Consider the following 288,358-nt stretch of genomic DNA (forward strand, 5'->3'; position numbering starts at 1 on the left):
TTATTTTATCCTGAAAGGAAGAAATCATCAGTGCGAAAGTAATTACAATGGAAATGTAATTATCACATTTTAACAATTGCTATAACACAATTAACACATATCACAGCCAAGCAGTGATCAACTTTGAGGAAGAACTGACTTGCTTCTTCCTGTTCTGAGCTCTTCAACTGCAAAGTACAGGTACAGTACACCAAGACAGCTGGTTTTGACTTAGTGAATGAAGCTCTGTCAGCAGAAGGAAAGGAAAGCACTGCACTCAATATCATCAGTCTTTGGCCATGGCTTAATGGCTTCCACTTGTGTGTTTCACAGCTGGCTTGAGATAGCGTGACCACATTTCTGCTGGAGACTTTCCTTCTGTTTTCTCTTCTCCCAACCCATGTGCTGAGCTACTGCTAGCGGGTGAGCTCCTGCTGCTTTGGTCTGAGTGCCAGGGACTGGTGACAGCTGGAAGGGGAGAGGAGAGGGGTGGGATTTTCTCAGATATGCAGATCTCTGGACAGCCTGGTGGGTAAGCTGGTCTTGCTTACCGCATCGTCTGTCTATTCATTAATGCTGACGCCCGGAGGCTTGAAAGTAGCTGAAGGAAAGGAAGAGTCCCTTCTTTTGGTGGCAGCATCTTACGTAGGCTTGAACTGGCAGTGTAACCACATCCTAAGGCCTTGGCAAAGGCTCAAATAATTAAGTTACTTATAATTGAACAGGAGAGTAGTGCTGTTGCTGTCTTTCATTTCATGGATCAAGCCTGCAGATCCTGACTTAAAATTAGTAATTGCTTTGCAAACTGATGTTGCACTCGCAAGTCAATTTGAATCTCATTACAAACATTAAAACAAAGTACCTGTTGTAATACTTCCTCCCTTCATTCCCTTTGTTGTTCTGCCTTAAATATAGCTTGATTCTTTGTTCCCTCCCTTTTTCTTGGCCATATTCTCCATGTTAAATGTGTTGTGTTTTTTCTTTAAGCCTAGAATTTGGCATATGTTTTCGCATAGATTTTGAGATATGTAGCTGTACAAACAAATGTCTTATCATGCGTGGATTTATAAAAGCTTCGTAAATGCAATATTCATTTTTGATGCTTGGAAGGATCAACTCATGAAATTTTTGTCGTGTGTTTAAATGCTATGTCCCTGAACTTCTGGAACTACTGTTCAGGACCTTGCTCATCACAAACTCTTCTGTAATTTTAATGTCCCTTTAAAAGCCCAGCTGTACTGGTTTGCAGGAACGTTGAATCTGGATGAAAGAAAAAAGTTCAGGTATGGTAAGTGCCAAACTCAGATACCATTTCTGTCACAGTAAGTTGTTCTGTTGTGTGGTTTTCAGCATTTTTTCATAAGGAAGCAAAGGTACGACTGCAGCTCACTTAATCTAATTCCCAGGACTGTGTAAAAAAAAAAAAAAAAAGTTTGCAGCTCTCTTTAAACTAGTATTACCCCCGGTGCTAACGGGTGCAGTGGTAGAGATTACAATGAGCCTTTTCTACTAACAGACTGATGCTCTGCTGAGAAATTCACTGTGAGGAAATCATTCTGTGATGTTAAACTGAGCTCGTCTTTTTATATGAACTTATTTCAATGAATTGTCTGGCTCGCATCTTCTGTCGAGTATACATCTTTTCTGAGTTAACCATTACTGTCCAAATGTCACCCGGTCCCTTGTCTTGTGCTGATAGCTGCCTCGTTATTCTCCTAAAAGCAGTTGTCTTTGCGGATTCAGGGTATTTTTGCCTTTTAAATTTTGTGTTCCATTTAATGAAATCATTGAAGTGTCTCCCTGAAATGAAATAGCGCTGGATTCATGAAATTGGTCGCCTTTACTAGCCCTCAGCGCCAAGTGCACTCGCCTCACGCAGCAGGCAGAAGCTTCACGCGGCTGCCCCTGCCTGGAGGGAGAGGATCAGGATCCCAAAGGGGAGGAAGGCTCATTTTATTTTGTTACAGATTCAGTATTTGAAAAAGCATCCTGTGGATAACAGGAACCTATGCCCCAGTGCTGCCTTTCAGAGAGAGGAGATAATGAATTTTGATGCTGTATGTTACAATAGTAAGGCAGAGCAGTAATAATTAAGGCTGTTTTTCAGTTTTATTTTTCAGGATATAAGAATTGCTGTTACAAACCCGATTAGGTGAAATCACAAATGAAGATGCAATGATAAATAAGATGCAAATTCTGAGTATGACTGAAAGTCTGACTACAACTGAGGGCTGAAACTAGTGCCAGGAGGCGGTGAGAGGAAAAATGCGAACACTTTTATCGCCTTTTCACTGTTTAACATCGTAACAAGCCCCTGTCACTTCACGCCCGGTGTGACAGGAGGCAGCGGGGCCACCTGCTGGGCCCAGCCCCGCCACGAGACCGTGATGGCGGCGCCTCCCTCCCCCGCCCTCCCTTCACGGCGCGGGGCGGGCACCGCCCTCCCCCTAACCCCCGGCCGCCGTTTATCGGGGAGGGGGGCGGGCTGGGCGGGGTGACGTCATGTCGGGGGCGTGTCGCGGCAGCGGGCCGGCGGGGCCGGGCGGCGGCATGGGGCGGGATGGGGCGGGCGGCGGCGGCGGGCGGGAGGCAGCGGCCGGGAGGCAGCGGCTGCCCCGCTGCCGGGCTCCTTGAGGCTCCTCGGGCCGCCGCTGGTGAGTGGGCGGGCGGCGCAGGAGCCGGCGGAGCGCTAATTGTTAATTTTTTAATTGCTGTTTTTTTCGGGGGAGGGGAGGCTGCAAGCCGGTGTCTGGTGGTTTGGGGGCGTCGGCTGCCTGGTGGAGGGGCGGTGAATCGCCCCGCGACCCCCCGCCGTCGTTCGAGGCGCTATGGGGTTGGGTTTGGGGCTGGCTTTGGGTTGTGCCGGCTTGGGGATGGGAGACCTGCGGCCCCAGGGGGTTGCCTGAAGGCCCGGGACAGTTTTGGGGGAAATTCGGGGGGGATTGGGGCAGGCAGCTGCTGCGCTGCCCGGGAGAGCTCGCCCGTCTCCCCTTTAATCCCCAGCAGCCGGAGAGGATGCTGCCGCGGTGCCTCATTAAAAAGTTGGGAGCTAATTAGCCGTTTCTTACAGCTGGAGGTCCAGGTTTTAATTAGAGTTCCCGTCTTTGGGTTTAAACTGATTAAAGCTAAGCCAGAGCCACTCTGGTTCCTTTGGCTGTTTGTTCAAAAAGGGAGGAAAAATCAAGAAGCCGCGGTGAGCTCCTTGCTGCTCCCGCTGCAAAGCAAGCCCCCGGCTGGGGCAGGGAAGGAAACCTCTGAACGCAGCCCAGGTGTATAGGTGCGCGGCTCCCAGGGCTTGGGTTCAGCTGGAAAACCCTCATTTGGGAAGGAAAACGGGGATGGATTAATTAACAAAGGTAGCTCTGGATGCTCTGGGATCGTTCAGGTGTGTTTCCCAGGGTCCAAGCCTTGTACAGAGTGTTTTTGGAGGTACGGTGATGATGCTTCTGGTAATACTTAAAAAGTGTGTGACCATCTAATTCCTGACCAAAAGGCTCACCCAAATGTCAAGCTGCCTAGAGTTGTCCTCCATTACCTCTCCTGTTCATCTCATTTGCATGCTTCTGCCTTTGTTCAGCTGACAAACTGTTCCTTGCTCTAGACTTTAAAAAGAAAATTCAGTGTATGGCTCACTCACAAGTACCCTCCTATATTTTTAACAACTTTCTTACCCTTTTTAGGTGTTTGAGAGACTTGTAAATTGGTAATTCCTTAGGGAGTTTGCACATTGATTAGACTTGCATAGTTGGTTTATTCTGAATATTTCACAGCACTCCTGATACTCTTTATGGGAAGAGTTTAATGTTTTTTTTTTTTCTTGTTGCTATCAGTTGTGGCAGCAGTTGGCAGTGGATGCTTTAAAACATGGGGAGAAAAGGGGTGGGTGGGAAGTTCTGGGAAATGACTGTGAAATGAGCGATACCCTTTTGAGGTGCGTGGATGGGTCAAGCTGGTGGTGCTCTCCCGTGTGGGACTGGGCTGAGTGTAACTCTGTGAGCTGGTTCCCCTTCGCTGTTGTTCCAACAGGGATTTCATCTGTTCAAGCCTTTAAGTGAATTACTATTAGGATTATTTATTAGTGACTAAATGCCGTGCAAAAAAAAAGCTTCTGTGCAAAACCTTGTATGTTAATTTGGCATAACTAGGTATTTACATTCGAGGCACTTGAATGCTCTGGTATCAGGTATGCTGCCTATGAAACCTGTGCAATTAAATTTCAAAGTAAACATGACTAATTTTTTACTGCTATGATTATTCCTTATGTTAACTACAATACACGTCACCTAGTATTATGTCACTGTGCATAATGAGGCAAACTGTCATCTTGGTTTCTGTATTTAATGTGGGATTTCTGTACATGACTGCTGCAATTACCTGCTTCTAATATCCTCAGAATAACTGTCTTGCTTTAGACAATTGTCCTTCCTCTTGTGGAAGGAGCAAGTTCATGTACAAGGAACACCTATACTTGAAAAATAAAATGCTTATTAGATTTTAGAAGACTTCTTAAGCTGGTCAGTCCTGAGAAACCTATACGTACATTCCCCAAAAGTGCTGTACTGCACTTGCAGTGTGAAGAGCAAGGGAGCTGGAAGTTTGCCTACAGCATGTAAAGTCTTACTGGGTTGGTCAAACTTGGAGTTGGTGCACAGGTTTTTCTTTTCCCAAGCCATGCATATCCCCTTCTGATCTTGGTCCTTTTCTCCTTTGACAGTTGTTGCTGGCTTCTGCTGCCACAGCCATGTTGCCATCAGATGCCTGTTTTCCATTTGTGCTGCCTTTGGAGTTACTGCCTTATACCTTCTAGATTTTTGAATTGAATTTTGTTTGGTTTCTATATGTATGTTATCCTTTCCCTATCCAGTAGATTCACTGTCATGTAACATATATGTTAATGAGAATTACGTGCCTGAATAAAAAAAAAAAAGAAGAATCTTTAAAGAGAAACATCTTATTATGTGAAATTAAATCCAGAATAACCTCATTATCTAATAGCAGTGCAAATTCAAATAATGACTTAATAGAGAAACTTAAGCCTTTTATGTGATGAGAATAACCTTGTTAATTATCAGGGTTAATGAGGTGTGTTCCTTTGAAGTGAGCAGAGTGATCACAGGCCAAAAAAAAAAAAATAAAAATCTCTCTTGAACTGAATATTATTTTTCCAAATCGTTGGTAATTGAAATGTGGATTTTCTTCCAGGCTGCTCTGTGTTGTTATAGTAGCTTTTAGGAAACTCTTTGGGAAGGAGGCATAAGCACCTGTTAAAAAGTAGGCTGCGTGATGCAAACGGTCAAACTTATTTTACCATTTCATGCGGTAAGCTATATTGGTTGGACTTGTTTGGTGTGGCCATTTTGATGGTTCAGTGCCTTTTCTTCCAAATCCATTGGCAACCAGGCATGCACCGAAAGGTGAATCTCATTAATTTGAGTGCTGTTGTTCGAAGTAGGAGGGAGTTGGTTAGGAGTGCGTGTTCAGTGTAGTTTTGTACCTCCCCAGAGTACTTCACTCTACTCATAACCTCACATAGGTTGTTCTACCCGATGGTTCTTAGGGTTCAGGGGAATTAAAGGTGCTTTGGCAGTCGTACTGCACCAGTGATACCACGGTGGTCCTCAGAGAGGTGTATGGGTTAGATCCCAGGCTGTCAGCATGAGGCTGACGGTTTTGGCGGTGTTGGAAGGCTTATAAAGTTAACTTCAGACAAGATGACTATGGAAAAACAAGGCTTCTGTTTTCACAGTGAAGATGATACTATATTTATAGCTCTTTTATGATCTTACGAGATGAATGTTTTTTTGCACAAGGATGTTCAAGGTGTTGAAATTGTCTCTGGTGTCTTGTGTGTCGGGAGAGTTGTGCTGTTCCTGCCTGAACGTTGTCCCATGAGCTTTGCTTATCTGCTGGGGGGTCCTTCACAGCAATGTGCCCCAGAGCAGACCCACAGATGTCTGCTTGTCCCAGGGACCTGTGAGCGGGCCAGCTCTGGTGTGGTCACGGAGCACAGTGTGCAGCCTCGCCTCACCGCGTGCAGCACGTGGAAGGAGGCAGCTCTTTCTGAACGTGCAAATGGGGAAAAGCGTTCTGTCAATGAGCATCTGTCCGCAACAAAAGAAAACAAAGCAAAGCAACTGGACCTGAGGTGTCCCCTTGCAGTTGCAGCTGTTACTGGAAATTAAGACAAAGCAGAAAGGATGCTTTCGTAATATGTAAACTTCTCTTGATAATACAGTGCATGGAGTGGGAGGAAGAGTGGCATGTTATTGCTGGCTAGCTGCATGCAATCAATTGCAACTTGAAAATTCTCTAACTTACGCAGTTTTTGGTTTATAAGACTTAAATCCGTTCTGTGTATTCCTTTAAAAAAGCAAATAATAGTTTAGTATTTTTGTAAAATCAAAGAATTATTAAACTTAATTTTAAGTAGAAGTGCATGCATTTTTGTAGAGCCAAGCTTTATGATATTAAGCTATGTAGCAATGTTAGTGTTCTTCATACAGAAAAAGAATTGTAGTTTGATCACTCAGACCTTGGTAGAATAAAATAATATAAAACTTAAGTCTGGCAGATTGAGGAGGGTTGGATATACTGGGAATGTTTCATTGATTGCCTCCCAGCAACTGGAATCCAAGTAGAGACATTGTGTACCTGCAAACAGACTTTTAGGTAGGCAGCCAGATGTCTAACATGATTTCTGTAAAAGGGGTATGTAATATTTGATTGTATTAATGTGCTGGACAATGTGGGACGTAGTGGGAAATACAAGGTATGAATTACTTCAGATTGTTCAACAGCGTAAGGACTTTGTTCAGTAGCTCACTTTGAGAGTCTGAGAACCAGAAGCTTATTTCATTTCTGGCTTGGGATAACACCACTCTTCGTCTACTTATCTGTGCTCCAAAGTTAAGCTCTTCAAATAAGAGGGGTCACTGATAGCTCTCCCTTTTCCTCAGAGGAACATATTCTCTTTTTGATGTCTGTAAAAGCATTACAAACTGCTTGTTTGTGTTGTTACTATCTGTATTTTTATTTCTGGTCACTTTACGCAGATACGGAGTGGAGAAGCTGAGGCAGGGAAGCGGCTCAGGAACTTGTGGAAACATCATCATCATGTCATCACGTGGCTAGGGTTCCCAGTAGGGATGTGTAGGGGACAGCTTTTGTGCCCGCCAGGGTTCTTCTGGTCACGTTGGGTCACTGAGTGGAAATAGGCTTGTGGCTTGATGGCTGTGTGTTTCATGGGGGATGAGGAGGTGGTGGCGAGGAGCGAGTGCCTGAGGCAGGAGGGTTGTTCTGGTGTCTGTCCGTGTGGCTGGGGAGGTGCAGGTGCAAGCTGCTGAAGCTATGCAGGGCATCGTGGCCACTGTGGTGTGGCCGGCTGGTTTGTGTGATGTCTCCTACGTGGCATTGATATGGCCTGAGTGCAGCCAAAAAATTAGTTGAATATAGGGGGTTTCTTCATACATAATGTACTAATAGCTTGGCTTTCCACAGAAGTCAGTCATATGAGATGATGTTATGGAAGTGAGGGACTTCTTGAGCATGAAAGGAAAGGTTCAAAGAGGAAATAATGATTAATACATAGAATCAACTATAAAATTGATGTAGCAAGAGCTGAGTTAGATAGATGCCTAACCTAAGGGAGAAAATACCGGCATGAGATCAAGTAGCAATAAAGTAAGGGCTGGGACAAGATTTCTAGCCAACAGAGAAGTGTGCACTTGGGACTGTCTTCTGACAAGATAAGGGTACATGGATGTTGCACGGTCAGAGTTTTAGGGCAGGGTGCAAGCCCAGGGTAAGGCACTGTAGGACTCGATAACTACGATAAAAGGAGGCTTGGAAAACAGTCTTGGTCATGGAGGGCAGCATTAATCCTGGTGCATTGCTGGAAATGATCAGCTAGAACCCTTTGCATAGCAGACGAATGTGAGGTGAACTCCAGCTCCCTGGTTATCGGGGTCAGCTGAGTGCAGAGGCACTTGTAGTGAGCTCTCTGCTGTTTAAGGACCTTGATGCTATCAACCGGAGTAAGAAAAAATCGTGCTCACAGGTAGGCTGTGGAGTGAGAGCCCCATGTACTAGCAGAAAGTGGTGTGTAGCAGAACTGGCTCTAATCACGTTTTCCTGATTTTGGGCCCTCTTGGGAAAGGGATGATTGTGGTTCCCAAAGGAAGACGTGTCATGCTTCTGCGATTTCAATATGTGGAACTCACGTCAGTCTGCATGGCCAGATGTCTGTCCTTGCCACGTAATCTATGAACACAGGCAGAGTCCTTTCCTGGCAGGGTCAGAGGGTCTTGCTGTTTGTTTATTTTGGAGAGAAACCCCAAGCATTGCTCTTGGGTGCAAACCCTCTGAAAGATGTATACTGTCTCCCCTGCAGTGTTGTGGTCTCTTTTTCTATAAAGCCCTTCTGCCAGATACAGCCAAACACTGGTCAGGTAACACGGCTAAGTTGTTTCTCTGGGGAGTGGTAATAATTTCAAAGTACAGAAAATTCCTCTACATAATCATAGTATCAAATTGTCCTTCTCTGTGCTAGCTCTGTGTGTGGCTAAACAGTCATTAAAGAGTCAGGGATATGGGCTTTCTTGAAAACAGGTGCTTTATTATAAGGCTGATAAATATTTTCAGTCCTGTAGAGTTATTTTTAAAATATATCTCCCTTGTTTGTGTAATACCATTTAAAAATCTACCAGTAAACTTGGTATCTTAGGCTAGAGGAGGAAGTCCTAAGAGAAGATGTGTTATTGGATGGAAGATGGCATATCTGCAAACAAAACAAAACCCAAACTAATTCCATCTGCAAATGCCCCTCAAATGCTGGTCTTCCTACCCAGTCAGGTGCTGTACTCTGTGGAGCTGAAAGAAAGAGGCTCACTGTCCGATTGAGGCAAAATGCTTCAAGAAGATGAAAGCTCTTCGATAAGCTCATGCTAGAGTAAAGAACTTAGTTGATCTTTGCAATCAGATGTAGATTTGCTAGAGTTGGTAAGGTGTAACAAGGTAGGAAGAAACGTGTGTGAACGTGGTCTCCTTTCTGCAGCCACACACAGGGAAGGAGGGGAAAAGAAATAGTTAAACCTCAAGTATTGCCGTGGTGGGTTTGTTACATGATGGGGCTCTAGCACTTTGTGAGAAACTCAGTTTTCTGAATTTTTTGATTCTTTTGAACTACATTTGTGGTGATAGTCTGTGGATTTTGTTCTGTCCTCCTATGAAAAAAAAAGAATACAAACCCTGTTCACTCAGTAAGTGTTTGAAAATAGCCATGTTTTATTTAAGTAGGAAGAAGAGTGCCTCAATTGCATGTGTTTCTCTTTGAAGAAGAGCGAAAGGCGATGTTACAAAGAATGAGCTTTGGCAAGCAGGAAGAAAGCTGAAGAGAAATGACAGACTGTATAAGGGGCAGTTTTTATCCTTACTGAAAGGGTGGTTGAAGAATTTAGAGAAAATGATATAAAAAGAATTTCATGAAGAGGAAGGTGAATGTAAGATTATAGAAAATGGAGGAAGGCCTAAGCAAACTAAAGGAAAACAATCCGGTAAAAACTGAGTTGGGGTAGGGTGGAAGTGAAAAGGAGGGGAGGAAATATCTATGATAAGGGGAAGATTGATATGAAGTGGGTGAAATGATCTGAGTGGAAAATAGTGGAAAAAGAACCAAATCGAGATACAGAATGAAAGATGATGATCACCGTATGTGGATGGGAGAAGAAAATCACATTTGAACTATATGCTGTGTTTAACTTTTCAAAAGCCTTTTCTTCCCTTGTGCCAGGCAAAAATACCGAGTCTGGTCCAGGATCCTGACGGGGTGAGGCTGCCACAGCTCCGTGCCCGGGGTCCAACCAGTAGCCAAATGGATTCCCAGCACGCAGAGTGCACCCACGTCACACACGTGTGTACATGCATGGTAGGCCCCAGGGATAACACGGGCAGACACGCAGGGTGCCCGCATGATCACAGACTGCACCGGGGCCTCCTCCTGCTCCTCTCCCTGGCCGAGCAGCGTGGAGGCCTGTTAGTGGGGAAATGTAGAGAGAATACAGCTCTCTTGGCCAGCTTGCCTGCCTTGGTCTTGGCTTGGTCTTGCACACCTGTACCCGCTCCAGGTGCTGTGATGCGGACACATGGTGGGGCTGTCCTGGGAGGGACCAGGCAGGATGTCCCCTCCTCTGAGCCCTTCGTATGGGTTCCTGCCCCTCAGCGTGCCCCCATGCTCCTCCGGCCATGTGGTGCTGGGCCTTTCGTGGGCCAAAGGTTTCTGGGAGGAGCTGAGCATGGTTGTATTTGGGTTGTCCAGCCTGCCAGCATCTCTCTGCTCCTTTGTCAGGCCTCAGATAGGCTTTTATGAGCATCACGTAACAGTATACATCCATTTTCATCTTCATTTTCTATGGGTATTTTAAACAACAAGCTTGTGATGAGAATATTTTGTGAAATATTAAGGAGTGAAATTTTCAAGTGTTGTAGAGCAGGTGTCTGCTGCCTGTTTTGGCTTTGTGCTGTGGCATACGATATATATTGTGTTACATGTTGAGTCTAATCAAATTAGATTTATATTTTAATACTTGAAAAGGGGTCATTGTTCAGCTAAAAGCCTAGTCACTAGCGATAGGCTACAACGCATGTTACGATGCTGCTTAAACATATGTGAGGAGTCCAGGTAATGATAATAGATAGGAAGCAAAAAGTGAGGGGGTGCTTGTGATTGCCTGAGGCATAGTTGGAGCTAATGGAATGACATTATTTTTTTTTTCCCCCCCGGAATTGTTATCAAAATTTCTTTATGGATCTTTAAGAAGTCAGACTACTTTTAAGGGCTGTAACCATTATAATTACTTCTTTGTAAACAGTGTTTAAACATATACATGCTCTGCAAAGCTGTCATTAAGATACTCTTGAACTCATGAAATAATGAACATATTCTTCATCACAACTGGATTTTTCAGTGCCTTAGGACTGAAGATAGCCAGAACAGATAAACTGTCAAGCTGAGTTAGACCCTTCAAAGGGTACTGGAGTAAGTAGCACAAAGTTCATCTGATATGTTTCCAAGAAAGGAACAGAGTATTGAAGTCATACAACTATACAGTGGGGATGAGGAAGCAGTGGAAGTCTAGGTTTGTCTTAAAACTTGTGTGTCATATTTTTCACCAGGAGATTATAGGTCCACCAGGAAAAGGCCCAAAGGTATGGAAATGGAGTCAAGGTGGAATCTGAGTGCAGATCTGCTGGAAAGGAGAGGGGATAGTTAATTAGAAATTAACAGAGCAGTGTACGTTTTTAAGAAACGGGGAAGATGAATCCAGGCAACTGCAGGATTATGTGTTTGACCTCAATGTTATTCAAATTCTTAAACTGCTTTCAGGGGGAAAGGGTAGTTCTGTACATAATGGTAAAAGGAAATTAGAAAAAGGTACTATGAATTTACCGAAGAGAAGCTGTGCACTACTAAGGTGTGACAGATCAAAGTCTCTTTTGCTTCAGCTGTGATTATATAGCTGTATAGCTCAACTGTAAAAAAAAAAAAAAAAAATCAATGGTGATTTAAAAAACCATCAAAATATGTGTCAAAAAGGTTGAAAGTACATCGTGTCATTAGCTTGGCTTCTTTGGATTGAAGGGAAATTTGGGAGGGAGTACAAGCACTCTATAAATGTGTGGAGATAAACACAGGGAAAGAATTACTTAGAATAGGACAACACTGCTGTGAGAACAAATGAGCGTACTGGCTGTAAATAAATTTACTCTAGAAATTAGAATAGGGTTTCTAACCAATAGAACAGCCTCCTAGTTGAAGGTACTGGATATCAAACCATATCTTACTGCATTTAAGTACCTTACTGCATCCAAGAAATCTGTGAATAATCCTTCATAAAGATGATGAAATGCCTGCCAGAGCAAGGAACTAAATTCATGGGACAAGGGAATGCTTTTGTGTTATTTTTCTAAGATAAAATTCACATGAGGTGAATATATCAATATAAAGAAATCAAAATAGAAGTATGTGACCCAAAGTTAAGTATATTTGACATCACGTGTGGCCCTTTTTTGCTGAAATGGTACAGAGAGGGGTTTTGTAAACAGAAGTTACCAGTTTAAACAAACACCACCGAGTGAAAACAATTTGGAGATAACAGAATTTTCCACAGAAAGTCAATGGAGATTCAACATGGGGAAATACAAAATTTATATATATAAAAAAGAATGAGCTAGAAAGGAGTTGTATTGGTAAAACTTCTGAAATAGATTGGGTAAAACTTCTGAAGTAATTGGAATGCCTTGGAGAATCTGGTCAATGGTGAATACTCTTCTTTTACCCTAATAATCTATTTACGGTTAGGTTTCCTTGACATAGGACACTGGTCATTTTTGCTAGGCTTGAAACTTCTGCTGTGATGTGTCTTTTGAGAAGAAACTTTCAACAGTTTCAGGAAGTTTAGAGACGTGAACTGAGGGAAAAGGATAAACGTCAAATGTTGCTGGAAAGTTACACGTGCTGATGCTGTAAGAACGGGGCCTTGAAACAAAATGAATTGGTTCTTGTGCAAGGAATGTGCTTCTCCCCTTCCATTTAGAAGATTTATCCATTTGTGGGAAATAGCAGACCTTGAAAACACCTGGTCTTGTGCTGTGAAGTCTTAGACTTTAATAGCTAACACCTCCCTAAAATTTAATGGCTGAGACAAAGTGGGACTCCTCTGAAATCACGAACACGAGTCGTTTGGGCTGTATGAGATCAGGGTGCATGTAGCCCTGCTGACACATGCAGTCTTGTGCCCAGGAGCTCTGAAAGGGGAGGCTGCTTGGGAGGAAGGGTCTGCAAACCTGAAACAAGGAGTTAAAAATGGTAGGGACAAAGAATGAGCCTGGGCCTTTACACAAAAAGAAAAAAGGAATTGATCTGGCTGGGCCAGGAAGGTAGATAAGCAGAGCATCAGCTTGGCACTGCCTGTACCCTATGAGAGGCTGAAGGAGGACAGGTTGCAGGTGTGCCCACAGGAAGCCTCAGCAACATTACCTGCTTTGGGTGGTACAGCAGACTCTAGTTGCTCTGCGGGTCTCCTGTGTGCATTTGAGTATGTCTTAGGACTGCACTATGCTTTTTTTTCCTCCCCTCTCCATAGAACTGTTACACAAAACTCGGATGTGCTGGGGATAAATCAGAGTTGTAGAATGAATGACATTTTTATCCGTAGAGCTCTAGCCTTAGTTTATTGTGCATGGTGAATGAGGCAGGGATTACTAGGGGAGAAATGTAGTTCACAGGCGGCTGAATGTTACTCTGGAGATACAGCTTATATCCTCGTCTACCCATGTAGGTCCTGTTTGATGCTGGTCGGAGTGTTTGCAGATGTTTTTTCACTGTATATTTCTCTCCTTTTCTGGATGCCCAATGTGAAGGTCAGGCTCTAATCAGCAGAAGATGAAAAATTGGATGCCTGCCTGTGAAGGTGAGGGAATTCTAGTGCTTGTTTGCTGTAGAGAGTACCAGCTCTAGGGATCTTTCTGAGCCAGGCATTGTGTCTATATATTAAGTGACTGTCAGTATTATTCAGGAGATAAAACTACGTTATAATGGATGCTTTTTGGTTCAGTAAAGGTAACATAAAGAAGAATTCTGCTCTTACTCTTAATTATTTAGCCTCAGACCTAGCTTCTACTTAAACTAATGTGGAAGTGTGACGCTTACTCCAGTTCCCCTTCTGCTTTGCTCTGTAGTGCTGTGGCCTCTGTAGGACCTTTGCAGCTTTATGAGTTTTGCTTTTATTCCCTTGAAAGAGGTCTTACAAAGCTGGAAGGGTCTCCGTACTTTAATGCTATATTGGATATGAAGTTCCAATAATGATACTTCAAACATGATGTTGTCTAATTGCTTGTGCAACCATTGCAGGTCCTGCCGCATTACTTAACAGTGCAGATGGAGAATTCAGATGCCTGACTGGAAGTATGCAGCAGAGTAGTCTTATCTCTTTGAAATACATTATTTTTCCATTTCACCTTCAGCTGAATAAGAATTGAAGCTTATTTTTGGATCCCTAAATTACGATTTTATGCCTCACAGTCTCTACAACAATTCTCCTGAAGTGTCAAAAACTTTGTTACTGCAAGGACAATAAATTATGCTCTTGTATGTGAACAAACTGGTGAGAATTGCGACAGGCAATTTTGCTTTTTGTTCTAATAATAGGAGTTTCTTCATTTCACCAAACAATATAGCAGACATCCGAGAACATGATAATTAAAATTCTCAGGGGGAGAGATTTCCTTTCTTCAATACTATAAACAAAAAAAAATAGTAATAAAAATGCTGTTTAAAGTATAATGAATATCCTGTATGTTATTTACACCACAGAACCGTTTAAGTTGCTTGCAAAGGGGGGAAAATGCCAAGAAATAAAACAGAAAATGGCTTGCAACTTTGACAGAGAAACTAGGTAGTGTTTAATTGACTGGAAGAGCAACTATCAACCAGAATGGTCCCTCAACTTTATAGAAATATAGATTAGGTGATTAAACCGTTTATAACGTAGGTCTTTAATCAAATAAATAAATGGATGAGATTAAAAGAACGAGAACAAAAAGATAATGTATGCTTATTTGCGTAGGCTGTAAACTGCTGAACTGCTCAAAATTAAAGAAGATGCTTCTTCCCCAAACAGGCACATTGAACTTAGAATTCACAATCTTTTCTCCCTTTCATATTAAAATAAACAATTGTGGTTATCCGCTTCGCATTCATCCTGTTGTTTCTCCTTGGTAGAATAATTTCTGTAGCCTATGTTGCATAAAATAGTGCTAAGCAATGCTTATTATAAGCTGGGAAGCTTAATAAAATATTTACACCAATACTTAACTACCAGACATAACTTGTAAGATTTAACAGACCACCTGCTCAGCAACTGAAATAGAACAACTCTGTTTCCAAAAACCAGCGTTGTTATTCATGGACAAGGAAATGTCCTGTGTAGAGCTCCCAGAAAACTGTTTTCTCATCCCATTAATTCCTCTCGTTAGGAAGCGTTAACGAGAAGCATCTCAGCTTGGTATCCCATAATGTTCACTCCTAACATAGGCAACTCAAGGTCAAATCTCTGACATCTCCACCTTATTCTAATCACTGGCCAGTCTAACACAAGATGTCTCTCCCTGATTTCAGAACTGCCTGTGCTCTGCCTGTTGATCAAAAGCAGCGTGGCGCCCAGTTGGTGGGACAGGGGCCAGCTTACTGGCCCAGTTTCACAAGCCTCGTTAGCAGGAACATGGCAAGTGCTGGGCCTGGAGCAGCTCACTTGTACCCACCTCTGTAGATGCCTTTTGAGTACTGGAGTGTTATGTGCTAAACTGAAGGAGAGAAACAGGGAAAAGTAGCAGTCCTGCCCCACTGGCCCACGTAATTCCATCTGTGGAGACGGCCAAGATGAGGTCCCTTGCTGTTAGGGGGATGTGCAGATACTTAAACGTAGAGGCTATTTGGGCTCCTTTGTCTCAGCCTTCCACCTTCCATAATCACGAATATGTACGTATTGTTCAGATGTTGTGGGTGTTGTATTGCTGGGTACCAGGAACATACACTTGGTTTATAGAAGACAGGGCATGCTACTGAGGTTTAAATTACACATGGTCTTTAGTTAATCCTGGAACTCTTTAGCCTGTGCTATTTATTGAGGAGTAAATGCCTCAGTAGTTGGTCTCCGGTTGGAATTAAAACAGAGAACTGCTTTCTCCAGTTCTCTCCAGAACTTTAAGCAAAGTTGCAGAAAAGGTAAGCCTTTTTTTTTTCCCCAAGACTGGCTTCTTGCCTGTGTGCTGTAGGAATTAACTTAGAAGATTTGTAGAAATGTCATTTATTGACATCTGTCAGTGCCTGTATACATGTACATTTGTGTATATAATTGGAACCTTTCCACTGGAGAGTGACATAACGTGGCAAAGAGGGGTAAGCAGTCAGGGAAACTTAAGTGGCACACTGTCAGTGTCATTTTTTTAATTGTCCAAAGGTGTTTTTTTTTTTTTTTTTTTTTAAAGTGGGCTTCTCAGGATGCTTTCTGTGACAGGCACCTTTCATTTATGGCTGATGTGATTTCAGGTTTTCCAGCTCTCCGTGGCAGCAAAAAAAAACAAACAAAAAAAAAACAATCTGCACAGCAGATTTCTGGAGATGTTTTTTGAGGTTGTTTTTGTTCCTTATAGTAGGCAGTCAATATTCTGTAGGGAAACAAATTTCAGGAAAAGTGATTCTTTTCAAAAAGGTTCGTAGTTAGCCACCCTGCCTCTGATGTATTTACTCACTTTGTGTCCACAGACAAAGAAGACATTATGGCTGATTTTTACTGGTATATACTGAAAGTTTCCTTTTTCTTCCATTGACTTAAAATGTCTATGAATTCCAGAAGTGTTTTAGCCCTGATGCTTTGCAAACCTGTTAGAATATTCTGATTGCTTCTTTTTTTTTTTTTTTTCTGGTATGACATTTCTTGAAATATATTTGTGGTCGTGGTCATAGTTGTGGTTATAGATACTGTTAGGTCTTATAGCTGAGGACATTGCTAAATGCACTGGGTAGCTGTTCTTCACTTCCAGGCTATTGGAACTGGCAGGACTCTTCTTGCAGTCCATTAGGAGTATGTGAAATAAACGTCAGCTGTTGTTATAACAAGAAATATCACTGGCTTAACTGCTGGGATTTTTCTTCCAACTGTAGAAATCCAGGAGCAGACAGGCACATCCAAATAATTTTTACTTTATCTGTTGCCAGTACTGGCTCAGTCTGAAAGTAATAGATACATCTTTCAAGTGTAACATCAGATGGCGATTAAATGCAACATTTTGTTTTGCAGAGGTTTGAGTTTTTTGTTAGACACAGTTGTTGCCCTTCCATTTTTGCATTTTAAAAGTGTTTTCATTTTGTGGCATTGTGGCGTGGCCTGTCCTCCGTTACTGTGTCTCGAATGAGATGAGATCCCCCAAGTTATCACCTAGTGCTGTTTCAGTGGCACTTTGACACAATGCATACCTCTTTCTTTATAGGTTAATCTGCTCAGACAGGCAATGAGGAGAAGACTTTAGAGGAGCTTCAAAACCTGAATAGTCACGTGAGCTGGAAAGAGTCCAAAGAATTAAATTTCCAAATATACCCTTGATAAATCAATTGTTAAGTGGTACATGTAGGATTAGGAGCTTGCAAATTCTTATCTTTACTACTTGCCACTTCTGTTGTGAACATGGAAAAAAAAACCATATTTTTTCCTGTAAAGTGAAAGGAATTGTTCTTCTCAAATGGATCTTTGAACGCTGATCTTTTTCACAGATACTGAGTATAAAGTCACCCACCTTATAGATGAATATTTTGTAGGCTGAAGCAACAAAGAACACGATTTTCCCTTTTTGAATATGCTGATAGTTGCTACTATATAATTACTTGTGCTGTCGTGTAGCTATTGCGTTAGTACCACATACAGTAGTGTAACTGCATGATAGTAATTCCCACTGGGGAAAGACTGTCATACTCTGCAGGACCGTGCAAATCTTGGTCAACACTGTAAATTGCTACTCTTCGTAGACAATTGCAGCATCCTCACTAGACGGACACACCAAGTTTTACTCAGCTTTGAGGCTGGAGAAGCAGGCACAAGCTCCACACACCTTGTGGGACATGAATTGAATATTCACTGTCGTGAACTTCTTGATGCTGAAAAAGTGAGTATTTTGCCACAGCTCTCATTACTCCAATGTCAAGTAAGATTTCACGTTGAACTAACTGCTCATTTTTGGGATAGCATTTTAGATGTAAGTCAAACCATTTTCTCAAGCTTTCAGTCAGCATTTTAAGCTTAGACTTAGTGTTTGTCCTGTAACAAATGTTGCAGGGATTATGGAATTGGCAGGTACTGCAAGTACTCTGAAATTACAAATCGAGGCCTTTTCAGCTAGTGAGACATTTGACAAGTGCGCGATTTCCTGCCAGGAAGCATCTCTGGCATCCAATTAAGGAATTTTCTGTAACAAGAATACCATGAATAGTTTTGTATCACGGTTGGAAATCACTTCATTGACACCATACCTTGTAAAGAAAGAAATAACTAATGGTTAATTTAGAGCTTTTTCAGGAAGTGTAATTGGAACTGCTGGTCTAGTCACCTCTCTGGACATCCGTACTTGTTTATTTAGTGGAGGATTTAAGAACAGATTTGGTGTTCAGTGTGACTTGCCTCTGCTGCTACCTCAATTCTCTATTTTGAGAATTTTTGTGATTAGTAAGAAAAAGAATTAGTAATTTTGGCTCAGAAGACATCCTCTTCCTTCTATCGTAAGTAATCTTCTCTAATTTTCTTAGTTTATATACTATGTAATATATTCACTGTATTTTTCTGAGAACTTGTTCTTAGAGAAGAGTGTTATTTGTGAGGTTTGTTAAGCTGTTGGAATTATATGTAGCTGAGGAACACTCGATGAACAGATGCAAGGATTACCTCTAAAACACGAGTATTTGTATTGTGGAAAGTCCGAGGCACATACCTCTCTTTCTGGCTCACAGCCCAAATGAAGATGGAGGAGAAAAATGTTTCAAAGGCAGGGTGTAAAAGTACTCTTTTTGAGGAAAACTGTCAGCTGTTGTCGCTGTTATCCATAAAGGTAGAGTGCATTGGTATTTAATTATCCCTTGCAAACATGCCTTTATGGTACATCGTAGTAATGAGAGACTTAAGACATAAGGTTAATGGAACAACAGAGAACTATATTGGCAGATTAATATCAAGGAAGCAGAATTAAAATAAACCTAGGTGATGTCCAGCTGTCGATCCACCAGGTTGACTCTAGATCAGGCTTTCAAGTTAGGAATAAAAGGCAGCACTGCGAGAACAGAGACGTGTGTGGCTGCATGGGACCTTGGCGGCAGAAAGGGCCCAGGCACCAGGTCATGGAAAGTCGGGGCGAGCGTGTGAAATTGCCTCTACAGCGGGCCTCTTCTCATTCTTCACACATTTCAGCTGGCAAACACAGTGTTTTTTAGCACTGTGTTCTGTTCCTTTTTGTTAAGCCAAATGTTGGGTAGGCTTTGTTGTGCTACTTCTACATTTAAAGTAAAATGCTTTGATTCAGTAGCTTTGGTACAGTGAAATTCTGAAATGTGTCTTCAAATAGTATTTATTGATAACACATTTCAGTACAAAGAAAAGTGCTTTATGGGATTTTTAAGTCCTCTTGCCAATTTCCATCGGGTATTGCATTTTTACAGTTTATGCAAAGTATAACAATTTCTGTTGTCAGTTGATTCAACCCACACTTAATTTTAAAAACTAATTTCAATCCTTGTGGAAGGGACCAGATAGTCAGAGCTAGAAACCAGGCTCTTTAATTACCTGCAGAACATAGCAGTGCAGCTGCAAGCTCCTTCAAGGTCCATCTAGCACATCAGTTCTTTCGGATTTGAGCTGCATGGGTTGAGATTAATTTTTGGTGGTCAACAGATTTTTGGCTTCCTTAATGAGGCTTGCAGGAAATACCAGTCTTTGCTGTTTGTGATGGCCAGACCTAGCCTTTACTAAACCCTGTATAGAGCTTTGTAGCAATGTCGAGATGAATGATGTTGGAATAGCAGACCTAGCCTTTACTAAACCCTGTATAGAGCTTTGTAGCAATGTCGAGATGAATGATGTTGGAATAGAAAATTGTGTTTAAATGCCAGAAATTACTGAGTATCTTGTATTAATTAGGCATCCTTTATTTTTTTAATTTATCAACATAATATTTTTCAAATTTGATAATGACATTAATAGATGAATAAAATATAAGTATTGTTTATTAAATTTTATTATTTATTGTTTTTAATATAGGTGTTTTAAAATGGCTGTACAGGATACCTAAAGGCAACAGCATCTTTAGATGTGATGAAGAAACCTTGTGAGTGCTGGAGGCTGTTTTGCCTTTGTCCTTGGCCATTTCTGTGCCAAAATTTGGCCTTATTACCATCAGGCTCTGTCCGCTCTCAAGAGGTGTGTTATCACTGATGTTAACTTCAGACTAGGTAGCAATCAGGAAATACAGAGAACAAATAGAGAACAGCAAGAAGAAATTGTCTCTGTGGAGTTGAGACAGTTATGTCAGGAGGAAGCCTGGTGAGCAAGAAGCATTTTATAAGCCAGAAGAATAGCCATGTGGTAGCACCCTGTGTTTTGTGAATGGTCTGTTCAGACTGAAAACAAGCATCAAGGTAAACATTTATACTCCTGCACTTGAACATGGGTTACGTTTGATACATGTTCAAATATATGCAACAAACAAGCGAGAAAATGCGTAAGAGGCAAATAGATTTACTGTCTAGGAGGAATTCCAGGTTATTTATAGTAGTTAAAACAGTTTGTTCTTATAGTGTTTGTTCTATATGCTCCTTTAATGTTTAGTGGAACATAACGTGGTGGTTCTTGTGTCTGGAAGCTGTTGTTTTCTAGGGCCTTGTATGAAACATAGTTAACAGCAGAGTGGAGGGGGGACATTCTGGGGCTGAGCTTCTTTAAAGAGCTGTGCAGAACTGCAGGAAGAGTAGAAGGAGAACTGGCAATGTACAGGGTGCTTCTGCGAGTCCCTACAGTTTGGCCTGAAAAGAGCACGCGTGGTTGAATTTTGTAGCACTTTTACAACAAAACCAAAATCTGTCCTTAATTTTTTTGCTACTTTTTATTGGAAGCCCATGAAGTAACTCAGCTTTTTTTTTTTTTTAGCTTAAAAAGAAGTATTTCATTAAACTTAATAATAATACTGGGTATCAGATGCTGAATTTCTTCTCTGACATCTTTTCCTATTTGTTTATGTAGCAAACCTGTGTTTTGTCCTGCTGCATGCTCTTTCTGAAGTTACATGTCTGGAAGACAGTGCGGTGATATAACTGTGTTAGTACTTCATTTGGATTTTCTTCTGTACAGAGTATAGTGATGCTCTGAATTTCTTAATTACTGAGGAAGAGTGCAACCAAATCAGTGTGCTGGCCTTAACGAGAAAGTAATGCCTTATTTCACGCTGGCAAGAGCAGTGCCTCAATGAAACGGTCGTCTTTGACTTGCCTGTTGAGCTGAGTGCTGTTAGAAACATTGACCTTTGACTTCAGCCTAGAACTAAAAGCTGGCTAATGAAAAAGCTGTCAGAACTGAAAGGTCATGCAGAATGCAGTGAACCTTTTTGATTCAAGAAGGATTTCTCAAAGTATTCTAATTCCCTGTTGATTTGCGTAATCACAGCAACATTTCTGTCACCAGTCTCTGAACAGTTTTACTTCCATTCATTGTTGCCACATAAAAATAATGCTTCTAAGCAGAATATGGCTTATGGAAACAACGAAAACTAAGCAAAAGGTGGGTTTGATCCCTTATGAAGTGGGTCGAATTGGGTCAAAGATGTTGTCATCCTGAATCAATTCAGCACCAGTTGACCTTGGAACCATTATTTTCCTTCCTGTTTCTTAGCAACAGGAAAGTTTTCTGCATGATGACTATTTAATATCCTGATCTGTTTTAGAAGCTTTTATACCTAAAGGGGAACAGATGGTCTAAGGAAATCTTGTTTGTAGCAGCAGAAACAGGGAATATCTATAGTTTTTTTTTCCACTCTGATTTTATACCCTATTGTCCTGCGCTTACCATTATACAGTATCTTGTTGATGGTAGCTAAGAACTTCTGCTAGGAACAGAGAATAAAAATAGCACTCTTCAGATGCTGCAAGTTTATTTTTTTTCTGTTATAATGCAAGAAAATGGTTATATGTGTGCTCTTACAGTTGTTGTAATTGCATTCCTTATACAAAGTGCGAGAATACGTGTAATTGTATTCTGTAAGTGTTGAGCTGTGTCTGAGTAAATGACGAAAGCATTATCTACAATGTAATATCTGTGAGTGTTTATTTGGCATCTCTTATTCTCAGAGTCATGTGAAGTGGTTTTCTTTCTCCTTTATTATGGATTCCAAAGGTTCTTTATGTTTCAGCAAGAATAATAATTTTGAAAGGTTGTTTTTATGTGTTTTGGTGTTCATGGAAAAGGTAAGTTAAGTTTTTAAGGATACTGAAATGTGGAGCTCTGAAACATCATGTTGTGACTATTTTGTTATGGGCCTAATGAAGAACTAATCCTGGTGTTTATTTTGCTGGTGACATTACTTCCAAAGAAACAAGCTGAATGTTTGTGGAGATTGGATGATCTTGGTCTTTTTCAATGTGAATTTAAAGTAAGTACATGAGCCTTGATACTGGCTTTATTGCAGCAATCTGCAAGGCAGGCAGTAAGAAGACCTGTTCTCTTCTAATTATTTCTCAAAGTGCTGTGTAGTACATTTCCTTTTTAGCTCCTGAAGTTCTTCATGCAAAGAAAGTTACCTCCGCACCATCCCTTTCTTGCTGTCTTAAGAGTCATCCTGCAATGATGCTCATAAATACCTGACAATAAAGTAATTTTCTGTGATAGCTGATTTATGGTGGAGAGGGTTCTTTCCATGTAAGGCCTGATTAGCAGATGGAGACATGACATCAATTTGGTGAAAAACCCTGACATAAGGTAGGTGTGTGTGTATAAACAAGTGACATTCATTCAACACTATTGCACGGGTCTTTTCAGCGAGTCATCTGATATATGTATTTTTCTATGTATCGGCCTATATCATACTTTGTTTTAGTGTCAGTGATCACCCAAGTTTGAAGAACTGAAGAAGCTTGTTTTTGATACCCTAGGAGACCTGTTGCCTGGCCTGCTCTTGAATTTTCATTGTTCATCCAAAGTGAAATGTTCTCATTAGCCTTTTTTAGAGCTCTTTCAGCTATATACCATGATATGAAGCTGTGCCTCACCATGAAGCCTCCTTACCAGCTTTTGTCCCTATTGTTGTATTTGTATGTTGTTTGCAACCTTACTTTAGGAGCTGGCATAGAAATACTTGTAACTTTTATTTGGTGCTAGAAAAGATGTCATCTTTGTTTAGTTCCACTGAAGTAAAATCCTTCTGACTTCTCAGGTTTTTACATGATGTATCTTCAAATGAAACTGAGCTGTGGAACTTTATCTTTTTTTCATCTGCAGAGAGGAGCTCTTCCATTTTGTCGTGCCTCTCTTTATTGAGTTTTAATTAATTTGTGGGGCCAAGTGAAGTCCCAGATTAGGCATAGGAATGTCATATGTCTCCCAGTGAATCTTTCCAAGCATTGAGTCTGCTATAAGGGATGGAGTGTATGATGCAGAGAAAAAGGAGATATATTCTGAGAAATTGTTGAGGTGACTACAGAACTTCTCCTGAGAGAAACAGAAAAGAAGATGAGAAAAGGTGAAAGTGGGAAACATTTTGTTTTCATTTTCTTCTTTCTGTCACCTTTCCTGTTAGCTTTAAAGAGGAATGACAGGAAAAGACAAGAGAGCATGGCTTTTAATAAGTGCTTAATCTAATGTTAAAAATGGAACATAAGCTTTGGCTCTTGAAATGCTTGATGGGAAGGGACCATATGTAGCTGCTTGAATAAGTAAATTGACTAGTACGTAATCATGCTTTTCTGCATTTTTGTCGTTCTGGGAGATGGCTGAGTAAGGAAAGGAAAGGTAGTGAATCTCTAGATTATGTTATTAAATATGGTTCTTTACTACAGAAGTTATAACCTTTCATTAACTATTTCTCTTTTGTATGACTGGGAAGAGCAGTCTAAGAAGGAAAAACTTCAGTATTAAAGGAGTACTGTCACAAAGCACTTCTGTGAACTTGAAGGGGCTAGAAGGGCTTGGGGAGAAGAAAAGACTAACATTTTTGCTGAGTTACAGGTCTACATGAATGCTTTAATGTGTGGTACTCAGCAGGTCTGGCTAGCGCAAATGGCAGAACATGTCTGCTACTCTATTACGTTGCCATTCACTAATATATATCAGCATTGTTTAACTGGATTGTAGTTGCTATTGAAGGAGTTCAGCATTCGGAGTGGTTCAGCACCCATATTAGGTGAGAATTCACTATGATCTGTATGAGCATTGTTAGAATTTACTAATATTGAAATCAAGTCTATAATGACATTTTTCAAAATCTGACTTGTTGCTGGGCCAAGTGGCGCCTTTTAGAGTAAGGCCACAAGTTTGAACTATTTTTGAAAAACAATGTACTTGACAAAAGGTGTGAGTGCTGAGAGGGTACTTAAGCTCTGGAGTGTGTAGAACAAACCCCGATCACTTAACTGTTCTCAACAGACTAGTACTTGCTGTTGTATCAGGTAGTAATTGTGTCTCTTTTTGAGGCACAGGGTCCTCCTTTCACCATGCTGCATAATGTACATGCTCTCATCTATTGGCTCACTAAACTTTATTCAGTTCCTCTTTTCCTTTCTGTTCCTACTCTTTCTGGTCTGGATAAGTAAAAACAAAAATAAGACCAAAAAAGATTATTTGAAGTTCTGTTCTTTAGTATTACGATAAAATCTACATTAAGAGATATTGGCTGCATTGGTTTGACAGTTTCATCTAGATCAACATAGAATCTCAAACTACCATTATAAAAATGATAAAGGGAGAGCGTGGGTTGATAACACTGTAGTGTCTAGAGTACATTCATTTTCTTCTTGTGCATTATGTAGCTCTTAATTTTAATTTGTTAGGTGGCCCTTTTTTTGCTTATTTTAGATTTCTTAATCAGGAATATAACCTACTCCCACTGCCCTCTATAAAAATAACTTGATGGCGTCACAGTTTGCTTCTTAATTTGAAAAGCTGAATGTTGTATGTAATCCACTGTAATATAACTCATCTATCACATTCTTTTACTAACAAACCTCAGCATCTGTTAATTGATTCTCAGTAGACATTGCAGTGGAATTTAGGTTTCTTAGTTCGTGGTTCATCTGTCTGCGTCAAGGCTTGTCTTGGTGAACGTTTTGTCCAGGAAGAGAAATATATATATAGTAATACTAGTGATTAACAACAACAATAATGAAAAAAGATGCATTTTATTGATGCATATGTATTTTTGGTGAATTCAGGTTGGAGACATATTTGTGTGTGTTCTAGAATATTTGAAGTCAGTATATGTAAATGTTGTTTTACCAATCTATTTGTTATACCAGTTACTTCACAATTTGGTCTTAAATCCACCTCACGATTTCTTTTCATTCTTACATAGCTACATTATGTGAAAATAGTAGAGAAATAAGTTAATGTAGTCTTTTCTCTTGTAAACATTTAGGATTTTCTTTTCAATTTCAAATTTAGCAAATCATGAATTCTTTGCATGGCTGTGCCTTATGGTCTTACATGGTTATTTAGGTAATGCAAAACTAATTTCCAGGAAAATGAGAGTACTTGTAGTTTGTAAAGTTAGATGTGGCAACATAAATGTGCAAGCAGATGGTCTGTTGGAAAGAAGTTTTATAATCCAAAAGCCCCAAACAGCATGTCTGGAGAAGTACATGTCTCTGTGCTGTCCATTGTTACCTATTGTCACCGAGAGGGTGGTCGCACACTGGAACAGGCTCCCCAGGGAAGTAGTCACTGCACCAAGCCTGTCTGAATTTAAGAAGCGATTGGACTGTCCACTTAGTCACATGGTCTAAACTTTTGGGCAGACCTGGGCAGTGCCAGGAGTTGGACCTGATGATCCATATGGGTCCCTTCCAACTTGGGATATTCTATGATTCTATACTTTCAAACCTTCTGTATCTCACAAATGTAAATGTAACATGCCTGTGAGGCTTCATAAAATGAAGATTTTTAAAAAGTTTTTTATAGTCTTCACACATCCTATTCTAGGTTTGAGAAAACTGTCTGAGGCATTTGTAGCAGCTCATTAGAGTTTTCAGAACCAATACAAAACCCCTTACCCCCAGCCTCGTTTCCTCCCTTCATCAGATAAAATAAGTTATCACTTATAAAAAAAGGTATTTTCTTAATAAGGACAAGGAAAAACAATAACAACAAAAACACACACACCAAAAACAAAACAAAAAAAACACCACCCCAAATCCCCAAACCTAAATAATCAAACCTTCTGATTTGTCTTATTGTCTTAGTATATAATTATTTGACTTCATTTTTTTCCCTCCTTGGGAGGAGGGCAAATCCAGTGTATCTGGCAACTTTTTTTTGTTTGGCTGTCATATTACAACAGTTGCTCAGCTATCTTCTGCGAACACCCACAACAATTTAAAATTTTAAAATATGTCAGAATTCACATAGGCCCACGCAGAAACTGAGAGTATGGTGTGTCATCTAATCAGTTTTGCTCCAGCTTCCTTGAGATTGTTCCCCTCTCTTTCACTTTTCATTGAAAATTGATGGCAGGGATAAGAAGATAAACGTATAGATTCTTGGCTTGTGATAGCAGTTGATTTCTGGCCCTCCTGGGATAGTGGCCAATACAGAATTTGTCATATTTTTCACATCAAAGAGGCCTCGAGAAAGTTTGGGACAGTCAAAATTTCTGTAACTGTTGCCTTCTTCCTCAGAGCATTATGACGTGCTTTTTGAAGCCTAAGGAGGAGGTGGGAAATGTATTAAGAAATATCCTAGAATAATTCCAGTGGAAGGGCGCCTGTGGCAGGCTGACCTCAGCCAACAGCCAAATAAGAACCCAGCATCTTGCTTGCTCCCCTCTCCCGTGGGGTGAAGAGAAAAAAGAAGGAAGGCGAGAAGACTCATGGATTGAGACCAGGACAGTGTAATAGGGAAAGCGAAAGCCTTGTGCTGAAGCAAAGCAAAAAGAGATACTCGTTCACTACTTCCCAAAGGCAGATGAATGTCCAGCTGCTTCTGGAAAGCAGGGCCTCAGCGTGTGAGGTGGCTGCCTGGGAGGAGGAACACCACAACCCTGAGTGTCCCCCCTTCCCCTTCCTCCTCCTTCCACTCAGCTTTCACTGCTGAGAATGACCTGGTGTGGTCTGTAGGGCCCAGCTGTCCTGGTTGTACCCCCTCCCAGCCTTTGCCCACCCCCAAAATGTAGTTGTGCTGTTAGTGTTTTTTAGGCCACAGTGCCGTGAGGCCTGCTATGAAGAAAGGGGGGACAACAAATGCAACACACTGTGGTGTGGCCTGGAGTGCCCTTAGCATTCAGTTCTGCAGGGGTGCATTTTTGACCATGTTTGTGTTGTCCTTTGGACCCTGCATGTCCTTTAGTGCAGAGCAACACACTGTGGTGCGGCCTGGAGTGCCCTTAGCGTTCAGTTCTGCAGGGGTGCATTTTTGACCATGTTTGTGTTGTCCTTTGGACCCTGCATGTCCTTTAGTGCAGAGCTGATTTGTGCTCAGTTAGCCCACACACTGGACTGTTGCATGAGGCTGTTCTTTTCCATTTACAGTATCTTGCATTCATCTTTTGCTGATTTCCATGAGATATTTCAGCTCATTTCCCCAGCCGGTTGAGATCCCTCAGAAGCAGAGCCATATCCTCTAGGGTGTGAGTCCCTCCCATCAATCACCAGCAAACTGGCTGAGGTACTTTCATCCTATCATCATTAACAAAGATATTAAATACAAGTGTTTTAATGATACTACTTGGCCTGTGCTCTACGGACAATGAGTTTAACGTGACTGAAGTTTGCAGCCTGTAATTTGTATTGCTGCTTGGATGCAATCTGTTATAAAACAAATGGCGACTTAAAGGTTTAGATGTCATTTGGGTTTCATTTGTAATCAAATGGTTAAAATAAATCCTCAGTACTCATTCTTTTGGGAGGTATTTAATGCATGGGGAAAGGGCAATGTAATTGTAGTATGGGTACTAGTGAGAGCTGGAAGGAGCCTGAGAAAGTCTGGCAGTGATGGAACATTTCCCTGGGACAAGCGAGTGGTCTGCCTGAGGATGTGCTCTTCACTTGTTACCTGAGCTGCAGCAAATGTCTATGATTATAATATTTCTGATGCATTTATTTCATTTATTTCGCCCAACTTCAACAGAGATATAAAAATTTAGGTAAAATACCTACACTCCACCTGAACAAATTCAACTTAGGCCTAGATTGGTTAGCCAAAGATAACAGAAGGTTGAATAATGACTGAAGGTGGAATGAATTAAGGAGAGGGTTAACGTTTTATTTCTTCATAGGTTTGTGTTTCCTATGTCCAGTTTCTCTACGGTCACTTTGTTTAATATCCTGAGATAGTTATTGTTCATATTAGAAAATGCTGGATAACCTAAAGAAAGACAGAGCTTAATAAATACTAAGTTGTAAAGCTTAATATTTTTAAAGTAACTTATGTCCTGGCTCTGCTCAGAATTGTCTTCCTGAAAATCGGATAGCTCTTAGAGGATTTCAGATTGGGGTACTCAAAATCATCCACCAACTGTGAAAGATACAGTATAAGTCGTAGATGATCTTTCAAATATGGACTTACTGATGTCAGAGATTCCTTTTTTAAACACATGGAACATAAAAATAGGTGCTATTTTCCACCTGTACTTGGCACAGTTTAGCTTGTGGCTAAGGCAGTTTGTTTAGGGTTCGAAGCTATTGGTAGATATGAAATTGCAGGTGTGACTACTCTGATTACTGTTAGCATTTAATACAGAGAGAAATACTGGGAACTGATTACTGAATTTATTAAAATCAGTAAGAGTTATGGATCAGGATGAAACTACTGTAACAAAATCACAAGGAAAAACTATTTAACATTTAGAATTTTGACAACAGCTATTCAAGTGCGCACAGTAACTAAGACGTGATCTTTTCAAAGAGATGAGCCTGTTAGGAGGCTACTTTTCTCCTAATGAGTTGACTGCAGAGTTGCTGTAAGGCTGAATGAGAGAGTTTGGTAAGAATGAGTAAACCTGGTCATGCCCTAAAGACTGTTTGGTCATATCTTTGTTGGTGTGTTTTCATATGTACTGTTTATGCTGTATTTACAGCACAAGAGCGTAGTTTTATCTCCAGGGTAAGAAAGATCAGCCAAAGTAGTCCTTCAGTGAATTAATTTATGACAATTACACTGATAGAAAGTCTACATAGTTATTCATTTTCCTTGTCCAATTGTTTTGATACCCTACCACACTTCCTAACTTTTTAAGGGCTTTGATATCTTTTCAAAAGTCTTTATTGAAGCAAAGGATCTGTGTATTGAAAGTAGCGAAGTTTTCCGTATTCCCAGTAGAATGTAACAGTAGAGTAGGATAAAACAGTTAAAATAAAACATCTGCAAAATTTAATTTCCTCAGTGTTGCATCAAATTTAAGTTAATTGCTGGCAAAATCAGCTAAGTTTTGATTATGCCCTTTTAAGCAGTGTTGTTTTTGTTTGTCTTATATGCTTTTTTTTTTGCTTATCTTTATATCTAGAACAAAGAACATTTTTTGCAATGTTCTTATTTTTTTTGGCATTCTTATTAAGCCCTGTGTGTATTAATATTTTCCCTTCCATAAGCTCTATGTGGCTTATCAAATGCTTTGCAGTAGTTTTGGATGAGTTTGTTGACTTAGATGGTCTTTGAAAGAACAAGTTTAACAAATGATTGAATGGGCAGAGAGGTGCCATTTCTTTATGCAGAGAATTTTATTAGTGTATCTTTCAGCACTTCATCATTTATATGTTTCTTTTGTAATTACAGTTCAGAAAGTAGAGAAATCTTTCAGTAGTTCAAAAAGAGTTTTTCAGTGTTTTTGCTATGCTCTCAGCTGCTTGGAGTATCTAAGTAAAGGCACTGAGAGAATTTTTCCGAAGTTCCAAAGTCACTTAAAAGCATTGACCCAGCTGAAAATTGACAGGCTTTATTTTCCTAAATCAAAATAATTTTGACATTTGAACTGTATGCCTAAGATAAAGCTGAAATTCTGCAATGACTTGGTTAGTATAGCTACTACATAATGAGTAGAATTCATGAGCAGAATGAATACTGGTAGAATATTTAATAAAGCTCACAAGTATTTGTGCAGGAAAGGCTGTACTAATTATAAAGCATTGGAAAGATTGTTTGTCGACAGTTTTGTCTGTAAATATCTCAGTGTTTCACTATTTGCTTTTATGTGTACTTTAATGGGAATCTGAGAAACACAGCAGTGCTATTTTCAATTAACTTGTGTGTTTGCACTCTGAAGCACAATGTTTATTTCAGTTTTGAGTTATACAGCTGTGATACATAAGATTGTCTGTCCCCTGGTATAATTTGTTTTCCTTCCTAATGGTTTCATCTCTTAACACAGTCATAATTGGCCTAAAGAGTTGTCTCATTGCTCTCATGGCCCAGATGGGTGGGAAGAGCATACGCCAGCTTTGACATCACCCCGCTTGTGCACAGGCTTCGGAAACACTGCAGCTATGACTGCCAATTGCTATGACACTGCTGAAAGTCTAAAAACCTTTTTTCCTCACCTTATTTCTAAACTATAGATAATGAAGATAATGTTTCTTGTCGAGTCAAAGCGATTGTATTAAAATGCCATACATGCAGGCAGTTCATTTGTTATCATATGATTTCTTGTTGGGCAGTGAATGTAATCTTGTTTTGGAAGCGACCAAGTGGTGTGAAACTTTCACACTTGCAGATGCTTACTCAGTTGCAGAGTAAATCTCTTCTTGATCCGTCTGGTTGCTGAGGCACTGCTGAATCTGTGAATCTAGAATTTACTGGAAACCCAGGTAACAAAGAAGGATAACATAATTTGTTTATGTATGTACAGATTTCTATGCAACTGGCTCAAAATACTAGCAGCTTTTCCAAAATCTTTTGGAGAGTGAAGAAAATCTTGGTTTCTAGAAGCTTGCCATGTACGTCTTCAGCTGCTGCTCTGTATTGCCTTTGTTCTTCCTTTACACAGAATTGGCAGGGGGGAGCCCCAAACCCCATGCAAACAAAAACAAAGAACCAAAACCTCCAAAAGAAGCTTGTCAGGTCCAGTTTGTTTTTTCTCTACCCTCTTCTCCTCTTCTTGTTTCTTTTATGCCATGTTTTCAGCAGTGAAGATTATACTTGATATTTTTCTTTCCATTGCATCTGCACTGTCTTCCTTGCAGTCTGTAGAGTGACACAGCCCAAGCCTGTTTCCCCCCTCAATGTTAACTCCTTGCCCGGACAATTTACTGCATTTCTGCAAATGGTGTTAGACATTTTTACTTTTCCCTGCGTTTGTTCCTCAGAATTAATTTTGAGTGGTCTTCTTCATTTAAACACTAGTTGGTGTCTTTATTTACAAGTCAAAAATCTTCTGCCCTGTAAATCTACCAAAATGTTTTTCTTGTGTGGAGATAGGTTTTCTGTGATTAATATTTGGAGGAATTTTCCACAAAGAATTTTTCTCATTTTTTCTTTGTGTGTTGAGCAACATTGTAGTGACTCCCTTTGCACTTCCCAGCTCTCCAAGCACTTGTGCCAATGCCTGCTGTAATTTTCTGTGAATATTACAATTTGAATATACAGAGTTGTCAAACATATGACTAATCTTCCTTCCCCTGCAACATTTCTGTTATGTTTTGGCATTCAGATAGACTTTTTCATCCCCGTGTAATGGGATACAATTAAGTCCACAGCATTGCTAATTTACAGCAGCCTAGTTTGGGGGGATAGCGGGGGTTTTTTGATTATACGACTCACAACAGTTGTCTGATGGGAGGATGTGAAGGTTTACCTTGGAAGCTTAGGTAGGCCTTCAGAGGAAATGCTTCGCCCCTGTGTGCATTGACCTTTAAGCAGAGAGATCTTCAGTACATGCGCTCGAAACCGAACAAAAGGATTATGCTTATTGTTAGTGTACAAGTGAAGTTGTGTGAAGTGGAAAAATTTTGATCTGGCATTTCTGGAACTAGTGTATTTACTTTTGGGGAGGAAGAATGAAAATGGAACTGTGCCTCAGATTAAAATGTGAGTTCATTTGGAATCCATGCGCGTGGTTGGACTCGATGATCTTGAAGCTCTTCCAGCCCAGACGATTCTGTGATTTCATTGCTTTTCACTGTGCCTGTGTTTTTATTGGGTTCTAGGAGCCAATTGTGTTTTTCAGTGTAGTTTCCAATTAGGTAACAGACTGCCTCTGGCTTTGGTTAAAAGGTGTTTAAGATACCAGTCTGGGCTATATACTTGTAAAGCACGTAACAGCCAACTAATCTGCTGTATGTCTCTTTCCCTGTCTTCACTGAACGCATTCTTCCCTTTTAATGTTTCTTTTTAGTCACAGCCAACTTTAACTTGCTCATGTGATTTCAAAATAATATTGGGAAGGTGGTCTTTAATGCAACTCTAAGCTGTTCAAAATCGGGTGATAGTGGTATTATGGTGAGAGTTAAATGGTAGTCTCCTGCCTTCCTTCGCTTAGTGACATGAAGCAGAAAAAGATGTCTGAGCAGAAAAAAGTTAGAAAGCTGCATTCTAGAGGAAAAGAGTTCACATTTCACTCTATACCACGCTATATGATTGTAACCCTTTAAACCCTGTTTCTGTAAAGTATTTTTGTAAATATGATGATGTTTTTTCTTTATGGGGAGAGAAAGTCTCTGCATGAACAGCTGTAGAGCACTTCAGTTGTGCACCATCTGATCATCTCTTCTGAAATTTGTGAAGTGCAACCTGTTGTAAAATATTTCAGTTACGGTTGATACTTTGTATACTGCCTGAGGAAAAGGTCTAAACCTCTTTAAGGGTCTTCTTTTTGATGCTGCTGGAAATTGACTTAAGTTCATTAAAAAATACAAGTCTTTTTTTTTGTTTGTTACCTTTTTCATTTTTCCTCCCTCTTTTCATTGCCTCTCCCAGCTTCGCTATCAATGTTTCAATCCACAAAGATGAAGATGACAGTGTTTGGGAGGGCAGTGGGGGAGAAGAGTCATCAGCTCATTACAAGGATGCACCAGTAACAGCACATTTTATGTCCTTTTCTAAAGTTTCCTAAGTACTGAATGTGAGCTGTATTTATCTATTTCTACCGACTTGAAAACTATACTTCTAAGTTATTGAGTCTCAAATTTACGTGGAAATAGTCCTGTAGGTTGTGTACTTGGAGACATATTGCCTGAATCTTAGTCATGTTTAACCAAAAAAAAAACCGCTAATCTCTTTGATTACTTTGTTATTGAAACGAGGCTTACAGCTGGAGAAGATGAAGGAGGCAGTGCTTTCTGCCAACGTGTAATTTTATGTTTTCTCTTATAGCCAGAGTTTAGACAGGCTATTTAAGACTGTTCTGTGGATAGAGCAAACTGAGGAGATGAAGTAAAGCATTCTTACCCTTTGATATAATCTAAAAAGAAAGTCTCTGCTGGCAATATATTTCATACAAAAATCGATGCATAGAGTTGTGGAAGAATAAATTGATGTCTGATTACCTAATGCTACAGATAGAGAACACAAAGAGCCTGTTCTGTTAATTCGCCTTGTGCTTCAGTACTAGAAAGCTGCAGTGCTTGTTGTCAATACGTGCTAGTTGAGAGCAGAAAAATATTCTCATAGCATATTGACTTCTTGTTAACTATTAGTTACTTCAAGCTCTGAAACTTTCAGAGGTTAGTGAGACCAGGAAAAACATTGTTTTTTAAGGCTTTCATTGTGTTGACTAATTACCATTTGTCAATAACCCAGGTTTAGCGTGTTTATTGTATTGTTACTGTTCCAATTTTTTTTGTTTGTTTAGTTGTATTGCTTTCTGCAAAGAAACTTCTAGTTTCCATGTTGAAGGAGTGGATATATAGAGACAATATTTGAAGCTCTAGAAGCTGTTGAAGAGATGTACAGAGCAGAAGTCAAAAACTGTAGCCCAGGAGTTTATCCAGTATGGAAGTGGCTGGGAGAGTTTGAATCCCCCCCCCCCCAGTGGTGTCTGTGACTTGGTATTTCTGAAATGCTGTTGTAAGTTGGAGAGATTAATGATTGATTTCTACAAATTTTTGAAAAAAATAAAGATTAGGGCCTTTAGGAGTATTTGTAAGTTAAATTGTAGTTTGATGAATATTTTTCAAGATAATGGGTAAAGCAGTACTTGTTTTTAAAAGTCTTGAAGTATTGGTGGCTTAGGAGAACATGCAGATATCTACCTTAGGCATGTAATTCAGCAAGTGTCTTTCTTCAGGCTTTTCATGTTACTGGGCAGCCTAATTCAAAAACTGATTTGGGACAGGAAATTAGGCCTAAAGCATTTGGTGGAGAGCCTGTCCTTCACTCCTCATAGTATGTGGGTGAGTTATTTCTGGCTTGGTTCTGCATCAGTTTGAGCAAAGTCTTCTATCTGCTTCCCCCCAAGCAGAGGGAAGAGAGGCCAAAGCCCTGCAAGCACCCGGCATGTCGGTGGTGAGAGGGGCAGCACAGAGCACTGCAGATGAATTCCCAGGCTAACATAGGCTGGGGGGGCCTCCAGAGGCAGCTGCCTTCCCTGGGCAGCTTCTCCATGGGACTCTCAGTGCTTTGGCTGGTAATAGTCAGCTCTGCAAGTAACAACGGAGTGATTTGCTTAGTTGTTTTCAGCCTTGAAAGTCTGCTCAGATTAAAGTTGTTTTATTTCCATTCTGGTGAACTATCATGCAAGTTTTCTGGAGCAAGACCTAGCAATTACATGGAAGAGTAACATTATCACTGAGGTTTCTCCGAACAGTGAACTACCTGTTATGCTTTGTTGCTTTCTTTTTTTTGTTTTCTACTCCTCTTTCTGGTCAGCATTCGTAGCCTGGACTGACGTTGCTTGTCCAATTCCCAATTATTTTCAGTAGTTAAACTACTGACTGGAAAGATTCCTGTCTCCGTACAGTTGCCTTATTCTGCCTTAATCGATTCACATTTGCTCAGGTATTAAGCTCAGTCATGGTTAGTGCGTTGATTACTCCCAACTCCTTGGCATGATAAATAAAATAGATTAGGACTTGCTGTCAGGCAGCCTCTGCTATGCAATGGGTCTGAAATGCTCTAATAAAGAAAGTTACTGAGCACGGAGCTGCACTGTGCATGCACTGGCAAGCCACTGTTCTCGTGGCGTTCAGCAGTGAAGGAGCAGAAGTCGTCTTCACGTCTTTGCAGAGAGCACCTAAAGCACAGCTGTGGAGATAGAAAACTTCATGCAACATGCTAGCCAGCCGTGGAGCGCTTCGGGGGTCCGACAGCTCTAAACGGGATGAAGACACCACGAGACCAGGGTGATGCTTAGTTCAGTTCAGATCTTTTAAACTGACTTATGTAGCATTTCTGTCCATTGGAGAGACATTAGTGTCTGCCTCCGTTTATCTGAAGGGTAATAAATTCTCTAGGACAGCAAATCACAAGTGTTTCAAGATGCTGTGTAATGGTAACAGAGGCAAAAAGTTTTGTTTTATTGTGCATGGAGAACTGTTGGAATTATTGATCTACATCTCTTACGGCAGTTCTTGTCTGATTTCCTGGAATCTGTCATAGATAGTTTCAAATGTGTGAGAGTTAATCAGCTCTCAATGGGATTCTCGCAGTCTAATTGTGGGATGTTTTCTTTTAATAAACTGGTTTGTTGGGGCACTGTAATCAGCTGGTCTGTGCTAGACAAACTAGCTGAAGTGTTCCCAGGAATTGGTTGAGTTGTTTTCATTTACTTAGTGTTTGGCTTTCCTGTTAAAAAAAATAAGGAGGGGATCGTACTCAAAGTTACAGCTCTCTGGGTACCCATTAGCTATCTCTATGTAAGTAAAATTTCTTTTAAAATAAGAATAAAAACTACTGTAGGGAAGGACTAAGAGTCATTTATGTTTTAGTTCCTGGATGGCTATATGTAAAATACTACTAAAAAAAAAAAAAAGCATCCATCACTCCATCTTCCAATTTTGTGTTGCTTTTTAGCAATGGAAAGGTTTTTCGTCTCATGGAAAGACAAATACTAGAGGTCTGTCTTTTCAGTAGCATCTCATTTGTCTTAGGTTTCAATTTCCTTTCTTCTCCATTGATCAAGTTTCTTCAAAGGATTTGTTCATTCTCAGCCAACAAAGGTTCTGTCAAATAGGTGCTTGGAGCCTTGACTACTCTGTCATCTCTGTTATTTCTCTCTGAAACATTTCTCAGGTGAGATAGATTCTGTAGCTACTTCCATATTCAGCTGCCAAAATTCTTTCCTGCCCTGTCTCCCCCTTTGTTCTTCACAGGCATTGTTATCACAACAAAATGTCACAAATCCTCTATAGTAGTCAGTGGGGGAAAGAGGTTTTATGGCAAATTCCAGTGGCTTCAGATGTTCTTGTGTTCTTACAGCCAGGGTTAGGTGATATTCCTAGGAACTGTGAGTGCTCATTTTTGGTGCTCTGATGTTAATCAAACACAAATCCTTCGGTGTTGGGGAATTTTGACTTATTTTGTGATTTGGATTAATTGCCCAATGAAACACCTGAAAGTTACAGTAATGCACCGCTCTTTACAAAAAGTACATCATAGGAATCGAGTTTGCCATTAAATTAGGAATGTTACAAACGGGGAGAAACCCCTCAAGATTTAAAATTAGTTAAAAGTGGGAATGACTTTTTTTTTCAGTCAAAACGTTCCAATAATTTGATAGCGCTTTATTCCAAATGACAGTAACTTGCTGTGAAATCACAGGAGAAGCAGATTCTGGGGAGTGTGGCTTTTAGAGAGGTGGGTTGTAAGGTGCATAAATAAGGCCAGCCTGCTGCAGAGAGAGAATTTGTAGTACAATTAATTATACCACAAAAATGTGTTAGCTCCTTGGACTGGCTATGGCAAGTGGATGCAAGGCAAATAAGAAATTCTGGCGTATAGATACTGCAGCAGTTAAAGGGAAGAGGTTTCACAGTTTTGGTCTAACTAGAGAAAGAAAAGCAGGAGGAAAACGTAGTTTTCCAGACAAGCTGACAAAGGGATGAGTGTTTTAGTAGCAAGAGTGGCAGAGGTTAGACTTAAAAGAAAGAAGTGGTAGGGTTTAGTGAAAGACTAAATGCAGAGGAAGGAAGAAAGGTGATAAAAGCTGAGATGAAACCTGAGAATCCGGGGAGTGCTGTCAGGGAAGATGCCGGGGTTGTCTACTGAGAATGTGTGGATGGAGATATTTAAGAGCTCAAATACTACATGGTTAGACAGCTGAGAGAAATCCCTGCTTTTTATTTTTGGCATTATTACCTGTGGGGAAAACTGCTGAAAAGTTCATGTTATGCATTCTCAAGATGAATCGTGGTGTAGGAAGATGCTGGTAAAAGTTGCTGTAGCTTCTGATTCCCTGGAATATAGTTGAGCATAGATGTTGTTCCAAACTTTTATTCAGAGCATTCAGTCAGTGGGGGAATTGGTTCTACTACCGTTTAACTGCATGTGCTAAAAATATTGCTAGTTCAGTAGCTAATATCAAAATAATAATGATGTTGGGCTTCAGTCCAAGATAAGTATGGTTTGTGTACAGCACAAAAAGCAGTGGAGTGACATGAAGCTGCAGAGCTCTCTGGTTCTGGTCTGCTTGCCAGATGAAGTTCCCTATATACAATAATACTTCCACTCCTTGTAAATGGCTTTTCTTTATACCTTGTTTCACTTGGCTGTTTTACATGAATATTTTAGCTCTGTGTTGCTCTTTATGGAGTTAAATGGAAGCTTACAGTTTGAAAGAAGAGAATGCATTAATCACCTTGCAGTCAGTTTTGTTCCCCCCCATTTTATTAAAATTAGATATGAAACCCAGTTAGTGTTTCTAAGTGTTATGAGTATTTCTGAATGAGATAGTTGATAGTGCTTTTAAAATTCTGAGACTAAACTCTGCCACCTATTTAAAAACAGATACAGAAACTGGAGAGGTCTACAAATCAGGAAAATGGTAAGCAAATAAAGCTACAACAAAATTCAATCAGGTAAAATGTTTTATGGATGTTATGAAAAGGAAAAAATGCTAGTTTTCAAGGAAAACTACATCCTTCTAAATGTAAGGATGATAGGCTTACAGTAAAAGAACACATGAACTGGATGTGAATAACTTTGTGATACATCATCTTTATGGCGTATGATATTTATTTTCATAGGGGTGACTTCCAGTTTTTTTTATGATTTTGTTTAGGTGTCACACATTGTACATATTGTTTTTGGTGTACTAAGCTAATGAAAATTTCTACACAGTCATCCCAAATGTTGTTGATAAAGGCCCTTGTGAAAATGACTAATTAGTAACAGACAGGCAATAGAGTAGTTAGAAATAATAATTGAATCAGAGCGTACATACTGCAAGTTAATTAGTTAAAGCCATTAATAAAAATAGGGGCCAGGACCTGCATCCCAATCCTGGATTTTGCTATTTTCTGAAGATCCTGCTATTTTCAATTTGTGTCAAAATGTGGTATTTGAATGTCTGGGACTTGATAATTTTTTTTTTGTTGCATGTATATTTTCTATTAGGTGAGTGTATACTCATCTAGTAAAGACTGTATCAGTTTAAAACTTCATAAAGTTAGTATTTGGAAGTTGTAATAAAGATTAAGAAAGTAGACTTGTGTATAATAGTGATTTTAAACTCTATAACGCATGTAACTCAGATCGATTGAATATCAGTCTAATTCAAATTAAATTGTTTAATGAATGTTGTGTCACATAAGAATGCCTAGGAAATTACTGAACTTACAAATCAGAGGTGTAGGCCTTTATTTACCTACTGTCTGGTTCATGGACTGAACTTTAACTACATGTTGAAAATCATAGCTCCTTATTTAAAAACACATTTGTAAACCCATTTGCAAAACCCATCCTGAAAACAGTAATTCTCCAATTTGATTGTTGTTTCTTTTCCAATTATGCAATATATAATCTTATTTTTTCTACTTCATGGCATTTTTCATGATTGCTTCTTTAAAAAAAAAAGGTTTTTGTAGTGAATCTTGAAAGCGTAAATTGCATTCTATTAGAAGAAAACCTGGATATCTACCTGGCTTTATTTAAATTGCTCAAGTGGAGAAAGATGTTGATCAACAGCAGTGGTGATAAAATACAATAGTGATGCAAACAGAAGGCTGAAGTTTATTTCATGTAGCAAAAATAATATTCTTCTGCATATCATAAAGATCTTAAAGATTTTGGGGGCAAAGCAATACAGTGCAACCTGGAAGGATATTATTTGTCATGTTGTCTTTTTTTTTTTTTGAAGCTAAACTGTTAAATGTATATACTGTGAAATGGTGGGCTTGGAAAATGCTTGATTTTTTTTCTAAAGTGCATACAGAGGAACCTTTATACAGAAAAAAATGTTTTTTTTTTTTTTTTTTTGTTTCTCATAAGGATATTGAATACGTAAACTATGAATTCTGCATAATGTTGGATGTATTCTGCATAATATATTAATCTCTTTTCTGAAATTGCCATTCTAAAATAAGTTGTACGCAAATCCAGGTGGCCTTTGGGGTAAAGGTCAAACAGATGATCGTTTCAACAGATGGTTACAGTTTTTGTTTTAATCTATATATCGAGCCATTAGTTAAATGGAAAATTTCACTTGGCAGAATTGCTGCAACAGATCTAGTGCAGAGATGCTCATTCCAAAAAGCACTGATCTGTCTTTTAAAGTGTGAGTTGAACATTGCTTACATGCTATAAATGTATTTGAAGTACATTCAAAACCATTCAATTTCCAAGTAAAGCTTCACACAAAAAAGTAAAAACTTTTCCAAGAAAAAGTTCATTTTTTGAAGTGTTCAGTGAGCATGCACTCTGCTGATTGTTTGGTTTCTTAGGAACACCTCAAATTTGCTGTAGTTAGTAATGAGTAATGATTGAATTGCTGCTCCATCTTCCTGGTATGTGTGTCTGCGCATGTGCACTTAAATCTCTAAAATCTCAGTGATGTAAATGGCCTGATATGGATGCTATTTATGGCTTCTTCGGGAATAAATTGTACTTCCCCTTAAGTTGATGGGAGTCTAAATGCTAGAGTACTTGTAGATTAATCAAAATAAATGTTTGGCTGTTTTTTCCATACTGGATTTGATTGTTTTATTTGTTTGACCAGTTGTCTCAAGAATGCAGTAATGAAAACTAATTGCGATAAGCTTTGGTACATGTCAGATCCTAAATTTACACTGAAAACTAGAGCTGAATTATCCAGGTGTTTTGAAGGTAATGAAGTTAGTTGAGAGTCTCATTCATATTAATATGGTAATGACAAGCCATATGCACAGAAGGAAACATTATACTAATGTTACATTAGTATAGATTTTTACGGCTGCACTATCACTTTGAATTTTAGTTTTCTAGTTAACAATTTTCACTTGTTTTCCACCAAAGGAAATGGAGCTCCAGTTCTGATTTGTAACTCTTCTATTTAAGTTATACGTAATGTATAAGTGAAAGGACACAAGAACATATCTTGGCATATGGAACTAAATATTTTGATTTTAGTGACTACTAAAACCATTGATAGCTTTCAGCCTCTGGAGGAGCAAACACATTATATGAAAAGAAATATCTTCGGCTTTAAACAATGTTTTGATGATAGAGAATTTGTACAGTATTACTTTTTACACTATTAAAACCAGTGTGTGTGTTTATCAGCAAGATAAACATCTTTATGATAATCTTCAAGATAACCTACATTGTATAGGGCTGTTTGGTGTTCCGTTTCAAGGACTGAATATCATCCGGAGGAAATAATGGACTACTTCATAGCACAAAAAAAATTTGTCTGGAAAATGTCTCTTATTTCTGCCCTAATTAAAGACAGCTTGAGGAAGATGCTGAAAACTTACCAGAAAGAAATTCTCTGTTTTCTGTTGGTGTCATGCCTCCTTTTATGTGCATTAGGTACATCTGAACTTTTCCTGTATTTATAATTTTTTATATTTTGTGCATATCACGGGTATCCATACACAGCCATAGAGAAACAGAGTACATAGGTTCATTTATTTGTTAAATTCAAAGGGTGCTGTCAATATCTTTGATATTAAGAGCTAAGGATACACCACAGGGGAATGTACTGCAGCAGTACTGGGTATGTTGGCAACATTGCTGGCCCAATTCACACCTCGGTAAGGTTCATCAAAGGTTATTGGTTCAGCATGCTTCTGATCAGGTCCCAGGGTAGGAATGATTACTGCCTTACAATTTGTCTTGTTACAATAAAAAAGCTTTGAAGAAAAATCATTTAAAAAATCAGAACGCAGAAGATCTGTAGTACAATTTCAGGGTTGTTAGGATTCTTTGAGTTCTTGAAGTGCTTCAAAATGACTCTTTCATTCAAGAACTCAATTCTTCTGGGCAATTGATGAAGGATGACTGCACTGTAGGTATTTTAGGTAGTACTTAAAGAAATGAATGGCAGGTGTGTAACCACCTAGTATACCAGAAGGGGAAAAAAATCTGGCCTCTGATGAAAAACCATTATGCCAAACTAGAGTATGGTGGTTCTTTTCAAATACATGCGTATGTGTATTTAATGGGCTTCTGTATGCACTTAATGCTATGACAGATTTTGTTTCAAGACTCATCATGTAGCTGATTAATTGCTTTAGGTGTGTTTAAGATACGTAAAATCCATAACCTCTTATATCTGAGAAGCAGGATGACTTGGAGGAGGAAAATAGGGGAGAAGGCAGGTAGCAAAAGGCTAATTCTTGCAGTGTAACTTTAAATGTCAAGTATTTCATCTAGCTGTCAGAAAGATTTTCTTCAGTGTAGAGTCAATATTAAGTTTTGACAAGTTGTTAGATTGGGGATTGAGAAGAAGACAAAAAGGATGAATCAGAAACTTACTCTGTTCAAGAAATCATCTCTGTTAGCATCACCAGTAGTCTACTTTAAGATGTTGCTTACCTCCATTCCCCCAAATCGTTATGGGCATATGAAATAGCTAAGTCTCCACTAATGGGTTCAATAGGTACTTTAAAATTTGTCAAAGTAGCTGTTCCATGGTAGAATTGTTGGCATGTCCTCCATATGTGCATAGCTTCTGTCGTCCAATCAGTTAAGTGTGAATGGATTTTAAATCCTTATCAAGGAGATGAAAGGAGGAGGCATCACAAACACTTCCATATTATTGATAGATCCTCTGTTTTTATTCATTTGCCACAGAATCATATTTTCCTGATCCTGTAGAGCAGTTCTGAATTTCAGTTTGAAATACATTGTGTGTGAAGTCTGTGTGCTGGCTTCATTTGTATAATAATATGAAGATTCTTCATTACAGAAGCACCTTCCAACTTGTAAAAAATCTGTTCCCAGAAGATTAGAGGTTAGGTTAATTAGCACATCTGGACTTGATTTACATTTGCAATACTAACCTGATTCAATTTGCTTGACGTAATAGAAATGAGTGATAGAGGTTCAGGATCCTGTTGTAGGAATGAGTAGTAATTTTAAAGAGGTGCTGTAAGGATTAGCAAGCTATTTTTATTTTAAATGACTGAAGGTAAAACTGTTGACTATAATTACATAATGGGAGGTTTTCATTCTAATGTTTCTATGCATGAAACAGATTTCTACCTCTTCTAACACATAGGTTTAGAGTGGCTATTCCCAAATAACCCCAAAAGGCAGCAAATGGCAGTACATTTCTGTTGCTGGAGACTGACTTCATTTGTCACTCAATCCCAGGAGAGCTGCCGTACAGTGTTCACAGGAAGATTACGAATGAAAGGTTCTGTCCACCCGCTCTCCACGGTTCTTATATCTGAATAGTTCCCAGGCTGTGTGCTGAAGCAGGACTCGAGCAAAGAACAAAGATAAGCTTTTGGGTTACAGAGCCTTTATGCAAGAGGCTAGAGTCTTTCTGAAGACCCTCTTAACTATAACAATTTAGGGAATGCTTTAAAAGCTGGAAAGCCTGACAAAGTTTAATTTTTCACTTTAATTCAAGCATTCCAACTTTATTTATACACCTATATGACATTATGTATCCAATAAGTAATACATTTAAAAACGATGGAAATTCTGCCACGACTAACCTATGTATAAAGCTTTGCTAAAATGTGAAATTTACTTTCCAAAGGAAATTAATATTTTTTTTAAAAAAATCAGTTTATATAAATGAGTTATAAAAATAGTTTATATAAACTCATTTTCCAGCAAATTTGATTCAAAACATCTTTCTAATATTTTATGTTATTAATAAATGAATGGATATATTCTAAGCTTAAAATATCAGGATTTTTGTGCTATAAATTTTTTGTTGTGATATCTCTGCTTACAGTGTAGAGAACAATTTTCCTATCCTTGAGAGCACCTCCATTATTTTATAGATACGTTCATTCTGGTATATCAGGAACTGGGTAACAGATCTGTGGAAATGTATGTGTGTGAAGCTTCAGGTGTTTCATGTTAGATAGTATTTATAAAATGAGGTCATTCACTTTGGGTGTCAAGTGTTCCAGTTTCATTTAGAAATCATAACAGGCATTTTTTTCTGGGTCTCCAATAGCTCAGATGACTGCCTGATCTGTAGAATTTTGTCTAGTATGTCAAGCTGTGGTTTTGAACAAAATTCTGTCTTGGCTATGAAAATTTTCCTGATTAAAGCCTTCTCACAGTTGGTCTGTTGGCTTAGACTGGCTGTGCTGTGGTGCAGCCCCGTCAGGCAGCTCAGCACCCCTCGTCTGCTCTCCCACCCTGCCCAGGTGGGATGGGGAGAGAAAGGGAGAGGTAGAAGTGTAAGAGCTCAGGGCTGGGGCAGGGACAGCTCAGTGGGGAAGGCAGAAGCTGCGCAAAGCAAAGCCCGACCGGGCCCCACTGGCAGCTTCCCACCAGCAGGCAGGTGCCAGCCGCTCCAGGCCAGCAGGGCTCCTCACATGGGGCGGCTTCTCAGGGAGACAAACGGCGTCGCTCCCAACGTCCCCCCTCCTCCCCCTCGGCCCCGGCTGTCATGGCTGAGCATGAGGCCGGGCGGTGTGGGACATCGCTTTGGGCAGCCTGGGCCAGCTGTCCTGGCTGGGTCCCCTCCAGCTCCTGGGGCACCCCCGGCCCCTCGCTGGCAGGGCAGCGCGAGGAGCTGGGAAGGCCTCGCCTCTGGGCCAGCGCTGCTCTGCAACAGGTGAAAACATCAGGGTGTGATCACTGTTTTCACTATAAGCCCAAAACACAGAACCATACCAGTTATAATTAAGGAAATTAATTCTGTCCCAGCCAAAAGCAGCAGGACAAGCTGGTATTTTCCAGTAAGATATAATTACGGGGGGAATTCTCACTTGACTGTCTGGGAATTTAAATTATAATTAAGGTGGCTGATTACAACTGGTATGGAGTGCACACATGTATGACGGACCCATAAATGTGAATTTTAAAGCAGGAAAAGATCTTTTTGCCATATGCTTGATTTTTTTGTTTCTATTGTATTATCTCACCTCAAAATAGAATCTTAAAGAGCATTTGGATTTGAGCAAGCCAGTAATTCTTTAAATATGAAATTTTGATTAAATTTTAATTCAAGAAGTTCTCTTAGACAAACAATGCATCTTGTCCAGCTTCAACCAGCAACTAGTATGGATGCGGTATCGGGGAGAATGTGAGGAGCAAGTTAAATGCAGCCCTTCCTAGTATAGTTCGTCAGTAAGTTTTTAGCATCTTTTTTAGTATACAGACCTCATGAAGAGGCTTGCATCCAAATCACTGTGCCTAGTAACGATCAGCTTATTTATCCTTCAAGTATTTGATCCATCTGCTCTTGAACTCTTGCAGATATTTGTCCTGTTCTCTTATGGTGATAAGTTACATGGGGTAATTGTCATCTGTGAAATTAAAGAATTCTTCTAATTCTTACCCTGCTGTGTGGTAAGTCCATGAGAACTTCACAGGCTCGTATGCTGTGAAAGGTGGTTTGGGCATGGACCAAAGGTGCGGTCAGAGCTTAAGCGAAGCTCCTGAGCCAAGGGGAGATGCCATTGTAAAACCTTATCACAGCTCTTTTCCACAGCTTCAGAGCTTTCCTATCCGAGGTATGTACCTGTCTCATAGCAAAGCCGGCCTTGAGCAAGGGCAGCCAGATCCCACTGGGGGTGTGAGGGGAGGTGCAGAAGAGAATTATGGAAAAGGATGGCTAGAGGCTTGTCAAGGCGTCAGGAGCTTGGGAGTGTGCTCTGGGTTCTGTTAATGTGTTCCTAGAGACCAGGAGCAGCCACAGCAGGACAAAGATGGACTTAGGGAACAGCTTTTGTATAGGAGGAGTTACGTAATGGAACATCAGGTTGATTTAATGGACCAGGAACCTTGTGAAATGTATATAGAGAAACTCTTCTCAACTCCTCCTCTAGCGAGTACTGGAGGCTGTGGTACTAGCCTAAAGGAGTGGAGGAATTGATAACTCTGCTTATGTTATAACATGGGGAAGAAAACATGCTGGTAAGAATATGGGGAAGAGGAGAAAGAAGGAAGCCCTTAGAACTTAAAAGCATGAGCAGAAAGGGAAATTGTCCAAGTAAAATGGGATTACCATTTTTAAAGACTGGATGTTGTATGGTTACTCATTGGAATCTTGAGAGAGCTGGTGTGCCATCCACAGGCTGAAAAGGGGTGACCTGGGACAGCGTATTTCTCCATGTGGAAAAGGGTGCTTTGGTTGCCTTCATTTGACTGCAGGGCAGTCCCTTTCAGGGAAAAACCTGGGCAGGGGGACGATTTTGCTGTTGAATTAATGGCTTTCTTCGCTGGCATCACCCAGATAGCTGAACTGCTGTTCTGTAATCAGTGAAGCAAACGAGTTGTAAAGTACATCACATTTAAAAGGTAATTCTAAATGCAAGGAAATCAGCTTGTAGTCATTACTGCATCCTGTGGATCATCTTTAATTAAAACGGTTATACTTTCAAATTGTTAAAGGCTTACTAAGTTGGTGACTTGCACAGAGTTTTGTGATAGAGTAATGTGGTTTGGAAAGAGGAAGAAAGCGTAGAAGGAATATTTTTCCCCATTTAAAAAAAAATAAAGTTCTGCAATCAGTAGGTTGTTCAATTTGTACTTCAGTCTCTAAAATGTTGAGTTCACAGAAGTCTCGCTGCTACTAATGTTTCTAATATTTTCTGCGTCATATAATTATCCCTGCCTACAGTTTTAAGAAGGTGGCAATCCTTGGCTGGCAGTACCAGTGCATTCTCATCTCTCTTTAATCACATTTCCAAAAAATTTTTGAAGAATGTATCTTGATTCATATTCACAAGCTGTTTGTTATGTTTCAAACATGAAAATTGTTTGTGGGTGGAATACTTTCTTTTATTGTGCGTGTGTTTCAGAAATCATCTGTCATCTGATTTAAACTTCAATTTAGTCAGCACAGCATCTCAATTTAGAGAAAATTGGACTCCATTATAAAATACAATTGCAATAGGATTATGGTTTTATGATAATGTATGTAATTTATCACTTTTATTATTATGCAACAGATTGTAGAGTAATGTTTTGACTTACTCCTTTAAAATTGCTTTGGAACATTAAAATGATAATATTACACTTCTGTGCTTTTTCTCTCTTTTTTTCTCCAAAATTTTAAGGAAAGATACAGTAGCCTGAATTTCCTGGATGGCATAAGGAATTTTCAAAATGTTTTTGTTGCTGTGAAGACGGATAAACAGGGATACGGTGTTAGAACAAAAAGTTAAAGTTATTCAGGAATGACATGAAGATCTTTGAATTAAGTTATTGAATTCCAACTATTTTTATTCAACATAATCTGGTTCTTTGCAGCATGGTCTTTGGAGATATCTTGTGTTTGAGCAGATTAAATGGTAAAGTTATGAATTCACAGGAGATGTAAAACCAAACAAACTTCCTTTCTCAGGAAGAAGTGCCTAACGGTTTTGCAAATACAGAACTGTAATAGCAATTCTGAGCTGATAAAAACTTCTAACTGGACGTTTCTGGGCCTGCTGGTATGCAGTCCCTCAGGGATTACCAGAACTGGGATCACAGTTCATAAGAAAAAGTAATGTTACCAGTTGTTGAAATAATTACTGTTTCAAAAACAGTAATGGCCTTTAAAATAAATGAAAATTATGAACTGGTCTTGTAGTTCATGTAATCCCTGAGAGGCTGTATTCTGGACCCAGGAGGTCCGGTTAAAAGTTCTTATCAGCTGCAATCCCAGTTTGTGCAGTCCCTAAGAGGCTGATGAGTTCTGTTGGTTTAGATTTGCAGTTCCCCCTTGAAACATGGGGTGAGCAAGTTCCTCTGCTCTGGAAGTGTAAGAAGTGAATGCCTGGTGGCTCTTGGTTCACTGAAAACCTTCCTGCAAAATGTGCAGCTTCTTTCCCTTTTAGAAATGGGATTTGTGAAGGATGGCAGTCTTACGAGATTTCTCTTCTGTTTGTGATCATTGGTTTTATTTTATATTCCTGCCTTATTCTCTAACTAGAAAACATTGAGATATTTACATACTCAAAATTGCATGTAGCTTGGATTCTTTTTAAGGGCTGGGAACAATATGTATTTGTATTCTCATACTGTCAGGAGATAATGTTTCTTAAAACAGTGCCTATTTTGCTCTGCTGTATTCTAAGTAGAAATACTCAGTAAGTGCATATGCTCACGCGTGTGCGGTAGTTCATATACACATGCATTCAGAGTCACCTCAGGTTTTCATTTGTTCTTGTTTTATTTCAGTGCAGGCTGGGTGTCTCTCAAATCTAAAAAGTTGTTTTTTTTGGTGTGATTTTAAGTGCTGTGTTCTAAAAAGTGGTACTAGAAGATAATCAGGTAATGTGAAGTTGTGTGTCACTTAAATGTCTCAAAGTGAGGTTGAAACAAATCATTTCAACCATTGACAGCTTGATTTTTTCTGTATGTGTAAGTGTGGGGGAATCCCAGGAGTTCTGCATGGACAAAGTTTAAATCCAATTTATGGAAATTAATTCTTAAAAAGATACGTTAATTATTTTCAAGTGCCCACAGTCCTCTAGCACCCTCAGAAATTGTTGCCGATACTCATGCATTTCTGTGCCATGTCCTGAAGCTGCTGTAGGAGCAAATAAATTATATGGAAAGTGGTGCTCGTTATTCCTCATACAATGAAACCTGCAGCAATGGTGACAAGGGTTACTAGTTTGTTTGGAGGAGTTGAGTTCATCAGGTGGAACAGAGCAAGCGAGGCATTTGCAGGTGAGCTGTGCTGATCAGGGAGTAACCCAGCTTGGCCATCACCAGGTGAAGGAGGGAGACCAGGCCGCAGGGTATTTGCTTGAGAGGTTTGCACCTTGATGGCAACGCTGCAGGTAGGGATAACACAGTGGAGGAGAATGGTTGTCAAGTCTTTTTTATACACTGGCATATTAAGAAACATTTGATAAGGGAAAAATGGAGGCTAAATTGTATCTCAGGTTATTATTTTCTTCATTCAAAAGAATAAACTTCAAATTCAGGTTTAATCTCTTTCTGATTGTTTTTGAATCTTTCTTTTTAATGCATGCCCTTCAGAATAGAGTCACATAAAATACTTTTGCTAGGGATTTAGTATTGTTATTTTCTTTCCACTTACAATTTACAAATGTGTCCAACATTTTCCAGCTTACCTCTCAATTAGCAGTACTGGTCTTTCTAAGCTTTTAAGAATGTTTATTTTCTGAAAAAAAGGCTCATTCTTTTGCTTTCTTGTACTAAATGCCGTCCCTGACAGGCTGGAGAGCAAATGGACATCAGGAGTAAGATACTTAGCTAGAATTAATTTTCCAGTAACAGAGGTGAGCTACATAATAAGGTGCAGTGCATGCTTTTGTACTGTAGTGACGCATTTGGCTAACACATGTTGGAGCCATTTTCTTGATCAGTAATTAACCTAATCCCAGAGTCTATGCTCTAAATAATAAAAAGAAACTGAAATTTTCTTTGCAATCTTTTTTTGTCTTAGCTTCCAATTAATTAAATTTATACAGATTGTTTTGTTCACATCCTCTGTCTTTTTTGTAAGGCAAATTATTTATCAGTTCATTACTTTGCCATTTTTTTCTGCTATAGGCATGCCTTTGGAAATCAGGAGATGTTACTACAGCTTTAATAGTGTCTTTCAGTGTAATGGATTAAAAAAAAAGATTCTGAGGAAATTGGTACAAGCAAAGTTATAATTCTTTGTGCTATTTTTCTTTGCTTATCTAATGACAGCTTCTTCTGCAGAATAGACAAGCTTTTATGTCTCTCTACAGCTGTATGATGTGACAGCTTTACAACGTTGAGCATATTTCTTGATAAGTTCTCAATATTAGAGAACAGCTTTTGGTCTAGAAGAAAGGGCTAAAAACTGCATAACTGCCAAGGCAATTTACTGAGTATTTTTCTGTCTCTAAGTTCTGCCTGTTTAACTGAGATGCGTGATTTTGTCCCAACCATTCTATTCTGGGGTTTTGAATGTGATTTATTCTGAGGCTTATAAGCTTTTGTATTGGGCCAAGACTTTAAGAAACTGTAAGCTATAAAATCAAGAGCAAAACAAAACACAATACAAAGTTCCCACCTCCCCTTAAAAAAACAAAACAAAACAAAACAAAAACCAAACCAAACCAAAACAAAAAAACCTCAGCCTGGAAAGCTTTCAATCTAAACAAGGGAAAAATTGATTAATATAGATGGGTAAGAAAGAACAAAGAGAAAAGGTGATTGTATTGATTAAAAGAAAAAGGCAAAAAAAATTGGTTTATGGATTTGACTGCTGCAACCTCTTACATTCTGGTATCTTTGGTGTGGTTTCATGCATTGGTTTGCAAAGCATGTGGCACCTGATTAGATCTGTTCATTTACACAGGGAAACTGAGAAGACTTGGTGTTTAGAGGAAGAACTAACCTCCTGATGGAAAGCTGTAGCTTTTGTGGCTTTCCTCCCTAAGATCATTCATGGTTAGCTCACAGTCATTCTAGTGCCACCTTCTCCTCTATTTTTCTTTTTCTTCCAAGGTTTTTTAATTGTTTGAGTTTCTGCCACCTCTCAAATTATTTAACTAGCCTCAAACAGTATTTTTCCCTCAAGAAAATGGATCCTCTGTTGAAAAATCAGCTACGTTTTAAATAAGCCTTACAGTATTCCCTGTTCCAGTAAGGTTCGTGTTTTCTGAAAATGGTTGCTCAGAACTGCACATAACGTTTCTCACGTTGTTTCTTATGCAATGTTTGATGACACTGATTTCTTTTTCGGCCTGTGCTGAAAATATCTCACTGTTCCAGCCTTTTCCATGACTGCTTGATAAACCTTTGTCGTAGAGGTTGAAAATGAGTAACTGTGGACTCAGCTTGACCGTCTAAGTCTATCATACAGGTTTGTCACAGTTCTAAAACCATGCTTGTGGTTTTCTGTGAGAGGTTCTGCCTTCCATAGAAGAAAGGCAATCTACGATGTTCTTAATTTTGAGCAGGGATTTCCCAGCTGATGACAGTGCAGAAAAACTAAATGACGTCTGTCAGACACCACTGCTGATGGTCCTCACTTAGATCCGCAGGCAACTGCTTCCATTTATTTGGGATATCATTATGTCTGTGACAGAACATTTCAAGTACAGCAGTTTGAATTTTAAATTACTTGCCAGCATATTCACAATTAGCTACATCATCAGAGATATTTTTAATGAATATGTATGAATACTAACACGTAGATGTTTTTCATACATGGCACTGCGCAGCGTGCAGGTTCCCAACCTGGCTTATGGTGGCAGTGTGATTTTAAGTGTAATTGTGCTGCTAAAGATGTCTCAATAAGCTTTTTTGACTCCTTAATTCTACATTAGTAATATTTTTTTCTCCCTTTATTGGAATAGAGTATTTAGTTACTAGCTGTGTACGGGCCTGCGTTTACCAATTCTTCTGTACCAGGGGATGTCTTCACTGTAGGTGTTCATGGGAGTATTTGTATTCTCAAAAGACTGAAAGTCTAGTGCAAACTACTCCAAAGATTTATTTAGTTTCTCAGAAACTTAAATAATAAATTTGTTTTTGTATAGTCTTAATTGTTTACACTTTTTTTTCAATGATGTGCTGATGCTTGTGCTATTTTTCTGACCTGATGGTTAGTGCTTTAGTGTTTTAGTGCTTGTGCACTAAAAGATACTCTGCTTGCTACCAGTTTAATCCCAACGTTTGGTTTAATGCCAATGTTATTTTTTCCCCTGCAAGCTTCGTTTCTTTATAGAAAGACATTATGTGTTTTGGTAGGGTGGTGATTCAGTGGCACTGCTGTGGAATTCACCACAGCAGCAGACAATGAAAAGATGCACACTTTGGGTGTGTGCAGTTAATTAGATGAAATGTATTTTGACAGACACCTTGTAATTAGAATTTTAAATGAATCTTTTTTTTTTTTGCATTTTAATTATGTTTTATTTCAGTTCTTTGCTGAGAAGCTTTTCATTAGCTGTGAGGAGTTTTCATTACTGAATTTCATTAAGGATTGTACATCATGGCATCATGAGTTTTCACGTGTAGAGCTTTCAGTCTATTTTTCTGAAAAAATCTCCAGGCTCTGGGTGCCACGTGTCTACAGAGTACCTTGTTTTAAGAGTTGATGTAAGCAAAGTAAATAAACTCAGATTGCACGTGCAGCTAATCATCCTGCACTATTATGATTTCTCTTAACAGCACTACAAATTTATGTTGAATTATGTAAAGAGATACTGTACCTGTTTTACTATATCTTCATTTATAATGAAACCTTTCACTAAAGTGTAGTACTTCGTTGCACCTTCTCAGTATGATGGAGTTGTCACTCTGTACAACAGATCAACTGTCTTGGGTTGTTGTTGCCAACAAGTTTCTTTCCCAAATACTTGGTATGAAAGCCCATTACTGAAGCTGTTTTGTTACACTAATTAGAAACTTGTTTCTCTCTAAAGCACTGATGTGCCTCATTCAAAAAAAAAAAAAAAAAGAAAAAGAAAAGAAAAACCCATTGTGTAGGACTTGTCCCTTTTACATGCTTTTTCTTAAGCCCTGACATGAAAATTAAATAGGTGTGAAGGTTATTTTTACTCTGAAGGAATTGAGTAGTGGGATTATTATCATACAGCACATATCTGCCCATGTTGTCTCCCAGAGAGTATGAAGGTATTTATCTCACTGTTAACTTCCCCTCTCAAGTTAGCTTTTGGGAATGTTTTTTTTTTCCTTTTCCTTTTCCTTTGGTAACGTGTTACACTGTGTAATACATTCCTACATTCATGGATGCAGGAGAGAGGCAAAGTACAATGTAAGCAGCGATGCTTTTAACCCTGAGCGCATTCATGACGTGTTTTCTTGAAATACCAAGTTTTCTGTGCTTGACTTGTGAGCATTACTAAGCTCAACTGTATGATTACACTTGTCCATATGCTTTTATGAGCACTACAGGTGAACTGAACTTTGATGATTAATACACTAAAAGGTAGGTAAGGAGCTACATGCCAACCTGCCTCTGAGCTGTGACCAGGCCCCCGACCATTTTAATCTCTGGTTCAGTGCAGAGCATGGGAGGTCAAGGGATCATGGGGACCTGCCTCTCATGCAAAAGGCTCTTTATTTAGTCTGCTTACGTTATTGCTGTGATCCAGATCTTTTAATGAGATTGTCTGATTTTATTCTATTTTATATATTTTTAAGTTCGTTGATCAGAAGTCATGGCAGTGAGTATACAGTGAATTTAAGGTGCGAGATGTTGAGGAGCCTTTCTACTCCTAGAGAATATAGGAAGCTGGAACCCAGACTGCTTGCTTGGAGTTACTGTGGGAGCTGAGTGTAAGGCCTGGGAAAGAACAGTGCTGGTAAAGAAACAGCTCTGCAGAGATGTAAAAAATAATTCTATCCTTTTATTAAGAAAAGTGCTTGGGTGACTCCTTACGCTGGTGTGAAAACTGGGTCCTACCTCTGACACTTTTGAATATCCTATTATATTGGTTTGGGTGCTTGATCATCTCTTAATACTGAAGAGGTGCTTTTTTGATTTCCCCACTTCCCCTTTTTTCCCCACCCCTCTGAGTTACTCATACCGAGACATGAAAACAGTGGCATAGAGTACCTTTGGGTACACATAGTAGTAGCTTTACATTTGTTTCTTCATCATCTTTCAGTGTTCTTAAATTTGTCGCTAACTTGTAGGGGGAAACCTGAAACAACTAGAGAAAACTTAGGAAGTTCACAGCAGACTTCCTTGATTGCACACTCAGAAATCAGCAGCTTGTTTGTATAACGTATGTTACGAAAGCTGGTATTGCATCGATGTCAGAGTTTCTTTAGCTACTTTGCTTGCTGATGTACCACTTAGTACTGGCAAGGAAGAGAGAATTCAAATATAGCCATTAAAAAATGGAGAGCTGTTGATGACAGCTTAGCATTGTCATCGTAATCTGTACATATCTACACCATTATTCAGAAAGCTGTTAGTTTTCATAGGCCAGCAATATTATTTTTATTTAAAAATGCAAATAAGAGAAATGTAACTATATAAAAATTAAACCATATCTGAGTAGGTTGACAAGACACACATTATTATCTGACAGCAAATACCCACATGCCTGTAAAGGTGAGGTAGATGTCTGATTTAAGTTTTGCCTTTAGATATTAAATTCTTTGTTTTTCTTGCAACAGGAGTGTAAAGACATGACAAAATTGCTAGAAAGCTGGCAACCGAAGGAGGCTGACATGAATGTTCTCATTGCAGTATCATTTGTCAGAAGGAGCAGTCTTTGAAGAAAAACACTATTGTAAGCAATTTTGCATTAGCTTTTTTACTAAAACAAACAAAAATTCTACCCCCACCATCTATGCAGTCTTTCACTGTTTTTAACTTCTGAAAAAATACACTTTTAGAACTGGCCATATTTCATATTGTTTTACAACTTGGCTCTTTGCCAGCTGTTCTTAGTTTTCACATTACATCCTTCCATAAAGTAGGTACTGTCTGAATTTTAGTTTTAGCTCATGAATGTTAGCTGACAAAAAGAGTAGAATCACCAGATGCTAATGTATGTCTTGATAAAACAAGTTCGCTAATGGCAAACAATATTTTTAAAAGATCTTTATATGCGTTTCTTTTAGTAGAGTATGAAATGAATAGACTATTAAGGAGTGAACCAGAAGCAATTCTGGGAAGGCAGCAGTCATCAGAGTAGTTCAAGTTGCGTCTCTTTTCCTTACTGTTGGCTTACTTTTCTGGCAAGCTATGCGAAGTTGTCATTGAGTCACCTGATCTGCACAATTCAGTGATGTCAGTTGTGCAGCACAGCACAAGCAACATGTTTTAGGCTCTGTGTGCTGCATTGTATTTTATAGAGTGGCAGCCCTTAGTTGTTCTTCCATTAAGGTTATGATAGATTTAAAGCAGTAATTAGCCCTGCTAAATAGAAAGTCAAAATGAATAATGAATAGAATATCAACTTGGTTAACATAAGTATTATTTTGCAAGCAAATTCAGTATCTTCTGGAAGTTGACTGTGTCTCCCCAAGCAGCAGCTGAAGCTAGTGGCAGAGGGTCTCAGAACTGGACAAGGGTTATACTGATACTGGCTCATCAGCTGCAGGGAGTAATCTTCCTGCTGGAAGGAAAGAATAGAAGTATGGCTGCTTCCAGGGGTTTCCTCTTTGCCTTCCATAATGACTACCCACAAGTATTTGTTTTGATGTCACTGAAATGTTTTCCACTGTGGTTTGTGGCTTTGTTTTATGAGTTACTCCTCAAAAAAAATTTTTGACCCTTTTGTCGTCATTTATTGTGTTCATTGGGGTGCATGTGTCTTTTTATTGTCATCTGAACATAAGCTGAGCTTTCTGATGAATGTTTTTATGTTATTTTCTTGTTCCTGAAAGCTTCTCTTGGCCTGTTTGTCCGTGTCAGTTGCCTTTTAGCTTTTAATCAAGCCTTTCTTGATAAGCGATTTGCACTGGCACCATGTTTTTGATATGGTATCTTTCAGTGATGTCCATGATGTCTGTAGGGATTTAATTCTTTTGGCAGTTCTTTTTATCTTCATTTTAATAGGCTCTCTCATTGCTGTGTCATTTTCCTTTTGGAAGTTCCGCATAACTGTGGTGGATTTTCTGGCTTTTGTAACTCCTGTAGGGTTATTGTATCCAAATACATTATTAGAGTGCCTTTTCAATAGACAATTTTTAAACAAGATCCTGCATACTATTCAATACTAAGTCCGGGAGTGTATTTCTAATGGTTTCCCATACCAATTCTCCATGAAATGATTATCGTAGTGCTAAAAGTTTATTCTTTGCTTTGTGTTGCAGTGTGATACTTGTCCGATATTCATGGGTATCTGTCATTACAATTGTATTTCTTTCACTCATTGCCTCTGTGAACTCTCCTACCATGTCGTAGTTGGTAAGTGCCATCATTTTGTTAAGGCATTTGTTACCATAAACCTACTTTGTGCCTGTACGTTTGGGCCCAGCAATGCTGATTTACTGAAATCTTTCTTCTCACCAAAATTCAGTCAGGCCAAACACTCCCCTGGAATCTGACAGCTGGGACTATCTACTTAGGAAACTTCGCTCAACTTAATACCCTGTTGTCATCCAATTGAAATAGCAATTTATCATGTCCCAAGCTGTTTATAGCTGGTCTACCAGGTGTGGCATTTGACAGGAAAAGGGCAGTAATTAACAGATACTTCACGTTTGTCGCTAGTCTGTCAGAATTTGTTTTCCGTTCTCTTTCTGAACCTGAACTCTTGCCTTGGTGGGGAAAAACTTATAAACACCTTGGCCATCTTCAGAGCTCTTCTTTACTGTAATCACACATTTATAGATTGTTGTATTACTGGAATAGTACAGATACCTGAAGAATGCACAAATGAGACTGAATTATGGCACTAAGTGAGATTAACAGGAGCCCCTGGCTCTTTTTATTCAGGTATCTGCTGGCTTCCATACACTAGTTACCTCTGCACGTATTTGTTCAGAGTATTGTCCGTGCAGAATGTTATATCACAGTTAGTAATAATTGACTGGTATTTTAATGCTAATCTGCACTATTCAGCTCTGGGGCCTGATTTACTTATTGTTGGGGGAATAGGGAATCAGTGGTGGTTTTTTTCAGCCTCTCCGAAGATTGTATGTACTGCATTGTAGCTATTTAAAATTTAAAAAATTGCTTGATTCCAAGAATAGGATGCTATTAGTGTGCTGTTGGCTGCTTACTTTCACTATATATTTGTTTTTGTGATTTAACAGAACACTTTCTTTGAAGCATAGGTGTGTTACACTTCGATAGGTGGCATTTTTTTTAGCCTCAGTTTAAAGTGATAATATTGGTGGTAATGGTGAAAACATTCAAATTAGTTTTTATGCTGAGAAGCATTAATCTTTTATAGGTAAGTAGAACTTTATCCCTAAAAGCAGTATTAGCTCAACTAAAATAACCTCTGTGGCAGCAATTGTTTTTTCTTCAAGACTGGTGAAATTCATAGGGCTTAGCCATGAAAATGTTTTTCCCATCTAGCTTCGTAGGTGACTTTTATGGAAATGTCACTTATTTAATAATTCAGAAAGAGGTCTGCTGAATTAATTTTACTTGAAATTAGACAGCTAATTCCACTCATTGCACTGATAATTGTGGCATTAAATGTAAGATTGCCTTGCTGTCTTAGATGGGAAAAAGTAACCTTAACATCTATAGACAGGGAAGCATTGATGCTAATTTTAAAGACTGTGTAAGTAAGATCTATTAGTTTTTTCTGTATAATAAATTAATATAATAAATTTAAAAAATAATAGCTTTTATATGGTCCTTGAACTTGGGTAAGAATGACATCTATTATGTAGCTGGAATGATATGATCAAAGCACAGGCCCAAACACAGACTGTAAATACCCTGGTTAGAGAACCAAGTGGGATGAGGGGAGAAAGGTGAGCCACACTGCCCTCATTCTGATGCTGCAGGAAGACCGTCTGCACCGTGTCCGAGTTCATCTTAATGCCTGGGGACTGCACATGGTAAAAAATGGCATGATAAGTGCATTTACATTCAATCCCCTGGCTTCCAAAATGCTGTTGAGGGTAAATTTATGGTGTTTGTTTAGCTGTGTGCATTTTAAACTTTCTGCCCCTGAGTTTTGGTACTCTGACTCCAGCTCCTTTAAGTAGACTATTCTTGAGGGGTCTTGATTTAGTGAGTTGGTTGAGGTGCTTGCCATTCCTCCTTCAGCTCTCATTACTATTGAAAATGCACAAGGGAAGTGCTTAGGTTTCTCCGTTAAAAATGGCATTAAGTTTTGACATTTACTTCTAACCAACCAACCAAACAAAAACCGCAGGTCCTTGCTGACACCAAGCCTAATAGAAATGTAGCTTGCTAAGAAAAATATTCAACAAATATTTTGATAAAACTTTTTTCTTTTTGTATTGAGCAAATTGATCTATATTTATCTTTTTGATGAACCAAAAATTAGTTTTTTGAAGGTCTGTAGTTTTTTTAATATTTGTGAATTGCCATTTCCTACCTTATTTGCTAATTTCCCTGCTTAGAGATATCCAGTGCTCTAATACTGTCTTGTATAACAAGCACTGAAGCTTGTACAATGCCATATTTAAAGTGGTGTATTTTGCATCCCACCTTCATCATTTTTCTCTTATGGCTCAACACAAACTGAGTTCACAAACCTTTAGGTTTTGAAAGGAAAGTTACAACTTCCAGTTACTTTTTCATTAATTTAAACTGCCATCTTCTTTCTCAAAAGGTTATCACATACTGCTTCAAGTGCTAAATTTCTGCCTGAACAGTAAACATTTAAGTGTATTTTCTCAGTGCATGTGTGTAATTTAAATTAATAAATCTGTTTTATGCCTAAGTATTCACATATTTGTTGTTTTGTGGAATAAGGAAATTACCTTTTGTTTTTTTCCCTCCTTTTCAAATGTTTACTTTAGCAGAAAATGCTGAAATGAATAATCAACATCAGAAGGTGGAAAACAAACCTATTAAGCCATAATTTCCACTTTCCTGAGTATGGCATAAATATATGTCATATATTTATTTGCTTCGTTACATTTTAAATGTCTCAGCTGTTTCAGCTGCATACTTTTTAAACACTTTTATAGTCTAATAAATATTAATATATGGAAGTTTTACATGGATCTCATTTTTCCCTAATTTCAGAATATTATTTCTATTCGTTTTAATGTCCTAAATAACAGACCGTGCTTCTTGATACCGTTTGAGCATATAGACAATTATCCTTTCATCCTATAATCATATTTCTTTTTATTCTCCAAGATATATTGCTCTTCCAGATTACTTCCTGAACCTTTTCTGTTGTTCCAATGACTAAAGAACTAAGTTTTAGCTTCATTCATTACTTTATAGATGATGCTCTTGAAAGCAAAAGATTAATTATGTATTATGTTTGGATTTTGTAACATAGGTGCCTGTGTTTTTATGTCTTTGAGGATATATGTCAAAGTTTGATGCTCGGAGAAAATACTGGTTTTCCTTGAAAGCCATATAATAATGGTTAGGTTTGAATGACTGGATTACAGAATGGAAAACGCAGAGTTTTTAACTGAACTTTATACTTGATTGGTAATCTTGCAAAAATTCTAGTAGTCTGAGTTCCCTTTTTTGGTAAGAAGTCAGGGTGTCTGTGTAGAAAAAACATGGACAGACAATAGCACTTTGAGGGTTAGGAAGGTGGCTGAGAGATCTATTTCTTCTCTTAGATAACAACAAAAAAAAAAGTCCTGTGTGTTCACAAGGTGATAATGACCATGAATTTTGGTTTGTTTATTTGCCTTTGTTTTTGTAATGATGAGGAATTACGATTACCTCTCTTTTTGTGTGCATAATCTGGTGGAAGAGGAGCTACTAAAAACAAGCTGGAGGTGTTTGACTTTCAGAGAGAAGGTGCTCCAAAAAGTCAGCCCCTTTAAAAATGTCTCAGTAATCATTTGCTGCTCTCCCAGATTATATTTACATTTATTGCTGGAAAAGAATGCCTAAATTTTTTCAGTTTTTCAGGATCCTGAAGAGGTGAGGAAGAGATTTTTTTGATTAAAAACATATAATACTAAATCGAGGATGGAAACAAGACATAAGAATCAATAATAACAAACAGTCTTTTCACTACAGGTAGGCAGAGCATTTTAGATTTTAGACAGCTAGGTAGTGTCAGGCATTGCTTTTATCACCGGGGTCAGACATGCAGGATAAATAGAAGACATCTACAGGAAAGCAAGTGATCTGGAATTTAAGATTTGGTAATGCAAGTGGTATGATGTGAAGGAGTATCTTGTGCTTTCTTGTTTGCAAACAGACAAAAGAGGGGAATATGCAATGAATCTGAGGGAGACATCGTCAGCTCAGTTTTTAGAGCAAGATGTGACTGGACAGAAAACCATTGAGAGTCCGAGTCAGCAACTTCAGCCTGATGTGAAAGATGGCTTTCTACTCACCTTGAGTATAGTAGGGTCACCTATATCAACTAACAAGTTGAGTTAGTAGATCTCAACTTTGCTGACTCATTTCTGGAGTCTATACTATAAAAAGTGCAAGCTTTGGTCACTGCTCTGAAACTTTCAAGCATGACTTAACAAACTTACTTCCAGAGGTGCAGATCAAAAGACTTTGTCACTCTTCTTAACGTGTATTTAGCTACTCCAAGCAGTGCCTTAGTTTTCTGCTTTATTTCTGCTTTTTCAGATAGAATAAGCAGCTGATCTTAACAATGACTGAGCCAGAGGTTTGTGAAAGGCACTAACAAGGCTGAGAGGAAGACATGGAAGAAGAGGGAATGGAGAAGGTTAAAAGCCAAGGGGGAAAATCACTGTCAAAGGAGAGAGGTGAAAAAAAAAAAAAAAAAAAAAAATTGCTATTCCCTTCAGCTTCTGATATTAAACTTTGTAGTAACCCAGAATTACTGTTCAATTGACCCTTCTACAATCTGAGACAAATTTCTAAATTGAAAACTGAAATTTTAATACTTCCTAGAAAAAAAAATCAGAATCATATTGTGAAAAAAAGAGTGCAACTTCAGCAGGAGAGATCTTTTATTTTATTTTGCTGTAGTTTTCTGTATTCAGAAGATACACACGTCAGGTTTAATTGTTGTAAATGTTGTCTTGTGTCACTCGACAATTAGTCTAACAAGTATAAATGATCAGCTAGATTTCACTTCAGCATCCAGATACTAGATATCAATTTATATGAAATTAATATGCGGCATAGTCACTTTGTTTTATTTTTTCCTTTATAATAGAAAGCTACTAATAAACAAGGTACCAGTCAGGCAGACAAATTATGCTTAATGAGTTGCTGCTTTACATCAGTGAATTTTAAATACCACCAACACACATATAGTTAGTGTGATTAATAAGTGGTAGTCTCTTACAAGTAACTCGAGTTGTATACACAGTTGTGAGCTGCTCAGGGGACCTCAGGGGTTCCTGTGAAGGTTGACCGGATCGAGTGAGCAGAGTACCCACCTGCTTTCTGCTGATAGTTCCAGCCGGGTTGGGCTCATTCCTGGCCACATCTTCAAGTCAAACCCTGTTGCATCAATGCAGAGGGTCTTGCAACACCTGTCAAATAGCAAGCCTTCTTGATCATTTCCTATAACATATTTTGGACCTCTGTAGGAGCTTTTGTCTAATACTCATAAAACATTTTGGACAAGCATTTAATTAAAAATTCATCTTTCGAACATGTATGGAATAGAGTGAAATGCATATATTCAATTTCTACATGTCCTTAAACAGACCACAGCAGATTTTTATAATGTTTAAGTGGTACCACAAAGACTTTCTGAGACAGGAAATAGAAGAGTAACATGTCCAGTTGGAAATGCAGTGTAGAGTTAAATGCATATCGAGTAAACAAAATGGAGAGTTTAGTCAAAACTGGGTCCGTTTTGTAAACATATCAGCACCAAATAAACCAAGGACCCTGCAGGAGACAGAAGTTTGGCTTCATACATTTCTACATCTTATACCAAGATGTAATACCTATCAGTCTTCCCAGGATTGTGACAGTAGTAGTATTTATTAAGTCTGTTTACTAATCACTATGAAGAGCATCTTACAAGTAATGACTTGCCTGACACTGTGTACTCTTAAGATCGAAACACAGCGTGGTGTAGGTGCAGTCCACATATTAATAAGACAATGGAAATCAATATAAACTCGAGGAGAGTCACAAAGAATTCAGAGCAGTGCGTGGCAGAACAGCTGCAGCTGGGACTGTGAGGCCGGTGGTGAGAGGCTGCAGACAGAAGCAGGTATGACAGACTTAAAAGGCTAAGAAAGGGATTGGCATGTGTTTGTTAAATTTTCATCGTGGGCTGAAGCTCATGGTAAGGTGTGGGTCTTACATTTTAAATGTTTTCTTCCCTCCCCTTAAAAAAGGGGAAGAGATGGCTCCAGAGGCAGGGAAGTTTGTGGCCTAGTCACCTCCTGACTGGAGAAGGGAATTGGGTTGTGAACGTATGTTTATTAAGGTGGAAACATAAACTTTTTGAGCTGAGAGGTAAATCCTCAAACTCATAGACTATATGGGCAAGTGCTGCATTTATCTGTCCAGCAGTGAAATACTGTGGTTACTAACTGAGGACTTCGGGGAGCCAGGCTGATCAAAGTCTTGAGTGTTGTTTTGTGCTGGATTTGCCTTACTTACATTTAACGCTGTGATTGTGAAATATAAAGCTTTATGAAGTTGTATCGCATGTGAGGACAGGTGTTTGGTTTCTTTGTTTTTTGTTTTTTGGTGAGTACATTGTTCTCAAATTAAAGTTGTGGGGTGACAATAGTGGTAATTTGTCTGTGATTCATTGTGCTAACCTGCAAGGACTTTGATCGCTGCTGCAATAGCATTTGTGGAGGAGCTAGAATTTTTAAATGGCAAAACTTGCTCTTTTTCATAATTCTCTCTCTCCTGTGAGACTTTCCACTACTTCACAAACAGCTGAGGTCTTCCTTAGCCTGCTTGCTTTCTACAAGCCTGAATGTTAAAGAAATTTCATATTCATCAACAGGTTGCTCCCCTACCTATTTGACTTGATCAGTAAAAGTATTTCCCTAAATATAACCTCTGTATTTTTATTCTGAAATATGCAGTCTGAATCTACATCGCAAACTATGAGAATACTTCACATCATTGAAATTAAATGTATATATATATTTCCAGTTGATAAGTTGGACTGCAAATACGTAAGTAAAATGATGGTAGATGCTTTTAGAAAGCAAACATACAGTAAAAAAGTCCTTCGTGTAAGTCTTTCTCTGACGTGAAAATTGTAATATTCTGATGAAACTGAAAAGCATAATTGTTTCCTGAAACCATATACAAGATTTGAGATTGTTTGGAGAAGTATTGATTTTAAAGTTCGTGAAGAGTGTCTGTAATCAGCATAGCAATTTGACTTCTTAATTAGACTAGTCCCTTGAGGGTTTGGCTCCCATACAGTATGTTTATGAATCTAATCAACCAGACAGCAAAAAAAATAAATAAATTATAGATACTATCTTTACTTTTCAACTCACAAAGGAGCAAGAACTGAAATACTGGAGCTCTTGCTTCTGTGATAATTAAAACATGGATCTGAATGAGTGGGGGAAGAGGAGGAGGGAGCACATGGAAAAAATCTAAATGCTACAAAATGAGATCCTTAAGTAACCAACAGAAATGAGAGAAGGAAGAAATAAACGCATGGACTGTGCCATTAGATCAAACACAAGCTATCTGCTGGACTGGTGTGCATTGATTTTCATTTTTTTTTCACTGGGGATTTATCAAGCCACGGGTGTGACTCCAACAGTAGTTAGATCAAACAGTTTCTGGAGCCTGACTTGTTGTTTCTGGGACTAAAGCTCTTCCATTTACTTTGTTTTTTTTTTTGGTAGGTTAGTTGGTCATTCAGCATCCATTTAGGACTTGAAGAATTCAAGCTCTGTATTTGGTATTAAAACTAAGCTCTGGACTGCAGGCAGTTAAACTGTGTTTTGTATTCTGTTTGTTAAGCAAACATCCTGCCATAGTAGTTGAGGATGTTAGGCTCCTGAGTTACTAACATCTGTCTACGGTTTATTCTCGCATTTTGTTTCTTTAGGGAGGATGCTTGTGCACTGGCCTTCTTCTTCTCATTGATACAGAAGATAGTTCTTGGTTTTGCACTGCGCTTGTGATGAAAGGTTGAGTTCATAAATGCATGTAAGAGAGTTCTGATAATTTCTGTGGTAGGTCGGGAGTCTTTTACAACTAGAAAATTCTGGTCTTGCACAGATAGGTCTTTCTCCAATGGGAGGCCGTTGTACTTTGCTTTTGGAGGGGAGTTTGTCCTGTTCACGTATTCCAGAGTTCTTTTACAGTCTCATAGCTGTACTTAAACTCAACCACTGGCCACTTAAAGTTGTGGACTAAAACCTTGCAGTTGATATTATGCCAGATACAGAGCAGAAGACTAAATTACATTCTTGGAGAGATCGTTGACTTGACTGTAAATAGTTAGAACTCCGGATGTGATTCTGGCCTATGAGTGGTTTTCAATTTTATTATTATTTTGGAATCAGTAAAAAGTAGTTGTAGGTATAGGGGGAGGCATTATTGTCGACAGCCTACCTAGGACATTCAGAGGGAAAGATCTTTATTACTTTTTACCTTGTTTACATTTTCTGGATTCCTTTTCCGTACTTATAGAATCATCCATAAATCACTGCTGTTTAGTAGAGGCACTGTTGGCAGTAGTGGGAGCAGCAGTGATACATTTCTTTTTTGTGACTATACAGAAAGAATCTGAATAAACCAAGGGCAATTCTACTAATAGCTAGAGACAGACTTTCAGAGGTAAAAACAAGAAATCTGATATAAAAGGAGACTTGGGAAACAGTTTACTATGAACAATGAGTTCCTCTCAAATAAAATCTACCTGATGACAGCTGTCAGAATTACAGCTTTTTTGTTAACTTGATGAGATCTATCAATGTATGATGCCAGTCACAGGACAGGATGCAGCCACATGATCATGAAAGCTGCATGCATATGTATGCGTATGCACCTGCTTGCTGTCACTCTTACTCTGTGCCTCTCCAGCCCCTTCAGTGGACTGTCTTAGAGGCCAGAAGCAAATTTTTGCATATTTTTTCATCCTTTGTAGGCCTCTCCTAGCAATATTCCAGGTACGTTTGCCTTAGCAATAACTATTAGTAGGTTTGTTGTTTTTCTGAACCCCACTTAAGTTTCCAGTTTTCAGGTGGGATCTGGAATAAGACGATCATTTTGTTTCTGAATTCAGTTCCATTTCAAATGAAGTATAATAGGAAGACAATTTTCAGCCTCTACAGGTGACGTGGAGAATATGCTTGATGATGTGTCTTGGGGATATTTATTTAAGTGCTATGTGGTGATTGAGCTTTTAGATGCTGAGCTTTGAGATGCAGAACTTGATGTCTGAAGTAATTAATAACAAAAGCCTACCAGCTTCCACTATGGGATCCTTAAGAGTATGCTAGCCAGCGTGTAATGCCTCAGTGAGGCAGAGGCTATTTGAAAAATAGCAGGGAACAAGTGCTATTTTAGATAGTGGAAGGGATCTACAGAAACTGGATGTTTCTCATGAGATTTTAACCTCAAGCCATTCCAAAATTGCCCATTTTCTCTACCTACTCAGAGCCAGTACATGCAAGGATGGACTGCGCTGTTTGCAGCTTACGTTGTGTTCTTTGCCCTGCCCTGCTGGAAGGGGAGAAGCTGGAGCAGCACAGGAGAGAGCTGCTTGCCTCCAGGTGCTAAAACATGGGCTGGGTAGAAATTGCAGGGAGGAAAGGGGCAGTGCTGCTGCCTAGCATGTGGCTCACCAGATTCACCTGGGGAGAGGCTTTGATGGTGCTGGGTGGGAGAGGTAGGAGACTCACTACTAGGAAGGCTTAAAACAGGAGGTAAGAGATTGCCTTTGAATGGCAAGTGGGCTGTTTGTCTGCAGGGTCAGATTTTAAAGGTGGTTAGGGAAGTCTTCGTCTGGAAGATTGAAAAGTAAATACATGGAGTTTGTTGCACCCCTAAGGACTGCTGGAAGTTCAGGCTTGGTCTAGGACCAGTTGAAAAAGGGACTTACTGTGCAGAGGAGGGAGTGGGAAGAGATGTCTGTGTGCAAAACTTGGTGGTTTTATACCGCTTACCCTTTAGAAACAAATCTCTTTATTTCAGGATTTTGCTGTTCTAGCTTATTTTCATGTAAAAATGCTATGTTAATTTAAATGTACTTTATGTACTTGGTCGTTTCAGTTTAAAGTGTTAGTGCAGGTAAATCCACCTGAAACTCTGGTGAATTTGGTATGCTGTTATAGTATGCAATGGCACGCTTCTGCAAGAAGCACAGAAACAAGTGGCAGAGCTTGCCTTTTTTCTTTTTGCACTTCTAACACCCTCTTTCAGTTCTGCTGAAGCCTTCTTGGTCTGCAGAAGTCGTCAGCACCAGGAGAAGCTTTAAAGAGGCACACTGAAGATTGTTAGGCTTTCAGTGGCTAAATAGTAACTTGTGTTTATGAAATGTAGACTATATGCAACACTGGAGTAGTTAGAAATGCTGGTATTCCATAAGTATTTACCAGGAAAAAAGATCTGGGAAGATGTATCTCGCTTTTGTGCAAGTAAAATGGAGCTGGACTTTTTTTTTTTTTTTTAATTTCAGTTCTTTTCCTGGGGATGGGGGAAATTGAGGTAAAAATGCTTTTCATCCCATGCTGAATTTGGTTAAGACTTCCCTTAACGCTAGCCATCCACTTGAGAAATGTAAGAAATGCATGCATGTATCTTCCACTGTACTCAGCATTGGTGAGGCTGCACCTGGAGCACTGTGTCCAATACTGGGCCCCCAGTACGAGACAGACCTGGGTGTACTGGAAAGAGCCCAGAGGAGGCCAACCAGGGTGAAGGGGGCTGCAGCACCTCTCCTGTGAGGAGCGGCTGAGAGCTGGGCCTGTTCAGCCTGGGGAAGAGGGGGCCTGGGGGGAGCTTATCAGTGGGATCACAAGTTTTCCACAGGAATTACGGTTTGGGGGTTTGGTTTAATTGGTGTGAAGGCATAACGATGCATCTTCTCTAGCAGAGCAAATAGAGGGTTTATGTAATCAAAGTTTTGAGAATTTAGTGTACTGAATTGTAGGCTGAGAAAATGAACTCAGAGGAGCTAGCACTGGTAAGAGGCTGTTTTGCATGTTTTTCCTGTTGGAGAAATCAGATGACTGTAGGCACTAATTTAAACTTGTTGCCGCAACTTTAAAGCAATGCATTATATCTGCATTTAACGTGGGGGAATCCACGCTGTACTTTCCTTAAGTTGTTAAGTAAGCCTTTATTGCTTTAGCTGTGAGATCCTGTAGTCATCTGTCTGTGCAAATGCTGCTTCTGAGCAGCACCATCACAGATAAGAAATCTTATTTCCTCTTTGCAGAAAGCATAGCACGGAGGCCAAAGGCTGTGTTGTGATACTTCTCTAACTTACTGTTTAAAAATCTCCCATGTATTAATCATCGTAAAGAAATAAGCACCAGGTTCTCTGTGACTCAGCAAAGTTTGCGTGCCCAGTCACTGGTCGTGTATCCTATCTTATGCTTGGGTTTTGATTCTGAGGATGTAGATTCATGAACGCTTCGTAGATTCATGAAGTCAGAAATATCCCAAGGACCCTCCTCATTTTTTTTTCCTGGTGTTAACTTTCTTCCTTGTGCCTAGAAGGAGCATTTGAGCAGCCTCCTGGTGATCCACAGTGTGGAAAAGACCTAGGTTAAAATGAGTTCAGCAGAATAAAAAGAAACCAGTCATGATTTTAATTGAGGAAAGAAATGTAACTGGATTCAGAGCTGGGAGGAAATGTTTCAGGAAGAGGTGGAATGTCTTTCTGCAGCTCTATGAGGAATGAGGTTTTGTCATGGGAGACAGTATTTTGCGGCAGGTAGGTATGTGTGGTAATTTCTCATGTAGTACTTCAATGCGACAGTTTGCTGGTTATCCCTTGACAACTAGCTATTGTGAATTCTCAAATTCATGAGCTATGCAGAACTGAATTTTCTTCAATTAAATATTAATTTAAATGATAGATGAATATTCTATTCACAAAGCATCAAAACTTCACATAAAAGGAGGCTACGGATGAGTAACATACCATTTAAATTGTAAAACAGTCTTCTCATAAGCGTGAAATACGAAAGGAGAGGTACAGCTCACTTCATAGAGGATTACAAATGCTGAGGGTTTTTTTTTTCAGGTTTTGAGTGAAATGCAAGGTCTATTTTGCATAGTAAATGAGGGTGTTTGGGATTTAATTATCATAGATATCAAAGGCAGAATTTACCAGGACTGGGAAAACAGCTGGTACTTTGAAAAAAATCTACACACCGAAATCCAAGTGATCAGATTATGAAATCATTTTTGAAAGGCAATTGAGAAATAAATCGCAGGATACTTATATGCTGTCTTCCCTGGATTTTCTTTAAGGGATGTATTGTATCTCATACGACTGTTGTTCAGGGCTGCCAAGTAGGAACTGAGATTTTGTTTGAAAATTAGTTGTGCGCTAGTGGTGCTGATGAATATGGGAATTATTTCTTTCAGATAGCTAATAATGTCCAGTTGCTCGTGGAGTCTGATGCTGTGCAACAACAAAGTGGCTTGTAGCAAATACCGTGTAGGCACATGAATTCTCAGTGTGGGAGGGAAACCTCAAGCAGGTTCTGTTTTAAGCCAGAGATGTTAGTTCTTCGCAGAATCACAGAAGAGTTGAGGTTGGAAGGGGCCTCCAGCGATCCCGGACAGTTGAAGTAAGGAAATAAATACTTATACTGCAAAGTGCTGGGTCTCACAGATGGCTTTTTGCCATCGTTATTCAAGGGTTAGAAGTGACACAGAGTCTTCAAGTATATGCACATAAGAACACAGTTTTAAGAGATAAAGGGCAGGATGGTGTTGCTCTGCATATGAAAGATCACAGAATCTCACAACATGAATATGAAAATAACCTCCACACTGTGCTACTTAGTGCTAACAGCTGAGCTAGTGATACTCCGTGACTCTGACCTACAAATTGTATACGTGCTAATAAGTGGATGGATGTGATATTCCCATAACTTTGTTAGATACCTTTGCCTGTTAGCATCGTATTGGTGTAATCCAGATGGGATCTTGTCATGCTCTGTTTTGATTTGGAGAATAGGAAAGACAAAAGAAAAATAAACTGAATGGGATGCAGGTTTTTTTCCTTTTTTTTATTTTTCCCACGACCATCACATATTTGGTAATTAGGACAGTTTTCGTAATCGTGTGTATGCTTTAAAATTTTCATTTGCATGTTTGAAAACATATAGCATGGGCCTGAGGATCCAGCACTTCATTCAAAGATCAGTTTCATTTCTGCTTGTAGGAAGTTCTGCCCCTTCGATATATGTAATGGGAACCTGAATTTTATATATGAGTTAATAGACTGTAATCTGTTTTATAAAAGATTTCAGACCATTCAGAATTACTCCAATATCCAATTCTATATCCTATAAAAGCATAGCCATGGGATTGCAGATGGGAATCCAATTTACCTACTTTTATTCATTGTGGGATAGTAGGTAAGTATTCAGTGACTTATCTGTTAGGGACATAACACTTGACTTTTTAGATTGTCATCACTGTGATTTGTTTTCCTCATCCCAATGGCTGAGGAGAATGGTTGCTGTTGGTGTATTTTGTGCTCCTGATTTATGCTCTCATTCATTGGAATGTGTTGAAACTGCGTGGAGGGAAGCATGAACCCGTAAGAGCTATGTGGAGGGTCAGGTTCTGATTACTGTGTTGAGAGTTAGGAATGATTAAGGATTTTTTTTTCAATTTGGAAAGAGAAACCTGCTTACGTTTGGATCCGATTCATTGTTTAAATCCACTTGGATTATCATTAAAATTACATGTCTAAATTATCAGAAGATAATCAATGAGTCATGCCATGGTTCCAGTTCCTCCACCTTCGTTGTGGTGGCACTGCAGACGAAATACCCGCTCTTCAAGAAGAGACGTTTGTCTGCGCGTGCCTTGGCACCTGCCTGTCTTTCAGTGAAATTTCATGGCAAAATTTCTGCACAAATCTTGAAATATTCTACAAGCTCATAGCCTTTGGGGTTTTATTGAATGTGAGAACATTACTCAGCCTATGGCCATGTGAAATGGTAACTATGACAACTGCAGCGTTGGACTGGAGGGTGAGGAGGGAGGCTTCTGTGAAAGAAGTAATATCCTTGGACACAAAAATACGACCTCTCTGTGCCTCCTTAGATAAAGATATTATACGGATGTGTTATTTGTGGGGCATCTGTTGTTTCCTAATGTCAAGGAAAATTAAACTTCCCATGACTAGTTTTCTTCCAAGTTTAATTGGGGCCATAGGTTTTAGAGATGTCTACCTCATCATATAAGGCTTGCAGAATATTCTAAGGGCTTTAGAGGCATTAAACCCCTAGAATTCAATACAGTGAAAACTGAAGCTATGAAAATATTTGGCTTTAAGTTGTGGGGTTTCTTTAGTTTTATTAGATAAACTAGAAAATCAATTAGAAAAGGATGGAACAATAGCTTTTGAATTTTAAAAAATCTTTATGGAAAAAGTTTAGGTAAATGGTGAAATTATAAAAACAAGCGTGTTCGAAGAGAATGATAGACACAGACACAGATTTCTAGGTTGGAAGAGACCTCAAGATCATCAAGTCCAACCTCCGACCTAACACTAAGTCCTCCACTAAACCATATCGCTAAGCTCTACATCTAAACGTCTTTTAAAGACCTCCAGGGATGGCGACTCCACCACCTCCCTGGGCAGCCCGTTCCAATGCTTAATAACCCTTTCGGTAAAGAAGTACTTCCTAACATCCAACCTAAAACTCCCCTGGCGCAACTTTCGCCCATTCCCCCTCGTCCTGTCACCAGGCACGTGGGAGAACAGACCAACCCCCACCTCTCTACAGCCTCCTTTAAGGTAACTGTAGAGAGCGATAAGGTAAGGTCGCCCCTGAGCCTCCTCTTCTCCAGGCTGTGGATGTGGATGTGATGATGTGCAATATTTTGGTACGAAGCCTGTGGGAGTAGAAAATTACCTCTGTTTTTCAAGGCGTTCTAAGTTGGACTGCTTGCAGAACCTCTCAGTGGATTTTGTAGCAATACTTGCAAGTTGTCTGAGAGCACGTACCCCTATTCAGATTGTATCAAATCTCCAGTTTTTCTGAATTTTTATTTCAGCTTTCCACCTTCAGGTAATTTCTGTTCCCAGTGCTGGATTTAATTTTTTGTGAGTTGTCCCATCAGTGCCACTTCCTTCATAAGCCCTTTGCAGCAATAATACTGGGTGGAAAAAGGAAAGTACCGGTGTGTCCTGCTCTCCTCCCCAAAGATTTTTGTCCACAGATTGTGCTGCCAATGTGCATAGAAAGTACATTGCTCTATAACCTGACTGGATGGAATAGCACGCTCATCACTGATGAAGTTTGGTGATATATATTTTTTTTTAAGTAGTAAGGTTTGTGGCTTTGAATATCTTGGTGCTTAGGATAAAATTCGAAGTGGATCTCTTGTGTCATGTCAAAATGTTTTAACCATTATGAATGTCCCTGCCTTCCACAACATGCTTACTGCCTTCTAAAGTAAAAGCCAGTCTCTCTCTGGTTTTGTTTAAAAGACAGCACAACAAATATTTGCAAAGAGGCATTTTCTGCATATTTCTTTGTGTTGAACTCCCAGGAATGATTGGGGCTGCTCCTGGGCTTCACAGAGTGACCTGTGAAATGTGCTGCCCTTCTGCTTTAGAGCTGGGACAAGCCGAACAAGACAGGACTCGCCAAGTCAGGCGCATGAGCTACTCTGACGTGACTTTGTCCTCCACCGTAGTGACAGAAAACATCACCTTTACTTTCCTCATATGTCATAAAAATGTATAGAATGAAATCTTTGTCCCCTTTGAAGTGTGTGGGAGTTTTGCTATTAACTTTAATGAAGCCAGGAGTTGTACATTAAAGGGAAAAAAGTAGAATTTTTGGATTCAGGTAACCCTCATGAAATCTCGTTTTTCTTCTTCAGTTGAATGCAAGCGTGATTACCTTTCTGCAATTTTGAGTGCCTCTCAGAAATAATCATGTGAACCTTCTTCATCCTACATGAACATGGCCTTACTCTTCAGTGTCGTTGCTTGTTATAAAACAGCAATAACAGAATAAGGAGCTAGAAAGTGGAAATAAAATGCCAGTATTTCTTCATTTTTTCTTGTTAGAGGGAATCCGCCCTTTCCTCTGTCTGTACAGGCACACTTCAGCTTCTGTTGGGGCAGTGCACAGGGGCTCTGCCCATCCTGGTTCCAGCATGCCTCAGTTTCAAAACAAACAGAAGTTTCACCTTTTTTTTTTTTTTCTTCTGTGACATGTGACAAAAGAACTTGCTCCTATTTTACGCCTGTGTTTTTCTTCGGTAATATTCTTGTGCTTAATGTCAACATCCACTATTTATGCCAAGTCACTGGACAGGAGTGTATCTTCATGTTTTGTACATTGAAGTAATTTTTTTCAAATAGTGCTTTGTGTAACGCTGTCTGAATTTAGAAGCTTTTTTATTATTCTAGAATCCCATCATAAGTGGAACACATTTGATGCTAGATAAAATTGCTAATAAAGCTTTCTTACCTTGGCAGATACTTCACCTTTGTCTGAGTCATGTTTGGTTTTATCTATGCAGCAGTGGGTGGAAGTATGAAATCAAATCAAGAGTTGGAACTAACAGTTCAACAGCTGAGAAGGCAGTGAAAATTTTTAGTGAAGGAATCCAGTACTTTGGACTCAAGGAATCCTTGATTTTTAAATTAGTGGCCTGTGGAATATATTCCAACACTTTGCCTCTTCCTTGCTGAAAAGTGTAGCTCCTCCTAGTCCCCAGGAGTCACTGGGGGTAATGAGGATTCAAGCAAACAGTGGCAATGCTATTAGGCCAGTTTACTTGGTACTGGTGTCGGGACTGAGCTGGGGTTGAAGTCATTCAGGGCTGTCATGACAAAACTCATCCGAATAGGACCTAGGATAAAGCTTATCCTTCTGCAACACCTGCCCTCCTTCAAAGTTGTCTGCATCGAAGAGGAATCCAAGATTTTCCATTTCTTGTCATTTGAATTGCAGTGCAGAAGTCTGTCTCCTAACACTTGCAGTCTCCTAATGCTTGCACCTTCAGGCTGCTGTTGGAAAGGGTTGATGGCCAGCCGGCCAGTCGCAGTGACTGGCTTAAAGTGAATGACAGCTAGCTTTTTCTGTCAGGTCTAGTTGGAGATGGTATTGTGTCACCCCTGATGGTGACCAAGCTTCTAAATTCATTCTGAATTTATCTTTTGATGTCCTTTTAACCTGTTGACTTCTTTTGCTGTTACGTATAAAGCATAAAGATGCAGAAACTCCTTTTAAAATAAATACTTGTCTCAGGAATCTTTTTTAATCATATTTTTTTTAATCTTTGGCTTTGATTTTATGGTAGTATTCAATTCCAGATTGAAACCAGCTAATGGATTTCACAGAGGAAAGGGATAGTTACTATGGCTACACAGCACCCTGAAAGCTTAAAAGGACAAAGGATAAATGAATACGGTACTGGCTGCTTAGCCATTTCTAGAATAGATTCTAATAATTTAAAGGCTTTATAGTCTTTCACACACCGTCAGAAAAAGCAAGGTGTTAGTCCTTAAAGACTTCATATTTTATTCTTGGTTTAGATCATTACTTTTGAAGTAGCATATTTGAAAAATATTTTTCAATACATCCTCTGCTTTTAGCTTTTAGTTATAATTCACATACATCTGTTGCATGTAATGATCTGACTATTATTGATAATTTTATCACTGATATTTTATACTATGGTATACTAAAGTAGGCAGAGATCTGTGGAGAAGTAAACAGAGCAATCGTGGTTTGAAAACTTGTAGTAATATACTTACAACTTTCACTGTAGTTTTGGCTGAAATTCTTGTCTTAAATGTGTAGATCAGTTTGTAAGAAAACCATAGCTAAAAATAAGTTGTATACAATAAAGGATAATAAAACACATGCACTGCTAAGTTCATACAATTAAGGAATGAGTTACTGGGTTTTAGCGTTGCCTTAGTGAGTGATGGTAGAAGTGCTTCTACTTGTTTCTGTTGGAGAAAGAAATGATGTGTTAGAAATCATGAACATAGTACTCATCAACTTGAACATATTTTAATGAACTGTTAATGCAGAATAAAGTTGGTTTTTTTTTTTTTTTTTTTTTTTTACGATTGTAGTAATAAAATGCATCTGTTGTTTACCTCATAGATGGAAGTTGTGTCTGTTGGTAATTGCAAGCAGGGTACTTTGGCCGATTTGGTATTACAAAATCATCAGGAAGGTTGCAGGTAACTTCACCTCAGTGTAATATTGTGGCTTTAAATAGAGAGAGAGATTTATGTGGTGCCCTTATCTGCAGGCAGAGAGCATTGTTATTTGTTTGTTGGGTTATTCTGTCCAGCAATGCTTGCAGGTGTGTGTAAAGTGAACTGGACTTCATGCATGTGCAGCAGACAGCTGCGTCGTCCTCCTCTTGTGGATCTCTTCTGTGCTCTCTCAAAATGCCAGATTTGCTATGTAGCCATTAGTGTTATTCATGTTGAAGGCATGCAGAGAAGCCTTTCCATGTAAGAGCATCAGAATTGCTGTACAGAAGAACTTCATCGTGCAGACCAGAGATTTAGACGAAGTCTGTTGGGGCCAAATTCCATGATGGGCAAAAGAGAATGGCTGGGGAAGACCAAGAATAAACCAAGCAAATGTATAGGTGAAAGGAGGTGGTGGTGGTAGAAAAATATTGAGAAGTTCATCTTGTCGTTTATTTTGGTTCTGAGAATACCAAAATAGGTAGTATATTGTTAAAGTAGCTCAAAGTTATGAAATACAATGTAGTGGTACAGAAGTGACCCAGAAAGTTTGATTACCTTTTCACTTACCGTAGGGCCTTTTCCTAGCTGCTTCTGGTGGTTTTGGGTAGACAAATCTAAAATGCAGATATTAGGAATTAGGAGAACTGGCCTACTGAACTTCTTAATTTATAGCTTGCACAACAGCTCTGTTACAGATTCACCAGAATTCACAGAACCAGTGTGCTCAAAATTAATTTATGATATTTACTGACTTCTTGAGTGCTTATTTTAAGAGAGTTTTTCAGAAGATCTTCACTTAAAATCAATCTTATGTATGCTTACTACTTCTTAAAAGTGGAGCAGGGATTCTCAAGATAGATTCTCAGGTGAAAGGTACGGTATTTTTAGGAAATTGCTGTTACTATTATTTTTTTATCTCACGTAAAAATGTATTGAGAATTTTTCCTCTTATTTTGGTTTCTTTCATCATTGTAAACAAGAGGATGAAAAAAATGGGTTATTAGTGGTTTGTAGGTGATCTAACTGAAGTTGTCTCAAAGTAGGCAGTCACTGTGGGCTTTTCCGGGGTTATACTCATGGGTATGACTTCCATTCATGTGTGTTTTCTGTTTGATGAAATACTCCATTTATTTATTATTTACTTAAGTACTGCAGGAAAAAAAAGATGCTGCTTGAAATTCAGAAGTGGATCGGTTAAAGTGCTTCAGGAGAAGACTGGGTCTATGTGATATTTGATGTTGCTATGGGAAACTGCTTTGCAAGAACATTTGCAGAGCAGATGGACCAGGATAGATAAAAAAGATACAGGTATTGAATAGAGCTTGTGTAATGTTCTGTGAAACAGCAGGAAAACATGAACTCAAGTTTATGGAACATAATTCCTTGAGTCGTCCTTCTCTAACGGGTACACTGCTAACAACTTTCAAAACACAGCTCTTCACGGCAAACTTGTTCTGTTTTTATTAAATGGGATAGTATATCTTCATGGTATTTTATCTTACGCAATTCAATTTAAACAGCTGTCCATTGTGAATAGATCAGTAGCGAAGGTTTCTTAAAATTTTTGACTATTTAACAAGCCAAAGAAAATTTCAGAGTTTATCTGCCCCATCTTCTGTCATATGCAAAACCAATCATGTCATAACTTTATGTTGTAACCTACTGCCTTTTGGACAAGCCAAGTACACAAACACCATAGAGTGGAAAAACTTTGTATTTCGGGCATTGTAATTGTGTTGGCTTAACATGCTCTTGGCTATTGAGAGCTCTTCTGTAGCCTTATATGCTAGCTTTATTTCTGTGTTTAAAAAAATAAAATAATACCCACCCTGTTTAAGAACTCGAATACATTTGTAGTGGTTTGGCAGAGTGTTGGTTTCCTTAGCAACACAAACACAAAAGATACCCATGTGGTGGTGTACATGCAACCTGCCCTTGTAAGAGCGGGTACGTATAGAAATGTACTGTATGCTTCTTTAACGCATATCCTTTGTTCTCTCTGGCAATGAATAAAATAGGCATATGCTGTTGAATTTTTCTCTAGGAAGATCGAGAATTTGAAATATATTTCGTAGTCATATCTTTTCAAAAACTGAAAAGCAAACTTGTAATTTTTTTTTTTGAAAAAATAAGAAAATCTGCTCTCATGAAGATGTATGACTGACGCTGCTAAAGGATTTTTCCCCAAAGTAATACATTATCAGTAAAAACAAAAACAAATCTTCAGACTTTTAACTTACAGCGTATCTGTGCTTCGAATCTTGTTGAGTTACAAAGCTTACTCCATGGGTTGTTTTCTGCACATATATTGAACCAGTTCTTTGGTTCATGCAATCCTAAACCTGTGACTACCCCTGTAACTATCAGTCTTTTCATTTGGTATGAAATACCAGGAAATACCATACTACTGAACACCAGTCGGTTGATTGACAGTTCTAGAGCACTGTTAAAGAATTCTTTTGAGAGTAACGTGTGTTTGTTTTTAGGTTATTCTTTCATTATGAAACAAAATATATTTGATGTGTTTGTTGGTAATCCACTTTAAATATCACATGTGAATATCTTCCAGAATTTATATATTCGTATATTTTCTACTGGTTTAAGGTAGTTACGGAAAACAAGGAAAGTTTGAGGCAGGAATTACTGGGGAAAGTTTTATAGCCTCTGTTCTACAATTAAATGGATCAGAATGTCAGGAGTACTGTGTGTTGTTAGCTTTCAGCTATAACCTTTGTACGCCTTTTACACTAGGTAAAGCACAGTGAGATTGGCCTTTTTTTTCATGCACCTCAGAAAAGACATTTCATGGGTGATTAATTATAACCTATTTTCAATTTATTTTAACCAGGGACCAGTTAAATAAAGCACTTTTACAGAATCACAGAATTGTTGAGGCTGGAAAGGACCTATTGAGATAGAGCAACACCCTGCTCAGTGCAGGGTCATCTTGAGCACGTTGTCTAGGACTCTGTCCAGTTGGGTTTCGAATATCTCCAAGGATGGACACTCCAAGGACTCCAAGCCTGGGCAACCATTTCAAGTTTTTGACCGCACTCAGAGTAAAAGGGAAAAAGAAATGAAATTATATGTTTAAACAAGACTTCCTGTATTTTACTCTGGTCCTGTGTTCTTTTGTCCTTTTAGTGGATACCACTGGGAAGAGTCTAGTTCTGCCTTCCTTACTCTGCGCCCCTTCAGATGTTTATACACATTGATAAGATCACTCTGAGCCTTCTCTTCAAGCTCAAGGCCCTCATTTCTATCAGCCTCTCCTCATAGAGAAGATGTCCCAGTCCCTTAATCACCTTCATGCCCTTTTATTCCTGTATGCATGTCTCTCTTGCATTGTGGAGCCTGGGATTGGGCCTGGCATTTTGCCTCACCAGTGCAGAGCAGAGAGGAATGGTCACTTCCCTCAACAAGTTGGTGACGCTCTGTAATGGAGCCCAGGTTGCTGGGAGCCTTCTTTGCTGTAAGGGCACGTTGCTGGCTCATGGTCGGCTAATTGTCAGCTTGTTGGACAAGCTCAATAGGTCCTTTGGAGTTGACAGCTCTGTACTATATATTTTATTTTTTGTTTAGCAAGCAAATATCTGTAAAAACATTATTAGTGAACAAATTACGTATTTTGGTCTTTTTGTTTTATTAGATTTTATATTTGATTAGTGTTTTGCAATTGCTTACACCTATATGTAAGAGGTTGCAAAAAGGCCTTTTCCACTAGCATGGGTAGCAAATGGAAAATCATCTATGGTTTTCTTGTGCTCAGGGAGATCAAAAATTAATCTCAAATCAATTTGAGAGTCTGCAGAAAGATGGATGGAAGTCAGTATCTGGCATAGGAGTTGGCAAACATTAATTAAAACTACCTTTCAAGTCCAGAAGTGTTATGTTAGATTTGTACCACCTGAAAGACACCGGGATTAAAATATTTTTCAAAGTTTATTTCATAGCGTGATTTAAGGCTATTGCGTATACATATATGACATTTCAGCATGATATAGCTAGTTTCACATGTGTCTTGTTTCTGTTTGTTCCAGGAAATGAACCCAGGAAGTAATGTGAAGGGCCATGTGAAGCTCTGTCATAGCAGAAATTTGCTATAAGATTGCTTTGCATGTAAGTTTTTATTTTCTGTTGTTAAATACTAAGTTATATTCACATTACTGGAAAAAAAAAGATTGATTTTAGCATTTTGACTTGCAGCTTGAATGTGAAAAAAACCCTGCCAAAAGCCTTATGTTGAACTCCTGCCATTATTAATTTACTGTATTTCAATGAAGAGCAGACATTTTTCTCTTAATTATTTGAATCTAATGATTAAGTTTTTTTTATGTTGTATCATTACAGGTTACACATGCAGTTTGGTGCATGCTAAACTGCAATACCTTATTTTTCAGAAACTCTGAACGAAAGGTAGAAAATGACCAAATTTGTATGAGAGTATGAAACTTTTCCATTCAAAAATTATTTAGCCAAGATTGCACATGCAGATGCCTGCTGTGACTCAGACCTGTTACAGAATGGTTATCTTTTCCCACAGTTATTCAATGATATGATAGTACCATTTACAGTCTTGCTATTTGTAGCAAAGACTTTTCTTTAAGCTATAGAGAAGACATTTAATTTTCTATACATGGCTTAACAAGCTCCACTTAAGAATTTAAACTTCTGTTTTCATCTTGAGTCTGGGTGTCTACGTCAAAATATTTAAGTGAGTGAGAGAGATGAACTTGCCCTTAGGTCACTACTGCAAGGGAAATATTAGAAGCTCCATTTTGCACAAAGAAACAAAAGCATCAGAGTGACTATTGATTTTTTCAGATTCATGTGTCTGGCAGAGCTGAGAACAGAATTCAAAAGCTGTTTGTCCCAGTCAGGATTTATTATTTGAATATAAACTATGTGATGGTGAATTGTAATGGTTCATACATAGGCATTATATATAAATAGGTCTAAAATATATATATTGAAAGAAATAGGGAGTTTACAGGAAAAGTTTGCAAGCTGGAGTTGAACCGGTATATTAGTTTTCATCTTTGTATAATTATTATAATTTAAGTAAGCATGATCTAATTAGCAAGTTCTTGAAGACTCTAGAAGAGACAACGGTTAATGTTTCAAAGTTGGCGGTGCCTGTTAATACTTTAAAAATAACTATTCTATTTTTGTTTTTTTTGGTATCTAGCACTGAAAAAAGTAGCAATGCCTATTTCTGGGCATTGTGTAGGGAATTTGCAACAACCTGCAACTAAATTAAAACTTGCAAATGCTAATCTTCCACAATTCAAGCTCTCTATGAGGCATCAGAATGTGTTTTGATTTATTTCTAGTTTTCTTGAAAAAGTAATTCATTGTCTTAGTGTTTCTTTACTATTCTGACTGCTGAAACAACCACAAATTAAGTAGAGATACAAGAATATCTATTAGAAATTCGAATCTGAGTTCTGCTTTTTGTGTTGTAAAGTAAAAGTTGGACATTATTGTCTTCATTCTATTACTTCTCTGTTATCCTAAGTGTATTAACATTGAAGCGTTTCCTTCAGTTTTATCAAAGAATCTGGAGAGGGTATTCCAGGACATTTCAAGACTTCTATGATTAGTTAAGGAAGAGAGAAGGGAAACTGCTGCTCTGATAATGCTGCCTTAATATCTGAATTTGTCAAATTTTTGGTATTATTTGCTAGATTTAATTACCTAGTACGCTTTGGGCAAGTGGATTTCCAGCATCTTAACAGTAGCATTAGAAACAAACTGAAAAGATGTGAGATGAAGTTAGAATTGGCTAGCTTATTTGAACTCTATCATCTCGTTTTAATTTCTCTCTTCATCCCTTTGTCTGCCTGAGAAATGCACGTACTTCAAATGTGTGTGTGTGTGTGTATATATATATATATGAGGTACTCTTAGGTATGTATTCATTGAAGGTTAGGCAATGGGACAAAGCACAGAAATGGGCTTGGAAAAGTCTTAGGGGAGAACATGGAGAGTAGTCATTTCATGGATAGGATGCTAAAGCTGAGAGCTGTATTACATGTTGAGCACTGTAAGGTACACGTGTAGCCTTCCAGACAACAAGTGCATGTTTTTGACTCTTGGAAATACCCAAATTCCCATCTAATTTAAACAGATCTGACTGTGTGTGAAAATAGCAGAAAATATATCTTTTTTTTTTCTAGTATAAAATGTTTGCAAAAGCATATGATAGAACATGAAACATACAATATAGTTGAAATCTTCTATGTTTTTGGATGTGAAAATATGAGACATAGATCTAAATATTAAAAAACAACAACTTACTGATGTATTATTTAACAATTCAGTATTAATGGGAAATGTAAATGCATTTCAGTTGTTTTTATATGGATTTTTTATTTTACAAGCTAGCTGTTGGAAGCTATTAGATGTAGAAATGACCTTTTCCTCTAGTAGTGCATTATTGTTCATTAAAGTATATTAAATGTGAGTCTGTTCTACTACTTTCCAGTCAGTGCCATGAAAAGAGATGCTAGATCTGAACCACTGGTTGGATTTGTATGCTGTTTTATTAGCGGAGCAAAGTCTTCCGCATAATGCTTTTCTTAGTTTTGCTTTGCCTGTGCAGATATCAGTTTATTATCTTATTCGTGCTTTAGGTTTTGTACTGAGGGTAACTTGCCTGCAGCCCCACTTTTAAAGTAGTCTGCCTTGAGCTGCATGCTGAAATTGCAGCTGGTTAAATTTAGGAGACACGAATCCCAGCTTTTATGATTTCAGGTGCCTGCCACAGAAATGAAAACTGAATCTGGCTGTCGAGTAATCAGAATTGCAACAATTATTATTTTTTTTCATTTCAAATACTAGTTCTCTATTACAATATAGTTGTAGATGGTTCCGAAGTCTGGATAGAGACCTGGCAATATGCAAGCATGAAGGCATATTTTCATCCCTTGCCTAAGAAGTGATCCCATATTTACTCCCCCTAAATGCCAATGAACCTCTTTCTGGTGCGTATTAAGAGCGAATGTTCTCATACACCAGATATTAATGGAGTCTGGGCATTAATAAATGACAACAAAGGTACCATAGTCCTAACCTCCATTGTCATAATTTTTGCAACTGTACGGAGCATTCTCATCTAGGTATAACTTCACTTTTTCAGGAGTGCTGAAGATGCTTGTGCACTTGATGTAAAAATCCTTCATGCAGTATCATTCTTGTATGGTATAGCAGGTTGCGTTGGAGACCAGGGATTTGAGAATTGAGGTGGGTTGCAGTGCAACTAAGGATGCCAAAAAACATCTGCTTCTTATTCACATGGGCTAAAGAACTGCGTTTCATAGGAAGTGCTGTTACAGCTTGTTTTTCTGAAACCTGCTGCTCCAGAAATATAATTGTCACTCGTCCTTACCACTAGTGGACATTTATCCATCTCTAATCTGCACTTGTAGCGCTTGTGCTGTCGGGCGTTCTGGCAAGAACGAGCAAAGGCTCCACTCCATCACTTTGCCAGGACACTGAAGTACTGTTTTGTGCATCTGGATTGTATGTGGTGGCGTTACAGAGGGGAGGATGTACTTTTCCTCTAGTCTATTTGTATTGAAGTGCTGTCAGGAACTTAATTTCTTAATTGTCTGTTTGTGCAATTTAGACCGTAGGCATTTGAAAATGCTAAGGATATTGTTGAGAATTTCTGCAAATAATTCTTACTGGATAACCTGAGCAGGAATAAGATTGCAAGATGATTAGATAAACATACTAGCAGTTCTGTAGGATTAACATCAGTCAATACAGATTTTTTTTTTAAGTGTTGGACATACCATTTTCATTGTCTGCTCACTCTGACAGCACACCTCAAAGAGAAAGACTGAGAATAAGAGGAGAAAAGGTTCTAGAGATTGACTGTTGATCTAATAAGGGCCTAATAGAAGAAGTAATAAGGTATTTTCTGTGTGGAATAACTTCTGACTGGTACTATAGGCAGGCCAGAAGGAATAACATACCTTATTTAATCAATTAGATCTTACTTGGAGAGCTGTAGATAAGCAATTCTGGTTCTGTTTTCTTTGAATTATCTTTTGAATTGGTTGTCAATAAGTTAATGAATCTATGGCAGCACTCTCTATTTTCACAGATGGCTGTACTGGCTAATTTCACATCCTATACATCTCTGTATTCAGTGCTAAATCTGTTCTCTTCCTGTTAAAGAAACCAGGGACAATATCACACGGGCGTGTCTCAAAGCAACATGTATGTAGCTTTGTACTCAAGGCTGCAGCTGAATTTACAATTCATGCATTTGACCGTCATATTGGTTTAAACAGAGAACAGACAGCATGCGAGGAAGAATATGGGTATGGTTATATATTCTGAGCGCAGGTTGCTGAAAGAGGGAAATGGAACATTTTAAAACATGAGAGAGCTCCAAGTTCTTTGTCTCAAGTCTTTCTGCTAGAATAATTCAACGCTGCTAATTCAGATATTGATCAAAGTATTTGCTACACATTTCTTGTATCTGGTAGTCTTACAAATACATTGATCGGTATTGTAAAACTGCCTTTCATGATATACACACACGTAACTATATAACGTACTGAGATGTGTAGGTCATGGTGGCAATTATTTCATTATGATCAGTTTAGTAGTTATTACATTTTTCTTCCAAAGGGAATTGGCATATTTGATTTCTATTAATGTTAGCTGGTGAACAAATAAGAAAACAGAAATCTTTTTCTACCCTTTTTCACCCCGCGGCTGGGTTGTTCTATATTTAGCTAGTGACCATTGACACTTCTGTCCCATGCTTGTAAAATACCAAATCCTTTGCCATCTTAATAAACTCCATGTAAAATAAATAGTAGCACAAAGTATACTTCTATAGGTTTATAGAAGCCATTCATTTTGACAGAAGTAAGAGCAGAAAAGTTCTGTTTATGCAGACAACAATGTGAATTGTTCCTCTCTATGAAAGGCACCTTTGCTGATGCACGATGACAAGAGTTCCTCATTTTCTCTAAATACTTCCCCTGCTGGATCTCTGGAGCTCTTGGCTTTTCCCACTACTCTTCTCATACCCTGGGAAAAAAGTTTGAAATACCTTTTCTTGTTTTCCACTGAGAATACAGGATTGGTCACTTTTTTGGAGATCCTGATGAGAGATCTTCCTACAGAAGATGAAACTAACCCAGATGAAAAGCCAAAAGTATGCTACCAAAATCAATAGTAAGAATTTAAACTGTATGTGATACTGGTGAAGAGCAGAGTTGATTTTATTATTGTAGAAGATTGTGAGACCCTAAGAGCACATTAATTTCCAAGGAGTGTCTCGCACAGCTCTAATTAAGGTTTCAGTGGTCACTGGAGATGAGTCTTTCACTGCTCTCCCCGTGTCTCTCTTTTGTCTTTCTAAACTAAACTTAGACTTGAACTTTAATCTTATATGCTACCTGGCTTATGCTTTTGTGTCAACTTCTGTGAATATATTCAGGGGAATACAAGTTTTAATTTTAGCATTTTTGCATACTGTAAGCATCTTCCTGATCATAAGCTTGTACAAAGGTATCTTGCAAGAATAAGAAGAATAAAATTATCGCAAAGGTCTTTCATCCTTTGCTTCATTACTTATTATGTAGGTTTTTTTTCTTTAAATAAAGCGTGTACTGAGGAATATAAATTGATCTATCTGAACTGATGACACTAAGAAATACAACACCTGTTCATAGTGTTGCTTGTTAATTTACTCTGCTGAGGTATAATTTCATGCCTTGTTAAAATCAGACAGACACAGCTATGATTTGCTGAGGGTGAAATAACGGGACAGGCTTTGAGAAACTTTTGTGTCTTTTATAATGCTTGATACCAAATTTCTACCGGGAGTAATGAAAGCAATGGTCAAGAAAAAATGTCTTACAAATTAAATTTGATGACACAGGAAAAAAGTATGAATGCAACTAAACCAGAATATTTTATTACTTGGGTCAGTAAGCAGTCAGTGTTTTGCTTGAGGAGTAAATTTCCTACATCTCAGGCAGTGTCAGCATGCACGCGTAGTTACTGAAACAGTGCCAGTGATTTGGACGCAGCATTCATGAGCCAGTAGCCAGGCCTGCTTTAGTTTCTGGAGATAAGGAAAGCTGGAGAATTTTGAAACTGCCTTGCAAATCGACGATCGCCATACATGTGGCTTTCTCCTGCTTCGCTGTTCTGCCACGCGAGTTGTGAAGGGGACCGAAGTCAAGCTTTCATTGTATCTGGACTCAGACATGTGCTCGAATAGTAATAAACCATAGTGTGTTCATTCCCACACATCAGTCAAGCTTCTTGAGGCGAGTGTTGCTGTTCCTGGTGCTAAATAGGTCTGGCACCAGGCAAATGTATATCCATGCGCTCGCTTCTGGGGTACATCATTGGGGATGCTGGATATGGGGAAGTGGGGGTGAGGGGAGGAGAAGGCAGCATCCCTCAGGTGTTAATAATACAAAGCTGAAAGGAGCTTTGCTAAGTTTCTGAGCCACAAATGCAGAGACAGAAATTACATTAGTCCCCTGTAGCTTCCAGCTGAGGTTTGTATCTGAGAGGCTCCCTGATTTCTGCAGCGTTGCAGCAGCAGCAGGTGGTTAAAGCACGGGTTCTGCCGGTCAGCCAGCTTCACGGTGTGCCGTGCAGGTGCTTAGACCTCGCAAGTCAGGTTTTGTGCAGTTCTGTTAGCACATACTCATTCATATCAATATGCCACCCATTACTTACATTCCTGCTAACTGGTTAAAATTGTCCTTACACTGATAAAAAGGCGTATTGTACCTACAGCATCGGTATAATTCCCCCAAACTGCTCAGGTTACCTGTTAGCATCCTCAGTTCCTATGTTTGTTCCACCCGAAATGGTAGCATTTACACATTAAATCATCTTTGAACCAATTTCCCCATTAAACTGGCTTTTCTTGGAATGACTCCTGTTTACCTGAGAAGTGTTAATCTGTAATAGCTCTGCGAGCCGTCTTTTGTTGGTTGTTCAGCATCAATGGCCGTGTTGCTCCTTATTTATTTTTCTGCTCTTATCTAAACAATGCTTTCGCTAGTACCTGAGATCGGGTGTTGTTATGCTGTACATCTGCATCTCATAGTAGCTGCCTTGAGACAAAAAACTTGTGTTTCGGCCTCCCAGCAGCCAAAAGGTTCAGCTCCTGTATCAGTAATTTGGGCAGTGTGGAAGGGTTGCGCAGTCGGGGGGAAAGAGGAGGCTCGGCAGCCCCTCCTGAGTCCCTGCCCTGGGACGTTCACCTGTGGAGCTGAGAGCAGCTTGTTTTGGCCCAGCGGCGGCAGAGCACTCCCGAGAAACCTCGTGCGGGTCGAGAAGCGACTTAGGATTTCTTTCCTTGTGTTGACGTGGCACAAAGCGTTGCGCCTTCCTCCTCTGAAGGCAGATTTAAGGGCGACAGTTGTGGGAAACGGCTTTCTGCAGGGTCACTCTTGCCAGAGTTTACTGATACAGTCTGGGGAGCTGTAATGCCTGTGGCCTCCCGTGCCTTCCACAAAGCCTCTGAGGATAATTACGAGCATTTTGTCAATGTAATGGACTGAAGCCACCACAGTTGTTATGGGCTGATTCATGCGAGAATGGTCTAAAGAGTCTCCACTTCTGCTGCCACTTCTGTAGTTTCCTGAAAAAAAGTATGATTTCTTGGCTTAAACTTCAATGGGAGAGGCAAATTGATAATTCTGTAACTATTTTAATTGCAGTTTGTTGTTGTAGTCTGTTTAGAACAAGGCTGCACTGCGGGAGTCATAAGAATTTACTAGATAGAAAACAGAATTGTAATGTTAAGAGGTGCTTTTGCTTCACAAATAACTCGTTCTCAACGCATGTCAGGTCTATGTGGCTGGAAGCTTTTTTTAATCTTGTGTGTGCGCACGCATTGTAATGGCACTGCTTTTCAACTATGCAGTAATCCCTCATAGGTTGCCTGAGTTTTTAGATTCTGCATGACTTTTGTACTCCTCGTACTCTAATATAGACCTTTTTATACAGGTCTTGCTTTGTAATAGTTTCAAAGTGACCATGACTACAACCAGAAGGGTTATTTAAGCAGCAAACTAAGTAAAAAAGAAATCTGAAATGCCTGTCAAACTAATGAGAGAACAGTGTCAATAACAATGTTTCCTGTGTAAGTTTTTATTTTGTGATCAATAACTGTTAGAAGTCAGTAATCTAAAAGCACATAAGCTGAAAAATCTGGTCTGTGTTGCTGTCTGCAGCTTTCTGTTAACTACGAGCATTAACTGTTAACAGCAGCTTGTTTTTTTTTCTTAACTAGCCCAGCAGTGTACATAGTATGTGTGTGTGCATATATATATATATATATGTACACGCATATATATATCTGTCCTGGTTTCAGGTAGGACAGAGTTAATTTTCCTCCTAGTAGCTGGCAGGGTGCTATGTTTTGGATTAGGATGAGAAGAGCGCTGATAACATGCTGATGTTTTAATTGTCGCAGAGCAGTGCTTACACCAAGCCAAGGACTTTTCAGCTTCTCGCTCTGTCCTGCTAGCGAGCAGGCTGGGGGTGCAGCAGGAGCTGGGAGGGGACAGACCCAGGACAGCTGACCCAAACTGGCCAAAGGGGTATTCCGTACCATCTGACGTCATGCTGAACAATATATAGGGGTGGCTAGCCGGGGTGGGGGGGCGGCTGCTCGGGGATAGGCTGGGCATCGGTCAGCGGGTGGTGAGCAATTGCATTGTGCATCACTTGTTTCGTACACATTAGTAGTAGTAGTACTATTATTATTATTATTATTATTTTCCTGTCTTAATAAACTGTCTTTACCTCAACTCACAGGCTTCACTTTCCCATTTCTCTCCCCCATCCCAGAGAGGGAGGGGGGAGGGTGAGCGAATGGCTGTGCGGTGTTTAGCTGCCGGCCGGGTTAAACCACAGCAACGTATTATCCAGAGGTGTGTAGAAGACCTTTAAAACAAGGTTTCGTGCAAGATCGCCACCTCCCATTCCTAGCATAGCACAGCTGTCGGTGCTGCAGTCCCAGGCCTTGCCAGGTCCTGTACATGTACAAACGCAACCAAGGAGCTGAACTTGGCGGAGAAACTGCCAGAGATGCCAGTCTGTGTTCTAGCACCAGTGGGCTTTGTGGTTAGTTAGGAACTGGGCTGGTAACTATTGTCATCTGCTACAAACAGACCCTACCAAGACTCCCAGGCAGAGGAGCCCTGGACTCATACTGTTTATTTTTGGTGAGCTAAAGGGAAGAAAAATCCCTATGTCCTTCCTGACTTTTTGTATCAATGCCAAATGTGAAGTCATGGTTGCATTGCTGCATGACAGCTTTTGAAAAGATTAATAAAATAAAGAGGAGAAATGATGGTTCTACCACTGTTGGTATTTGTGAGAGAGGATTAAATTCAAGTAGAAGCTTCCTACAGTCACAAATCCGTTATATCATTAAGGTTTGTTGTGTTTTTTAAAACAGAAGACAGAATTGCAGAATTAAAAGAAAAAAAAAGGTGACATCCTGGGGGACAGGGGGTGGGGACAGATGAGAAATGCCTTGAGTCAAAGTCTGGTAGTCTTGGTCAAGCAGGTTAATGGGGGGGGATCTGCAGAGTTTGTCCTGCAAACCAGCTAGAAATGGTCTCTATTGAAAAGGAGCTGAATATCCAAAACAGAGAAGACTTATGCAGAAGCAGAGTTACAATGGGAGAAACAGATTAAAAGGAATTAAGTCATTCTTTTCTTTTTTTCTCTGGAAAATTTCTCTAATTTTCAGGGTTTTTTTTCAGTCCACATAAAGCAGTTTTTAGAGATGTGCTCTAATAGGGTCACCACGAGTAACAGTTTTGTCATATTTGAGATATACATTTCAGTACAGCTGTAGTAATACATTATTATTATAAATTGGAACGATGCCATGTAAAAACTTTGAAGCAGGCAGATGTGAAACCATCCAGAGAAATGTATTCACAACCAGTAATAATTAAAAATTATTATTTTATAAGCTCTCCCTAGTCTTATCTAAGACCTAAATTTGGATTTTGCCAACGTATCCTAGAAACACTTCTCCCAACAAAATGTCTAGTTGTCTGCTGATTCATAATGTCACGGTGGCCTGACCTACAACCTGCCGCTGAATTCTTGGCTGTGATGTTGTGCTTTAAGAGAATTCCATCCTTTTACAGTTTATGATTTTTTGTCCTTAAAGTTTCATTTGATAGGCCCTTCCTTTCCTAGTTTCCATCCTGACAGAGTTCATCTACTTTTCCTCTGTATCATTCATTACTTGACTCCTTTTTTGCTCTTCGTTCATCTCCCCCAATTAAATGGCCTGTCCTCATCTCTATTTCTATGGCTGGAAGTTTTGTAGATTCTGACTGTGTAAGTGAGCCTAATGGGTTGGGAGTGTTCCCACTGAATATTTATGACCTTGTGACAGCTGTCTCTGTAAAACAGTGACAGCTTCCTCAAAAAATGGAGAGAGCAATACATGACAGGCTTTCTGTTTCATTTGGGTTTTTAGCATAATTTTTGCCCATTCATCCTCCCTAGTCTCCCTTCTGTTGATTATGCAGAGCTTTGATTTGATCCTATTAGGTTGTATCTATAATACTCTTTGTTTACTTTAACGTGATTCATAGGTATGGGCTGCCTTGGTTGTGGCAATAAAAATACCCCAACACCCACAATTAATTGTGGTCTCTGAATGGAAGAAATAACTGGTGTTTGCAGACAGAAGTTGAGCATTGTTATTATTGCAAGAAGTGGGAGGTGGAAGGGGCTATAAAAGTCCCTTCAAGTCAGTGAATTTATTCTTCCTTTGTCGTTAAAAAGAAAAAAAAAAGTCTGTTTATGTTGATTTGCTTAAAAGGTCTAATTTTAATAAGACCAGGTTTCTAATTTTCTAAATATGACATGCATATAAAGAAATAGTCTTTTCCTGGGGGAGTGTGTCCCGTCTAAATGTACAAAACACACATGGGTTGAAAATAAGGTTGTACAGTTGTAGCTTTTTTTTTTTTTTGAACATACCAGCTTATTTCCTCTCTCCATTTATCCTGTGTGTCCCAGTTGAAAGAATGTTTCTTAAAAAGCAGCTTGCCAGGAAACTTGCAAAAAATAGTGAATGTTGGCTAAATGAAAAAATCACAACCATAATTGAACAGGCAGCTTATGGAACCAGACACTTAGACGTGTGCCATCTACGGTTAGCAAGTTTGTTGAGTAAACTGGGCTGTGTAATTCAAAGGAGAACCCTTCTCAGCTTTTTGTTGCTCGTTTACCCCCAGGAACTCATGCTTAGGGGACAGCAGGGGATTTCAGCACTTCTCTAAAGCAAATGGTTCCCAGAATTGCAGCCGTAAGGCGCCTGTGGAACTTGATCTAAAAACAGATTTGTACCTGCAATTAGTTGCATCCAGGGGTGGACTTCACAGCCTGCAGCAGAAAGGGAAAATTTATCTTTGCGTCATGAATGTAATGAAAGTCTTGACCCAGTGCCACTAATAGCTGTGCCTTAGGCGCCACTAATAGCTGTGCCTGAGGTGCCACAATCCTGTGGCTCTGCTTTTTTAAGTAGTTAGGATAGCAACGTCTCCAGGCTGTGAAAAGGATTTTATTCCTAGCTAGGTAATAGTGGAGAACAGAGCGGCTTCATTCATTCTTTGTGTCTCGTAGACATCAGGTTTCTAGTATTTTTGGTAAATGCATGTAACCGTGTTGTTGTTATAGGTCTTATTGTCTGCTGTGTCACTTCAGGTTTCCTTAGTACCTTTTTTAACTGTGCTTTCTGTCTGAGATGAGAATTTCAGTGGGATAAGAGAGCTATGCTTTTTCATTTAACTTGGTTCAAGGTTACTGGTTATGCTGGAAAAAGCCAGTTGGATGAGATTTAGACTATAAAATACCTTGATAGGCAGCTGAGGGTTATTGGAGGAGGTGAGCTAGCTAGAATAAAATTCTAAAAGCTATTAAAGAAATTGATTTTTTTTTTTTGGGGGGGGGGAGTAAATGATTCTTTAAGTATTAAAATCTATAAGTTTATCAATGGATGATAGTAGAAAAAATGATAATCAGAACAGGATGTGCATAATTAGTTTTTGTGACTATTTAAAAGTACAGGATTAGTTCAAGGTGCTTTGAGACTTATCCTTCTGGGAAACATGGAAATGTTACGCATGCAGCCTTTCCTGAAGGAATTTAATAACGGTGCCTCCCACCCCCAATGTTTGGCTGAAAAATGGAGATTTTGCTGACGTTAGGAAATGTTTGGTTTCCATTTCAAAAGCACTTTCTTAGATTTCTGTTTTTTTGACTGAACTGGTTCATTGCTATCATGAATCATGTTTGATATCTAATGTGCCTTTCTTACAGCAAGACCAACATTCAACTTAATTCTGTTTGAAGAAAACTCAATCAAGGAGGAAATCTTCCAAGGATAGATTCAATCCATTACTAAGTAAAAAGGCTACAGTTTTCAAATGCCATCATAGTGGGTTTTCCAAGGAATTTGGTGCCAAATTGTCTTCAAAATACAGTGGGTGCAAGGCTTTTAACTAATTTCAAATCTTGAGGAAACCCGGAGACGGATCCTATTTTTATGCACTAAATAAGTTTTACCCAAAGAGGAGGATCTTTTACATGCAGAATTCAGAAATGCTCTCTTATATAAGTTTTATTGTTTGCAAGTCCTTATCTTTTACACCGCAGTTATTAGCATGTTTCTCATCTGATGCCTATTAAACTGACACAGTATAGTCTAATAGTGATATTGTCCAAAGCCTTTATTCATTTCAGTGATGTTGGATTTCCCTAGTTTTGAGCATGAACAAGTGAATAAGGTACTTGACAGTTCTACAACAAAATAAGCTAATATTCTCTGCAGTGTGATGATGCAATGTGCCTCATAATTTGTCAGGTTTCCAGGTGGCTGCTTAACCCTGGTACTATGATGGTGAGCTATTGGAAAACAATCTTATTTTCATGAAGCTGAGCTGTGAAAGGGGGTTGGGGGTATTCTTTTGCAGAGTATAAATAGCGCAAGAGCCGTTGCTGGTGTGTGGAAGTCACTCTGCTGCTGAATTTTGAGGAGCTGTGAAATTTAAGCTTTCATATAGGGATGCTGTCTTCTTACACGGACTTTTGAACAGGGACAGATTTTACGTTGTAGTGAGCACAAAATGTCCATGTAGAGAAAACTGTCTTAAGAATTTCATCTTCTGCTATCTTTTTCTATTTACTGATTATTTCCCGACCAGAGGCTTTACAGGTTTTTATAAAATGTTATTTTACACCCTAAATTCCTAGTGAATCTTAGAACTGTTCTGCTTAAAAAATTGTTGTGATAATTACTAATATGGTAAGTACAGTACAAAATATCAAGATGTGTGTGATGTGAAGAAACTGGCTAGCTTATAGCATAAGGAAGAGGGGGCAGGCTGGTAAATCTTACTTTACTACAATCCTGAGAATGAATTTCAATAGCTGTTTTTAAGCAGGAGATCAGACAAATCTGACCATCTTTTTTTAAATTAAAGTTTGTATTGATCTCTTCTGACTGTCTTAAAAACACAGTTTTTCAGTGGGATGTTATGCTTGTTTAGTTCAAAAATATTCTTGGGAAGGTTGACTTCATAACGTGTATTGCACAACAGCTGTAACTTTTGTCCTGCTTGTTGTTGATTACGTGGGCAAGTGATGAAAAATCATGCTCACCAAAGGTAAAACAGCTGGGCAGGGAAGCTCACCACTCTGAAGTGCCTACTGAAACTTAAAGAATGGGTCTTCTCAGGTTGGCTTTTATCTCAGTGCTTAAGTATTGGTGGTTTTTGTAGTATCCTCACATTGCACAGAAGTTCACAATAAAAAGTTACTTTCACGTGGTATTGAGGAGTGTTCAGTTTTTCATTGAATCTTGAAGGAACAAATAAATGTAATAGCACATTAAGTTGAACCTCATCTTTGAAAGCAAAGCATCCAGGTAGACATCAGATAAACATTGCAAGAGAGATTTAATTATTCTTTTAGGAAGCTGATAATGGGTATGCAAACAAATATGTAATTTAAGCCTGTGGTAGGGTTATGCTAATTGGAGATAATTATGTATAGTTAATGTATATAATATGCAGAAATATCTAGAGAGAGTTGCAGAGATTTGTCTGACTGTGTATGTTGAAAGGTGCTTTTACTAGAGGGAGTAATTTTATTGTCCTCTGTCCTCCTGCCCACACCCAAATTACCACTACTATACCCCTGATTTCATGGGATAGTAACAGGCGAAACTCTTGGTTACTTGATCAATGAGCACCGTGTAAAAAACTGACTAGTTCTTACTTTAGTACATCTCTTTGAATAATGTTGATAAGTTTCTTAGTGACCATCAGACCCATTGGAACAGAAGTTTGAGGAATGAATTTTCTGAATCTGAGTCCCCTGAAATTTGAAACGAAACAACTCTATTGTGATAGACAACTCAAATGTAATCTGTCAGTGCCCATCTAAGTGTAACAACTAATTACAGAATTTTGTAAGCATCATAACAATAAATTAAATTTGATTAGAAATAAGTACCCTTTATTTGGTTATCTGGCTTAGCTTTTGGTATACATCTGTTAGGTGAAACTAAATGTCATGTTTTTTGACTTGTCTTTTAAAATACTTTGGAGTTCTCTTTATTTGGAGAAGATAAAGAGGGACAGAGAAGAAAAGGCTAGTGTATGTTTGCATGTGTAGGAGAATGCTGTAGCATGTGTTTCTAAACTTAATTATCTTTATTTAATCAGAAATGTATTCCATGCTTGTTAAAGAAGCAACGTCTTCTGATTACATTAGACTTCTCAGGCATGTAGAGTTTCAGCCAGGGAATGTGCTTTGTTTTGAACTCAGTCAGCAACCCTTAGAAAAAAATGTTTAATTAACTTTTTGCCAAAGTCAATATAGTCTATTATACTCAGAAGGCTGGATGAGCTCCCTCTGGTGGCTCATTTACATTGAAGTTCTCTTCGCTTTACTTACATATTGGTTTACTCTGGCAAACAAGGCTGCTGACCCCATGTATCAGTCAGGCATCAGTTCCTTGTGGGCTTACTTTTTAATTGAAAAACATCAATAATTTTCTTACATAATGAAACACCGGCATTTAAATTCACAGCAGTTTCAATTTGTTAGCAAAAGAAGTAAAGAGATACTGGGTAACAAAGTAAGCAAATAAAACGGAATTTACTTCCTTCTAAGTAGAAATTGCACGATAGGTGGCAATAATTTAGGATTGGTACCCATTTACAATGGCTCAGATTTTAGTCTTAAATATTTCAATATTAAACACAGTTTTTCAAGAACGTGAAGTCTGTGTTTTCAAAATGATTTAATCCTATGCCTGAATCACAATTTAAGGTAAAATCAATCTCAGTATTAGAGTTCATTTAATCTGTTTCATAGCATTAAGGAGAAGCATAATACATCTCACTTGCATATGGTCTTCTTAAAATTATGAGGCTAGGAAATTTTGTGGGTCAAAACCACTACTGAGTTTAAAGGGAATTTACCACCTCTGTAATGTAAATCTCCACAGATCTTTGCAAACTCCTTGCTGTTCTAATTTAATGGTATCTTTATCATCTTGGCAATGAACCATCCTCCCTCTGAAGCAGTAGGAGAAGGTTCAAAGCCAAACAACATGCAGACTGGACATAAGGCTAAAAACTTCCAATTTCCTCAATATAGAAGATTTCTTTTATTGAACCATTTTCAATAAAAGCTGGTTATGGAATAGTGTGTATATATATATATATATATACATATATATATATATAAAACAGAGAGATGGTAGTTCTTGGAATAGGAGTATTTAGCCAGAGATAAAACTCTAGCCATGTATTTCTGAAAGAGGGGAAGAGGAAGGGGTCACTGTAAATGAGAATAGGAGGGAATTGGCAGTGTTTTAAGTCTACAAGACAGAGATATAAAGTAAAGGAAAAAATGCAATATAATAAGCAATAGGCACCTGTAGGAAGTTGATAAAAATATATTATAAAAAGTGTTTTGAATGAATATTCATGTGAATTTTTAATCAGTATCGTGTATTTTTTCAAGTCCCTTGAGCATTCCAGCACCTGAGGTTCACAAAGCGGCTAATGCTCAGCAAACATGAAAGATGTTATCTGAAAGTAAACTTCTGATATTCACACAGATGGACCTGGCTGTGAGGTTTTATTTTCGATCACAAATTGTGCATGTGTCTTCATTTTTTGTCAAATAATGATAGAGTGTATGATTCATGTTGTAATCTCAAGTATACTGCACACCTGAATGTGCATAAAGCAAACAGACAAAAACACCACCACCAAAAAGCCGCCCTTGGTCATACTGTTTAATTATATGTAGCCAGTAACAGCAGCAGGTGGGCTAGCAAATAACTTCCTGTTGTGCAGGTTTTTTTAGAGAAGTTTCCCGCTGTCTGAATTCAGCATATCCTTTATGCTGGCGGTCAGCTCTGGGAGAAGTGAAAAGACTAATGTTTGAGGTAATTACTGGTGTAACTTGTTCCAAACTAAGAAGAATTGGAAATAGCCCACTTGGTGCATGCTGGCACCACGTGTATGCTTTTGCAGCTGATGGTAATTAGCGTTCTGTAGTTATCCTTTGACTAGGAAATACACAGGTCCTTCTTATCCAACTGTACTAAAGGCTGCTACCAGCCTTCCTTTTGCTGTTCTATGTGAGCCATGACCTTGTTCCTTGCACTACTGAACTTCATCTTTTTTCTAATGCTCGTGTCTAGAAGACTTTCGAGGTTTTCTGTATAGTGCCTCCGTGTCGGCTGACAGCTTTGAATCTTGACCAAGAACTTAAGTCCAATCTTGTTGAGTAACACCATTACTCTTTAAGATTGCTGGATTCAGGTTTGCAGCATTTAACCTAAGACTAAGCAGATGGATTCCACTGCTTGCTGCATTTTGATGTTTGTCATAAAGATCGTTAACCACTTTCTGTAGAGAGCTAAGTTAAAACACCATTTACATGTATGTCATTAAGAAGTGACCTAATAAAGAATGAAAAATAATGCTGTAGGTGGCAATGTGTATGTTTATCCTCTATCTTTAGTACTTTTAGTAAGTTATTTTTTTCTGTTGTAAGCATAACCCAACAACTCGGTAGGTGTTTGCTGGACAACTAGACTCACGTGTGGTCTGAAGTAGTATGTGGACAGCAGTGTTTTAATTTTTGACGCTTTGTTTTGTTACAGTGTTTTTACAGCGCATTTTGGAGAAAGAAGCATCCCAAAAACTTAGGGCTGCTGTGGTTTTGTACAATCTTTCAAGAAATCTTACCACTTATATGCATATTGCATTTATTACATATTCAAGATGGACTGATGTTAGCTGCAAACCTTACTGGGTTGAGGCCTGGAGATTTGTTGAATGGTGTTCCTGCACTGTGTTGTCTGAAGTTGTACATCCTTTTCCAAAAACAGCATATTTACAGAAAAAATGTAAAAGATGGGTATATTTGCAGAAAGGAGCCTCGACTAATAGAAATTAAAGGCAAGCGTCTATAATGAGTCGTTCACTACTAAGCAAAGCAGAGGAGATGGGACAGTCTCAGGCTGCTCCTCTTGACACCCACATTTGGAATCGTGTATTTGCTGCGCTTATGAGCCAGAACATTTGGCAGGCAGTACCTGTAGTAGTCTGTGACTTGAGGGAGGCTGATGTGCTGAAGATCTGTTATTTGAAGTGAATGTCATTTGAAGCTGTCTGCCTATAGCATAGCAATGGTAGGAGACAAAGGCAGTAGTGACTCTCAATGCAGCTTTGGTCCTTAATTTCACTGTTTGTTTACTGCCTCTCTCTGCAGTTACTGCTTGCTATCATACTTTTATTTCCCATAGACTAGTCCCAAATATAATCCAAACCATTCCTGGTCTTAATTACCAAAATAAAATAGAATTAATGAATTTGTGCACCTCTTAAAAACAAAAACAAACAAAAAGCGCACCCCTGCAGGACCAAAATCATGTAATAACTTAAACCTTTATGAAAGCCATGGGGCAGTCACTGTCTCTTTGGTACCAGCACTCAACAAATTTCTTATACAAATTTTGTGAATGCATTTGTATTCCTGTTCTCAAACTAATCTACAGGAAACTGTGCAGTTACAGTGGCTCTTGTTTCATTGCTGGAAATCTAACATCAGATATATTTTTCCATGGCAGCAGTCTGCAGGTTTATTTGATGCAACAGGCACATTTTAATAAGGCACTCTCTTTTCAGCTATTAGGTTTTATTTTTTAATTTTCATTTAAAAATTTGCTTCCATGTTTGCACTGACTTCTTTTTCAGTTTCTTTACAGAGGAAGAAGACCTGTGCTTAGTAATGCTGCTAGTGAGATGATGTGAAGGAATGTGCAATATCCTATGAGTAGCAGGATAGAAAAAATATCCCAAACCGTTCATTTATTTAAATTTTTAATTGATTACTTCTTTAATACTTGTAATGCACTTTTATTCATAATATGTCAAGTGTTACTTCTCAGCGCTTCATTCAATAATGAACCTAAAGGTGGACAAAGGGAAAGGCTGCAAAAAAAATCCTAAGGATCTGATAACATGACGGCTACATTGAAGTCTATATATGTCAATTCCACATAGTGACTTCTGATATGACATCTCACAGCCATTTGGTGTTCTGACGTGCAAAGAAAATGAATTCTATTCACTTCGTTTAAACAACTTTTTAAATTTTGCTTTTTATGAGACTTCACTTGCACCAGAATTTTGCTTAAAGTGCTTCCACTCCTGAGGTTCCTCTGTTGGACGCCAGCACATGGTGCAGAACAATGCAGAACCAGACATACTGGTCCAGATAGCAGTGAAGAACAGGTTTTCCCATTCAGAGGAAAAGATTTCTGTAATCCAGTGCATATTGCTTTAAAATATTTGGACATTTAAAAATAATTACACTCCTCAATTGTATTTGCTTAAAAATATCTTTCCTATTTGTCCTAATTCTAGGGTTAATTTTGCAGTGCAGTAGGTTTTAACTTTTGCTTTCTTTCTTTTGAACTGTGAGGAATGGGAGAAGATCTAAGGGAATTTTTCATTTATCTAAAAGTTTCATTTGGTTCTGGTGTCACGTAACTTGAGGATGCTGTGAAACCCAAGGGATTAGTTTACATCAGTCTTGTTTGGTCTGCTTTAGGTAACTGCTACATGCATTTTTAATTTCGGTGGCAGAAACTTTTGCTTGTTAGTGACAGAACTTCATCCCAGTTGATCATTATCTAGTATAGGTATCCACTTCCACAGCTGCTGTGATGATCAGGCTTGCTTCTCTGTACCTACGATGCAAATGTGGGACAGGTTGAAAGGCACAACAGGTAGCCTGCATAAAACTCGCTAATGTAGGTGAGCTTTGTGTTTTCATTTCTTTTTCCTCTCAACAGTTAATATAAGAGAGTAACTGCTATTTTAAGAGAAAGAAAACCACCCTAATTATTTGTGAGTGAGTGGTCTCCTTTTCTGACTTTTCCTTTGTAGTATAACATTGTAAATTTTATACTGATTTTATATGTGGAGATTGCTTTATTCTGAAATTTCTGAGGAAAAGAACAAATTGTGTTTAAAGGGTATCATTGGGGATATTTATATATATTTGTGTATATGTGTGTTAATAAATACAGGTGCATGAATACATACTTGGTGTGTAACCTTAATTTATAGCTGTGTGCTGATATACTTTTGATAGGCTGACATCAAATTTCATTTAAAACTGTAGGCAGGGTTCTTTTCTTTAGGACCTATCTATAAATTCTTTCTAAACGTGCCTCCTGATGATATCCTTTTTTATTATTAATTGTCTGTAGTTATGTGCTTGACCCTTTTGTAATTTTGTCATCTCTACAGGTCAGAGGTGAGAGTCTCAGTTGCTTTGATGCACTTGTTAGTATCAGAGGGAAATGGAGTGGTTCCTTTTCAGAACTTTTGGTTTACAGATGGCTTTGTACTTCATACAAGAGTACATCTAGGAGTGCTGTGCATCGAAGTGTGTTAACGGGACATCATCCAGTCCAGCCTCTTTTGATAAAACCACACTATTTTGTTGTCTTCTTAAGTTGCTATGAGATCAGGTGAGGTAGTTGAGTTACACTTATTCTTTGTAAGTTTCTCAATAATAAAGTGATGGTAATATAGTTGCCGAAGGCAATATATATTAAAGTTACCCTTGAGGACACTGGAGGGATAGAGTAGAGCTCAGGTGAAATGTTTAGAGTGTATAGGAAACATGGTAATAGGTGTGGAAACATTTATGAGGCTGTATGATCTCACCAGTTCAATAGTGTGTGTAAGGAGTAGAGGGAGTGCAGTATGTGCAGGGTGTGTAACTTTTCTGCACTATTTCTGAAGACAGTGAAACACGTTCCTAGATGCCAGATCAATAGGCTGTAAGTCTGTACCTTTTCTTATATTGTACATCATAGCCAATGTTTCTTTTTGACAAATGCAGAGTCTACCCTACCAACATCTAAGCACTTAATGTCTACAAATGCTTATTTTTTCAAAATTCATCATAGCTTTTGGCTTAAAGACCGTATGGAGGATTGATGGCTACAGTACATCTTATCTAAAGATGATTTTATGCTGAGTAAAAATGAATTACCTGTTGCTGATAGTGTTTTTTATGCAGGGGTTGCACCATGAACTATATTTGGTCAGATTCACTTCACTGCAGTGGGCTTGTGTGAATGAATATGGGTAACTGAAAGCTGGGTGAGGTCCTTGGGCTTCTCCGAATCGGGATTAGTAGTGTTTTAAACTGTAGGTGAAAAGGGGGGTACTTCTCTGGGGGGGTTACTTGCTTCAGAAGCTCTTGAGTGTGGATTGCTTTTTGTGTAATTTAAATCAGTTACTAACAGATCGCCCAAAACCTAGCTGTATTCTCTGACACATCATCTTCACCTGCTCCAGATCACCAGTTCTACTGTGTTACTGGCACCCTTCAAGGCTGAAGCACCAGCTAGCTGCTTGGTGCTGCAGGAGCAAGCCTCACCCAGGCCGCCATTACGCAGTGCTTTGGGTGAGGCACGGCGCTGCGGCTCCGGCCTGCTGGGCTGAGCGTCTGCTGAGAATAATACTGCTTGGACAGAGCACCCACGCTGACCACCGAGGGGAGTGAGAGCAGGTTAACATGTTTTCCAAGTGGTACATAATATATACTTCTCTCTCTATATAACATATATATGTAACACATCAATATATAATATATGTATAATTTTATAGACGATATAGATATAAAATCACTTCATAGGATTTAAAAAAAAAACAAACACTAAAATCTATAGATATAAAATCTATATATAGAATGCATAGATATGAAATCACTTCATAAGATCTTACTTTATAGGTAATTCATAACTTTAAAGGATCTGAATAGAGTTAAGGGGTGCAGTAGAGTCCTGCAGAGCAAGGGAGGCAAGACCCGGGATCTGACACAAGGTTTACATTTTCCATCTGCCTTCAGGCTTACACCTCTTCATCCTCTGCTCACTCTTTTGTAGCAGGGCTGTGCTCGGCTCCAGGTGGTCAAGCTCTGAGATGGGGTAGGAAGTGACTGAGGGGAACACAGAAGGCTGCAAGTCATCCTCTAGCTGTTAGGAAGCACTTAGGAACTCTAAAAATAGGTTGTGAGTTGAAATGAATTGTTTTGTTTCTTCTCCATGAGGCATTCTGATACAGCACTGCTGTTAGGAGAGGATAGGTATATTAACATTGGATGCAAAAGCTTTACATTTTCTAATTCTATATATTTTACCTGAAAAAGCAGAGAGGAAACACAAAACTAGAGCTGTGGGACAGAAAAATGATCCCAGTCCCATGTCTGCCACTGACTTCTATGGTGTGCTTTTGGGTATGTCCTGTAGCCTCCAACAGCCTGCTTAATTTCGAAGCAGTGGTGCTCTCCACATTTCTACACACAGTGTTTGGCACCTTGGTTAAGCACACTGCCTGGGAGTCTTCTGGGTGGGTGGGAAGTAAATTATTCAGCGTATGTACAGCGTGGGCAATGTCATGCTAATCTGAAATCTTGACATGGGGAAGAAATGCAACTAGTAAATCAGTTAAGCAGCATGCAAATATGGACTTGCTTAATGGTAATGTATATCCCTTGCTCTGGATCAGATTTTTTGTTCTGTAGTTGTTAATGGCATTGATAAGTTCACTGGGAGGGGAAAGGGGCCACAAGATTTAGTCATTTTAAAAAGAACTAAGAACATCACACCCTATAAGGTCTTTATTTTGGCTAATTCAGAAAGACATAGATGGGATTAAAGAGATTACTGGTTAACCTAGAAATCTCTGACTTGAATCTCAAGTTCAGGTGATTTAAAATGCAGAATTATTGCCACAGTATCAAAAAGGAGCTTGACTTAAAAAAACAAAAACAAAAACAAACAAACAAAAACTTAATTAGACATGGAAAGACGCTAACAGAAAGGTCATTTTGGTACCTCAAAACAACTAGTTTTCTACCAATGCTTTTAGCAAAGAGGTTGGTGATTAGCATGATAAAGCAGGGCCATATTTAGGGATTCTTTCCTCACAGGAAAGAAAAGAGTTTGTCTGTAGCTTTAAAACTTTCTCTTAAGCTAAAAAGGAATTTCCTTTACGTTCTAGTACAGTGTAAGGTTAACAGTTAAACTTTACCAGTCTGGTATGACATTTCTTGTCTTTGAATACTGTCAAAATATGTCATTGTATTGCACCTGTTTTCATAAGCAGGAGCTTGCCTTTTTTCCTTCATTTATATTTAAAATTCAGAAGGATCTTTCTGTGTACATTATAAGCTGTGTAAACATACATTCAAACTAACTTGGGAATATCAGAGAGTAAGGATGGAATAAACATGTAAAATATAACTAAAAATCTGTAAAGGAACAGTGTAAATGGCAATAGACTTCATTTTCTTCTTTGTAAATAGATTTCATTAGTACAGGTGTATGTATGATGTGCAGAAGTACATGCACACATCTTGCAGCATCTGTAAACTCTCCTAGAGGTTACAGTGCTTTGTTAATGCATCTGATAAACCCTTGTGCTAGATTGCATTAATATACCTTAGTTTAACCTGGTGATATAAAACTGGGATGGCAGAGTAAACCAGCTCCCACCTTCTCTCAGCTTTGTCTCTTGTAAGCTCTGTTAACTTGGACTGAGAAATAGTAACTAAAATATTGGAGTGGTGAATCAACAGTGTGATAAATCCTCCCCACGTTGTTTTGTAGGAAAATCCAGGCTGTATGCAATGCAATCGTTTCTTGATAGAACTTAAAATGCAATTGTATAATATATACAGTAAGATAGAAATAAAGATGGTTTATTCCAAGGCCAAGGTAATACTTTTTTTTTTTAAATTCTTTTTAAATTGACAACATATTAAGACATTGTTGGTGTTTGCTCTGTTTTTTTTTCCCGTTTTCATTCCTGTATTATTTATACGCTGCTAACTATTTGATTTCTGATCTAAATATTTCTTATTCTAAAATCAAAATCTGTTTTGCATGCATTCTTAATATTTATCAAGACTAGTACATATTTTTAAGAAGTGTAAATGTCATAAAAGTTTTCTTTCTTCGTACCTATTTTTGTAATACACCAGCTTGGATATTCTTCTATTGTTTTGCATTTTGGGAGCAGGGGAGGGGGTGAGAGTTTTTCTGGGTGTTTTCCTTTTTACAACTGAGAGGAATAGGAGCAGCTGGGTGGGGAAAGCTCATGTAACTGACTTGTGCGGGGCGTGTGACTAATGTAAAGACACGTGTGCCTGCCTTGGACGTCCCCTGCTGAGCTGCTACTGGGGATGTCTCAGGAGAAGAAAAGCACAGCAAAGGGTTAACTTCGTACTGTCAGCCTCGGGAAGGCACGTCTGCAATTGCTCCCAGTCTTGTCTTCATTTTTACACCTCATTCGCTCACCGCTGCTCTTCACTTCCAGGCAGATCCTTTGACCTAAACAGATTATTGTAGACGCATGAAGGACACAGCAAGCTATCCGTGCTTTTAAAGGAGGAGATTTTGGCTCCAAAATAGGACACTAAGCTTTTCAGCCTTATGCTGCTTTACCTAGTCAGCATGGTGCGGTGTCTCTGGGTGCTTAGTGGACTCCCTTGGAATCGGATGGGAAACAAAAGCAGAAGTGGCAGCCGCTGCAAATGTGGGAGTCTGTGCCATTAAAGGGAAGCGATCGCTAATAAGGGCCTGCGAGACCCAGGTTTCCTTGGTTTCCATGACAGTTATTAGGTAACACAGAAATTGAATTGTCTCCCACAATGCTCTCGAGGGCTAGGGGGGAAAGGGGTGCTCCAGGGACACAGCAGAGGAGTTACGACTTGCAGCAACTCATCACTCTGAGAATGTGAAACTCTGGATTATTATGGTTTACTTCTTTGCTTGCTGTTTCTCGTTTGTGTTTTCAGTTTGCTTTGCTTTACTTTTTTTTTGATGGAAGACCCTGGTGTATGCTGCATAGTTTCTCAAATAATATTTTCCCCTTTTTATTTAGAGCTGAGCTTGGCAAAGCAAGGATATGAACAATTATACAGGTGGGCTACTCAGGGGGAGTGAAGATATAAGGCATCCAATCAGGTATTGGCAACCTGCAGCACTGTAGAAATGCCCCTCCAACAGATTTCTGTAGTTCCAGCGCGGGAGACTGCCAGCAATGGGAGAAGTTCAATGGGCAGAAACAAAGAGAAGAGCAAGGAAGTCGAGGTAAGAGTAAGGTTTCGGTTTGATACGGTAGGACGAGTCTGCCTTTTGTGGCCGGTTTTTGGCTGCTCAGCAAGATGCAGTGTGCTGTAGCTTTACATCGTACACATGCTTGCAGCGTGCCTTAGCACACTGAAGCAGTCTCCTGGGAGAACATCTCAGCATTATAGGAAAGAGGAGCATAATGGAAAAAAAAAAAAAAAAAAAAAAAAAGAAGCTACAAACTGCATTGCGGGGGGGGTGGTTTTAACATTTTGATTTATATGCATGCAGTCCACTAGGGCTGACTGGTGTTGCTCCTTATAAGCTGTCAAGTAGCAGTTTCTTTATAATAGGTTGGATGAAAAAGTAGCTTTAATAAGATTCCTATCTCTGCTTAAAAACAACAAAATACCATGATAAAGCCTGCCTTTCAAATATGCATGTGTTATTCGTAGCAGATGTAGGCATGAGCTCTGTAACCTACTCTTTATTATCATTTGAAAGGCATGAACATTCTTTGATTCATAAACACACAAGGGTGTTCCATCAGTAAGTATCACGTATCCTGTTGTTCCAGTTAAGAAGATATTGTAGGTTCATATTATATTAATGAATAGAACAAAATGCGCAGAAAATCTGTGCAATTTTCTAAGGATATGTTTAAGGTTGGAGTCTTTTCTACTATGTGTAGGTCGAACATGCATTGTGTGAGACAAAAAACCCTCTGACAAAACCAGACTTCCCTCCCCAACCCAAAAACCAAGTAGCTTATTTCTAGATGTAGTGGTAAATGTACCTGACAGACATGTGCTTTTTGCAAGCATGTTTCTTGTTTCTGTGTCTTTTTTTTTTTTTTTTTTGTTCCCTGTTGCAGTATGGAAAATAAGGAACTGTTGGGAAACAAATATGATGTATTTTAAGTATTATCTGAGAGATGAGGGGATAAACTGCATTCCTGAAAGAAGCAGTGTTTTAACTTTTTTTGTGTGTGTGCCATATATCTGACTTAGTTTTCAAGAAATTGTTAAGTTCAACAGATGATTGATACCCCTTACGTGCAGAGAAGTATTGGTAAGATTGCAGACTTTCCTTTTGAGATGCCTTCTTTGCTCAGAATTTGGCTTCTACAAGTTCATTGATTGTGATTGTTCTGTTTTTTTTTTGTTTGGGCACCTGTATATAAACAGTGTCCTTACCTGGAAGCAGTCCCCAGTTGCTTACTGGTAGTACTGACGTCACAGTTGGTAACATCTAGAGATCTGTGTTCTGCAACAGAAAACTTTTGCTTTGTTTTGGTTTTATTCTTCCAGTGGTTGGTTAAGAATGAAGGTTCAGGTGGAAACTGTTCTTCGTATTAAGACTCGACATGTGAAAAGCAGAACTATGAAACATCACCTGAAGTGCATACAGAAGTATAAAACATTACCACAGCTTAGAATTGCTCTCTAGCATTGGTTTTAATTTGGGCATCAGAGTTAACTGAAGAATACATGCAACATTTGCACAGAGGTCAGATAGGTGTGATAGTTAATTTAGTGTGTGGGGAGAACTGTGGAGCTTCTGAATTGGAAGAATTTCATGTGCTTTTATACATTCCTTTTCCCTTGACGGCTGGATTGCATCATTTCCTTGAGAAATGGATACCTCCAGTATTTCTGAGATACCTCCAGTATCTCAGAAAACAAAGTCTTTTCTTGAAAGTTTTGGGATTTATATAGCAGAAAATAAAAAAATGGTCAGGTTAGTTAAGTTCATGGAAGTTTTCTTTCTTCTAAAAGAAATACTGAAAAACAAACAAAACCCAGACTTCCAGTACTCCATTGAAATGCAGTTGCAAAACTGCCCTCTGCTGGACAGAGACGAATCATCCTGCTCCAAGACATGCTTGTCCCTTAAGGCCTATGAATGTAATTTATGCAGAGTAAAAACTCTCCAATACTACTGATGGATGTTGTAGATCAAGTGGTATAAAGACTGCATTTTTCACATACGCGTATGTAAATTATGAAAATACTTCAGTTTGGTTTATGGGTGTGCTTTAGGAGTGGTGAACCAGGCTTTTTACTGTCCAGAAAAAGGTTTCTCAGGCTTATTTAGGTAGCTTTCTATCCCTGTCTTTCCTACACAGCATGGTTCTCACAAGGGGAAACTTTCTTGGTTGTACTCTGTGTTTCTGTGTATTGGTGAGGCTACAGCTTTTCAGTTGGTCTGGGTTCATGTTATTCACTGATACTGTTTGTGCAAGTACCTGATTCCTATGCCTTTCCACTAGCAGGCATTTTGAGGTGAAAGAGCTAAATCATGGAGTTAAATGGGCTTCCTGGAGGAGTGAGAGCATCTGGCTAGTTTGGGAAGATGTGGAAAAAAGAAGTATCTTCTAACAGCTGTTGGGATTGTATGCCAAATCCTGGTCTTTGCTTGTGAATGTTATGAGATTTCCTTGCAACAGCATTAAAATTTATCAGGAAGTGTTCGTCTTCTGTCTAGTGGCAGAGCTCACTGCAGTGAAGGTTCACAGTGAATTACGTAAGTTTGGCTGACATAAGAACCTCAGTTGTGTACATTTCATGCTGCAGCTTATTCCGTAATGCTGTTCTGTGGTTATAGTCACTCCTAGACATGCTTTATCTGAAGGTTATGCACACTTACAGATGATTGCCAGATTCTTAAGAATACTATTAAGTGCAGTATTGATTATGGGCCACTGCACTATTAATGATGCGTAACAAGTGTCCATAATGGATATATGACAAATATTAGGAAAATCAACAAATATTAGGAATATCAACATGACAGCAGTGGGCAGAGGAAGCTTTTTAAGGTAGTGTTTCTGTGCAGTATCCTTTTTGGGAGCAACAACTTTTGTGCACTTGATTCCTGTAATTTTTAGGTGATTTGCCTCAAGAATTGGTGGAAGTTGTAGTTAACAAGAGCTTTTGTATCAAATTTAACTAGGGAGCTTCTTTGAGTGCTGTCTGAAGATGATGTAGATTTTTTTCTTTCCATAATAAATCACTGAAAATCCTGAAGTGTTTTATACCATGTTACAGCAGCTCTGCACTATGTTTCCACATACCGGTACAATTTTCAACTTGTTTGTTTCACTGATTTTAGAAAGGCTTAACATTTATTAATGCTACTGGGTTTGGCCAAAGCATTTAACTGAACAACTTGTCCATTTTATTCTTTCACAAATGCTGTTGGAAAAGATTGTTGCAGAAATGAAGACCAAAGTATAGAGCATTGAGTGCATTCACAACACAGTGTGGACTTCTTTGGTGTTCGGTAGTTAATTCAGCTTTTTTCAGTATTTGAAAAAAGTCATAAGCAGACATTGAAATGTGTAGTTGTGTTTTTGTGATGGAGAAAAACATTTTGTTTTCTGTTTTCAGAATAGTTTTTTAATAGAAGTGTAACTCAAAGTAAATTAAGTCAGTGACCTAAAAATCAAACGATGTCATAAGGCCTCCAAATCTGTGAAGTTTCTGAAAGTGTTGACTTCAGTGCCTTGTGACTACATAAATAACATTCCCCATTTCGTATGTGTGCTTAAACAGTTATGTTGAACCTCTGGTTGATTTTCTTTACTGTGTAACAAAGACTAAAGAAATGTATATGTTTTCTGCAGAATATGGTTGATGAAATGCCTGCTCTGCCTAATAATTTTACTGATCTATTTGTGAATATACACTGTGAGGTTCATAAAACAGTCTCTGTTTCCATTGTCTTGTGTACAGAGGGGTTATTACTTTGAGGTGCGGTAAGTGCTTGAAGAAGTTTTCATACAGTAGAGAAAATGGGACAGGGCAACCGAGTGAAATTTTAGCAAACTTACTAAGTAATGCTAACTGGGCACTTGAAAGGGTCAAAGAATAAACTGCCATAACTACTGTGCTAAAATAAACTTGAACGTTGTATGCTCAGTGTGGTAGGAGTATGCTTATAAACGCCAACCATACATGATTTGATATGGCAGAGAAAATACTCCTTGCTGCCAAACTATTTTTTTCTCCAATGTTGTAGAGATTATGCCTGTTCAGCTGAACCATTATTTTTCAAAATGTGGTAGTGGAAAATTTATGTGCTGGTTTTGAAAGGATTAACATAATGAACGATTGTCCATGAGACGCAAAAATTGGGTCTGTTTATCTGTTTATCTCAGAGTACAAGGCAGTGACAGAAACAAGTCAGTACTTGGTATGATTACGTTTAGCAAGAATTTTCCTTAAAAGAAAAGAACAAAAATGCCATTGGAACTGTAATATGGTATGTGAACTTATTCACCTGGCAGTATGACTGACTTGTTACAGTGATGATTCTTATCTCTGCTGACCCAAAACCAAACCCAATATCCTCAAGACTTAACAGTGCTTGATGTTCTGTAGTTAGTATTAACAAGCAGTGAGTTTGCCATGTTATTGTTGCTTTATTTTTAGTTTTGATTCTTAGTAGAGTAAAAATGCTGCTGTTAACTTATTGGTAAATGTTTTTTCTCCTCATGTCTACTACATTTCTATAATCTTAATGTATTGTAGTTCTGACAGAGGTGATGATGATTAGTTTCCTTTACAGAAATTTATGATGTGTAATAAAATGCAAGGGGGAATTTTCTTTATCTCCAACACATATTAAAAATAAGTGCAGCTACATTAGTTATTGAATGTGCCTGCTTAAACATCTTTCCCTCTCCCTCTCAGATCACCACCCCAATGTATATCATACTTTGACATGACATGAAATTAAATTCTGCATGCTGCACAGCTTCGTACTATGGAAGGAACATGGGATCTCTGTTTTTCAGCAATGTTTTCATATTCTGCCATCTCAAAGGCAACAGGACAGCAAGAGATCTGCAACTTTTGAGGCTGTAAACGTTATCAGGGAAATACGTTGTCATTTAGGGTGCATTAAACTTGAACTTGGCATTTTTGCTGTACTGATTTTACCTTAAAAAAAAAAAAAAAGTCATTTGAATATGTTGCTCAGCATGACGTATGTGAATTTATCGTGCAGAGCATGCATTTTTTTTGTAAACAGATCTCTTCAAGTCAGAAGATGAGGCTCAAACCTAATGGTGATTTCAGATGCTATGTTAGAGTAGCTGATAACATTTACTTTATAAGTTATAGAAACTTTCTAGCAGGCTAGAGTTACTGCTACCATTTACCTTAAAGCTTGTAAATAGTTTGAGACACTGACACACTTTTTGAGGGAGAGATGGTAACTCAATTTTCTTAATGAGAATAAATTGTTTTAATATGTAATCTCATTTGATAATTGCTCAACTTTAAACAGATGTAATGATAGGTAACACTTTTAAAGGCCTATTTTCTTGCATTCTACCAATGAAGTGCTTCTACATTTCTATTAAATGATTTTCATGGCAATTGTGAAGTACATACATACAGAGATATTTCATACCTGAAGTCTGTTTGTAATTAGTGAAAAAAGCTAAAGGTTTTACATGTCTGTCTGTTGTTTTATTGTCTTATAACCTTTAGTCAAGCAATGCATTCGATCCTTTAGATGGGGAGGCACAATATTTAGTGTAGTTAAATTTGTTAATGGCTTTGATCACTTTATGCAAAGGCGAAATCAGGATGACTTGTGAAAATGTCACTGATATCAGTGCTACTAAAATAACAGATATCCTCGTGCATTTTCTTTTCTGGATGGCTTGAGGCATGTGATGCAAGGAATAGAAGTTTTAGATTTCCAAGAAATTAATGAAATAATTCTTAAGCCAGATAGTAGATGTTTGTGTTTTTGTTGATGATTATCTTGCTTTCTGATCTTGAAGTTTCATAAGTATAATTTAACAAATAAATAGATACAGTCATCTATTAACTAACATACAGAAATTTTGTTACAGAAAATGTAAGGATGTTTATTTTCAAGTATAGCTGCCTATAAAGCACCATGTAATTCCTGTCCTTAGGAGATTTAATTTTCATTCAGCAAGAGATGGAAGGAAGGATGGGGAGGCATGGGTTGAGCTCCAGCATATAAATCTGCTTACTGACCTACTTTGACGCACGTTGCTTTTTCTTCCTAGTTTGAATGTAATGCTCCTGTTGGACATGATGTAACATACAATATATGACAAAATCTCTAACCCTATTTATTGTCAATATTGTATGGTATTTCTCAAAAGATGCAGGAGGTTATTCTTCTTTTCTTGCCATGACCATGTTTTGGACAACTGCAGTGTTTGCACGGAAATCCACCTGTACCTGCAGTTATAAGACACTTAATGCTTTCTGGTGAGGTTTTTCTGTATTGGTAATTCTGTAGTGGTAATTTTTATTTAATGGTGGAAATACTGCCAGAAGTATAGCTGTAAGGCAGTCTGTGTAGTTGTCTTTAAGATGCTTTTAAAAGGAAATTCTTACCAGTAAGTCTTCTGACTCCTGTTTGGAACTGTTATTATTTTGATGTGGCTATTTAATGACAGAGAAAGGGGAAGTGCAACCTATTACAAGCTAGATTTGTTCTACTGATTTTGGGTCCTTGTTTCTTCTTCCTTTTTTTTAGTTCTTGTGAATAAAACCCATTTCTTCTGTTATCAGTAAGAAAATAGGAGGGTGCTTGCTGTGCTTTTAATAGCTTACTGTAGGATAATGCCAATTCTTTACAGGCTGCTCTTTCTGATAAGATTACGTAAATGCTACTGGCTGCATAGTATGTATGATTGTCAGGCTTTTTATGAAAAGAAGACGGTAAAAGGGTATTTCACCAACTTAAGTTGCTGTGTATTGACTGTGCATCAAACAGGAGTATCGATTTGAAAATTGGTCTTTTTGCTGATAAAGGATTTGAAGCTTAAGATTCCCTATCTCTGTAGCCCGCTTCCTCTGTGTTTACAGCCAGTGCTTACAATCTGCTGAAATGTGTCTTCTGGTGCTGCTGAAGTTTGACTACAAGTCTCATGAAGAAAGCCTGAAGTTTATCTTTTTATCTTGGAACTCCCTGTTCCAATAAATGGAAAATCTGGGGGAGTGTGTGTGTATTTTCCCTCTCCTCGTCTAAAATCATTCTGAGTTTAAAATACTAGGCTTCAGTTTTTGTTTCATTTGGATTTCCTTCTAATGCTAGTCTGAGATTTTATAGAAGAAACATTGGCTGTATTAAAAAGTTACTGTAAATTTTCTTTCTAAATTGTGTTTTTTAAGAAACAAATACAAAATGCCAACAAACCAAAACCCCAAACCAAACAAATAATAATAATAAAAAAACTACATAATTTTCAATTAGTGATTGTTGATCCAGTTTTCAGCTATAACCTCCTATTCACTCAAATTTCATGACTGAATTAGGTCTTAAGTTATGTTGAAGTAGTGGCTGTAATTGAGACAGTTTCCTAAATCTGTTCTAGTGCCTAAACCTGGTAGCTGAGTGGGACTGATCTGGAACTGGAAACAAGTCAGGAAACCAAAACACTGATCGTTTGCTCCAGATGCCTTTCACACTGACTTCCATTATGAGCTGTGCTCTCTGAACCTCTCTCTGTTGTAGATGGTTTTCTTCTGGGGGATGGCACGTTGCAAATACTGTTCAAACAAAAATCATCCAAGACAGAACTTAGTCATCAGCAAAGCCAATGCTCCAAGACTCATTTTGAGGAGTACTCTCAAATCTAAACAGCATTTTAACAAGCAGCTTTCTTGGTCTTGTATACCCACCAAATCTTGTTCTTGTTAACGATGACTCACTGACACTAAAATCCAGTTGATTTCAACTACTCAGTTAGTTAAGAAACATCAGAGAAGCTGAAATTCTCTCACCCCTGCAAAACTTGAGATGCCAGTGCTACAGGTGTATCTAGTTTTATCTGAGCCTAGCTATCTGAACAAGGAACAATTTTTAAGGAAAAAGTCTATATATTCTGGCTACATTCAGTACACAATCAGTCTGTACATAGAATTATATAAAAATATAATTTACAGTAATCTTTATTGTTCATAATGATGAAAATAATACTGAATTTGACCTGGATTTTATTTCTGAGGCAAAGCAGACTTTCTCAAAGACACTTTGAATGAGGTTATTCTAGTGGTCAAAGTGAAAAATCTTTTCCTATACATCACAGGCAAACCTTTCAGCTCATATCATCAGCTCTGGGAGGGTGTTTTGTATGTCTGGCATGAGTGAATGGCTATAATATAAGCACATTAGAAATACAAATTATTTTGGTTTACAGATGTACATACTTCCAAAACTGCTCCTGTAATGTGAAAGTTGATCTCCCTGTGGTTGTTGTGGGCCAGTGGTGTGAGTCCACTGAGCTGCGTGCCACCTACAGCCCTGTGCTCATACCAGCATGCAGCCCCTGGCTGGTCCCATCCCGCAGGGACGCCTTCCTGAGGAACCCTCCTGTGAAATGCTGCTTCACGTGTCCCTGCTCCTATTTGATGTGCATGCTTGGAAGCTTCTTATTTGGGGTGTTTCTTCTTTGAATTTGGAGTTATTTTCAATAAAAAGAGAGAAGGCAAGACAATGTATTGGGGAATGGCATTCGGCGGTGTGACCTTCTGAAGGGAGTGCAGCCATTGACTGCTTCGTGCTCTAGGGTGGGATGATTTAACTTTAATAGAAGGTGGTTTTTAGGCTACTTTGAAGTATTTTGTAGACCTCTCTGCTCTTTTTCTAAGCTTTGTATACACAAGAGTCATGACTCATTTGTCATCATCTTAAATTGTGGCAGCAATAACAGTTTGCAGCCAATGGAAGCATTTCCTTGTATGGTTGTTGACTGTATCTGTATTGTGGAATAAAACTTTTCGGCAATTACCATGAAGCCTATACCTTTTATCAAGGTCACTTATTGCCAAATTTGTCCATCCCTGTAATCTTGGGTTTATGTGAGTATAGAAAGATGGGACTGTTTTAACAACAGCCATAAGAAAATTGTCTCTTGGAACAGGGAAGTAGATGAATTATCCGAATCCATATTTTACAGCACTGTCATGCTGAAATATTTTAAAGTGATTATGGCAGTACCTCATTGATTTTAAAAAAGTGTTTTTCCTATTAGAGAGATTTGTTCTCTAGTGACAGCCTAGATAAAAAGCCCCCACACGCTGTTTACTGTCATCTCTTGCAGAAATTCTCACAGAGCCTTAAAAGGAGACTTTTCCATTCTGTACTCTCCCATTACTTGCAGTAGCCAGTTGCACTGCCTTCATTGGTTTGTGGGAGATAGAGAGTACAGATAACGTTTCACCATCTTAGTACCCCTTATAGCTCTGAGCAAGAAACCTTCATTTCAGTATAGATTTCAAGTACCTGGTACAGGACCAAAATTAAGCGGGAGAAAGGTGAGGGTTAGCAGCAGTTTAGGCAGCAGTACCATGTTAATATTTCAGAGTTTTAACTACTTATACTACTTACATTTATTTCAGATGCTCCCTTTCTTTGTCTCTGAGAGAAAAATAAAATGCCTGGTAGCATTCCCAGCCATCTGACTTCTCCATTTGTAGGCAAGGCCAGCACAGTGCTAACAATTAATTGGCCAAACCTTGTGAAAACAGCATTTTGGTGGTGAAATGCATTCCGTTGGTATGAGCGTTTGAACCGGGTGCTGGTGAGAAGGGAGCAAAGTGGCTGAGTATGGTACGCCACGTGATGGATGTAGCTAGAGAGGACTGAAGAGGCGCTGGTTTGATAACTGCTGAGGACTCGACGTGTCTGTAGCACTGAGTGAAAGGTGCTGGGATCGCATGGGATAGTGATTGCCTGAAAGCTGTGAAAGCCTTGCTGCTCTCTCCCCGTTTTCTAACCACTTCCAGCCTTTTGCTGGGAACACAAGAGAGCAGCCACAGGTGGGGATGTGAGTAGGCCTTCCCCAGCCCCGTGTCAGGGCTGTCGCTGTTAGAGATGGGCAGAGCCAGGGAGGCCTGTTAAAATCCTCTAATGCTGCTGCTCTCTCCTACGGTGAGGAAAGGAGGTCACGGCACACATAGGGATGGCGCTGCTGTGAGCTCAGCCTTGCCTGAAACATGTTTCGAGTCTCATTAGTGAGGAGTCCCCACTGTAAGCCCCTGGCTGCAGGTAGTGTTGTTGGCCCTCCTAAGCTGCAGTGAATTGATTGAGTCATTGCTGGCTCTCTGCTGGTCCTCATTTGCTGCCAATGCAAAATTAAAAAAGTTTTCACAGATGGCATTATCAAGCTTTTTCTCCACAATCATAATTCTAAGACGGTGGATTTTAAGAGAAATGTGGCATTCTTGCCTAATGGCACAACCCTAAGAATGAGCTTTACACTGTTTACTCTCAGACACCTAATAATCTAAGCATCTGTCACCAGCAAGCCTGGATGGGAAATTTGGAGTTCATTTGAGATCTTAATAAAGAATTCTCTATTCTCCTGAGTTGCTGCTGTCCAGGTGTTATAGGAGAAATACGACAGAATCAGTTTTGTCTCTGAAGCTAATGTAACGTTTAATGTCAAATAGCTAAGTGCAAATAAATAGATTATGACATGAGTGGAAGTAGTATTTGTATCCACAGTACGGGTCACAGTGCTGCCATAGACAAGCGACACACCTGCTTTTATAAAACTTTGAGGTATCACTGTCGTGCTTGTTCTGAAAAATACGGTTAACCCACAGCATCTTGCTAAACTAATTTTTCCCCAAATTAAAAAAAATAAAAAAATAAAATTAAAAAAATAAAATCAAAATTCTGAGGATTTTTGACTCATACAGTGTGTTTTGCCAAACTGATTATACCCCTTTAATGTACGTATCTGTGCAGATAAATCAAGAGCAGGCTCAGTGGATCTGACTAAGGTTTAACTAAACCTTTTATCTTCAATGTGATATCTTTTTTCTTCTTTTGTGTATTTTGTTTTTCCCTGGGCAGCTGTATATTAAGACTTAATACTTTCTGTTGTGCACAAGCATATTTCACTTGCCATTCACTTTCTGGCAGAACAGCATTTGCCACTGGGTAGGATTGGAAGAGTGGTACATTTAAGAAAGAAATGCTCTACTTCTGCAAGTAGTAATGTGTTACTCTTTAAACACAACAAAGAAACAAAACCCTTGCTGATGTTCTAACTGTTCTATGAAGTAATTAGTCAATGTATACTTACCTTCAAAATCAAATACTGCAACAGGAAAATTGGTTTTATGTATCTTTATATTAAAGATAATGAATGTTTTGGTGACGCTAAAAACTGATAATGTAATATTACCTCATGGAAATACGAGGGTATGATGTGACAGAGCAGGATGACCGAGTTCTCAAGTTTAGTGCAAATACCTGTTCCCAATTTTCTGCTACTGTAGTCTATGAGAGAAAACCCAAATAGTATTTCTGCAGTCTTACTCTGCCTGAGTTGCTGCAGAGATGCTTAGTGCTGAGTACTGGTTCAGGTGTCATTTACAGAAGTAGATTCACTTACTGTACTTCCCATGATGAAGGAAGAAACAAACTTTCATGGGGATTTGGCTGTCTTTCTTCTTCCATTATTTCCTTTGCATTTTAGTCTGTGTATTGGGGGCTTCTTACTAGGTCCACGGATTTTGCGGACTTCTATGATTTAAATTGATTGATTGCAGCTACTTTCAGTGTAATGCCTGAGTATTACCTTGAGTATAAGGCATTTTTGAAATCTTAAAATGGTTGTTTATTTGACAAAAAAAAAAAAAAGAAAAGAAAACACTCAGAAACCACATAAACAACAACAAAAAAGCAAGTGCAACTTAGTATCTATAGCAGACTAACCTCTGGAAAACTTGATTTCACTTCAAAGGAGCTTACAATGGGGGAAAGATATGTTTTCTGCTGGCCTGCAGGGAAGTTTACAGTGCAAAGCTTTTTCTGTTTTTGTTGTGATCCTACTCATTTTTCCTCCCTCCAAATTTCTGGTTAAGAATATTGAAAGCTAGAAGAACTTGAAGAAGGAAATATCACAGAAAGCAAATACAGATTTCTTGAGGCTCTCTCGCTCTGCCTACTCTGGCAGACTTCAGTGAATTCTCAAGCTGCAAAAAGGGTCCCTTCTGACACTGCTCTGTTCACCATCTCTCCTGAGGACCTGAGAGGTTGATCTGGAAAGAGAATAATGTGCCATGGAATAGATTTGGGACCCTTATTTTGACTAAGCTGATCTCAGTGCAACGTAGAAGAAAGAACCACGAGCATTCAATTGACATTTTAAGGTAAAAGTTATATGAATATAAATATTGAAAATGTATTGAAATATATATGAATATGCCTAATCTTGAACTGTAACACTTGTTTTGCTGGTTTTCTATGAGAATTGATCACACCATGCGCTGAGTTCTACAGTGGGATGCTAGATAATTTTAGATGAGTAAATTTAAGAAATTTGTGAGGCGTCAAACATCTTTTATCTTGCTAGATTCAATTCCCAGTTGGTATTTCAACTAAATTTTAGCTGAACATAGCCTGAGGTCATCTGACCAAGAGGGTTAAGGAGTTGTGTTTGGACATGAGAGGCAACTTCGTGTGCTACTTAGCTCCTGGTCTGTAGGGACTGAGTCTCCCACCTGCCCTAGGGTAATCTTTTGGCTTCTTGTTCTATCTAAAGTTAGGGTGTTGTGTTGTCCCCCCCCATCCCCCAGCCTTTTTTTCCTCTTGAGCCCTGGCTGTTTTACATCATTGGTATCTTTTTTCATCTAACTCTACAGATCATTTAAGGTTATTGAGTACTGGGTATAGGAGGTGGTTTGACAGTAAAATGAGTTCTGTAAAAAATGTTAAGCCTATTTTATCCTAAGAATATTTTTGGTATGTCATATGGATTGCTTTTCTATCTATTTGAGCTACTTGTAGGGCCTTGTCTTTTATGATAATCCCAAAAGGTTTTTTAATGTCTCCATGCAGCTAACTAGTTATCAAACTTGTCTAAAATTGTAACAAATTGGGGCTGTCAGAGATTGAATAAAAGCACCTCCAAGGTTACTGTTGGTCTGTTTGAATTTTGTTATTTGTGAGCGACAGAGAACCAGAGAAATTTTGAAAAATTTGAACTTCTTAAGAAGTCCTGCCCAACTTTAATATTACTTTTGATATAAAAAGAACTGTTTTGGAAAAACTGGGAAAGGATGACAGCTTTATGGTAAAGGACACGTTCCACTTTATGCACAAAACAATAGGGAACTTTTACCAGGTGTCCTCATAAAGTCAGTTGTATTTCATATAATGTTAGGGCCACCAAAAATCACGTTATGAAACATTCTTCACTTCTGCACCTGAAAATGATATGTCTGCATAGCTATTATTTGTCATGCATGTAAAATCATGGATATAAAAACACCAGAGCATGTCACAATGAAAATCAATTCTAAACACTTTGGGCGCTCGATAAATTTGCCATAAAATTCATTTTATGCAAAAGGAAATAAATGCATAGGCTGTAAAGAAGTCTGTAGCAGAAATGCCTTCAATTGTAAATTTGTGTTTTTTGTTTTGTTTTGTTTTTCTGCATAAGAACAAAAGGATTAAAGTAAAAAGCTTTCCAAAAATTCCCCCTCTGGAGAGCTGAGCAGCTGGTAGAAGGTGCCCTTTGACATCAGTGGCCATAATGATCATGTATGACTGTGAGTTTGTACAACTTCTATGACCACCGGGAGGAAGAGTCTGTGGCTTGAAGGTGCTAGATGAGCAAAGTGTGTGTTTGTGTATGCTTGCAAGTCTCCACAGTCTGACTTCTGTACACAGAAGTCTGCCATGTGTCAGAGAATATAGTAATTATCTAACGTAATTACTTTTTCCCATTGTTGTGGGCATCTGAACATACTTCTGCAATTGCATTTAGCCTGTTTTTAATTTAAAACTGTAGCTTGAAGAAAGTCTGAATTGATGCATAACAATGAAGGAATAACTCATCAAATAATTAAGAATGGACCGTAAATCCCATTTCAAACATTAAAAATATGTTGAAGTTTGTGATCAAATATTTAGAATATCTGCATTATTTTTACCTAGCCTACATGGAATCAATGCGTAGGAAATTATTTTCAAATATTTCTGTCAAATTACATTTGGCTAATTGTGCTTATGTGTTCTTCATGACTGTGTAAAGCCTGTGCCTTCTTTCCTATTTGGTGTTTAGAAATGAAACTTCATAACACCTAATGTACTCCTACTTTTTAGATCTGAAGTAAGAGATTCAGAGGAAAAAGTGTGTACATTACACGTGAAATAATGCATAACTGTTAAATGCAGAGATGCAATACAGCATGCAGTGTTATGTTTGCATAATTTTCAGTTAATACTACTTACCACTTTCTCAATCTCAGATGTCTTTTGACTGCACAACTTGAAATGAGAAACCTATAGACTTGGAAATAGGGAGAGAATGCTCTCTCCTTGATCATAGCATTTGATGGTCTAGTGGCTCCTTCTTCTCGGGAGGATAGTTTAAAATGTGATGATGACAAAACATAGTTAACTTGAATGATTTTCAAAGAAATATTTTATTACCTTTTGAGGTCCCCAAGAGTGCAAACTGTTATTGCTATGCATTAAGGATGATTAATGTGAATTCAAGATGGGAAGGTTCTGCACATAATATGGGAATTCTCTAGGGAGTAAAAATATGCATTGCTGTAGGAGAATTTAGGTTGGGGGAGACCAAAAAAAAAAAGAGAACAAAACCAAACTATTCATTGGCATAAAACCACTTAGTTAAAAAGCAAAAATAAAATGCTAAGAGGGTGGCTATAGTGGGTTGGCAGCAATTTCTGTTGTAAGATTTCTCTTCTAGGAGACTTGTGCATTCTGTAAGGACACGCTCACAGCAGCCAAGGCTCCTGCCCCTCTGGCCCAGTTGAGAGCAGTCCCATAGGCTGAGGGCCACTTGCTCCAAAGGGCTCTTGTGCCTGAGGTCTGGCTTGCAGGTGGCTTCCCAGAGTAGCCAGCTGTGCCACCTCAGTCTCAGCCCTCCGCATGGTTCCTGGCACCTACTGAGGGGCTCTTTTCTTCACTTGTTATTGCTTTCTGACTTAGGTGGTCAGCATAAGCTGCCAATTGCCTCATTGGTTGCATATTCCCCAGCTAATCTCTTTGGACTTTTTCCTGTATATCTAAAGCCAATTAATGGTTGTTACCTGGGTCACTGTGACTTTCTGGCCTCCCACCACAGATATGTTACAAGGACGTAAAGCTGTATGACCGCTTGTTGTTTTTGTTCTTATCTGTGCATATCTACGCTATAGAACAGGATAGATTTTCTAATTTAGCAGTGATTTGGGTACACTTCCCTCCCAGCAGTTATCTCTGTTATCTGTGACAAGTGTCTTTGGGCATGTCAACTACTTGGGGGGCAAGTATAGTTCAGACCTTGTGTTGTCTGAGAGGTGCCTTTAGGTAAGTTTTACCCCATGGCATACGTGTATACAGGTATGTGAATATTGTTTATTTCTTTTAAAGAAGTTTGCTAATATGAATGAATCAGCAGATAGCAATATCTACAGCTAATGCTGCTCACCAGTTCCCATTTTGAAGATGTTTTTAGCTGCTAATGATTTTGCTGAACTTGAAATGTTTGGCCTAAGTGCTCTGTGCTTTCTTTTAACTGCAGAAATTCAAATAGGCTGATACAGATATACCTCTGAATAAAGTAGGGAAATTGTTTGTCTTGTTAGTGTTTAAAGATTTAAAATAAAAAGAAGCTTGGAATTTTGAGTCTTGCATGCCTTTTGTCAATAGTATTTCCCAATTCAGTCTGCAAAAAAACCCCACAACATTACAGCAGAAAAAAAAAACTTTTTCCTCTGACAGTACTTATTTAAAAAAAAACAAAACAAAACACAACTTTCAGAATGCCTTGAGAATACACTCTAAAAACTTTCATCTTGCTCTCCACAGTTTGTTATCCAAAAACTTTAAACATGTTCTGCTTCCAAAATGCAAAAGGCCATGATGCCATTTAAGTGTGAACAATAAAAATGTATTTGGATAGGTACACCAGCAAAATTTACAGCCCTAATAAACTGAGGACACATTTGGCAGTCTGATACAAGTTTTATTATATTGCAGTAGGAATGTAATACTGTAATCCATGCAGCAGTTCCTTATTATGAGTCAGAATCACAATAAACAAAGAGAGAATACAGTTTTGGTAGTTTTGTGTGCCTTTTAATATTACTGGTGATATATAAAATTTATACTGGTCTAGATAGACAACAGATGCATAAAGCTACATTCCCATGTCATTAAAAAAAATCCTATATGGACTTTAAAAACGAGATACTAGGGAAAGAAACTATTTCAGATGAGAAACTAATAGAAGGCTTTAAATCATTAAATTAGGCAAGATGAAAGTTTGTGATCATATTAGACCTTTACACAAAAAGTAGTTCCTTAAATCCCCTCAGTCCTTTTTCAGCATACCCGATGACAATATAATGTTGATACTACAAACATTTTCACCATATTCCTTTATTCATAATCACTGTACATAACTACAACGACACGAAGAAATACAAGCAGTTCTTGCTGAGAAACATAGTGGAAATTGATGAAGAGTGATGAAAGGATGATGCAACAAAACAAGCAATTTATGGAAAGTGGATCCATTATGGCAGTCCACATAATTTTATATATCTTAGTTTTAAAAAGATACATTTTTTCCCCTTACATGTGAATGTGTATTTATATGAAGAAGATCCAAAGGACTTATACTAAGCATAGGCTTAGTCTTAGTGAATTTGTTGCTTATTCCATTTTTTTGTAAGGATTTATTTTTTTATTTAAAATTGAAATGCTGTCAAGCATCAAGATGTAAACCATGTCATGCTATGACTAAACCATGCAGTTACTGTCCTAATTCCATTCTCCATAGGACTGCACTCCTTATTTCATTGTTGCTCATAACATAGCAGTGAAAGCAGCTCAATTCTTTTCTCCGAACAAGGTGAGTGGAGCCATGGCTCTTTATGGTTGCATGAACATACAGTCAGTATGGTACAGAGTAACAGAGCAGAAAAGTGCATGTCCAGCTAATGCAGAACTCTGTTTCTGCAGCCTCACCAAGAGCACCAAAGTCTGCTGAAGTTGTCTGATAGGTGGGTTCTGGACTGCAGCCCCGAAGTCTATACCCGAACTAAGATAACAGAATAACAAATCAATAAAAAGAATAAACTGGGCCTGGGGCAGTGAAGATAGAAGGGCATCATTTGACTTGGTATAGCTAAGTAAAGTAACTGTACCCTGTTTTCAGGAACCGATGAGAGTTAGGCTCTGGTGGACCAAATATTTTGGTGCCCAAATACCTTTAACTGCTCTGATGGAGGTTGAGGTACTGAAACTCTTTAAAAACCTTGAGTCTGTAGCATAGCCATAGGGATTTAGAGATGCTTCATATCACTGTGTAGTTAAAGGGACAGATTTTGTGTTTTCTTTTCCTTTTCATAAAGTAATGAAGTGCATTCAGTAGAGATGTTCTCCAAGCTTAACAGTACTCTTCGTGTTTGCTGGAATTTTGCAACCAGAGAGCAGGAATAGGGTGAAATAATGGAGGAAAGTAATGCTTATTAGGACGCTAAGTTCTTCATTTCAAGGTTACTCTGATACATATTTGCTTCTTTGTTGAAGAAGTAGTCCAGAATGTAGATTGTATATTGAAAGGGCATATTGAAATGATTTTATAAGCAGGAAAAACAGCAAGAACCTATTCTAATTGGTCTGTGGTAGCATATTTCCAAGAAACTAGATTAGAAGTAATTATCTTGGGAGGTTAGGCAACCCTCTTATCCCCATTAGTGTACTTACATAATACATATTTTAATACCATCTCACAGTAAGGCTACTGGTAAACGGTATGAGATATGCAGATTCCTGGTGCTGCCTTTTCTTTCTAAAATTCTCAGAAGAGATATCACCATTCCTGGAAATATGGTTTTCTTCCTTGGCTTCTTTTTGACGTAGCTTATTATGAACAGTTGTAATTTTCCCCTGGCTCAGCCTCAGGTGTTTGGTTATTCTAAAATAAGGTGCTGTGAGTAGCTGATTTTTTCCTTCCCTTGGAAAGAGGGTTGCACAGCTGATAATACCTGGTCAATCTGCTGGTAGAAATCAGCAGTAGGAGGAGAAGGAGCATGATTTCATAATTTTCCTGTAGTTGAAGAAAAGTGAACTTCTGGACAAAAACTTATACAAAAGGGAGGGGTATTGCATGTTGAAAGTCCCATGCTAATTATGGATTTTCCATTTCATGTTAACTTTTACAAGGTGAATTTTACAGTATTATTAATGAAAGAGCAGATTAGAATCCTGCATTCAGCAAACCCCTCAGTTAATCATGTATGTGAGCACAGCCCTTACTAGTAGTGTATGAAAAAGGAGAGCATTGTCTCCATGCGGTATGGTTAGACATGTGTGGACTTTCTGATGCGTCTTTCAGTGGCTCAGTGGAAGATTTTGTTTTTCCCCTATCCTTATTTGTGTGAGTTTCAACAACGTCAATTTTAATGATCTTACAAAGACAATTGCAAGTACTGTCTCCTTTTGTTTCAGATTTCTTGCTAGTATTTAACCAGTTCAGAAACTCTTGTTTCTGTTTTTTTTTTTTGTTTTGTTTTGTTTTTTGTTTTGTTTTGTTTTTTCTTTTCTTTTTCAAGTCTGAATCATTTAGAGGGATAGGCTTCTAGAAAAAGGCTTTGGGTATAAAATAAGGTTACAAGAACCACTACCTGGCATTCAGGCATAGAAATGTTTTTGTTTGGGTTGTACATTTCAGACTATGTATTTTCTTGACTTTCTACCTGATGCTTTCTGATATGGCTAATGGCCAAAATACTGAAAAAGATGCTATTAAGATTAATCCTTCCTGATGATGAAGGACTAATTGAAGCCTTTTCTGATTTAAAAAAACAACAACACAAACAACCTGTGACCACACACACAAAAAATCCCCACACTCAAAACTTAGACTCAAATTTGCTGCATTTCATTGTTTCTTAGCACTTTTCAATAATCCCGCGACACCTTTGAGTGCCTATTTGAAAAGCAGTTCATGCACATGCAGTCTTCTGTGGTGGGTTCTTCCCGTTTTTATTCACAAACTGAAAGATGGTTTCCTCCGCCACTAAACTCTCTGCAAGCTGAAGTTATTTTGAGCAGTCTGCACTGGCAGAGGATAAATCATTAACATTTAATGCCTTTACAGCTTTCACCTTTACAACTTTGGCATGCTTAGTTTCATAAGGAGAAGTGCTGAAATCCAGAATCTTTACTGTGACATAATTATCTTGACTTTTGTATGCATTGGGGAAATAGGTGTGCTTGTTTAAGAAGCAGTCGGATCCTTCTGGAACAGGACCAAACCTTTAAAACCAGCTGGCCAAGAGGGCCAGCAGCATCCTAGCTTGTATCAGAAGCAGCATGGCCAGCAGGACGAGGGAAGTGATTGTCCCCCTGTGCTCAGCTCTGGTGAGGCTGCACCTTGAGCCCTGTGCTCAGTTTTGGGCCCCTTACTACCAAGAGGACAGCGAGGTGCTCAGGTGTGGGCAGAGAAGAGCCATGAAGCTGGTTGCTCATACAGGATTGCAAATTTCTTTAATTTGTCTAATTTTAGTGTAAGGTCAGTGGGACTTCTTGTTCGGCAAAACACTGGAATTTGTATTTAGTTCTAGGCTGCGGCTTCTAAGAAAAACAATATTTCCCCCAAAAAAGAAAGTCTCAGATATTATAGTGGATCGATGTTTGCTGTGTTTGGAGCTACTGCATTTATTGCTCCAGAATACAATACTTTTTGTATGTGTTGGAAGCTCTCAGAAGATGTTACAAATAAACCTTTTGGGACACCACTACACGGCATTTATTTCAACACTCCCTCCTTTGATTTCAACATGTTTGTATTAAATTTTTCAAAAAGAGAAGTTCTGTCTTGGTTAGTAGTTCCTCTCTTTCTTGGGGGACAAAGATATTCTCATACAGAAATATCTGAAAATACTATTCTGAATGGTTAAAAAACAGTTTAAAGTGCTTGTTATGCCCTCTCAGTCAATTGCTTACCTTTGGCTATGAGGTCAGTACGGGCTGTGAGTAATGTACATTGGCATATGTGAACAGATGGGCACAAGTCCAAACTCAGAGCTTGCCTGTAGTTGTTCCTGCATGTGTAGGGATGACTGCATTCCTATGTTTTTTGCAGTCTGTATGTGCCCAAACCCTTACCTATGACCTCTGATGCACATCTGTCACACAATAATTCCTTGTTATTTCACAAATCTCTGATTTCAACCCCAAGTTTTGTGTTTTATTTGACTGTAAGCTCTTGTGGAGTGCCACCAAATTCTACACTTGGAACAGAGTTCCTTATTTTTTGTTCCTGTTCATTACTTTTAATGTTAAAACAGAAGATGACCCAAAGTAGTTGGGTTCTATACTTCATGTGCAATTAATGTTGCTTTACCAAATTCCAGGCACTTTTCATCTGTGTGAAGAACAGAATTGCAAAGCTACGAAGAGAGAACATTGTGTAGCTTGTTTTGGATGACACATAAGAAGACAGGAGCTTCTCTTCAGAGCCTAGGCTGATTTGGCAGCATTTACACTTGGTAAATTTACCTTGTGTTCAACATTTCGTGGCAGATACTGAAAGAAATTCTGAGACCACCACCAATTTTATTGTTGCTAATCAGAAACAAATTGCAGTACAACTAAACTTTGTGCTACTCAAGTATTTACTTTATGATACTTAACTGAGCAACTTTCACCGCCATCTGAATGTTTTCAGTAGTGGAATATCACAAGAGGAGGAAGTAAGTTTTTAAAAAATGTCACTTTGAAAGTAGGATTGGCTTGCTGCTGTCAGCATGCCAAATTCAAATCCAGATTGCAAGTGGTAGAGTGCATTACAGATCCTATTTTCAGCAATGTTAGTCTGCTGCTGTGAAAGTATTAAATAAATCCTGCATGGAGAGTGGTAGAGGGAGGGACACCATGGAAGGCATCCACTAAATGAGATCACTACCTGAAAAACCACGCACCTTTTCATTTTAGGATTATTCATTTTTTTTTCTGTCTCCCTTCCTCAGGTTCACATCTGCTCCATTGCTTACAATATGTCGGTAACATTCACACACAACTTACTACAAATTTTACCAATCTGTTAAATACTAAAGTACACTTTATATCCCTAGCTTTTGTAAGAATTTGCCTTACAGAAGTGGAAAACTTTTTGGAAAACCCACTTCCCACAAGCTCTGGTTGTTTTTCCTTTTCCAAACCCTTATCACACTGTGCATTAACAGAAATGTTTTATTTATATCTTTGTTACCCTTTGTGCTGTGTCCACCCCAGTAGTTTGTATTTCTTTCCTCCCAGTGCTTATGTGGTGAGTCGTGAGTGTAAGAAAAAACACAGTCAGCATATGCAACAAGGCGGAAGAGAGGCTGATCAAATATACTGTTCCTGATTCTTTTAAAGCTGTGTTTCTTGGCCAAGTACTTGTCAGGCCAGATTTCAACTTGCTCTTCATTTCAAGTCTAGGTTTCTCCTCACTGAAGAAGTGCTTTCCTGCTCAATCTCACCCTCCCTCTGTTGGCTTCAATTTTTTTCAAAAATAAGCCACAAAAAGCTGTATTTCATTTTTTTCGGTTTTTAAAACCTAAAGGCTTTCAAGAGAAAGAATGATGACAGAAATGTAGTATCAGCTCAAAAAATAAATGTTTCAAATAATCAAGAATGTCTTAAAGAGTAGGACATTTACAGTTAAATATTTTCTAAATTACAGCTTTAGCTAATAATCTTATTATAATACTGTCCAAATCATCACAAGAGGTGTTACACATTAGCGTTTAAATTAGAGTATGTGGATACGTTATTGATTTCTGATCTTTCATTTTTCAGAGACTGTTGAACAATATTATAATACCTAAGGCTGATTCATCTAAAACTTAGAATACTGTGCCATCTACCATGGTTTTGGTTCCCCTTCTTTTATAAAGAGAGGTTTAGCATGCATTAGGCAAACTAGGCTTGCCTAGTCCTGTGATTATAGCAGAGAGAATGTGGAAATCTTTACTTGGAAATGTGGTCATGGAAGTTTATGTTGTCCCATTGTAATACAAATTCCTTTGAATTCTTTAATGTGAATTATGCAAACACAATTCTGTACTTTGTTAGAAATCCTTGATTCTTCAAATATCATTCAAATGAGACAATAAGCAAGTGATTTACATTATATTGCATGCAGGACAAGTCTTTTAAAATCAGTTATCTATTTTCAATATCTGATCAAATAAATCTCTGGCCAAAAAACGGAGATAAGGAAGGTGTGTCGAGTGAGAGGCCATCAATGTGACCTATTCATTTCTAAACTATGTGAATAGAAATGCTGATTCACAGAAAATGAACATAGTTGTTTTACCACAGAAAAGATTTCGCATTATTTTTAACATGAGCTGAAATCAAGCGTCACAAGAAGGGAAGGTACATTTATATGGGCATATTAGTCTGAGAGGAATGATCCTATCCTCAGAAGATCATGATATGTGGTACTAAGTGATGACTACTAAAAAAAAGAATAAATTATACTGTGGATGAATTCTTTCAGAAATTAGGGATGTTTTATTTTTGTTTGTTTCAGTATAGAACCCTAAACTTGCTTTTTTTAATATATATTAAGACTTCTTTTATAAAAGTTATTGAAGTTAGAGACTAATCAGCTTGGTTACTGACTTAATTTTTCCTTCTAAGCTGAGAAATTTCTTGACAAACTTTATTGATTGGTTTTTAATTTCTGGAGCAGATGTTTGTCTTCCATGTGAGACATAAATTGCAGGATGTGGTAGAGGTGATGAAGTTTACACTTTGCATAGCCTTCAAAAGTTGTTGTAAAATATCACCAGCTGTGTTCCCATGGGTTTGTCACTAAAATGCCCTGCTTACATGTACACGATCCTTGAAATTCTGGGAATGACACATTTCATCAAGTCAGTTCTCAAACCAGATAATACAGAATTGCTTAATTAGGTGAAACATAATCTTGAAATATGAGATTTCCAGTTTTTTGAAGCTCTTTGAAACCCTTCTTAAATGCCTAAGCCCATATGTTCCTCATGCTGTGCAAAACTATTCAGAGGGAACAAAGCCAATTAAAACTCAGACATCTAGTGGAACTAGGTAGCTGAGGAAGACGCGTGGCATTATGGGTTTGCACCAAGGATTTTAGCTGACAATGAAGGCTTTGTGGGGATTCAAGCCCACGAGACTTCTTACTTCTGTTGGCTGCTGGAGGACTGCTGGCAGCTCAGGTGGGGCCTCGAAGTGACACATTGCAACCCAGGGAGGCAGAGCTGCTGTGAAGACACCACGGGGATGTGACAGCATGAACCCTGCATGCAGTAATGACTGGCTACAGCAAGTCTACCAGGCCCGTCGAGGCTCTGCAAGTTTTGTGTAGGACTGCCTTAGCCTCCTGAATGTGGTGGGAGTAGAAAGATATTCATGCTGTTTTGAGGCGTTTTTTTTTTTTTCTCCTCCATTGTTGTATTGAATAATGTGTGTTGCAGAGGTGAAAAATAAAACACCACCACATATTCATGACAGACTTCACAAATAAGCTTTATGGATGTCGCAGGTTTAAAATGAATGCTCTAATAGTAGAAAAAATGATATTAAAATATAAAAGTTAATGTTTTTTTTATTTTTTTATTTTTTTTTTCTAGTAAAAGTGTCAGAAAGAATAGTCAATGGAAAAAATAATTCTTTCCTAATTCTAGCTCCATGCAGTCCCAGAGAAGGCTGCTCATTACATACATCCTGCAGGAGTACTTGTTAGAAGTGTCTTCTCTTAAAAGGGGTACAGGAATGTGAAAAGGTAGAGACCTTGTATTTCACAAGAATCAGAGGGGGAATAAAAAAAGCTTAATTCTGAGATGGTATGTCTGCAGGGCATAAAGGGATCTGGCCTGCAGAGAACTTGTAATCTCATGTTCACTTGAACTGATTCATACAGGAGTGCTTGGACATTTTTTTTCACAAAATTTTCTAGGGCTTCAAGTGTGGGATTGGTTTTGCTCAGGTGCAGTGTGGCCCCAGCTGGCTTTATTTGTTCATGCCGTGGCTTCGTTAGCAAACCTTCGCAGGCTGTGGATCCTGGGCAGGGCAGTGCTTGTATGGCTTTTCAGAAGCCATCTCGGATGCGGACTGGTTTAATATCCATTTCACACCCGACCTGCTTTCAGCCCTGTAACCCATGCGGCTGCAGACGTGCCGTATGCCAGCTAAAGGAGGTGCTGAGAACCAGGCTGTCTCTGCACCGAGGTGGCCCTGGGACTCCATCCAATGTGCTGCTGATTCATGGCCTCTGTGGCTGATGACATGTGGATAATGGAGAGGTTTCTGAGCATTTATCTATGCTGTGGTAAAACGCAGTAGGAAATTAAAAGTCATGTTTTGAAGAAGGACCTAGACAGTACAGTAAACGTGGTTTCATGTTCTTTTTTTTCCCCCCTTCTCTTTGTTGTTAAGTGATCGTTGTCCATGTGTATGAGGTAATGGAAGGAAGAGCAGCATGTGACTCTAGAACTAATAGAGGTATAGCACATGTATCCCAAGTTGCTCTCATTTTGCTGGTTTTTTTCCAATTTATTGTTTGATTTGTCAAGTTCAGTGACTGCCTTCAAGCGATACTTAGTAATTTTCAGAATTGGAAGATCCTAGTGTAAAACCTTGAAGCTGTCCTCCTTCCACAACAGAAATATCTCATTTATTCCTGTTGTTCAACTGTGACTCATTTCTGTCCAACACAGAACTTTCCCTACTGTTCATGAGTATTTACTTAAATATCTTTTTCAGGAAGACATGATGTAAAGCTTTTTGAGAGGCCAGGCAGATAAAAATTTTCTCTTCTTTGTTTATTATACTTACTGCTGACTTTCCTCCAAGAACTGTAAGGGGCTAGAGAAGTTGGATTTGCCTTTATAGGTTTCTACCTGTTTGTCCCTATTACCTCATAGTTAACTGTTTCAGTTTAGATTCAGCTCATTCTGAAGGTGCCTGGCTTAATAGCTCCAAAGCCCATTACTAGTGTTTTTTCTAAAGGCAGTCGCAGCACTAGTTGCTTAGGCAACGTCCAGCTCTTACGTGAAGCCAAAGGGTCGAGGCCAGCTTCCATCTCTGTGTGAGTTCTTACTAATCAAAACCGTATCGTGCAATAGTCCAGCATCACTTAAAAATTTCTTGCAGCTTTTGTTCTTTGCAAAATACAGTTACACTTCACTATTAGCAAACACTACTGTCAAGTGAACCTATGATAAATGTTCAAAGCCAATTAAACCAATTTTCTGTTAATCTGTGGTTCTGCCTGGTAAAACGAACTGAAATCATAGTTTACAGAAATCTTAACTTGTGCTTGTTGAAAACCAGACCTTGCAATATAAACATTTAGATACAGCAGATCTTCAGAATTAGGTTAAACATATGTCTGAAATTGAGGTTTGTGACAATAGCTCTGTGATGGCTTATTGTAAAATGCTTTTAGCATAATTATTCCCTTAGCAGTGTGTAGTTCACCAGTTCTGAATATGTGATCAGTTCAAAATATATTAGAGAGGTGTTTGGTGACTGTGAGGTATTTCTGTAAGTTGCCTAAAAATGTTTAGAAGATCCTAATAGATTTCCCTCCAAGAGCTACTGTTCTTAACCTCACAGTCACAAAACAGAAATATACAGCAACAGCCAAAGACCCTTGGGGCACTGTCACGGAGAATAAGGATCTTCCTATCTTGCCTGTTACCTACCAAGCAGTCTTGGTTTGATTTTGACTACTTGACACAAATTGGCAGACTGAACAGCTGCTTCATTTTCAGAAGAATATTTAGCGTATTTACCTGCTGCTTGATGAATGAAGGAGCAATGAATTATTCTGTGCAAGCAAAGACTGAATGATGAATCTAAACTATTAGCAGGGAGTTTAAATTGATGCCATGCTGAGAATGCAACTGATTACTGGTAGCTCTTACCCAGAGAGAAAAAGATTTAAATTTCAGAGCACAGATTTCCCACTACTATTTACAATTTGCTTTATGATAGAAATGCTATTTAAATATCGTTTTTTTCTAAAGAGGAGGGACAAAAAGCAGAGAACATGAAATATTTTGTATTTTGGCTGGTGTATTTAGTTCTACTGCCATTTGTTTTATACTGTAGGCCTGTGATAGCTTTCTGCTGACCTGATAAATCGCCTGGCCTGATGAGTGGTTGTCAGTAAAGTGTGACTATATATTGTTGTCTTAACATTTAATTAAGTTTATATAATCAGCAACCTCTGACATTATTGTGGTAACTGTAATGTAGAAGGCCCTAATTAGTAAACTCCCATAGTCTTTAAAGGGTGTGCTTGACATTCATCTTGTCCGTACAATTTGCTTATTTTGCCAGTTTCTGAATGTGAAAAATGTACATTCCAGTATGCTGAGAAGATTCTGTCCTCTATTCATATTGCAGGACTTTTTCATTTTTCTTTTTCCCGTGGCAGCAGTTAGTGGCAGTAGCAAAGAAAATGTGTAATTTTCACACTTCTGATACCATGCCACTTCATACTTGTACTGAGCTTACAAGAAGAAAAACATATTTTAATTCCCAGTGTTGTTTCTATTTCAGGATTTTTTTGATAACTTCTTGTAACTCAAAGAACTATATGGTGCCTTCTGTAAAACTGTAAAAGTATTCCTTCTGTAGTAGAGCTACAGAACCACTAAAAAGCAAATTTGAGCTGGCACGTTCATTCTGCACTGCTACTCTTGTGGGCTTTTTATTTGGTGGAAAAATAACTTTCTGGAATAAAATTTTGCATATATGCTAACAACTCAGATGTATTTCTTTTTGTTCTATGGTGGAACTTGCATTTAAATGCCATATAAAAAAAAAGCAAAACAAATCAAAATTAAACCTGTTCTGCTTGATCTTAGATAACAAAGTATATTCTTAGTGCAAATATATTTTCTATTTTCAATTTTTTCTTTTTCTTTCAGTGCAGGAAGTGTAATATATATAAAAATACAACATTAATCTGTATTAACAACAAGTGTTAATGGTAATTAAGCAAGCTGCAGTCCTATAGGTTGTCAATAAAGGCTTAATACATACTCAGGAACTCAATATATGCTATGTGTGAGAATAGTCTGTCCCTTCCTGAGGACACCATGTCGTAGTGCTGTGCTGGCACAGGTAAACAGGTCATCGTTTTAGACGTACTGGAACATCTCTGTGAGCCCAGGGGATCCTGAGCCTTCCAAACATGATACAGCTTCAGCGTAGACACAAGATTAGCAGTCTGTCCTTCACTTCTTAACTCAACCAACCCATAACGATTTGCAAAGTGGGTTAATGAGTGCTTAAACAACGCCATGGAAGTTCAACTATAAAAACAAAATGCCCAAAGGCTGCTGTTGTAATAGACCATAAGACTCCTGTACCTGCTGCTTTGCTGTTTTATATTCCCTGTGCACGTTTCATTTCCCTGTTCCTCACATGGCAGTTCAGTGTGTTTGACCCCACTATCCGAGTATCCTGTCTGCACCTTTCTGTTTGTCTTTCACTTACTCCTGTCCGCTTCCACATGATTATCAGGGCCCTGACCTGGATTTGCTGTACCCCAGCTGCTGCAAAAGCTGAGCAGGGAGGGATCTTCGTTTTGCTCTTGGAGTCTTTTAACATGAGCGCTTCGGTAGCAATAACAAGCCAGCCTGTGTGTAATTATTTTTACCTACATACTTCTTTTTCCCCTCAAGACTTCTTGAAATACTCCTTACTTTTGCTGGCCTGCAGTTAAATGCAGCTCTTCCCTTCAGAATGAGTTTCCCTCTGTTTAGTTTTGTAACTAAGTGTTAAAGCTGAATATAGGCCACCTACCTACAAGTGCTTTTGCATTCATCTCTTTTCCATTATTTCTTGTCTCCTGAGGCAAACTTGATTTCTGTGGAACTCTATACAGAGAAAAGGTCCTTAATCAAATCATATTTGTGGAGCTTGTGCTTGGCAAGTGTTTTTCTCAGTCCGCTCCTGCATTTGAGAAAGGGAGAATGGAATGGCATTGGGAAAGCGTATTTGTTCCCATCAGTTAACTGAGAGTTATGGCGTGGCATATATTTCAAAATTGTCATTAAGTCTCCTGATAATGCAGTAAACAGTGGTTTGTTCAAATTATATATTCCTAATATATGTTTCTGAAGAGAATAAAATCATTAGTGCCAGCAAGGAAGGATGCTTGCTTACCTCAAATGAGAGAGGGCCTTCGCATAAAAATGGTTAGAGATGTATTGCTCATCTTGAAAATAAATTGTTTAAAAGAGAGCTAGAAATGTCAAAGTACTACAAACCTTAGTTAAACATTAAAGCAATAAAAATGTCTGCATTTGGTCTACAATGTCCAAATAATAAAATCTGAACTTAAAAGAACTGTACAGCTTAATAAAGGAGACACAGCCTATGAGCCAGCTCAAAGGGCTGCTTAGTATAGGAGAAGTATTTTACTGATCGGAACAAAAGAGTACATAGATGGGTACAGATTGCAGAAGAAGCTAGAGTTGGTAAGTGAGAAGGGAGAATTTTTCAGAAAAAGATAAAAATAGTGTTCTGGGAAAAAAAAAGAGCTGTAAAATTAGCCAGTCAGTATAAATGTTTAAGCACAGGAGAGACTCTGCATTGGTGAATGACTTTGCCTGCCTGGGCTTTAGAAGGCTTTGGCTCAAGATCTTGTTGAATCAGAAACGTGGCTACTCTTGGCAAGGGATTTAATGCAGGTAATGAATGGCATAAGATACCTCTGAAAAGCTACAGCTTGCACCTTGTCTCTAGAAGGCAGAGAATAGCACTCTCATCTCAAAGGGATTGTAGGAAGACAAATCATTCAAAATTATGGGATGCTCAGGTGTTATTGGTTGGGGACACATTGAGTACAGGAAGATAAAACTCTTTAAATGATGCTGCAGAGCTACTCAGGTTAGCACTGAGCTTATTTGAGAGGTCTCATGACTGCCAAAGGCTGCTGTGAAGTAGTTCGCATGAGGGCAAGGCTTATGGCTTAGCCATGGAGCTGCTCAGAGAGTTACACAGCTTTTGGGGCAGTCTCCAAAACTGGACTGCCCCGTGCCACATCCCAGAACTGCCACGGCCATCTCCATGCCGTGCTTTGCTGTGTGGGCGTCAGCACCGCTGTTCTGTACAGTGTGAAAGGCGGCAGAATGAGAGGTGGCAAAGTCAGAGGTGGCACAGTGGCATGCTGCAGGGCACTGTGGAGGTAGAGATCAAACCTTCCGGGTGGCACAGGGTGGGACTTTGCTGCCTGAGCTGCTGCTCCACACCACAGCCATGGCAGAGCTGGAAACCTTTTTACGTTTGCCCAGTCACTGAAGGGAGACAGGAGAAGGGAGACATCCCTGCGCCATGAAGCATTACCTTTGTCTCCTCCTGTACAATCCTGATCTCGGTCTTGTAACTTTCCATTTCATCGGTATCCTTGCTGATGTCTGCTTTCTTTGTGGTTCTTCAGAAATACTAGCAAGGGGCTGTATGCCTACTTTGTGCTTAGTCTGAAACAGGAGAAGCTGATGCTCTGCTTTAGTTTTACGTTTAATTACCAAACACAGCAAATACTACATCTGAATTTTTATATATATATTTTATATATAAGCTTTACATACGAGCTCCATGAACCTTAGCTTGCTGACAGCCATGAGTATTGCTGTTACAGTAACTGCATGTCCTGCGTTGTTAGTGTTTTATAAAGAAGCAAAATCAGTATTCTGTATGGAAAATAATTAGTAATTCATTATGGTCTGGCATTACAAAATTTTTGGTTTTGTTCAGCTGTCAGTACCTTTATTCATTTGCCTTCATATTCCTTTAGATAATTCTATAAAACATTATTGTTGCATTGGTTTCTGGCCGCATTTAGCTCCTTATTATTTTTAATAAGTAGAGCTTGTAAGAAATTTGCTCCTGATTATCCACCAGTACAAATTTTTAGCTGTTCTGTGACTGATGAATAGTCATGAAATATTTTCTCTGAGTGTTAGTTGGTGGAAAATTCAGTCACCTCTGGAAACTGAGGTACAGATATTTTCTATTTTAAAAGTACAGACTTGCAATTAGGTGAAATTTGGTATTCTTTTGGAAGTTACATGTTAAAACACTGAAAGTTCATAGAATCACAGAATGGCTTGGGTTGGAAGGGACCTTAAAGATCATCTAGTTCCAACCCCCTGCCATGGGCAGGGACACCTCCCACCAGACCAGGTTGCTCAAAGCCCCATCCAGCCTGGCCTTGAACACCTCCAGGGATGGGGCACCCACAGCTTCTCTGGGCAACCTGTGCCAGTAACTCACTACCCTCACAATAAAAAATCTCTTCCTTATGTCTAATTTAAACCTACCCTCTTTTAGTTTAAAACCATTGCCCCTTGTCCTATCCCTACACTCCCTGACCAAGAGTCCCTCCCCAGCTTTCCTGTAGGCCCCCTTTATGTACTGGAAGGCTGCTGTAAGGTCTCTCCCCGGAGTGTTCTCTTCTCTGGGCTGAACAACCCCAGCTCCCTCAGCCTGTCCTCACAGGAGAGGTGCTCCAGCCTCTGATTATCCTCATGGCCCTCCTCTGGACTCATTCTAATACTTGCATGTATTGGAACAAGTTAAGTTGTGTGGTTTGTAATAAAGAAAATCCTGCTAAATATTTTGAGCAAGGCTTATGTTGTTATCAACGATTAATTGGTTATGCTACCCAATAAATCAATGTGAGCCAAATTCCATTTGATGAAAACTTGTAGCAGGACTACTGAGGGCAGAAAATTTAGATTCTTTTTTAGCAAAGGTGAAGTAATTCCGCTAAGTAGTCGTTACCACTAAACTAACTAAAATGCACTGTTGCAAGTAATCCTTTTTCATACCATTAGGACTGGACTTCAAACGGCCCCCCCTTCTGGTTTGTGTTGCGAAGATCATCACTGTGGGTCCGATCTCGGCTAGCACAAAATTGTAACAGATGGCCTGTTCAGGGTATTTCAGGATAAACGGATTCCAGTTATTTAAGTTATAAATAATGACTGGCCTACTGGCCTAATGCTGCAGTTACTGGTAACAGCTTAAATAACTATTCCGTTACATAAACAAAGTATATGTTAGCCTAACAGTTAAAAATTATGTGAGTGATTTTTTGAATAATGTTACTGTGGTAATTTTCAACTGCAATCCCAGAAAACAAATTAAAAGGCAGACCTTAGACTGAATGCCTAAGTTCAAAACTAGAACTCAAAAAGTTGAAATAATGCTTTAATGGGGTTCTAATTATACTGTAATAATTATTGGAAGCAATTAGTCTTGTTACTCTGGATGTTGTCAAAAAGAAAATCAGGAAATGCTTGGATAAATTAAGTATGAATGAAAGAATAGTTGAAGTATTGTGTAGCACGTCTAGTTTTTATGTTTGGAGTTAACTTAGTGATATGAACAGAAACGTTTTACTGAACAGATAAATAAATCCAGAGAGGGGCCAGAAGGCTGGATAAACGTCAGCATGGTTCTCTAAATTAGAATTAGTGGGATTCTTAAGGGTGTCCTCAAATATTTTCAAATTAAGCCTGAACTTTATTTTTATAGGACTTTATAAAAAAAATAAAAAAGAAGAAGCAAAACTTAAAAGCCTAATTCATAGGACAGAAATATAATTTTAAAGTGTTTTCCTACTATTAAACATTTGATGAGCTCTTATTTAATGGTAATGTTTTTGCACTGTGTTGTTTGGGGAATAAATAATGCACAAAGAGTCAAAAACAATAATGAAATTTTAAATAAAACACTTATTTAAGTGCTTTAATTAAAAAACAAAACAAAACAAAACACAACAATAGTATGTAGCCACATTTTTTCTCCTTAAAGAGTTGGCAAAGCGTACCTGCAGGGAATATGCTGGGTGTAATGCGCTTAATTATTATTATCAAGTTTTTATTTAAAAATGTTTTGTTTCATCTTGTTTCTGAATAGAGAGTGAACCTACAGGAGCAGCTTAGAATTTCACAGAAGTGTTTCTGCTGGCTTAGCTGGGGTGCGGTGATTGCATTTCTGTCATTCTGGCATCACTCACCCTGAAAGAGATTCTGAAAATTATCTGAAATTAGGTAAGAATAATATTAAGACCTGGCATAGATAAAGTAGCAGTGGCCTTCTGATATAGCCAGTCTTGCACTAGTTGTTACAGAGTCCATTATAAGAGCAAGAGTATCTAAACAGCAGGATAGGCCTTCAGTTCTGGCACTGATGGCCTTCATCTAGTATAGGTGCTATCTGGCAGACCTGTCACAGGTACAGTAACCAAACTGCTCACGAGCATGAGATTTCCACACTTAGGACTGTAAAAGATATATATGTATGTATATACACACACACACGTGCCCAAAATACTGTATTTGACAGAGCTTCTATTAAAAGTACTTCTCCGACAAAGAGGGGAGACCACAACGGTCTGGCACGCTTCAGCATTTGTACTTCTGGCACTTCAGTGAAATGTGATTTTCTTTAAAACCCATTTAAGTTCAGTATCAATTATCCATCCTTTGAAACAGGGGTGCTTAGTGGTTAATTTATGCCTTTCAGACATCTAATCTTTATTAACTAAGTAAAATAAATTTGTCTGTCTTTATATTTTGCTTCAAAAATGAGCTCTGCCTGATTCAAGGTGTTTTTTTTCTTACGTCTTAGATACACACTTTTTTTCTCTATAGACCACATAAGAATGAGGAAAAGCTTTGCAAGATAGACTTTCCCTTTTACATATGCAGAACAAAGTTCATTAAAGACCTAGCTTAGCTTCTTATGCCCCGTGTGTTTGGATAACTGCACGCATAACTTTGTTATGAGTTAGTTATCGCTTTACCATCTCATGGATTTTTCTGTGGCTTCCCTGAAGAAGGTCCATCTGCCAAGTGCTCAGTGTATTTTTTACACGTATTTGGTTTAAGCGGCTTGGCAATCGCACATGGTTAAATATATGCAAACTCACAAAGCAAAACCACATAATTTGTGCTTGTTCTCAAAACAAGAACAAACAACGTGTTTTTTTCAAGACTGTTCTCCTTTCAGCTTGGGAGTCTGATGTGTCTGGAATTTACATGCACGGATCCTGTGGAAGGATTAGGCAGCCATTTGTCACTCACCTGTAGGCAGAAACATGCAAAGAGCACATACTGTTGCTTTGCTTTTGAAATCTCTGAAGACACTGGAGACATCTAACCTTTGATGAACGAAACATTCCCAAGAAAGTTAGTTGTGAGCAAGAACCTGTTAGAAGACAAAGTTGTATTTGGTTGTGGTACAGAGGTTGCTAATTAAAATAGTTTCTAACAACTTTGCATAGGAAAACACAGACTTGGCAGCATCTACAAATGTCAAGATTTTATATATATCCATAATATACAGGTGTCTTCTTCTAATTCGTCAACATTTTCTTGCAGACTTCACAAATGCAAAGAGGCGTAATTACAATATTAAAAACTTAGTACAGGGAAAAAAACTGTTACAGTTTCTCTAAAGAGCCTTGAGTGATTTAAAATTGCTTTCTGCTTCACACAAGAGATATTTTTCATTCTGCAAAAAAGAATGTGTGGACTATAAAGACAAACATTCCTACATTTTTCTGTCTTTAGAAGCCCAAAAGACTATTTTCTTTGAAAGCTTTTAAAGATTTCTTGTCACCTATTGGATGTAGTGGTTATATAATGGTTAGTCAGAGCAATGTTACCTGCAATAATTTTGCACCAGTCATATTCAATTGATTTTATTGTCAGCAATTAAACTGTTTTGAATGAAATTTGGATCCTTAATTAAGACAGATACAGATTCTTGAAGGGCTAAGGATAACTCAAAATATATTTTAGCATTAAGTAAGAAAAATAATAAAGCATTGGCTTGCTATTAGTTGGAAATAATGATATTGTTAATTATGATACAGAATATTAATCAGAATATTAACTTTTATAGTCTGAAAATTTATTGGATAACATTTAGTAATATGAGAAGATGCTAGTTGATTCTTTGAATGCTGGCTTAATTCAACAATTTAAGTTAGTTCTAGAAAACTTGGTAATAAATCTTAGAATACAGGGTGTACTCTAAGGCTGTGTGCTGATACTGTGGTTATATTTTTAAAGAAATGCTGAAGTGACACATTTTGTAAGCATAACTAAGTTACATGACAGCTTTGTTTTATCTTTACAGCTAGGAAAATGCATTTGCTTGGGTGTGACTGGGTTGGTACTCATCATGCAGTGCACTTCTGGAATCCATCATTAAGAAATGTGAGAATGTGTTTGAATTCAGATTCTTGTGTACACTTAATGCAGAGGACTTAGATTGTGTGCGTGCAGTAACTATACAAGAAAACTGGTAGCAGTAGATTCTTCATCGGCACCATCATTCTAGGTGTCATGAGTTATTCCTGGGCTCTGGGCATGTGTGCTTGTTTTTTCTTGGTCTCTGCATTTTTTTTTTTAATGTGGCTACCACATTAGGTGGGTATTTTAGCAAGTATTAGCTAGGAAGATATTTTTTTTTATTAGGTTGATGGCCTTTGAGCCTACTGATAGCCTTTAAAACATTGTAAGTTATGTAGATAAAATGGTGGTCTCAATTTAATTTAAAAAATTTTTTTTTTTTTTTTTTTACAAAACTACTGCTCAGTTTGGAGGGGTAGGTGGTACTTACTACTTACTGTGAAATAAACGTGTTCATCTTTTCTCCTTCTCGCCCCACTAAATTGTACTGGACTTGAATATTCTACAGCCATTAACATGATCACATATCTACAAATACAGAGGTGATTTTCAAACTTGAGATTGAGCTTCTTATTTGTAAAAACACAGACTTGGAGTCTTTATGCTGTTACGCCATGGTAACATGGAATTGTTCTCGAAATACACAGCAGTATTGACTAGCTAGTTAAGTAAAGCCCATGGCTCCCTTGTGACACACAAACAGCACAAGCTACTGGAGCTTTCCAGTGCTTCCAGCCCATGAATTTATGTTTATATTCAAATTGGAATAATTGATTGGAAGTCACAGCTTGATAAGACTAAAACAAGTGGTACACAAAGAACAACAGGGACTATATTTCTCTTACCAGAGCTCAGCAATTGAAGGCTATTTGCATTTAAATATTCCTGCAGCTCTGCTCCTGGAGTATTTTGTTGATCTGTCAAGTCATGTAGTGTGTTTAGGTGCTGGACAAATACCATCACTTTGATTGCTTTTGGGAGTCTTCGAACACAGAGAACCAAACTATTAGCTTAGATAAAGAGCAGTATGTTTTGTGTTTAATTTCCTGCTGATTTATGGTAGTTACTAGATCCTGGTAAGTACTGCAAAAAGTATAACCTTTAATAATATATCATTTTAATTTAGCCTTTATTGGGGCCTTTGTTACCTGAATCTAATTACTTTCCTGAATTAATTCTATCGATTCTTTTCTCTTGCCAGATTAATGAACTTTTTGAGATGTTATGCTTTTATTTTGTGTAACTGGCTGCTACCTAATACATCATCCTTAACTAACCCCCTATTTATTTGGTGTTAACATTGTGCAAGAACTTGAATCTCTAATTTTCTATGTCCCTTTGCTTGCCTAAATTCTAGGTAAAAATTGTTTCCCTGAAAAAAATATGGGTGAAGTAATTTATAGGAACAGAATTAAGATTTTTTCCCAGCAGTTTATTTGAGGTGGTAATCCCTCAGTTGTATGTGCAAATGCAAAGTCCTTCTTTCAGTTATGATCTGTATAGTCGTAGACATCATTTTGACTCATCCAGGCAAAAAAAGACACCAAGAATTGCAACTGTTCTGAGTAGTTCTTTGTCCCCAGAGGAACAGAATAGGACCGTGCCTATAATCGGAAGGCTCCCAATCTTCACAAGTACAGGCAGTGTGCAAGGGGCTGGATGCTCCCCTACTGAGGGCTGATGTTAGTGTTGCTCTTGGGAATGGTCTGCTTACAGATCCTTGGAGGGATGTTGCCGCAGGTAGACGGCACACGCTGCTGCCAGGCATCCACTCTTCACTATAGCCATGCCTCACATAGACTCTGCGGAGCTCTAAACTAACATCTGCTCTTAATAGGTCATAAACCTTTGAGAACCTAGACTTCTTGCCAGCTGACGTTGGAGAGGAGCTGCTGCAAGTTGTTAAAATGCTGTAGACCTGTCTCAACTGTGTAGAAACTCATAATGACTTCAGGTAGTTACCTTTGTCATACTGAACTACAGCTGTTGCCTAGGGTTTATGCTTCTTTGTCAATTTTAAGTACCAGGAGTATCCAGCTGTGCAGAGAGTCATTTTGTAGAATATTCCTCAGACTAAGTTATTTTTCCACTTCATCTGTGATCAAACCCAAACTGTGTAGTATAAAACACTGCAGGCTTATATGTGATGTGTGGAATTGTATTCTCGGGTTGAACTGGCTCATATCCACCCCAAGTATGAGGAGTACATGGCTCTAGAGATGGTGGATTTTTGCACTCATTCTCTACACTAACACATCTCTGGAAGAATTCACTGTACACTGAAACATGCAGCAGTATCGGTTCATTTCTGCTAAAAGTTTACTTGAAATTTGGTAGACAACAAAGGTTTGGAAACAAAGAAAGTAGGCTGACACATAAAGCTCTGTTAAAATACAAGCCTCAGATAACAGTAAGATGGTAATTCGTAAGTAGTAATAGAATATTAGAAAGGTTCTTCACTGAAGACCCAAACCTCTGTCTCTTAATAAGTGATTGAGAGTGTGATGGTTCATAAGGAAGCTTCAACTAACTGTTCGTGTGAGTAACTGCGCATTAGTAAGTGTAACAGATTTTCAAGCTGGTGTTAGGCTTCTAGGAACTTGGGAATCATGTTTTATTCCTTGGGTGTCTTTTCATCCACTTAGCTTAAATATACTAGGTTGACTTAAATATACTAGATTGATACCATGGAGGTGTTCAGGACTAGGTTGGATGGGGCTCTGGGCAACCTGGTCTAGTGGGTGGCATCCCTGCCCCTGGCAGGAGGGGGTTAGAACTGGATGACCTTGAAGGTCCCTTCCAACCCGAGCCATTCTATGATTGATTCTATGCTGATTCTTTGACTTTAGAGTGACTTTTCTCAGTACTGGAAGGACTGGATATTTCTTGGGGAGAATGGTCAGGAAGTTTTCTGTCTGAATAGTGGTCTGGAGACAAATATCTTTTAACTGAAGATTGGAGTATTAATCTTTTAAAATAAAAATGAAGACTTTCTCAAGAGTTATCTGGTTGTTGTTGTTGTTTTTCCAAGTTAACGTTCTTTCTTCGGGGTTAAAGCAAAGCAGTAAAGGGCTCCCAGGCAGTGAGCTGCACCAGCTGAACATGCAGCCTTCTTGTTCATGGTGTGCATTTAGAGAAAAAGGGGAGTTCCTTTTCCTGATATCTCTTCAGGTATAGCAAACTGAAAAAAGTCATACATACATTCTTATGGGCTGTAATCTTTAAATTGTACACTTCTGAAGGATACTTCAAAAAATTCATACATTTATTTCAATTATGTTTTTTTTAATTTTTTTTAAGTTCTTTTTTTTTCTCCAACCGAAATTAACCGCTAGTTTTCAGGCGTCTGCACAAAAAGAAAAAAAAAATATATACACTAATCGTGGTAGAATGCAGTTCAGCAATCTTTACAAATGAGATAAATGAAATCGTCCTGTGTGTAGTGAAAAGTTCTGCTAAGGAGTTACTGATTGATATTACCAAAATGGAGAACCACTTCCCCAAAGCTGTATTTCTGTGAAGGTTCAAGTGGCGTGGAAATTTGGCTCAACATCCCTTCTACAAACTTCACTTGCCAATTGTAAATGAAGTGCTACCTCTTTGCCTACCCTCAAGTGCAGTCTTCAGCAGAGCAGCAGCAGCTCATCCCTTTTCATACAGGTTGAAATGACCAGTACCATACCTCATACAGTATTATAAATCCCCCCTCTGCTTGTAAACTCCACTTACGTGACAATATGCAAGGAAACACCATGACAGGTTCAAGAGCAGCAGAACCAAAAGATTTATCTCATTTTGAAAAGTCTAAACAATACCGAAATACTTTCTACTTGAAATTTTGAATGAAAACCAGGAAATTCCAGAGATATATGAATACTTCTGCAGGCACTTTATTTTCTCAGAAGACTTTGTGTGCTCCAGTTTAAAAAAATAAAACAAATAAGGAGACCAGCAGAAGCAGAAATCAGATTCCACTGTTATTTCATCCCTGCTTAGTTGGTAAATAATATTTCAGCACAAATGTTGTAGAAATTAGCTAGGATATGTAGTAGAAGCTTGAGGAAAAAAAAAAAAAAGGGATGTCAAAGGATGTCTCATGTTTACTGCTTATTTTTCCAAGTTGCATAGCAGGATGTGTAGATGCTTACTCTTCTGTTGCTTGTTCGGATTCTCTGGATTTCCTTTTAAGTACTTCAAGATATGTTGGATATACAATGAAAGTAATTTAAAGCATGGATTCATTTTTTGTATCTGTATATAAGATAAATCCACAACTTTTCACTGGTGCTTGTTTTATTCTTAAAAACAACCGTTTTGGTATGCCAAGTTCTGCTAGTTGCCTTCATGAAATCAAGGAAAATAACAGCCTCTTAGGATTTGCAAAACAGTGGATGCTCTGATTCAGTGGAAATGGTAACTGCTGCTAAGTTGGTGGCAATGAGTTTAGCCAGCCCTTCAGTTAGACATCTTTTGAAGCCTTTGCTGGATTGTACTCATGCCCTGAAATACTTTATAATACAAAAATGGATTTGATTCAACAGGTCATCAAGAGCCCATGTGGCAGCCTTCATGTAACTAATATTTTACTGGCATATCTTTACAATTAAGATTTCACCTGTAGAGTCACTCATCTAGTAATTTCAAGCATGAAAAAGCTAAGGCTAGTTCCCACTTGCTCCTTACTGTCAGTTGCATGAGGTTGTTTGGAGAAGTGCATTTAATGCTTTGAAAATTAAATATTAATGGTAAGTGTGGAAGTGAATTGAATAGAACTGTAACTATTCAAGAAGGGGCCATAGTTTATCAGAATCATAACCTGGAAAGATTAAAGCCTGCTGTAAACAGAAGCATGTCCTTGTGTACTGCATGGAGTATTGTAGGAAAAAATAAACTTACTTTGCAAGTACGTAATGCTAATCGCTTTAAATAGGTGCTACTTTGCCATGTAAGGTCTTTAGCATTATTTTATGTATGTTCCAGATCTATTCAGTCTAGCATTGAAGCAGTAGTCAGTCAACCGGGTAGGTTCATCTTTTTGTTTACTGTATTTCATGATGTTACAAAAAAAACACACTTTGAATTCAAAATGCTATAAACAACCAGATTACAAATTGCTTTAGATGTTGTGGAGGAAAATAAATTGCTCCAAGTTGCATTTTGTAATTAATTAGCAAAGTTTGGCACTGAAGACCTGCATTATGTATTGCAGCTGGGAAAAGTAGATTGTTAGTTACGAAAATTTTGTACGCTTAAGAAACAAACAAACAAAACCCCCAGACTTAGTCCTCTATTTCCAGAATGTTAGTGTTACTTAATATAAATTTTCTGTTACTATCACGAACTAAAAACTTCACATGCAACTTACAGTTGGCATGTAGGATTTATTGCTGATGTGTGTGTATTACTTTTTGCTATTTTCAGTACATCCATTGTATTTAGTTTCAACACAAGCCAGGTAGTCTGGTGGGTGCAGGCATGAGTATGTACATGTATGTGTTTTCCCACTATTACTTTTTTAATACCTTCCACTGCTTTAGTGCTGTTTCCTAGAGGTTTCTGAGAATGTGGGGTATTGTATCCAAATGTTATATGGTTTTAGGAGAGTTGCTAGTCTCACAGTTATTTTGTAATAGAATTCCTTTAAAATAACACTTTAATAGAAAAGTGTCAATTTAAGAAAGATTTAAAGGGAGAAGGCACTGAATTTTCTGACCCTAAAATAGTATTAATGCATGTAACGTGATGAAAGTGTGTAGCTCTCTTCTAACCTGCATGGCGTAACCCATCAGAGTACTTTAAATAAACATGTTCTAAAAATATGTTTATGAGCTTGTTTGGATACAACTTAAAAAGCTGTTTTTAAAGGCATGCATCCAGAGACATGCAAGCAATAAATTCAAAGCGTCAATGTTTCAGGGACTCTAAATTATTTTCAGAATTTCAGAAATTGAGAAGGGATAAGTGGAAGGAGAAAATGTTGGGCTGGTGCCAAGCGATAGCTCGTAACCCTCACAGACTTCCAAACAGCACAAGAACACCCGAGGTCTCAGGTGATGCTTCACATAACTCTACTTTGGTGAGTGAAAAGTTGCATTTTATGATGGTGGCATGCACAGATGAACTTCAGAGATGTTAAATTACTTTTTAAAAAATAAGTATTTTCATTTTATTGCATTGCCTCAGTGTGTGAAACATTTTGACATAGCTATTTACTCTCTCCATTTGCTATTTCTTCATATTTTATGTTATGCATGGTCCATTCTGACTTGCATGCTCTGTTAATAAATCACTATTGATATTTTGTGAATGGTGCAGTGTTTAAGTAGGAAATGTCCTGATTTGGATTACTTATATTCTTTGTGATCTTAATCGATGCAATAGCATTTGGTCCCCGATGAATACAGCTGGACATTATCTACAGGTACCTTGCTTGCTCTTTGCTTTGCCTGTTACAGGAACAAGGTATAATATGTTTGCACTTGCATTAGGGAGAGAGATTTGTAATTGATCTTTATGTATTTCATGTGATCCTAAAATAGATGGTTGAGTTTCTGCATGCAAATCTATTGATAGAAGATGTTCAGACCATATAACTTTGACAAATTACACATTGGGGTTGTCATGAATTGTACCAAGTTGAATTAAATGACTCATTGACAATAATTTTAATCCTGCAGTTTTTACTCTCTCAAATAAATCCATTTACATCAATAGACCTTCCTAGGTGAGTAAGAACGGATATTATTTTGTAAAGGGAGTGACCCGTATGTAGGAGCAAAAATTGCATATGTATTTGTTTTTCTCCAACTGTATTGAAATGTTCAGTCTCTACCAGAATTGATTATTTGAAACATATTCAGTTAAATATGCCTCATCCAATTTAATAAATTTTAAAATAGGAACAACATTTTTCTGTCCTAAGAAGCACGAGGTATCAGGAGGTCCTGCCCTCCAGTTGCTGAAACATGGACAAGATGACATCTAAACGGAAAAGTGAATGATTATTTTTAACTGCTGATGAATGTGGTATTCTGAAGAGAGCTATAAATGAGGAGGCATTGGTCTGTTTGAAATTTGTTGACAATCTCATTAAAAAAAGACTGTACAAAATTTTCTAGTTCAATGGTAGATTATACAGAATGTAAGTTTCTGCTAAGGAAAAGAAAAAAAGCCAGCACTAAAAATTGCAAATTTTAGAGTTCAGTCCTAGATTATTATTACAGGTCATTTTTGTCTGGAATTATTTACTTTAAGAAAAATAAAAATTAATTAAAAAACAATGAGTCAGGAAACAAAAAATGTCAAGTTTATTATTCCCATATTTATTTTTTTTTTACTTTTTTCCCTTAAACATTATTACTATTAATGTTTACATAGTACTAGTAATAGAAGACAGCTATCAAGGAGATTAGATATATGAAAATTTGCATATTTTGATTTTTGCTTGACTGCTAGTCATTTAATTCAGTTTGATATTTCAGAGGTAAGCACTCAAACCATTCAGGCGGGATTTAGAAATGATGAACTGGGAATGCAGTTCATAACAGTTGAATCAGTAGAGTTAGCATGTTTTAACCTTATTAACATTAAAATTCAAAAACAAGCTTGTTGAAGCTCTAGGTTGCTGCTTAGTTCATGAAGTGCCTAAGAAAGCCAGGGATACAAACAACTGGGGAAGATACTATGTGTCCTGTAATGTCCTGGTTGGCTATAGAATGATAATCTTCACAACAGGAAATAAAGCAGTAATATCTCTTGAGGCCTGTCGAGCTTTCCTCTTCATTTTCTTCACTTTCTGCTCTCTCAACCATTATTCTTTCTGTACAACACTTTGTGAAATAAGTGACTTCCAGCATTAGCTTTTGCTGGCAGTGTCTTTCCCACTTGTGGACTGTAGGCTGAAAATCTGTTTTCATTATGAACATTTTAAAACTAAAATCTTGTTTCAAATCAGTTTTGGTTTTACTAGTCTTAGCTTAGCTTTTAAGTCTGAAGTATTTTGCTTAGCTTAGTACTGGAAAAGGAAATGTAGTGAAAAGGCAGAAAAGTGAATAAATTACTTGTAACTTCATCTGTCCTATTCTAGCCCCTTCTTTCTGAGTTAATATTCACTTTTCAGTGCACTGCAGCTCCTCGGTGAACTTGCTTCCTGTAAGGGGGAGAGTTATTTGGTCTGTCGAGAGCACATTTGTGGTAAGAAGAAACAGCTCCTTGCTTCCTTTGACTATAGGTGCCAAGTCTGCTTTTGCTGGGAAGCAAACTGGGATATACATCACATCTTTCTTTTTTTTTTTTTTCCACTTCTGCTGTTTTCCTTTTGTGTACACTTCTGATTAATGAGAATGTCTTCTGTATGGCACATCTAAAAATGTGTATTTTCCTCCCACCAAAATATCACAGCAGCTTTTTTGGAAGCACAATAAAAGGCTTCTGGTCTAACTTTTCAGTTCAGCGCCTTTTTCAGGGAATCGCTATGGAGTAGGAAGATCTTGTTTAAGACTGTTGCATCTTTGCCAAAATGCATTCCTTTAACCTCACTTCCATTGTTATTTGGCTAAATGTTGTCTTGGGAATGGAACCTTTGCAATTCTTGCATTTTCATGCAGTTTATCAAATCCTGTAAATCTGTGAATCTCTCTGCTGTCCTACTGCTCTGAGGATTGTTTACTTTCTTGAATCCTGCAGGAGACTGAATGTAGTTTCACGTACTGTGAAAGTGCTAGAGATTGCATGTAGTATAAATTGTTGATAGCGATAGTAACTACTTGCTAAGTTAAACAGAGACGTACCCATGCGTGCATGGCTCTGAAAGCATGATTCTGAAGTATGAGTTTTAGTAGCTATTTCGTAGTAAAACTGGATATAACTTCCCAGCTAGTTAATACATTCATTGTTTGAGAAAAAAAACAAACAAACAAACAAAAAAAAAACCCACATACACAAAACACCAAAAAAACACAAAATCTGCATGTTGCATTTGAAATACAGTTGTTGTCTTTAACACCCCTTTTCGCAACTTCAGCTAAGGCTTTTCAAAAGAAATTTTTACTTCCCTTTAAAAATAAAACTCCAAGCGGTCATTTCACAATGCCACTGTCCCAAAGGGGAATGATCTGAAAATTGAAAATGTGTTTTATTAATGTTTATGAAAAGAAATATTTTCTTCCGTAGTGAAAGAAAGGAGCCTTATGGAGTAGGAAGCAGATTATGATCACTGACAGATTGCTCACTAAAAATGGCTATTTTTTTCATTAAGCGAGTAACTGGATTGCTGAAAGGCAGAAGGGGAAAAAAAAAAGAAAATCCATTAAATGATTGAACTAAATAGTTTAATAAAATCAGCTATACTGTGTCATTTTATCTGATGTTAAAATATTCTAGCTTCATTCAAATTAAATAAATTCTGAAGTATTTCAGCAAAACTCAAATATTATTGGAAACATTTTTCCATTATTATTTACAACCTAAGCATAATATTGTCCGCAAACTACTGAAAAGTTGGTCCAAAACTTTGTTTCTCTAATAGAATAGAAATCAGTGTTTTTCAAACTAAGTTTACTACTGGTTTGGGCTTGTTTGTCTTTGTCTGTGTCGTTTCTAAATTTTAAAGGTTCATCCTTCCTTATGCTCATCATAATATTTACTATTATAGAGCTGTAATGCAACTTTTCAGCTTTACTTTCTCTACTGATTATTAAGTTTCCATGTTCCTGTGGGTATCTTAAAAGGTCTTGTGTGCTCTTGCTTAAGTTTGAACATGAGTGGCTGGTTGTACACATTATTCTGAATCAAGTTTTCCATTCCTAACAACTGTGATACTAATTATTCCCTATCCAGTAACACACCTGTCATACCATGTAGGTTTAGAATCACTTTATCAATTTATGTATCTAAATATTAATTTAGTTTTGAGACAAAACCTACACTATATTGTCTTAATCAATACCTTAAGACTATATCAATTTCAATGATTATTGCCCCTCTATTCTTTTCCATTCACTAGTTTTTATATTTATTTAGCAAAAAGAACTTTTCCTATTTGATTTTGTTTTAAAAGTTTATTTTTTTTTCTTTTGTTGTTTTTTAATTCCCCTGGTAATTATTACTTTATTCAGTACCATCCAGTACTGAATTGCTTTTCAATCTCATGTATTTCATGTACTACATTTATCTCTTCTGAAATATATGTTCATTCAGAAAAATCTAGTTTTTCAGATTATTCCCTACAGTTTTTTCCTTTTCCTAAATGCAAATTCATATCTTTTTCATCTTTCTCTTTGACTTCTGCTAGAGTTGAGAAAAGACTAACAATGTTTTCATCCTTAATTGAAAATCCAGATCTTCAAAGCTCCTAATTCCGTGCAATAGTATTTGCAGCTTTTTGTCATCTGAAAGGGCAGTAGATATAATTGAAAACATACAATTTTAAATTCTTTCTTCATGAGTCACTTGTCTCCATGATGACAATACCTATTTATACTGTGATTCTGTAAGCATATGTATATATGGTTAGTTCAGATGATTTTTATGGTGATAGATAATGTTTAGACATATTTATTAACATTGATTAAGCGCTTTGATGAGAAGCAGTCCTGGGTCTTTACATATCTTTGCCCAATACCTAGTGTGTCTTAGGGTTCTAATTCAGAACTTGGGCATTATCACAATGTATGTTCTTAATAGTTATGTACATCCTGTTCTGCATTGGGTATGTACTGGTCCTTAATTCAGTTCATTGTTAAACACATGAGGCCAATGGGACATGGACACATACCTAATGCTGAACTGCGGTCATTAATACACACTACTTTTCCCTACTGTATTCCCTGCTAGAATTATGGGTGAATATATGTGGATAGATAGTTACATGAGTAAGTAGGTAATTTATGGTATTATATGCAAATAATATTTGGAACTCAGGACAAATGATCAAGAATCTAATTTAAGGATTTTTTAAATATGCGATCAGATGCTACCATCTGCTTCTCCAAGAGAAAGTAAAATATGCCTTTGAATTATTGGTTTGAAATAGGCACACAGGTCCCAAGTTGCCAAATTTGGTCTACTGATGTTGACTGAGCAAAGTTCCTGTAAAGTTAGTGATCGTTCTAAAATATAAAGAAAGAAAGGATGGAATGTGGTTTTCATCCAGTGATGATGATGCTGATTTTTGGTAAAACAATATGTAAGTTCTGAGTAACAGTAAGAATAGTTTATCTGTTTAATTTGAGAACAATAAAGGTCTCTTGATCTGAGCTTGAACTGTCTGACTGCCTGATTTCTGATGGTAGTATAATTCCTTGCTGAAAATCCTGTGAAATAGGATCCCTTAAAGCTTCTCTTAACAGGGCAAGCCTGTTATGGGAATGTTTAAGATCAGCATTTTAATTTATTATTAGAAAATTGTGTAGTTTAATACCCTAAAACTAGATGTAAGTGATGAAAATAATTACCTAAGGAGATGGGGTTAATTTCATCTGAATTACTTTCTTATTTACATAACTATTAAGTACACTTGCATTAATTAGGCTGAACAGCTGACGTGTAATTCCGCAAATACTATACCTACAACATTCTTTATAGACACTGCTTTTTGAAATCTACTATTACCTTTTATATAGTAGCCAAACAGTGTGTATATGCAGATCAAACTATGAAGGAAATAGATTTTGCAGAGAAATGTGATTTCAAAAGAGGCAGAATTATTTGCTCAGTATAATAAAATATATGCTGTTTAAACCTTCACTTAAGCTTCCAGAAAAACAAAAACACTGCTGGGTGCAGTACATAGTACACTTAATTACGCATCGAAAAAAAGGAACTGTTAAAAATGCAACTTTTTGTGGTTCAGATGTATTGCTGCTGGCTTCTGTATTAGGTAAGCTGATAGAGCCAGCTACGAGGTCTGAATAAATTATATGGGGATGTGGAGAATCCTAAATATCTCCTGTTATCTGGTGCTGTAGATTTGTATCTCAGCTGGGCTTATCCCTTCTATTCTTCTGGTGCTGAAAAGCTATATTTTAAGTGATCAGACGGTTTGGTTTACTTCTCAGAGGTATTATTAAACTTATGCAGCTTTGCAGTTAAAGTCAGCATTTGTTCTGGTATTCTTAGGCTAAGATTCATATTGCCATTTTTCTTTGTACTTTTTGATTCACCCCACCTTTTATTTTCTTTCTTCATATGGTCTAACACCTTTTAAAAAGAATTTTAACTTCTTTTTAGAACAGAAATTAGACAAGTTACCTCCTCAACTTTTGGGCCTAACTGCATAGAAAATATGTGGACCTTCTGATGGGGAAATTTAGGGCAAGTGAACTACAAGAGCAGAACCGTAGGGCTCAATGACACAAAATCTACATTTTTTACTAACTGGGGAGTGCGTAGCAGATAGCAATTTCTATTCTGAGGTTCCTTTCTAACACGCACATGGTCTGTGCAGAAGAGACACCGATGAAGGCCTTCGGCTCTGCTGGGACTGGCACCATGGGCTTGCAGGAGCAAGGCATTGCTCCAGCTGGCGCCATGTCCAAGTCCTGTGTTGCTGCCAGGCTTTTACAGGTAGATGTTCCTCACTGGGCTATGCATCACCTTTCTGCACAATGCTGTGTGCTCCCCTGTGAGGGTATTGTGTTAATTATTTATTGCTTTCTTATTTAGATGGGTGCTATAAACTGTAAGTGGCCTCAGGAGTCATGCCACCCCAGGCCAATCTCTTAGATTTTCATTGTATATAAAGCCACTGGGTTACCACAGCTTTCTGGCCCTCACGACAAATGTGTTATGAGGATGTAAAGCTAAGCATTCATTTGTCCTTTTCTGTGCTTTTGTAAACCAGTATAGCAGGGCAGATGTAGACCAGATCTTTTGGGTAAGTCTTCCCAATAACAATTCCCCATTCTTGGTTTCTTCCTCAGTACACCAGAGTTGTTTAATAGTTTCATAGCAGGACAGAAGTAAGTAGTCAAATTTTTACTTTTCTGACCAGTGATTTCAGTTAGACGTCTTCTGTAACAGGCTTAAAATGACAATTTTTACTTCCAAAATGTTTATTTCACTTGTGAGAAAGATGACATACTTGCCCACCAAAAATGGTGACTAGGCAGAAAAATACTATTACTTTGCATTTATAGAAGTGAAAATACCTTAAATACTGGATTAAAAAGGAAAGCTTTCCTGAATGCTGGCTTCAATATCATAACACTATTATTATTATTCAAGTTTTAAAAAGTAAGGTGTTATTTAGCTTTATATCTAAACATTTATGTTTTCTATGCATTAAGTATTCACTTTTACAAATATTTTTGTTGGTGGAATTTGCAAGAAATTATTTTCAGTAGATCAAATTACTAGAGGAAGACATTTGCAATGGATATTTGTTAAATATTTGTGTAGCTGTTTGAATAGATTGCATTCAGGCCCTTTACAGATTGTCCACAATATTTAATGCGCTTTGTTTCTCATAGCAACTTCTGCTCACAAGGTTGGTTCAAATGTCTTTCTTATCAATTATTCATAATTTCTTTTTTTTTTTTTTTTTTTTAAATACAGTTGGAACTGTCCAGTTAGTCTGTTCCACTTAGGAAAAAAGGTCATCTTTTTAAGAGCGTTAGCTTTTTGTAGTTCTGGATGGAAGATTTATTGCTTAGTAAACTAGACTTTTTCACATAACTTTTGGATGAAAGCTCAAAAATGTTTTTTCTAGTGGTTTTTAATATGTCCCTTAAAAATCTTAGATTTAGTTGGAAGTGCAAAAAGCTCCAAGTTATATGATGTAGGGTTATAGATATTGAAAAAAAGAGGGAATCACCAGATCACCATTCAGTTTCTATCTGGAAAATGAGTTCTAGAAAATGAGAAAATTAGACAGGGCCAAGTAATTAACCTAAGCTTCGTTAAGGTGAAATGGTTTACTCTCATTTTAGCTCTGTGAAGCCTTCAGTCCCATCATTAATTGAGCACCTACATTGTAATGGGAAAGCCAAGATGACAGGAAGCATTGAAGAAATGTCTCTGCTTATTCATTTATTGCCAGAGTACAATAAGCAAGGAAAGCTATGAATTGTACTTATGTTGAAAGAAAGTAGTGGAGGCGATTCTGCAGCTTTATCCTCTAAAATCTCATGGTCTCATATTCCACACAACCTGTTGGTGGGTTTTCCTGCAGCATGATGAATCTGCAAATAACAAGGCTGTCGTAAACACTTAGTGGCACAGCTTGGATATAGACAGCTTGAGTATTCATTGCAGTTCTCCATGGTTCTTCCTTTTATCTAATGAAGACATGCTGTAGCACAGAAGCTTAAGTAGGGACTCTTGAAATCTGACTCATGTTTGTGTTTGTCTTTTTATAAGATTTCGATAGAGCCCTGAGCTATGATGTGGTCTGGGAAAGAAATTGGATCTTCAAACTGAAGTTAACCTTTATAAGCAGATTCTTCCAAAAATACTCTGTGGGGGAGATTCTAATATTTGGTGTTATCTGTTTTTCAGTTGGTAGTGTCATTGAATACTTTACAAATTCAAGAGCATCTGTATTCCAGACACTGACAGTCTGACTCATTTCTAAATGTATAATCGGAAGACGTTTTTATTTTAGTAAATAGAGTACTCTGTAGTTGCTAGAGGAGATTGATAACATTGAATGCATATAAAAAGATACTGTTTTCTAGAAGTGTAGGCAATATCTAGTTTTATTTAGCTGGGTTGCTAATTATGGTCTCCCAATACTACAAAAACAGCAACAAAAAGTGCTAGAGTGATGAACTGAAGCAGAAGGATTATGATTATTATGTAGGTTAAAGTGCTGACTTGCACTGTAGGTAACTTCCATGTAACTTTGTGAAAGTCACTTCTACTTTATTACTTCAGCCTCTGTAATGTGAACTAATGATAACATTAAGGATAAAATTTCACTTACAATCGTAAGGTGCTTAAATCCTGCAGACACAGAGGTATTAGACCTATCTTGGTTGCTAGTGGAAAGATTAAATAAGTTTAGGAAATTACTACAGAGATGGAGGAGAAAATATCACAATAAACGTAGTGGCTTTCTAGAGACAAATCTACAGATAGGCCAAGGAATTAACAGCATGAATCAGGTACCCTGCTACAGTTTTGCAGTATTTGTTCAAATCTTGATCTGGATTCATAGGAAATACCAATGCTATCAATTAAGTTAGAAATTGGTACCTGGTCACAGCTGGACATTTGTGAATGCTGACCATATTGTTTCTCTTGACTCTGTTGGCTGTGATAGAAAGCTGCTTGTGACCTCATTAGGCTAATTACATCTGGGGTTAATCTTTTATTCCCCTGCCTTGCCCTTTCATCAAGTATGAGATGGGAGGTATAATAGGATGAGGTTAAGAAGGGAAAATTTAGGCTGAATATGAAGAACATACTCTTGACAATGAAATGCAATATGGCTTTTTATTGAGAGTTACAGGAACCCCTTATCTGCGATCCTTGAAATTTGGAATGGAAGCATTTGCATGTGATATTTGGGATATTTTTTTACTATCCCTGATTTTCTATCCATGTGTTTTCTTGTCATTTTTTCTCTGAATACATCCTAGCTTTTCTTGCACTGGTAATCATTTTATAAAATCGGTGTTATGAAAGGTATACCTTCTGAGCATATCAGTAGATTTAATTATGAGTTAACTGATCATTTAACTATTGTTTAAATAGAAACGTTTCGATTTCATCCTTTGTGAAGATCTATTGTGCAGTAAAGTCTCTTTTCTTCTGTGCTTCATATTTAGTATTTTCCTCTTTCTTTAGACTTCATTGACCCCAACAATGTTCACTTGATATCCATGTAGGTTGCAATTTATACGACTCGTTTATAATTTTTCATAAGGTATGGTAAAATTGAGTCTTGTATTTGACCCACCTTACATTAAGAAGAGAGGCATCGGATGTAGCCATGCTTATAGAATTTTTATGTATGAAAATTAAACACTGGTTGTCTCCCGGTGAGGGAGAATAATAGTATCTTTTTTTTTTCCTCTTTTCTTGTGTTGCAGAAACAGAATTTTGTGAAGTACAATGTAGCCATGATCTGAGAAAAAGAGGAAAAGCATGACTAAAGTTGATTTTGGAAATATTTGGATACTACAAAGAGGAGGTCATGTTTTACAAAGTTATTTTTGCAAAAATGATGCACTTAAGTTTTGAGACGTGTTTTTTATTCTTAAATTTGAGGTGATGGTTGTTTCATGTACCGGAATTATATTTAAAGTTGCTCTGAGGTGTGCTTATATGTGTTGTGCACATTACTGCTTTTCCAGGCTTTAGCTGCCTTCGTTCTAGCATATTGTAAAAGTGATCCCAACTGCATTTTGCTTTTGTTCCTGAGTTAGAATTCTGCACTCTTTTTGCTGCTGTGAGAGGGAAGAAAGAGCTTTCGTCTTACACAGTTTTTTGTTTTTTTTTTTTTCATTTGAAGAACATACAAGATTGTATTCTTTCAATACAATCCCATTTCACCCATCTCGAGTATAATTTCATAGTGTCCTGAGGTCCAAGCAAGAATCAGCACTCTGTTGTGAGGCTGTCTTTGCTGTCAGACAGTTCATAATTAGCATTTTCATTGTAACTATTGGAAAAAGTATTTAAAGGGAAGAATCGTTAAAGAGAAATTTCCAACCGTGAAGTAGCTGCAGAGTCACTGCCACTTGTGTTTCACAGTGAAGCTGTTGAGTACAAACTCTGCCTACTGTAGGCGTGAGGGCGGGTTGCATAAATTTATAGTGATGTATAGTGTAACTTACGGCGTGAATGTTGAACCAGGAGGCAGGTAGGTCCAATGGACCTCAGACCAGCTGTAGATGCAGGCCACAGAGTCATTGCAGATGCTTCTGAGCAAACTGTTCTGTTGGTAGTCTGGGCATGTAGTACAGCAGAGTTGTTTGCTCGGGCTGCGTGTATGGTGGGGAAATAGAATTGTACTTCTTTGGATTCAGGCATATATTCTTCTTGGTAAATGACACTAATTTAGACTACAGTATTTCCTGATGCTGAAATAATTTAATTTATTTTTTTATTATGAAAACCTGAGTTTATTTAATCATGTTTGATGTTTGTTTTCTCTGGGTAATATTATTTTGGAAGGTGCTAATTGCTTCTTGTAATCTTTATAATTTATAAATATTAATGCTCATGAAATGTTAATAACAGCTGATAAAAACAAAACAGAAAAAATGAGCAATTCAATTAATCAATTTAAACTGATTTTATAACTGCTTAGATAATTACTAGATTGTCAAAACATCAGTAATGATTCCTGTGGAACTCCAGTTGTATGGGATACTTTGAATATACAAAATAAATAAATATGATTTCCCTTCAGTTTCTTTGCTGCCATGGTTGAAACCATTTTACCTAAAACCAAGATGATAAAATCGTGAAGATCACCACTTTTGTATGGCCAATTCAAGATAATGATGTCATTTTTAAGGAGGTGTTAATCTCCTAATAACTTTAAATAGTTACTGGTGTTCCCCCTCTCTGAAAATCCTGTTCTGTAAAGACATGTTTTCAAAGTGTCAGTGCGTGATTTTTAGGTGTAAGGTCTCAATCAGGAATTGTTTGGAATAACAAGAAGATGATTCAGTCAAAAGTTTTTTTTCTTTGTTATGTTTAATTCCCTATAGAGAAATGAAATGAGCAAAAGAATAGGAAAAAAAAAATGTTTACACACAGATATCAGTTCCACTTTGGTAAATATCTTGGACAGATATGAATTTACTTCACTCAAAAAAGCCTGTTCCTTTCCTTCCATATACTTTTTTTTTAAATCTCTACGTATTCACAATTCAGCTAATGTATTGAGCAGTAGGGATGGGCAATGCTGTCTGCAAGGCTGAATATTCACTATGTTGACAGTTCCGACTAAATATTTTTTTTGAAGTATTCATGGGTGCCTACACTCTTATGGTAGTGCAAGTATGCATCTGCAAGTGTGTTAAAATACACTGTAAAAATGAAGACTGTCATTGGTAATTTGCTTCTTCTGAAGATCTGTTCTAAGGAACCTTTGAGTTTACACACACACCATCATTGATGGGAGCCACAAATAGTCATCTTATTGCTGATTTCTATACTTTAATCATAAGGTGATTCCTTTTTCCTGCTTGATTTGAATAGCAATCTTATTTTCTTTCTAGCCTAACATACAATATAACATAATTAATGTAAAGGTGTTTGTCAAAAAACTTTTTTCCTATGGCTCTGAAGCAGTGTTTAAAAAGCAAAGAACTCTGCCAAGTGTGACAGTAAAACTTTATTTCAGTGATACAGGTGACCCAGGAGCTTTCTGTTTAACAGCAAGAAGAAGCATTCTTGTGGTATGTGTCCACACACAGGAGTGACTGAGGAAATACTACCTCTAGTACCAATCTTGAAAGTATGATCTGTTTTTCTTAAAAAAAAAAAAAAAAAAAAAAAAAAAAAAAAAAAAAGGGCGCTTTCTTACCTAGTTGGGATATGAAAGAATTTCATCAATAGATAAAAAAATCTACTGTTGTGACATAAATAACTGGACTTAGGAGGGAGGAAAAAAGATGGAGTGTTACATTCTTACCCCACAGCAGCATCACTTCGCTGCTCCATGGTGTCCTTTCTGTCACTGAAAGCACCATGACTTCAAATTGTGTAGAGCTGCAGTGGGAAATACTGTTGTGTAGCTCTTACTGTGTCCTGTCATCAGTGCACTGCCCTGAATTTAAACTGGTACAAAGATCCTGTCTCCCATCTGCAATTACTTCAGCATTACTTAATACAGCAGAGGTTAGGTGTAGGTGGCTTCATTTTCCAACTCGATGTTTAGCATTTATAGAACCATTTGCAGAGATATTTTTAAAATAACGCGGATGGCAGTAACATGAGTTAATGCTTTGGTCAGTCAGTGCCTGTTGCTGAAAATGTGTCGCTTATCAGCTTCTCAGATGCAAGAGATGTGCAATTAGCTTAGCAATTTTGTATATTTATTCTCAATTCAAAGCATTCAGTAAAGCAATTGGTTTCTTGCAGATAAAAAAAAATAATTGAAAGCAATTTATTTTCATACATGAGAAAATTCAATATGCTTTAGTTATCTGTGTATTTCGTTTATTTTTGGGATGTAATTAACTGCATAAAGGCCAGTCAGAATGGGATCTGTTTCTGCCTATCTGTGTATCAGTGCATTCAGAAGCGACTATCAAATTGTCTGCATAAAGAAGTATACTTAGGTCCAGAATGTGCTATCGTTATATGTAAGAAACAAAGCCAAAACTCAAAGCACAAAATGCTACAAAAAAAAAATCCTCTTTTTCAAACATTTCAGTCATTTAGAAATCTACTTATGTTATTGTGAATTTGGTTTGTAAGGGCCATTTTCTCTTGTTTTCTTGTTTTATTTTTTCATTTCCTTACTGCACAGTGTAGGCAAACTGTTTTTTTTTTGTTTTTTTTTTTTTGTTTGTTTGTTTGTTTTTTAAACCAAAATATGTATAATGATGGAAGAATATATGAGAATGTTGCTTTCTGTTAGTTGACGGGATCAGACCAAGTTCTCTAGTTTTTTGTTACTTTGTTTTTTACATTCAGAGCAGTGTGGTGGGATGAACGGCACCTTGTGTGTTAAAGGGAGATACTGGAAGCTCAGTATTTGTGTTTACCTGATTAAGAGCTTTTGTTCTGCTTTAATACAGATTGCCTTCAGAGAAGTGAACTAAAAAGCATCCCAGCCAGCTTGCAGAAATGGAGAGAGACTCTCTCCAGAAAAGTAAATACAATTTCTGACTTAATCTGCTAGAACTTCTCTGAAAAGTGAATATAGCCACTATTTCCCATTACCCATAAAGTAGTACAGTTTTGAACATTTCTATGCATTTTTATATTAGATGCAATTTAAAACTGAAGAGAAAGAGAAGAGACTGCTCTGAATAACCTCCTATTGTATCTTTATTTGAAAGGGTATGCAAAACGTCTTTGGTTTTATTCCGTATTAGTAAGAATGTAGCAAGACAATTCTCTAAAACAGCTTAGTAGTTTGCCTTTCCCTGCAGACAATATAGTGTTGAATGTGCCGAACAGAATTCATTTATTTATGTGTTGTTCCAAATAATGACACCAGCTTACCTACCAAATAACACTTGTGCTGCTACAGAATTGCAGGTGCTGGTGTGGACATTCTTCCTCCAACAAACCGACCTCTTCTCCTGGGCTTTTGGCACACTTCAGTGGTCTCAGGTTTAGTGCTTACACTTCTGTGCCAGACTTTGTAATGAGGGCTGGAAGTATGAAATCTCTGGTATCACATTTCCTGATACATACATATTTTTTGTCTTGTTTGACTACACATTCTACATAGAAGATATATGTTTTACATAAAAAAAAAGAGCTTGTGATACACAGAAGTAGCGTACAGATTTTTAAAAGTTATCCAGAAACTTTTCAGAAACAATTCAGTTGCCTTGAACTGATTGCAGCCTCCCCCCCCGCCCCCAACCTTAATTACTTCTAGATTTATTAGCTGAGTCTTTGTGTTAATCAGCTGGTCCGTAGAGTACCGGAAGCTGTACCACGGGCTATATAGTTATTACTTTTATTCCTTACATTAAAAAAAAATAAAGTAAAAGAATTAGACCATTTCCATTATTACTTCAGTAACATTTCGTTTATAAATACCTTGGAAAAGGACTAATACCTGCATTTCAGATGTGAGTGTTAAGTTACTGTTTCTTGTGCCATGACAAAGAATGAAGGTAGAAAAAACTTGATTTTTTTTTTTTAAATCAGGAGGGGTGGGGAGAATCAGCTATGTGAAAATGAAAAATAAGATGTTTATGTATTCACTCCTTTCTCCTTCAACCTCAATACTAAATGAAGAACTAAGAAATGCCAGCTTTTAAAATGCATTATTTAGAAAGCTGAGAGTGAAGACTGAATGTATTTCAATGCATTTGACCTGTAGGTTATCTTTAAAACAGAATATAAAAAAAAAAAGATTCACCAGTGTGTCTGTGGATAACTTGCCTGTTCTAGAAAATTTATTATTGTTCTCTAATGGTCCTCCAGTTGCTGCCTCTGGCTTTGGATAGCCTGAGATAGTTATAGTCATGAAAATAGTATAGCTGCAACTGTTTTACAATTCTCAGTAAAGCCTACGCTGCCAAGAGCTTGCTGTGATGAAAGTTTCACAATCATTAAGCTGTTTCTAATGTTCATGTAACTGTGTTTTTTTTATTGTTCTGTAAGTCTCACCTTCCAAAAATGGGCAAAATGGATTTTGCTTTGTTTTGTAAGAAATTCCTTTATTTTTTAATAAATAAAAATCCAGTGATGGTTGAGTTTCTTTGCTTAGTAAAGATTTTTTCAAATGTGATTTTAAAAGTTCAGGTTTATTTTATTTATGATTCTAGGTTCTTGTTTTAAATGATAAAAGCCAAAACTTTCTATATTTCTCAAACTTACAAATCACACTCAGAATATATATTTTTATATATGCCGTAGCATTCCTACTGTTTCCTTCCACTTCCCCTAGAGTAATACATTTGCAGATGTATTTGCAGATCTGTCATCCCCAGTCGTAAAAGTCTTCGCAATTAGGAGGGAAGTATTGTAGAATTTGGTTTCAAAGTCTTAATATTATGTTCACCATAGATGTCTTACGGAGAGTCACCTTTTACTTTTTAGAGAAGATTTTCAAAACAATTTTGTATTATTTTACCTTTCAGCTTTCTATAATTTTTAAATATACTTCAACTCACGTAATAGTACAAGTATACTGTTCTTGAGAGGAATACATGTTTTGAAATGTGCTTCATTTGTAATCAAAGGTTAAATCTACACCTCAGGAAAATATTTGGTTTGATTTGCAAAGTCTTGTCTAACTTCCAGATTAGAATAGATTTGGGCAAACCGGTGTGTAGAAGAATCAGCTGAGGAAGGTTTAGCAAATAGTGTGAAAGATTCATGGCTTATTTTAATGGTGCACCCAACTCTTCTTTCTTACCTGAGCACTCTTGGCTGGGAGAAGGTTCCCTGCACAGTAATGGCAGCAGTCCTCGCTGAGCTCAGATGAGCGATCTAGCTGAACGCTCGTGTTGTGGCACTGTCAAGGACTGCCTGTTTCAATAGGCAGGACAACTAAATGCTTTTAGAAGTGCATCCCTTAGCTATGGTTTGTAGTCAACATGTCCCTGAAACACGTACACACATACAAGCTGAGGGATGAGGAGGACTAAATATACTTGGGCCTACCTGATGTGCTTTTACCATTTTTTATTTTGTTTTTTCTTTCTTTCTTTCTTATTATTATTCCTTTTCTCTACTCCTTTTATCTCTCTCCCTGAAGTAACTGTGAATGTGGTAACGAAGAACATTAATCCTTTATAACTTTAGTGTCATGACCTGTGATCTTGTCAGATCTTGCAAGATAAGCAACCTTGGGGCTGGTCTGTAGTTAGAGATCAACAAGATGAAACAACAAAAAAGAAAATCTGAAAATTGGCTCTTGTCTTCTTAAGCTTTCATTTATTTATTTATTTATTTTCCCAGCAGATGCTGTTTTGGTATGTTTCTTAAATTTATCTTTTGAGGGGGCATTGTTTTGAAAGTCAAGAAAATACCATCCATCACTGAGTTCTTGGACACACAGTAATTACAACATCAATTTTCTTGTTTTCTTGTTGTATAGCGGATGTAGCTTTTACAAAAGCACTTAGCACACGTAAGCACTACTTAGCATGCAACAGTGATTGTAATTCAAAGTAAGTTTACTTCTTGCTATAGCTACAAATGCAGCGTCTTTATTTGAGGTTGAGTATTAAATAAAGCAAGCCATACGCTACATTTTTGGTTTTAAAGGATGCTGCAGTATGGCTGAGGTCAGTGTTATCCATTGTACTTCTAATGTTGAAATAATGTGCTGCTCTTGGAGTTATTTTTCTATACTGTTAGACAATGAGAAAGCTGTAAAGAAGTTCAGAACTTGAGAGCTCTACATCCCTTACCTGTGTAGAAAAGATGGACATTAAAATGGTTACCAAAGCCAGATTAATCCAAAATTGAATGATTTGGGTGGTTAATAATAGATTGATCTAGCCCATTGTCATGTCACCTCCTACGGTAGCCTGTAGAAGAGCATCAGGTGCCACTTCGGGTGGGACTCTCCTCACCTCTGGAGAGACCTGCACTCACGTGTCCTCCTTATCCATGTGGGATGTCATAGAACCATAGAATCATTAAGGTTGGAAGAGATCTCCAAGATCATCTGGTCCAACCATCTCCCTACTACCAATATCACCTACTAAACCATGACCCTAAGCACCACGTCCAACCTTTCCGTAGGGCATTGAACAGCCTTTGATAAATGGTTTTTCTTTCATTAATTTCTCCAATTGCATTGCTTTTAATATCCATTGAACATTAACTTTTAATGTCTCTCAATTTCTGTGGCGGAGTTCCAATGTTTAATTACTGATTGTGTGAACAACTACTGCATTTTATTATGATTAATGATATCCTTAGGCTCCTACTTAGGTGTGTATTGAAGTAAGTTATCAAATCTGATAAGGGTTCTTTCGAAAGACCTTTCTGTATGTCTCCTTCTTAGCCCAGATTAAGAAAAAAATATGGAAGATTACCCAGGGATGCAGCATGCATTTTCTTTTTCTGACCAATTTTGAGACTGTTGTGTGAATTTTGCAAAAGAAAAAATCTTTTAAGTTCTCTAATCATTACCACCAATTAATACGATCTCCAAGGTTGTCAACCTTTGATCAAGTCACAATTAAAAAAATTAAACTAGGCACCTTTTTTTTCGTGTCAGAAATCTAAAGAATGTGAAATACCTTGGAAAGCATATCAGCTAAGCTACTTCTAACTTTAGGTTCCCTTCACTTGGCTAAAACTCAAATTTTGGTTTCGGTGTGTGGCTGAACTCTGCCTGTGACTTGTGCAGACCCTCTGTGATACCTAGGTGCTGTAACGCTGGCAAGTTGGCTTTCTGCGTTAGCTCCCAAAGTCTGATCTAAATCTTACCCTCAGTTTGATTTCAAAGTTGTTTTTCTGCCTGACGTATTTACAGGGAAAGACGACTTTCATCTGTCTTCATGAATTATGCAGACAGCAGAGTTATCATACAAAGGTGGGAAAGGCTTTATGTTCAAAGGCTTTACTGGAGTCACATGCTATCACTCTCCCTGGAAAATAATAATTAAAATTTTTGATGTGATTTTTAATGCAATGAAAAGCTGGAAGGCAGGAGATCAAGACGTGCAGCTCCAGAGGGGGAAAGGGCTGCGCAGGCCACAAGTGCAGGCAGCAAGGGCTGTTAGACAGTCGTGAAGCTGGCACTGCCAATGACTTGTTGAGTTCACACACTACCTTTGTTACCCCTCACCTGGAAGACACGATGAAGTTTGCTTTTTTGGCTAAAAGTGCGTAGGCAGTGAACTTAGTGTCACAAGGCAGAGTTTCCATACAGTCCTCTATTATATGTTATTAGTTGTGCCTATTCTCGATTGTGCAGTCCTTTTATACTTACAGTTAGGAGCATGTATTTTTTATTTTATGCCTTCTGTTAGCTGAGTGAATTCCTAATTTTATCCTTTTGGTATCCTGTACTGGTAGCCTAAGAGGATTTTAAATTAAGATTTCTAAGTGGGATCGTACATCTTTAGAAGTGAGGTACTTGGCTTTTGTAGGAGAATCTTCAAGCATCTTTGAAACACTCAGCCTGTTTTAGAAACAGATCAGGGTTTTATATGTTGGGAGGAATGTTAAATGTGCTTTTTGTCTTTCTGTGTCACAAAGACATTGGGATGTGTAAATGCAGCATTTTTAACCAGCTACCTAGTTAGTATTTTATAGTTGGCAGCAAACCGTCTTATAATTTATAATTATAAACTCTTACAATTTCAGTAATTCTGTAATTTCTCATTGTATGTATGATATGCTGAAGTATATGTTATTTAAACAGTTCTGAGTTAAAATTGTCAAGGATCTTGTTAATCATAATACTAATTTTATCACTGTACAATAAGATTAGTTTATAAAAAAAAATCTAGTAATGTAGAAAGTTAAAAAGAGACATTGGGTTCCTGCTAAATTGCTAAATATCGACGTATACATAGTAGTTGGTGTAGATGAAAATGCCAACACTTAAGTATGACTAAAGCTGCTTCCAGTTGTATGATTAAGTACCTTCTATTTAAGGTCACGTAATATTTTAGTAACATAGAAATAGCACCACACATGACTACACTGTTTCAGTTTATGTTGCTTGTCTTTTTAATTTCCTTTTCTAATACTCGAGTATTTGGGATACAGATTTTACATTACTTATAAATAATGGGAAATTTACAATTATCTCATGGCACCAGCAAGAGCATCTGTGTTCCCAAATTTATCCGTGAAAACAGCGAATGATTTTGCTGCATTATACCCTACTTTCTTTAAGCACAGGAATTTGCAGAGTGATTCAAATCTGTGAAATTTTTGAAGAAGAAAAGTGAGCTTTTGTCAATGAAGGTAAACTAATGTTAAGATCAGGGGTTTTTTATTTTTTTATTCTTATTTTAGTGGCTATAAGCATGCCCAAGCAGTTTAGCTAGGGGTTGGGGGATGTGCAGAGTTGCTACTGTTTTTTTTAAACAAACTTTAAAATAAATCTGATGGTTTTCAGGACACAGCGATGCTCCAGGTTTCTGACAACAGGGTGACACAGGACTTGCAAGGAATGCTGGTGGTAGCTTTCACTGGGAGCATGAGCATATCATCAGGCAATTTCTGTTAATTCTTATATTTCCAGTATTACAATGACTTTGTATTTCCAGTGTTACAATGACTTCATGACAATTATGTGGCTGTGTAGCCATGCCCACATAGCAGGTTTCAATTTATGAGTAGAATAAATGAAAGCAAAATGATCAGCAGTCCCGATCATTCAAGCTGAGGCTTTACACTGAGTGTGTAGGTTTGCACTAAAGCTTTTTATGTTCTCACCAAATTGAATGGGAATTTTACACATTGTTTTCTCTATCATAAATAAAGTCTGAATGAAACACCAGGGGCACCATTGCAGTTGGTTGATAACAGTAAGCAGAATGCTGAGCACAGGTCGGAGGTAGTACATGAATGTACCAATCTGCACATGTCCTTCACTGCAATCTGTACTACAACAGTCAGTACGTACCAGTGCAGCCAGTCCCAGTCGTGCACTTATGTAAACAGGGTTCTCCTAGACAAGATGAAAATGTATTTTCTCACTGCCAGTTCATTTATAACCGAAGGAAGACATGATAAGAACAGAACATGTTCCTTTCAGGTGCTGCTGGTGTAATCATGCAGCCATCTTGGGGTTTGTCCAGTTAGGGAAGACTAAAGTATGGTTTTCTCCAGCTCTTTTTAGCATGTGCTGTGAACTCGTGACAGTCTCATGTCAGTTGTGGGTAGTCAAAATGATGAAATTAGCTGAACTTGACTATTTGTCAGAGACTAATTTTGGTGTTCTGCTAGGTTAAAGGAGTGACACGATGCATAGGCCACTGAGCTTGGTGTGATTTAGAATGTAAAATGTACTTCTCTGGTTATAAAGCTGCCCTGCTGTCACAGGTTAGGAGCGTTTCTCACTGCATTTCTGGTTTAGGTTGTGTGAATCTAACAACATGGCCGAGTTATCTTTAGTTTTGAATTGGATACTCATTATTGCACCCAAATCAAATGATGAAATCTAATGCTCTGTCTTACTGCCGAAGTTGAATAGAATAAAATGAGAATAGCTCTTTAGGTATTTGCTAGTCTCCTAAGTCTTACTGTATAGCTGGTGACTTAGGTGTGTACTATAATAACATGCTAGCAAAATGCATGGAGTTACAAAATGAAAGCGGATGTATATTGGTGTGTGCAACATTTTGAAAATTCAAATATAAATGAATCCTAGGCAATAAAATTGTGAAAGTTGCACAGATTTTGGTATAATTTTGTTGTCTATAATTTCATGTCAACTGAAGTGACAGTTGCCGAATCAGATACACAGTATAGAAGTGCTGGGGGCAGGTGGAGGAGGAGAAAAAACCTTTCCCATGAATAAAACATCTTTGATTAATGGCTGAACGTTGTCTAGTGAAGTCTCCTGTACAAGCTTTTTACTGCCCTGTTTTTCCCATAGGCAGAGATGCAATAGTGCTCCATCAAGGCCTTATAGCAATCCTACTACATCAAATTCACTCCAGACAATGGAGACGCAGTCCAGGTTGTCATATTTACTCAAATGGTGCCACTTGAAAACAGGCAGGCCAGAACTGACTTTATTTTTGTTTCTTTTAATGTTAACTTACTAGAGTAAGATTTGAATAACAGAACAAGCTGAGCAGTGAAGGGTTGTCACTTTCAAAAGAAGAGGGCATGACTGCCTCTCTGAAAATGAGAGGGAAGTCAAGGATTCAGGGCATTATCAAGTTTTAAAGGAAATCTCATAAGGTACTGGTGTTATGTCATAGCTGAGAATAATGGTTTGCTGTCATAGGAAATATTTTGAATGAAATTAATATTGCATTTAGCTGTATTAAAACAGTTTTATTGACAGCTATTTCAAGGGAAAGTTGAAAAATTGATTTTATTTTTTTTTTTACAAATGCTAATGATTATTTTTTGAATTTTACAGAAAATCAGTTTTTCATGGCAATAAATATCCAATTGATTTACTTGATAAATGCCAACAGTATAAGGAAATGAAATCACAATTGAGAACCTGCTCAGTGTGTCCCTGAATCCTCTCTAGTGAGGTATCCTGTTCTAGAGACCTGCAGAAGGAACAGGTAAAAAGTACAGACATTTAATTTGCTTGTGAAACAGCGTGTGCAAGCAAGCGAAGTATGTTGAAAGAAACTTAAGCAGCTGTGCTGGACTCATAATAATACTAGAAGCCAATGAGCAATCCCTACCTCAGGTAGCTATGGCCTGTATACTATTCTGATATGAAAAGTGGTTTCTGCTTGGGTCTCACTCCCCTTGCCTATTTACTGTAGTTCTGTGGGCTCTCCTGATGAGGTGATTGTGATCCTAAAGTGATACGCTCTGGTTCTGCACTGCTTCTCAAATGTGCATATCTAGCAAAACTCCCACCTGAAATTGTATTGGTGGAAGCTCAGTTTGAAAGATCTTGTTTTGAAAGACTCAGGTTTTGGTTTAGTTTCCAGGAGGTATACAAGATGCCTTGATGCAAATACTGACTTTTAGTTTGGGAAAAATTCCAAAGTCTCTGCATAAATTTGCAGTATTCAAATCTTAAAAATTATTTGCTAGGATGCTGAGGAAGGAAGGTCACTCTTGGGCATAATCCCAGCTAAAGTAAAAATTTTGCATTGGAATGAATATTCACAAACATGGTTTTGAAGCTTAGTTTGATCGTAGGGTTTAGTGTAAATAAAACCACTGAAAAGTAGGAAAAGGTGGAAAACTCCAAAATGTATTTGGGAAAGAAAAAAGTAATGATGAATACAAATAGCCTTTAGATGAGCAAAGAGAAATGCCAGGTTAGAAAAGCCCAAATGCAAATAATGCGTTAATTATTTTGTTTCTGACAAGATAAAAGAGGAAAATGAAGCTGACTAATTAAGGAAGAGAATAAATTCTGCTGGTACTAAGGGATAATTCAGGAAGTGGTAAATCATAGAAATTGAATTTTTCATCTCAGGTTTAATTTAGTATCAGATTTACATCTCAGATTCAGCATGTGGCTTTGTGTCATGTTCCTGAGGAATGTTCTTAGCAAAATATCACTCATTAGAAAAAAAAAAAAAACAACCACCATTGTCATCGTGCTGAAATCTGAGGTCTTTTGTCCAAGTTAGGAAAAAAGGCACGTTGACTTTTGTGTTTGAAACAGACACTGTAATGTTTTAGGGCAATCTCAAGCCAGATTTTTCATATTCATGCTAGTTGTCATGAATGCCTAACTTATACTGCCTTTTCCATGTTACACCTTAGAAAATCTTCACTAAGCTGCCTTAATACATTTGTTCTGAAGTGTGGGACTGCATGCTTCATAGGGGTGTTTGGGACAGTATGGCAACAAGGTGCTTCTGCCATTGTACATGTCTTAGGAATTTCAAAACTGAAGCTTGGGATGTGTTTATTGGAATCACTCTGGCAGTTTGTTATTCTACGCTTCAGCCATGTTTAAAACTAAATTTTTCATTTTGTTGGCATGAATACTTTGAAATTTCACAAGGTCATATTTTCAGTGGAAGGACTGTTCTAGGAAAAAATATTTACCCAAGCAACAATTTTTGTGAAAATGGAAACGAAAAACTTTCTTTTCATCGAGTCCAGTCACCCGCTGCTATCATTTTCACGTTATTCTTTAACTTCTTGCCAAACAGATGTGTTTTCTCTCCTTTTAGTGGGAAGTTTTTTTTCTGATGACTGAGAATCTCTTCTGTCTTGCCTAAATACACTCTGTGTATATTTTATACCCATGTATTTTGTGCACACTTTGGTTTATCTTTAATTTTCCTGTCCGTGGTAATCTACTACAAAAGTATCTGTACGTAGCAGATAGTCCATCTCAGCCTTCATTCTTGCTAATCTAAACCAGCCAAACTCTTTAGGCCTCTCTTGGAAAAGCAGGCTTTCCATTTCTCTAATGATTCAGCTGGCCTTTCTGCCCCCCGTCCCGTTTCAATTAATCTTTCCTACGTGCCTGTCCTTGTCCGCACCACTCTCGGTGTGATCTCATCAGTGCCGAGCACAACACCGATAACGCGCTGCTGATACTTTTCAGAAAGCACTCCTCTTTCTTTTGTTATCGTGGAAGAAAAAGAATACAAGGCAAACTGCTCCTGAAGGCTTTGGATGAAAAGTTGCCTTACACAAAACACCGTGCAAAAACGAATGTATCGGTTAGTAAGAAGAGCAATTGCAGAGTTAATCTTGAACAGAAGGAAGGATGCAGGGAAGTGAAGCAGTGAAGTTTTCAGCTAGCTGTTTTGCATATAGTAGAGATTGAAGCTGAAAGTGTTCAGCAAGGAGCTTCCACTTTGTGACATAAAAAGTAAAAAGGCTGGTCCACAGCCAGTTTGTTTTTCCTTGTTTACCACGGAAAAATACTGGAAGTTAAATGCGACGATTTGGAATCGGGTACACGGCGTGCAAAATTATCGCTTTCCAAAAAATGGTCAGTATGAACTCATCATGGGAATCTTCCTTGGGATTCAAAACTGTCTTCAGTGCAACTAGGCATGTGAGAATATAGATAATGAATGAATGTGAGAGTAAATAACACTAGATGCTGTGATGACACCATTTAAGTCAGTAGCAAACCCTAGACAAAACATATAAGCTGTTTGTGTATTTCAATCACAGCTCAAAAATTATGAATCGAAAAGATTTAGGTGAAAACCACTAAAAAACAAGTGAGGCTTGAAAAAAAAGCAATAGTAGCAAGATAGGAAATAACAGCTCGGCTCAAGGATAGACAAGTGGATGTTACTTCAGAGGCAGGGGAAAAACGTACAAATACTGATCGGCATAGCAAAGTGGTGTGGGAGTGTTACAACTTTCTTATAATGCAGGATTTGCCATTATGACTGAGGGACGGCGTAGAGGTGATATTCCCCTGGGAAGATGGAACAGTTTGTTTGGGTCTGTGCCTTCTGCAGGAGAGAAGGAGCGCTAACAGCCTTCAGGTGGCCTGAGATGTTTGCTGCTAGCAGGCTGGCAGCGAGGGGATTAGCCAGCTGGGCAGGTGCCCGTCTCTGGCTTTTGTTACTAACTGGCTCTGCCAGCAAGCTCTCAGGAGCAGCTCCTGCTGGCACAGTCCCTTCCCAAGTCCTCTGTTCAGTGCTCCCAGGAGAAAGAAGCTTGAAAGAATATCTAAATGCCCCTTTTATTTCCCCCAGGCAAAACCAAAGGTGGGAGCGGGAGGCTGATAAGAGGTATTTAATATTTGTTTGCTTGTTTTTGGATTGCTTCCTCCCTTTCTCCAAAGCCATTGAGCCTGCTTATCTTTTAAAACTGTTTTGTTTGAAATCGCTTCTCATTTTTGCAGCTTGTGGGGCTATGCATTAAGCCTAAGACTGTTAAGAATGTACAACTAATACAAAAGAGCTATTTTTTAATTTTGTCTTGCTCTCATTTCTTGCTTGTTCATTTAGTTCCTTCAAGTTCCCAGTACAATACTCAGTTCAGTGTCTAAAGACATAGCACTGATCTACCCATCAGGGTTTCGAGATTAATTATTCTCAGGAGTTGTGGAACAGAAAGCACGCGTGGCGTAACTCCTTTTTATGTTTATTCATTTTGCAAATTGCTGCTCTTAGTCTTTCTTTGGCCTCTATCTCTTTACGTATAATCATCCAGAGGATATATTTCTTTGTGTTGTTGTCCCATGGACACAACTCCAGCTTTTCGTAGGATTCCTTCACAGTTGTTCATGCAGTGCGTGGAGGGGAACTGGATGTGATGTGAAAAATTCATCGGAAAGTTTTGAGTTTCTCAATGTGTGAAGTCTGGAACGAATGAATAGATCTTAAGGCAAGAAAAACCATCATGTCCAACTGCATCCTGAGCCCGGATGCAGAATTTCGTCATGATAAATTTGAGCTCCAAAAAGATACAGATGAATCTCAGTCATCTTCATAGTTATTAATATTAATTTCTCTGCAGTTTTGAACAGGTTTATGTACAGTCTAGATTGATAGTGCTTTCTTGTTATGTCTGAATTTGAGTTGTGTGCGCCAATCAGAATATAAAAAGCTGCAGAGACACAGTCAGGTCACCTATTGCTCAACAATCCTAACAGCAAAATACAGAGAAAGGCATCAAAAAAGCACTTTTGCTTGCCTTTGCGAGCTTAATTGACAAACTGTCTCACACATAGCTTAGAGTCATCATAAGAGGAAAAGACGCCAGATGGTCTGATAAGAAAATAATCTTGTGAGGTGGCCACAGATGAATTTGCAGAGGTGTGGCAAAGAACCTTTGGGAGGAAAGGGATTTTCTTTTCTTTTTGGCTACCCTAAGCAAACAGTGTAGTGTATAGTGAATTTTCTAGAGGGGGGTTGTTACAGCAGAGGTGGCTGTTCACAATACATTGCAAATGCCTACTTAATAAACTAGTGATACACCAGTGAGTGTTTATGTGACAGGTGTGGTTCCTGTCAGAATGAATTCATCAAAATAAATAATTCTGAAAACCACTGCCTTTTAGTGGGAATTGTTTACCGCTAAATAATACCTTTAGTGGTACGTATAATTTCCATCCTAAAAATATCATGAGCTGTTCATTATATTTCTCCTTATTTCCTTTTTATGCTGTTTAAAGTGCATGAGAGTAAAAGAGGAAAGGAAATTACCCTTAATTCACCAGGTTTTAGTTGCCAAATATACAGCCTTGTTTCCATGGAGATCGGTGCATAGCGTGCACGCCTGGCTCTCTGCTGGTGCAGCCCCTGTGAAGGGAGCACCTCAATGGATTAGCAGGTGAATGCTTGGCTGTATTAAATAGCTAAGGAAGCCATGGGGATCAGGACGCGTTTATCTGAGGCTGCGAAGGAAGTTACTGATATCCCAGTATCTGCTGTCGGGTTCCAGTAAGGATTTGTAAAAGACGTGCAACTTTTCATCCTCTGCTCAAGATTTGTGTCGTGGTTTCTTAGCCGAAAGGAAGCGTACCGGTTACAGCCCCTGGAGAAATGCGCTGTGAAACTGAACTGGGAAGCTAATGTAAATAGAAACTCAAAGCTCTGTGTGCTATGGCACTTAGAGCATGAATTTATCTTGGAGTGCAATGCAGGAGTGAGTGATTTGAGTGCTGGAGAAGTGTTACTTCTTTTTACTCTTAAAGTGGAAGAGTAGAGCCTTGCTACCAACAGAGCATCTCAGATGTAGAATGAGGAGATCCTCCAAACACCTTTTAGATCCTGTAGCTGGTTCAGTGCTCCTAGTACTGATTCTTGCAGCGAGAGAGCTGAGGGACTGACTGCAGGGCTCTTTTAAGGTTATTAATTGGAAATATCCCCTAGCGTTTCTGCAATTAGGAGCTCATCTCACTGTCTGTGCATTACCCTTCTCTTCTTACACAGTGCAGTTTCTTACTGAGCCTCTCATATGCAGATGTGAGAAGGGAAGAAAATCCAGCTGTGCCACTTCTTCCTTCCAGCTCGTTGCAGGCAGCCAGTTACTGGCACACGAGGAAACACCGTAGCGAGAGCTTGGCTGCAGGGTGTAGGGTTGTCTCTTGTACGGAGGGAGAGCTGGGACACCTGCATGACTCTTGTCCCGCAAGCATCACCTTGTGTAAAGAGGACTTTGCCTTACAGATATTTTACATCACAGAGGCTTTACATATTTTATCTGTGTAATTCTTAATCGCCTGTCTTTTATCTAGACCTTCTGAGCATATTATAATCCAGTTTCCCTATGAAGCATAACGTAGGGAAGGAAATTATCTCACTTTGTGCTAACTGTGAGTAGAGCAGGCTGCGAGAATTTGAATGGCTGAGGAGTTCATGTGCACTGGGGCTGCAATTACGGCTGTCTTCTGTGTGCACTAGGGAGAGAAGGAGACTTCCATTATCCATTTCAGTTAGACTATACGTGAATGGTAGCCACTGTTTTGTACTTCCCGCTTGTTGCAATCCCACAAAACTAATAATAAAAAAGCAGAAAGCAGTAACACAATTTTACTAGAAGATAAAACAACAACAACAACCAACTGGTGTAATTTCAAGTCAGCAAGCATCCAATGGTTTTAAAAAAGAAATCATCAAATAGCTGTTGTTATTGGGGATTAGATATTCCTCTTTTGTTGTCAGTAAAATGTATCCAACTAATCACAGGATGAGGTCATATTCCTAGTCGTATGTCATATGGCTGGCGTCATATACAGAAGTTCTGTCAGTTTGTCCTTGTCTTCCATCCTCGTTTTTCTCTAGCATAAGCAGAGTTACGTGCTGTAGTGCTGGCAGTATTACAGTTCAGCGGTCGTAGCGCATCTATTCTCTTTGAATGCAAAAGGTTAATTTCGTTTCCGTGGAGATTAAGTCTGGATACTGACCTTTACAACTGGAAGAAGGGATAGAATCATAGTTTAATGAGCCTCCCAACCAGGACGCGTATTTGAAACATCTTCAGGAAGCCATATGCTTTAACTGCTGGGAGCCACGCAGGAACAGCAGATCACTGACATCCAGAAACAGTAGAATTATCAAGATTAGACAAAAGAAAATGTATATTACTGAAATGATGAGGCATGAAGTTGAGCTTGGAAAGAATGAAGGTAAACCGAAATTGGAATATTGAAATTACAATAAAACAATAAAGCAATAAAACAGCTACTGAAGTTGTCTGCTTCTCTAATGGTGTTTTCCAAAATCTTTCCTTTTTCCTGGCTCTGTATGATAGTGTTAAAACTAAACCAGTACTATGGAATTCAGTTGTATGCATCTAACTTTTAAAAGAAATTAAATTTCAGAAGCAAGTAAAGGAAAAAAAAAAAAGATTTGATTCTTTTACATTTGTCTTTGTTTGACCACTCAGCATTTGTTTTCAGTTAAATGTTAATTTTTAAAAAATCAGGCCTGAAAATTGAGTGACCAACTAATGTTTTTCTTTCTGAGGCTCTTCCCTCTATTAAGTTCTTCCCTAGTATCTCAGACTGTGAAAGTGTCATTTTGCTTTTTCATAGCAATAATTGGCAAGAATGTGTTTTTGTATGAGGTGAAAAAAAAAAAAAGTTGGAACTAAAGATGTTTTTTAGACTTAAAAGAGTCACTTGAATACCATCTGCATTTTTACAGCTGTATAAATCAATGTTTGCCAGAGCTGGGAGGCCTGGTTCCCAACTATGTGGAGATGGGTGCTGCTGAGGATGCTCTGTGAGCATCATACTGCAAGCTGTGGATCGCTGCCTGAGATGAGTGAGCCAAATCTTCTGTGGCACTGGTTCAGGGTGACGCTGCGTAAGTCACCAGATCTGCTTCAGATGCAAGTGGCAGATTGTCGTTTGTTTTCTTCCAGTAGTAAAACTGTTCCTGGAAGTCCTTTCCAACACGGACTGCTGGAAATCTAAAAGTGCACTGCCGACTGGGAATCTAGAGCATTTATCACGTTGAAGACCCACTGTAGTGAAAAGGGAGAAAGTATAGTATTTTGTTAGTAAATAACAGTAGTCATTTGTGTGTAATTTTATTTCACATTATGTGTCATGACTAACAGAAGCAGGATTCCTTGGTGAGAAAACACGGAAAAGAATAAAATGGAATTAAACAGGCTTCATTGTTGCCAGCAGTAATGGAAAAAAGGCAAAGCATAAGGTATTAACTGATATCTAGGATGGTAATTAAAATGTTTCATGAATAAGAGAGTAAATAATTTCAGTGGTGTTTTTAACAGCTAGAGCCTATGCAGACAAACATAAATGCCTGGAATATTGTGTGCAAATACTTGAGTCAGTTACAGTGTCAGGACGATACTCCCAACTCATTAGTTTAAGTTCTATGCAGTAATTAACAGATATGAATAAAATAAATATAGTCTACTCTACATTCTGGTAAGTAGCTATTTATAGGCACTCTGGGAAAGTTTGAATTATTGTCTGTCCTAATTATGCCAAGGACTTTTTTATTAGGCGTGAAGGTCTAACTGGGAGGAATTAACAACTGCTTACAATGTCTTTACATTAGAGCTAATCAGATAATTTGGCAGAGCCTCCTCTTATATTTTGGTGTTATTTTTTCTTTTCTTTCATTTCTGAATCTAAATGTGATTACTAAGTTGTGTTCTCAGCAATAAAGTCTTCCTTCGCCTAAGTGATGGTAGCCTTTTCTCTCCCTAAGCCAGTCTGCCCATTCTCTCATTTCCCCAACCTTTTTCTCTTTTCCTGTTTGGTGTTCCCCTTTCCAGCAGAGATCTCTGTTACAGCACAAAATCTGCCAGGAAGGAGCAGTTAGTAATGGCACGGCGTACTCGTCCTTCTCTCAGCACATCTTTGAGATGAACGTGCAGGTTGTGCCTGTCTGGGAGCAGAAGTCCCGTAGAAGGCCTCTGCTGTGAGTATTTCTGACTTGCTGGTCAAGTCTGCTCCGAAATAGGTGTCCAGGTGACACTGCTTCCACACTTCTTTTTGCTTGCGTTATTCTAAGTGGAAAAGAAGATTAAGATTCATTCTTTTAATTAAACATTAATATAGCTATAAAGAAAAACAACAACAACAACAACAACAAAACACTTTTGTTTAATAGTTTCCCTCCACCCCTTGGCAAAATATATGAATATATATGAATAGGGAGGCAGGCATGTGAGTACTAAGAATAAGCCCAATTTAGTTGTAATTTCTCCAGCATCCTTCCTCTATTGAATATTTCAGGAAGAATAAAACACAAAACAAAACAAAACCACAAACAACTGTGGCCCAGATCCTGAACCGTGTTGACCTAAAATATTTCAGACATAAACAAAATATGGATCTAGCCTTTGTTGTGGCAGCTCTTTAAAGGACTGGAGTAAATGACAATTTTTAAAAAATTTTTTTTCAGCAATAAACTAGTATTACTTTCTGCTGCTAACTTCTTTGTAAGATGTCTCAATAGCTTTACAGATGCATATCGGACAAAGCTTGCCTGTAAACAAAAATAGTTATTCCTGTTATAGAGTTCTTTGGCAGCATATATGAAAACTTCCTGATCTGAAAATTCGTACTGCCTTGATGGTTGAAAGATTTCCACACATTGGATCAAAGTATGTAGAAATGAAGTTTGAATGAACTTCAGTATTAGTTCTGAAGTAGAGAGAAATTACTGCAGATATGTGTTTTTAACCTGAAGGTGTCTGTTTCCTCCAACCTTTCTACACATTTTAGTGTAAATAAATGTATCGCTTCATGAACTATCATAAGAGCTTTGCTGAAAAGAGTTTTAAGCTTTGTCATTCAAGAACTAAAGTTGATATTTTGCTTTGAGATTTAGAAGGAAGAGTTGCAATGTTCAAATGTAAGTTGCAAATCATGAACTCCCTAATGGCTAAACAAATGGGTGTATAATAAAATTAAACAATGAGCCCCAAACTATCGGTCTGATTATTTAACAATTAACCTCAGTTAAGGTAACCTCTACCATTAAGATGTACTTTGGGATTTGCTGAAGAGACAGGAAAGATGCTGATGAATGAGTCTGTGGAATCTACACGCATCTCAGGTTCATCTGCCATGACTTTCCTTCATGTCCTTATGTTTATTATTTCCAGTTTGTGATTCAAGGGTTCCAGACATACTAACACTGTATGGTAAGAGTAATGGGCCTTTGAATCTAGGCCTACCGGTACAGAATTATATTCAGCTGGTAACATTTCTGATTTTTTGGCTGCATCTGGCAGTAGCAATCACTAGGGTTTCACCAAAGTTCTCTTAATTCCACTCTTATCCAATGTCAGTAATTTCTGTGAGCTCTTCTTACAAGTGCATTTCTGTTTTGGTTTGGTTTTTGTTGTTTTTAAATCTATTTTATTCAGTCATCTAACAACCTATTCCTGCAAAACAGTAACGTATAGTTTGCCACTAGAACTTTATTTCTATCACAGATACAAGTGTAAACAAATTGTTCTTGCAGTTTACAGAATTTGGGTTTGGACTTCTGTTCTTTTCTCATTGGTGTGACTGAAAGAATAATTTGGTCAAGATGTTGCATGTTGACAGTAATTATTAATAATTAATAATTTAATGACAGGACAAGGGGTTTTAAACTAAAAAACCTTTAAATGGTTTTAAACTAAAAGAGTGGAGATTTAGATAAGAGTTTAGGAGGAAATTCTTCACTCAGAGTGTGGTGAGGCACTGGCACAGGTTGTGGACGCTGTGGATGCTTTATCCCTGGAGGTGTTCAAGGCCAGGTTGGATGGGGCCCTGAGCAACCTGGTCTGGTGGGTGGCGTCCTCGCCTATGGCAGGGGGGTTGGAACTAGGTGATGTCCCTTCCAACCCGAGCCATTCTATGATTGCAGTTTGAGTTAGCTTGGAGGTAGCAATGTATGCATATATAATTTAAAGTATTATACACAAAGTGGCTGGAGAATAATTTAGGAATTATAACTTGAAATCTCATGATTAAGGACACCTAAGTGCAGCAGCAGCAGCTTTATACTAAAGTATGCATCTCTATCTTTGGTCAAGAACTTAATTTTATCTATAGTTTATTCTTGTTGATGTCGTAGGTCAGAAGGTTTAGGCTGAATAATGAATCAAATTGGCCAATGATTATAATAACAAGGTTATGAGAGAGAAAATACTTTAATGTGAGGGAGAAGAAATGGGTGATTTGAAATACGAAATGTAGTTTCGTAGATCAATATACTTTGATCTGGAATTGATTTCCATGTTGTTTAGCTCATTTTCATTCTTTTTTATTCTGCTTCCTATCCTGGGCACCTGTACAATCAAATGCCTGGATATTCTGATGCTGTTTCCATCATTTTTCCTTTTGCTTGGAGGAGTTTGATTTCACAAAGACGACCTAAAGCTTGTAATCAGATAAAAAAAACGAAAAATGGTGACAGGTGAACATACAGCACATATCAAGGAATGTGGTTATAGCTCTGTTGTAATTGAAGCACTTTGACTTTGTGTATTTAATTAGTCTTTTGTCTTTTGATAAACATTTGGCTGTTAGACAATTACGTGGCTGGCCAGAATCTTTCATCTTGGGTATTAATTGACTGGAATCCAGCAGGTCACAGTAATTGGCAGACAACAAAGTGACCTCTGAATTCTGGCTTCTGAAACAGGATAGTTTGTCTTTTCAATTAAAGAATTTGAATATATTGATAGTTAACAAAGAGAAGATTGAATGCATATCATACCGTGAATTAAAATTTGGGTGACATGGTCCACAGATAATTATCTCTATCTACTTTCTTTAAAAAATAAAAATGAAAAATTGGATTTACTACTCCTTACAATTACTTGCTGAAAATTTTATACTGACCACCAAGAGTGTTCAAACAGGAGAGGATCTTCGCACAGACAAGGTGTTCAGAGAAACATCCCAACAGATGAGAAACAAATGTCTTACCTAAAAGACAAAGAAAAAAAAGAAAAAGAAAAAAAAAAGGAAAGAAAAAGTCCAAGTCTTCTCCTTGGACTCACTCAGAATCTTTTGGAAAAGCAAAGTTTCATGATGTACTGGGAGCTTTTGAAAATAGATATAGTGACTAGTGGTCCATTTGAAGCTGAAATCAGTACTTGAATGAAAAAGCAAACACACGAGATCCTTATTGATCAGGGATGAAAAATGCTTAAATAAGTTATCTGTAAGAGATAATGTGTGTAAGTGACAGTGCTACTTGATTTAAGGATTCTGCAGTGAAGTTAATCACGTTGCGCATCTGTTCATCATGGAAGATAGACAAAATGAGAATTTGATGTCATAGGGAAGAGGATTCTCTTCCATGTTCCATAGGTCAAACCCATTTAAGAGGGGTAACGTATTGTGAATAACTGTTTGTTGTATTTGTATATATAGAGAAAAAAATGGTGCTTGTCTTCATTTTCTGTAGCTGAGTAATGCCAAGAAAAAAGGGTATAAAATAACATTTGCGGTTTTCCATGGTAAGGTATCTTTATCAATGACACCCAAACACAGCACCTCCCATAGCATGTCTCCAGGAATAAAAGAGTGGGAATCAAGCGTTAGTGCAATCGTGTGGGCTGTGCATAATTGCCAGGTGACTTAGACAGTAACAACCAAGTAGCAGACGGCGGTTTTGATGTGTGTAAATCTATCACAAAGTGTATTACTACCTGTTCCAACTGAAGTGCTCTGATTAATGTAGTAAGATGATGGAAATTAAATAGGCTGTAGTTAGACATTGATATAAGAATAATAAAGCTCAGAGTTTTTGCTGAAGAGGAATATGTTAGGAAATAGTGGTGGAACACAAAAATGTTAGGAAGGTGTTTGTAGGCCAAAAATCATTTGTCAGTGTGACAAGTAAATCTTCTATAGACACCGTGTCAGAGAAGTTAGAGCCTTGTATTTGACTGTCGATATGCTTGCAATTTTCTGGTCAAAACTAGACAATAACGAATTGATGCAATTACTCTCCCTCTCTATAGCTTACTCTTTTGACTCTAAAGAGCGAATTCTTTTTCTTTTTTTTTAATTTCATTATTATTTTCCTAATACCTTCTTCAGATTTAGTTAGTTATATTATCCCTCACTGCATTTTTCATCTAATTCTATTTGTAAACAGTATTCCTTCCATCTTTATCATACCAAGGTATGTCACTCAGGTATAGACTAGCAGCTTGTTATTTTTAAGTTAGAGTCTTCCTCTGATTTTTCCCTGTGTCTTTTTAACAAGAAGGTAATGGCAGGTTTCACTTGTCCACCATCCATCTTTGCACCTTCTAATTTTCAACTCAGTGGTCAGCTTTGTAGAAAGACAGAAATCACTTCTATGTTGCTAGGAAGAAAAATGCTACTAGGAACGAACATTTTGGCAGCTTCCCCCCATCTCCAGCAAAGTTAAAACCAGAAGAGCAAAGGCAGCTAATTACAGTAGGCTTTTCATGCAGTGTGATGCTTGGTCTTCACCAAGCAGTCAGTGAGCCAACAAGGAGACTGTTTTAGACATGCATTTTTTGCATACTGAGAGTGACTCAGAACACCCAATCATAGAGGACAACCTCGGATTAAATGCTGGTGATTTTTCTTAAGGTTAATGTAAGTAAAAGGGTAAATGAAATCTGGTTAGTATGAAAAATATAACATGCTGACCTTGCAAGTTCAACACTTTGGGATCATAAAAAGCAACCTAAGTAGTAAAAGGCTGGATTCAATGAAATCAGGGCTTACTTAATTACTGTATTTTTATAGAAAAAAATGAAATAATAAACATGACAGTTTACAACAAATGTACAGTAAGTGATGCGCTGTTACATTGTAGCATGGTTTTCTTTCTCTCTTACTCTTTACAAAGAGTGTAGAAAGACTAGGAGAGCCTTCCTAGAAAACCGTTCTGTAACTGATGAGCACCCACTGGGCTTTAGTGTTTGTCTGTGCCTTCTGAAGCTCCCACTGCAGATCATATTGGGCTCAGACATCATCATCACAGGAGCTATCAGAAAATGCTTCATTAGGTTAACCTAGCCACTGGTGAGGGAGTTGGTGTGCATCAGCTCTGATGGTTTGAAAAGAGCTGGGTAATAAAACACTGCTATCTTTTTGAATAGAACAGCACCGTCCCATGGTTTTGTTTGTGACAGAGTTAACTTTCTTCATTAGAGGCTCACGCAATGCTGTTTTGGACTTTTGAAGAAAATAGTGGTGACAGCACGCAGACGTTCAGCTGTTGCAGAGCAGCGCTGGCCCAGAGGCGAGGCCTTCCCAGCTCCTCGCGCTGCCCTGCCAGCGAGGGGCCGGGGGTGCCCCAGGAGCTGGAGGGGACCCAGCCAGGACAGCTGGCCCAGGCTGCCCAAAGCGATGTCCCACACCGCCCGGCCTCACGCTCAGCCATGACAGCCAGGGCTGAGGAGGAGGAAGGGGGACCTAGGGAGCGACGCCGTTTGTCTCCCCGAGAAGCCGCCCCGTGTGAGGAGCCCTGCTGGCCTGGAGCAGCTGGCACCTGCCTGCCGGTGGGAAGCAGCCAGTGGGGCCCAGTTGGGCTTTGCTTCGTGCAGCTTCTGCCTTCCCCACCGAGCTCTCCTTGCCCCAGCCCCGAGCTCTCGCACTTCTACCTCTCCCTTTCTCTCCCCATCCCACCTGGTGAGGGTGGGCAAGCGGACGAGGGGTGCTGAGCCGCCTGACGGGGCTGCACCACAGCACAAATCTCTCTGCCAGTAGCTGCCATCCTGTGTGTTACCGCACATCAGAGGAGGCAGAAAGATCCACTGGCACCAGGCGGTGCATTGCTTACTGCCTGGGTCTGTGCTGAGCAACATACAGTTTTACCTCCTAGAAAGGAGGTGAGTGGAGAGATTTACAAAAAACATAATGCATTGTATTGAACAATACAAAATCTGTTACCTCATATTCACAGGTTTGTATTTGTACAAATCCTCTCAATTCTCTTTAGTATGTTAATAATTTGATGCTTTGGACATAGAAGCGTATCATACTTTAAGCCAGGATGTTTTAGCATCTCGTCTACTTCAGATATTCTTTCTGAAGGATGCTCTGTTGCTGAGGGATATGTACGCAATTTGTGATATTTTTGACATGTTGGAACTTCATAAAACAGCATATATTGGAAACTTCCCGGGCGGTAACTTGTTCAGCTCAAACCTGAGTCATTTGGGGCTGGGGCTGGATTTTTGCACTACATTTTATTGCCTTGGATAAGGAAGTAACTAATCTGCAGCAGCTAGTCTGGAAAACATTAAAGGCCATTCTTAGATCAGTTTAAGGTTTGTTCAAGTTCATTTGCTCAGCGAGGGAAAAGACGTGATCTCCTTCAGCCTCTGAACTGAATCAAATGGCTCCTCTTTGGTCTGCATGTGAAGGGGGAACTTGGAGTCACCTGCAGCCCCCAGCCCCTGGCTGTATTAATTGCAGCAGGAGCCAGTGCACTTTGCTCTCACAAAGCAGGTGCTAATGAGCAGCAGCCTTTGACTCTTGTGTATGGTTTCTGTGTTGTAAAGATTCGTGCTCACCCTTGTATGTTGATCTTCTGAAATCCCGGCTTTTTGTATTTTCAGCTTTGTTCCTTTAACCTTATTCTCATTAGTATAAAGCATTGCCAGAAAGCGTTTTCCAAGGGAAGTTTCTAACTAGCTGGTTCTCTCACAATCAGTCAAGGACTGTGATGTGACACACATTGTAAGTTTACTGAGATGTGTTGAACTTACTTCCAACTTCATGATTATTTCGTTTCTAGTTTTGGCAAGGGCTTCTTGGAACTTTTCGCTTCTCCTAGGTATGGTGCAACAAAGTAAGACGTGAGCTGTTACAGGAATTGCAGTTATGGCAGGGGAAGATGTCTTTCCACCTCAAAACAGTTTCCAGTGGCTAGTACAAGCTGCTTTCTGACTGTAGTCTGTCAATGCCTGCGCTGTTTCAAGGTTCATTCACTTTTTTTTTAATGTAATAATGTATTTATACCAGTTTTTAAACAGGTTTCGACCCTGTAGGTCTGTGAAATACAGAGAAAGAAGTTGAATTCTGTAACATGGAAATTGTCCATGTAATTTGCAGGTAGAAGTGTCACTGTGAAACCCTTGTATTGTAACAGCAAGCCCGCTATTGACTCATCTTGGCCTGTGAGGAAAATTGCTCTGAGCCTCATTAAAGTGTAATTAACATTTTCGAATCAAAAGGATGCTGGATCAGCTTCTGATATGTTTCTCATGCTTATTAACAGCTTACGCTACAGATAAGCAACATTGTGTTCAGTGAGACTGCTGTGAGGTAAGATAGGAGAGAAATGACCCAAGCCCGTTAGACATACCAGTACAAGAAGCAACTGTAAGTAACAGAGTGGTATGTCTGTGGCATGCACTTAGTGGCATTACGGGTTTCTCTTCAGAGGGAAAAACATTGAACAAGAAAATAATTTCATTAATTTCATTAAATGTTTCTCTCTGAGAACAGAGGTACTCTCTGCAGCCAGAGTACCAACATGAGATGTGTATGGCCTTGGGTGCCATAAGTCTGGCTACAATGATATCTTGGTTGCAAAAGCAGTCAGGGGACATTTGACCAGTAAAGCACATGTACGTGATTCTTCTGAAAGGCTTCCCAGCAGCCCACTAGTGGGGAGGTTGCTGTATCCTTGCTTATACCCATCTGCCCACGTACAGATAGACATATACGTAAGTATATGGAAAATAAGCAACTTCTAGGCTAATAAAATTAACTTCTTTATGTCATGCTGATTTAAATTGTTTCCACAGATGATAGCCAGAATGGCATGTTTGAAGTGCTTCAGCATCCTAAGAAGCTTTATTTGTGATAATCAGCTGGTTTTGTATGGCCCTGCTGTACGATATAGACCTTCAGTCTGTTTAGGTTAATCTTCTTCATGAGCTTTTTGCTAGTGACTTTGTAGATGATTTGACATAAATGTTGACCTTCTTACTGAATAAACCCCTTAACATTTAACAAAATAGTTATTTATTTGCTTGCAAAGAAGGGAGATTAAAAAAAAATCATTTTTTTGTCTTTTTTTTTTTTAAAAAAAAAAAAAAAGAGAGAGAACTACCAGAAATTTAATGTTTGGTGATTTAGTGGTCCATTTATAAGAGCAGTCATATGGCTAATTGTTGAATATTTGAAAGTTGGAAAAAGTTATATAAAATATGTAACAGCACTGAAAATAATTCATCAGTAGTGAAAGATAACTGTCAATTCCAGCTTAGCTTCCTTCCCAGTGTTATTTTGTGACTGAAATCTGCTTTGAATTCCTTCCGGGACTCAAATTCCCCACATCAAAGCTTTTTAGAAATTTCCAATTACCCTGACGGTTGTTAGGATCCTTCCAGTGGAGAAGAAGTTGTCCAAGTCCAAACTGGCCAAGAGGCATGTGATATGCTCAGGCAGTAGGAACTCTCTCATTACCTTCTCAGCATAAGTAGTCATAAATAAATATGTATAGACGTGTATTCATTTTAATAATTTAGACCAAAAATGAGAAACTGTGAAATAGCTTTTGAATAATGTAGCAATAACCAAAATGTAGGAGATGCTGTTTTCCTGGATGGCCATGCTCAGTAGTAGATAACAAGGAAAAAAGTGCATAAATGTACATATCTATACATATAAATACATTCATATATAGGTAGATATGTTATATACTCTTAGATGTTTTAGGTAGAGAGATGTGATATAGCATAAAAGTATGAATAATACATGTATGTGTGTTATTTTATATTTTTATTAGTATCTCTTATTTGTCTTTTGTTATTGTTATTTTAGTTAAAGGTTGCATCTGCATCACAATAATATTCCCAGAGGACTTCTCTTCTGCGAGTTGACACTTTGAATCCAGCTGTTTTTTGGTATTGAAAACATTCTGGGTTCCACAGTAAAATTATGCATGATGTGCAGTAATTACACCATGTATTTATGTGTTACTTAATTATGGGCATTGCAGTTTTCTTTCTCAGTTACAGTGAATGCTGCCTGTTTTATGTTTTTGTCTTTCTGTTTTCATATTGAGATACTGAAATAAATGTATTGTGTAAGTAACATATATGTAAGTTTGTTAATTCCTCTTAATTTTTCAAGATCTTTAGATTTCCAACTACTGATGTTGCGATTTGAGATCATCTACGTATGTGGCAGCTAAGGACCTAAAGTGGAAGCCTTATCTGTCCCTATTTGAAATTCCAGAAGTGAAAAGGTGCTGAAAAAGGAGGCTCCTTGTGGGGAGATTCTGTGATTAGTTCCTGATGCTGCTATGCTCTCTGCAGAGAGATGCGGTGCAATGTTAGCAAGCTGCTGGGGTCAGCCCCAGCGGGGCTCAGAGCCAGAGCTGCAAGAGCAGCTGAAGGAAGCAAGCCAGACAAACAGATCAGTGGACTTGAATAGGCTTTGCTGCCCAGCAAAACTTAAAATCACTAACTGTGCGTAAGAAAATTCAGTGCAAAAGTCAGAAAGCAACCAGCTAATCCGCCACTTTCCTCTCTGTGATGAGAGTCTGAACTGTTAGAGCAGTATTTTAGGGATTTGTTACTACTGCCCTTCTCCTCTACCCAGTCAGAGTTTTATTCTCTTGCTGTAATAAAAATGCAGTTTGTTAGCAATGTAAGTCACAGTTGCAAGGTGGGGGAATAAATGTATCTTTGAGCATCAGAAGGTTTAACGGGCTTGAATTTAACCTGATCAGTGCAAAAAATACCAGTTCAAGAACCCAGTCTAGTACTGAATTGAAATTTTAGGAGGTGATTTAATGACAGAAAAAGAGTGATTCTGTGATTTTATTTTTAATTCTTTTAGCTTCTTATTAAAACTGGAGTTGGTTTCTTTGCATGATGCAGTGGAACAGGCGCACATATAACTCCTCCCAGAGCCGTTCCGTGAACATGTCGTAGTCTCAAACTTCATGGTATTATTTCTCTTTCTTCTTGTCCCAGAATTTGTATCGAAGGTTGAATTTCATTTTCAATGGCATCCTTGTAAATGACCTTGGTACAACAGAAATTGGGAAATTTACAGACACAGACTACTTTTCTTCTATATTCCTGTAAAATAGTTATAGGAACTTGTTTCTATGCTATCACATTTTCAGAGATACCTGATTAGTGTTTTATTTTTGAAGTTGCTGGTTATGAGGAGGGAGCAGGAGGGATAAGCAGTCTCAAGTCTGCAGATGTAACACAGGAAAGAAAAAATGAGATATTGCTGGAACAGCATGTCTGGAAGTAAGGAGAGGCATCCCGGGGTGTTTTTTTGGACTGCATAATGCAACATACAATGAATAAAGCTGCTTGGCTACTTTCTTCTGGGGGAACGAAGTGTTCCGATGAAAAACGCTAATTAATCTAAATTCAGAATTTCAACAGGAAGCTGTTTTGGTGAAATTTTTCTTAAGGACAAATATTTTGCAATGCACTGTTAAGACATTTTTGAAACAGAGCATTGTCTGTTTCAGAGAAATGTTTAGTATGTTTAGTGCAAAGCTTTTTTTTTTCCTGTATAAAACCCTTCTACTTATATCAAAAAGATACTTGAATGAATCAAAGAACCAAAATGCTGTTTTTTTTCTCCTCATATTCATTTCCATCCAGATTTTAATCAGAACAATTTCCAAGTCCCAGTTACCCACCAGATGGAAACCTGGTTTCCGATGCTGGTCATCATGCTTTACTTGATTGACACCACCGTTGAATAATGTATCAGCCAGAAGTGCAAAAGTTTTTTTTTTTTTAATTATCATTCTAGGTGCTGAAAAATACTTTAAAGTTGATGGATGTAATTGTTCCATTCCTTCAAATAATAGGGTGATAAAGACTCCTTTGGTACAAAGTTAACAAGGAGCTTTTGAACAGTGTTTAAATACAGAAAAAAGCAAAGTGCAGACTTCAGAGAACACCCTGAGTGTTTAACAATGAGCTGAAAAAGAAAACCAAAAGGCTCGTGTCTATTGTGGACTCTTGGAAGGAGGTGTTTTGTTGAGTGGAGAAAAAGGCAGTTTCAGAATTTTAGCAAGACATAGTTCTGCATGTTTTGGTTTTGCGTTGCTCAAGGGCCAGCACTCTGCATGTGTACACTTAGAAAACTCAGTCAAGGAGATCAGAAACCCTAGCTACAGGCATTAAACAATTCCTCCTTTGACGTGTTAATCAAAAAGGTGAATGCTACTTTTTTCCCCCTCAAATAATCAGATTGGAAGTACATGATAAGACATTTGTGCGATGCACAAGAATATGCATAGATGTTTGAATACCTATTTCTTTGGATATAACCTTTCAAATGTAAAATAATACTGAATGCACGGAGAAACAATCTTTACTATCAGTGTTTAGCAAGCTTGTAAGAAAAATATTCTTCAATACAGTAAGTTCCTCTTCACTTACGGTAAGAAAAGGAATCAATTATTCTTAACAACGTGTGTATTCCGTAAAGATAAACCATTATAATGGAATTATAGAACACAAGCAGTCTTTAAGGACAGCATATCAAAAGAGATATTTCCATAACTTATCTATTCTGTTCTTTCTTTGCATGAACAGTCATGCAAGTTCAATGTGAACTTGAATGAGGAATTCTGTCTTCGATTTACATATGGTTATTTAGTGCAACATTTTGAGTTTTATTTGTGTCCTCCTTGGGATAAATCACTGTGGAATGCCTCAACTGGGAGATTATGATTAAAAAAAAAAAAAAAAAAAAAAAAAACACACAACACTATTTTTTCTCTTGATTTCCCAAAGCTGTAGAGAGCCAGCATTCTTTCTCTCAACCTAGACCATTCAGTGGATGAGCTAGTACTCCGCGGTTTGGATGCTAAGAGTTGTCAGCGGGTCTGGACCTTGTTGTAGCTGAAGTAAAGGAGATACGTGCTGTAGTGAAGAATGGGTCACGTAAAAATCCTAGAGAGCTGCAGCCCAGGCACAGATTTTAAAAATGGATCATTGATGACAGATGATTAAAAGAAAGGAAGTTGCAGTTCCAGAGTTCACTCCACTGTCAGAAAATACAAAATATTTCTTTAGGCCAAGTGGTGGAGGATAAAGGTCGCATGCTTTTAGCAGGGAGTTTCTCAACTATGAACCCCATTTGTAATTCCCAACTGTGGAAGAGGAATTAATTTCATGGGTCCATAACTTCGATTATTTTGAGGTCAGAGCTGAGCATCTCTGAACGTTGACCCAGAAAATACAAAGTATATTTTCTGTGGATATAAATGAAGACATTCATAAGTGTATATATCGAGTGTTGTCTAGAAAGTATAAGAAAATAGTAATTCATTAATCATATTTGCCCAAGCTACAGTGGATAATGTATCACAGAAATAATAATCAAATCATAGAATACTTGAGGTCAGAAGGAATCATTTGGTTCAGTTCCCTGCTCAAAGCAGGGCCTACCTCAAGGACAAGGTATAATAAATGAATGATAACTTAAACTTTTTTTTTAATTCTTCCTGGAAATGAAGAAACTCCGACAGACAAACCTGCAGGTATTTAAGTCCTGAGAATTAGCCTGGGTGGTAGAATAAAATGGGGAATGATGTGTGGTTGGGGAGTTCAGTGGCACTGTTTTTTTGAGGGCAGGAATATTTTGTGCTACCTACTGTTTGTGAAGGTAAAGTAAAAAGAGTGCAGTATGTTAATAGTTGCAGTGCAGAAGATGGATGGTGCTGAGGGACGGAACAAAAACATGAGCTACCCCCTGGTCTAAAGGAAGAGAGCTGTAGGAGGTGTATGTGAAACAGCAAGTCAGTTTGGAGCTTTCTGTACAGACTAAGAAATGAATATGTATCTGTGCCTGTTCGTCATTTTGGTGTGCCTACTGGAGTTGAAATTGAAGCAGCTGTTTTAATAGAAAAATGGCAAAGTATTTTTTTCCTAAATATTTTTTTTCTCTAGACTAGAGATGAGCATTAATGGTATAGCAAATTTAAACTTTTTAACGGGCAGCTTCTGTGTTTTTCTGTCATTCTTGAAAAGAAAGATGAGGATGGGTTATAATGAAGTTAAAAGATTTGTATTGACATGTTTGTAGGAAATTATTAACTTATTTGTAAGCCTGTTGTGGTGGTGCTTCTGTTCCAAATTAAGCTGCACAGGTGAAAGCTCTGCTTTGTTTTTTGGGCCTTTCCCCTCAGTCCCCAGTAGATAATCTAACACTCTTGCATGAATGGGTGTCTAGTTCAACCCTTTCTAGGTAAAAATCAGTCTGATTTTTATAAATACTTCACCTTAGTGTTTGAGCCTATATTCTCACTGCTGAGAAAAGCATTTCTGTGATTGCCATAACATGAATTTACCATGGGGATGAGCACTCTTTCCAAAATAAGCATAAATACTGAAGAAATAATTGAACGATTGCTTCACTTCCTCATTTGAATTACCAGAAAACAAACAAACCAAAGCAAACAATTAAAAAAAACACACGGTATTGTGCTCTAGAAATGTAGCTGATCAATGGATTCTTCATTAATGGGTTTCAGTCTCCTGGTGTTGCCTACATGTGTGTTTGTGGGGGTGACAGAAGAGGGTGGGTAGGTGTTAAATTGGTGTATCTATGACTAGTTACAATTTGTTGTTCTCAGGAGGTGTTTGGGCATGAAGTCGTATAGAGCTCTTTAATCTTCCTGAATGATGAACTCAACTTTTTTGGACAGGGCTATGCTCAAAAAGTTACCCTAGAGTAACTAGGTGGGTTTTATTATTTGTCACACAACGTTTCTGTTCATACAAGAGCATCAGGTTGCACGAGAAGCTATGGTGGTACATCAACTTTTCAATCAAAATGCTGTTATAAAACCCAACAACAACAACAAAGGAAAAAAAAGCAATTAGGTGCTAACGTTGTTTTCTTGCAGGCCTTCTGTCAGCTTTTGCTGATGTAAGTCACATGAATGTTGTAATGGCTTAGTTGTTGAGCATTCTTCCACTGTGTATTCCGTTTCCAACCTGAAGGAAAAATACCAGAAGAGAAACTCTGTGCATTCACAATCACAAAAAGAGTACAATTTTCTCTTAGGTAGAAGTTGCTATACGTTTTTTTCATCTTCTAATTTTGTTTTGCAGAATGACAAATCCCCAGGGCGTTCCACAAGTCGATCAAGTAATATTTCAAAGGTATGTAAAATCTATTCCCTTTATGAGGAATTTAAAGAAAACTAAATTTATCAAATACAATATAGTGCTTCATTTAATTACATATGCGTTTCTGGTGTTTTCTTTATAAACATCCCATTTTGAGTTTTTGCTGCGTATTCATTATGGCTACCAAATAAAATCCATCTTAAAGTATAGGTATACAATTAGTCATGACTTTAATATGTGTAGTAATAATAATAAGTAAGTAACAGGTGGACTTCTTACACTTGCTTTCCACAACTGCTAACATTAATTAACATTAATGTAATGTTACATTAATGCTTTAGCTTAAGGTAGAATTGCTGCTTAATTTTTCTCCCCCTGCCCCACCCAAATAATAGTTGCTGTAATGTGTGAACTCTGAATTCTTTTTACAGGAATTTATGATTCACTGAAGCCAGGGCTGTATATCTAGATAGTTTTTAGTTTCTAGGAAACAGAGAAGGGAAGCTGTAGGGAGAGGCAGAATGAGACTGCAGTCCTTTGTTTTTAACCCTCCTTTTGTAAATTTTTGGTTCAGATGTGGCTGAAATCTATGCCAAAAAGCCAGAATTTACAGGAAGTTAAAGCTAAAAATTCAGTATTTTGGAATCCCAGTCTAAACATCTGCCATGCTTTATGTTTGTATGTAAAGATTATTTTTTTTTGCATCCAGAGTAAGAACAACATCCATTGTACTATTGTCTCTGGGGGTACATCCCTCCCCCCCCCCCCCCCCCCCCGTACTCTTGTCTCTGGGATACACATTGTAAAAATGTTTTCTTCCAAGAGCTCTTTAAAAAAAAAAAAAAAAAAAGTGATTTCTTAGTTAAAGAAACCAGCTATATGCTATATATACTATATTTTTATAGTAAGAAGAACAAAAAAAAAAGGCAGGGAAAAACACGTACATTATATCTATTCTGTTCTGGGATGTAGCAGAATCTCTTCCTGACTTGATGGCTATTTTTAAAAAACACCTAATTATATTCTTACAAGCTTGATCTCAGTCAATTATATATATTATTTTCAGTAACATTTTTAAAGGCATGTCTATATTTACAATCATTGTAAAATTACGTGGATTTGATATTGCTTTTTCTACTTTTTTATGTGACATGTGTTACAAAGAGGCATATCATAAATATATTCAGTGGTATGAGACATTCAGTGACATTTAGTTTAAAATAGTTTCTACAGAAATCAATATAGATGCTTATTAGAAAGGGTGCTTGCACCTTTTTAACTATTATAAGCAGGATTCTCAGAAACACTTGTTTCTGTTTTTGTGAAACTACCTGCTAGTGAAGCTTTCCTAATGCTGAAAGATGTTTGCTTAGAAATCTAGTTTGCAGTCCATTGTTTGATTCAAAATGCCTTTTTTCATACAATGGGAGAATATGTATGTGAAAGAAAACAAAAGCAAATACCTGACTTTTCAGGTTACTATCACATGGTACAAAGTAATAGTAACATATACTGCATCCCAAAACAAAATTGGAGGCTTCTGGATGACATAAACTAAATACCAAAGGCAAGAGTTGCATTCTGTGCAGTGTCAGATCCTGTACGCAGTAAGTATCTCAACTGACATAAAAATTAGCCTTCATTCAGATTCATATTTCGTAACGGTCTTAAGCTGTTTATTCATTCAACTTGTGTTTTAGCCTTAAAGAGGACACCTGAGGTTTGCAGAACATGCTCAGGCAATTTTGCATACTAGGTACATTAACTCTGAATTGCATGGTAATACAGATTAAACTGAATTGTTGAACATTTGATATGTTTTATCTGGACATAATGAGAAGGAATAGCTTTGATTTGCCATGTACCAGCTACGAGTTATTATGTACCTATTTAATCCATAGATTTTAAAATCCACCACTCCCTAGAGGGGGGGAAGAAATCCATACTTGAGTCTTACAGTTCAGTTCTGCTGTCCACTGAGAGTGCCAAAATGTAGGATGTTGGGAAGATTTTTCTTATCTTGCATGTACATTTCTGACAAGAATTTCAGTAATAATCTGGCCAAATGTGAAGACAAAACCTAATGTGTTTAGATATGATTTGAACACAATTGTTTGCAAAGTCCACTGTGATACATGTTACCAAGTAAATAAAATAATAGCTGGCCAATATGTTTCTGTACATGTACTAGCATAAAATTAGGCCAGTCATTTACAGATTATTTTCTTGTAACTATGAAATTGCATAGCTCTAAGAGTGAGAGATTTTTTTAACATGAGAAATTGAGTGTTTTATCAATATGGGAGGAGAAGAGCAAAATCCTACACTTTCATTCTGTTTACCTGACTCAGTACCGAACCAAGTACCATGTTGTTTGTGAGCAAGAGCAGGTGAACACTGAGCATGGCAGGGCTGCAGCTCGCACTGTCCCTTATCCCTGTAAAGCATGGTGCTTCACCCCTCCTGCACTCAGCACTCCTGCGCCTTGCCAGCAGCATTTTGCTCGGCAGGCAGGAGGGAGAGAGAGCATTTCTCCAAGCTAATTCACTCATCCATCTGTGTGTGTTCCAGCTCATTACTGTGACCTTAAGTATCCCACCTGTGTGGTAACCACTGAGTTAATTGCAGGGTTTTAAAGTAGTCTCACATCATTTTGTATTCTCCATCTTCCCTACTCTGCCTCTGTCCTCGTGCTGCTGACTGACAGGCAGCTATGGCTCTCTTCAGTGGGTATCCATCTGGGACGTTCACTCATTACCTTCAGCCTATACGTCATTAAAACTGCCCTGGGGTTCCAAGAGCAACTACTTCGGTTGGTTTTCCAAGCAGAGGTGATTAGGAAAATGCATTGGTGTCCAATCTGTGCCACACTTCTGGTAATAACGTAGATTTTTTCCCGCAGAATCAATAAATGGATAAACAGGTGTTGTTGCCTTCTGCCCTGCTAGCACTGGGAGCGATGGGTCCTCTTTGGGACTGACCTGCAATTCCTATTACTTCATAGTGACAAAGTGGAGCCCTGATTCCTGAGAAGGGCTTTCAAAGCCTATATTAATAAAAACATAGAAGTACTGGAAATGTGAGTTATGAACCAGCCTTGCTATTGTGTTCCTTTTGTCTTTTTAACCCTTAGACTTTCTCTCCCACCCATCTCCCAGACGTAGTCTTAAGCACCGTTCTGGATTTCAGAATTAGAATTATTTTCTCTGGGTGTATTTAAACTCTAAGTAAATGAAAAAAATGACTTCGTTCATTAGCTATTTGCCATCAGTTAGTTCTTGGCACTGTAGCTTTTCTCAGTAAATTGTTTATGTCTTCCTAAATATGTGAATAATTTATGAGGAAATTTAATCTGAGAAGAATCTGGTGGATTCATTTCTTTCTGTTGTGGTTAACCAGTAGAAAAAGTCTTGTGTTTGAATTACAGCCCATAGAGGTTATGCTTGTATGTGTTTGTGAGGCTTCCTGGTCGTGTTAAAATGCTTTCTGGAAGAAATGTTTCTAGCACATTGTAATTATCTTTCTGCATGTTAAGTATGAATCAAGAGCTCCTTAGAGGAGGATGCTTTCTCTGCAGTAAGATTTCAGATTCTCTGATGGGAACTTTGGGCTTATTTTTCAGCGAACCTCAGACTTGGAGCAAATTGCCTGATTTTTGTTTTGGCTCAATTGCTTCTTAAAAGCCTGGAGCAGGTGTTAGAATACTTTTTATTTACAAGTCTCTGAAGCATCTTTCTAATAAAACTTGGTTGATTTACATCGGGAAGAAGTGGGGTGATCGTTTCAGAATATTCATTGTGATTATATTCATTGGTCTATTTTAGAAGATGAAAACCAACAAAGAAAGTAAAGGAGGTAAAAATTAGTTCCACTCTGTGTTTGTCTTGTTTATCTCCACCCTAGGCGATTTCTGTACTGATTGCCTGTGTCACGTCTGGCTCCTCTCAGTAAATGTAAATGAAAACCAAAAGACACCAGCATGTCAAAGCAGTGCTCACTAAAGTTTTAGGTGAAATTGTTGCCAATTTATTGATTGTTTTGAGGTAGTCAGTTTGTGAGAGAGGATTGCAGCATCTCCAGAATAGCTGTTGTGTGATTGAATCCTAAAGAGTAATTGTGTGACCCCTAACATTTTGCTACAGGGGACTGTACTGCTAATAGTGGATCCATCTGTGCTATTCTTCCTATTCAGTCCCAATCTCACACCTGTCATAAATGACAGTTCTCTTCAGATTGCCATGGTGTTTTTTTCAGTCTTTTCAAAGTGTAACTCCTAGTTTTCTTTAATGAACTTTGTTTTAAAATAACATTAAGAAGTCAATATAAAAATAAATGTAATGCTCTATCTCATCAGAACTGAGAAATCTTAGTTGCAAAAAATAAACCATGAAAAAACAAGTCCCTGCTCTTGTAAAGTGTAAAATGTCAGCCTTCAAAAGCACTGTTACAGTGAATAATATAGTGTATACAAAACTGGCATTAAAATTTGAGTGTTAATGGTATCTTAGTCATCCAAATGATTCTTCTTGCTCATAAACAGAATCATTAATATCAAAGGTGAAGACTAGCTTAGCTCTTAACTCTCATTATGATTCTATTACTGTAAAAAACACCAGTACAAAGTAAACAAGTTAGTGAAAAGTATTTTGTTCATCAAAACACAGAGCAGAGAAAAACAAAAACTAGAACTAGATGCAATGGCATAAAAATTATTGCTTTTTTTTTTCCTCTCTTAGGTGTAAATGTGTGGTTTCTTCTTCTACAGGATGCTTTGTGGCTTCTCCGTAGAATTTAATCTTCATTTACAGTAAGCTTAACAAAAGGCAGAGCTGCAGAATTACTTAAATCTGCCTGAAATTTGAACTTGTAAATAAAATTGCATTAACTATATCTCAGTTTCAGGGGACAACCAGTAGAAGATGTATTTTCAATTTATTCTTGGATACACTTGACATGTTTTAAACTAGTGTTCTAATGAAAAGGAATACATGCAAAAATATGGCGTAATATTTCATACAGATTGTGGTTTTTTAAATTGTAATTCTTGCCAACAGTTTATACTGAGTATTGCTAAATGTGCCACACCAGCACATCCTGACAAATTGGGTATTTGAAATGTATTAATTTTATGTGTTTATACAAGTGTACTTTGTGCATAATGCTTATATATAATTTCCACTTCTGTAGATAAGGAGGCAGAAGTATTTTATCACTGATTTCATCTCTGTCCTATGATATATAATACCATATAGGTGATTTGTTTCCAGTAAGCATGGTATTCAAGTGACGACATACACTTACCGTTCAGTTTTCAACAAAAATTATGATCCATAACAGACCTACTCCATACATACTGCTGGAAATTTTTATACAGCCATTTTTCACATATATGGCACTTGAAAGCACATTTCAGGTCTTTGTCCTAAAAAGAATCCAATCAAGCAGACTTTATTTCCACACTGATACAAAATTATTATTTTGCTTCAGTCTGAGGTTCTCTGCACTTCAAAAAACACGGTGTCACCTGTTTTTCATAATGATGTATTGTTGGGGTTTCACTGTCTTTTGGCTTAGTCATATCAATATTCTTTGTGCAGCTCTCTCACTCTGGGACATTTAGACTTCTCTCTTCCTTAGGGACAGAATAATTAAATATTAAATAGACACCAGAGTCAGTTGTTCAAATATAATGATGATATCCTCACAGATGGGAATTTATTCAGTCCTTCTCCTTAATAGTCCATCAGACCAAGCAAACAGTGGGGCAAGCGTGTGCTCTCGCATACATGTGCACTCATGGGAGAACTGCGGGAATGTCATATGAGTGAAAGCTGGTGAGTATACAGGAATATTTTGAGGCTTTAAGTCCTGCAGCTGGAGGGATAAGTAGAAATACATACCCCTCTTCAGAAGAGAAAATCTAAACTATGAATACTGATCCTGACTAGTTTGTAACTAAAATACTGCAAAATCCAATAGCAAAGGAGATGCATGGTTTGTGCTTCACCTTTCCTCAGGCTACGTTTGCATCTACCTCCTTCCAGACAGTCAGGAGCTGCTGGCTTCAGGGCTCTGCAGCTTCTGGAAGAAGACCAGCTCCCCTTGGGTTTCAGTCGCCTAAGTCAGTGAATCAATGAATAGCGTTATGTTTTTCTAGGAACTAAATAACATTTTTATTAACAAAGTGATAATGCCTAAAAAGATGATCCTGAAGCATTTGAAGAGAGTCATGAATCAAAAATATTGCAGGACTGCAATACAAAGAGTTTTGCAAACTATAATCCATCTGGTAATTCAAAGCTTAGCTACCAATGCTTCTGGGTATAGAGGAAGAGTGGAATTTTGCGTAGAACTTCTACCTATAAAATAAAGGTTAACATAGCTCAGTAAGACGAAAGAAAAGAAATTAGAAGCTTATTGAATCTACAACTCAAATTTGCCATTGTCTTTGTTAGTTTAATTTTTTAAATAGCAGGATAGATTTGCCACTTGTGATTTTGATTTTTCTTTAGTGGAAGGTAAACCTGCTTTGGTTTGAAATCTAAATCACTATTCTTTAGTGTGATCATACTGAGTTTCAAAGGAGCAGAACAGTTTCGTTCAGCCAAGTCATAAGTATATTTCTTCTCCTTCTTTCTGTGTTACCCTTTACTTTCTGTGTTACCCTCTGTGTCTCCCTTTACTCCGTCTCTCCAGAGGCAGATAGAAGGAAAGGAAAACAGGAGAGAAAGAAAAGGCTTGGGGAAGAATTGTGCAGGAAATGATTTCCAAAAAAACACAAAACCAAACTTTGCTGTGAAAGAAAACAGAACAGAGGTGACCTTCTGATTCATTTAATGGTTGCTGGAAAGCCATCAGTCAGACAGTAATAATGTCTAGATCTGAAAGCAGGAACTCCATCGTGAATGACCAAAGTGGGAAAAAAAAAAAAAAGGAGCATAAGTTTCAGTTTCAAGTTGGAATGCCATCTCAAGGCAGATGTTGTAAGATATACCTGGCTATAGGTCAGGACTTGAGCTTGGGTCATTTTAACCATGTTTTTGATCTTTCTAGACCCGAGAAATTATCCAAATAAAAGTTAATGAAGACTGATGGTTCCCTTAAAAAGTTGCGTTGTTTACAAAGCAGGATTTTCAGATGAAAGTATGCAGACTGGATCTCCTGCTGAGCTTATTGCTGTGCAAACTGCTATAATCTTCTAAGGTATCTGTTCCTTAGTGTGCCATTATTTGATTAGGGTAGAGTTTCACCTTTTTAACTGTATTGGCTGGTGGGATCTGGAGGATTCTGTGATACATTGCTGCTGTAAAGCATACTTACTGCGAGCATAAAAGCATTAGTCATATTCCCTGCCTGCCCTACCTTCCCGCAATTTTCAGACTTTCTGCTTAAGCAGTGTTGTAGGATGAGGAGCTTCTTGAAATGCCTTTGGCCATCCTTATTCAGAACAGAGGCATTAGAGGATTCATTTGCCTTTCTGGGGGTATCTCTGAGGACATTTTATGTCAGCTGTCCATTACATCTGGTTTGTTATTTTAAAGCATGTCTATTCAGGTATGAATGCTTTGCATTTGTGGAACATGTTGTTACCGAGCTCTCCTGTGAGGTGAAAATAGAGCCCTTTCCCCTTAAAAAGAACAAGAGCTGTGTTCCTGTGCTAGTTCCAACGTGCAGTGTAAGCAGTAGTTGGTCAGTGAGAACTCTTCGTTTTCTGTTGTTAACTTGGAAATTCTATCAGATCTCGAACATCCACAAAGAGGCCATGTGGACTGGAAATTCTTACTGTTTTCATCGTTTGCGTGTCACTCTGCCCCCCATTTCTGTCTTTGAACTCTTTTAACATGGAGACGTGTGATATTAGAGCCTCCTTGTGTGAGAGAAATGATTATCTTGCTTGTCCTGAAAATGCCATATTTACCAGTATTCTTTGTGGAAAACATATGACCAACTCCTGTTAAACATATCAAAAATAATTTAGTAAGCACCCTGTCATGTCTGTTAATTGAATTGCATAGCCTTGATGAGAGAGTTCACCTAAAGACAGCAAGAAGGTGGCCAAGACAGCAGAAGGTGGTGACTGGGGAATCTCTACTAACACCACTTTTGAAGTGCCAAACCTAATCAGCTGGAGTTGGCATTATCCCTCCAGCACCGTCCTGGTGTTGATCTCGTAGAGAAATAAGCTGCCTTGCTTATAAATGGATTGTCAGACAACTTTATTTTGAGTTACTACATTTAATTAAGCTGCTGATATAGTTTGCTATGATAAAATTAGTATGGTGCTGGTTTAGTTTTCCCATTCTGATGAGCTGTACAGTATCTGTGCCGTCTGAAATAGACATCCACTCAAGGGATACTATTTTTAAAAGAATTCATTATTCTTCCTGCCAAATGGGACTGGAGCCCACAGCATCAACCTGATCCCTCTCTTCAATAAGTGCATTATCTCAAAATATGCAGTGTGCTAAATAGCCACGTAGCAATGCAATTATAACAATAAGACCTGTGTGCTTGAGACTGTTTCCAACATCTGTTGTATATACATTCCCATTAGAGCTTGTTATCTGGGTGGATACGATATGAGCAGAATTTATTCAAATGATCGTGGTTTTCATTTGTCAGATTTGCCTGTAAAATAAATGGTGCCACCCAGAGGATTCTGTGTTTTGTTACTAAAGGTGTCAGTAAAAGATGACTGAAAATAACAGCTTATGTTATGAGCAGGGCTGATAGACTTGTTCAGTGATGTGTTTCGTATAGCACAGTATAGCAGGCAGTCCAAGGTAACACCAACCGAACAACTGTGTGCAGTGCTGTGCTTGTGTTACCCGGCCCTTCTGCTGCTCACATGAAGTAACGTGCTCTGCTGATACAAGGATATCTATTCTAGGATCTAACCTAGGACTTGCGCATGGCTGCATGCTGTGCCCTCTAATTATACCAACTAAATGCTCCTTTAGGTATCTTCCTTGGGCTGCTGGGCTGAACAGCATGTATGTTCATTAAAAATAAGTTTGGGAATTTTAGTTTGCAGAGGAGAAGGCTAAGAGGGAAAGAAATGAAGCAAACCTGGTGGCAGTGTTGGGACCAAAGAGCAGACAGGTGCAGGTTATGCTGACAGAACTTAGGGTGGAAGTGCAAAGGCGTTTTATGGTAAAGGTTTGGGATGGTCTTCAGCTGAGTTGGAACTGACAAGTTTTTAAAACCAGCTTAACTCCCCAGGAGTGATTCTGTTGGTACGACGTGTGCTGGCAGGGACATGCTGGACATTAAGAGGGCCTTCCACTCCTATTTAATATATAGAGATAAGGCTGGAGTTGTATATGAAATAAGGCCCTCTGGTGCCTGTGAGGCAGAAAGGGTCTATTTTTACTGCAAGTAGGCATCAGAAAATGAGTACCAGAAACACTTTTTTCTCAGTTTTAGAAATCGCTCCATCAGCTCATGTTACCATTAAAGGCTATTTTAAAGCAGGTAAAATCAACATTTGTATTTAAAAGTTGTAGAAACCTACTGAATGGAACTTGCTGTGAGATCAGAACCTGAATTAGCTGGTCCATAACTTGACATGCTGGATTTTTCTTGCATTGTTTCTGAGGATTTAATCAGTGCAAAAGCTTTTTGCATGCTCAGATGTCAGGTTTGCTCCAATAGGGATTAGACAAACAACCAAAAAGCATTCATTTTTCAGGAATTTGATGAAAATTGTTTTTAGAAGAAAATAAACCTTGATCTGAGTACTGTGCAACTGAACATAACGTCATTATGCCGGTGCTGGGGAACTAGAAAGTAAATGTGCCTGGGCAGGGCTGAAACAGTCCAGACCTCTTTGCAGCTGAGAGTGAAATGTAAGATTTAAGCAATCAAACTAGTAATGTAATTTTTATCTTCAAATAATTAGATTTCCACCTGTCTCCAGCCCTAAATAATAAGTGTAAAAGCTTTTCAAATAATTTGTTTTAATTCTTGTCTTGATTCCAACCCTCTTAAGACTTGCCTAGCTGGCTTCCTGCTTTAATAGCTGCTGGAGGTTTCTCGAACTTGTGCAGAACTACTGCACCATCACAGTGCAGTTTTGGCATTCTCCTTGCCCCTTCAAAGCATAAGGCTTGTGGCTAGGTGGTGTAAATCTTGCCTTTGTGGCATGGGAATAACCTATCTACCGTTGAAGAGCAAGCCTGACCCCCTTATATTGCACTGAACTTGAAAGAAGCACCGGTACAGTCCTGCAGCTGCAAGGCAGGGGGGGAAGGGGAACTAGTCACAAGGGATGAATTCAGTAGTACACCCTACACCCTCGACTCTGGGGCTGGGTTTCTACAGCAGTTCTTCACCTGGTGTATATCTGGAGGGATATTTTCTCACACAGTAGCAGCATGTAGCCCGACAGCATGGCTCTGCTGCTCATGTCTGCATCTTTCTTCCTTAAGTAGCTGTGCAAATGACTTAAGGTATACCTAAGCACTTAAAACTGATCACAGAGACTGAGGTGGAACAAGATTATATACCCAGCCATCCGTATGCCATCTGTTTCTCATGTGTGTAAGAACATTTAATATTCCTTCACAGAAGAAGTAACTCAAATGTTGCTTTTGTAGAAAAAGATTTGAAATATAAACATGTTATTTCATTGATCCTTCTCCTTTTTTTCCAGCATTAGACTGCAGACACTCTAATGTTCCTCCGCTGCCTGGTGGACCAAGTCATTGAAACACCATTTGAACATTAGGATTGTGTTTAAATGCTTTATCAATTTAATTTCTCATGTTAGCTTCATTTTCGTACCTCTAAGATTCATTTTGTGGAACTAGTAGTAAAGAACTAGTAACATTTTGGTGTTGATATATTAGCATATAAAGAAGTAAAAAGGGGTGCTTGAATTCCTAAAGCTAGATTATTTTGATTCAAAAACATTGTTCTCAAGTCTCTCCCAGTAGTCGATTAAGAGCAAAAATGCAAAGCAATATAAAGGATATTGAGTACCTTGGATAAAAGCAAAGTGTCAGAAGATACTTGCTGTATTTACTTATTTTTGCTTGTACACCTAATTTTCAAATTGACACCACAAAAATGTTTCTGAAAGGTGAGCTAGGAATAATTGCAATTATGGACCCTGTATATAACTGAATTTGATTTACTAGTACAAAATCTTGGGATGACAGTCTTTATATCTTTGTGTTATTTGTGCTTTGTATCTTTGTACTATTGCTTAATAGTCATTCTTTCCCTGTATATGGTCCATGATGTTGTGATACTCTTAGGCTTATACTATTTTGTCTCCATTTGGCAGTGGCACTCACAATGAGACAGTTCCATACTGAAAGATAATATCCTTAACAGCTAAAGGAACATCATGGCCTTAAGAATGCTATATATTAAATCCTTTTCACACAATACTGTACCACGTGAATGAAGAATCACAAAGCCTGGGATTTAAATTTGGATTCCATACAGTTATGCTGCCAGAAGAATGTGAGGCAGATTGAAATGGTGTGCTATTAACGCCATCAAAATATGTTTTCGGTGGAAGTATTGAGCAACTGAGTTTGCAATTTGTAGCAACAACCTTATGAGCAAAATGCTATATACTAAACATGTTTTATCTCTCTCCTGCTGTTTGAGAATGTGATCAGCTCTGTAGAGTTGCAGCCTGCACTTTGGTCTTCTCAGCCTCATCAGTTTCATATTTTTCAGTTCTTCTAGAAGACCTGATTGCCTTGAAAACCTTTTAAAACATACTTTAATTTTCTCAGTGTTCTGTTAGTCCACTTGTCATAAGTTTACTTCATGCTTATCATCACTCAGCATAATGTAAATGCCCTTCATTCCATTTTGAAAGGAATCATCATGGTTGTTCGATTGCATGAAAATAAAAACATCTTTCCCATCTGACATTTACAGTAGATGAAAACCAAACTGAAGTCTCAAATGTTGAAAGCTGCTTCCTCAAACAGTGACAAAAAGTAGTCATGAGCAAACGAGAGCTGAAACACTTCAGTCATATTTAGTTCCACAAATAGGTTTTGCTTTTGGTCAGGCTTCCTGTAATTTGTGATCTTGCATGTGTTCAAGAATACGCTATGAACAGCAGTAGCAGTTACTTTAATTTTGTAATCATGTGGCAAAGCAGTAAAATATCTGCAATGTATTTCATGGACAAAGATTCCAAACTGTCTAACTTATTTCAACAGGCAAGCAGCCCTACAACAGGAACAGCTCCCAGGAGTCAGTCACGATTGTCTGTCTGCCCTTCCACTCAGGACATTTGTAGGTATGTGCTGAGAAAAGTATACTTTAATCTGCCTGATACTTGTTAGTTGTTGTCTGTATTAAATAGTACGTAGCTCTTGCTTGTGCTTAGCACTGTTCATAATTTCATAGACTTTAGTTTTCATTTGATCTCCTTTGTTTCTGGTTTTGCTTTTCAGTCTCATGTTTTTCAAATTACAATTCATGTTCTCATTTTCATCCTTTTTTTGTGACTTCTCTCTCTCTGTTTCTTTCCACATACTCTTATCATTTCCATCCCTTTCCTTCGCTTACCGCTTCGTCTAGATCTACTGCCTTGCATGATTTGTCAGAAGATGAGCTTGAACATGCAACCCCTGTCATGGTGCTGACCCCTTCTAATAGGGAGTCTGGTAGGAAACAAGTAAAACGAAGGTTTAGGCGGAAACGAGAGACTGGAGACAATGGTGATCATACAGAAAAGGGGAAAGACTGTAAATTACATCCCAAGGCTGCAAAATCCAGCTGGAATGCATCTGATTCGTCATCATCCTCAGATGAGAGTCAGTGGGCTCAGGCTAGGAGGAGAGCAAGAGAAAAAGCCAGAATGTCCAGGAGAGGGAGAAGGATTAAGGGATCATGCAGTAACCAGGATGGGTCCTCAAACAATAATGCTGTTGAACTTGTCACTCTGGGGACAATGGGGAAAAAGAAGCAAGAGGTATCTGACCCTGAAAATCCTACTTTAAATCATCGCAGAAGAAGGGTTCCGAGGTTTAAGGAATCACAGTCTTCAGTATCATCTCAGGAAGCAAAGATCTCTTCAAGAAAATGCGGAAAAAGCAAGGAGAAAAGCTACTGCAGAGATCGGCAGCCTGCATCTTCTTACCTTAGATGCAATAAAGATATGAAGGACTCCTTTGCAGAGGCAGGCTCTGGCAGTGATGCTCTGGCAGTCCCAGATGATGGAGCACCTGTTGGGGCAGGGCCCACTGTGACTGATGCTGTTCAGAAGCCTCCAGTGTTGTATGATGACTGGTCTGATGATTTAGAAGTATGCAGGTTAGTCCTCACTAAGAAAGATTTAACATTCTTACAAGGAATTTCTCACCACCATGAGCTACGTGCCCTTCTCTTGACCGCTTTCTGTCACTGTTTCTCAGTCGTAAACTTCTAGACAGGCTGTAAGAAATAACACAAAAACCTCTGCTATAGAGAAGTTAGCATGTATCAGTTTGAAGGTACATTTCTCTTACTTAAAAACAGTAATTCTGCAAGGAAACCAAATGTTTTTCTCTGCTAGGTTTTACCTTATGAAGGTGGACACAGCATGCACTCCGGCAGAGTATGGCTGTGTTTTAAATCTGCAGCCAGAACCAGAGAATGAGGCAGAGTGCCAGGTAGCTCAATACAATGGGATACAGAGTTTTTCACTCTGAGGTGATCAGTTCAAATCTAGCTTTGGTCCCTCTTTGTCACTTTTCATTGACTTACATGGAGTAAGTTTATGGTCTTGATTCAGTGTCCTCTAGAGCTGCCATTACCACAGCAATCTGATGGATGGTGCCTGCAAAGCAGACTTTCCAGTCAGGCATAAGTTGTATGGTACTGTGCGCTGCTGAACACCGCTACGCTGTGAACATGTAGAGGCTGTTCGGTAGCTATCACAAAGATTGGAACAATACAAAGGATGCTTGGGCAGAATAAGTTTTAAAATAAGCTTTGAGAACGAAAAAGCAACTCCAACGGTTCTCTCTAGTTTGGAGAAGAATTGGCGTCTGACAGTTTGATATCATTGTGGTGAAGCATGCTATCAAAAGGTGTGCATTTTTCCCTGGAAATGAGGGCAAACTGGCTGCTTCTGAACTAATGCCTCAGTTTGGAGTAGAAAACTGTGGGGAATTGAGTTACTTAATTTGGTGGTAAATGAAAATGTGCCGTCCCGTAAGTTTAACAGAACTGAAACAAGTATTTCTTTTTTTTTTTTTTTTTTGAAAACTTGTGTGCCAACATTGACTCTCATCTACAAAGTGTAAATGAGGATCAGACTTAGTTTCTTGATATGGTAACCAAAAACTTCTCACTTTTCTTTGCTGGGAAGAAATTTGCATGGAAATGTAAACAGTCAGAATGAGGAAGTTGGGTATACCATGTCATGCAGTTTCACAGTATACTTCAACCTAGCAACACACTGCAAAGATCCTAGTGTTAAAAAGATAAAGGATAACATGCAGACATTGTGCTTTTTCATAGCAAGAGAGAGAAGCCATTACTTATACGGCTAGTGCCATGCACTCTTTGTTACACTTACCAAGCAAGAATGGGTGTTTCAACTGTCTGACCATTGTCTGACGTGACAATTTAAGAGTCTTCTGAGTAAAGTCCAACTGTGTCTGTACATCAGCTTGCACAATGGGACCACACCACAGGCTTGGGACCTCTTTACCTTACCACTACTGCTGTTTCTTTGTATTTCTGTAACTGTGTTATATGTTTTTGAAGCACTTGAAGTATGTCTGCATGGTACGGTGGAGGGAGGTGCACAGATAACTACTTCAACAGCTGCAGAGTTGTCTTAAGTTTTTGAACGACTAAGCCAGCATGTAGTGAAGATCCACTGTAGTAGGGACAGTACCTAAATAATAGGGCCACTTAGTCATTATTAACTGAATATAAATACTCAAAAACAGAAATGAAATTATTTCAGTATGGGTATTTCTACAGGCTTGACTATACCATATAAAAAAATCTAACAGGTAAATTAAAGTCAAAGCTTTGTAACTGTCTCATATAGATTCATCCTCACTGCTGCCTGAGTCCATAAACTTAGACATTGCTTTCAGACAGAATGTGGGCTCCAGTCTTCTGTCTGTCTTCTTAACCCATTCAATTTTATTATAATAATTCAGACACTTTTTGCAAGACTTGAAGCTTGTTCAAGGATGGAATTTTTGGATGTGCATGCAAACATTTCTGCTTGGCTCTTGTTTAGTAGAGGAAGGTTGACAGCTTTTGATAGGGGTTGTTTCAGTGCTTGCTGTCCATGGAGATGCTCTTTGAATGACAAGAGTTAAACTCAGCTTGGCCTGTTGTGCAAAATTTGTCAAGAATCATGATCTTTTCTTCATTGTCAGGGTAATGCTTTATTATTTGCTGCCATTACTTAGGTGTATTGTAATGATGATAATGCATTGAGGAAGAATGTTACAAAATCAGTAGCATGTTAATTTCTTGTAGCTGGTAAGTTATCTTACAGTTTCCAGACAGCCGAAGAAAAAGGAAGACGTGTTGTTACTACTGTAGTTTCTGGTTTCCAGGACAGGCCTATGCACTTTGTTAACTCACGATCTGTGGCATTTTTCTCTTCATATTCACAAGCTTGCTTCTTGTGAAAAAAAAAATAATTTGCATTTCAACAGTGATTTGCATGTATACAGTAACCACTTTTCTATGTGAGAAGTATAAGAAGCTTTTTTGTTATAATTGTTCTAAGACTGGAATTACAACAGCTGTTTGTGATGTGGAAATTATGTATTCTTGAGGTGTTTCTTCATCTTTTCATCAAAAATATTCCTGTTTTCTAATTGATATGACAAAACCATCTGAGAGGAATGTCCACACACTTACCAGATTGGGTGAGTGTGTGGAAGTAGCAGAGGAATCTTAAACCTCTCCTGGTGCCAGTTATTTTGTCTCTAAGTGTTTGGGTAGGTAATTTTTTATTTTATTTTAATTTTTTTTGCTTTACTTCTTTGGGAATTACTGGCAGTGGAACACGTTGATATGTGCACTTAAGGCTGTAAGCAGTTTCTCCTATGAGCATATAGCTGTATGAGTGGGAATGCGACAGGACACATCCTGTTCTAACATAAGCACATTAGTGACAAAGAAAAAAGTGTAGTACTGTGGCACAATACATGCTTCAGCTAGTCTAACGCAGACCTCTTGGTCACTTCAAGTGAGACATTTCCCCTTCTAGTGTCACTGTTTCTCAGTTTCCAAAATGATGAAACAATGACATGACATTAATGATGATTTTTACAACCCTTTCCCTGAACTAATTCCTTTCTTCTTGAGTTCATTAGAAGGCAAGGTTTCTGCTTTTGTGATTATGGACAACTGCATAAGTTCTGGCAGTGTGAGTTGTAATAGCACCTACTTTTTATTTATTTATTTGTGTATTTTTGAGTTTCACAAAGTAGGCTTTCGAAATCGTACAGTTCCCCTTTTCCTAATTTGCCTTGTTTCTGAGATTTTCCTCATGTATATTTTACTCTGCAATTTGCCATGGGGCTTGAGGAGCAACCTTAGAAGTATCATCAAGGGTAATCTCCATGAAGATAAAAGCTGTGTTTGGGACACAATAAAGTGAATGGATTAGGAGGATTTTGTCCCATCGTTTTTCACATAGGAACTACCAAGGAAAGAAGAAGTGTTAGTTGATATTACAGTAGCAGTTAGTGTATCATAAGCATATCATTTGTGTATTGACACTGAATTAATGGTGTGGTATATTTATTATTTATGATGGAAGAATTCTGTTTGACTAGTTATGTTTGCAGTGGAAAATCTTTTTGTAGCACTAATGCAGTCATTGCAGCAATAACACTGAGCTATAGTTAGCTGAAAGAAGTCACACACATATAAACAAGATGGAATTCCTCACTACGAAAAGGTACATATCAGAAGTACAATGCTGATTTTTTAACTCCACGATGACTCTCTATGTAGTCAGGTAAAGGAATGACATCATTAGATAATGATAATTAGAAATTACTTTTAAATAGAGCAGCACATACATGAAGACTGTTAAGAATGGCTAGAAGTGGTAAGGGAGTTAATGAGGTTGGTTAAAGAAATCTGCAGAATCTACTTTAAGTATCACTTTTAAAAATCAGCTTTAAAAAGCTAGAGAATTATTTGAAAGGCAGTTATAAACTTAGAAGATGATTAATATGGGTATTTCTGTGTGTTAACACAACCATAGATAGGAAGAAATGGTGTACATTGCCCTTGACGAGACAGTAAGATTAAGTAGTTTATCTCTGTGAAATCAAGTGTTTTAACATTTTTTTTTTCCGTAATAGTACTTTGCAGAACCTGCAAATGTGCAGGTCTTGCACAAAAACCTTAGGTCCTCCATTATTCATGTAGCAGAGTGCTCGAGAATCAACAGGCAGAAAGCCTCTTGGGAGGGAACAAGTCTTCAGAGATTGGACTTGAGGAAAGCAGAGAGAGATAAACAGAGGATAGATGTATAGACTTGAATACTACCATTGAAAGTGAATACTCATTTGAAGTATTTATACTGAAACAGTGAAACTGGATCCAATAAATAATTGAAACTGTAGCGCAGAATACACGGACTTGAAATACCATCCAGATTCCTCAAAAATCACCAAGAAGTGAAGGATGCTGAACTGCCAGCCTGTAGTGTTTAACTGAAGACGGTGTTTAACCTGCTCCTCTCTGGGATGTTAGCATCTTCCTCAGGGTCTCAAGATGATACATTCCCTCATTAGGAGCCAGATCTCTGAACCTTGTCCTGCATGTTGGCTGCTCAAAAGAATTATTGTTGCTGCTTACTTTCCTGTTTAAAGCCTTCTTTTTACAAGGTGACTTTTTTATAGGAATCTCCTCGCCTAGATGATGGTCTAGTGGTTCATCAGCCTATGAATCAGTATGAAATCCTGGTTAATTCTTTTCTTTGCCTGATGGTTCAAAGCCCCATCTGTCACCTCTTTAGCCATCTGGTTATGCAGTCTCTTTTGGAAGCTCTCCATGGTTTGGAACAATGCAAGAATAGCTGAAAGCAAGCAAGCATGTCTTTGCTGTGGTTAGGGTCACATACACAGGAAGAAGTGACTCCTGGTTTCTGTTTCTTTCTCTCAAAACCTGTTTTTTTTTGTTTTGTTTTGTTTTGTTTTGTTTTAATCTACAATCTAGTTAATGCAAATAGTTTTAATAGCACTGCATCCTGCCAGTAAGTTTGGATGAGAGGAGGTTTTAAGGGTCCCATTATTAAATACTGAAAGATAGTATGCATTCTGTATGGAGCTTAGTTATTTAAAGATTTGACTTTAACTGGGCAGGCAGAAAGAAATCAAAATCCTTTTTTAAATCACAGTCCTTAGTTTCTTAGGCTCATGTTCAGTGTAGTAAATCTTGTCTGACACATATGCTGAGATGCAGTGACAGTGCATCTGAGGCAGAAATTACTTGTAACTCTTTAGATAGTTAGATATCCTTTTTATCACCTATAACGGAATATTAATAGAGGACAAGAAATGTTGACAAAATAAATGATATAGTGTGCTTTTGCTAATGTAGTTTGCTCTTGGGTCTCTTAAAATTTTGATCACGTTTAGAGAAATCAAGAGAAAGCTTTGCCTAAACTGTTATGAAATTATACTGGTGTGGTGCAACATTTTGAAAATGTGTTTTTCTCTAGTCAGATAAAGGCAGCTGACTGTATGGTATAATGGAAGGGCAGGTTTGACAGGGAAGAGGTATACAAATTGATTACATTCGGTATGCAGAATTAATGTGCTTCATTCACACTATGTTTAAATGGAGAGGAAGACCAATTTGGCATTTAGATCACTTTATGATTTAACAGTGGAATAAAATGGAAATGAGATCAGAAAAAAAGAAGCTTGCAAAATAAAAGCAAGAGAAACATGGCATGCTGTAGTCAATTGCTAGGTGAACATATTTATTGATTTTTTTTGTTGTTGTTTAATGATAAATTATGCAGGAACAGTGTTAGATATTTTTTCAGTTTATTTTTTTTATGAATGAGTTACTTATTTTCTGTGAGTTCATAAAGTGTTTGCTTTACAGTTTTAGGTTCTAGCTATGGTGTTCTGTAAGCACCATATTAGCTGGCAGAAAGAAAATATCCTTTTGGGGACAGATGAACAATTTTTTTTTTTTTTTTTTTAGACTACTAGACAGTAACAAGCTATTTGGGGAAATCTTTTGCAAACCTGTGGAAATATTTCCTTTTGGTCCAATTAAGATAGCCTAGGAGCACATGGTAATTCATGCTGGCAGCTATTAATCTGCACAGCCAAAACCAACGCTAGGGATTCACTTCATCCAACATTTTTCAGCTATGCTCTTTCTCCCTGAAATAAGCTCTCTTCAGTAACAGTTAGATCTAGCTATGATATGTATCCATCAGACTGGGTAACAATCTAGCTTTGCATAATCATTATGAGTCCAGATATGCTTTCCTGTGATGGGCAGGATTTTGACTGTGTTTTCAGTCCTTTCTCATCTAAAATAATATTATTTCTGAAATATCCTCCTTAAGCATGTTTATATAGAGAAACTATTTTCGCATTTTACTAGGGAGATCTATTTAAAATGTGAAGGCATTTGTATTCTACAGGTAGATTTCCTGAAAGAAAGAAGAAAATGAGAGTATGGGTATTGGGCACTGGCATTAATTTATTATTATGCTTTTGGTCACAGTGTGTAGAAAGTGGCAGAAAACGTGCCAATCACAAAGCTCCTGCTAATTTTGTTACTGAAGGGATCTCCATAAGTTCAGATAAGGAGCCTGCTTTTAAAGCCTGCTTTTAAAGCAAATTTGTTCAAGAATGGCTGAGGTTGGCAGGGACCTCTGGAGGTCATCTGGTCCAATCCCCCGGCTGAGCAGGGTCACCTAGAGCAGGTTGCACAGGATGGCATCCAGGCGGCTTCCGAATATCTCCAGAGAAGGAGACCCCACAACCTCTCTGGGCAGCCTGTTCTAGTGCTCTGTCACCCTCACAGTAAGGAAGTTTTTTCTCATACTCACCCAGAACTTCCTGTGTTTCAGTTTGTGCCCATTGCCTCTCATTCTGTCACTAGGCACCACTGAAAAGAGTCTGTCCCCATCCTCTTGACACCCTCCCTTCAGATATTTGTACACATTGATCAGATACACTCTTAGACTTCTCCAACCTAAATAGGCCCAGCTCTCTCAGCCTCTCCTTCTATGACAGATACTCCTGCCCCTCTAAACATGTTAGTAGCCTTCCGCTGGACTCGCTCCAGGAGATCCTTGTCCCTCTTGTACAGAACTGGACACAGTACTTCTGATGAGGCCTCACCAGGGCAGGGTAGAGGGGCAGGATCACCTCCCTCAATCTGCTGGCAGCACTCTTCCGAATGCCACCCAGGATCCTGTTGGCCTTCTTGGCCACAAGGGCACAATGCTAGCCCATGGTCAGCCTGCTGTCCACCAGGACTCTCAGGCCCTTCTCCACAGAGCTGCTTTCCAGCAGGCCAGCACCCAGCCTGTGGTGGTGCTTGGGATTATTCCTCCCTAGGTGCAGGACCCTGCACTTGCACTTGTTGAACTTGATGAGGTTCCTCACTGCCCAAGTCTCCAGCCTGTCCACGTCCCTCTGAATGTCAGCACAGCCCTCTGGGGTATCAGCCATTCCTCCCAGCTTTGTGTCATAAGCAAATTTGCTGAGGGTGCGCTCTGTTCTGTCATGCAGGTTATTGATAAGTAACCAGAACAAGACTGGACCCAGTACTGACTCCTAGGGGACACCACTAGCTACAGGCCTCCCATGAGACTGCACTGCTGAACACAACCCTCAGAGCTCTGCCATCCAGCCAATTATCAATCCACCTCACCATTAACTCATCCATCCCACACTTCCTGAGCTTGCCTATGAGAATTTTATGGGAGACAGTGTTGAAAGCCTTGCTGAAGTCAAGGTAGACAACATCCACTGCTCTCCCATCATCTAGCCAGCCAGTCATCCCATCATAGAAGGCTATCAGGTTGGCTAAGCATGATTTCCCCTTGGTGAATCCATGCTGACTACTCCGGATCACCTTCTTTTCCTCCATGTGCTTGTGACTGTGAGGCTACTTCCAGCTGTCTGTAGAAGGCTTCATCTACTTCCTCTTCCTGATGAGGTGGACTGTAGCAAACACCCACAACGGTATCAGACATGGCCTGCTCTTTAATCCTTATCCATAAGCTAAATGAGGGTAAAATATGCTTTGGTATATTTTTGAGAAAGTCTATGAAAGCTGTCTGCACTACCTTGCTGTAGCTAAACCCTTTGTCTATAGGCAGTGGCCAAAAGTCCTTGAAAATTGTATTGGCTGTTTGGATGGCTTCATACGGCTTGGTCTCTAATACACTGAAGGAGTTCTGGTAATGCAGGATTGCTGCAAACTTTTTTCAATCAGTGTTGTGCATAACAATGAGATTCTTGTATAGCTTGAAGCACAAGGATGGCCATGCTGATTCATTCCTGTCCTTAATCAGCCTGCTTTGACAATTGTCATCTACGGAAATCAGCTATATAGGTAATGACATAGAGGAGTGCTTCCAACTGATTTTCACAATGCAAACAAGACTCCTGCATTTTCTACTTTGCTACAGCAGCACAGAAATTGGCCTATTTTCTTAATTACCAAAGAGTAAAGTGGATTAGTGAAAGACAGGTTAGGATAACTGCTGTTTTTCCAATGACGGTAGAGATGAGCAGCTATTCTCTTTAATGAGAGCAAAATTGTTACCTTGCATGTGAAGAAAAAGCTTCAAACCTGTTGGAATCTATTTGTATCTCTTGAAATAAGCAGCTCAGGTGGTGAGTAACCACTTTAGAGTACCTAGCATTTCTAGATCGTAATTTTGGTTGCTGTGATTTTGCCAGACTATACCACTGTGAGGGAAAACTTAAATTTTCCTTGTGAAGTCTTTGCTTAACACAGGTTGTAGTTGTCCTTTTAAAATGAGGTTATGTAAGAAGTGTTTGTATGGAAGAAAAAAAAAAAACAAAAAAACCTTAATTCCATGAGAAATGAAGGACAGTTATCCACAATATCTTGCTGCTTTTTTGAAAAAGAACCTAAATCCAATTAGCATGTCAATGTCTACAAACTGTGCCCATCTCACTTCGTACTTCCCTTCTTGCCTTATGACTTTTGCAATGAACAGGACGAGGGGAAACAATGGAAAATACTTCATTTTCATGGAATTAAAGAGAGTGCGACAATACAAAATTCTGAAGACGGCCAACTTTTGAGTTCCTTATTTAGCATTACTGTGGTGCAGCCCTGTCAGGCAGCTCAGCACCCCTCGTCTGCTTGCCCACCCTCACCAGGTGGGATGGGGAGAGAAAGGGAGAGGTAGAAGTGCGAGAGCTCAGGGCTGGGGCAGGGACAGCTCGGTGGGGAAGGCAGAAGCTGCGCAAAGCAAAGCCTGACCGGGCCCCACTGGCAGCTTCCCACCGGCAGGCAGGTGCCAGCTGCTCCAGGCCAGCAGGGCTCCTCACATGGGGCGGCTTCTCAGGGAGACAAATGGCGTCGCTCCCTAGGTCCCCCTTCCTCCCCCTCGGCCCCGGCTGTCATGGCTGAGCGTGAGGCCGGGCGGTGTGGGACATCGCTTTGGGCAGCCTGGGCCAGCTGTCCTGGCTGGGTCCCCTCCAGCTCCTGGGGCACCCCCGGCCCCTCGCTGGCAGGGCAGCGCGAGGAGCTGGGAAGGCCTCGCCTCTGGGCCAGCGCTGCTCTGCAACAGCTGAACGTCTGCGTGCTGTCACCACTATTTCATCAAAAATCCAAAACACAGCATTGTGTGAGCCTCTGTGAAGACAATCAACCCACGACAAGCAGCATCTCGTGATCTGAATAAATAAGAAGTTTATATATGATATACATATATATATATATGTCAATTATATATATATACACGTATGATGTCAATATGCCCTTCAGTGAAGAAGGAGGTGTAACTTAAATTACTAGTATCTTCACTTACTCCGTTTACATAGTCATTTTGGTACAAAGTTTAGTATGTCACATACAGTTTCTCAATCAAGCATTATCTGTGAGACTTTCAGCATCATTTGGTTATGCCTTAAATACAATTAATATTTTGAAAAAAAACTCCCTTGGGGGGAGGAGGTAGAAGAGGTTGGATGGGGGGAAGGTGTTTTTAGTTTGCTTTTATTTTGTCACTGTTCTAGTCTGCTAGTGATAGGCTATAAATTATATTAATCTCCATACGTTGAGTCTGTTTTGCCTTTGACAGTTCCTTTGGGGAAGGAGAGTGAGAGAGTGGTTGTGGTGAATTTAGCTGCCCATCAGGGCTACCACACATTTGTACTTACATCTCCCTCTAAAAATTTTATGAATTGAACAGAAACATAAAATAGTTCAGGAACTGGGTTTCGTGTAGGCAACGTACAATAAATCTACAACAGTTTTTATATGAATTATGCAAAATTCTTCACAAAGACTGATTTTGTTTTCAATTTAACATTTTTGATTTTTGCTGAAAATATGTTTTTCTTTTTGCTAATTTATTGCATTATATGAACCTGCTATGTAAGAACACCGTTTTAATATTTTTTAATAATTTGTATGCACAACTTTGGTATAAATTTCTCCATTTGGTACATTTGTGTGCAGCAGTCATAGAAGCAGTTCTGTGCTAGAGAAAGTTTACTGGGAAATTAAAGTACTGCCATATAAAACAGAAACTTAAGCTTAAGAAAGACTGCATTGTTAGAGTATTCTTTACTAAAATTTCATAGTGAGCTTTCTTAAAAGAAAAATACTTTGATCTCATTGTGTAGGGGTGTGTCTGTAGCTGCGTATAAAATAAAATACGTCTGTCTGGCTCAGATGATCATCTAATAGCTCTCTATATATACTCTGTTGTCTGGTGTACACATGGTTTTTGGAGCCTGGCCTCAGCACAGCCATGGTACTCATCTTTTTCCCTTGACAAGCAAGGCAGGCATCTTTAAAACACTAAGCTGCCAAACCTACAAAAAAATATGCAGGCTCAGTGCATGACTACAAAGGGATTCTAACTAAAGGGATTCAGTCAGATAGCTGACTTCCTTCCCTCCCCTCCATTTCCAGATAGTCAAAGGTACTGCTCTATAATGAAGGCCATTTTTTCTAGGGAAAGACTAGAAAGTTGAGAAAAGCTGAGTGTGCAAGTTCTGTAGGTCTGTCTGAGCAGGTAAAACTGCAGCTATTAACCATGATCAGTGGAGTGCTATAACCTGTAAATAAATCATTATAGATTTAGCTTTTTATTATTATTATTTATTTTTCGATTTGTAGTGGAGAGGTTTTTTTCATTCAATTCACTTCTGAACTTCTGAAGTACGTAAGCAAATGTTACTTTCAGGATGAGGTCAGGCCTCTGAAGTGTCTGTGTCATGGGTGAAAATTGTGAACAGCTGTGATCATGCAAAAAATAGGCGACTAGAATTGAAGTTCTCTGCCTCCCACCTGGTTTAGATATGCTTCAGATAAGCCTGTGTTTTGTATCCTTACCTCAGCTCTGTTTGCACAGCGTATTTTTCAAAACCATTTTTTTACAGTTTATTTTCTGTGATTTGTGATGATTTTGATATACATGGTAAGTAAATACAACAAGGGGAAAAAACACTTGAAATTCTGTTTCAGTAGTCATTCTAAGAAAGTTAGTACAAGCTATCTGGTCCAAGTCTGTAAAAAAAAAAAAAAAAAAATTAAACAGCTAGCCAACAATTTGCTTCAATAGCCGTTGGGCACCCAGGTATCTTTAAAGACTGCGTTTCTGAGTTTAGGTACCACAAATTCCTTCTAAGCTAATTTCTTCTGGATAAACAAATAATGAAGAGCTGAATTGCACCAAAGAGCATTCAAGCTAATGAAAACCGTGCCTTTGGTTATTTTCTCTGGACTTTAATTCCATTAGAAGTTTTTCTCCTCATTACATATTTCATGGTTAGAAAACTAGAAGAGGTCATTAGATTATTTAGTTGGAGCTTCTGTATAATGTACATACTTAATGTCAAGCTGTTATTTATGCATTTAGCTTATAACTTCTGTACCACGAAAGCACAAATAGAAAATATAATTCATGTACTGTTTTTTTAATAAAACTATTTCTACTGAAGAATACTTCTATTCATTTCAGATTCGCAATGTCACTTTATTTGAAGATCCCAGTGGAGTTTTAGGCTTGTATTTTAGCTCTTAAAATAATTTGAAACAATTCTGGTAAAAGTAGAAAAAAGACTCTTGGGCACCTAGTTTAGTTGTCTAATTTCTAAACAGTGTAAATGCTAAGCCTGTAAAATAAATTATGTATAGCTTGAATTTAAACAAACAGAGGATACTAGCTTTCCTTTGGGAAATAGCTTTAATTTAAAAAGAAAATGTTTTTTTTGTGTTAACTCTCAGCTGGGAATGCATTTGTTAGAGAAATAACTATTCAGTGTTTTGAACATTTCGTTTTACTTAAGCTGTAGGTTCAAGAAGAAAACAGCATGCAGCAAGTTTCTACATAAGAACTAAGCCACTGACTGACGTGTCTAGCTTGGCCGGGTTAGTAAAGAAAAGGCTGCAAATGGAGTCCTTGTAAAATGTCTGTCTCAAATACAGGGTGTCCAAGATAGAAGTTGTGGGTATTTTCTTCTCCCCCTGCTCCCATGGAGGTAGAAGATGCTGAAGAGCATATGGGCACCACTGCAGACACTGAAAACCTGGCTTTTGTGTACCAGGTTTCCAGAGATTCATTTTTTTTGCTGGCTTTTTTTCTCTCTCGCTACATATCTGGCGAAGCAGCTTTGTTCTGCTTTCCCGTGATTGTAGATTTGTTTTCTCATGGCTCTAGGCTATGCTGTGAAGGAACACCAGCTGTTCTTGATCCACAGATCTTTCATTTAGACACTGAGATGGCCCTCTCCTCCTGCTCGTAGACGTGGCAGCCTGTGTGTGCTGTAGCCAGTCTTTCGCTGGGCTGCCCTAAGTGCCAGCTGCACCTGTGGGGTGCAGAACATGATCCTCCTTTCCTCGCCGGGCTGCTAGCTCACCACAGGGCCCTTTTTCTACCCCAGGAGCGATGTGGCTGCAGTTTTCTGTGTAAAGGGAAGAGCTGTTCCTCAGACCAGACGTGTTCCGACACTTCTGCATGCACGTATCTGAGGGTGCCTTTCCTAAGTGCTCAGTTTCTAAGTTGAACGTTTTATTTGCGTGACACACGGATCTGTGCTGTTGTTATTACTTCTCTATTTTGAAGTAACATTTTACAAGCGTCAGCTTTTTTTTCCCTTCCTTTACATGCCAGTCTGTCTTTGGACATTCATGAAGGCTTGGGTGTTTTGTTATGTTTTTTTGTGAGGTGTTGATGGAAGGAAGTTACTCTTCGTTTAAGTGAACCCTCCTTAACTTAAGTTTTTTGGTTACTTCTGCTTACTGCTGAGCTTTCTCTGCCCTCACAGAGACACTTGCAGATAAAGCTGGCCTGGGTTTCAATGAGCAAATGTTTCCCTGATGTGATCAGGAGTCTGGAATGGAAGAAGATCACTAAGACATTTGGACATAAGTCACAGAAGAAAGCCATCTGATTGTGGTCTTAGGACACTGATTATTTTATGCAAAACTGCAATGTGAAAAGCTTTGTATCCCACTACATGGTAATGACAGTTCTGGAACCAGCATCTGTCTTAGGGTCTGCTTACAGCTGTAGTTTTTGTTTTCCCAGATAAGGCAGATATCTACTTCAAAGGGGCAATGAAGAATGAGAAAGGACCATGTCTTTTTGATACCTGCCTCCGAGAAAGTGTGTGCATGTGTGTATGTGTGCTGTATGCATTGCTCCAGAGTACTCAAAAGTGTTCTCTAGTCCTTTTAACTGTGTAACTGCCAAGAGGTATCTTAGAACCTTTTTGTACTTTCCATGCTGGATATTTTCAGTTTGTCATTAGATTCTGCTGACTTTGATTATTTTCTTGTCATTACTTACAGACCAAGAACTACTTAGCCCTAACTGTAAGACGACAGATATTTGTCTTAGAGGTTTTGCCATGCATAAAAGGGAAAACAGTATTATTTGTATTAATTCACCTTCAGCCCACATAGAAAGTTCAAAGGGAAGTAGCTAAATGAAGACAAATTACTGAGTGGCAGAAGGGAACAAGGAGTATGTTCCTGGGCCTTAATCTGAAAGGTTGTGTACCTTGTGTTTCACAAATGTCAAGTCGGAAAATAAAAAAGCAGTGTCTGGAAAGTTCCCTCACGAGCTGTTGCTGTCCTTCCTGTCAGGATCTGCCACTGTGAGGGAGATGATGAAAGTCCCCTCATCACACCGTGTCGCTGCACAGGGACCCTACGCTTTGTTCATCAGGCCTGCCTGCACCAGTGGATTAAGAGCTCAGACACACGCTGTTGTGAACTCTGCAAGTACGACTTTATAATGGAGACCAAGCTCAAACCTCTTCGGAAGGTATGGTGCTTTTGAATTTAATTACACCTAAATGTCAAATGGCTGGAATGGCTGCACAAAGTACTAGCACATTTAAAGAAACATCTACCTGTCCAAAATGGCTTTGTACTTGCTGTTATTAAATCAGTCCCAGAAATCTTTTTTCTATATTTAGGTTAGTTAATTTACAGGAGGAGAGTGTTTTGAATAGAATCCCTTTTGGTGTGCATGCAGTGTAAATGCACAAAAAATAGTTTTTTGCGTTTAGAATTTTTATCTTCTGCCTTTTGTTATTGGCTGATCTGCCTATTTTTAAGCCAGAAGGAAATCTTGCTCCTCACATTTTGTTCCTGAATAACACAGGCCAGCTCACCCAGTAACTCTTAGTTGAGCCCATAACTTTTAGTTGAGAAGGATGCTTATGCTACTGTGGAAATGGCAATTATGAAATAACACAGACAGTCATTTTAGCTGCATCTGTTCTAACTGTTACACTTGTGGGCAAATTAATCACTTGCACATTAAGATTAGTTAATGGAATCTAAACTACAGGGCGACCTTGCATCCTGAAAGTCAAATGTATGTTATCTGCACTCATCATCTGTTTTCCAGGATAAATCAATTTAATGGTACAAGGGTTGTCAGTATAGAGAAAGTAAAGAGTTTATTAAGCATATGTGGGTTTTGTTTTGTTTGGAGCGAATAATTTCTCCTCTAGATTTTCTCTAAAAATGCTCTCATCCACTTTGGATTTTGTTGCATCGTTGAAGTTTGAGTCAATCTAGAACATGGTGAGTTTTGATTTAAAATGTTTTTCAAAGCATCTTGCATTGAAATTTATGTAGACACTACTAGCTTGCAGCTAGTACATGCATATATAATGGTGTTTTGATGGCAAAAGACATTTTGGTTTTGTCAGCCTTCCACTGGTAGCAGTTCTGAAAAGAAGAGCAAATAGAATTCCTGTTCATTTCTCATCCGGAGAAATTATCTAGTAAGTCTCTGATGATAAACAACAGTTGGAGAAAGTTGGGTCCGATTTGACGAGCAAAGCCCGCGATAAGAAAGGACAGTTCTCAAGTGCCTGGTAGATCTTGCCAGGTAGACTAGCAATTGAAAGAGATGTAAATAAAAACCTGATAACTAAAAACTTAATTATATTGTCTCAATTTTTAGTAATAACAGATAAACTTTAGATAATGTGACAGGAAGGAGGTAATTGTATAAAATCCCCTGCCTGTAGCATCTTTTCTTTCCATTTTTCTGTTTCAACAGAATTTGCTTTAACCTTCCACCTAACAAATACACTTGCTACTTTCCCTAAGAGAACATGCAGATATTTTAAGCAGAAGCCTTTTCCTGATTGTGTTAGATAATAGTGTGTCTTTAAAAATCTGGAAATACAATTTATAGCATCCAAGGTGAAAAGGAGTGAATAATGTGCATAACTGTTGATATCAGAAGTAGCCACTTTAACTTTTTTTTTTTCTTGGAAAGAATTTAGTGGAATACTGATGGATTTAGAATGGTTATGTCATTCCTGCAAGTCTGTCATTTTTTAATTGAATGATTAACAACGTATTCTTTTCTTTAGCCGTTTCTTATCATTGCTTCTCAGGTATGTTTTTGATTTCCAGCACAGCAAAGATGAGCCTCTTCTTTCAAAGAGGATGTATTTGCTTCTGCTCAAGACAGCACTGTAGCTTATCTCACTGATAGTAAAAATCTGGCCACGTCCTCGCTCTTCAATGCACTGCCAAAAAATATTTTTTAATACAGTATGGAACCAGCATGTAATTACAGATCATGTCTTATGATTTGCACCCATTTCAGAAACCAAGAATAGGAAACTTTTTTCAAAGTTTTCAAAGTTAAAATTGTTTATGTTATTTACATTTATGGCTTTCAAATGTGACACTTTTCTTATGTTATATTAAACTGAACGTATCATCCTCAGTAAGTGTATACACTATCATCACCGTCTTTCTCAGATTTATGAAACACTATCCAGTTTATGAGGAGCTCTTTTATAACCAAGCATTTTGAGAGCTGTAGCAAAGACAAGGTAAGGGAGGAAAGAGATCATTAAGAGACTTGCCAAGTAAGCACAGTTCCCTGGTAACTTTCCAACAAAACATCTTCTATAAAAATCATTTAAAATGCTTTTGACAGAAGCCTTGCATTTTTGCAAAAAAATGCAAAGATCCAATGAAGCACCATCGAGTTCCTTGCTGGTTCTTCATGCAAGAAGAGGAGCCTGGGAGCCCAGAACCTCAGCTGTGGGGCATTTCCAAGGAGTTCTGATTTTCTGAAGACTGGTTACCAGAGACCAGAGTGGAGTGAGACAGGCAGGTCATAAACCTGAAGCTCTCCACAATCCTGTCTTCTTGTTATAGGATCTGAAAATCAAAAGGGTGTCTCTAGAGCTTTGAGACTTTCTTGAGAGTGTTAGATTGTGCTAAGGCTTGGTTGTATACTAGACCCTGAGAGCCTTGAGTCACCAGCACAAGTCCAGCTTGGTAGCAGTAATTTAAAAATCCACAAATCTCAAAAGGATAGAAAATGAGGAATTCTCTGGTCTTAATGGCAGAGACATTACGGGCAGTGCCAGCTATTATCTCCTGTCAACTTTACCATATGCTGAGTGGAAACAGCAAAAAAAGTAAAAAATAAATAAAAAAGACCAAAAAAAAAAAAAAGGACTTATTTTTGGGGAATTTTGTTTCCTTGATAAGAGACTACAGATTTATATCCAACAGGAGACTACCTATCCAATTCCAAAAGAATACCATTTTATTAAAAATAAAAAAATAAAAAAATTGTGTGTGTAGGGAAGGATTTAATTTTAATTTCTGCTAAAGTGAAAGTTTCTCACCAGCTCCAGAAGAAGCATTTTCAATGGCCATCAGACCTGGGTTTGAAGTGGCATTCTACAAGTGAAAGGGTCACATCTCCCAGCCAGTTTTGATTTTTAAATCTTACCTTACTTATGATGTGAGATTATGGAGTTTGGTTCTTGATTATATGTTGCTTCATTATGATGAAATTCATCATAATATCTTTGTAACACCTCAACTGCTGGTCTGCTGAAGGGAAAGATTACATACCACAGAATTTAATTACAGATAACTATAATTTTGTTTGTGAAGTATCACAAAAGCAGGATTTCACAATAAAACAAAACTATCTTGATTCAACTGGCGAATTACCATCTTTATGCATGCCTCAGTGTTTCATGCACCCTCATTGTTTCCTACCCATTTTTTTAATCAAAGTCTAGGGATTTATAGCATAATCATTTTTGAATATCATGTCATATGGCTGCTAGCACGCAAAAGTGACAATGTGCAGCATACTAGGTTAACATAATTCAAGATACCTCTATTAAAATCAATAGCTTTGTGCAAATATGCACCAGTAATTTAATTACAGAATCCCTGAAAGCATCAGACATCAAATAAAACTTAGGTTAATCATTTTAGTGAGTCTTTGCATTGAAGTAATCTTTTTAAGTAATGATCAACAGGCAGTGCAAGAGTTTCGTGTATTTAAGGAGGAATAATTACTTGGCTAAATACAAATTAAGAGATTAAATATTAAGCATTGCTTAGTGTATCTGTTTTATTTCTCCTGGTCTCCATTATGACTATCCATCACTATAAATAATATGGTTTTGTTTGTAGCTTTACCTTTCAGCATTTGCAGTGTGTAGTGCAGAATTTTTTCTTTGTAAAGTAACCTTATTTATCAAGCAGGGAATTACAAAGTGACAATAAGCTTGTGTCAGTTTCTTATTGAGCTCTCTCAGGTAATAGCTTCATCCTGAGCAAATCACTTCTTCATTAAAAAGGATGTAATCCTGATAAAGTGGTACCTGCATTTCATTCTCTTGAATTTGGTATTTGAAGCATAGTAGAGACAGGAACTGCATCAAAATGCTGTGAGTATGAAATGGATTAAGGCACTAAAAATGCAGAAATACCTTCAAATGCAGATTTCTCCTGTGTCTTGCTGTACTTGTAAATACTTTTTCAATTTGAATTTTGCTGTCCATTTAGGACTTCTGGTATCTGATGAGATGTTTTCCTTTGATGTCTTATCCCGAGAGATTATTCTTTGGTGTCAGATATGTCTCTTTCCTCTCCTGATTTTGTTTTACATTTGAAATGATTTACAAATAGTGTTGCATTTATGTGATGCAAAAGTGATATTGCATTGTTACCGTGCAGTTACTCTTCATCATTAAGAAAGAAAAAGTCATTTTTTCTTTGTTTGTTTGTTTGTTTAGGGAAGCACTATCTAACAGTTAATAATCATTGTGTTTCTGATTGAGAGGGTATCTGAATCTACCCCTTTTAAAAAGTGTTCTTTTAGGATGGAGTGTTATGTTTCTGTTAAATTAAACAGAAGAAAAGCCAGTGTACAAATACTGATAACGAAAGAAACCTTATCTTCCTGTTTATTTTGAGAGCGTATGTATGTCTTCTCAATGTTTGCTCCTCCTGCATTCTGTATTGTTTGCGTACTGATAAATAGCACTTCTGAATCTACTAAAAGGTGTGTCTCTTTGGCTTTTACACCCCTGAACTCTGTAACTTCTCATGTCCCCAGCTGCTGTCATTAGGCAAGAAGGAAGGAATGCTCCTTCTCCATTTGGTACCATTTATTTTATAAATTACCAGCTTGCCAGCTCTGACTCCCATACAGGATTCAAGGGTTATGTCCCAGCTGTAGGTATGTGTTCACTATAGCAAGTGTTTTGTTTTAATGCAATAGGTTAGAGATGTTCTGTTTGCAACAAGACCATCAGGTCAGGAGGAGGAGCTGTATAACCAATTCGGATTTAGGGTTTGAGCCAACAGGCGTTTCGTGGTGCTGGGTAATGCCCAACTTTAAGGCAGAGAAATCAGTAATTCCACAGGCTCCTTAATGAAAGGTTAATCACCTATGGAAGCCACAGATAATTAGAATTCTGCTCTGAGAGCTGAGATGGACAAAAGGGAAGACTAAAGTGAATCTTTAGGTCCCATTTCTCTCCTGACTTGATGCTTCATGCTGTATGTAGCAGGGACACATCTGCTTCTGCTCTCTCTATTCAAGTTAAAACTTTGTAGGGTGCCTTTTTTTACAAAACAGTTGTCACTGGCATTACTCTAAATGCGGTTGTTAGAGCTCTTTTCTAATGTGTGAGAGCCAGATTCAGCTCCCTTCCATGTGCTCGGTGCAATCCTATAAAAACAGTAAATCTGAAGAAATATGTCTGCCCAGAGGAACTTGTTCAGAACTGGATGCTTTGTGGATAAATCTTTATTTGATAAAATCTGGCGGTACGTGTGATAGCTTCAGTGAGGGCAAAATATGTGTTGTTGATTTATTTTTGGTTAAATGCTAGCTGCACTTGGAGAATTGGTATTTACACTCCTCATTTAGGAATGTGGTGGTGACTGCTCAGAGTGATGTAGCCTGCAGAGATGTCTTTGTGAAATCAAAACCGATCACCATTAGAAACCACTCCTGCCCCCAGAGCAGACTCTCAGAACCAGAAGTGACCTGCAGCCTCTGAGGAAAAAAATGAAACTTTGAGCAGTCATTACTGTATAGCTGGCTGTTTGCTTCTGATTGCCCTGTGCTGCAAAGTCTGAACCGTCTGGCTTTTACATCAGTTTTCTAATAAGGCTTATGATAAGAAGTGATAGCTAATATTGTGTAGGTCAGGTAACACTGACTTGCTGTGGGATTAACTCTCTTTTAACCCAATTTGGTGAATACTTTGCAGTCCTTAACATAGCAGAAGATCCTACATTTCCTTTTGATTTCTGGCATAGCTGCACAGTGTCGTCAAGGCAACCTGCTCCAGTGTTTTCTTTCTTAGAGTAAACTGTCTCAACACATTGCCAGCCTCACATCAGTCCTTGTAATACGTGAGGTCAGATACTTCACCAGTATGCACAAAGGCACAAAGCTATTACTTTGGTATTGGCTATCATGTCATCATAGTGAGGAACTCTGTGCTCAGGGGAGAATGTGTATATTAAAGCTTTTAAGGTTAAAATAATTCTATAGCATTTATATCCCATTGTGATGCCTTGAGGATGCGAGGAACTACTTTGTTCAGACAATTGTATTTGTAATGTGAAAGAAAGTAATAGAGCCTTATTGCTAATTAATCTGTATATAGGGAGCATGCTGTAGTTCGTAGAGTGAAGTTGTCTTGCATTTTGTGCTGTAAGAAGGATCATAAAGTATAGCTTTCTCATAGTGGTAGAATTTGGGCTAGCTTTGCATCTCCTTATTTCTTTCTTTTCCATTCAGCGCAGCTTTTACTCACACAGCTGTTCCCGATCCCATGAACTTCTGACTAGAGAGGCTGACCTCTGGTGCCTTGTACCTTGAAACCATTGTAGTGTACCCTTAGACTTGCAAAAAGCCATCATTCTGCGAGACTTTGCTGGGACCCCCTCACATGCAGCATCTTTTTAAGAAGTAAACAAACAATCCTACACCAGAAAATGAAACAAAAACTGTTTCTTCTTCTAATTAGCTGCTGGTAACCAGATTTGCTGCTTCTGCTGCTCAGTAGCACTTACAAAAGCAAAGGAAATTCAGGAGTTCAGCTGTAGGTATTTGTTGTCCAGCTGTAGGTATTAGTGGTGTTACCAACTACCGCACACAACCACGAACATGAGCTCTGTGAGGTACAAATTCTTCTGTGCTTTCTGAAGCTGAAATTAACAGTTTTGGTCTGATTTTTTTTAGAGATGCAACTTGAATCAGAAGATTTTGTGTCCATTTTACTTAGAGGATACTATTCCATCCTGCAGTTTGCCAGCTTCTTAGTTATTTTTTAAGTAATTGGGGTCTGCTTTTCCTTTTTTAATTTCAGTCATTTCAGTGTTTCATTTTTATAGCTTGGCTTCACGAACAGTTCATAACAGAGGAGGGTCGGGTTAGCTGAGGCACTGGAAATAGTGAAGAGAATCCCTCGATACTGGCTTTGCAGCTAAAGAAAATGTAGATGGAATGGTGTTCAGACATAAAATGATGTATAGTTAGTAATATAAAATGTAAAGAACATAATCAACCCAAGGGCTGACCTAAACTATCCATTGCTATTCGTGGGCTTTTGTAAAAAAAAAACAAACTGTTTCTACTATTTAATTTTGAAGCTAGAGATTTTACCAGCTCTAATGGGATCAGGCTGCTCTTCATGATCTGATTAATGTGTCTATTAATCTCTCACATAACTAATACATACAAATTCTACAGTGGTTATTTGCATCATATTTATTTTGCGTGAGAACTGTTGATGTGAGAAAGATCTGCTCTGAGTTTTAGTTCACAAGCTGATGCTTGCCTATTGCTGGAATGCGTGCAGAAATGAATTCTCTTGAATGTAGCAGTGGGTACTTGATCAAAATTATGATCAAATGGGATAATTGTCATAGTTTATTCCCTAAACTTATGATTTTTACTGTTAATTTAATTTTATTCCTGTGGCATTTTATTAAATTACTTGAAAGAGGAGCCTTTTCCTTCAGGAATTTAGATCTTTATTCATCTGTTCCAATTTGTATGCAACAAAATTGGGATGTATGGCATTTGATGGAGGTCTTTCAGAATGAATAGCTTCCCTCAGGTCAGAGTGCCAGAGCACTAGGCTATAGTTTTGTGTTAATTACCGTAGCTTTTCCTCCGCACAAATTTCCTCTATTTCATTTTTATTTGATTGGATCAAAAGTGTGTATCATGTGGGAAAACTAAAAGGCAGAGAAGGTAACTGTAGCTATTCATTTGGAAATCAGTGGTATTCTTGCCACAGTCATATTTGTAGATAACTAAGCACATCAGGTTCTTTTTTTTTTAATTCTTGGGGATATGGTAATATGGCAAATCAGGCACACAAGACATATAGGGTATATGTAGTTGCAAAAATAAGATATGTCTAGATGTGGTTAAACAAAAATATATTTAACAATACTTGGCTTTTGGTGTAAAAGGGCATTTAAACCAAGCCACATGTTTGCAGTGATTCAGACCGATGTGGTTAAAGGAAGCTCAGAAGTTGAGTTACATTTTCCTTGCAGCGTAGGTCAGTTGCTCTAACAACTTGAGGAATAAAATAATGACATGACACGCAAAAAACCCCACCTTGTTGTTCAGGACCATTGGTACTATTAATTTAGTGGGTGGTAGAGGAGGAAAGAAAGAATTGGTAAAAGTCTATTTGATCTATATAAGTGCAGGACAGCAATTGAGATGAAAAAGACAGGCAAGATGTTCTTGAGATTCACCCAACACAACTAAGTGGCTGCACTTGGTTCAGTGGTTTTTGACTATGGCTACTTTCTGATTCCAGTCAGTTGTACTGCTTTCCTCACAAGACTCCTTCACATCTGAAGTCACCTTTGTACCCCTCCTTCATCTGCTTTCTGCTGTACTCCTCTCCATTCCACACATGATGCTGAACGGCCTCAGACTGCAGAGATTTAGTGCGTGCTTCTGTAGATCAGGTCACACGGTAGATTCTGCAGGTAAATGATTTTAGGTTTTTATTCTGTAAGATACAAATTAGAACTCTAAGGAATTTCATATAGTGGAAAGAGTGTTTAAATTACTAAAGTATCGAGTGTAAGAATCAAGGACATGATCTGCAACCAAAAAAGGCCAAGCACATTTAGTACAAGGTAGTAAAGCAAATTTTCACGCTTGCACTAAGAGAAGGCAAATTTAGGAAAATATTTAGGAAAATATTTTCTAGGTGGAAGGTGGAATAACTAATATTCTGTTGTAACTTCTGGAGAAGACTGTATATCATTTACAACTACAGCTAAAGAAAAAGCGTATTTGTTGACTTAGCTTTTCATGTGTCACCAGTTTTATTTCATCAGCTCTAATTTTGAAATGCATGTTTCATGATACTTCTCAGCAGGCTAGACAATTAGATACTGAGGAAATTAAGCAGTATAATGAATGCTGAAGAGAAGGTGGTTCAGGTAAAGACTCTTAACAAAGCTATGATCATATATTTTAACTATGTGCCTAAAGGAACATAATGAAGATGAGAAAATGAAAATTCTTCAGAGAATTTTCTTGTAATTGGACAAACCTGAAGGAGATGTAGAGGCATATAATAGTATGTAATGGGATGTTGCTATCCTCTTCTCTCTCTAATTTCTCTCCTTTTCCTATTTCTGCCTTGCTACCCTAGCTTTCTGTCCCCATCCATTGCCAAAATACACTCAGATGTGCAAAGAGAGTCCATGCTACTTGGTGTTCAGAAACAAAGACTCTGCCACCAGCTGTTGAGAGGTGGTTTGTGATGGCTGCTCTAGCGGAGGAAGGACCTGTGGTTGCTTTGACCCTGGCACAGTCCATCTCCAGTCCAGCAGTGTCACAGCTGTTCTTCGACTGCCCACAGAGTGCATACCACAAAATGCAGTATCCCCACCTGCTTTGGTTGGAAAATGAACACTGAGCCTATAACTGACTTTGAAACAGAATTATGATCCATGCTTTGTACCATAGTAGTTAGACTGTGCTTTTTTTCTTTTTTTTTTTTTCTTTAGTTTTTTGAGGCCTGGGCTGTGATTTTAATATATCTGCTGCATAGTGACTGTGGAGGAAAAGAATCGTAGAAGAGAAGCTTATGATAGTAGCAGAGGCTGATCATGTACACCTCTACTGAACAAAGAGTTGCTTACTGTTCAAGCATTCAAAGAGGAATCTTGGAAAGTAAATACTTCGGAGAATACTTTTTGCATTCTGTATAGTGATGTAAACTAATTCCTAGCAGATGGGAGCTGGGAAGAAGCTCCCAATATAGAGAGTTTATCCTCTAATTACTTGCTGTGGGGTTTCTTGCAGATTTCTCTGAAGCACCTGGTGCTGGCCTCTGTCTGAGGCAGAACATTGTATAAGAGGGACATGAGGTCTGGCAACTCCTGTGTTTGCACAGAGTAGCACTTCTTCATTTAGTTTGCATTGGAATGATTAGGATGCAGGTACTGAAGTTCTTCTAGCTGGTAAATGACAAGTAGTCTCAATAGTACTTCCAGATTGGAAAAACAGCTACTTCATTTTAGAAATGATCTTCTCAAATTGCTTAATACTCCTATGTTGCAATTTTTAAGGGTCTGATAATTGATAACATAGACAGTTAAAGTTTCCATGAGTTTGTGAAATGCGCATACTGATTACATCACTCAAGTCCAGCTTTTAGCTGTCACTTTGAAAATAAATATAATGCTGTCTTGATTTTGATAACACCAAATTACTAGTTCTCTGCAGATGACAATCTCAAAGTGTTTATCAAAGTGACATCTTTTGTTACGTAGTTCTTTTAATAGTCTAGACATGCATATCACACACTGTTCAGGCTTAAACTTTTTTTTAGTAGGTGTTTCAAATACAACACAGTAATTTGAATTGCATCCAAGTTTGTTTAGTGTCATGTAGGTACGGAAACAGATTTTATGTAAACCTCAGGCAGAGAAAGATCTGTAGTAGTTCATCTGATGAGCTAAGCAGGGCAAGGAAAGGTTGCACATAGATATGGCTGTATGATACAACATGTGACATGAGTTTTGTTTTGTTTTTTTTTTTAAATTATATATTTATTTTTGTTGTCAGTGACAGGGTTCTAAATCTGGTCTTTAGAAGAGTTTCTTTTCTGGGATGTATCTTGGCCAAAGGCCATCACAAATGTGTTTCTGTTTTATTGAACCCGCTCGGTTCTTCCTCTTTGCACGTGCTCTGGGTGTGCCTGGGGAAAAGAACACGGAGGTTTCGTGGCCCAGACCCTTCCCTTTTAGCCAGCAAACCCGGTACGTGCCCTTTGACTGCCTGACAGGCACCTCTCCTCTCGGAACAGGATGCAGCGAGGCACGCTTTCTCCTTCTTTAGGAGGCAGTCCCTCGGGTACAGACTGTAGCCACGTGTTGTTTAGACAGCGCAGCGTGGCCCAAAATGCTTTTTCTTAAATTGCAAGGATTTAAGTCTCATCTCTGATCAATACTTCAGGTCTGCATGAGGCTATTTCTGTCTCCTGACGTGGGGAACCCCGTTGTCTTTCATTACTGCTATTTCTTCCTCCTCCACCCACTGCACAGATCCCATTCCTGCAAACTACCGTTGCAGCTGCTTTCCTCCAGCTGGTAGGTTGATAGCAGTGAGCAGTTCGCTGTGGAGCCTGCGCCAATTAGTGCTGCAACAAGTGACCAAAAAATCCTCCGCACACCACAGACAATAAATAACTCTGAGGTACACGTTCAGACTACTGACGTATCTTCCCTGCTCAGCTCACTTCATCATCTGCTGCTCCAGCTCCTTAGGAGCTTTTTTCAAAAGCTCTGGCTAGATCCTTCAGGCCTGTTTTGAGATAAGAAAGATGCTTTTCTGTGCATTTCGAGGCTGTGTGCAGACTGCAGTTTCTACAACAGCCCCTGGTAAATAATTTCAGCCTTCGTTTTGCGTGATGATTTCAAGATAGAGGTTGGCTCAAAGTCTTTCCTTGTATATAGACAGAATTCAGAAAGTGTTGCATGACTTTAGCTCTAAGTGAGAACAGGAGGAAATCCTTCCAGCTGCTGGTGCTGTTTACATTATGTTCATTCTCATTTCTTCGCTTAAGTAATGGAGACAGAGAAAAAAGTCAGAACAGGAGAAATACTTAGTATGAGCAGTGTAATGCCCACTCCAGATTGCCCTGTTCAAGCCTCCTTACGTGGCATTTTTTTTAAAACAAGGGTTCCTAAGAATACCTGGGAGCTAAAAGCACAAGCATTCACTCTGTGGCAAAGCAGCCCATTAACTTCACCTTTGATTTGGCATCTTCAGTCACGAGCCTCTGCAGGAGGCAGACCTGATGTGGTAAACGTGTGCATCTGCAAACCTGCTGTAGGTGAGGAGTTGCTTCAGGAAGTCTGTGTAGACAAAACTTTGTGTCCAACGTGAGGGGTTCCCCCTAGCAGGAGTCAACATGGGGACACACAAAGTAAATCTGCAGTCTGAAGGTGGGGGAAAGGAGGGCAAGTGGCAGAGCTTGCGGGGTGCAATTCTGTGGTGTGTGAACAGCACCAAGCTTTTGCTTCTGTACCAGGGCACCCTGAAACCAGTTTGTAGAAAGCTTAATGTGCAGGACAGAGCTAAAACCATGGACCTACTTCAGTCTGTAAGAAGAAAAGCTGTGCTGGTAGCTCGAGGATACAAAGCAGCGTTTTCAGACCCTCAGACGATCCATTTTCAGAGAGTACTAAAAATATCCAGATTTATTTGTTGCATATTGATTAACCAAGCTTTTACTAGATGGCCCATGTGGGGAGGCAAATTTGGTCCTTTAAAATAAGCATCAGCTATTTTCTCAGACCATGTTACAGGAAAGGGAAGTGGTTGGCAGCATATGATCTGGATGTTCCTCGCCTATGAGCAGCCTGTTCAAATCTGCCCTCTCTCTCCCAGAAGACTCATGACTGCGTTTTGTAATTGCGAGGGCAGGTTATGAAATCAGAAACCGTTCCCCTTTCCGAGCAAGGCAGTCTGTAAGAAACAAAAAGAAAGCACAAGGTAGACATCTAGACCGGGCTGCAGTTTTCCAGCTGCCGCTTCCAAGGCGCTAACAGACCTCCGGGCGGTGCAGCGCAGGAGCCCGGCGCTTGGTTCACCCCGGCTCTTTGCTGGGAACTTCTGCAGCAGGTACACGGTCATCCACCGCCCTCCAGTGGTCTGCAGAGCACGGTGCAAGCTTGCTTCCTGGGCCGCGCACACGTCGCTGCGTAAAAAGGTCTCGTGGCAGTTAGGTGCTAGCACACCTGTGCCGTGGAGCGTAATGTCGTTCGTGGGGTTGCTCCTGCGTTTGCAGGATATGAAACCATCTGTGCCTGTGGTGATTTCCAGCCTGCCTTTGGATAGCTGCCAACAGTAAGGACTCCGGGGGTGGTCACAACAGGATGTACCGCCGTGAAGGGATGCTTCAGAGTAGGCTGGACAAAAACTACAGTGTTTGTCTAGCAATTTATTGACTCCCTAATTTGCAAGTCATTGTAAATGTCTCCTCTGTCGCTTACAGTCTTCCATTCCTTTCACTCCTTCTAGTCTCTAGAGCACTTTAGGAGTGTTAATAGGGAAGTTTCCAAGGAAAGTTGCATCTGAACACTTACTACTGTTATTTTCTATTCTTGGTGGCATCTGATACCCTATCCATGGCATGTCACACAGTGTCATCCTGATGGATGTAGGTTTTTCCAGCTCAGGGTTGAAGCTAATAAAATGTGATGCAGCTTATTTTTATCCTACCATCATGGACTAAATGTAGAGAGCCATGAGAACTGCAGAAGCTGCAAAATACAGCAGAGATGAATTTATTGGGGATTAAGGAGGCATTCCTATGCTGTGTGACATGGTAGCAGCTGCCAAATGTCCCCAGCCAGCTTTAGCATATATTGAGCCCTGGACAACACAACACAAGTAAAAGGGGCTGATGCTTTTACTGCTCAATATACTGTTGTCTCAAAGCCTTTGCTACGGACTTTCAAGTAGTTTTTACTTCACGTAATTTTGCTTTTATCCACGCAAGTCTGTGCTAACATTGACAGTTAAATGTTAGATTTAAACCTATTGCAAAAATCCTAAAAGAGTGAATTGCATTTTTCTGCTCCAGGGCAACTTAAATTGCAGGTTTAAATTGCTAGCAGATCAGTCGTCTAGAAGGGAATGACAGTAGTCACATAGTACTCTCTGTTCAGCCAAGCTAAAATATGTGATTAGGACAAGAAAATTACCTCAGCCACCATAGGGTTCACCAGGACTAGAGCACAAAGTTTAATTAAATTTCCCCTTCTGAGCTCAGACCATCGTGACTGGAGCAGAGGAGAACTGGGACTGCAGCTAGAGCTGGGCAGAACAGCTGCACGGCTTTGTGAGACACCAAGCAGCTGTAAAAGCCTCACAAATACTCTCATCCCCCCTGCATCTGTCCCTGTGAGCAGGGATCTTCCCTGTGCTCCTTTCTCTCTCTTTTTATTTTTTTTTTATTGCAGCTGGGAGTAAGGGGTGCTCCGCGTGGTGTCCCAGCTCCATGGTGTAGTGACCTCTACCATTCTCCTGCCAGCCTGCTGGTTTCTGGTGCGGTAACACGTGCGTGGATACAGTAGACATACAGCCCTGCTCTCCTGTGGGAGAAGGAAAGGGACCAGAGAGAGGAAGCAGAGGCCAGTAGGTCTTGGCTTGCTGTGTGGCTGGATCTGATCGTGGGATGTTAGCAAAAAAGCCCAGCTTTAGCCCTTTCCCACTGTCTCCATCTCGTGATACACATTTCCTGCAAATCTCAGCATAAGTTTGCGGGGCTGTGCCTTTACCTATCCTCCTGATGGTCATTTGTTTTTGTCGTTTTTTCCACCTACAACATGTTTACATTTAGATTAATGGCATATTCTTCTTTCCAAACTTTAAAATACCACATGGAAAAGACTTACTTGACTTGGCATTCAGGTCAACTGTCTAAGGCTTTTCAGTGCACAATAGAGTGCAAAATAGCTATAACGAGCTGCAGATATGCATGACAATGAAAAATTTAGCACAGAATTTCCCCACCAGTAGAACAAAAGTGTGTAGTAAAAGAGACGACAGAAAATTTTCTGTTTGAGAGCACAATTCCTTCTTCTTTATGTTTCCCATTGATCTTCCACAAAGCATCCAAAACTATGAGATGGGTTAGGGTAGGACCCTTTCTTCCATGTGGACAAAGACAACTTTTTCTTTGACAAGAAAGCCTATTGCAAGGCTTGAATTGAATTCTCATTGCAAAAAGGATCAAAGTATCCAGGTCAAATGCTGTGTAACCTGGTCACTGTAATGATATGATAAGGCTGTAATGATAATGCCACAGTCTCCATTCTTACCACTGAACACTGCCTACATGAAATACATGAACCTGAGCTTCTGGGTTTTATTTCTTCTTTTTTTTAATGCTTCCCATTTCTCCAGACTGCTATTCAAAATCCCACAAGCTTACTTTTCACTTTATCTCAGAAACTGTGATGATGTATCAGCTGGTAAATAACTGCTAGCTCTGTCTCTTTTTATATTTCTCAGGAAATCTTTCGGTTCTAAGTAGTTATTTAAGCCTTGTGCTCATAAATTTCTGGCAAACAGTCCACAGAGATTTCATTTTGAGACAACGGGGCTGAAACGTGTAAGCTTTAACTGCCATTAAAAATGGTATTTGTTCGGACCAGTACGTGCTGCTCTAAAGCTAGCTGCTGGCAGAAGCTTTGCTGGAAGTTCGCCCTCTTGGTCTCATTGCATGGATGCTCCTCGGCTTTCATGCAGTTGTAGCTGGTGGGAATCTGGCTGGACAGCAAGTAGTGTTCAGACTCCAGGAGTGGCCATTTCAGTTCAGGTTAAGGACCTGCCCTGCATAGGATCCCATCTCCAACACTGGCCATAAGCAATCTGGAGAAATCTTTATTTTCCCCAAACAAAACAGAAGACCCCAACTGGCCAACAACAAAAACAAAAACAAACCCTTCAAAGTAAGTTTCTGCCACCTCAGTGCTCTGAAGTGGCCAGGGTGGCTGGAAGCTAGCAGGAACTGTGGCTTGAGAGCACCAAAGGTATGTGCTGGCACAGCAGGGTGTTCCTGTGCTGGTCAGTGCCGTGGCTTGGATTGTGAACCAGCCGAGTCGTGCATTAGCACGACTGTGGGGGAGGTGGCACTGTTGTATCGTGGTCTGCGCTTGCTTTGTTCATCGGATGCCAGCTATGGACTCTGTGAGATTATTCATCAGATTGAGGCATTTTGCTTTTAAATGTCATATTCTTTCATCTGTTTTCCAAAGCAAGCGTTTTGGTATAGAAAGGTTTTATTTTAGAGAAGTGCTGAAAAAAAATGATGTATCCGCAAGCAAGATTAAAAAATCACCTCAAGAGGTGCATTGTTCAAATGCAGAGAATAGCCTGTTTCATTTTAAAATAGCCATAATTTAAGCTAGGATTTAGTGCCATAATTCACAAACACATGCCTGGATTTAGTGCCATAATTTGCAAACAGATGCCTGGAAGATACTTCTGGAGTTACTGAGACTGTTACCATGTACGATCATTTCCACGTAATCATCTTCTCAAGTTTATTGAATTTAATCCTCAAATGCAGCTGTTCTTTATGGGAAAAAATATTTTTCATGCTATTATTTTATGGGAAGGCTGTTCCACAACTCCTTTAAGAAACTGAGAATACTTAAGAATAGTTTGAATATTGCAAGGTAATGTTTGTTTTTTCTTCTCTCATCACCAGAAGCGTGCACCAGGAAAAGTTAAAAATGAATATTCATCTTTTTACTTGTCTATTACTGTGTTATGGCTATACTGTAGTGAAATTACTTCAGATGTCATTCACAAGCAAACAGAAAGAATGGAACTCTCCTTCCTAATTCTTCATTCCTGTGAATCTGTGAAAATGAGATCATTATGAATTTTACCATGACAATGCACATACTACTGTTCTGTATATTATTGAAATAAAAGGGTTTGTTAAGTCTACTAATGCTTGCTTTTTTGCCAGAAAAGAGCCAGAATGGCCTAATCAGTTTCATGTAAAATTTCACTAATCTGATTTTGTTTCTCATTTTTATTTTTTAATTGTAGTGGGAGAAACTACAGATGACGACAAGTGAGAGGAGGAAAATAGTTTGTTCAGTCACATTCCACGTAATTGCAATTACCTGTGTTGTTTGGTCATTGTATGTTTTAATTGATAGAACCGCTGAGGAAATTAAACAAGGCAATGATAATGGTAAGTGTCTTTTATCTTCTTCAGTCTTGTTGATAATGAACGCAGTGGGTGGATTTGAAGTGCAGCCACGTAACCAGTCACATTAAGTTCTCAAGTTAACACCTCACTGATATATGGCTACATCAAATACTTTAATAGAGAAGTAACGAACACATCTGTATTAAAAGCTTGTTGTATGCCCCTGCAGAGAGATCTCAGCTAAGTGTAACCATTACAACAGCTTAACTAGCCTGCTGGTTCTGCTTAGGTTAATCTCCCATTATTGAGGTATTTCTACGGCTTAGAGAAAAAGATGAGCCAAAATCAAAGCCCAGTGCAAGTTCAGTTCACAAAATATCAATTTATTTATATTATCCACTTGAACCTCTGTATCTTGTAAAACGGGATAGAGCCCTTTCATTGACAGCTTCCTATTAAGAAATTCCAAGAGACCATGTTTCAGTTGTATCTGTAAGTATTCACAGCAGAAACAAAGTGCTTCTTTTATTAGCCTTAGCTTATAGACACTTTTTATCTTCAATTCTGAAATTCAGAACTCAGAATGCTGCCCCAAACATTGTCCCAAAATATTCAGTTACATGGATAAATTTGAACATTTCAAGAAGAAAAAAAAAAAAGCTACCTGATTTAATTTCTCAGAAGCATTTACTTCAGGGCCTGGCAGAGTCTAACTGGAGTGATGATGCTAGCCTGTACTTTTCTTTCTCTAGTTAGATGAAATGTGCCAGCTGAGGTAGAGAGCACAGCCTTACCTTACCTTTGTGAAGACATGTTCCCAGTTACCTTCCAGGGAAGATTCTCATCCAGTGCTTCCCCTGCTAGTGCTAATCAAAAACTGTTCTGCCTGTCACATTCAGATGTACTCCTTGACCTAAAGTTTGATCACATGGAAGTCATGTTCTAATGTTTGCATACAAAACCTGAGAATTTAAAATCAAGATTTATCATGTATTTGGAAAGGACATCCACTGGCTAGATAATTTACACTTACAAATGCATACTAGAAATAAGTAGGTTTCATTTTGGAATATACTTACTATGTGTGGAAACTATATTGCAAGCTGATCTACTGTTTTCCATTTCGAGTCCGCATTTGGTTTGAGTTAAATCTCAGTCTATTTGGTCTTAAACTCAAGTCTTAGATATGATTATCATAAGGAGGTTGATAAGAAGCTTTTCTTTTTGATCTGGATTGACTTTAGGAATTAGACAGTAGAGGGACAAAAGGCTCTAGCTGTGTGCTGTATTCTTTAGTTAACACAAAACAAAACAGGCAGAGCTTTGTGCCTTGCTAGTTAGATAAATATTTGATGATACTCCTGATGCTTGTGTTTCTTGCCTATGTGAGGAAAATATGTAACAAGCCTCACTAAGTCACAGATGAATGTGTAATACAAAGTCCCGTTTTGCCTTTTTTCTAAATGGGTAGCCCTGCTTTGCATCTCCAAAACAAAACAAAAAATCCCCCAACACCCTGAGGACAGGACTAGGAATGGCTTTGAAGTTCTACTTAGGAGTACAACATAAACCACCCTATCCATTAAAAAGGAGAAAGGTACAGGCTGTGGATTAGCTGAATTTACACAACAAAACAGCCAGCATTAATATGTGCTGTTACATAGAATGTATAAGAATCATGTTAATTAATCCTGGTAGGCTCAAAAAGTATTTATGACTTTCATGTAATTCAGTGTTCGCCAAATATTCTGGATGATTCTCCACACTAAAAAATCAACAAAGATGCCTGAGAGCTACTTAGAGCTTTTGCAATAATTAGGATTCTTTTGGTCTCTATTTGCTTTTTTAATTAAAAGCCCAGTTCCTACCTTGTTTAACAATAATGGAGATAACCAGATCCATACGAGCCTCACAGCTGGCTACAAGTAAAGAGTTGCTGTTGAAGATTCTGGGTTACCAGGTCTAGGGTTGAATACAGTACCTGAAAGGCACCTTGAATACTGCACTCTGTGAGCAAAAGATTATTCAGAAACCCTCTATATATGACCAGTAAAACTATTTAGGTTGTTCAAAGACTGACAGCTAAGCACAGAGGTTTGACTCTTGTGTATAATATGTAATCCTTAAATGTAATGAGGCAGTGTGTAATGGGAAGGATGGTAGCTGTTCCTTCACGTTATGCTACTGAATCATTGAAAAAAGCAGAAAGCAGTGACATGAATTAATGAGAGGAAGGCTGTTCTTAATACAACAACAGTTTATGCCTTTAAATTTGTAAGACCACATGTAGGCTAATGCAAATCATCTTAACGTTAGTCATATTACAACCAAATTCAAATACTTTCCTCTCTAGTTTTTCAGTGTCAGCATCCTCAGTTTTTTTTCTTTAAATATCAATATGATTGCTGTTTATTCAGGGCAAGTGATCTGATAAAGATCCATGAAGTGACAAGAGTAACAGATACACCAAATGCTGTAAAGTTACCCTTTTACCACACAGAGATACAAGTTCTCCTTTTTGATATAGATGGATTCAGGGGGGTTGCACAGACAGAATAGCAGGAAAAAGAAAGGCCAAGGAAGATGGATGATGGAAGAGGTGGAGCTCTTTCCATTATTTTTTTTTTTTACTGTGCCCTGTCTTCAGAATGAAGCTAGAACCAGGCAGTATTATTGTAAATGTTGGTCTTCCAGGAACCATAAACAGTGTCATGCTTCTAGCGTGATACAAAAAACCTGTTGGTAAAGCCGTGCATAATGTTTCTAGACATTCAGTTATCTCCGTTCTGGTACTTGTATTTTTGCTTAAGCAAACCATTGAATGTTAGGATGAAATGTTCAGTTTGGGGTTTTTTGACCGTATCAAGCATTAGGCTTCTGTCAGGAGCGGGTCTTGAACTTCTTATTTGACCAAATTGTGGGGAAGTCAGTTAAGAGTGGGAGTCGGACGTAGTTTCTCTCTGGCCCTCTGCCTGTGGGATAGGAAACAGCTGCTGTTTTCCACTAGAGCCACAGCCGCCCCAACAGCATGTACATATCTGGGAGTTCTTAGCACCTGGCTGCTTTTCAAAACATTTTACTGATATTCAGCACTTGGTACCCATTGTAACAACGGTAATAAATACGAATGTTTTATTTCAAAGGTGTCCTTGAATGGCCGTTTTGGACAAAACTCGTGGTGGTGGCCATTGGATTCACGGGGGGCCTCGTCTTCATGTACGTGCAGTGTAAGGTTTACGTTCAGCTGTGGCGCAGGTTGAAAGCCTACAACAGAGTGATCTTTGTTCAGAACTGCCCAGACACCGCCAAAAAACTGGAGGAGAAGAACTCTTCGTGCACGCACAGCTCGGACGTCAAGGACGCAGTGGTGGTGCCAGTTGCACAGACAGGTACAAACTCTCAGCTGGCAGCTGAAGAAATGACATCCGAGGTGATGCCAGTTTGACAGAGACAGCGTTGTTTCTTCCTTGCAGAATAAGGCATAGTGTTTTCTACACTACTAATGCTGAAAGAGAGTAGAAATGACTGTGCATTTTTTCAGTTAAAAAACAAAAAAACACAAACCAAAACCCTAGAAGGAAAAAGGATCCAGCAAAGCAACTCGTTACTGTATGGAATGTGACCATTTGTGAAGTAGTTTCTCAGCTAGTCAGCAAGTGTTGTGAAAGTGGAAGTGTAGAAAGTGCAATAGAGAACAGGTTTAACAGACAATGCCAAACCAACGTGACAGCATTACTTTTAAAATTATTATTATACAAAAAAAAAAATGGATGGCTGGGCAAGTAGACACAGACCTGCTAGAACCATTTTGTTTACAGGAAACAAAACCAAACCGTTCATCTATTTACTACTAAAAGTTGTATTTCCTATTTATCTTCTTAAAGACACACTTGAAAGGAGAACTGTTCAAGTGACACACATTAACTGAACCGAGGTATAAAGAGCTGTGTCACAGCACCCACTCTGAGCCTCATTAAGTGACAGATGTCCGTGTGACTCCAGGGGAGCCTGAATGTTTGGGCAGCTGTGTCAACTAAGGATATTTCAAACATTTGAAGGGTAGCACTGTTTTTCAATATGCCTGAATTTTTTAAAAAATAAGCAATTCCAACCAGTATAAACTCACGTCTCCATAGGCTACAGATATTTTTAACTATAGCTGTCAGCAAAACAAGTATGGGGAGGAGAAAAATTGTAGATAATGCATTTAAAAGAGCAGCTCAGCTGTTTATTATATTCTGTAAGAGTGAATTAGATTTTTTTTCATAAATTGGATATACAAAGTTTTGAGACAAAACTATAAATGAAAAAATGCAGTTTACTGCAAAATCACACAAAAGTAAATTGCATATTATCAAATTCTGAAAGGATGACACAGGGACAATGGAAGGTATTCTGGGTTTTATTTTTTACGATTCATGATACAGACAGGTAGAGAGAAGAGAATATACTTAGATATCTTAAAAGGATGGTAGTTTTTGTCTCCCTGTTCTGAAATGTTAGTTTCTATCTTCCTAACTAAGAAAAGTAAATCAATGGATTCCCTCTGTACAGGTAAACTTGAGGTATTAAAGATTCAACAGTTCAGTTGTTAATTTCATGTTTTGAGCATTCTCATATAAAAATGAAGTGTGAATAGCATTAAAGAGTGCAATAGATGAATGAATGTAGATATAATACTGTGTCCAACAGGCTGAATTATATAAAGAACACATTTTGTGATTAGCTACTCATATCTATGATGTTTACCATCAGGGCACGACAGCAGGTATTGACTTGGAGTTACGTGCTGGCTTGGACAAGTCTAGGGCCTGAACATAATATATATTTAAAAAAAAAAAAGTGTAAAGTTCTTTTTTGGTCTTGTATTTAGGTAAACAAGGAAAAGCAAACAAGCAAGTAAAGAACCAGAGTAAAGAGAGTAATACGGCACAGGTTCATTCAAAGGGGGAATCTGCCATAATTGCCAGTGGACTAGCCTTCTACAGAAGCCTTGCAGTTTCTAATGGTAAATTTCCTCCTCACACGTTCAAACATTTCCAGTTAAATAAGTGAGTCATCACATCCTTCCAAATACGAAGAGTGCTGGGCCTAAGATGTAGTGGAGTTTATCTATTAGGTATTTCTTTGTGAATGTGTTTAATGGTTTAAAGGCTCAGGGACTACTGGAAGTAGCAGTATTAGAAGAAAAAAAGAAGTGTCTTTTTCAGAGCGTTTTATTCCTCTGTTTTGGAATTGCTCGTATAATTTGGTGGTAAGTGACTGTCATTTGGCCAGATTGGACACAAAATCTTGGTGCTTGAATACACCTGAAATACGTGTTAATATTCTAAGTTACTCCAGGTGAGTTAGACTGATGTTCAAGCCGTTTCAAATGATGCCACTTGCTCTTCATGTAAAATAATTTTCCAATTATCCAGTTGCAGAATTGGAAATGTAACAGCTTCTCATTTGAAAACAGATATGTGAGAAACCAAATCATTTCTCTGTTTATAATTGTGGAGGAGACTTTACAAAGTCTTCAGAAAACCATGACAGTACTAAGGAATGCCTCATAACTGCATGTGTTTAAGATATTCTGCAAAGACATCATTTCTAAAAGTGTAAACCTATTCACTAAAAAGTAAATCTCATTATAGTTGAAGCAAGTTAGACACTTAAAATTACTAGCTGCATCTCCATGTTTGGAATTATGTTTACAATAAAACCTGATGAATCACAGCATAGTTGACTGACAAAAACAAACAAAAAAATAAAACAAAAACAAAAAACAGCCAGCATTATGGAAGACAACTAAGGTCTTTCTGAAATGACCAGAAAGTTTCTTGCTGTCATCTAAGTGACAGTAACCCTGCTTCTTCAGACAACTTGTTCTTTAACCTGCTGTAATATCATGACCCCACTGAAAGTACTTTATCTCCTATTTTGACAGTTTACTGGAAACTAATTCACGCTGTTCTTTTCTTGAACAAGCATAAAATTCAAATAAAGGAAAAAAATACTTGAGGCTTCTGGAAACAGATGTATGGCATCCAGCAAAATTACTGCACGTTTTTAAAACACACCAAAGAGTCAGCAACAGAACAACTTGCAAAGTCATTTTATACTGAAAGCTTCAACTTCCAAACACTGTTGTGGCACTCAAGTACATGTGCAACTGAGCTTAAAGTTAAATGTAAGAATCGGAGAAAGACTTCAACTGAAATTCGTCCTCTCCCTTTGAAATATTTATTCGGACAGCAGAAAAAGAAGCAAAATGAGACATTGTTCGCTAAAGTCAGCGGCAAAAGAGATTACAGCAGGTTGGAAACAGTCTTTAAACTCTTTAAGGATTACAGTATTAGCCAATGCACCCTTTCTCATTTTAGGTGCAATGGATATGCTAAAGCTTTCAGGGATTTCATGCTGGGTTGGAATTTGTTTCTGTAGCAGGGTGGGACCTCTTCAGGACGGCAAGGATCTATTCACACCAACATGCCTTAGATGCAGGTCTGCACGAGTAACGATGGTGCGTGAATACAGACCCTAGGCAGCTGCTTATCAAACAATGATTCTTCATTCCCACAAAAAGGGTAATTTTCTGTATTAACAGGATTCTGGGCTGCAAAAACAGCTTACTGAAAGTTTTAAGATACATCCTAAGATTTTTTAAATGAAATGAGTACAAGATATTGAATAAAGATCAGTATCAAGCTACCTGTGTAGCCACAGTGCATCTCAGGCAAACACACTGACAGTGGAGTTTAGCTTGGCTAAACCCAACAAGGGCAGAGCCTTGCTCCAAGCTGCCATTACTGAGAAGAACTTAACCTGCATTCCTGTTTAAGCAAAGTTTTAACGAAGGTAGGTGGAAGTAAGTTGGTGTGAGATCAGATCTTGAATTTTAAGCAAGATACTTCTATCTAATCTGTGGGTATGCACGTTTCTTCTCCTGATTTAAGATATAAGCATTACAAAATTAACTTCAAACTGGCTTAAATATATCACTTCTGACTATCATTAGCATTAAGAATATTCTCAACTAGTCCAATTGTGCCATTCATACACCGCTTTATCTGAAAGCGGTGCTTATTTTTTTTGTGTAGAAAAAAATAGTAAGTTCCCCATCACCAGAACAAACTATTTATAAGTTCTAATAAAGCGATGACACTTACTCTATGATGAAAATATTTTACTGTGTATAATATTTGGAACTACAAGTTTGTGTTACTTGTTTAACTCCCTCTCTTTTGCAAAAGAAAAACTGTATGTTTTTGTGGCTGAATGTGTACTGAAAGACAGAAGGTAAGGGAAACAAAAGTAATATATCTGCTTATTGTTGTGAAAAAAATGTATTTGTATTAAACAAATGACCCAAATTTCTGTAGTATTCTACATTTGTCAGTCTGTTTATAGAGCATCGCATACTGAACATGTAGTGGCGACACCACACTCTTGCAAGCAATGTGAACAATACACTCAGCTGCATACTCAATATTGATAAACCTGCTGGATTGGCAGGCCTAGCTTTGGGTACCGCGCCTTGGCAGAAAACACCTCAGAGTACAAAACCACTTGAGAAGAGCTATGGTTGTTTAACTCGCAGAAGGGAAGAGAGATATAAGAACAGGCGTTAATGACAAAAACAACTTTTTCCATCCATAGCAAAACAGACAACTAGTACTGGGTTTCAGCTGCAGCAAGGCCAGGAGGAAGAAACGTTTCTAAGGAGCAGAGTGCCTTGGACTAAACAGTTAAACGTGACTGTGTAACGTCCAACACTAGAAATCCTTAAAGATGGGCTGGACAAACTCTGCAGAGCTAAATGATTTAAAGAATCCTACTTTAGATTGTCAGAATGGATCGGGTGGCCTTTTTATTATTTTAGAATTCCACTGCGTGAGATTTTCTCATAAAAATCCGACAGAATAAATGTTTTTTTTCCTTTTTATGAAAAGAATATTACAAGCGTGCTTTAAAAAGTTATCTGTGTCGTTTGAGTCAGGTATAAAACCAAAGAAAGTATCCTATCTGTCTTGATAAATACAAGTTCCAGCCAAACTACATAGTTTTCTGAAGAGGATTGTGTCAACCTACCCCATATAGCTGTCCTAGATTGTCAGCTGGGGAGAAAGTGGGCTGAGTTTCAAGTCTTCACTGTTCTAGCTGGAATAGATCATCAAATGGCTGGAGCCTGCTAAGAATATGGTCAAACCACAGGAAAAGTGTTCTAACAGATTGTATTCCCTACATCCAACAGACTGTTCAATTTGTTAAATCTGCCCTAACTAGCTTGCCATTTAAATCAAATACAGATTCATGAATCTACAAGATACAACACAGAAGAAACAGCATAACTAAAGAAATTCGAGTAATAAAAAATGTATTTTTGTTAACATACAAAAATAAAACCACATTTATTTTTAGAATTCAGGGAACGCTGGTGTAAGTCCACTACACCTTTTTGCTTCGCACATGAGGTATTTGCAATCCCTTGATGAAGAGGGTACCATTAGATCGCAAAACACATTTCTGTTCAGTTCGCTCTCTGCGTACATATAAAGAAACAACGCTATATTTACTCATATGTCCCCCCCACCAACTCCAAATAAAATACTGAAGTTGTTCTGTACCTCAAATTGATCTTGATCTAAAAGCCAAAACCACACACACAAAAATACAACAATCAGCACTATTAAAAACAAAAAGCAAAGATGATGGAAGATCAAAATAATTTTTAAGTAAGTGTGCTAACTAAATTAGCACTGGATATTTCTTTTAAAGTTGGAGTCCAACCGTTTTGGATTCTAGACTGTCTTCATATACAGTCATTACAGAGATGCGTACAAGTGCTACTCCAATAAAGACCAAAAACCCACATACTGTACTCTGTAAGTCTATTCCTTGAACTACTCAGGAATGGCTCAGAAAATGGTTCATATATGTTGCCTTTTGGACTTGTTGCATCCTGTTGCACACACTGACATTCCATAAAGGATCAGCACGTGCTTTGGTAGCAGAAAAAAGTAAAAATACAATAATGAGCCAGGTTAAGTGCCTAACTGCATGATAGCTTTTCCTCATCAGGAATGTCTGTAGTCGCACCCCTTTAGAAATGGCTTTGTGAAGCAGACCAGAAAGCCATGGTGAACAGTTCCTTTAATTCAGCCACATTTGTTTCTGACACTAAAGGATGGTAAATTAATTAATCCACTGCGTAAAGCCATCCCTGAGAAGGACAGGTTTTTGTTTTGTCTCTTAAATCAACAACCGACAGCTATTTGCTCAGTGTACATGAAACAACATCAGATTACTGCTGGAATCAAAGACAGCTGCTTTGTTCCAGCTGACACCATCAGTATGATAAGCTCTAGAATCAGAGCACAGCTCAGCTGCTGCTGAGAAAGTCTGAATATAATTCAGCCAGCTCCTCAGAGAGGTCTTAGCTCTCCAAGGCTGGCTAGAATAAAGTATGCCTTCAAAAAAAGCATACCAGGGAAAAAACAAAACAAAACAAAACAAAAACCACCACAGTCATTTACAGAGAATTGTAATAGAGGATTTTAACATTAAAGTTTATAACCCTTACAAGTAAACAGAATTTCAAGGTATCCCCCACAGCAAATTTGTAAGAACAGAGAACATCACAGCCATATTTGCCATTCCAGCCGTTACAGCAACTGCCTTCTAGATTTCTAAGAAACAGAGAACAAAATTCAGAACTCCTGAGAGCATTCATCCTTTTTTTTTTTCAAGCACAAAGAAGAAACTCATCACTATGCAAAACCCTAACGTGCAGGAATGATAGGATTATGAAACTGATGGATGAAATTCCATTATCTTGTCTCTGTAGCATAAGGCAAAATACTCCCTCTAACCCCCTCACCCAAGGCACAAACACTCCAAGTGCAGAAATTAAAAATAATTTTTTTTTCTGATAATTCAATATAGAAAGTTACAGATGGAAACAGTTCTTTTTCATTACTTATGCAACAGATCAACAAGATAGTTTAAAAGACAGCTAAACAAGCAGTGAACACATGGACTTCAAGAGAGAAAAACCCACAAAACTCAATGAAGTCCAAATTGCAAACATGTTCTTCAAGTGTGAGCAGTATTAAAAAAAAAATAAAAATTCAAATCTTTGCCTACATCAACCACACAAGTAACAACCACTTTTTTTTATAATACCTTCTTATTAGTGAATTGTTTCAAGAAATATAGACTGTCTCATACTCTATAACTTTGTGTGACAATCTTTCTTTAAAGCATTCACCCGAATGCCAGACTAACAGACTGTTATTACAGCAACATGCTAAAACTTGTAGTTATCTTAGTGCTCATTTTATGTCAGTATTTCACCGAGTGTGGTAGGACAGCAATTTTTCCAACTTCAAAGTACATCTGATGGTGTATAGAGGACAAACTTGAAGGTACAGCTTTCTGAAAGACAAAATCTGTCAGACCACTGAACAAACACATACACAGCTGTAGTTCAGACTTACTGCCTACTGTGGTTCAGCTTCTACTGGAGTTTAGCGTTGCAGGTTTTATAAATCAAAACAAGCAGAATCCATCAATAAATTCCACTACACACCTCAGTTTTTTAACAAGGTTGAAAAATGTCAAAGGCGTGCTCTGACTTCAGCACACTCATTTCTAAAACACAAAACAGTGATGTGATCGCCTAGAGCTATAGCCGGTGTCAGAACATCAAGGCCTCCAGCCAGACTCAAGACTTGCAGTCCACATGAAGATGCACTGGGTCACTTGCTCCTGCTTCAGGCCTGTTACATTTACCCAGGTTTCTCTATATATTCATGTAAGAAGAACAGTGATTAATTCCCTATTACTATGGAATTTGGTTTCCTAAAACTTGAAATGATAGCACAGACCTATTTTGTAAAAAGGGAAAAATTTAATACAGCTGTTAGCAGAATAAAACTTAGCAGTAAAACTTGCTGCACAGCTACACAGTAAAAAAAAAATACACCCTGAAGTATCTGTCAAATTTCAGAGAACTGTTAACTATTTACCAAGACAGAGAGCTCTGTTTAGCACACAGAACTGCATTAGGGATCGAGCACTAGAAAGATCATCCATCAAGAATACATGTTTCCTCGTGATTACTGGGCATCTGAGCTGTGAGTGGTACAATTTCCACAGACTGTACATCTGAACTGTGACTACAAGGCAATCTAACCCGGCCTCTCAATCAAAAATGTCCTGCTGTGAAAGTCACCCTTTGCCTTTTCTTTTTTTTACTTTTGCATTTCTGAAAGGGAGAACCTACTAAGAACCTTACTGAAAGACACATTTAATGGCATCTAAAGAGTTGTTTCATACAGCTAGCCTGCTATTCAGAAGTCCTATGCAACTTTATTTACAAATGCACAGCTTTCTCAAAAGAGGGGACAGAAAAAAAAACACTAAACTAAAGAGACATTTAAAAACAGACTATATGGACTTTAATTGGCTTCTGGCCTGACTTCTTCAATACAGGGTGGAGAGAACAGCGTAATTCTCTCATTTCTCTTGACAAAACATAAAATACTCAGTGCTTTGTTGACGTCTTACCAGCCGTCTCTGTTACTGACAGATTCTCAGAGGGTACAAGGTGAAAGTTCTTCACGATTAACTGATTATCTCATTATCTGTGTATACATTTTCACCAAGCAGGTGTGTTCCTTACACCTGAGCTGAATGATTTGTGCCATGCAGCACCCCATTTGGTGAGAGGAGGCCTATCACCGCTCTCCACAAACCTGTGTGCACCTAAGGACCCCACCCACCACCACAAGGGGTGTATAAAAGCTGTAACTGGGGGCCCACTGCTTAACAGGGAGCCTGCTATTTTGTTGTGTGTATTCTTGCTGCTACCAGGAAAAGGTAAGGGTTTCCCACCACAAAGTATTTCTAATAGGTGCCTGAGTCCTGTCTGCTGTATGACCAGCAAAGATGTGCTGTACTAGTCAGGATGTCAAGATTTAGGCAATTTGTCAACTTAGAAGCCTGCATCCTAAAGAGCAGGTACAGTAAGAGAGGTAAGGACACAATTAAAATACTAAGTTTTATTTAGCTATGAAAGCTGTAACTGAATAACATGCTGCTACTGAATGTTTGCTCTCCAGCGTAAGTACACAGTGTGCTTATCAAAAATGCAATTAGCAAAGACTACGCAAATATAATTAGAAACACTAGCTTTATTCTTGTTTCCAGTGCTGATTAAAGTAGGTTTCTTACAGTTCCCTTCAGCTGCTTCAACCCTTGAATCAGCTGGGGGTTATGAGGCTGTATCTTCTGCTTTACTCAATTCTTCTTCAGTTTCTGCATCTGCCACCTCGGTGTGACTGCAGACAGCATCCCTAGCTGATAGCTTTCTCATTTTGATGTTTGGCAATCTCTTCAGATCACCATCCCATTCCCTGAAAGAAAAAGTCACAAAAAACACTTATGGATAGGAATAGCAGGAAAAAGTAGCAGAGTTAGTTCACCTCTTCTCAGGAGATGCTAACTCAAGTGATGCTGGTTTTCTAACGTATACTATCAGTCCAACTGCAGTATGAATGAGTGTCTGCGTTTTCACCTGATCTTGGACACTACAGTAGCTGCAAATTGTCTGTGAAGAACTAAGTACTTTCACATTTGAAAGTCTGAAAAACAACCAACAAACCTGTTTCACTTTATCCCCACAGACTATTTGTATCCTCAGTTACTTGAGACCAACTGCTTCTAGGTTAGACACACTAAACTCACCAGCTCCTCTGGAAAAGCAGTTCAGAAGACTTTCTTTCATATGGCTGCTCAACTTGCAGAGCTAATATCACATGTACATCAAGTACTTCATTACAATTTATGGTAACTGTTAACATCTTGTATGACTTCAGGCAATTTGGTCTAGTGGGAGGTGTCCCTGCCCACGGCAAGGGGGTTGGACCTAGGTCATCTTTAAGGTCTCTTCCAACCCAAACCATTTTGTGATTCTGTAACTGGCTTCAAGGAGACAAAAAATATTAATAAACAATAATTCACATAAGTACATTACTTCAAAAGGCTGCATAAAGGAGGAAGGGTTCACTTAAATATCCCATGTCGAATCCTGTATTCAACTGATAAAATGGCTGCTTGATGATGGTGTACTTCATGGATAATTTTTCTCAACTGCAAAGATAGTATGTGCCAATTATAAGCTAGACGTGCTACTTTTGGATCTACCAAGGCAATAAAACAGTAACACCTCCATCAGATATCCCAGTGCATGAAATCAATTGTGCATATAAAAACATGGCAGCCAGAGGTCCCTTTGAAATCTCCAGCAATATTCCACCATCCTGGGACTATGACTTCTGGCTGCACACCACCCCTAGGAGATGGTGCTGTATCACTCCTTGCAACATTTAGCATTCGTAAGTTTTGGGGGTTTTCCCCCAAGTATCTGCTTTGATAGAGCTGTCAGCAAGAGCAAGACACACCAAAGTGTTTCTTCAACCTCTTCCCAAGTCATACTGGCTTGCTAGCCGAGATGAGCTAGCAGCAAGTTCTACATCTCCCAGAGCCTTAAGTGGATGTCATCGATTCTCTCATGACTTTCAACTAGTACATATACAAAAACACTGCCGCAGACCTTAGTTCACCTACATGTGCATCTTGTATCTTAGAAAACAAGACTAAGAACTTAGTGCTGTTTTAGCTTACTTAATGGTTAAGTTCTGACTATAAATAATTTAGGTCACGACACTATATGACTGCAATTACCATCTGAAATCTCATTTCAGGTAAGAGAACTATTCCACTGTATTTCCATTTATCTATAAATCCATGTCTTGATCCTCAGAAACTAACAGTGAGTGTTAATTATGTTAGTGTAAATTGGTGAACCGCTCAGGTAACGAAAAAACATTCCCTAAGAATATCAAAAAAAAAAAAAAAAAGGTACTTAAGATGCAGAAATGGAACTCTAACTGTTGAAGCTTTCTAACACACTCCCAATGTCTTACTGATTAACTGTCACCTGTAACAGCTACAAATTGCTGAGTTAGCAGCACCATACCTAGTCTTTTTCAAACAAGACAAATATTTAGCAATTTTGCATAAATCCTTTAAGAAAAGACAATACAACATGTCAAATTCAGAAACAGTGTTTTGCATAAACAGATTAATTAGTAGTGAGAATAAAAGGACCTTACCTGAAAAATTTAAGGTGCTTGCTGTTCACAATGTCTGGGATTTCTAATGGGAATGAAATTAAATACTATTAGATGTGTTACGTTATTCAAGTGAGTCTCATTTCAAAGAAAGGGCTGAACATATTATTTCAGGCACTGTAAAACCAAGAAAATGACAATAAGGATTCATGCTAGAAAGTTACTAGAACAATACATAAACACAAAGACCTCTCACTGCTGAAGTAAAGAAAGTGAAATTATACTTATGAACTGTTCCAGAATTCAAACATACCAGCTATTGAGAACCCAGTCCTGACAAATAAGAAGGTGCTTCACCTTCTCTAAACTGACACATCTGAAAAATAGCAAGAAACGTAAGCACTTAAAAGATTCCCTTTAAAAAAAGTCCAGTGAAGAAATCAGAAAAACGATTAATATATTTATTTTAAAAGCATAACTAGCCTCCTCAAGGAGGCTTATCAAGGTCTGCTTATGATAGTTTTTGAAAGACATTCCTTCACCTGCGTAATAAAAATTCTACTTTGCATTAACTTAATCTAAAGACACACCACAGATACAAGACACAATAAAAAAGATTACTTTCATAACTGACCTAAATATACAATAAACACTATTAATTAGTTAGTATTAAGTGCTTAGGAAATGAAATGTTTAAGGAAAACAATTTCAAAGCACTTAAGTCACCACTGCATGCACGATAGATCAGTAGCAGAGTTAGGAAAGTAAATTCAAGTAAGAAAATCTAAGAAACACTTCAACACACTTTTGAAAATTTACCGTGTACAAGAATATGTATGTGTATATAAAATATAAACACTGGGAAGAGTACAGTTAGGTTCTTGGGTGTTTGAAGAGAACATGTTTTTGGATTTTGGGATATACTACTACTTACTTCCACCTGGACCAAGAGAGTGTAAAAGCAAAGAATGACTATTTTATGGCAATTAACCTCACTGCAATGCAATTATAGTTTGCATTGTTAAATACCTGTTCCAGAAGCCACTCTTGCTACTGGGACGCTTGCTCTGGTTGCTGAAATGACTGATAAATACTGCAGTAAATGCAATGTAATATTTGGCAGCGGCAAGTTTTAGGTTGTGCTTACGCATATGTTTGCAGTATGTTATACAATGCAAACCACAGAACTGCCAGATTAGGAACTGAACTAGGAACTCTTGTCCAACTGTTTTGCGTGTAGAAATAATTAGTTACTGCACAGTAACTGACTTTATTCATTACGGTGGAAAGCTGCAGTAGCACCGTATTGTCAGATTAATAACACTTGTTTTACTGATGTATCTCCATAGCATGCACCAGGGTCATGGTTTTTGCCATTCTGTTTCTTTTTCAGAAGTATGCTGTTCATAAAAACATCATCATTCTTCACAGCAGTAACCATTTCTCTCTCCTAAAGCAAAGACTTGCAGAAGAAATTTACCTAAATCTCACAAGAACTGAAGTGGCGCTGCTCTTGGCACAACATAAGCAGTATTCATGTCATGTTCATTAGAACTATCATAAGGAGAAAACACCCAAGTTGGGTCAAAAGGTGCTATTGCAGTCTGAAGTTACAAAGGGAAAAGGATGTCAAACTGTAGATGTTTTGTAGATGTACATGTTCTTTAAATGAAGAACCATTCAGGTACACAATCATGATTGTTACAGAAGGCAACAGCTATCAGTGCCGTAGTTATGCTAGCAAATACATGCAAGCGATAAAACTTTCATTTAAATTAAAATCAATTTCCTTATATCCTGAAATTTCAAGAACTAACTAATAAAAGTGGTGCATTTAGCTTTAAAGGCTCTTCTTCCCCAAAATTTACCTCCCACTTCTGTAAGAACATGCTAGGCAAATAAAGGCAAATTATCAAAAATGTATGATGTTCAGATGAAATAATTATGATGTTTTTCAACTAAAAGCACACTAACTCTAAATTCTGTCAAAATATCTTGTCAAAATCTAGGATTCCCTTTCAATAGCTTTCCTATAAACACGAAAGACCAGATTAAAATACACTCACACAAATGACAATACGTCAGGTAGAAAAGAGCAGTAAAATTAACTTAGATATATTTAAGGGGTAAGGGGGGTGAGAAGTAACTGCTAACAAAACTCAACAACCTCTGACTGAATGTTCCCTGTATAGGTACTATTTTTTTAAGACTAAAATTTGATGTGCTTTTGGATATCTACCACTTCCGTAAACATGCTAAAAATAATTTTTTTCATTTGCATATACCTGATATATACAGCATTGAATTATAAGAGAATTTCTTATTTCTTAATTCTAAGCAATTCATATCATGTAGTTTGTTCACAGCAAATGCATACGCCTACAAGAAATAACTGAATTCAGGAATGGGGGGGGGGGGGAAGGAGGAACAGCTACTATGTCAGTTATCAAAGCTTCACTACAGCTTCCAGTGATAATGATGGAGAGCATAAAAGCAGTTTCCAGCTGATTTCCATTTATCTCCGATCTCTAATTACAGTATTTAGCAGCAACTATTTTCTGTGAATGACTACTGTCCTAGACAGAGAGCAAAACCTGCAGCAGCTGTGATAACAAATAATGAATGATTTGAGAGCGTATTTAATATGTGAAGTTGCACCATGCTCTCTGAACGCTTTACTTACTAATGCTATAATAACCTCCAATTTTGCTTACAATATTTCTGGATTCTTTATTTTTATGTTGTGCTTGTGCGTTTGACATCTTTCTATCTAGTCCTACTCATTTTTTGTCAGCTTTCCACAAAGCAATACAGTAAAAAAGAACTAAAATTTAAAAGTACTACCAGAAAGGAAATTTTCTTCAACTGAGCCATTTGATGACATTCATAGGTTCTACCTTCCTATGACTTTTTCCCCCTTCTAAGTGAACAAAAATGGATTTCTGTTACATGTGAAGTCATACAGATATTTCTGAATTCCTCTGCAATTGCAAGATGTGAAAGTAACAAGTAGTAGTTGCAAAATTTTTACAACTATTTGTTTTTAATTGGTAAAATACAATCAAGGGGAATATGACATGCAGCCCAAACCTTGCTCACCTTTGTATCTGATCAATATTGATTTTTCAATTCTTCCATGACTTACTTTAACCATTAGCCAGACTGACTACCTTTGAATAATACTTTAGCATTAAAGCCAAGTCCATCATTTGACCCCAACATGCCTACTTGTGAAAGAAAAATGCAAATAATAAATCTCAGTACTATTTTGTACTTCACTTTTTTCAAGTCTTTGGTTTTTGTACAATTATTGTCCCTTTTTTCTTATTTCACCAGCTTACTGATGCTTCCAGTTATCTCATTCTCAGACTTATGTCTTTCTCACAAGTAGCTTGCATCTGTGCGCTACCTCCCAGAAGACAAAATACTTTCATAAAGAGTTTGTTTCTTCTTATGGGAAACTCTATGCACTTTATGAGGAAGTCTTCAGCTCTAATGCTTGTGTTGTGATTTTTCACATGACTGCTTCTCAGTTGATCTTGGAAGATTTCACTAGACACTCCACTGCCACAGAAAGATAAATGGTAATAAAAAAGCCAACGAGAATAACTGGCATTATGATTTTATTCAAACTTGTGATGATGGCCAAGGTAAATGTTTTAAAAACTCAAAGTGCTTTCAGCTGAGCTTTCATCTGTAACACTTAATTTGAAATCTTCAGAATTTTTGGGAGTTTGATTATTAAGAGGTTAAGTGTTAGGGCCTTCATATATATTCCCTCCAACACCTCCCACGAGTCAAAGAAAGCAAAACTCCTCTGCCTGAGAGCAAAAGGAAAAATGTGTGTTTCCTCCTTGTGGATTATCATTTGTGCCTGTAGAGTAGATGTGTCATAATAGTCCAGCATTTCTTCCCGGATTCCCTCAATTTTAATAGAAAGACTTAGAAATATTCAAACTTTGGAAGTACTTGTCAGCAACAAACTAGCTGTTAGTGAGTTCCTTTGAGAATTGAATAATAAACATACTGCCTAAAAATTTCACTTAGGTTCTAGCCTCGTGAGCAGGAGGAGAAGGTATGACCACGTGGTTATTTCTAATGCTTTTACATACCTATCCCATAGCCTTCATAGAGCTGTCTTTCTCGTTCCATGGTCTGCTTGATGACAGTTTCCCGTGAACCATGCTGTCTTCCCTGTCTACCTTTAATACTGTTTCGTAATTCAATCTGCTCCAGTTCATCACTGAATCGGCCCATGTATCTGAAAGAAATAAGATGCACTTATGCTACATGTATTCATGCAAAATTTTTGCACAACAGAATTATTCTGACAATCTAAGAAGTTGTTTTAAAAATTATATTTCCTAAATTAGTCAGAGATACAGTTCAAATCTAAGAAACATCACTTTCATCGTCAAAGTAAAAGCCCCATTTAGAAATACATTTGAATCATCTGCTGCTTACAGAACATTTTTTGTTTTTTTGTTCAAACTACTTTAGATAAAACTTCCATGCTATCATGAGTTCTCAGTGTTAGATTTAAGTTTTCTTAAATTTTAAGAGCTGAATTTCATCATCTCATTAATGGGTTTTGTGGTTCTTCTGTCTTATACATCATTGTGACATCATCCATGTCATATACATCATTGTGTAATCATCCAAACTGGATCCACAGAGTAAATTGTTACTGCCTTTGCAGTATCACTAGTGTTGGCTAGCAGCTTACAGATTTCATGAACTGTGAAAGAAATATTTCAGAGCTTCTGAAAGAAAATGGACATAATGCAAATTTTTAAGAATACATAAATATTATATCCTTACACTTGAAGGTAAAAACTCATGACAGGCCACAGGTACATATATCCAGCAGCACAGAACTAAGTTCTTTCTTACCTAAATCCAATTTTGATATTTCCTGCCCTAAAACTCTGCCCACCTGAATATTACTTAATCTTCTCACCAAAGAAAAAAGGTGTAAGGAATAGAACAAACTTTGTGCATTGTTTCACTGAACAGCCCAACTAGCAAATTCAGGCAATTACATTTCTCCAAATAATCAATCCTCCACACAATACAATAGAAGATAGACACTTAAATAAAAATGCAAGGGTTACTTCAATAATTCTATTGTAAATATATATATGTACCTTTTAATATGTAACTGTCCTGTTTTAACAAAATCAACTACTTGATATTACTAATAGTAACATAACAAGTAAGTCCTCTGAGTCAACATCACTACATAGATCTTATTTAAGAACATTATTTTAAAAGACAAATCAAGCTTTTCAGTCCCATTTTAACTGCAGACTTACTCTTCAATTAGTTCACAAGCTTCTTTCTTTGTGTAGTCAGTTTTATTGGGGTCAAGGTGACTTTGAAACCATTGCAACTTTTCTCCTGAAAAAAAAAAAGTGACCATTAATGATTATATTACCATGGTATCACCAGCAAAGATTAAAGTTCTTCAAAGTTTCTTAAATAAACCTCGATTATTCAAGATTTTGAATAGAAATTCGGCTCACTGATCATGTGTATACCGGGTATGGAGGTATCTATAATAGAAACATTGTTCCTTTTGGAAAGAAGTTTTAATACTTTGCTGTGGATTACTGGAAACTAGTATCTAAAATATCAATTGGATCAATTGCTTAAGATGCCAAGTTATGAATGCCCAAAGGAAAAACAACAACAACAACAGAGTGGCTGAACAAGAGTTCCAGTTACCACAATTATTAAATAATTCAATTGAAAAGGTGAATGTCAATCATTTGAAAGAAAAATATTTCAGGTTGTCTCTTGAAGTCTTGTATTTACTTGACAGACATTATTACAGTGTCTGTTAAGCTACATATATAATCTTATTTTAGAAATGTTTAAGAAAAGCATGGAGACAAGTACAATAAATACAAGTACAGATGTATAAAAAGAGATGTTTGTTCTATATTAACCTGTTGTCGTGTACACTAAGGATTAGGCTCTAAGCCACGAGTTCAACCCCATAAGTAATACTTCAAAGAATCTCAGGTATTTCAGCACTTCTTCAAAGTCTCTTTTAAGATTACAGAGTCAGATTATAGATAAAGAAACTTCAAGTAGAGAAGCTATAAAGTTGGTAAAACAAATTTTATGATAAAAAGTTGACTAATGTATTCAGTAATAGATGTTTCTGCTCACCAATAATATTCAAACGCAAAGCTTTTTCAGTCTTCAACCTAACAGAGCAAAACAGACATGTTAGCAAGGAATGAATACCATGTAAATAAAAATTATCTTCACTTTCCTTCCCCAGAAAATAGTTTTGGACTCAAGATGGAAGTCAAGGTAAAAGTTCAAATGGAAAATATCTGCCGAACACAGAACAATGTACAACATATTTTGCTTTGTTGAAAATTTCTACTTTTTGGTAGTTACCACCTGAAATTCATCCAGTCTACCTATTAAGTTAAAATAGTATGTTGGAAGAAAAGAAATAGAAAAACAGGATGAAAGATCTGCACTTTAGTATTATTGTTAAGCATTTCTAATATTCTGCTGGTATTATTTCACGTGTTTGAAAATCAAAAACAGAAGGCTTCACTGTCGTGCATTCTCACAAATCAAACATAATAGGAAAAATATCATATTAGTATATAATAAACTGATTATTAAAGTTAGTGCTTAGCAGTAAAACTTAAAATGTTAAGAAACTGAAATTAACTTTTAAAATTAAAAATATGAAGAAAATTAATCTCAATGTGTTTTTCACTCCACCTCAATTTCTGGTGGGATACCGAAGCCTTCTGTATTCTGAGAGATGTGTGTACACAATTCAGTTTGGGACTAATTCCAGTCCTATTAAGAAATTCTTAGAGAACACAAGTTCTCCTGTTGCCTCATGCCCTACAGCTCTCAGATTCAGTCTGGAGCAATGAATGTTGTTGAATGTCATTTTATTGCCAGAAAGGAAAGGAATAGATTGGGATTAGTATAAAGTTTGTCACTGGAAAAATATCTTAGCCATGCATGTGTGCTGTATACATCCAAGGACTTGTGATATAATTAAGAGGAGGTTTTCTTATTTAATAAGAAAACTGATAAAGAATAAAGAAAATGATAAAGGATATCATTTGAAAGAGCAAATGCTGTCGAAAATTCAACTCAGTTCAAAGCTAATTAAATTGATTAAATTCCTTGTACTCTATAGGATTTAATGAACATTTCACAGTTAACTGAATTAACTCAAGGACAGAAGATATCACCTGTCGCAAAAGTTCACATCAAAAGAGAAAGTCCTACTTTCTAGAGACAAACATACTTGAGTCACTTGGCCATAAACCTACACTGTTAAAGTAATGATTACCTTTTTCATGTAGTATTTACGTTTTTAATGTAAAAAATTGTAAATTTTTAAAAATGTAGATTTTTTAAATATAAAAATCTATAGAAGTCATGCAACAGGGTTGAGTTTTATCAAACCTGCCAAAAAAAAAAACCAAGCTGGTTGATTAATTAAATGATCCTAGCGTTCAACTAAAAATGACACCAGTTCGCATGGATTAAAGGACAGATCCGGATGAGAAGATGTTTAAAAAAAAAAAAAAAAAAGGGAAAAATATTTAGATTGGAAGTCCGCTTTAAAACTCTGCTGTAAAAGACGTCATCAATAAAAAATGTGGTAGGGAGCCTGCAGAAGGCTTACAGCACAGATCGTGGAGTTATGACAGGTGAGAGTATCCACGACAAGGATTTTTTATTTCCACACAGTGGGGACCACAGCCGCAGTCCCTGCTGTGAACCTTGCATGGCAACAAAGCGAGCCAAGCACATCTGCAAAGTGTTGCCATAGAGAAAACTACAATGCCATCTAGAAAAGCTTCCTGATTAGGATCACAAATTGTCATCTATCTATGCTTTAAAACACTAAGAGCTGCCATTTGGGCCCACGATGGTTGTTAGCTCATTTGTTTATCTAGGCAATGATGCACATAACCAGGCTTATCTTTTGGAAGAAAAACCTCCTTTAGTCTTTAGGTGTGCACAACTTATTTCAGTATGAGAAATATTGGGTGACAGGATCAGATATTGCCTCACTGTACTTTTCATAAAAGCCTGACCTCAATGACTGCTAGAAGACAACAGTATTAGCAGGGAGGCTAATCAAATGAGCTAAGGCAAAGACAGTTCCTCTCATCTCCTTCCACACAGTGAGTAACATCTTTTACTCAAGGGAAAGAGGATAATGGCAGGGATACAATCTTGTGGCAGGCAGGCTGTTGCTTCTTAATGATTTTCTACCAAATGGAAAAAAAAATAATCAAATCATGCTTAGCCATTGATTATTGATAAGGGTGATAAGCAGTTTTCTTGAGATGTACTAGGTACTTTAAAAGTTAACTTTCATTCTCCATTAGCACTTCTTATCGCAGATACTGTATTCAACTGCTCTAAATATTAGAATTGAATAAATAATATTTTGCCAAATCAGTTTATTAATTTGGTATTTTTTTCCCTGCCATACCCACCCATACAATGCCACTTACAGCTCTGAGAATGAAGACTGACTCCTTTATTAAGAAATGTCATGGCTGACAGAACAAATTTCCTTTTGTTTCTTGTTTCAGGTTGCTAAATACCTTTTGTAGTTCTCCCTATACATGCCAATTTTTATTAGCTGACTCACCAATTAGTAGCTTGGCTAAGCACTTCAGGATACTTCCATATGAAACTACCTTTATAAAAAATTAAAATCAACATATTTGCAGTTCATTTTCTTTTATTTCTGTAACCAAAACTGAAATAGTTTTAAGAGTTAACATTCTTCAGTTTCACATAAAGAATGTACAAGAATACATCTCAAAGTATCACTACTGCAACGAGCACAACTAGGATCATAGTAGCTCAAGGGAGATTAAGAGGTTAGACAACAGAAAAGCTAAGGAGAAACAAACAATAGAGTTCCACATGCAGATATAAGACTCTGGCTTATTCCTAAGGGGAAACAGTACTTCATGCCAGATCAAGAAATACTGTAAAAATTTCTTAGCTCTCATACCTCAGAGCATGGTATTATTTCGACTGGTATCTCTGTAACGAAAATGGACAGACTCCTGAAAAATTTACAACGTATGCACAACAGAAAAGGTATATCCTGAGTTAGGCACGAAGAAGAAAATCCTGTAATAGATCAGCTTTGGCTACCAAAAACTGAGACAGAGATTTCAGCAGTTACAAACAAAATACGGTTGGTGTTGGTGCATCATTACTAACAGAAGTTCTAGGACTATTTCAGCGTGTTCTACTTACCTGAAGTGTAGAAAAAGCAATGTTCTACTGGCACAAGTGAGCCAGGTATTGCTGGCTCATAACATCTTTGTAATGATTTAACAGAGCAACCAACTTGCCTGTAGGAATAAGGATTCACATGTAGATTAAGAAAGAATAAATTGGTAGAAATATACTGGAATTTGGTGCTGATTAGACCTTGAGGAGAGCTGTGAAGAGGGACACAGAAAGGTGTGATTCAAGTGAACAGAGTGACAGAAGATTGTAGTCAATTTTCTAAAACCAATTGGTCTGTCTCCCCTCATTATGGTCAAGATTGGTCCTTTGTAATACAGGCAGTTTCTGGACAACAAACTTATTATTACTGTCATGTTTCATTGAGAATGCTTGCTTAGAAGATTACTTCGATGACAGATTTCTGCAGCTTATAGAATTTCTCCTGCCTTTTTCCTAGCATTGCACAGTCTTACTGAAATTCCTTGTGGGTAACGTCCTCCCTTTTTTTATTTAGCTTGTTTGGGCAAAAGATGTGCGTTTCATAGCTAAATGCAAATCCCTTTCCTATTTAACATGAACAGGCATGTTAATAGTAGCTATTTCCATACCTTCTTAATACAGAAAAGTAAAAAAGTAAATAGAAGCCTAAATTGTCTCTAGTCCCGAATTCTGTCTCAAGCCAAGTACCGAAGAAAACACAAAAATCAAGGAAAACATTTATCAATAACTTCCACAAAAGACACTGAGCTTCCAGTAACACGTTGTTCAAGGGCTACCTACACCCAAATGATACGTTTGTATTGAACATTTATCAATAGATAAGGTGTACATGTGTTCAAAAAGTATCGCACACATTTCCCCAATCTCAACTGCAGCACCTTGTGGCAAGTAATTCCAGTTTAACTAAAATAATACAGACTGTGCAGAAGAACTTCCTAGTGTGACTGATTGTGTCTCATCCCTATTTCAGATGAAATCTTTATCTTTTTTGATTGAAGAATCATGTTTTCTTTGCCACAGAAGTTTATTAGCCTGTATAGAGAAATTGTCCCTTTCACTGAGGGCAGGTGAGATCATATTAGGAATACTGCCTCAGGTTTCAGGCCCTGCCCACATCTATTTCTATAGTGTAAGAAGCATGTTCAAGAAAGTATGAGAATAGTAGATGGGACCAAGAAAGAATATGCTGCAGAGATCATGAGGGAGCATCTCCTACTGACCTATTTCAACTTCAGTATATAATTTTCCAGCAAAGAATTCTTCAGTAAACTTCTTGCCGTTAAGGCTCAAATTTGGAAGAAACAATGCTAGAGCATTTATTTAATATTACCAGCTCCTGTTAAAAGACAGTACTTATGAAATTTCCAAAAGCAGTGAAGAAGAAACGACGTGTGGGCTACTGCTTTTCCTTCAGCAGAGTAGAAAGTCTTCCTCAGCCTACAGCATCAGAAACGTATTTATTCATTTTCAGAGCTCTGCAAACAGAACCCAAATCACATTCTAAAGAAACTCACAGATAAGTAATTACACTGATAAGACCGATTAGTGGCTAAACAGACTGTTTTTAACACCTGCGTAACTCCCAATATTAAAAAATCAAAACATTTAAAAGGTAAGATTTAACAAGCTGATTAATACAGATAACACAGATCCATAATAAACTAGAACAAGACTTTTAAAGAAAATAGGGAAGAACTTAAAGAAACATTAGCCATGTCTTTTGAGTTAAACTGACTTCCTCCAATTGTCTATATTCTAATGCAAATCGTATTTAGAACATCACAACAAAACAGAGCTACAAAGTGAACAATGATAATTACTCAGATAGGACTGAGGACTGCAAGATGTAGAGATCTTATTTATGGATAGAATATTTTTCTCTCACAATAAGCTTTGGATAGTCCAGGTTGACACACTACTTTTGGCAGAACGGTTTCCCTATGAGAAAGAAAGGGTTACATCAGTTACCATCAGCCTAAAGGACTCACACCTGAAAAAGTAAGAGAGCTTGAAAAAGAAAAGGTAAATATAAAGAAACAGAACCTAAAGAAAATGATAGTAATCTACTTCTTCTAATTGTAATCCCAGTTTCTCTGTTAAGACATCAGGCTTCATTTGATCCCCACAAAAAATAGGGATAAAAACAACTGCTCCTTCATTGGGTTGCTTGACTCACACCTTTGATTAGCCTGCTGGGCAGCCAACACTTAATGGCTTCCTATAAAATGGTGCTTTCTCCTCCTATAAGCTAGAACTCATACCAAAATATGGCTTACTTGCTTCATTTAGAAGCGTTTTACTGTTATGGCTAGCTCTGTTTGCTATGCTTCAGAAGGAAGTAACACAAAGACTAACCATGCTACTTATACAGACTGTTATCTCCTACACAGGTAAGAAACTCTTCATTTCTTTTATGTAAACTTCCTTTTTAAAAAGCTGTTAACTTTATGAAGTTACTCTTTAGTGTGGAAAAAAAATAATTAAAGGGCAAGTCATATAGAATAACACTATTCCAGCAGGAGTTTTTTTACTTTCATTTCTTGCTATTTTAAGAGGAAACAAAAATAGCACTCCAAGAAGAGCTTGTCAGTACAGGTGTCTGTATCAGTATAATTCTACCCACATGAACAAATCACTAAAAGACTTGATTGAGTGTGCCCTATCACAATGAATAACCGCTACCTCACTCCTTTACACACTAAGTCTTCTTGTGCATGTTTTTCTTTATTGGAAAACTACAGATGTAAGCACCAAGAATCAAGTATGAATCAGTTACCTTTTGTGATTAAGCTTCCTGAATGGCAGTTATGAGGCAAAATGAGATAATTAGGGGATGACAATTTAGAACTAGGAAAACAACCACAAAAATAATTTACAAACAGTAGTCAGAAAAGCACAGACAACACAAAGCAGCAGGGAAAGCTTCTTGCACACTAGGAATCTGCACAATCCTCACCAAGTGCTGCTTGCAACTTCTTGCAGCAGCTCTGCTGAAGCTACAGGACACAGCTGTGTCCTATTTTCCCTAGTGAAGGGCCTCTTCCTAGGCAGAGTAACCTTACAAGTTTGCCCTGGATAGGGCTGCACAACCTCTGAGGAACCCTTCAACTCTAACAGCAGTTCCCAACGCAACACCTTCAGGTGTGTGAATACTTTGGTTCAGTTTGTGTGGTCTATCAAAGTATCAGTATACTTTGACAGAAAATGCCTGAAGTACAGTTTAATAGATTTCTAAATGAACAGTCATGCTATATCAGCGTTCAAAGAGTTGGTTGGTATATGTGTTAGAAACAGCAAGCTGAGACAGAATGGAAATCAAAGGCCTGTCCTCTCCACCTATCTTTCCCCTCTGCAATAGGGGAAAGAAAATTAAAAGATGGAACAGCAGGAAATCACCAAAAGGAGTTAACTATTTAGTCTTATTCAGAAGTCTCTCTCCCGTAGGAAGGACACCAAATGATGTTTCTGGCTCTTCTCTATGAACTCAGCACTTCAGTACAAGAAGCCAGACCCTAAGCAGGTTTCTTACTAAATCTTGAAGTAAAGTAAAACAAGGTGACTAAACTTCATGCGAAGTCACTAGCATGATGCCATTCAGGCTATTAAAAAGCAAAATGCTGTGATAAGAAGAATCACAGAATCATTAAGGTTGGAAAGTATCTCTAAGAAGCCTTATTTACAAGTAGCTGAACTACATCCTTAAGCTGATTTTTGTCAATATAGGTCTGTCAGTTCGCATGGCCTATATAGCATGGTAGTGGTAGGCTGTTTTATTAAAATAAATAGATGTTAAGGTTGTATCAGCATAACAGTCCCCTTTCACCAGCACTCACAAACAAAAGTATCTACTGTAATATCCTTCAGTCTGTACGTAAGGTTGCACAGTAAACTTACTTTTCTTTCTTATCCTGTTTGTGTGCTTCCCTTGCAAGTTGTGCAGCTTTTCTGCTGTAAGGATGGATAACCTTCTTCTCTTGCTTCGCGCCTTTGCTTTTCGGTAACTTTGGCTGAAAAGAAATCAAAGATACTGTATGCCACTAAACTCAAACATTCAAGGAAAGATAGGGGCGCGTGTCATGGTAGGGACTTAAAAACTCATGAATCCCTATCTCACAAACCCCTTAATTTATAGTAGTGCTTTACCAGTTCCAACAGGTGGATCTTACCCCCCTCAATAACGTACACAACAACAAAATTATTTAAGCACATTCCGTGCTGTAATGTAACTACTGGAATGTAGGAAATGCTGCAACACATTTTGCATAAGGCCTTCCCTCAAAATGCATGCTTTGTAGAACTCTGTGGCTAGGAAACTAAGATTACTGCTGCGTGCCTCAGCAAGTTTCTGACTCAAGTTTCTGATTGTTTTGATTTCCAGAAAAGGCCAGATGTAACTTATGCGACAAAACAGAAGGGGTTTTTTTGTTCTTTCCAGCAGACCATGGGAGTGCCTCTGGCTGCTGTCTGGTAAGAGGCACTGCACTTGCTATGCAGCACAGAAAGGGAATACCGCCCACAAATTTAAGAGTCCTGGGCCACGGTTTTGAGCTTTGTTACTTTTCGGTAGAAAAGCATGTTTGAACGAAACTGAAAGGCTTTATCGATTAATATGCAACTTTAATGAGAAACCTTAAGCTGTGTGTTTAAAACCAGACCCATACGCGCGAAGGGCAAATGCAATGCAGGAAGCAGCGAGGAGTAAACGGAGACTTTGTGCTTTTAAAGTGCATCACTTTATGGGTGTTTGGGATCGCGGGGGGGGCAGCTGAATCGCCATGGAAACCCAGGGAAGCCTCCAGAGGCACCGTGAGCTAGTTGCACGCGTTTTGCTCCTCGCTTTCTGCAGTCGGGGCTGGAAGCAGCAGCCGGGGGGCACAATGCCGGCCCCTCGGGAGAGGCCCCCGTGAGCACAAGGCGGGCCGAGCCGCTCCCGGCTTCTCCCTGGCTTCCCCCGACGGGAAGGGAAGAAAAGGCAAAGAAATGAAAGGAAAGGAGAGCCGCGCCATGCCCCCTGCCCGCCCGCACGCACCATGGCGATCGCTGCCCTCAGCCGCCGCCGTGCACCAGCCGCAGAGCTCCGGGCGGCGGCGCCGGCAGCGAGCACAGGGTTCCGGGGTGGGCCACCTCCTCCTCTTCCTCCTTCTCCTCCTCCTCTTCCTCCTCGTCGCCGGCATGCCTCGTAGCTGAGGGGTCTGAGGGTGACGGCCTCGCTGTAGCCGCTGCGGGGCGGGAGCAGGGGAAGGGCCTGGCTCCACTGACCGTAAAAATAGAATAAAAAATAAAACCACGCCGTAAGAACAGGCTTCTACCGTTTTCGAAGAGTCCAAGTAAAATACGTTAGGAACCAACCTCTGTGTGCTTCATGACACAGATGTGCTTTCATTCCTGCCTATGGCAGGGGGGTTGGAGTCAAATGATCTCTAATGTCCCTTCCAACCTGAGCTATTCTATGGTTCTCTGTAAAATTGTTATTTTCAACCTACATCGGCAGCTGCAACAGGAGAAACGAGAGTAAGTGAAAAAGCAGGCAAGAAATCAGAAAAACACCATGATCCAGGTAGAAAACTGCCAAGGGAATACTTCTCAAACCCTTCCTTAAAAGGCAGCTCAATGGACCCTTCAGCTAAAGAAGCGGTTAGCTTTGGGGAAATTTTTGGACCCAGATGAAAGCACTTCTGCCTGTCAACTTTTATGCTGCCACTCATTCTTCTTTTCAGTCAGTAAACCCAGATATAGTCACTTCTGAAGCAGAGGTATCAAGGTGAGTAGTGCAGGAAAGATAGCCCTCTAAGTGGCACACAGAGCTAGCTGGAAAGGTTGAAATCCATCAGCTTTATCCCTTGTCATATCTGAATTTTTGGGAACAAATGATCCAATTAGCTTGGCTACTTTGTTAACTAACATACCCACCAACACATCCAAACTTAATGATATTGATTTTAAAAAATAATCAACTTTCAGTGTCTTACACAGCACTGCCCTTCCTAAGAGCCTAACTTTCAGATTTCTTTTTCTAAGCAAGTCAAGAAGTTACCATCGAGGCCTAGTAACCATGTGCTTATAGAAAAGGCATTATGACTGTTCAACAGACAGTCACTGATAGCAGACTAAACAGAGACACTGTCATAGGGCTTACTACGTCTTGCTTAAGCATTACACGGAGAAGTAAAGTCTGTTAGCTTACCCAATGAAGTTTGGAAAAGACAGGAAAGATTATGGGCATGAAGTCCTTTGTTACACCTGACAGGAAGGATCAAAAACCCAAATGAAAAGAAGATTGATCTTTCTTAGTTCTCATTTAATATTTATTAATTTCACAGAATGATACTAACAAGTAGGAATGTACAGACAGACTTTTTTCTTCACTAGTTACCTTCAGGTGATGTCCTGACATCCAGGAGCAGAATGCATACTGCATGGTTTTGTTCCAGCCCTGGTTCTGTGTGTACCCTTGTTATATGTGTTTAAGTACAATAAAAATTATTTTCCAAGCTAAAGACGGGATGTTTTCCTTTACTGTGCTGACCTATCAAACCTCTGCCTACAGAACAGAAGATCTACTTCTGCTAAATGATCATTTAAATTTAAAATTTAATGACACCTATGTGTGCCATTATTTTTACATAATAATACTTAATACTGAGGTGTTAAGGAGTATTTTCATACTACACCTTTGTTTCACGTTCTATGTGAAGCTCAAGTGCCCATCCAGTGACAGTCATTTTCTTATGTATATAATTTACTATGTACCAGTCATAGATGGGAAACTGAGCACTGGATTTTAAATCATTCATCCAAGTAAATAAATTCAGACATGCTGTCAAGTAGCACAGGAGTCATAGTAGCTCAGTTTTAATACTGTTCAAATCCAGATGGGGCCCCCAAATTATGTTAAACTGGGAAATGCAGAAGGAAGTATGTTTTGAAAAGGAGTTAATAGTGAAATCAAATATAAGTGAGACAATACAGTAAACTGACAGTGAAAACTGTTTTACTGTGGGGTCCCACTTCATGAATACAAATTAAAGAAAGTTTTAAATTCTTTATTCATTTGGATGAACAAAAATGTGGCCTTTATTTTTTTTGTCGGCTCAGAAATTCACTGAAAACGCTTATAAAGAAACAGCATTGAGCTGAGCCTTTTCTTTTTAGATGAGCAGTTTCTAAACTTGCACCATGGCCACGCTGTAATTGCAGCCCGTATTTCCATCAGGCTCTCAAATGTGAATGCTGGCAGCTACTTTCCTGTTGGCCTGGTGGCTCCACACAGGTGTCACAGCCTCACTCACACACATTAATGTCCTTACCTTGGAGACTTTAGAGTGGGCACATCTGGAAATGTCAACAGCTTTGCTGTTCTTGGCAGAGTAGCACATAGAGACTAATGTGGTCTCCATCTATATTCTGTTTCACAGAGATGTGCCATTTGGGAAGCAGAGGGAGGTGTGTAACCAGCATTGCTTCTGACCTGGAGGGTGAGGTTGGAAGCTGAAAGGTTTCCACGGTGCAGGATTACTGAGACTCATCCTACCTAAACTTGAATTGTTAATTGGGGCATTAAGAAGGAAACTTAGGCTCTGTAGATACTTATTATACTTAATGGGCAGCTCCAAGGGGTTATTCAGCTGGTCTTTTGCCACTGACTATAATGAGACCCTTGGGTGATGATGCTTCTAATTTGATGACCTACTTACAGACCTAAAACTATTCCATGTAAATGTGCACCAATTTCTAGTCCAATCTTGTTCTTTAAATAGTTTGTAATCTGGGGAAAAAAATGTTCCTCTTTAATACTTCATTCACCCTATCCACAAAGGATCTTTTGTAAAAATGTCTTGACAGCTGTGTAGAATTGCTGTGTAATTTCTCCTAAGTCACGTTTCTACTGTATGTGTTGGTGGCAGTGAGGGGGTAACACTAGAATTCAAATTTGTCATGTTGGTATCCAGTTATTAATTTGCATTTTTTTGCATTAATTTTACTGATAACATTGTAAGTGCATACATTAAAATAGAGAAATACCTGGCTGGGGTAATCTTTACTACAGTGTTCTGTATCAATAAGGCAAAATAAAATTGGTTTAGTTAAGTATAGGTTAAGTATTCTTATATTCAAGAACAGGTTTGCTGTAAAATTTAGCTTACCATGTAATATGATGTTAAATGTTATAAAACAGTAACTAAAATATGGTACTTGCAAGAAATTATCTGCATGGTTCTGAGAAGGAGACCCTGTTATAATGATAATACAATGCATCACATTTTCAGAAATGCTGTCATGCAAGAAATGGGCCAATTGACATATAAAAGTTAAACCAATTTCTGTGAATGAGATTTTCAAGAAAATTCAGTGTTATAACTACATTAATTAGAATGGAGGAAAGTTAAAACTGCACTTAGCTTAGTGTTAATAAAATGCAAACTTCATGAGTTCAAGGGAATCAACTAAAGGTTAAAGTAATTAACAGCTGGGTTTGGAAGAGAGGAAAAAGTAATGGGCAGGGGGAACTTCATCGTGAGGGAAGAGCTAGCAGTCAGAAATAGATTGACAGCATCCCTCTTCATCTGAAATGTATCTGTAGTAGATTTTTGGTGACGAGGCACATGTAGAGTTTCTTGATTATATGCCATGTTATATAATGTAATATAGTATATAAGTACAGTATATAATGTAATATAAGTATATAATTGTAAGACTAAGCAATAAAACAGACAATTACAAAATCATGATTAGTTATTTTGTGGTTTGGTTTTTTTTGGTTGGTTGTTTTTTTTGCTAATGTCTTACATTTGTGATTTTCATGTGTGCTGTTACCCCTCGATGAATGAAAGGCATGGTCTCATGATGGTAGACATAATAGTCAATACGCCACTAACTTCAAAATTTGGGTTTTTGTTGTTGCTGCTTCTGTTGTTTCACTTAACGCTTACTTATTGGCAAGTCCCTGCCAAATGATATGCTCTTAGAAGTGCCAATTTCCTTCTACATATGGAGAGCTGAGCTCTGTTCGCAGCAGTGCAGGTATGAATGAAACCGGTATGGTATTGTTTAAATAAAAATAAATCAAGTAACAATGAGGAAGGCACTGAAAATGACACATAACCTGATTTATCCTTAAATCTACTCTTTGGAGAATAAATTAGCTATCACTGAACTCAGCATTGCCACAGTTCAGTGACTGAGCTGAAGCAAATCTGAGGATGCATTCTCTGGTTGAAAGACATACCCTAATATTTGCTGTATCCTGATTTCATAAATGTAATGCCATTTTCTTTTAATTTAGCCAGGTTAATGCTTCTAAATTAAATATTTATTAATCCCATGTCATTTTTAAGTCTGCATTTCACCGACTGTGAATGTTTGTCTCCGTAACTGAAACAGTATTTCTAGAAATTTGACTTTAAGACTCAACAGAGCTTTAAATGAAGGCAAGAGGGCTGTGTTTTGAAACTTGTGTTCTTCATTTCTTTAAATTGTGTGCTTATATTTAGCAGATTTAATTTTACTTCTGTCATTGATTCTGATGGATTTTCCACTGATATCTTAATTTCTATGCTGATAAACTGAGAAAAGGTAAGACAGGAGTACCAATTCATATAACTTACTCTTTCCTTCCTGGCTTACAACTATTTCTAAACTATACTGCACAAGAAACTATTAAGAACACCTAATATGCTCCTTTAATTATGTTTCATGCTAGCTATTTCTGCATTTCCTGCTTTTTCTAAATGCTGTTACTTTTTTTTTCCCTCTCTCCATCCTAATTATACTCAAGCTCTTCCTAACGGATTCCTGTCACTAATCAGAGAAGCAGAAGACTGCTTATTCATTTAGACAGAGCCTCCTAGGCTAATGTAATTACCTGGCATAGTCAATCATTTTATCAGTCCCTTTAACCTTTAAAATTAGGGCTCTTGCAACTTTGTTTGCTTAACAAAGTGTCTGTCTGGTGTACTATATGCTTAAAGATATTTTAAAATTCTAAATAGGATTTAGGATATTAAAAATAATAATAAAAAAGCAAAAATCATACCATTTTTTAGCAAGTAACCTACAGTGTCTTGTAAAACCATCCTCTTCTATCTCATCTGTTTCCTCTTTTCCTTTCCCTTCCTCCATACTTCCACCACAACCAAAAAAAATAATACATGGTAAAACAGAAATGATTCAAATTGACAAGTTGTTCCATGTGTTTGGAAAGTCTCTAATAATGCGGCTGCCATGTAGCATACTCTGAAGGTTTCAAGTTTCAAGATGTTGGGCATAGAGGCACTGAAGTTTAAAACTTTCCTAGTGGAAAAAAATCTGAAATGAGACTATAGAGTAGTAGTATAACATGCTGCCACCATATAACATGGCATCTTCAGCAAAGAAAATCAAATCACGTGTAGTAGATCCCTTAGATACATAGTTTTGCAGACTCCCTTCAGGACCAAGTTCCTGTCACACTGCAACTGCATATTTAAATATCCATATTCATATATATTCAATTCTCTGAACTCAGTTCCCAATGGGCCCTTGGTATGCCCAATGACTAATGCTCAATTCAAATGATAGGCCAATATTTGAGCAGATATATCTGGGCAACTTGCCTGTAGTTTAGAGCATGGACAACTTCCGACTCTCTCTAGCTTCTCTCCAGCACTGATCTGATGAATTTCTCCTTAGAACTATTAAAATGTACCTTTTTGTGAAGTTGCAACCCAAATTCACAATATAATGACTTAATTTTATTAAGATAATAAAGACAGACTTAAGATACTGTAATTTTTTTTTCCATAGTGAATTGAATCTACAGTCCAATAAACTTGTCAGACCTTTTCTGGATATATCAGGATATTTTCACTGTACATGCAATAAGAATGGAAACCTAAGAAAAAAATCTTTGACAATGGTTACTGAGTTAGCCTAGTAATTTTGTATTTCTGTGGGAGACAGAAAAACCCTGAAATGTTTGAGATCTCAATGTTCTGTATGCCATTGAAGTTTGAGTGGCAGTAATTACTTAGCCATATCTGTTGTTGGTTTTGAGTGGTCTCTTTCCTTCCTGTCCCTTTCAATCCCCTTCACTTCAGGTACTGTAGCTGCAGCAATTGAGGCTATTATATGAACATACTGTATAATATTTTAGATGAGGTGACTCTGGCAATTCTATTTTGTCTGAGATTCATGGAAACAAGTGTCATTTCTCAGATTTTAGGAGGCTCTCACCAGCTCCTTGAGTGTGCTTCTTGGGGTGCCAGGTAACTGTGAGGCTACAAGAAATTTCTGATTTTGTTGTTCGTGCTAATATATTTTTCTATTTTTTTTAAAGCTTAGAATAGACTCTCTTTGCTGCAGTCAAAGGTTGGCACAGCATTTTGCATAGCTAAAATGTACATATATGCAAATCTCTGACATTTCCAGTTTAAAATCACATAATTCCAATAACTTCTACAGCATTATACCATATTACAGTAAGTGTGCACCTGTCCTACAGTGTTTCTTTTTCATTAGATATTCGGCTTACTTTTGAGTTTCAAACTGCAAGAGTGATCTTGGAATAGTCTAGGTAAACATGTTCAGGCTCATCACTATATGCATATATCGCAAGCTAAATCCTTTAAAATTGTTTGACTGATTTAGCTGAGTTCCTAGCTTACCTTATTAGACATAAGTTTTCCTTGTAAACCTTCCACCTTTCTAATAATTCCTCTGATTATCTCTGTAGTCCTTTCGTGTGCTCTATTTTGTCTGTGATTTCATTAGTGTCTGTTTAAAGGAATTAACCTTGTAAAAGAAGAGGAAGGTAATGAAGAGCTTGGATTGTTTTAAGACTTTAGAATCTCTAATTTCCAGAGACCGAATCATTTCACCCTCTGCAAATTGTCAAAAACTATTCTCTAAAATCACTTAGATTGAGATGTAGCAAGACCCATGGGTACCATATCTATCAGCGTGTTTATTCCTTAATAAAGCCTTACCCTTCTTAATGGCGATACTTGTCTTGATAGCAGATCTTCACTCAGGAAAGTGGGTGACTAGTTTTATCAATCCTTATTAATAACGTAACCTCTCCCCACCCCCCAAAAAAAAGTGACATGGTTCAGCAAACATAATTTTGTGGGACTCATTTTTGTGTATATGCTCAGCATCAGGAACATGCCATGCACATTACCCTGTGTGGAAGAAAATATAGATGGGCGTTCCAAAGGATAGGATGTTATGTTCTGAACTACACAAGATAAATTAGGAAATTGTGGCATCGATATTAGAGGAGGCAAGTTATGCTTCTTCTAAGAGCATAGTGACTGTATTAGTCATCATGAAAAACTTGCCAATTTTACCCTAGATAAACAGACATATATAGGTGTATATCAGTCTGTGAATTAAACACACTTCCCCACCAATTCTACAATCTACAACACTGGGAGCACAAACTTAACAGTTACTGTGTTCTAAATCGTTACTGGATGCAATTAGTTTGAGGGATCATTGTGTAACATAATGACTGCTGTGTAATGCACTTGTGTTATATGAAACTAAAACTGCCTAAAGGCAAGTTCTTCGTTGAGCTCTGGGTAGGTTAACGACACCGAGTGAAGTTAATGAAATTCTGGGAAAACTCTGCCTCCATGTTCAGAGCTGTTCCAAAGCGGCTCTGCAGTGGTATAACTGCACCCATCAACCAAAGGCAATTTCCCCCCTCAGCTATGACCTGACACTTAGAGCAAATTTGCTGACATCCTCTGTGCCGTTGCTACCATACTTTTTATATGGCAAGAATGACTTTGAAGAGGAAAGCTCACTGAAGTTAAACCTGTTGTGTAACCAATAGTTTTTAAATCAGGAAAATTTGAGTAAAAACATTTCCACAAGATAGCTGTATAAACTGATATGCCTGATATGTTATACCTCTGATCCATGATGTTGCTATTTATCATTTCAATAGTTCTCTTCCCTGTGAAATTCTGAATTTTAAACTAAAAAACTTTTTGGAATAAGAACTGGAAACAAACCTCTTGCCCAAATAAAGTACATCATTTGCAAACCTGTTCTTAAAATAATTTTAACTGCCATCCGTAGAAGATCTTTACATAATAATCAATTCTAGAAAATCAGGCTCTGATGCTTATTGCTCAGATTAGGACTCTGAGTCCCCTTGCTCACTGCTGCAGACTCTTGGAAGCTATTTTGTAGGGCCTCTGGCAAAACTGTGGCCCCTGCCCTAGAGTATCTGTTATAGTGTCCATGAGTAGTCTTGCTTCTAGAATTCATTTCCTTCTGTTCCAAGCAAAAGGTTGCATGATGTATGTTTTCTGGCTAAATGGCCCACAAGGTTGAAAGCTGAGGCACAAACTTTCACATCAGTATTGACTTTTTCATTATCCTGATTGTCATCTGCATGACTAAGCCAGGAACCTGAAAGTTCTTGGTTTGACATTGGTGACAAAAAGGTAAAACATTGCAACAAAAAGTCTCTGTTCCTAAAAACTTCCCAGCCAGATCCTGAGCTTTTAAAAACTGGCACTGCTGTGAAGCTGGAATATGATTTAATGGTACATTTCTTTCTTTAGGGAAAACAGTCATTGAAGCCAGTAAGTCAAGTTATAACTCCTGAGGATTCAAGTCTTCGTTACTTATCTTGTAATATGACATGCATAAAAAACATAATCCTACTGCTTTGGCTAGAGCAAAGGGAAAAGCCCCATTATTTTTAAAATTAAGTATTGCTACATAAAGCTGTACAGAAATAACCAAATAATGTTTGTACTTTGTAGTAGTTCAGAATGGCTTGGGAATTTAAACCTAAAAGACAGCTACTAGCAACAGTATTTCCTGTGGGGAATATAATTCCAATTTCATTTTACTAGTTTCTCTACCTTGTCTTTTGTTCTTGGATGGTAGGAGAGAGAAGGATAATCAAGGAGAAGAAACAACTAAAACCTCAGTGGCATTAACTGAAACAATACAACAGGTGCATGTGTGTCTAGAAATACAAAACAACTTCGGCAAGTCGTTGTTTCCAGCTGTAAATGTAAAAGCGTAGAATTTAATGGTGTCCTTTGGGGCTATGTAAAACGTTACTAACAATTGCTGCATTATAGCAGCTAGTATACTGAGGTGTGATACAACTGGAGGCTACAAGCTGTTAGGTAGCACTGAATCTTGGGCATAATTCATATACTTTTCCATGCAAGCATCCCACTCCCTTCCATATTTATCTCCTATCATTTAAGACCTGCTCAAGCACAGCAGCTTCTTGGTATTCAGATCACAGAGAATTGTTTAGCATGGCTAATAAAGAGCTGCCTTATAGCAATGAAGTAGAGTCCTGGGGAAAACTGAAAGGCTTAAGTTTATCCCATTAGGAAATCTTACTGCCCCATAAGATGGTGCACTGTAGTCTGTTTTAAATCTGAAGAGTAGAGTGTGTAAGTAACTGAAATTTGTTACTTGTTTACAGTAAACACTTACTTGAAAACACATTGCCTATCTGGTTCCTAACATACCAAGAGCGCTGAAAACCACAGAACTCCAAACTGTACATACTTTTGTATCAGCTTTATTAAATGATAAACCAAATGGTAGCGTATTTTCCCTGCATTGCAAACAAATGTATCCCTGACTCCCATAAATCTAACTGAAGTATTATGCATCAAAATTGCCTAAGTTCAAGCTGCAGCACAAGTCTGTCTGGAAACTTTGTTGGCCTTAAAATTCAGCAGGGTGTTGTCTCTGTTCATGGTGTTCTGTCCACTGTTCAACAACTGAGCTATTTAACCACCTCATTCTCCTGTTGTCCTTCAGAAACCCTGAAGTACTTCATGATGTTGGGCATTGTTTTCTTGGCTTTACTGAGAATGAATCAGACACAGGAGTCTTAGATCAAGTATTCACACAGTCAGTTAATATATATTCAGAATAAAATTCAGAGCTCCTGAAAATGAGAAGCATTTATTGTGAAATCTGATTGAAAGGAACCTGTGTGTCGTAAGGTCTCCCAAACATGAAGTTTGTCATGAAACACATTAACTGTACAACTCTAGGTGTTTTTTCACAAAAACAACCACAACTAGCAGTTTGACAGCACACTGTTCTTTGTCTACTTAGGTATAATTGTATAAACTATTCAACTGACATGAATTACTTGGTGTTATTATGAAATGTGTGGGAAAATGTAGATGCAAATAGATGAATTTGAATTTCTCACTTATCTTTTTCCTGATAGATAAAGACTGTCACTTTGGCTGATTTCCCTCCTTTGGTTTACAGGCAGCTATTCCTCTGGAGCAACCTTCTGGAAAAAATTTCACTTTTGTAAGTGAAGAAGCAAAACAGATCAATTAGTCAGACTGGAAGTTTGGTGCCGCAAAAATGAGAAGAAAAAGCAGTTCATCTCCTCCTGATTTTCTTTTAAATGTATTTTTCTTTAATTTCCCAGAGGAAATTGGAAGGATATCAAAAAGACATGTGCCATACTGCAGTCTCAATTAGTTTATAGTGAAACAGTGCCAGAGCAGGGAGATACAGCTTTACTGCATGGCATCACGTGGAATTAAGGAGCTAAATTAACCTCTAATGCTCTTAAAAAATAATAATAATAAAAAATTACAGCACAATAGAATTTGAGTGTGTTCAGAAGAACATTCCTTTGCTTACTTATGCTTCAATGTTATGCCCTGCTGTATGCATTTAGAAGTTAATCTCCTTTCCTTTTCAGCTGCTGGCCACCAGTTCATCTCAGCAGGTTTTTTTTCTTTACATCTACTATCTGCTGGGTAATTGCAACAAATGGCTTCATAAGGTAACTGCTGGTGTGAGGCAGAATAAGAAGAGAAATTCAGATAGTGAATGAATTTCACATCCCTTCAGATGCTGGACACTCTGCATTTGTCCAGCATGGGATAGGACCTGAATGGATTTTCTCATGGCATGCTGTGCCTGTACATGGTGATCCTGTCCATGGAGAGAAGCTCTCCCTTTCGGTCATTCGAGCTAACGTAAAATTTTCCCACAGGACAACAACTGTATTCCTAGAGGATGTTCACATGGTAATGTCTTGCTGCACTTTCAGATAAACTTTTGGGGCCAGTTTAGGGCCAGTTCTCTTCAATGTTTTTATAAATGATCTGGATACAGGACTCAAATGCATACTAAGTAAATTTGCAGATGACACTAATTTAGGAGGAGCTGTCAACTCTCTCAAGGGTAGAGAGGCCTTCCAGAGAAATCTTGACAAATCAGAGGGCTGGGCAATTACCGAATGCATGAAATTAAACAATTTGAAATTCTGCATCTGGGATGGAGCAATCTAATGTACAGGTTGGGGGATGAGAGGCTGGAGAGCAGCCTAGTGGAAAGTGGTCTGGGGGTTTTGGTCAATGGCAAGCTAAATATGAGCCAGCAGTGTGCCCTGGCAGCCAGAAGGGCCAACTGTACCCTGGGGTGCATCAAGCTCAGCACTGCTAGCTGGTTGAGAGAAGGGATTGTCCTGCTCTGCTCTGAGTTGGTCCAGCCTCATGTCGAGCAATGTGTGCAGGTTTGGGCATCACAGTATAAGAAGGACATAAAACTATTAAAGAGTGTCCAAAGGAAGGCTATAAAGATGGCGAAGGGTCTAGAGGAGAAGATGTATGAGGAGTGGCTGAGGTCCCTTGGTTTGTTCAGCACAGAGCAGAGCAGACTGAGGGGAGGCCTCATGGCGGCCTTCAGCTCCCTCAGGAGGGGAGCGGAGGGGCAGGCGCTGAGCTCTGCTCTCTGGGGACAGCGACAGGACCCGAGGGAACGGCATGGAGCTGGGACAGGGGAGGGTCAGGCTGGGTGTGAGGAAAAGGTTCTGCACAGAGAGCCTGACAGAGTTCAAGAAGCATTTGGACAATGTTCTCAGACATATGGTCTGATTTTTGTGTGGTCCTGTGTGGAGCCAGGAGTGGGGCTCAATGATCCTTGTGGGTCCCTTCCAACTCGGGATATTCTGTAGTTCTGTTCTATGATAAAGGCAAGGCCAGGCAGGTGGCCTAATCGCCAGTACCCAGTGGGAGCTCCTGCAGGCTGCTCTGTTACAAGGAGTTAGCTGAGTTCATCCTGTGGCCAAGGGTTTCATGCAGCACACCACAACCTGAAGTCTATGCTGGCCTGTGCTTGGTGAGGCTGCTGGATGGACTACCTCTGTTTATCTAGTCTTTACTACAGTAGTCTTTACTACAGAGGTCTCTTGCTCAGGACCAGCACAGTGGTGGAACGCAGAACTTTTCCTGACACTCCATTGTGGGTACATGTGTTAGGTGGTCCATCCACTGATGGCTCACCACTGGAGTCAGAGCAAATATTTATTAGCATTGGGCTGGAGATACCTCTTCTCTGTACTCTCTGTTCACTTAAGAAGTATCAGAATTTATTTTACTGCTACCAAGAAATTTTGGACAATACTGCAGAACTATTAACCACAGATTCTTTACAAATAGGTTTATTTTTCAGATGCTCCACTCGACCTTATTTTTACCTGTAGTCTGCTGCTCCTAACTTACCACCTGCTAAATATAAATTTGTGTTTATCCCATGACTAGTAAATACAGAAGACACAAATGATTAAGTGTGGAGGTTGTTACTGCGTGTTATACACATGTAAGCAGAATGACTTCTCGATTTGGTGATTTTTCTGTGGCTGCTCTTTTTGAAATGTCACAACATCCCAGCAAAAAGCCTGCAGAGAGGCCTTCTCTGTGGTTTGTTCACAGGCGCATAGTGATAGCTGGATTTCACCTATATTACAGGAGGAACTATGCATACACTGAGGGGAATATTTTATAGGTAATGGACACGGAGACTTCTTAGGAAACAGTGATGCCATCTCACTTTGCAGGCAGGCTGTTGGAAGGAGCTCAGTGCAGACAGGATTTTTGTTTTTGTGAAGAGTACCCTTTATAAACACCAGGCTAATGCTTGACTTGAAAGAAAAGGAGGTTGCCTCATTTTATTTTATTTATTTTTTAACTTTTGGTGGGGGGAGCAAGAGGGGGAGGTTGTTCAGCTTTTGTTTTGTCTGTTGAAGCCCTGTGGGGACAACTTATCAGTTGATTTCAGTAGTTCCTGCTGGTAGTAAAATCTGCATAAAGCCGTTGCAGGTGTTTTGGTTCAAACAGAGAGAAGACATACAATTATCTTCTTATAGGGTATTTTCCATAATGTTTCACATAATTTCATGCAGGCTTTATAATTGCCTAGTAATTTATTGGTTTTGCATTTTTTGCTGTTTAAATCTTATAGTACAAAAATATTATTTGGGAAAGGTTTGGTTTTACCATCCTTGTCAGATAAGTGTTCCTTTTCAGAAAAAATCTGCTCTTAAATGTGACAATTTCTATCAGAGGATTTAGTTTCCTTTTTATAAAAGTCTGAGAAAAAAAAGAGTGGTTTTATACTTGATGGGTATTTGCCACTTTCACTGTAATATTGTTTCTTTTTTCCAGTTCATCTGCCACTTCAAATAATAACCCATTTATCAAGAGATAATGCCATCCACTATTGCAACAGCAGAACTAAAGAAGTGCTTCCTAAGAATCCAGCAAGAGAAGGTACTTTAAAAGCAATGTTTTAATGAATGCTATGAGCAGAGAATTACCTTTCAGGATGAAATTTTCAGGAACTAATAACTACAGGCTTTAAGGAACTTTAGAATTTGGCAAAAGTTCTTCTCACAGTGGGTATAGTGGAAACCTACAACTCCAAAATAAAGCAGAGTTTTAAAATGAATGCTAGTGTAAGTAGCAAGGTGAGAGGGGGGTAGCGAGGCCCTATGCAATCTGAATACTCATGGAAGTAAAAGAGAGAGAGAGTGGGCTGAGTCACAATTAGCACTACAACATGCTAATGAGTGCAAGGAGCTAGGAGAGCTGTATTGTTTCTTTGTGTCCCTAAGGAAAAACCACCATGATAACTTTTTAAAGTAAAAGGCGTTTTCACGCCCAATGTGACTTGCCTCAGTTTGGTCCTCATGCTCTGCTGAGCAATTTAGTGAGCTACCCAGAAGCTTTGCCAGCTGGGTGGGTGCATTTTAGTCAGGGGAGTGGGAAGGCACTCTCTGAAATTACTTGACGATTCTCACTGGGGTACTATAATTGGAAGAGCTGATGTGAAACACTTGTCCTTTAAGAAATGGGAGTATTGATATGAAAAAAAATGTTACCTGCTGCATGAGGCTTACTCTTTGGGAAACAGTTTTCTTTTTGTTTGTGCTATTGTTCTTCTGTAATGACACAATTTTTATAGGAAAATTGAGCTGTCTTTTCTCATTCACAGTTGATTGCTGCTGTGTGAACTTTCACAAATAGGTTTTTACCTGGATCTTTGATAAGGTGTTTTTTTTTTTTTTCCCCCTATCTACTGTTATGTAGCTGTAAGGTATTTATGATTTTTTTAGCAGTAGTGACAGATCTAGAACTAGACAGATCTAAAACTATCCAAGGGACCTCTTCATATTACTGCTGCTTGAAAGTCAGTGGATCACAGTGCCTAACTACTACTAAAACAGAATTAGTGGACAGCAGACTTCAAATGCTTGATGTTTACCTATTGACAATACCTCAGTTTAATTCAGAACCGCCTATATGATAAACACAAAAATCTTTTACTAAAAGTTCTTTTAGACAATTGTGTTGAAATCAAATTATACTGTTTTACAAGATAAAGAAACTGTTAATGATGTACCCTTCCTTGCAAACACGTGTACCCCATGTTACTCTAGAACTGTAATTATTTTAGTTCTAGTGTGTTTAGTTTAAATCACTGGCTAAACTTGCTAAGCAGGTATCATGAGCAGCATAGCTGTTTGTTTATGGCAGTGTCCTCAATTGTTTAGAGAATCTGAACTGCTAAAAACATGGGGAATTCATTTATACTAACTGAATTACAATTAAAGATTTTAATGGTGATTTAAAAGTTTTTCTTTTGATCATTTGTCATTAGCTTTCTGCAAGCATTATATTAAAAAGAACTAGCAATGTTATTTTTTTTTAAAGATTCATTGGTTTAAAACTTCAACTTTTGGGATGGAAATTTATAGGCATTTCTAGATAGATCTGACCAGCAGCTGGTGTGGCTCAGGGCCTTGCCAGTGGCAACCTGAGACTATTCCATTCCAAAATCTGTTTTTTAAACTAATTTACACATGGTCTCATGATGAAGTTATTTTATCTCTTAGCAGGTGTAGGAAGGTGTTGTTGTATCATTGCTGATTATGCTGTTGTTAATCACGTAAACTTTGACACGACTTTGGCCTTTGCAATACCTTTGACAACAAATTTATGGATTAGTTATGTCTTGTGTTAATAATGTCCTTTTACAATCTGCCGTTTTAGTTCATCTGAGAGCCCATTTCTTCAGTAGCCATTCAAAAGGATTAATAGGGATTTCTATTACTTTTTCATTAAAGCCATCTTCTTATGAAGTTCACCAGCGTATCTTTTTGCAAGTAATGTGTTTATCAGCTGGAAATCATCTGATTCTTTGAATATATTCTGTTCTACTCTATGTAAGTACAGGTGATCAGAATGATTCATGCAGCTGTAGATGAAAGCATACCGTTAATTTAAAGGACTGCATGGCACTTTCTTGATTGTATTTGCCACACCTTAACTGATTAAGAATAATCAAAATGACACTCCTCAGCAGTCACTAGCTTATTGAAGTAGAGTAGCTAAGGATTAGAGTCAGATTATGTTTTTTTTTTTTTTTTAACCTGCAATTTAGACAAGCTGGTGCTTCCACTGATTTGCCCCAAAGAATAAATCTTTTACCAGATGCTCCTGGGGAAGCCCTTCCACTTTGCTTCTATGCCTAGGCTGTCCCAGGGCACTGCTTGGATATGGCAGGATTTCCAGGCCACTCATCCCCTGCCTGGTGAATAGGTGAATATCTGTGTGGGTGTCGCCTTGTCAGTACCTATCTCAAACAAACAAATCTGTAAAGCAGCTTCATCTTAAATACTGCAATATTTCCAGGAGAATGCTGATTTTAGCTGTGCAAAATTTACACAGGCATGACTGCATTTTGAAGGTTGTATTTATTGGCAGTTTTTCAAGAGGTAGTTTTCTTGACTTTCTGTTTTACTTTGTAAGGTGATATTTGAAAAATTGAACTTTTTTTTTCTTAACTTAAAAAGGTATTAATAAATAAAAAGTACGAGTACATTCGTAGGGGAAATAACGTTAAAAGCTCCAAACACTATCTTTTTTCACAGCTGGGAAACATCCATATCTGGTCCACAAGCAGCAGCTGCAGGGCGATAAATTGCATTCACCAGCAGAGGTCTCCCGCAGCCTGCTGCTGTTACTGAAGCTGGCAGCTTGGAGCTCCGAAGGCATAGCTAGGGAAAAATTCATGCAAGATCTGTAAATCAGGTCATGTTCTCTTATGTGCTATGCTTAGCATAAATGGAAAACTTTAAAAAAAAAAAAAAAAAAAAAAGGAAACATTAAGAATGCTGTTGCAACTTGGCTCGATTTTTTCCTGTTAAATATTGCTGAACAACATTTGAATAGTATTATAGAAATCATCTTTGTAAACAGCATGACCACCAACATGCAGAGTAACACTACAGTGCTTGACTTTGTGAAGGAAATTCCTGAGACTTATGATGTACCTTCATTTCGGGGTGCTTATTATGCTTTAATCACTGTTAAGGGAGTATAGGAACACGAACAGAAATTCACAGTTCAGATAAGAAACAGGATTTTTTGCATACTGTTTAACCCTTTTTGCTCTGTCTCATGTATCATAAAGATAAATTTATGTTAGGATACAAACAGAATCAACTAGGCTATACCATCTCTTATTACACCTCTAATTTCTTTAAAATAAATAAAATCTTTTTTTTTTTTTTTTATGAATGCTATTGCACAAATCGTGTAACAGATGCTGTATTCATTTCTGCTTTAAACAAATGAAAGCAAGGGCATTTGTGTTTCTAATGATGATTAAATGAACTTTGCCTTTTAGTTCTTGTTTATCATTGTAAATTACAGGTTTAGTTCTGCTTGCTGTCTGCTGTGAGCATTATCCTGTGAACTTCACGCATGGAAAGTAGAAATCAGTTTATTGCAGTGCATGCAGTCAGTAATATAAGCAAAGGAAATAAGCCATAATTAATTTATGGTTTGATCTTTAAACAAAAGCTTTTTCTACCCTGTTTTTTTGTTGTTGTTGATAATAAAATTCTTAATATAGTCATGTCTTTCATAGACATTCATAATTCAAGGGACAAGTCAGAAGTTCTAGTTCAGCAAAAACAGTTGCTAAACTATGGAAAAACACGTTTACTTTTCATGCATTTGATCAAGTGTCTTTTAAATATGCTACAGTGTTCCCATAGCTTGTAAGGGGTACCTTGATTTAATTCCTTTCATTTTGACAGATGTGCTGCCTTTTTTCTAGTTTGACTCTCATTTATTATTTTCTGTATTAGTAATTCAACAAAATCTTTTATCGGGACCAGACCTATTGTGTTATCATAGTATTGTTATGTAATATGCCAACAAAAATGGAGGGAATATTTTTATAGCAAAGAGTAGTTTGGTGTTGGAGCTGTATTGCAACGTGAAGTTGCTTGGGTCAGAGGACATAGCAAACTCTACCTTGAATAGTTAAAATGGATTTACCGTAATAGAAGAAAATCAGCAAAACCGCATACCCAACTTTCTACATTTTTTGGACTTAGTATTAGTAAGGCCATAGGGTCCTGGGTGTATTGGATTAATGAGCTAGTCCTGCACTAGTAGATTTCTTCTCTGGGATGTGATTCGCATTTCCCTTCCAAAAAGTCTCACACAGATGTCTTCTACAGCTTCCTAGGACATCTCCGGTTTTCAGCTGAAGAGGGAAAACAAGTACCGGAGGGTTCACAGTTTTCACTGCTTTTCCAGCCATCTCCTCTCTTCTGTGAAAGGAGTAGCACTTAAGGGCCCCTGCTGACTGCAGGTGTGATGATGTGCCAGGGGAAGGTGTGAGTTCTGTGCCCAGAGAGCTCATGGGAACTAACAATTTGTGTGACAAATGGCCTCAGAGCAGGTTTCCTGCATAATGGACTCCCACAAAACCAGTAGAGATCAACTGCATCCTGAATGGTCTTCACTCACCAAATGATCTTACAAAGTGGTCTCAAGTAGAGTATATTGCACTTCAGTTCTGCAGTAGGAATAGATCTCTGAACTTCGCCTGTCATGATTTGCAGTGAGGACCAGATGAGGCTGTGCTATCTGAAATGTACTTTAACACCTAAGGATATTAATTGAGAGAATGTATCATCAAGGCTTGAAACAATTACCTGTATGGGATGTGTGTTGGAACTGACCAAGTCTTAAAAAAATATGTAATTGTTTCTCCTGTATTGGGTCCCAGTAGTAACATAAAAATGAGTTTAATTTTCCTGAAGCGAACAGCTTGCACTTTTCACAGTTGTGCTAACACCACAAAAAAAAAACAAAATCAGCAGAAAGTAAAGGTTTAGATTGCATGCTGATCTCTTGTGCAGCTTTTTTAATCCTCAGGCCAAGAGGCCAAAATCCTTATGAATACTAAATGAATCCTAATTTGGTGGAGGTTGTCATAAAGCCAGGGGAATTACTAGCAGTTAAAACAGTAACAATATCATCTCACTTACAGGTAAATCTGGATATAAACTACCAAGGTTACTTGTTGCAGGGATGTTTTTATTATCTCCTTGCCTAGCTAATTTTTCTTTCCGTACCAGAAGAAATGCAGATATATAGGTAAAACTAAAATTATAATTATGGTCTGTTTTGGTCTGTCATCAAATAAGGTTTGTGTCTTTTTGGTTCCTAGAGAGTCTGAAGAGATAATTATAAAACTGTTTGTCCATCACCAAGTTACTCCTCTGATTAAATTTTGCACCAGAAGTGGCCTTAAAAATCCTTTTGTACATTGCTTTGTTCGCAGGGATAGGAATAAATGTTTTCTGCTTAAAAGTGTCCAGCTATTGTGGCTTTCAAGTAATATAGACATGATCATTCTCCTGCGAAGACAAAGCAAACATTTGTTTAACTGGATGTATGAGCAGAGCCAGCCGACTTCAGTCTTGAATGTCAAATCACCATTCTGCTAATTTCCCAGAGGATTATTTTTAAGCCCCATTATTAAATGGATCATCTTAAGAATGTGACTACAAGGGCAAAATGAAGTGTTCATATTTGTTCAAAAGAACCGAATTTGAATTGTGACAATGTTATCTCTTCACCCCCCCCCCCCGTACTTCCTAATATTAGTATGTAACGAAAAAAAATCATAACTTTCAAATAGTTTGGAATATTTTCTCTTCAAAAGCAAAGATGATTAATAAGATTCTTGTTTAGTTATACAATATTTACATCAGTGATGCTAGTTGTACTACTAATGCACATCTCAGCTGTTTGGAAAGCACTGTGAACACATCTTCCTTTCTGTAGTAATATTATTTCTGGGGGAGGTAATATTTTTTACAAAGTTTGTGTCAAAATCACTGCCTATTTCTTCCAAGAACATACTGTATTAAGCTATTCTTAGTATATATCATGCAACAAAGCTTAGTGATGAGGCCAGATCATGGTAACCTCTGGAGTACAGCAGATGTTGCTATTTTCTCTGAGCTTTCAGAGTTTTAAAATCAGGTGGTGTGGTAAGACTTACTGATGTGGATAACATCGAACCACAGTATGATGACACAAATTGTGTCTTAATAGCACAGAATGGTGCTTTATGAGTGATCACAGGTAAAATATCCTTATCAAATGGTTGGAAAGAAAATGCTTCTGCTTTAAAGAAACGTTTTGAGAGGAGTAAGGACGTGTACACATACTCATTATTCAGCTCTTACTTTTGATTTAGAAGTATATAAAAATATATTAAATGGAAGAACAAGAAATCTGATCTCAGATCAGATGTAAACCATTATTCCAAAATTTGCCTAATACTCCTTATCAAGGTTATCCATGAGAATCATGTTTTTAAACAACTATTTTGGTCATGTGGGGGAAAAAGCAGAGGTTTTCTTTGGATCAGAATCCTGTCACAGTACTAAGGCAGTTTTCAAGCTTAAAAGTTCTTGGCTTCCAGACCAATTAATATATTTTATGACTAGGAGTTTTTATTATAAATTGTATAGGCATAATTTGGCTTTCACCAAAATCAAGGGGTGAATTCCTGGACCCAGCAGCATTGATGATGGATGTCTTTCTGGAGTCTGTGATGTTAACAGATACTTATTCTGTATGCTGCACAGACAGAGATTGGGACTACTGTGAGGAAACCACTCTTCTTTTTTGTTGTTGTTTTGTTTTTGCTTTTCCCGAAGTGCAATGATAGATGATTGACCCCTATGGACTACAGAAGGGCTTTGTTATCCATTAATAATCTTTAGGTAGCATTAATTATAATAAACACTAGGGCTGAGGGAAGTTTTCCGTGCCACCTCTCCTGTATTTCTCAGAAGGAGATCTGGTGCCTGCCTCAGCATGACTGGTAGCAGGGACTTTTCTTCCAGACTGTGCTCCTCTTCTTGGTTCTCCCACACCTTCATGCCAGCGACTTATTTATTTTTAATTCCTCAAGTGTTCATAGTGCTGAGAAAGAAACATCTTGTGTTGAGAGTTTCCAGGCCCCAGGAGCAGGGCTGCATGCCCACAAAGGCTGTAGCCCCCAGGGAATACAGCCTCAATGTGGTTTTGCTCTCCTGCTTGTTCCTCACTGCTTGCTCTCCAGTGGTCACCACTGTACCCAGGGTTGGTGCTCTTAACTGCCAGACCAAGAGCAGGAATTTGGCACTGCCTGCTGTGATTACAGCTCATGCAGATGTATGGGAGGCGTACATTTGTCTCTGCCACTGTTTCCATGGCACTGTGGAGGACCACAGAGGCTCGTCTCTTCCCCACAACCTAAATAAATACTCACGGCATGCTTAGCACTGCTGGCTTGGGAATGACCTGGCCAAGGGGCACATCCTAATGGTCTCCTGTTTCCTCATCACTGACACAGGGGCAAAGGACAGCCATTAACAGCATTTACTCTTTGACATTTGCAAAATGTCAGCTGTGTCAATGATATTATTTTGTAGAACTGAAAAAAAAATTCCTCGTGTGTCAAGCCATAAGAGTTTTAGCATCCATCATATGTAATCATCAGCTGTCTCTGAGGGTTCCTCCCCCTCTTTTTTTTTTTTTATTAGTAGGGAAGGATCCCTGTATTGTTACATCCCTTCGTTATTCTAAGTCCAACAGATAGATGGCTCTGCAACTGGCATTTCCTGACTGCATTTAGTGGATGCTAACGTACAAACTTCTACTGTCACCATTATTTAGATTTTTGGTTACAGAAGTAACAGTAGTTAAACTTAGTAGTAACTCTGTAGTAGTTTAACTGGCTTAAAGCCCAAGGATTACATGTGCTATCTGAAGATCCATTTTAATGTGCTTTGTTTTCTAGCAGTTGTACATATCTGTATATGTACCTGTCTATCTACGTATCAGAATGATACAATGCCATTAGATGGCATTTATGATGAGATGCAACTTTCCAAAATATTTTGATGTACGTGAGGGAGACATCATGCTGCTAGTCACTGTTGGACGTGAAGCATGTAGGAGCTACAGCTCAACTTGATTGGGGCCACTCAACAAATGTGGGGCTGGGGGATCCTGGTGTTCTGAATTTTTTTCTTTGTCTTTAGATTCCAGACTGGAAAAGCATTAAATGGATGGTTTGGTTGTTTCTCTCCCACTCATAGAAGTTACTCTTTTGGGTACTACCTTCTGCATGATTTCACTTGCTCCTGCTACTCTCTGCTTCCTAAGTACTCCTTGCTGGGACTGAGGTATTCTGGCTGCTGAAGAAAGATGGAGAAGTTATTTTATTTTTAACTAACATTTCAGAGGAAAGATGGTGACATTTTGGAGGTGTGCAAATATAATGTTGATGATTGTTCTGTAAATAAGAAGAAAATGCACATTCTCCCACCACTGATCATCTTAAGAAAGAGAAGATGGATTTTTAAATGGCACAGGACTGAAGAAGTTCATTAGCTGTCTTGATTTAATTCCCTATCGCCAAACTACAATTTGTTGTTCTTTGATCAGTATAAATAGTAGGGAGCATAGTTATTAACTCCATCCAGGAAAAAAATGGACAGTGCTCTCAATAAAATCACCAGTGTGCAGCCTAATCTTTGTGAGCCTCAGAAACTAGACAAAGGACTTATTCATGTGCTAGCATGTTTCTGTGTGTCATGCCCAGTAGAAGTTGAATTTGATCTGAAAAGATTCATTACTGAATAAACCGCTATTTTGTATTTCAATAACAGTTCTACGTGTAGGAGGTAGAAATTGCTGAAATTGTAAAAGTATATAAAGGAAGAAATAGAATATAAACAGCATGTAGGAAGGAAGGTTAACAGTAAATAAATAAAGCTGGAAGAAATATTTGAAACTCAAATAATGTGACTGCCTTCCTATTCTTTTATACTGTTTGGTTACATCACGTGGTAAAAATAAGGTTAAACAATATATTGCGATGACATGAAAATGTGTAGATGTAAAGTGGCCATAAATTGCTGTAACTTAAACGTTCTTGTTTTTTGGGTGAGGATTTAGTTTCTTTTTTTTCCTAAGTTTATCCACCAAGACTAGCCATAAATATCTTCAAATTAAACTATTTAAAACTTTTTAAAAGCTATTTTAAAATATATTGTTCCAATATCCCGTATTCTGTACTGTTTGTACTCTATAAAATGCCATGCTGTAGGTTTTTAGGAGGTAATAATCTGCAAAATGAAATAGTCAGTGTCCAGTAAGAAACTATTAAAGTATATCACCAGTGAAAACAAAGAACAATGGGTTACTGGGAACTAGACTTCAGGGAAATACCTTAATGATAGAAACCATGATATTACCAACTAGTATGTAATAAACTCCTTACCAGATGGTAGCTTGGGGAGTAAAGGTCTCAGAATTGTAACATTATAATAAAACTAATTTTACAGTTCCTTCAAATAAAAGAACTGCTTCCACTTTTAAAGACTAACTGGAAGGGAAGTATCCCAAGGCAAAAATTGCACAATGAGCATTCCCATCCACCCATTTATAAAAATAATAACTTTATTTCTCAGACTGGAAAGGCTATGTAAAGAGCCTATCAGACTGGGAATCTTAATGGAGAAAAAGAAAGAATCACCTGGGGAGAAGTTTTACAGCATAAAATTCAGAGTAGAGGCTTTGTACATTCACTGAACCCTGCGGGCAGAGGTGGGTTATTAAATTAGAGTAACCCAGGGGGAAAAAATATCTATACCTATCTGTAGCTGTAGATATAGCTATCTAATCTATATTTACATCTTTTCCATTTGTGCTATGAAACGGAATGTGACTTTCTTAGGGAAGATGCATGTGATTTAAATGTGGAAGAAAAAGTACCTGTCTGGTTTAAAAAAAAGAAGTGAGGGAGGGGCTGAAAGCATACATAGGCATGTGCACATGGGCAGGTGTATCTTAAAGCTGTTGATCCAAATTAAGTGGTTCATCTATGGTGAAGTGCGGCTTTTGCTTTGTGGCAAAAGAAAAACATCCCGCTGTCTTTCTGTTTTCTTTTTCTTTCCGCTATCAGTTTCTTAGATAATGAAGGCTTATCCTGATTGGAAATGTGCTGTACATTCAGGAGAGCCATCAGTGCAAGAACAAAGGCAAAGCTATAGATAAGTTCAGGCCTGGCTGAAAATTCCATAAAATGAGAAGCTGGAGTAAAAATTGGTTAAGGAAATCAGAAGTGGGTTGTACTGGGTAAACAGTACAGATGGAAAGAATCTTGACAATAATAACTACTCACAAACCCATTCCTGGGAACAAGACAACCTGGGAACCAGAAGCAAAAGATTATGCAAAGGTATTGCAAAATATGAGTTAAAAAGTGAAGGAAAAATACTTTTCTGATCCCATCCAGAAATGGACTTCCTATTAATTTAGAAAACAGTCAAAGTTGGCACTGAAGTAGTCTCAACAAGTAATTTAGTAAAAGATATGTATTTTATTGTAGTTTGATATATGATAGTTAATACTGATAAGTCCGATTAGTCTTACATTTATGACTCATTCTGTATATTTTAAAAGTACAGATTGACAATATTTCAGGTAATGAAAACTGTATTCTGTTTCTGTACACTGAGTATGATTTCCTATGAGTAACAGAATATTATAATACACTTACATATTTCTGGCCAATGCAAGAAATACATGCAGCCTTAGAACTACCTGTTCACATGAGATGCTACTAATCACAACCAAGTCAGACTAATTAAACTTCACTAATTTAGTTTGTACAGCTATTCACATTAGTATGCTTGAAAAACAAACTTCTTTGTTTTATTTTATTTTATCTTGAGGCTCATAAAATCATGGTATTTGGCAGCATGGAATAAGGGCCATTAAATCAGCTTTTATGCTGTTGTTAAGGAACCCGTAGAGGATGGGATTCAAGCAGCAGGACATCATGCCCAGCAAATGACATATGCAATATACTAATTTAAAATGTCTGTTAGAAATGAGAGTGGCATTAAAATCCGTCACAACATGGAAAAGGTGAAGAGGCATCCAACTGAAACCAAAAACGAGGATTAGCACTGTCAGTCTGCAAAAAACTCTCCTAGATCTTGTTTTAATTCTGACGATGGATTGGGATACCGTAATCATGTCCTGGATCTCTGTGTTTTCTTCTGGTTTCATCTCAAAACAGATAGGTACCCCTGGGATGAATTTACTGGAGGAAGAGAGCTGGCTTTTTTCTGTGCCAGAGGTTTCTGGGAGGTCTCTGAAATTAGTATTATCCTGATGGTGCCTTAAAATAGCTGGCATCACGCTGGAAGTCTTTTTGCTGTATCTTCTGTGGTGCTTTCTGACCAAGGCACAGCTCCACCTGGTGTGGCTGGAGGGCTGTGTCTGGGTGCCCGTACTCTTAGATGGGTGAAGCGTGAGGTTTATCATCTCGTTTTCTTGGAACTTGTCTTCCTTGCTGGACAGCCTGGCACCTACGCTCCTGCAGACGCTGGTGTGACTAGCAGTTAAACACACCAGGGGGAGTATATACTGCATGAACAGTAGGGATAGGGTAAAGGCAATTCTGTATGAGTCAGAAGGCCATGACTCAATACACAAGAGCCTGTTTTCCAGTGCCTCTAAATTCAGCGTTTTGCTGAGGTCCACAATTTTGTGGAAAACTGGCAGAGGGGAGCAAATGGCACAACCGAAGGCCCAAATTATTACTATTAAGAAATAGCCTTGTTTTGCTGTTAGATTGCTGGCAAGGGGATATTTTATCATACGGTATCTGACTGCAGCAATGGATATTAACATTAAAGTTGAAACTAGAACGGATGCACATTGGAGGAAGGGCATTACGTGGCACATGACAGTGCCAAACATCCACTGGTCAAGCAGGACAGATGTCAGCGTGAAAGGAGAACAAAACAGCACAACTAAGATGTCAGAGAAGGCCAAGTTACCGATGAGGATGTTTATTATTGTCTTCTGCTTGCGTTTTGTTAGAGCCATTAGTACAAGGAGGTTTCCCACAAAGCCAGCCAGGCTTATAAGTGTGTATAGCCCAATGAGAAAGTACTGTATGTCATCGACACTGCTCCTGTAGTCTTTCCAGGCAGAAAAATTATTTGTAGCAGCAGAAGCGTTCTTGGTGGGTGTCCTGTTGTTATGGTCTTTGAATCCTAAATCCATTTTACAGTCCTGCTTAGAACAAGAAAGGCATTAATTACCAACTGAAGTAAAGATGATACTGGTGTTAAGCAGACTGTAAGAAACATAATTTTACCTTGTATCACCTCAATGCAAATAAATTAATAGTGGTATCAGTTTGCTGTGAAGCAAATCCTGCGTAACTTCAGGTTAATGCAAATTCGTTTTGTAGGTTTTGTCATGTGGCATTCAGCACACCTGGGCCTGGTAGCTGGCTGCTCAGACTGGACGATAACAGTGTAAGGATACGCATTATGAAGCTGGCTTTTAGCTGTGCTTTGCTATAGACCATATTGTCAGCCTTCCCATGAGGGAGCAGTTAGCTACAAAAGCAATCCATTTAGAGCTGGGAAGATTACTCATGTGAATAACAGCTCATTCATATGAGTAAGGAAATTACAACCACCATCTGGGCATGTGCCTAGTCATTACCTGACAGCAAACTATAATGAGCGCACCTGAAAACATATGAAGTTTTGACATATGTTAACAACTGCTGTAGTATTTCTTACCTGGCTAGTAGAAAAGCGACACAAAATAGGTAAAAGATTTCAGAAATAATCAGTTTCTACAGAGATCTACTGTCAGTGCTCCAAGATGGAGATCCTAACGTCATGTGTATACCAACCATCTTCTAATAATGTTGTACGTATCTTAACTGTTGGTCAGGCAGAAGAGAAAACTGCCTCCAAAACAGCTGAACAAAGCAATTTTACATAATACGAAGAGGGCAGTGTTAACTGTATGCAAACCCCACCCAATCATCTGAAAATTCAGGGAATTTCTAAGTATTCAGCACTGAAACATCTACCATAGAAATCTAGCTCTACACAGAGTTATTCTATGTACAGAATCTCCATGTGATTCATCTTCATTTTAGAGGAAAGTGAAACACAAGAAAATTCAATTTAAAATTCCAGTTTAACTTAAAAACTTGCACATATTAAAGTTTCAAAGTCAAAATTCCCCAAAGTACCAGTGCCCAAATTGCTTCGCATTTAGAAATCTTAGGCAAGACAAAGTTGAAAAGATCTAAGCAAAACCAAAACTTACATAAATTGAGCAGAAGGCTAAATTTGGCAACCAAAAATGGCAGGTCTCCTCAAGAATGCATCTGTTCTCAGAACACTGTATCATGCTGACTTCTTCAAAGCACAGTAATATTATTGATTTTCTCTACGCTTGCAGATGTGCTCCTTCCTTCACATCACCACATGTACATTCCTACCAGATAGGTGCCATAGTAGGGGAACTTAAATCATACAACCCCCCCAGAAGATTAACTGGCAGTGTGTTGTGAGGTAATCTCAGGTAAGATTGGAAATACTTATTTAAAAATATAAGATGTTGCAAGTTTTTATGTCTTCACTAATGTGTTGGGGAAAAATTAACCTTGCCAACTTCTCACAATATTGAGCTAAAGTGGTTTTTAATAACGTCTAAAATAGACATAAGGATTGGATATGTGAATTTAGATAATCTAAATATTACGGTTATGCTTGTATGAGCTGGGTGGCACTAATGCAAATCACTTCTATTTAATTTTTCCCTATCTTTCATGAAATAGGGAAAACCTACATAACAGACAAAAAACATTATCTGAGACTATGCTCGTCTCTAGACCAACGTTAAAGGAGCAGACTAGAGATTCTGTAAATCACCCAGTCTCTCTCTATTCAATACTGATAATATCAGAAGTGTTCATTTTGGTTGGATTCTCCTTATACAACTATTAGCTTAAAAAGTAAATAGTTTTTTACTTAATTTTCCTGGGTCAATGTATCTGAGTTGCTAGCAATCATCTGAAAACTGTATTATCTGCAGACCGCAGTGACTTCCACCATCAGCTGAAATTTCTTTCTGTTCTCTAAATGTGAGTCAACATAATTTCTGTCTGAAAAAAACAGAGCAGGTCTCTGCCTTGGATGAAATACATACACCTACCTCAGTCTTATGGAATTACATCCCTCATATGTCATACCTCTATCTTTTTATTTGTTTATTTTTTCCTTTATTCAGCATGGAGGAAGCACAGGGTTGACTAACGACTGATGCTTTTGCAGATTTTGGAGTGTGCGTGCAGCTGTAACCTGCAGACTTTTTTTGATTCATGAAAGCCATTTCAACTGTACATTGCATTTCCATATGAAATACTGCCTGCCTAACATTTTCAGGGTGAACAATCCATTATCTTTGCATAAAAACATTCACCTTAGCTAAGAAGTGTGTAGGAAAAACCCTTGCATATAACTGAGGAGTTAATAATGAAAAAGCCATTGGTGTAATTCTAGACGATTTTCTTTTTACTTGCCTTCCTTTTCCAGTTTATATTTTGCACAGACCAGGAGGGCATTATGAGTTGAGCATCCCATTGCCTACTTACCAGTTTGACACCAAGCAGGAGTTATTTGAGAAAGGGAAATGAAACTTTACTCAAGAGCTAGATCTGTCCAAACCTTGGTTACTAACAACCCAGTCATTGCCTTAGAATAGGAAGACTAATGAGAAAGAGAGAAGTAAATCCAGTAGCATCTTGATATTAAAAAAAATAATTATTCCAAAATTCTTAAAATGCTCTTGAAGTGATGAAGACTCTGAAAGAAGGTGCTCTTCACTTCTTTTGTTTGCCTGCATATGTAAACCTTTGCCAAAAAAAGATCATTCTGCATTTTCTTCTATTTTAACTGATACTAGGCTGAAGGAGTACTCTGTAAAGCAGAAACAAACTGCAGATGTTTCCCCCTCTTAACAAGATTAAGATTGCTTTTAGAGTATCTATAGGAATTTTCAGTAATGGTTAAACTCTCATGTAGTCGTATCTGCCCAGAGGTCATATCGGGTGGTGACAGTGCACACTGATGCTTAAGTTAAAGTAGTGAGCTAAGTTAAAATTGTAGGCCTCTGAGGAGAGCTATGTACTGTGAGAGTTTTGTTGATCCGTGTACCCAAACTGTAGTTTCCTCCCTAGACTTTTTAGTGGTATCGGCTGTCATTGACAGGTTTCATCAGTGCATGGAGAAAGGGCAAGCATCCCGGTTAGTAGAAAAGACTCTCTAATTAGTTCATTTCATTCCAGCTATGTGTCTAAAGAGAAATCTGTATAATTTCATTCACTTGTGTTTAGCTGCGTTTGATTCTTATTAAGGAGCTCTGTGAAGAGAATTGAAACAATCTGGTGGCATTGCTGTTATTTCCTACTGCCATTTTCACCTTTGGGTGACTTAAAATAAAAAGGAAGAGTCTCTCAAGTCTCTCAAGACACACCACAACTATTTTCTCTCCTAAGAATTTATATTCAATAGATGTAATCCTAAGACTAGGGTCAAGGAACAATGTTTTGTGTGTGTCGCTACACTGGAACACGTTTATTAAATGAATGTTTACTGGCTTCGTAAAGACTTAATTAGCAGATTGTTGGCAGGTTCTGTGGATTTCTGCCTTCACTTAAAGACTGCAGTATGGCTTTAGCAAAGTTGTTCATCATGTTTTTAATGTAATTCTTGAAAAACAGAAAGTGAACATGCTGTTTTTGTTGAAGAAGAAATATTTTGCCAAGACACATCAATACTGGAAAAGCTTAGCAGGAGTGCCTCTGAAGTCCAGCCAGGGCTCACCAGCTGTGTCCTACCAGTGCTGGGGCTGCCTTCTGTCCTGGGCGAGAGCTGGGAAGGTACCATCTCCCCTATCACATACCCTGCT

At 38.2% G+C, this 288,358-nt stretch overlaps 3 protein-coding genes across 5 annotated transcripts; 1 reads left to right on the plus strand and 2 right to left on the minus strand.

Annotated features, from left to right (window-relative positions):
* The first annotated feature begins 2,550 nt into the window (after positions 1-2,550).
* MARCHF1 (membrane associated ring-CH-type finger 1) lies at positions 2,551-237,884 on the plus strand. Of its 3 annotated transcripts, none has more exons than XM_035550499.2 (8): positions 2,551-2,633; positions 77,170-77,248; positions 142,045-142,184; positions 186,299-186,349; positions 198,508-198,587; positions 213,614-213,794; positions 230,412-230,559; positions 233,661-237,884. In XM_035550499.2, the coding sequence occupies exons 3-8, from the start codon at positions 142,083-142,085 to the stop codon at positions 233,960-233,962; spliced, it is 864 nt and encodes a 287-aa protein (XP_035406392.1). In that variant the 5' UTR covers positions 2,551-2,633; positions 77,170-77,248; positions 142,045-142,082; the 3' UTR covers positions 233,963-237,884. The 3 variants fall into 3 exon arrangements, with proteins under 3 accessions (XP_035406392.1, XP_035406401.1, XP_050566396.1); XM_050710439.1 differs by lacking the exons at positions 2,551-2,633; positions 77,170-77,248 and adding exons at positions 101,758-101,879; positions 198,872-199,606 and having other exon boundaries at positions 233,661-237,834; XM_035550508.2 differs by lacking the exons at positions 2,551-2,633; positions 77,170-77,248; positions 142,045-142,184 and adding an exon at positions 101,551-101,879.
* A 4,795-nt stretch (positions 237,885-242,679) lies between these two features.
* On the minus strand, positions 242,680-259,080 carry TMA16 (translation machinery associated 16 homolog). The gene is made up of 7 exons (XM_035550524.2): positions 258,931-259,080; positions 257,796-257,908; positions 250,818-250,855; positions 249,956-250,040; positions 248,753-248,901; positions 244,683-244,725; positions 242,680-242,921 (listed from the first exon to the last, which is right to left on the minus strand). The coding sequence occupies exons 1-7, from the start codon at positions 258,931-258,933 to the stop codon at positions 242,780-242,782; spliced, it is 573 nt and encodes a 190-aa protein (XP_035406417.1). The 5' UTR covers positions 258,934-259,080; the 3' UTR covers positions 242,680-242,779.
* A 24,226-nt stretch (positions 259,081-283,306) lies between these two features.
* Positions 283,307-284,641, minus strand: NPY5R (neuropeptide Y receptor Y5). Its single transcript, XM_035554423.2, has one exon. It carries the CDS (start codon positions 284,639-284,641, stop codon positions 283,307-283,309), a length of 1,335 nt encoding a protein of 444 aa, XP_035410316.1.
* Positions 284,642-288,358: the final 3,717 nt, after the last annotated feature.

The sequence above is a fragment of the Cygnus atratus genome, chromosome 4 (genome assembly GCF_013377495.2).
Source record: "Cygnus atratus isolate AKBS03 ecotype Queensland, Australia chromosome 4, CAtr_DNAZoo_HiC_assembly, whole genome shotgun sequence".
Taxonomy (NCBI): domain Eukaryota; kingdom Metazoa; phylum Chordata; class Aves; order Anseriformes; family Anatidae; genus Cygnus; species Cygnus atratus.

Coding starts and splice junctions, on each gene's coding strand:
- TMA16 (XM_035550524.2), bottom strand. Junction 244,726..248,752: donor CTATGAAGGCTATGGGATAG/GTATGTAAAAGC, acceptor CATTCCCATTAG/AAATCCCAGACATTGTGAAC. Junction 242,922..244,682: donor AAGCACCTTAAATTTTTCAG/GTAAGGTCCTTT, acceptor TTTTTCTTTCAG/GGAATGGGATGGTGATCTGA.
- MARCHF1 (XM_050710439.1), top strand. CDS start 142,083: ATGTTGGGCTGGTGCCAAGCGATAGCTCGTAACCCTCACAGACTTCCA. Junction 142,185..186,298: donor CTTCACATAACTCTACTTTG/GTGAGTGAAAAG, acceptor TTTGTTTTGCAG/AATGACAAATCCCCAGGGCG. Junction 213,795..230,411: donor AGCTCAAACCTCTTCGGAAG/GTATGGTGCTTT, acceptor TTTTAATTGTAG/TGGGAGAAACTACAGATGAC.
- NPY5R (XM_035554423.2), bottom strand. CDS start 284,641: ATGGATTTAGGATTCAAAGACCATAACAACAGGACACCCACCAAGAAC.